This window comes from Colius striatus, chromosome 5 (genome assembly GCF_028858725.1).
Source record: "Colius striatus isolate bColStr4 chromosome 5, bColStr4.1.hap1, whole genome shotgun sequence".
NCBI lineage: Eukaryota > Metazoa > Chordata > Aves > Coliiformes > Coliidae > Colius > Colius striatus.
Window position 1 is genome coordinate 28,647,497 of NC_084763.1, and position 288,358 is coordinate 28,935,854.

At 37.2% G+C, this 288,358-nt stretch overlaps 2 protein-coding genes across 2 annotated transcripts in view; both read left to right on the forward strand.

Moving 5' to 3' along the window:
• MEOX2 (mesenchyme homeobox 2) overlaps positions 1-375 on the forward strand; it is a 51,663-nt gene extending 51,288 nt beyond the window's left edge. The window contains exon 3 of the mRNA XM_061996974.1: positions 1-375. This exon is cut by the window's left edge and continues 937 nt beyond it. The gene's annotated coding sequence lies outside the window, so the exon portion shown is untranslated.
• A 19,975-nt stretch (positions 376-20,350) lies between these two features.
• Positions 20,351-212,907, forward strand: AGMO (alkylglycerol monooxygenase). Its single transcript, XM_061997405.1, has 13 exons — positions 20,351-20,479; positions 28,463-28,593; positions 40,071-40,222; positions 101,476-101,579; positions 105,421-105,516; positions 121,057-121,123; positions 122,640-122,705; positions 122,812-122,891; positions 124,023-124,157; positions 124,622-124,738; positions 130,741-130,823; positions 131,978-132,083; positions 212,827-212,907. Exons 1-13 carry the CDS (start codon positions 20,351-20,353, stop codon positions 212,905-212,907), a joined length of 1,347 nt encoding a protein of 448 aa, XP_061853389.1.
• Positions 212,908-288,358: the final 75,451 nt, after the last annotated feature.

The window sequence follows — 288,358 nt, forward strand, 5'->3', positions numbered from 1 at the left end:
AACGATAGTCCAGTAACCTGCCAAAAACTGCCATGTTCCACTCATACTTGGTGGAAATTCTCCAAAGGAATATACATTTCTACGTTTTCGTAATTGAATATGTTGATAGTTACTGACAATCTGCAGAAATGTTGTTGCTTCATCTTCAGTATAAAACCAGCAGATATGCTGGAAGTTATTATCAACTGCTTACGTTGGTAGAAATCAAAATATGAAGGTAACTCACTATTGTGTCCTATGTGTAAAATCAAGACACATTTTCTATTCCAGGCTTTTGTGTATATACAGGCAAATACCAAACCCCAAAATTTAATGCAAAACATTGATTGTACTTTGTAAAGAAATATGTTTAATAAATAATCCTTTTTAAATAAATCTAGTCTCTCTACAGTGATTTCATAGGATACTTAAAAGTCGGTTTTGTAAGAGTACTAAGCAGTTCTGATTTTTTGGGGCCTTTCAGAACTTGGTTTGTCTGTGGACAACACAAAGCTATGTTTTCAAATGTAGGCTACTAATCTTGCATAAGCCCTCTACCTTGATCCATTTGGGGAAGTCTTTCCTTTAGCAGGAAAAAGGCATCTAGCAGCTAAGGATGTCTTAGTCCAAAAACAACAAGAGTCACTTTAACCATTTTTCCAGATTTAGAGCAAATATAAAGGGTTATTTTGTTGGACCTTTTTGAAATAGATGAAAGGGAATAAATATCAGGAAGGAATGCATACTTCAGGAGAGGGAAAAAAATGCTGTTCAGGAGAGGGAAAAAAAGGTCAGAAAAAATATTGGAGAGGAATTGGAGTGGATAGTGTGATAGAAGGAGTTTTGTGAAAGAAAAGAGTGAGCAAGAAATGTTAATATCCCAGTAAATGCTTATGAGCACTCACTGAAGCACTGCAACATAGAGCAGCAGGGCATCATAAAAGGTAAATGGAATCAAGAACTCAGTGTCTGTTTTTGAAATCCTTTCCACTGTAGATTTGATCATTCGTGCCCATTAAATGTTGTCAGAATCCTTTTAGTTTAAAATATCTATGCAAACGGTAATTAATTTCTTTAAAGACTTCAGAGCATTTTATTGATTCCAACAATTAAAGGCTTTTGTTTTGCAGTTCTTTTCCAAATGCCTTTGTCATAAAAAATTGCTGGGAACAGGAGTAGGGTAGAGAAGTAAGCGAATTACTTGTGAATACTTGATTTTTTTTTATTTCATACCTGGATGGGAAAGTTTTTTTTAGGTGGTGGTGGTGGTGGTGACTATCAAAACAATAAATAACCTAGTGATTCAAACTAAAGCTTTTTATTTTTTGCCTAGGTTTTCTTCTCCTTAAATGAAATATAGATGAATTTCAAAATGAAAAATTACAATGAAAAGTTGAAAAAAAGAAACTTTGACTGGGATACTTGCAGTGGGGAAGCAGCCATTATATGTGATGATGGCAATCTGTGAGCCACAATAATCAGGAAGGCATAGTCTTTTCCCATTTCCTAGTTTTGACTGAATCAGTTGAAACTTGAAACACAGGCTGATGACAGAAACGTGCAAACAAATTTACAGAGCTAGAATAATTTTTATTTAGATAATTCAACGAACCCTCAAGGGACTGAATCATGTAACTTTGCAATACAGAAAAAAAAGAAACAAGATTAAAAAAAAATAAATAATTTCCCATGCTTTAAAAGTGGTTCAGACTTTGAATTTGGCTGTAAGGTGCTAACCATATGTAGTAACCTTTCAGATTACTTAAAGATCTATGGTGGCTTTAAGTAACTGTTTTGTGAGTACACCACTGGTAAGTGCAGAGATCCCGTAAGGCCAGAATTTGAAGCTATGAAGTCTATTCATAGTGAGCTTCATACTATGGTCTTGAATGTGAAATTTGTTTTATCTTCGTTGTCTTATATCTGTCTGCGGACTAACAGAGGGTTCTTCTACCAATCCAGCCATATGGTATAGCTAAGACTATACCATTTAACAGGTGGACAAAATAAAGCCCTAAGATTGCAACTTGCCCAAAGCTGTACAGGCACTTGGTGCTATGGTGAAATGTGATAAAACCTAGTTTGGTACATTTATCTTTAATATTTCCTGTTATTAAATAGTGGGTAATCACTTTTCATAACTTATTGTCTTCTGAGGAATAGTGATATATTTTTTGAGTTACAGTACTTTGAATATTGCATCTGTCCAAAGTTGACCATTCTTTGATGTTCTACTGTAAGTGTATTCCTAAACCAGACACTGAAATGTTTACTTTTAGGAAAAGTACAGAGAAAATATAATTGACTGTGATATTTAAAACTTCAATTTTCAACATGATAGATGATAATTCTTTTTCCTGCTGTCTCTGGGGTATAAGACTATATATTATTTGCAGAGTTTCTTTCTCTTCCCTTACGACTGTTGAGTTTTGATTTAGTGTTTTTGTTTAATATGGCTTTATTGTTTTCAGATAGCAGTTCAAAAAGTATGGTTAAAAAATAGCATTAGAAGCTGGCTGAATTTATTAAATCACAAACTGAAAGTAGTTTGGGAATTTCATTAAATGCTTTTTTTTTCTTGACTTTATTTTTTTGTCACTGAATCTAAAAAGAGCCAAAAAGGAGCACAAGAAGGAAAATACCTATGTATTTCCACCACATGCCAAGTTTCAAGGTTGTTTGTATATTTTGCTTTCTTAAATGAAGGCTTTTACTGCTGCATTCATATTATTTGTAAAAATAAAGGAAGAAGCACCATTAGGACATGCAGTTTTAGTAGCTATGAGGAAACATATGTTGGGGACAAAATGTCAGCTTGAGCCTTCATTTACAATTTCCTGGTTTTAGTCAGTTTATGTCTCTTGGGTGAGCTTGTATTTAATAGAGTACATGTACTATTTAAGATCAGCTACGAGATTCAAGAAATTTTAAAGAGTAATGTTTAAGCAGTTAAGTACTGTAATTGAATATTGTTTTGTAATGCATGTGGATTGAAAGGGAGATTTCTGTAGACAATCTGATGTCTATTAATTTTAAAATGATAATGTAGCCAATAGGCACAAATAACTGCCATAGAGCTTCAGTGATGATGTATATTATTACCTCAGATTAATAAGGATTTACTAGAGCTCATTTGCTTTTCTGTATTTCTATTCATTTTCATTTTACGTCCATAGACTTTTGACATCATTTACAGCTGAAAGCTGTAGTGTAGAAATCAATTTCAATGTCATTAAGGCCCCTGGCTGTTACTTAGGGCCTCCACATGGGACAACAAGAGGTTATCACAGTCATCTGTACAAACTGCAAATGTATTAGAAGTTTCTCAGCTCTTTATTACTTCTATACAAGTAGTGCATGCAGATCTATTAGCGATTGTCCTTTTCATGGCATCTGTACTGTCATGACTCCTGTCTGGTGAAGTTTTACTTTCATTCAGCTGAAAATGATCACCTCGTCAGTAGACTTGGCTAGTATCGACAAACAGGGAAGACTACAAAAAAAGTGTTGTAAATAAAAAGCTTATTAAAGTATTTGTAGTAGGAAATAATCATAGTTCACAGTGCTTTTTTGTAGACAGACTCCGGAGATTTTTTAAAGAAAAATAAGTTTTGAAATAACCTATTACATTAAATTAATGGCAAGGGACTCAAGGAATTCTTACTGGCCACCTTGTACAACAGGCCCAGTAAGCCTTTTTAGATTAGGTTCAGTGCCCTAGGAAATGTGCTATAAGGACTTGGTTCTGTTCTTTTTTTAAATTGCATTTTGCCCTTGAATGCTTTCTATGATAACCTCTTCTCCCCCTTATGATTCTGATTTCTTCTTCTAACAGGATTCACAAAAGGAGAGTAAATAAATATGTAGTTCTTCAAAGCAGAAGTGAAAGGTATAGTTGAGATATGGCATAAGAATGTAAACCATAATATAAAATAATGATGAAAATGGCATTTAGTTCTGTTCAGAGGAATAACAGACTGGAATAAAGCATATTACTACCATTCTTTCCAGAAATAGTTTCATACTTTTGTGCACCCATGTGCTTCAGAAAATTTTACATATTATGTTTATCTATTTATCTATTAAGGTTATATACTTGAATTGAAATATTCACTTCTGATGTCTAACAAATATAATATTACTAGCCCACAGATAGACTTCCCTCTCTCTTGAAAATTTGGCCATAAGTTAATATTAATGCATGGATTAACATTATGCTAATGTTTGGATTTTATCTGTAAATTTTGAAAGTTTAGCATCCATTAAGAGAAACCTTGAAAAATGTTATTTTACATTATTGACCAACAAGTTTCAGAATCACTCATCCTTTAAGTAATTAGCACAAAAATTGATTTCTGTATGAACTTACTTATCTTAGAACCAAACAGTAATATAATAGTTTTTGTGTTATAAAAGTATGCTTCAAAACCATATGAAGCATTGAACATCGCTAATATCTGTAAAGGTGGTTTAAGTTTGAGGGACAGAGTCTCATCCTGAGTGTTACCATGAATATAAGACACTGTATATGTTACTAAAATTTGCTTACAGACTGCAGGGTTTTTAGAAATATGCCTATTCTGAAAACTTGTAATGTTATTTGCCAAGAAATTCACATGCACAGCTGAGAAAATAGTGAAATGGCCATTTTCCCAAATTAAAAATTTATCTTGAAAAGTGCCCTTAGAACAATTTTATGGAATCACCACAGAAATGCATTTAAGAGACTAAAAACTACCAGAGAGACAAAAAAAAAAGCCCTAGTTTGGAATTAGAACACGTTGTAAATAATTTTGTATATGTATTTCTATAATTCTTATGTATATACCTATTCATTGGCACTGTGGAAATAAAATGCACAATTTTTTAGTTCATAAACTAAGTAAAACATAGAGCTGTTACTTTTCTAATTTTAGCATATTTGCATAAGACATTTAATTATGGTGATAATATTATGAGTTCTCAGAACTCCTTTTATATAGAATATTCTTACAAAAAAGAAGTAAAGATTCTTCTAAGGAAGCAAAGGGCTTCATCTAAAGCCTATAGATGGCAATGGAAAGAATACGATTGATTTCACAGGGATTTGGATTTAGCCCAAAGTACACACAAAAGTTCATACAAATCAGTGAACAGTCCAGGATTAAGACATTAGCCAATAATTTCCAAAGTGAGTGTTGACTTTGTGCCTCCATTATGACACACAGTATCCTGATTTCAATGAAGTTTTGAGCATACCGTGAAAATTAGGACCACTTTATGGAATTGTGAGTTGAGGACCCAATATTACTAGCCAGTTAGGAAAATTTTGTTCTCAATTCTAACAGAAGTCTTAGATTTATATAGCTGGCAAGTCATCACATTATGTTATTAAATCATATGTTTCATAACCAATATAAAAGAAACTTGCTGTGCTGCTTTCCTTCTCCTGTAATTTGTGGCATTAGTAGATAAGAAAAAGAAAGTGCATAATATAGAGGCAGTTTTTAACAGATGTTCCCAAATGGTTGCAGGGGAGTGGGAGTACTGAGGAAGGTAAAAGTTTCCTTCCACTCAGATGTCTGTCTTGAATTTCTCACAGTTTTTGCAGACAGTTTGGCTTACTTCCAACATACATCGTTGCCTGTCTGGTATGAAAAATGCCATCTGTGGTGTATGGAAGTTCTTTCTTTAAAAGTGGCCTGCTAATTATTCTTCAGGCAGGTGTTACTGAAGTGAAGTCAGGTGTCAAGCATGGTATAACCTTTGAATTGCCTAAATTGCCCCATTCTTCTATGCTGTTCTTTCCCAAAAGATTAGAACCGAATATTACAGAGAACTGAAATGTTGGTTGATACACGATTGAGATGACTCATGCAACACTATATATTGTGGTGACACTCAAAAATTGAAAGTTAAAGGATGTGGGTTGAATGAAGTGTATAAATTTTCCCAAACAACTTTTGGTTCCTTTACTTTTGTGCTGCCTTCCTGCAAAATATTAAAAATCCTGATATTCTCAGAAATTTCAAAAGGGGTGGTGGAAAGAATTTCCTCCTGTGCTTTGTGAATGACACCTGCAAATTCTCACCTATATTCACTCTCCAAAACACTTGTTCTTTAAAGCTTTTTCAAGATTAATAGAATGGTTAATGGATCTGAATCAACACACGGGGGCTGTATCCAGCATTTAACTGATCCATGAGCACCAGCTCCAGGATAAACACTGCTGCTGCTCTCATTTACAATAGTTAGTCTGCTCCTCTGTTCTTTACATGACATCAGCCCTCCCAGCAGAAGATGAAAACCCACCACACAGAGCCAGATGTTGGAACATTTCTCTCTCCCTATCAGATGAGTGTTGTTAGGAAGTGAGGGATTATCAGTGTAAATGCAAGGCTTCCTATTTCCTATGCTGTTTTCAGAAGGTCATTTGAATAAACAGTCCTTTTTAACTCTTGGTAATCTTTGCATTCAGAATGAATGACACTGTTAGTGGTTTTTAAAAAAATGAGGATGAGGAAAGCATAGGCACAGTTAATTCTTTTGACAGTAAGACTTTGCATTGTTTGCTTTATCAGCAATGAAAGTAATCTACTTTTTTCCCAGTCTTCTGCAGAACCCTTGACAAAATATTTACAATAGATTGATATAATGCTGAGATAAACAGCCATCCTCTAAGTAATTGAGTATCTAGTGCTGTTACATTTTCAATCAACCCTGAGACATCTGGAAGATTTTGAACTACCCATCTTCTACTATGAAGAACAGTTTTACTTTCAGAAGGACTTTCTCTTGTGTTTTCAGTATCATACTTGGCCTCTAACTTAGCATACTGTGATAATGAGATGTACACAAAGCACTGACATGCACCATTATTGATATGGTTTCCTTTTTGGCTCAGCCACACTCCTGTTAAAAGTCTCTTAAGAGACTAAAAAACTAAGAAATAAAGATCCAGCAATTGCACAAAGATAAGCCTGATGAAGCTGGAGTTAGGATCTCACAAAATTAAGAGCACATTTGTATTAACACTTTCATTGAAACATACCACTGATGTTTCATTACACAACAAAACAAAACCCCCAAATCCTTTCTTGGTCTGGGTTGAATACTTATCAAAATCCCAGGATTTATTTGTTAGAGTAGGTTCTTCATTAAAATTGCAGAATAGAGGCTTAGATAAACACATTTTGATTAGAAAGAGAGGAAAACAAAGGTGAAAAATGCACTGAAATTGTTCCTGTGCTGTAATGCATTCATAGCTAATCCATCCCATGCCTGCTCATATTATGTATTAAATGAGGATGAAGCCCTAACTTTGTGACTGAGTCCATTTTACAATGGTCTTTTGAATGACTTTATGAATATAGCATTTGACAGTTCAATATAGAGATTTATTTTTATTCTAACAAGATATTATAATCTTCCAACACATTTGCAAGATATGTGCAAATACCTTCCACTGCCTCAGAATAGCAGAACACCACAATGGTAAAAAAAGAAAAATAAACCCCTTTTTTTACTGAACCATGCTTTTGAAGTAATCTTTGACGAGTCTGATAAAGCTCTGAGGAATGATATAGATACAAGTTTCTCAGAAATTTTGAAAGCAAAAGATTTTATCATCATCCAGGTATATAAATTGACATCTAAAGAATCATGGCTGGAAGTTGTATGTAGCTTTATGCAAGCCATAAGCACAGATTATCACTATTTTGGCCTATAACTGTTGTGCAGCTCTCTCTGAGGTGTAACTTCATAGCTGTAAAACAATTCAGAGAATGATAACAGAAAAAGTGAATATGAATTTGAGATGGTAGAGTTCAAGATCCTGTGTGGAAGGGGCAGAACACAAAGCAGGACCGTGACCCTGGATTTCAGGAGAGCCGACTTTGGCCTCTTCAAAGATCTACTTGGATGGATCTCATGGGATATGATTCTAGATGGTAGAAGTGCCAATGAGAGCTGGTCAATCTTCAAGCACCACTTCCTCCAAGCCCAGGATCAGTGTGTCCCAGTGTGCAAGAAAGGAGGAAAAGGAGGTAGGAGGCCTCCATGGATGAGCAAGGATCTGCTGGGACAACTCAGGCAGAAAGCAGCCATCTATGAGAGGTGGAAACAGGGGCTGGCTTCTTAGGAGGAGTATAGGAACATTGCCAGGGCATGCAGGGGTGCAACTAGGAAGGCTAGAGCCCTTCTAGAATTAAATTTAGCCAGGGATGTTAAGGACAGTAATAAGGCATTTTTCAAGTACATCAGCAGCAGAAGGACGGTGAGGGGGAATGTGGGCCCACTGCTAAATGCTGAGGGTGCCCTGGTGTCTGAGGATGCAGAGAAGGCTGAAGTACTGAATGCCTTCTTTGCTCCAGTCTTTATGGCCAAGGCTGGCCCCCGGGAAGCCCAGTGCGGCAAGGACAACAGGATGGCCTGGACAGCAGAGGACTTGCCCTGTGTGGAAGAGGAAGAGGTTAAAGACTTGTTGGTCAAGCTTAAGGCTCATAAGTCAATGGGTCCTGATGGGATGCATCCCAGAGTGGTGAGGGAGCTGGCTGATGGTGATTGCTAAGCCTCTCTCCATCATTTTTGAACAACCATGGAGGACAGGCGAGGCACCTGAGGACTGGAGAAAGGCCAATGTCACTCCAGTCTTCAAAAAGGGGAAGAAGAATGACCCAGGAAACTACAGTTTGGTCAGCCTCACCTCCATCCCTGGAAAAGTGATGGAACAACTCATCCTGAATGTTATCACTGAACATATGAAGGATAAGATGATTATCCGGGGGGGTCAACATGGCTTCACCAAGGGGAAATCCTGTTTGACCAACCTGATAGCCTTCTCTGAGTGCATAACCGGCTGGCTAGATGAGGGGAGAGCAGCAGATGTCATCTACCTTGACTTCAGCAAGGCTTTTGACACTGTCTCCCATAACATCCTCATCAGAAAGGTCAGGCAGTGTGGCTTGGGTGAGTGGACAGTGAGGTGGATCGAGAGCTGCCTGAATGACAGAGCCCAGAGGGTGGTGATCAATGACACAGAATCCAGTTGGAGGCCTGTGGCCAGTAGAGTTCCACAGGGATCAGTTCTGGGGCCAGTCTTGTTCAACGTCTTCATCAGCGACCTGGATGAGGGACAGAGTGTACCCTCAGCAAGTTGGCTGATGACATCAAACTGGGAGGACTGGCTGATTCCCCAGAAGGCTGTGCTGCCATTCAGTGGGATCTTGACCGGCTTGAGAGTTGGACAGAGAGGAACCTCCTGAGGTTCAACAAGGACAAGTGCAGAGTCCTGCATCTGGGAAGGAACAACCTCATGCACCAGGATAGGCTGGGGGTTGAACTGCTGAAGAGCAGCTCTGCAGAGAGAGACCTGGGAGTCCTGATTGATAATAAGCTAAACATGAGCCAGCAATGTGCCCTCGTGGCCAAGAAGGCCAATGGCATTCTGGGATGCATCAAGAAGAGTGTAGCTAGCAGGTCGAGACAGGTTCTTCTCCCCCTCTACTCTGCCCTGGTGAGGCCTCATCTGGAGTCCTGTGTCCAGTGCTGGGCTCCTCAGCTCAAGAGGGACAGGGAAGTGCTTATATAAAACAGAACTTGTGATTTTTAGTAGCTATTAATGGACAGATATGTCTCACATATCAACTGAGTAATGGCAAATTTCCAAGACTAGCATCAAGAAAATATTGCATGGAAGTTGTATCTCTCAAACACAAAGAAAAGATGACAATGTATGACAAGGAATTAATCAGCTCAGTTCTGAGACTGATCTGCAATTCAAATACAAGCATGTCCTAACCTGGCATAACTCATGAGATTTCATTTTATGAGTGATGTTATGGTGCAAAGGCAATAACATTGCAATCTTATTTTTACAGACATTTAAGTTCTATTTTTTTATTTATTTGTGAGTTACAAATTCAAGTGAGGATTTAGTGATGTATCTGACATGAAATCAAATCACTACTCTGTATTTAACTCACCCGATTTATCGGAACTTGTTATATGTAATATCTATGATATCTATGATACATATACGATCATAGAGCTCCCAATCTGTGAACTTTCTGGAAAAATGTAATTCTTGTCCTGTGGAAAATTTTATATTTGAAAACAGTTTTAACCTTTAGTTTCAAAGGGATATAAAAAAATCATCAATAAAGAAACCATTTATAAAGCAAAATTAAAACTTGTAGAGAACATATATATATTAAAAATGTTTTGAGTTAGAAAGCTACTTTCACATTTCTTTTTTTCTCTAGGAAATGGATAAAATTTTGGGTTATGTTCACATTATTACAATGGCTTAGGTGTGATTTAGAAAAACAAAATTAGATTAAGTACTTATGTGAGCAATGGAACAATTCAGAAAATTTCAGTTGCCAAAAATGGCCAAGAAAAACAATGTAAAGATTATTCCCTTTGTCATATGGGAAAATAAAAAGAAACTTCTCAGCTTCTGAAATGTCAATTGGCACAAGGGCCAAGGTACTTTTAATATGATCATGTCCGTAAGACAGTATGTCTGTGGAGGAAGTCTATGTAGGAATGTGCTTCACTGAAGCAGAATGACTAGATGTGACAGATATCAACACTTTTATTTGCATACCTGCTAGTTCAGAATTATACACTAAATGTCTCATTGCAGATACTCATGTTAGCTATGGTACTGTAATGCTAAAGCAAATACAGATCTGCATGCGACTATTACTGCTAGCATCTAGCAGAGAAAAACACAAACTGACAGGAAAAAAAAAAGGGAAAGAATCCTCTAAGAAGTCTTTTAATTGACTTTTTTTTTTTTTCTCACTGCATGAGGATAAAAGCCAGGGTTTGCTCAGTTTGAAAGGTAAAAAAGATGCAAAAATACAAAGGCAAAAAAATACTGAGAACTAAATGGGAGACATAGATCAAGATGTGTCAAATTCCTTTAGCTTTTTGACAACACCTGGACTACAAAGGTACAGCCATACTCAGGGGCACTTCTCAAAGAGAATCTGAAGTTTAGTATTAATTTTCTTCTCTGACTTCTGATCTCTGAAGAGTTGGTAAAGCCTGTGTTTATTCTTGGTCTCCTCAATTCTCATCCCACCCCTTCCCCTTACTGCATTCCAAATCCAAAGATATATATCACTCCATGGCTCAGAAGAAATGTTACAGAATTAAAGAAATATTACAGAAATTACTCAAATGTGTCAACTGCAATTCTGCTGTCTGAGGACTGTGGCCTAAAATCTTCACCAATTTACAAGTAACTCTAGAAAGCTACAAAGTCAATGTACTTTTAAAAAAAAAAAACAACTGAAAATAAAAAATAATGTATTTTATAAATTGTATTGCTTTATTCAGATTCACCCAGCTTTTGGAATCTTTTAAGGATGAACATACATTCCCCAGATAGCTCATCAGTCTCTTAAAAGCTACAGAGATGATTCATGTCAAAATCATGAAACTGATTTATTGCAAACCTACTCTAAGTAGACAGAATTGACCTTGATAGTTGCATCTGGACTCTTGCACATATATTTCTAATTTTCCTCTATTTTGTCTCCCTTAGCATCTTGAAAAATTGCCACAAAATCCCCAGAAATCCCTAAGCATTCCTCAAAACACTACACATACAAATCATACTATTCTGATTGGGTTTTGGCCCAGATATTAAACCAGTGGAGTGTTTCAGAACAGGTAAACAACATAGCAAAGAAAAGCCTTACAGACATCTTGATCACAGCTGCTGTAGAAGTTACTCTGTAATACTGGAAGGATTCTTCACAGCTAAATATCAGGGAATACATTCCATACTTATGACATACAAATTTGAAGCCTATTTCATTCCCTGAACATAAAAAGAGATTAGAAACATGAATATATGGAAAACTAAATTTTGGAGCTATAATGGAGAATGAAAAGAATAAGCATTTTGTAAGCAAATTTTGTAGTGGAAAATCTTTTTTTTTTCCCCCTCAAAGTGATGTGTATGCATAAATGAAATTTCATTAACCTTTCATATAAAAAAGAGCAACAAAAAAAGGCAAAAACTTTTGCTATGGTAAAATGTGACACATATATTGCTTGTAATTTGGTTGATCATACTCATTTCAATCATTTTATCAATTAACTTTTAGTTATTTTTGCCTTTCATATGATATTAAAAAGTGTGGGGCATGACATGAACTCCAAGTTTGCAACATGAAAAGCACTCAGAGACTGGAAACATTTTGTATTTAACAGACAGTTCCAGTGCTTATGCATTACAGTCTTTAATTACCTCATAATTTGCTACCTTGAACCAGGATCTCTAATAGACTTCTGCTCTAGATTTCATATATTCCAGAAGCTTTGGGGTTTCTATACATTTTCATTTGCTTTCCTTTCAAGATTTTTTTCATATCATTTTTTCCCCCCTAAAAATAATTTTCAGGTCATATTTATTAACCATTTTTTTTCTCTAGTTTTAATTTTTACTCATTCCGAATTTCAGCTATCAGTTGTTTCTGAAAGCTTCCAGAGGCTTCTGGTAATAACAGCTTCAGTTAGTTACCTTCTAAAAGGGAGACTGTAGATTTGAAAGGGCCTGTTTCTGCATTTGTGTGATTGATGATTAGGGAAGAACCTATTCAGGTCAGTAGGACTTCAGATAGCAGGTATTTTGGCAATTGGAGAGCCAGCTGGTGTCTGAATAGTAGCTGGAACATCTCCAGGTAGGATAGGACTGCACACTATTGTAATGTCTAGTCCCCAACAGACAAATTACTTGGAGTACATCGAAAGCATGGGGAGCAATGAGGGATGCCCTTATGCAGGTTTGGGCTGTGAGGAGTGCTGGGAGCTTCTTCCTGGAGCAATCTTGCAGTGGGAGAAGTGTTTTGGGCAGAGGAACTTGGGCACTGGGTACAAGAGTAGTGGAAGTGATCTAGGTGGACCTGCTTGAGCAGGGGGGTTGGGGTAGATGATCTTTAGAGGCCTCTTCCAACCCTTAACATTCTGTGATTCTGTGAAGTGTGACTGTAGCTTCAGGGAAGGCTAACAGGTGACTGACAGTGTACTCAGAGGGTCTCTACAGCAGCATGAGCATCAGCTGTAGAAATGAAGCTTGTGAAGAGGCTGGAGCACAAATCTTATGAGGAGTAGCAGAGGGAGCTGGAGAAAAAGAGGCTCAAGGGACACATGATCACTCTTTACGTCTATCTGAATGGGAGTTGTAGTGAGGTGGGGGTCAATTTCTTCTCCCAAGTAATGAATGATAGGACAAGAGGAAATGGCCTTAAGTTGCACCAGGGGAGGTTTAGATTAGATATTAGGAAGAACGTTTTCACCAGGAGGGTTATTAAACATTAGAACGGGCTGCCTAGGGGAGATGAGTGGTGTCAGGTTAGTGGTTGGATCTTAAATGACTTTTCCAACAAAAATGATTCTAAGATTCTATGTAAAGGAATGAGAGCAAGAGGCTACTTGTGGATGAGTGGTGGATGGAGACTCTGGGTGAAGGAAGCTAGCAGCTCATGACTCTGGACAACAGGACCAAGGATGCTTCTTTACCCTTAGAACTGAACTTGCAGTATTGATGCAGTGGCTCAAAGGCAAGCGAGGGCTAATAGTCTACCAAGAAGAGCACAGAAGCCAGAGATGAGCCCACTGGAGGGGCCTGGACAGTGGCTTATTCATCCAAAGAACAGAAAAAGGGATTTCCCCCTTTCCAAAAGTGTTCTACCACCTCTGGTAGCCAACCATTTTACTCTCTTTATTTTGGCCAAACATACCAATTGCACTCAGCATTTATAACTCACTGTATCTTATTTAAGGGAGTAATCCACAGAGTATAATCTCTCACTGAATGATTAGGGATTTACAGGCTAGGAAGAAAGAGAAACTATGATTTTCCTAGGAAAAAGAAATTACTCCCTGTTTCTTGTGAAAAGAAAAATAGTTGATTTAAGGCCAGATGATATTTAAAATCTCAAGATTTTAAATATTACCCAGTGATTTTTTGTAAAGTGCATCAGCTGCTGGCACTAAAATATATCTTTAAAAAGTTCAGTTGAAGCCTGTATATATGTATATATATGCATAATTATAATTCTCTATGACTGTTCTTTATGAGAAAAAAAAAACAACAGTGTTTTGTTTAGCCTTGCTTGGTGGTACTTCCTATGATTTCACTCAGAAATGACTTAAATGATTCCTGCCACTGTGCATGCAGTAAAGTGGTAGCATGTGCTGTAGCTCATGTCATGACATATTTAGTAATTTTGTATCTACATAGTGCTGATATGCTCTTCATTCAAAAACATGAAAGAGACTATCCTGGTGATAACAAATAGTTATAATCACCTGATAGTACAAAGGCCTATTAAATAGGTTATAATATGTCTGATCAAAATATCTTGATGTATAAGATATGTATGAAGAATTTGAGATTGTAAATTATACAATGCTGACAAATGATGTAGGTTAGAGCTTGAACCCCGGTGTTCCTAATAAATAAAACTAAAATAAGATTTTCAGAAATAAAAGTGAATTGCATACAGCAGAACATGCCAAATAAAATTTGGAAACGCTCACAACAGGTGGGCAAGCTGCTTCCAAAGTTACTTGATAGACCCATCTCGAAGATGGAATTTATTTTTCAAGTAACTCCCATCCCCTCTCCCACCAAAAAGCCAAACCATGTTTTTCTTCAGTAGGAACGAAATGTTAAAGATTTTCAAAAGTATTTAATCAGAAAATTATGAAAAAATAATACAAAACTGCCCTCTAAAAGTTTCTGTCTTATTCTTCAGCCTGCTGGAGTAGCCTGATGACTGCTCCCTGACTCAGTAGGCAGTCGTGTTGTCTGCATCCGAACCAGGCATGAGTGAATCAGCTGATGTGGGGCTGCAAGCAGCTTCTTGCATCTATTTCAGGTTGTGCAGAGATAAGCAGCCCAAGAAACCAATCTCAGGGAGTGCCATTAACTGACTTAATTAAGAATTAACTTCTTAAGCAGATTGGTAGCTGAACACCCAATAAACAGGGCAGCCTCAGAGCCCACCCATGGGCAGCTCAAGAGCCCAGGTAATGAGGCATGCAGACAGAGGATGAACAATTGCTTACTCAGAGCACATGCCTGTTTATTGAGAAATCTTTCTACAGAGCTTAGACATGAGATACCAAGATGTTTAATGTTTTGAAACTCCCAGTCTTTCCTCAGCAGGGTAGAGTCCCTTCTGTCACAAATGTCTTGACTTCAGTCCAGAACAACTCAAGCCAGGTTTAGCATTTTGTTTGGCTGGGCTATTTTTTCTGCTGATGGAGCATGTTAAAATGGCTCAGTGCAGTGTCCAATGACCAACAGGGCTTGCGTAAGAAAAGCACCAAGAATACACAGCATGCAGCTGGAAGTGGAGGAGGGCTGGAACCACTACTTAAGCTCTCTTGGGAACCTTTTGCCATTACTACACTGTTCAAGATGGCTAATATGCAAACACATTAGAGAACTTTCTGCTTCTGATTGGCTGCCACAAATCAGTCGCATCTTCAGGATGAACCTCCCTGCTTGTCTTCCTTGCACTCACTGTAGAAAACCATTTCGGTGTGGTGGTTCTCTCTGTTTCATTAGAATAGAAACTAAACTAAAGCAGCTTCTGAAATACAGAAAACTGAAGTTTTTCTATTTGAGGACTAATAAAAATACAGAGCATGATTGCCAATTCCCCTGCTGCTCACTGTGGCTTATTATGGTGAGCCATCACCTTCAGACCTTGTATATCTTGGCTTGCAATCTCAGCTGGTTTTCAGTGTTGCAGCAACCTCTGCAAAGCTCCTCTGCTCTATAGGAGAACCTCCTTCCTGCAGCCTTGAGCCACTGTTGTCCTCTTTCTGATCAGGTCCCCGCCTCCTCATCTCATGCTAGGCCTTTCATCTGCTACATCTCTTTAACTATGCTCTCCTTGCTTCCTTGCAGCATGATAGTCCCTTGTGGATCCCATGGAGAACACTATCTTTCTCACCTTCCAGAAGGTAACCCATCCATGCATAGCAGCTAGAACATAAAGTACCAGAGAGCTCTCCTGTCCAGCCAAAATCCATACATAAAATGCAGGGTATAAAATATATAGTTATGTGAATAGGCAAATAAAACAAAAAGTCTCCATCCTGCTAGAGACCAGCTTTTCAGTAAAAATGGGTAACATTGAAAAGACAGTTCCTAAAGTGCTGATGTAAAGGAAGCATCAACTGTTTGGATGTAGTTGCATGCTGAAATATGATAGCCTGCTGAAGCCATATTTTTAGCAAATGCACAGGAGGCAGTGATCTAATAAGGCAGTTCAGTTGATCTAATAACTTGCTGCTGCTGAAATGAAGAAGTCCTGTTTTCACCTCATTCTCCCATTTCTGATTTGTAGTTGTGTGGTCCTGCCCTCTTTCTCCTGGATGTTCATGCCACCTTCTGCACTCCCTGGACCCTCTCACAAGCCACTTAGCCCACCAGAGCAGTAGACAGATGCAAATCTATTTATTTTCTCGGTTAATTTATTGCTATGTGAATTTGTGGGGTAAATCAGCTCAATGAGGAATCTTGTCAGTCTCTGTGCCAGGGCAAGGTAAATGATGGAAGAAGCCTGTTAGAAGGTAGGAGGGAGAGAGCAGTATTGCTCACCTATTTTCCAGCATCAAGTCAACATTTGGCTCAGTAAAGCAGGAGACCAAAGTCAAAAGTACAAATGATTCCCTTAGTCAATACCTAGATGACAGGAAAAGGAAGGTAAGGAATTTTAAGAATTACATTTAAAAAATAAATCTTGAGAAGAGGAAGGAGAAAGATATCAAGATATATCACTGTTTAAAAAAAGGAAAAAAAATAGCCTGCTATAGGATCAAGAATAGAATTTAATAATAGATAAAGTTCTAAGACTAGTATGTACATTTACCACAGAAAGTTTCCCCAACACACTGCCTGAATACCTTGATTTTACTAACAAATTGCACTGAGTTAAATAATTTAGACTGACTATATATGAGCACTGTGCTATGGTTAGCAGTCCTGAATAGAAGAAATGAAAAGTTAGCAGTAAGTGGCTAGGTGAATGGCATGATGTGGATTAATATGGAGAATATCTCTGTTTTCAGGGTTTTGGAGTCAGTGTTACGCTGTTATCAATAACTGTGTATTAATGCATACAAGCTTATAGAATATGAACAAATAAACACTTGGATAATTCTTTTTTAAAAAGTATTGTATGATGTAGGGTTTATCACTAGCAAGCTAACAGTTCAAAATATTCTGCAATACCAATTTTATAGTAACACTGCTACATTCACTAGCCCCCTAATGATAATCTATAGCCAAGCATGAATATAGATACTGAATACCTGGAGGAGTGACATAAAAAAAATTCAGACATCTGCTTATCACAATGTCCTAATTTAAAGTGTTTCTATATTCAAATATACTACTAGTTAAATATAACATACTAAGCCCAGCATCATTCTGGATATGATTCCGTTTGCTGTGAATGATTGCCAAGGCAGACTCTATCACCCATCCCAATATCAACCTGACCTAATTCCCTTTATGAGTTTATTATTTAGTGCTAGTCTAGTGCTCCGAGAGACCAAAACGGGAAACTTCTGGGCGTTCTCTGTGTGTGAAGTGGGTGGGATGGAGTTCTTTAGAGAAAACAAAATATGATCCACCTACAGATCATGTTAGGCCAGCTCCTCAATTTCCTCTAAGTAGAACAGAGGCTTTTGTTGCCTTAGTTACTGGCACAATCTACTAGTCAACAGCAGAATCCATCTTCAGACAGAACACCCTTTTGCATTTTTGACGGCAGCATAGAATGGAAAATATCTCCTTTTTTTTTTTGTTGTTGTAAAATGACAAGAAAAAAGTATGTTATTTAACTCCTTGCAGAAAATAAAATTATTTTAAAAAATCAACTCTTGCAAAAAAACCTGCAAGGTCAGTGGTAAAAGGAGCATTGTCTGGTAGAGGGCTAGAACCTCCACTAAAGCAACATTCCTGGATGCTTTATTTTCCTATTCCTTTCTTAACTGCACTGCAATCTGCATGCTAAATTTCAGAGCTTAAATAGACAACAGCAGCAGTATTTGGAAAGTCAGATTACTGAAGCTTGTCTAAAACTCATATATGCTTCAGATAAGATTTAATCTTGTTCGTTTCTTCACAGAGATGTAGCTATTGTAGTGCTATCATCTATTTTTTCTTGGACACAGAAGCTGGAAAACACAACCCTATGCCCCTGTGAGGCATAATCAAGTTATTTTCTTTCCTTTAGTTTTGAAAACAAGAATTTCAGTATGGTGATACTTGGGTGATAATTTACACTGAAATGGGGATCCAAAATAATATTTTCTTAAGTAAGTATAGAGTCCCCAAAACAAGATGGATTTTCCTCTTTCACAGAATGGTGTAACAAGGTAGTGGCTCCATGGGTCTTCCTGAAATGTATCTTATTTACTGTGGCCATGGGTTCCCTTGCCCTGCTAACTCTTCTTCTATCCCAGAGCAGTCCCCTGACACTGTTCACTGATTCCTTTTTTTTTTTTCCCTGGGATTAAGTTTTGATAGTTGATAGCAAAGCAAGATGAACACCAGTGTTAGAGCAATGAAGGGCTCAGGATGATCTGCTGGGATGGTGTGGCTGAAGTTAGGGTGAATTTAAGGGGCCTGAGAGAAACACCACTGAAATGCTTATGCTAACCTAAATGAAAAAGCAAATAGTTTCTACCCATGTGTCATTGCCTGCAACGAAGACTTAGTCAGAATGCTGTTGATTTGTATGATTTTGAGTAAATCTGGAATTTTCATTTAGATAAATTCAGATTTGAGAAGTTAATAACTGGAGTTCTATGAGAACCTCAGATTACGATATATGAACATTGAAGTTGAGAATACTACAATGAAGTTTTAAAGCCTTTTAATAAGTTTATTAATTATTACTTGTATCATAATACTAGCATAAACTATATAAAGGGAGTACCCAAATCTATTTCACCGTTAATACCATTTAAAAATACTTGTGCTTTGTTCAGCTTAAAGTAAAATATTTTTATTGGTACTTCGAGTGATTTTCTGACATTAACGTGCTACAGTATTGTTTCCTTATTTAAACTGGAAAAAATACTGTTTAAATCTATCTCCCACTGTTGTTTAAATTGCAACATATTTAATATAAACATCACAAGTATTCACTACAATTATTTTAATGTCAATTTCCAGATATGTTTCTTTGCTTAAACAGACATTTCAGCTGAAATGACCTATCATAGTTCCTTTACAAAAAAGAGTTGATTCAAAGTTTAAAGTTTTTCTTAACTTAATGACTGGCAGGATTTAAATTGTGGCAAAATCCTTCACAGCAGGATTTACAGATCATTTCTTCTGCAAGGACCGTAAGTGGAACTGAACATTTGAAATGAAGGGGTTGTTGGGACATTGTGTTATTTTATTTCTGGCTAATCTGTTTTATCACAAAGCTTATTATTTGTACCAAGGCCAAACATATCAAGTGTGATTGAGAAACATTTCACAGGGAATTACATGTTCCTGTGCTTCATATTGAAGGCTTGAATGTACAAAGCCTCTCCTTATTCCCATTTCTAAAAGCCATTTTCTACCAAGGAATTAGCATACATTTGTTCTCACCCCTTTTTTGGTTGGGTTTTTTCTTCTATTTCCCTAGTTTTCATTCCTTTGTAAATGGAAGCATCATGGCTGGCTTCTAGAAGCTGCATTCAATATAGTAATTTTAACTGGAGCAATATAAAATTGAGCTGTGATAAACCCTTTTGAAAGTTTAAAACAACAAAGTCTTTTAATGGGAAGAGTGCTGGACTAGCCCATACAGCTGAACACAGGAGCCAACAAGCACAACTCAGCCTGTTTCTCAAAATCCATTAACATTTTCATGTTATAAAATTCTGCTTTTCTTACAGAAGCCAAAGCCTGAACAATATATTTCCTTTGTGGAAGCCTAGAAATGAAAAAGGGTAGCTTGTTCTCTGCTATTCAGAGACTTGTGAGGGTGCAAGGGAGCTGGGACACGTATAGGACAGGTGTGTGAGTTCTTTCTCCTTGACTCATAGAAGCAGGCCATGCATGGGACGGGACGGTACAGGAAAGAAAAGCAAACCCAAAGCCAGTGAAAAATCCCACAGCTGCAAAGAAGCACGATATAAAGTGAAAGAAGAAATTCGAGGCTTCTCTCAAAGCAGCCTTGAACCCCCAGAGCGCGCAAGACCAGTGGCCGACATAAAAGCTCCAGGGCCGCGGCGTGTACGCTGACGGCGGGTGGGGGCAGGCAGCGGCAGAGGCAGGGTCAGCGGCAGGGGCAGCGGCAGGGGCAGGCTGGCCCCACCGTGAGGGCAGCTGTAGCGCAGCGGAGCGATGTGTGGCCAGGCGGGCAGCCCGCGACCCACTGCGCCGGGCCAGCAGCTCCGCGCTCTCTTCTACGTGCTGCCGCCCGGCGAGAGCTCTTTCCGCACGGTGGAGGAAGTGCCCGACTACGTGGAGAAGGTGAGTCCTGCCCTCCGCTCCCCCGGCAGCGTTGCGGACCCTCTCCTCAGCTCCCGCCTGCGTTTTATGAAAAGCCACAAGCGGCCCGACGTCCGGAAAGGGCATCTAAATTAAGATGAAATACCTCATTTTTCTCTGGCTGTGTTCATTCCCCTCGTTCATCCCGGGCTGTTTGCAAGCTGCCTGTGAATCTGTGCACTCTGTTTTAAATGAAGGCGTGAATGCATTCTCCCGAGGAGAACAGGAGCTAAACAACAACCAGGAGCTAAAGTTTTCACAGGAGCACAAGTATCTGAGGGTTGATGCTAGCTAGCATGGTCCAGATTGTCAGTGCTGCTGAGTGTAGTGACAGCAAACTGAACTGAGTAAACCAGAAAACATGTTACTGTGTTTGGTTCTTAAGCAAAAGTCAGGCCTCTGTGCCCTGAAGGCAAGTGTTACAAGCTTAGTCAAAGAAAGAAAAATAACGATTTATATGATATAAAATAAAATTGTTTAAGAGAGTTGAGAAAAAATATTTGTTTTGGGACAGTGCTGTCTCCTAAAGCTCCAGGGCAGGAGTACAGAGGTCGGGATGAGTATTCCCTTGTCAGCAGACAGCAGCACACCCCTCCCTCCCGTCCTGCTGTGCTGGCTAAGCTACTTCCATGAAGGTACCTTTGCTCCCTTCTGGCCTACCTATCACACATGTCTTGGAGCCCAGCTCCTGCTGAACCTGGAACTGATGTGAGCTTCTCATGGAGACAGCAGATAAACACAATTTTGACCTTGTCAAGTAAATTCAGTCCAGCTTCTGGGAAGATCCACACCAAGGTCCTGGTAGGTCTGATGAGCCTGTGTGCCAGGTAAACCTTGGACTGCAGTGCAGCACCTGCTAGTGGGATGCAGTGGTGTTGTCGTGGATTACGCAAAGCAGTGAAGCACTGTCAGCAGCTTTCTGGGAACTGTAGTTATGCAGCAGCCACTCACTGGTTATCAGCCAACATTGCCTTTATAGTTAGGGTAAGCAGACAGCTACTGTAAACCCAGCCTGTGTGTGCTGTGTCTGGTCAATGGACTTCTGTCCTCAGAGGCATTTTACAACTAAGCGATAGCATCATGATTGAGGAAGACTGTCTAGAGTTTGACAGTTTTGCCTAGTCAGCTGATCTCCCCCTCTCCCTTTCTCTACTATCTATCTCAATCAGTTGTACGGTTCCTACATTTACAAATATGTATCATTGTACTTTCTTGACAGCTGCATTCCTTAACATCCCTGGGTTTTCCTCTCCCATGCAGACCTGTGTAATATTAATCTCAGAGCTTCACTGGTATTTCTTTCACTGGGCACTAAAAGTTTACAGAAAGATTCTAAATACTTCTTTGCATAGTAAAGATACCTGCAGGCTTCTACTGTTGTAGACCACCATTGTTATAAGTTCTTACAGGAATATATACATCACAAAAAGAGACACTAGAAAATATTTCCCTTTATGATTTTTTCTATAATTGCTATCTTGAGTTAGTTGTACAAGAATCCCCCTGCCTAGTGAATTTGTTGCTGGAACAGATCTTTTGATACTTGGCTAGGTGAGTATGTAAAACTGTCTTAACTCTATGGCTTTGGTCTGTACTTAGGCAGACCACACTTCTGGCCACATATTTGTGGGCAGAAAGTAACTATCTGCAGTCTCTCTCCAACTGTGTGTCACTGTTGTTTATTTGACCTGCTAGTCTGGCAGCTTCTCTTGGACCGTTTCAGGAACAATTTCAAGAGAAGCAAATTCATTGGATTCAGCAGGGCTAGATTTAATAGTGACTGATGAACCATTGTCTGAGCTGAACCCAACACAAAAGAGTAGAGCTGGTAATAAATGAAGACTTCAGCTCAAATAATTCACTCTAAAAGACAGTAATGATGGTGCAGATGTGAAACAAACTACTGATTACATTAGTGTCTCCTTAACAGTTTTTGTTTTGTTTTGTTTTCTGAGATTTAGATCTTAGCTATAGTGTATGAAATGGATGAGAGTATTTCTGGTACATCAGATCATATAGCTACAGCTGTGAGGATATGCACCTTTCAACATTAGGGAGATGACAGAACCTCCAGTACACTCAAATAGTAAGGTTTTTAGTAATCTACAAAACTGAGCACTTTGATTTACAAACGTGTTGATTTGGCCCAGTTAGCACAGAAGCACCATGACAGTCTCTCACTCTGTGCCCCCCATTCATCCCCACCTTTGTTAGGATTTCAGAGTCCCCAGCGAGATGGGACGAAAAAGATATGTCAGGTTGTTGTGGATTGAGACAGGAGCAGAGAGGGCTTGCTGTCAATTACAGTTCCAGGCAAAACAAACTCAAGTACTCGACTTAGAGAAGAAAGTAGGAAAGTTTATTCTACTACCTACAAGAAGCAGAACAGAATAAAAGCAAAAAGGGAGTAGGATGATTGAGAAAATTACAACCAGCACTTTAAGATCTCCCTCCCCTATCCGTTCTTTCTTCCTGGGCCCAGCTCACTGCTCCTGATATCTCTACCTCCTCCCACCTCAATGTTTCGGAGGGGCATGGAATGGGGGATGTGGTCAGTCTCTCACAGATGGGCTCTGCCGCTTCACTCTTCTCAGATGAGGACGACTCCTGGCATTCTTCCCTGCTCTGTTACACGGTCCCTCCCCCGGGACACAGTCCTTAATGAACTTCTCTGGTGTGGGTTGCTCCCAGCATCTGCGGCTTCTGCCGATACAGGGTCCCTCACACGGGGCACAGTCCTTGGTGAATATCTCTAGCATGGGTTCTTCTCTACAGTTGCAGTTTCTGCAGTTACAGGGTCCCTCCCTTGGGACAAGGCCTCTTCTGGGCATAAGATTAATGAGCTGCTTTGTCATGGGTTCCTCCCCAGAGTTACAGCTTCTGTAAATATTGAGACCCTTCCACGGGACATGGCCTCCTCCAGCCAGAGTCATTGCCTTTAACGAAGTGAGTCACTGCCCCTGGAATGGGGTCTTCTTTAGCAAAATGAGTCACTGTCCCTGATACGGGGCCATTATTAAAACGAGTCTCTGCTCTTGATGCGGGGTCTACAGCAAAACTAGTCTCTGCCTTTGATGTGGCGTCTTTAACAAAATGCAAACAAATCTCAGCTTCACCAGTCCTCTCCATAGAATGCAGGGGAGTCTCTGATCCAGCACAACTCCTCTCCTCTCCTCTCCTCTCCTCTCCTCTCCTCTCCTCTCCTCTCCTCTCCTCTCCTCTCCTCTCCTCTCCTCTCCTCTCCTCTCCTCTCCTCTCTCAAGGCGTCTAACTGGCTTAACCCCAGAAGTGAGTCTGGCTCAGAGCTGGGGAGAGTTTCAAGCAACTTCTTACAGGAGCCATCTTTATAGCCCCTTCCTCACTACCAGAAACCATGACAACAAAATACATGCACTCTATAGGAATAGCTCCTTTGAGCTGGAGTCTGCTGTGCTGACTAGGCAGGAGTGGGTGAAGCAACTCTGATTTTGAAAACAGAATAACTTATCTTAATTTATGTGGTGTACTTTCTGTCTGGGTAATATTACTTCCATTGTCAGAGGCAGGACAGCTCCCAGTCTGTATACTCTGTGTGTTGGCAGAGCTGTATGTGAAATACCCAAGTCCTGATTAAATCATGAGTTACCAATGACTAGTAGCAAAGCTAGTGCTCAGGGAGAAGTCACCTTTCCAATAATCTCCAGAATTCAGGGATAAGATATCCAAATCTTGGATCATAATCATAGACTTCGTTTTTATGTGAGCTTTTGTCATGTAAAATTTGAATGCCTTGATTTTTCCCCCCTTATTTCTAGAAAGAGAAGAGATAAGTGTAAGTCAATTTTTTTTCTCCAGGGCAGAACATCCTGATTCTTATAATGTATATTTACACTTACTCTGTCCTTTGACAAGCATCATCTTTGCTATAGATACACACATATGCTGTGATTTGTTTTTTTGATTTATTTTGATTTATTTTGATTTATAATTTACAGATCTGAAGCTGGAGTGCTGTTTTTTGCTTGCTAAATATAGTTTTCATGAGTAACAACTTTGCTTTGCTCCTTGATATGTTATTGAACAGGCTGCCCAGAGGGGTTGTGGAGTCTCTTTCTCTGGAGGCATTAAAAACCCACCTGGACGAGTTCCTGTGTGACCTACTGTAGGTCGCCTGCTCTGGCAGGGGAGTTAGACTAGATGATCTCTCAAGGTCCCTTCCAACTCTTAAGAGTCTGTGTGATTCTGTGATTCTCTGAAGTTATCACTTGTGCTCAGTAGAATCTTTCACAAGTCAGATTCAGGAAGACATCACAGTTCCTTTTGCTGATAGCCCCAAAATGAAAGCTTTAAATTTAATAATCACTGTTTTTCTATTTAATCTCTACTTTTGAGAAAGATTAAGTTCACATTTACACTCAATTTACAGTTTAGCCTTTACTTCTAAATAATGAAGCACAGAGCCTTCGTATTTAGTTTTATATGAAAGTTGAGATTCTTAAGGACCCATGACTTTAAGAAAACATAAACTGTTTCAAGACTTGCAATGAAACCATGAATTTATGCTAGATTTCAACTTAGAATATTACTTTGTGCAACTGTATAAAGCAGAAACTGATTTTACATAATCTGTTGCATTCTGTAAAAGTTGATTACTTGTAAAGGGAATCCCTCTTACTCAGTGCTCATAGTAAGGCTTTCCAGTTATGTATCAGTTATTCAAGTAAACCACAAGCTAATGCAAATACCCATGAAGTATTTTTGGTGATGAGTGTGGAGAAAGAAACTGGAAACTGAGAGAGATTAAAACATTCATAGAGAGGAGCCTCATGAGGTTCAACAAGGACAAGTGCAGAGTCCTGCATCTGGGAGGGAACAACCCCATGCACCAGGACAGGCTGGGCGTTGACCTGCTGGAGGGCAGTTCCAGGAGAGAGACCTGGGAGTTCTGATTGACAATATACTAAACCTGAGCCAGCAATGTGCCCTCATGACCAAGAATGCCAATGGCATCTTGGGATGCATTAAGAAGAATGTGTACAGCAGGTCAAGGGAGGTTCTTCTCCCCCTCTGCTCTGCCCTGGTGAGGCCTCATCTGGAGTCCTGTGTCCAGTTCTGGGCTCCACAGCTCCAGAGGGACAGGGAAGTGCTGGAGAGAGTCCAGTGCAGGGACACCAAGATGTTCAGGGGACTCAAACATCTTTCATACAAGGAAAGGCTGTGGGAACTGGGACTGTTTAGTCTAGAGAAGAGGAGACTGAGGGGGGAAACTCAGTAATATTTACAAATATCTGAATGGTGGATATCAGGAGGCTGGAACATCCCTTTTTCCTATTGTATCTAGCAACAGGACAAGGGGTCATGGGATGAAGCTGGAACACAAAAAGTTCAATTTAAACATAAGAAAAAACTATTTCACTGTGAGGGTGAGGGAGCCCTGGAACAGGCTGCCCAGGGAGGGTGTGGAGTCTCCTTCCTTGGAGGTCTTCAAGATCTGCCTGGACATGTTCCTATATGACCTGATGTAGGCTGACCTGCTTCTGCAGGGGCGTTGGACTAGATGATCTCTAAAGGTCCCTTCCAACCCCTACCATTCTGTGATTCTGTGATCCTTTTTCTGTCTTAGATCTCATCCTTCGACTGCAGGCTGTTTGGGACAAGGAGTGCCTTTTCATTCTGTGTGTATGGCATCTAACACAGTATGATCCTGTTCCATGACAATAGCTGTTAGGTGTTATAGTTACATAAATAATACATACTAGTGTTGACATAGTTGATGCCTTTGATCTGTTTTGTACAAAGCTTAATGTGGGTATGTGTGAGAGAGGTAGTAATTTCTTAGATACTAAGAAGTATGCCATAAATCTTTCGTTTTGCAAGCTTCTTGATAGACAGAAGGTTAAGGCTGTCTGAATATTTCTCTTTCCTCTTTGCCATGCCGCTCCCTATTTGTGAGTCAAAAAGTGCTGTCAAATGCTTGGCTGTTTCACGGCTTCACAGTGCGAAGAAAGTATTTAATGAAGTAAATCAGAAAGAAGTTATATTAGTGGATATTAGTATAAAGTTAAGTATTTTAGCCATTTCAGAGGTTGCTGGGAAAAGGGAACCACCACACAGAATAAAGGCATTGTATGTTTCCTATTCCACTATTTTCATTTCATGAATAAAGCACCCCAGTTTTTCTGTCCTGAGGCCATTCAGTTTACTGTGCAGCTTCTGCTATTCTGTAACTTCAGCCTGCTTGTAGCCTATGCTAGATCTGGCTCCTGATATTCTGGTCAAGTGTTTCTTAGTTGTTCTTAATAAGACCTTTTTTATTTCTACTGGAATGTACAGCTGTGGTCATCAGCCTTTGGTGAATTAGGAATCTGTTTTTATATCAATTAAGAAAAGTACATTGAAAGTCTTGTCTGCTTAGAAATGAAGCAGCTCTAGCAAAACAATGAGTATCTGTGTTTTCCTAGAATGTTTCAGCGATTTCAAATGGAAGGTTGTGGGCTTTGCTTTTTATTTCTTTACTTATCTATTATTTATTTCAATTATCCAAAGATTTACCATATTGGTTTTCTTGAGTGCTATTTAGGCTTTTTTCTTAGGTCTTGCCCTTTCTTTCAGACTTTTTGTATCATCATTTAATACATACACCAAACAGACTTTTAGATACCTAAAATACCATTGAAGAGCAAGCTAGGCGTTGAAATTAGCATGCCATGTTGATATTAATCTCTGTTCATCTGTTATTGTAACCTAACCACTGCTGAAGTTTAGGAACTTTCACATTTCCTAGACACTATAAATCTCTTGCATGGTTTGAATCATCCAATTCTTCTTTGACTGAGCAATCTTGTCTATATCTATCTTAGTCTCTTTAGTGTCCCAGCCTGGTAGGAATTCGTGGATCATATCTCACTTGGCAACAAAAAAGAGCACCTTCTAAAATGCAATGGCATTTGCAGAGGTGACATGCTTCTTCCATTAAAAGGCTGTTTAGGCAGGAGCAGCCTCTCTTCTATAGCAATGCAGTTTGGAGGGTTTCAGTTTGTGAACCTATGTGTTTGTAGGTCACTTGAATTGGGCAGCAGCAGAAGGCTAATACAGCAAGTTTGGCAATGTGATGCTTCCCATAATAGTGCAGAAAGGCTTAGTGGTTTCACGTCTCTCTTGCCCTGCAAAACATGGTGGAAATAATCACAGCTATACCTTTCTGCACCAGGTGCTGCTGTTGTGCATTTTCAACTTGCCTTTTCATCGGGAATGCAAGATGGGCAATATGAACTGAATCCTAGACAGAAGCAGTGTTGTCAGTGAGAAATGTTTCAGTCTTGCTCCTTGTTATACTGTTCTTAGAACATTATTTTCAAGATGAAAGAAAAAAGGGAATATTCTATCATTGCTGCATGGTCTGGAAAGAGAACTTGTATGGCCCCAAATGGAATGGGCTGCTTAGTTACTGGGTTCTTTAATGAAAATGCATGCAAAAGAGCAGTTGCTATCTGCAGCAAAAAGCATGGCAATGGAAATGCCGAGCACAAGGAAACTCACTTTACTATGTCTTTCAGATAATATTGTCGGATGCCAAATTCAGTGGCTGAATGCATTCAAAAAACACTTCCATTTCTAATAAAAAACAGATTCTGTTTTGTCTTGGGGTTAGAGGAGTCCACAAACATTGCTGCTCTGACTGATTTACTTGAATATGAAAAATATTTGTTTGGAAAGACTTTTGTGTTTTGCTTGATGCCATTTAACAATTTATGTGCAGAAGATACAAAAGAAAATGACATGGGAGGTTAGTGCACTGGATTTATTCTAGTGTTTTTGTTTTAAATGGTTATTTTGATTCATAAGATCCATGTGGAGCTTTGTCACAGCAGTAGCTAGTAAGGTGCCAACCCACCCAAGAAGTATCTGTCTTCATAAACTCCTATTAGGAAAGGTGGGTCAAATTCTATTTAGATTGTGACTTCTTTCCTTCAAATTATTTTTCAGAGTATTCCATTCTTCATTGCTTTTATTGCGCTGGAGTTTGCTGTCAATTGGATTCAGAAGCGTAAGCTGTCAGGTCGGATCAATGATGGCATAAGTTCTCTTTCTTTAGGTATCCTATCTCGACTGCCAGAGTAAGTATCTGTGTTATATTAGCTTGGTTTTTAACCACTAAGAAGGAAGAAAGGAAAAATATATATTAAAGTTGGTACTGCTAACCATAACTGATTAAACAGGCCATCTGGATTGTGCTTTGCTAAAATGAAGTTGCATAAAGACTGTAAATGTCTTTATAATCTGTAAGGCTAAATATGATACTTGCAGAATATTTTCCAACTCCAGTTGTATTCATGTGTATTTGATCTTGGCTGTCACCTTTTACTGATTCTGGGGCTTCAGCTAGCTTGGCCATATTTTATTTAGACTGACTATTCAGACATGCTCAAAAGGTGAACATGATTTTTGAGGAAAAATGTTTAATTTCTCCTTATATATTTGAAGATGTAATAAACTGAATATTTATCAGTACATTGGACTCGTGTACCAACACACAACCCTGTAAAGGCTTAGTCTAGTCTGTGTGCAGCTAATATTGAAATAGTTCAAAAGTCACTTCTTCAACTTAACCCACATTTTCTAGACAGTCACACACTTCACAGGTTTACCATGCTAAGTACTTTTTTTTTTCCATCTGAAGTATTCAGGATTCATTAAATTAAAAAAGGGGACTGAGATGCATGCACAGTAGGTTTGTGTGGTTTTGTGAGGCCTTTAGGCTGTATTTTAATACTAAAATGCTCCATTTTAATACTAAAATGCTTCAAATGCACTTACTCCTGGAAGAAATGCTTGCTAAGAAAACTAGTGTTGTGTGTGTGGAACACAGCTTTGCAAGGTGCTGAGTACTTTTATTATTTTGGCAGTCAGTACTTTGCTGGAGAATATGGTGTGTGGGCTCTGCAGCTTTCTTTTAGGTAAGAATTATTTTACAATGTTGTTTCAACTGAGTGAACCAAATAATCCTCAAAGACACAAACTTCATAGGATCAGGCAAATCTGTGAGATTGGTACACTCATTCATTGCTGCATCAGCACAAGAAGCCTTTTCCAAGTCGCTTGTGTGGCTCTAGTGACTGGAAATAAAAGACTTCTCAGCAGTTCTTTCCAAAAGGTGTTCTGTAAAGTTTTTAACTTTCTGGCTGAATATGAAAGAAGCCGGCAAAATACAGACTTCTGAAATTATTTAATCACATATTAATGTCCCACTTCTGATATTGAGTGCTAAGTGGAACACTTCTTTTGTAAGAGAAGTTGTGAATAGCAAACTGGCTAAAAGGTCTTGAACTGAAAAAATAGAACTGTTTACCCTTCTGTCTTCTGCAAAAGAACTGGGTCAGAAAAAAAAAAGGAGGGGAAGAAAAAAGTGCACATGCAAAATTTGTTGCTAAGACTTCCACTTCAGTCTTTCAGGCAAAAAAAAAAAAGGTAGGGAAAGCTGACAGAAACTGCTAAAACAATATTTCGGCAGAACCCACAGTATCAGGGGAAATAGTAGTGCAAATCATTAACAGCTGAAGGTTAGATTAACACACCATTGATTGTATCCTCTCCCAGGGACTAATTTTCATTTTCTCAACTAGCAGCACTGGTTTCCCACTTCCTTAAAAAGGCTGTGGTTGAATCTAAAATGGTGGGCTTCAGTCTGTTAGTTAAAATGAAGCTTCAGATGCATCATTACAAAGAGCTCTTTACATTTAATGAAAAAATTAGGAGTTACAGACCGTAATCAGCCTCTAAGTATGTTTTTTCCATTTCTCAGTCTGTACAACAGAAGTACTGCATATCTTGAGGGAAAACAATATTTATTCAGTATTTCTTCATTGTTGCAGAAAATGCAAATCATAGATTGTTGATATTTGCATGCCAAATATTAAAAATGTAGGTGTAAGCAGAAAAGTCTAATTGGACAGGGCAGTGTGTTTTGGTTTTAGGCTTATTAGACTCAACAGTGTGTAGTTAGTTGAATTACTCTGTGTGTACACATAGTCTATTGCAAAATAGCCCATACATTTCTTCAATATATTTTTCTCTGCCGTAATGCATACTATGCATTCCTCTGTGTCTCTGAATACTAAATGCTATATGCATTGAAAAGTAATTTGAGGGGAAGGGAGAAATGAATTACTAAGCTTACTTCCAGCATACTAAATGTTGTTGAGAACAAATTTCTGAGAACTTTTATTCTAAATGAATAAATAACTTGCTTTTCTAACAAACCATTGCTAGGAGACTTGCAATGCTGCTTTAAAAATATGCTCCCAAGAGGAAGTTTTTTGGGAGGTATAAATATCCACTAAACAAATATGTGCATTATTTCATATTGGCCCATTTCTTCTTCTAAAGCAGCAGAACATAAATCAAAAAGTGTTTGTGGGATAACTGTGATAGGTACATTTTCAAATGAGTTGGGAAAGTGTAGTGGTTTTGCCTGGGCCAGGTTTTTTGGTAGCAGGGGGGCTACAGGGATGGTTTCTTTAAACAAAAAGAGTTGCCAGAAGTTTCCCTGGTAGCTGGCAGGGTTAGGGCCAGTCAGTTTTAAGCTGGGCCCTGCACCTGACCCAGGCCTGGCCAATTAGTGATGGAGGTAATGACTCTGTGAACAACATGTTTGAGAAGGAGAAGAAGTTGTTGCACAGTTGCAAAACTGCAGCAGCAACAGGGAGTGAGAATGAAAACATCTCTGCAGACACTCCAGGTCAGTGGAGAAGGAGGGGGAGGAGGGTGTTTAGGCACTGAAAAGGCTCTCCTCTGGTACGTGGTGAGGACCATGGTGAAGCAGGTTTTCCCCCTCCAGTCCACGGAGGCAACGGGGAAGCAGAGACCAACTGGCAGCCTGTGGAGGACCCCATGCTGAAGTGGGTGGATGTCTGAAAGGAGGTTGTGACTCTGTAAGTTCATCCTGGAGCAAGTTCCTGGCAGGACCTGGGAGTCCATGGGGGAGGTGCCCATGCTGGAGCAGGTTTGTTGTCAGGACTTGTGATCCTGTGAGGGACTCAGGCTGGAGCAGTCTGTCCCTGAAGGACTGTTCTCCCTGTGGGTGACCCACGTTGGGGCAGTGTGTGAGGAGCTGCCCCCATGGGAGGCCCCATGCTGGAGCAGTTTGTGAGGAGCTGCAGCCCATAGGAAGGACCCATGCTGGAGAAGTTCATGAGGGACTGTGTCCCGTGGGGAGGGACCCCACAGTGTAGCAGTGGGAAGTGTGAGGAGGCTTCTCCCTGAGAAGAAGCAGCGGCAAAGTCCATCTGTAATGAACTGACCACAACTCCCATCCCCCATCCCCTGCACTGCTGTGGGGGGGAAGGAAGGGGAGTCCTGGGAACAGGAGGGGTGAGGGGGGAGGTGTTTTTAAGACGGTTTTATTTCTCATCTCCCTGCTCTTATTGTTTCTTTAATAAATCAAACCTTTTTCTCCCTAAGTTGAGTCTGTTTTGCCCATGATGCTAATTGCCAAGTGATCTCTCCATCCTTATCTCAACTCACAAGCCGTTTGTTATATTTCTCTCTCTCTCCTGTCCAGTTTAGGAGGGGGAGTGATTTTATGACTGGGTGGACATCAGGCTAAACCACCACAGAAAGTCTTTGTTCTTTATGGTCATGCTCAATGGCCAGTTTTTAGTGGCAACATAGCCATATTGTATGTGAGTGTGTGTGTGTGTGTATGTATATATATCTAGCACAGAGTTTTGTCAGTCAATCTGCGATAAACTCCTCCATTTCTAAAGAGAACTTTACAGTTTTTATACATTTTTTTCCTTTAGTTTTTGAAACAGGAAACTGGATTTCTCTGAAGGGTCATTGAACATCAGAAATAAATAAGGGACTGCTTTTTTATTAGCTCGTGCTACGATATCTGTTGGCACTAGTCAAATCAAGAGTACGAATACCATTTCTGCTGTGGACCAACACATTCACTGTTTTTTACATCATCTAGATTTGAAACAATCTTTTTCCAGAAGTTAGATTGAAGAGACAATTTCATATACATCTTAGACAACCACTGCTGCCAAATGAAACATCTTTATACTTCTGATTGCTCAATCCTGCCTCTTCAACTTATCTCCTCTTTTGCCACCAGCATCAGCGTTTGTGTTGCCCTGTGGTGAAGTGGCCCAGGAAGCAGGAACAGCACACTCCAATCAATTCATACTATGGTTGTGCAAAATCTTCTGCTAGCACAAGAAATGTCATTGAAAAAAAAAAAAAAACGAGAGTTGAAAGACAAGAAATACTATTTATTTTGTAGCATTACCATTACTGAGTTATCTGCTTTAAATCATATGTAAAATTGCAGTCTGAAACCAGGAGTTTTCAATTCTTAATAGTAGCAACATGCAGAGCTGATTAGAATATACTTGGTTCATGTTGGTGCAAGCAGTTCACAACCTTGTGGACCTGGCAGCTTCCTGACAACAGAAAATATTTGCCTGCATGGATTTATCCATTTAAAGTGTGTCTTGGTTTCTGGAATTATCTACTAGATACCTTACGTATGACTATAAATAATTATAATCTCACAAATTAGTGATTGCATCTCTTAAAGTTTGATACCTGCAGTTTCTCGTAAATTGTATTTTCACATCAAGACTTTTTAGGTACATTTTTTTTTTTCTCCACATCTGCTTGACTAAGGCTTTGGACAGATGTTTATTTAGAGCATGGTCAAATGTGTTGCTTCTGATCCAGCTGCCCCCTCAGATCTGCCAACATAACTACACATTTAATTGCTCCTTAACCTGGTCCTGACAAAATGATCTGGCTAAAAGCAGAAACAAAAGCCCCCCAAGAACTATAAAAGAGGTGTTTAACCTCAGCTGCATTCACTTTGACAGAGCCAGGTCAGGGAGCAGCCATGCATGCAATTATGCTGGCAGGTCTGTGGGCTGGTAACCACCACACTAGGGGCAGTGATGAGCAGATGGGGACAAACTGGAAAGGTAATCACTTAACCTGGTTAAATGGCAAGTAAAGTTGCCATGCCATGTCATGCCCCTAAACCAGTCTAGCTTCTAGCTACTGCACTTCTGTCCTTCCCATACTTATTTACGTAGTCTTCCCATTCTCTTGAGTTGGTTCAGTTACTCACCTAATCCCTTGTGGAGTTACTTCAGTTTACTGCAAGAGTAAAGATGTGTTTACTTTAAGTGGAAAGTTAGGTAAGTGAGTGGGAGTGGGGCAGGCAGGCTCTGCTGAACCTGCAATCCTGACTGTGCCTGCAGGAGCTAGCTATGGCAATTTAAGACACTGCTTGTCAATAGATGCTTAAATTAAAAAAAAATGAACCTGAAGAGAAGAATTTGGGAAAGTACCTTGGGAGAGTCAGGATGTTTCTCAAACTAATTAACTGAAGCAAATAGCAGACCCTACCTACCATTATGTCCTATAGATTGCTCTGTTTCATACAAGCCTGTCAGGGAGCCAATTGCTGTTTTGGGTTGTGACCTCTTACACAGACATAGCTGCTTGAAGAATGCATATTTGTCTACATCCTTGGTAATATTGCATCATTGTCTTTTTCTATACAATGGGGCCAGTAAGTGGCTCAGTGATTGCCTGTTTGTCTCAGAGCCCAGCTTTGCACCTGCCATGTTTTTAGAAACAAAGACAAGCTATCAGTGTTTGTTCTCAAATATACTTGTGCTCTTCTGTGAAACTACAGACTGTGAACTGAGTTTACCCTGATTGGAGAGATGTTATTATTTGAGTTCAGTAGTCTCTATAGCTCACAAAATATACCAGTTTCTCAAACCCATTAAATGTTGTGTAGATTTTCAGTCCATATTTCCCTATTTAGGGTAACTGTATTGATTTGCAGACATTTTGAAAAAAAACTGTAAGGAATTGGTTCTGTGTAGAGTACTCTGACTGAAGCACTTCTCTGCTAAAGGATGCATCAAGCTTAAATAAAATTCCACTAGATGGAGCACAGGGGTAGCATTTTTAGAGCTGGCCAATGTCGTTTCCTGGGTCAACACCTAGAAGTAATGGAAATTGGGGAAAAATGTCTTTTAATCATTCTGTAAATCAGTGTTGCAGGTATGAAAAAAATAGACTTTAACTTATGTGTATATCAATACCAAAACAAAACTCTAATTTTAAAAGTTCTGAAGTATAACCAAAGTAGTTCAATAGAAATTATCCTTGTAAATATTTTTCCTCATTTCATCATTTGATGTGCTGTGTCTCACTGAAGTTATTTCACTTCATTTTTATAGGCCATAAGAACAGCCATCTAATACCAGTTATTTGTTCTAGATAAATTCAGAACTACTAATCAGAGTCAAATAGAATAATACTATTTTCTCTTTCCTCCTTACTACTTTTTACCTGTGACCTATGAGAATATTACAGTCTTGTTCTTAATCTAATTTAAACTGTAATTCAAGTTACAGTGGAGCAGATTCAGTGGAGCAAACAAGTAGGAGTGATCTCAAAATCAGATACTCTGTTGGGAAAAGGTACTAAAGAAGCATTTGTATTACATTTATATGGTGCTGTTATATGAATATTGAGTGTTCAGGTCTTTTGCCTTGCATAAAATGATGTTCTAGAATCTCTTGATATAGTGTGTCCAGAATTCACTGGAACAGAATTTAGTGGCTAGTGTGCTGGGTAGGTATAAGTAGGTCTAAAGAAATATAGCTTGCATTCTCATAAAGGAAGAAGAGTAAGCTACAGTGCCAGAAGCTCATGTGTACTGAGATTTTTAAACTAAGGTTTGTAACCTTTTAAAGATCACATGTAATAAAATTTACCAGAAGACCTTGCATGAACAGGGCAAAGTGTGTTGCTACTGTGCATTATATCACTAAAGGCAATGGCAGTCTTTATGAAAATATTTAAGCTGTGCAACATTGTTAATTCATTGCTTGTTTATTTATGAAACAGTAAAGGTTAACGACAAGTGACTTGAATTGTATAGATAGGACTTGGACTTAACAAAAGTCATTGTTTCACTTTTTGTTTTCCTTCCCAAACCTTTTTTTTCATGTTTAATTCCACTCACTACTGTAATTAATATTAGTGAAGTGCAACAGGAGAAGATTTGGTGAAGAAAAGGTCATGTCTGTCAGTCAAACTGGTATGCAATCCTCCACACAATACAGCTAATAGAGATACCAAACCCACTTCCGTTTTACTTCATTTTGCATTCAATAGGGTTTTTTCTCCTTGAGGAAAACTGGGAATTTGCATTATTTTGGCTAAAATGCTAGAGAAGAAAGGAATACTGAGGAAGAGGAGAGGCTTTGATTCAGCATTTGTGTCTGGTGGGACATTTTCTCAAAACGTAGGTGCTATTTCCTGTAATCAAGTGCTTTCCAGAGTCTGATAATCATTTCCCAGCTGTATCATTTTGGTGAATTATTTTTTTAGCCTTAGGTTATTTCATGACTGGTTTTGCATATTAAGAATGGGAGAGGATCGTATTCATCTTGATGATAGAAAACAGGGAATAGAACTCCCACAGCTCCCTCTCCCTTTCCCTGCACCTTGTGGAAAGTTTGGCTTTGAGCTAAAGCGTGAAAAAAGCTTTGACTGGGGTATGTCAGGCGTATTTGAGCTTGATTTGTGTCAACCCTAATAAGTCAGCTGACAAGGTAATAAAGTGGGTGTCTGTTCAAGACCTGGCACCTGTACAGGAAGTAAAAAGGGATTTCAGTTGCAGGACGTTTGCTTTGTTTTGCAAATGGACCTTTTATCAAGGCTTCTCTAACTCCACCACCTTTCTCCTCTTTACTGAAATCATGCTATCAAAATGTTTATTTCAATTGTGACTGGATACAGTTTTTCATGTGAAAAAGAAAGCTCTATGAGTCTACTTGGAAATGGAAATCCTTATGCAATCCACTCTGAAACAAAGGCTTACAGAGCATTTAATTATTCATATATCCTGCTGTTGCATACATGGTCTAAATAATTTCAGATTATTGAGGCGAAACTGCCTTTGTTTGACATTTTGAAACTTTACAGTCATGTAGTTTGGATCAAGCTAGGAAAACTGAATTTGTTTAACCCAGGAGAACTGTATTAGTAATATCTCACTATTTTTAGTGATAATATAACCTTGTGACCGGAGTATCTTAACACGATTCCCTCTGTCTGACCGCCAGGGTTTCAAGTCCATCAGAGCCCTTGAGACGCAAGCTTTTGTACTCCAGCTGTGGAGTTGTGTTCTTAGTTTAGGGGCTCCAGTATTATTCCCACTGTGACACGAGGTGATGACTGCAGTAGTGACAAGAGCCGAGGCAGTTTCCTTGGGGTCTTCACTTTCAATCGGTGGATCTTCATCCATGCTGGGAAGAAAGACAACAGTTACTACCTCTGACCCTTTTTCCTTTTGGTGACTGTCCTGGGCACTGTGGAAGTTTCCTAAAACTTTGATTCCAAGGTCTAGGACTGATTTATGAGTTAGAGGAAGCAGAACAGGACCTTTCATTATTTGAAATGGGCAACTGCCTGCTCTTCCAATTGGATTTCCTCCACCTTTTCTCTCCTTCATTGTCCTGTAGGCATCTTCACAAATAGACAGATCTTTATTTCCACATGAAAAGTTCATCTGCCAGAATTTCAAACTTGGATTTTTTTAATTAAAGGAAATGATTTCTGACCCAGTGGAAGAAGAAGGAAGTGGTTTATTAAAAGAAGTGTTATCACCTTTGAATAAAGTATGTATGAACTTTAGAAATAAGGAGATGAGAATTTTCTCTCAAAGTCAAAAGTTTCCTAAGTGTATACTTTGCATGTAATTAGAGTACTTTCAGCAGAAATATTCAAAATCAAAGAAGATAAATCTATGCAATGTATGTAATAGTTTTCTGTACAATCTGTCTCTTCTAGCATTTGTGACTCCGTGTGCATAGAATTGGACTAGATGACAAAGGTCCTGACTATCTGCTTCTGTCATATTTATGGTTAAAACCTGACATTTAAATGAGGAAAAAGTATTCTTAAATTCAGTATTTTCAAGAAGTGAAAATGGAACTTGAAGGAGAAAAAAAAGGACAGTATAAACCTTTAAAACTCCAAGTGAACTTTCAGAATCTTAAGTGAATGAAAACTCTGGACTTTCCTACCTTTCATGCTATACATTTAAAAAAAATACTTAGCTAAGCAACTCTTCTTTCTCCAGCATTGCATAGTCGTATGATGGATTGCTCTAAATTAATTACAGTAATCAGCTAGTATTATGTGCTGCAGAATTATGATTCAAGCATGCAGGAAAGAATGTACAGCAAATTACATATATATAAAAAATGTGTTGCAAGGTTAGCTCAAATTTTACACCTTGGCTACAGCCTGTGGAAAAAAAGAAAACACAAAAGGACTCAAGGGTGAAATACTGAAAACTGCTCAAAATGGAGGAAATGTACTGGTTCACATATCTTTGGATGTACTGCAAAGGCATTATATGTTAATAAAAGCAAAACAATAAAGTAAGAAAACAGTACCTAATAATAACTGATACTCTGTGTTGCGAGAGGTGTTTTAAATTTCCTGGTCATTGAAAAGATGTTAAGAAATACCCATTTCTTTGTGTTTGAATAATATCAGCTCCCTTCTGACCTGTTGTGAGAGCGATTGAGAATTTATACTGAACTTTACAGATGCTGCATGAGGTGACTTGCAAAAATCTGGTTGGACACACACAATCTTCTTAAAAATATTTATAGAACACAGCTCTTATGAAAATGAAACATGTTCCAGGTGTGTATGGTACAACTTCTGGGCATAGCTAAAGTTATTTTGAAGTGGTAGATACACCTGTCATTGGTGGTCCAGAGAAATTCTTCATCTGCCAGGTGGTGAAATTAAACTTCATGGGTTTTGTTGTGTTTTTATTTTGTCAAAGAGAAAAACGGGGATGATTTTAGTAGAGGAAGGAGTGAGTTGCAGGGATGGTGTGACAGCTGGCTGTGGAAAAGATACTGTTCTTTTCTTCCTGAGCAACAGCTCCTCGTAATGCTTCAGCTTTTTGGGATAAAATGGTGGATATGATGCTCTTCTGCTTGCAGACTAATATTGGGACCTTAGGATTTTCAACTGAATTTGTTCCTTGTAAGTAAAGAAACTAGCAGTATAGAAGCTCAAGATGTTTCCTTCTAGTCCTATTCAAAACACTGTTATGAGAAGAGGTGCTAATGCCAGATGTATAAAAGCTCTGAATAGAACTTTTTTTTTCTTCTCCGAATGGAGGAGACCAAAAAGTTCACCATTGCATGCGGGATACATCACAAGCTGAAACATCTGAATTTGCTGAGATTTCCTTGTATTTCAGTGTAGCTACCCAAAAGAAGAGGACATGGCCAGGCTGTTTACAGGGATGTTTTCCAGGGGTGTGAAACAAGACTTTAGAGGAAAAGAAGTATTGTATCCTTTTTTTAGTTTTGTTGATTCAAGTATTTTTTTGGGTCCGTGCTGTAAACTATATAAAAAACAATCTAGCTGAAAAACAAAAAAGGGGGAAAAAGAAGGCAGAGTTTGGGAAGAAGTACTATTGAGAAGTGGCACTGAGACAAGAGTGAGCAGACATGGACAGAGACCCGTGGAGACTCTTTTAACTGATTTCAATGTAAGGTAAAGTTTTAGGTGAGACTAAAGTGAAAGGAAGATGTTGGTCAATGACAGTCTTTTAACTGAGTTTTTGGAAGGCTGTTACACCTACACGTAGTTTGTTACTATCTCTATTCAGATAGTATCTTGCAGCTGTGCCCTTTGGAATCTGTTTGAAGATCCCTGATTTTGAATCCCTCAGGCTTCCTTCAAACATTAATATGATTTATAGATTATAAAATCTTACACAACTTTACATCATGGTGGTATTCTACTGATAATTCTGCCATCCTCCTGAAAATTATACCAATAGCAAAACATCTGAGAACTAGATTAGTTTTCTTCTGTGTGTAGATAAATGATGCCGATGATAGTTTTATTTCTGACTCTTAGGCCCTAAACTGAAGTGCATTTAATCTACTTGTATATAAAAAATATATTTGTGGCTTGGCTACAATTAGGGTCTTCTCCCTATTTTTTTGATTGCTGCTTTTCAGTGTCTTCCCCAGTTCAGTTCTCTCCAGTCCTAAATTTTCCATACAATGAAAATACATTACATTGCAGTACATATATTGATGTTCCATACAATGGAAGTTGTCAGGGTATTTTAATGTCGTATATTAGTGTTTGAGCATAATTGCTGATATAATTCAGTAGCTTCTGAGTTGTGAGTTAGCAGAGATGAATGACTTTCAAAGATGAGATTTGGGAAAACAGGACCAGCATGGCACCTGCAGAGCGTAGGAGCATGCCTAAAACCATGACGTGGGTGGTGAGTGGATGAGGACTGTTTTTAAAAACTTTTTGGACCTTAAGCACTGGTTTCAGTGAAGTCAGTAACAGTATTACTTGACAAAGGCTGCAGAACTTGGAAACTACTTTTGTGTGTTACAAAAAGACTCCCATCTGATAAATGTTAAAGATACAGTAAAATACATAGAAAAAGTTTTTGTGATTAAACTTCACAAAATTATTGATAAAACTTTTTGGACCTCTCTTTCAGTGTTTTATTCAGAAGTGTTGATTTAATAAGTTATATCTACATATGGAATAACTACAGACTCTTTGAACTGCCCTGGGACTCACCATGGACATGGTATTTGACACTTCTGGGAGTGGACTTTGCATACTACTGTTTTCATCGCATAAGCCATGGTAAGAGTTAACAAGTTTCTCATGTAAAAGACAAAAATGATATTATTTATTTATTAATAAAATGAAGTATTTGGTTTTGTTTCTATACTTAGTCTACTCTAAACATATAGCAGCTCTTCTTCACAAGAGTGAAGACTCACTTTTAAAGCATGAAAAACAGTTTATATATCATACTCTGTATAATAAATACGATTTTATGAAAAGAGGGAGTATAATTTTGAAAGCACTACTCTACAGTGGAAGTGAAGTATCATAGGGGAAAAAAGGCAGTGTGTAAAATTTTAGGATTAGTCTCCCTGTATGTCTATATGAAAAATACAGCACAGTATTTTTCATATAGAATACTATACTTTCATCGAAAGTACTTTTTCCATGTACAAAATCAAGATCCATAAAAAGCAAGGTGGCCAAAATAATGATAGTACATCAAGCTAATTTCATCCGTTTCTGTGTGTTTTTAAACACTCTATAATTGTTTCACTGTTAAATACATAACAATGTCTATACTTTATATATGTATGGACATAGATATACATGTATGAATAAGATATTTTAGAAATCCTGTCTGCAAGTAACACTTGATTACCTAAATGTGAACTTTGACATGTGTTTTTTTTAGAAGTAATTTTTAACTGTACTTGCTTTTGTACATGAAAGAGAAAAGAACAGTTTCAAAAGGGTTTAACTTTTATTTATTTGTGTCATTTCTGTACGTATATGTTGTGAAGATGTGCTAATATCAATCCCAATGTGTTGTTCTTATTACATAATTCTCTTCTGTAGTGACAACGTATTTTTCTCTAGCCTTTTATACACTATGTGAAAATGCAATGATGTTTTCTATTGATCCTAATTTTGGGCCTAATCCAAAGTCCGAAGCAATGAAATAAGAATCTTCTGGTTGTTTAAGAGACTGGACTGGGCTTGTCGAGGCAGAGCGCCCACAGCTTACAAAAGCTGTGGGATCAGTAATGATAGTTTATGTAGAGCACTGTCAGAAAGGGAAAATGATTTGATGCCAATAGGTCAGCGGATTGTATGGAAGTAGGTAAGAAAGGAGCCTGAGCTGCTGTGGGGACTGGGAAGGAGACTGGGAAGGAGGAAGGGTCCCTCCCAGGTGGGAATGATGTGAGAACAATACAGGGTGGGTGCAGGGGGACAACAGTGGGACAGGAGGCAAGGAAGCAGGGGGGCTGGAACAATGCAACAGGGGGAACATCGCAGCCGGGAGCTGGGAGTCCTGTGTGGGTGTACGCGAGACTGGGAATATGCTTCACAAACAATGACATTAACAGTGCTGGCAGGGCTTACAGCCTCAGGCTGAGAACTGGACCAGGGTGGGAGACTATTCCTGCATTTTAAAATAAAAATAATTGGCTTCAAGTGTTAGAAAATCACTAGCCTGGCTGTGCTTTCACTCCAGTCAGTGGTAAAATTCCGACCGGCGGCGAAGAGAGAAGAGTCAGCTATGTGCTCTCTAGAGCAATTGTGTGTAGTTCTGATCTTGCAGAAACTTTGCATTTGTCTCTTTTTCTGTGTTTTGAGGGGATTGCACACTTTGAAATGAATCTCACCAGCAGTAAAACTAGTATTAAAAATTTAAATCCGAACCAAACTGGGCTGTATGTCATGGAGTTGAGGGAACTGCATAAGAAAATACTGCTCTTGTCTTAAGAAGGTTAGTGCTGAGCTGAGCTTTTCTATAAATGTTGATTTACTCTTCTTCATATTACAGGAATGTTCTTCAGAAGTATTCTTACAGAAATATTATGCTATTCAGCAGGGAACTGATGAAACATTAGAGAAAATAACTCTAAATGGAGATTTTAGCTTAATGAACACTTTTCTCTGGTCAAGCAAAGATGAAATCTGTAGCATGGCAACACAGCTGCAAAAGTCATCTGCTTCGGACGTTGCTAAGGAAATTTAAGTGTAGGAGATGGTTTAAAAAGTAAAATGGAAACTCCTGAAAAATACCTTTGCACTTTGTGAAGCCGGGGCACTGGAACAGACTCTGGTACAAGCAGACAAAACACACCCTTACACTAGAAAGTGATAAGGCCTAGTGATTCAGCGCAAAGTTAAAAAATTAATAGCACATGTGTATCCCAGGAAATTCAAACTGTGTGGGCTTATGCATGGGGAAGTAAATAATACCACAAATTGTTTCAAACTGGAAAACTAAAATTCAGATACATTTTCCAGTTGTTTCTTAATACTTGATACAATTTTGATACAAAGAATCATTGTCATCACTTAGCTTTTCCTGTCTCCAAGCAATAATCTGATAACCCTTGGCTTTTAAATACCTTATTTCATGTTGTCCATGCAATATTGGATTGTCTATTCTGCTATTTGAATAAATTGTCTGAATCATTACAGATTTTAAAGTTTCATCTGTAGCAGAAAATCTACTATATAGTATAAATTTTCTACCCAAGTTGTTTTTTGTTTGTTTTTTTTTCCTCTTCCCTATATATGTGTAATAACTGTTATTATAAATTGAAGTTCTACAAGAGGAAGTATTTTTAGGTGTGATCTCGTTTTGCAAAGGATAGAGTTATTCTAAGTATGTGCTTGTGTTTTCCATTGTTTGCAGTAACCACTAAAAGGTTAGAAAATAAAATGTTTCACCACTTACTCCAGCATTCTTCTGGGCCTGATCTAAAAGGCATGGCAGTCAATGGGAATGCTTACTTAGCCACTGCTTTTTGTCCTGGCATTTTAACAAATTTATAAATCTAGGTAACTTTTCCCTTTGTTTTTAGTAAAAACAGCCCATGTGACTGTACCACTAGGAAAAGTAAGCTGTGAAATCACAGATTTTGGTTTGTTTTTTTTTTTTTCAGGGAAGACTATGTATGGGTTTGAGGCATTTTTTACCAAATATTTTAATCTAGCATATATGGATTGCTCCTCAAGTTTCCTCTCCAGGTGCAGAGTCCTTGCAGAGTTACTCCTGCTAGAGAGGGGGATCCAGCAGTCACAGAGCAGTGCTTAGCCCTAGACATGGTGCAGTACACCCCTTCCCATGCCCTGGGCTTGAGCATACTCCTCTTGCAGACATGTGACAATGGCAGTAAGGAATTTGGAGGCTCTATAAACTTAATTTCTTCAGCAGCCACACCTTCTAATCAGGGTAGGAAATCTAGAGACTTCCAGATTCATGTAAAAAACAAGGGAAATGCTTGTGCAGAGTCGAGATCCTGGCTGCAGGGCAGTGGAGGGGGTTTCGTGGCTTTTCTGTGGAGGGCTCTTCCAGGTCCAGGGGCACCCTCAGCCTGAGACAGGCCCTTGACAGTGGTTGTGCTCTCAACCCTATTCCCCAATGGTTTTACAGTGGGAAACTGTAAAACTCTGGTCCTCTGTGTAAGGGAGCACCTTTAAATCCAAGCTTCTTGGGAGATTGCATCCTGCAGAGCAATGTGGTTTTGTGTCAGCCAGGGGACCCTCCTCTCATTTTTCAGGCCCTGGAAGAAGCTGTCCAAGTCTGGCAGCCAGCAGGTTTAGAGAGCCTGTCTCTTTTAACACAGCTTCCAACACCTCTTCTTTTGTTCTCCTTTACTGCTGGGGAATTTCCATTGCTTCAGCGTTTCTCCCCTTAGACAACCTGGGAGAAGTGAGTTTCCTTCAGCAGGGCCAACCTCCGCAGCAGCTGCATTGTTCTGCCAGGGCTGTAGCCGCCCCTGTCAGCTGCTCACCCCCATTGTCTGCTGACGGCTTCCAACTACCCTGTGGGATACGTGACATGGTCCCTGTCAGCGAAAGGCCGAGCCAATATGAGCTGATGGTTTGAGTTACGTGCAGAGGTGCATAAAATAGACCTCAGTTGATAAGTATATCCTCAGCAAATTCCCCAGCTCCTACATAAAATTTTGAGTTAATCATGTGTCTCTCAATAATTCTGAATCTATTTATGGTAGGTGAGAAATAAGCCTTCTTCTACAGGTGCATTCTGGAGCAATAGACTTCAAACTTCTCTATATCTCGCACCCTGTAGGACTGACCTTTTGGCCAAGTCTGCTTCTGAAAGGTGAGAGGATAAAGAAACAACCCTGAAAACTCACTTCAGCCTTGTCCTTCAAAAAGCCGTGCCTTAGATCTGTGGCAAAGTGTCTCAGCTGAGGGTGCTGAGGAGGTTTTCTTTCTAAGATTTCCAGTAACCAGAGGCTTTGTGAACTTCTTATTTCCTGTTCTGTAGATATTTTTTTAAAGGATATTTCTCCTAGCTATGACTTATGTTGCTTCTGCCTCTTCTCACAGTAAATATCTTTTGTTACATTTTCACAGAGGAGTTTCTTCAGTAGCACAGCTGACTTAGAAAGTTTCTGTCTGCTCTTTCCTAAACCATGCTGCAGTTCATCACTCAGTTCTGGAAAAATTCTCCTACACAGAGACTGTGTGCATAAGATCACTGAAAAAAAAATCCATGTTAAAGAGGAGGGTGGAGTTTGGTTTCTTTCTTAAACAATTCAACTTGGATCAATTATGAGGTCATGAGGTCAGTGCAGCCATGCAGCAGGACTTGTGGTGGTCCTTCCCAGTGGTCAAGGACTAGCACAGGATCTGTGAGTTAACTGTAGACTTCAGAGAGAGCACAGAGGATTTTCTGGGTCAATAGTGCACATGCAGGTAGTTTATCCTTTTATAAGGAGCCAGAGTAGATAAATTGGAGCTGGTAGTATCTCAGTGTTCATGCCATTAAAACAATTGGAATAAGCATCAGTAAAACCCAGTCCTGTTCATTCTGCTAATAACATATTATATACATATTCTGCAATAATAATCCTAATATGTTATCATTTTGGACATCAGTGCAATGCTGTGTTCACTGTTGAGTGAGGAGATAAGTTCAGACTTGCAAGATTGCTAAAGGAAAAGACAGCAGAGCTCAAAGTCTGTTCATCCACATTTACTGCTCATTTTTGGAGGTGTATTGGAATCATATGATTGTGCTATCTTTATTTATGTGACCTATTTCTGCCTTTGAAGTGTTCCTTTCATCTACATTTTATAATGTACTTCTCTGAAGTCAGTATATTAGAATGGACTTGTTAAGTAGATTTTGTATTAAAAATTGATAGTATATTCAAATAATTTTAGATTTAGAGGACTTGAGGTTTATGGAAAATTCATGATAATAAACTGAAGTATAACTTGTGTTATTAGGAACATGGTCAGAGACACCAGGTTTTATTTTCAGGAAGATCTCTATTTTCCTAAAAACATAGAATATGACAATGTGGTTTGGTTTGGGTTTTTTTTTTTTTTTTACATGCCAGATGCTCCATCTGTGGGACAGGGCAAGAGGGTTGGATGGTGGTGTTTTTTTAGGTTTGACCTTGCATGTGGGAAAGTGCCACAGTTTACCTGACTAGATATTCAGTACCATTTTGATAATCCAGCATGAAACAAATTTAATTCCACCCTAGTGAAAGATAGAAAACTTTGAGAACTGTCAAGTAGGCTCTGCTCTTTTTCTTGTCACAGCTTGTGTTGATCACAGTGATTAAGAGAAAAATATTATCATCTTGTGAATTTTAGAGAAAACATTTTTTTCCATTCTGTCAGTTGTTTTTTCTTATTTTTAAAATAGTCTTGGGAGAGCAGGATATTAAAATGCTGACTCTGTTTGCCTCACAAAAATAGTAAAACCAATAGCTGGTTGTTATATTTTCTGTTCTATCTTCTGATGGATTCTAGTCTAATACCTGCAGACAGCATAACATGAATTGAAAATAAATAGAGAGTTCATGTGATTATGATTCATTCCCTGGCTTCCAAATCTACTGTAAATAAACTACAATGTTTGTTATTTCTATATGCTTGTTTTTATAACTGTATCTTTTATCTTTTCAGAAATAAGAGATATAGTCCTTGACTATGTATCATTTAGTTTTCAGAGTGGACACTGAATTTGTGGAAGATAGCAGTCAATCTAAGCAAATAAAAGTGTTACCATTCCTTCTGATATCTAAGTGTACATTTTGTTTGAGAATGTTTACCTGAAAACTACCTCAGTTCCAAAGAGACTTCCTAACATGGAGTGGGCTAAGGTCCCAGAAAATCATAGGAGATTGCTTGTATTGTTTTCAGGTTGTTATTGTTCATAATAAATTCCCTTTGTTTGAAGGGCTGATTTCTTGTATACTGGCAAGAGTAATGTCCTGACACGAGGTTGACTCATTTAGTCTGTTAAATTTATTGTGGCACATACAGGTGTCACAAACCCCTTCCACTTTCACTTTAGAGGCTGTGAGATAAGAAGTGACTGATAAATCTGTTACCTGAAAAGCTCAGAAGATGGAAATGAGAGGAAATCCACCAGAGTTTTTACTTGATTTTAGTTATATCCAAAAGACATTTACAGGTGAATAGACATTCCAAATATATGAAATGCCAGCAGTTGTTAAGAATGATGGAAATAACAAATCCGCCAACAGGTTAAATGGCAAACAAAGTGATTAACCATGGATTTTTTGGGTCATTAGAACTGCTGCAGGATTTGCTCCAGAGTGGGAATATGATGTAGTGGAAGTAGAATATGGCTCATTGATGTAGGTGAGGAATTAAACTCCATGATCTGGGTTCAACATCTAACCCAGGAAGGCATAAGTGGCTTATTTTGTGATGATGGAAGGATATTGGGAGAAAAAGTCACTATATACTTTCCACAGTTCTTGTAGGTTTTCTGTAAATATCTGGTAACTGCATTTCTTTGCCACAGGATAGTGGGAGAGATAATTCTCTGTGGTTGTTATGAATTAGGCCTTGATATGAGTATAAAAGCAATATTTTTAAAATATTTTTTTAATGGTGCCAGAGATAATGTATGATTTAAACATCATGGAATACGTATTCATAAAAGGGTGAGCTTGACACTATTATGACACAGTTTTTATATCAAAAATCAGGTGGTAATTCCATCTTTTCTCAGCACTGTGTATCTTTTCTCAGGCTTCCACCATGAAGAAATGTGGCAAGTTCTGCGGTGCAAAATGAAAAAGAAACCATATTCCTCCATTTTCCTTTTTAGGTTGGGAATGAGGGCCAGGACAACGTTAATACTCCTCTTAAATATCACTCAAGTCCTGCTTTGAGAATTCACATAATACATTGTAATCTCAAGGCTCTCTGTATAGACGTGCTAGAGGTGCCTGTGGGGGTCTTGAGGGTAGAATCTCATCTTTTTCCTACCTACAGTGCCTGGATTGTTCCTGAGTACATAAATTGGGGAAAAAGCTCTGGATCTGCTTGCATAAAAGCTAGTTTGGAACATACTCTTACAGTAAAACATAAGAAAATACAAAATAAAGATCCTTAAATATTCAAAGCTGTGGGGAAAATCTCTGTTCTTTTTCATGTAAATTTTTCAATAACGTGGTAAAACCTAAGCTTTCTGAAACTTGAAATGAATTCCAAAAGTCATTTGTGAAGAGTCTCTTCTGAGATCCCCAGGAAATATGCACAGTGTGTGGTTTAAACAGGTGGTTGTGATGAAGAAACTGATACATTGCACACGTGGCTGTTGTGATCACAGCCATGCTTCTGACTATTAAACTAATCCGATAGAAGTGTCATTGCACATGATCAACTTAAAACAGTGTCTTATGGTATGAAGTGGGAAAGTTTCTTATAAATTAGCGTAGGTTGACCATTCAAAAAGTCAGCTGTCTTCACACATTTGGATCCTTGGCTAGTGCTCCCCTCTAGTTTGTACATGTGCATTTTAAACAGAAAAAAAAATAATCCCTTTTTAGTCTGAGTGGAGACATGAGTATGAAAGCATCTAACTCACTGCAGAGAGAAACAGTTCATTTGACATTCTTTTCGAAGTGTGGTGCTGAAAACCAATGAAATGGTGCATAACACTTGTACTTCTTAAGGTGTTATAGAACATAAAGTAAAATGTGAATTACCAAATTTTGACGTGAACCTTTTTGCAGTTAGTGAGTGTGAGAGAGGGGAAACTAGTTCTTCCGCAAAAGTTCATTTTTTTGTTTCTGTTTAAATTTGAACATGGATCTTATGGTAGAAACTTATATTTAGAGTAAGTGAAAACCCACCTGAGAATGGATTTTGTTTCCCTTGATCTAATTTTAAGTCATGTTTTGTACTTCAGCTAAAGGCTTCTTGTTAAATTAGATAAATGTAAAAATGGTCACTAATATTTATTTGCTGAATAAGTTGCACACAAATAGCTTCAGCCAGGCTCATTATAAACACTTCTTCCCCAAACCTGTTGCATTTACTTTGGAGATGCTAGCTCCTGGTTTCTGATACAGCAGCTTTGCACACTGTCTTGCCAGAAGTCTGTCTTCTGGGCTGGAGGGATGTTTGAGGTGGGCCAAGGTTATTTTATCCTTTTCCTATTTTGCCTGTCTATTGATATCAGCAGATCAACAATAAAAGATATCAAACGTAATGACAGTTTTATAATTTGTGGTATGAAAATGTGACTGTAAGGAATTAGATTTAGAGTAAAACCACACGTCATATAATTCATCAAACGGCAACAGTGGTAACTATTTTTTGTTGCTAAATTTTCAAGTAGAAGCAGAGGTTCACAGAAATAAAAGGCATTGTTAGATGGCCCACTGAGATGCTTGCACTTTTTCTGTTACAAAAATAAGTTATTTTTCTCCTGCTGTGCTAGTAAAAATTTAGTATTGCTGAATTTTTGGTCAGTGTTGGTCACTATTGCTCAGTCTACATCGTTTTAGCATGAAGAAAGAAATGCAAAGAAGGAAGAGTACTATGTCTTTGCATTTTGTATCTCTTTGCAATTACAAATAGCTCTTGACATTTTGTTTCAAATGTTTTTTAAACTGTGCAGAATTTCACAGTCTACCTGCAAGGAAAGGTAAGGAGTCTCCTGGGACACATACATGGTTCTGGGGAGATGGACCTCTGATGGGCTTGTACTTCTGTTCCACTGCATGACATTGCTAAAAACTCCCATTACTGGAGTATTAGGACCAAGGACATATCAGAAATATCATTGCTGTTTCAATTTCTTCTATGTTCTTTCTGCAATTTTTTCTGTAGTCTAAATATAGTTTTGCAATGTGTGTCCATCATTACATGTGTATTTTATGCATGTGTTAACAGACATTTCTTGAATTATATTTGGTATCAGGTTATGTGACTGACCAAACTATTTCCAGGTGTGTACAATTGATCATTTCCAAATTAGCTAAAATAAAAAAAGAACAAAAGATTATCCATTGCTAATTGCACCCTCAGTTTTACTGACCAGTGTGCAATCCTTGCAAAGCATAGATGCATGATTATTTGCAAATTTGAAAAAGGTATTTTTTTTTTCCTATGAGTAAGAAATTTAAAATGACTCTTTAAATCAGACTAACAGTGCATTCCAATCCAACCACCAAATGGCAAGCTATTCCTTTCAGGATATTACTCAGTTTTCTTGAAGCTGGATGTCTGTAATAGTTTGCTTGCTAAAAATCTAGTGAGGCCATTACGGTTTAAAATATGTTATTATACATTTCATCAGTTAACATTTAAAGAGTGTTTGGAGCAGACAAAACGTTGTTGTATCTGGATAATGTTCATTATGTGTTTCTTTCAATGCATCTTTATTGCCTGAAGTATTTAAACTGCCAAAAAAGCTTTTTGAATGTAGGAATGGCAATCTTTTCCATATAACACTCTAGCTAAATTGATAGCATGCTGGTGGAAGATGTAACTTCATAAACAAGATTTTTTGTCTTTTTTAAACTTTTTAATAGCTAAAATTATCCGTAAGTGAATTTTTTTTAGCGTAGCTTTTCCTTTTTTTCCAATCAGAGACAGTTAAATAACATACAGTATTTCTCAATTAGTTTTTCTCAAAAATGAGTAATTGTCAAACCTGAATAAATTTAGCATGGTTAAATGTTTTAGAAAGGAAATTATTTATAAAATCTTAATAAAGATATGTTGTAAAATAGATGTAACCTTTTGTTGCAGGAGGATATCTACAATGTTCTTGTCTACACAGCTGTAGGAAAGGCAGATATCCTAAATAGGAATAATTTTTCAGTTTTTACACTATTCATAGTTGGATTCTGTAAAGCACTTGGATTTGAGCACTGGCCTCTGGGGTTCTTATTTTGATGGCTAAATGGCAACTAAACTGAGAATTTCTTTCTGTTGCTGGCAAAAAAAACTTGTGACCAATCAAAACAAATTGGTATCTATGCATGGGAAACTGCAAAGTTTTGGTAGGGTTCAGGAGTTGTCTTGATTCTTTCTAATTACTAACTTTCCAGAAACTTACAAACTTATGAAAAAAACATGACCAATGAGGACAAGTGGCAGTCATTATTCAGACTATCAGTACTGCAGGGAGTATTGCTTCAGAGAATCCAGAGCAATGTGGGCACATGACCTCATAAAATGGGCGAGATTTTCCCATGCTGCTTTTAACTTGAATAAAATTAGAACTCCTTTCTGTGAGGAGGATGGAGCCATGCTCTTCTCAGTGATATCCAATGATAGGACAAGGGACAATGGGTATAAACTGGAACATAAGATGTTCCAAAAAAATGCAAGGAAGAATTTATTCACTGTGAGGGAGACAGAGCACTGAAACAGGCTGCCCGGATGGTTTGTGGAGTCTCTTTGTCTGGAAACATTCAAAACCCACCTGGATGAGTTCCTATGTGACCTACTGTAGGTGGTCCTGCTCTGGCAGGAGGGTTGGACTAGATGATTTTTTGAAGTCCCTTCCAGCCCTTGAGATTTGTGACATCACAAATATCACTCTTGTTCCAAGCATACCTTGCCATTTTATAGTTCTAAGTTCTGCAATGGCAAAGCTATTGCTAAGTATAAAAAGGGAAGTGCAGGCTCTCGGACTGTAATAACGCTATGGCTTGTGACATGCTTTCACAAGGAATCATTTCAGAAATCAATGATGTCATGTTCATGCTTTCCATCAACTGGAAACTGACCTATTAAATTAAAGAAGAAAAATGTATGATTTTTTTACTTTTTTTTTTGTTTAACACGGTGTAAGGAAAGTATATGCTTTATATTTACATAATATATTTTACATGCTTTTATGATTTATTTTCTTTTAAATTATAGTCACTATTAACACATTTGGATGCTGAGATCCTAAAAAGTTTGTAGTAATAAAAATATGATCCTACCTTTTCTTCAGTAAGGTAAGCTATAGCAGTGTGTTACAGAAATGAAAAGGAGTTTTTTACCTGAAACTGTCTTTTAATATACTTTTCATTGGAACTTATCTTTATTTTAAAAAAAGAAAGAAAATTTTAAAAAGAAAAGGGAAAGGAAATGTTCCTGACCCAGTTGTTCTCTAGAAGTGACGTGAGGCAGGAATGAGTCTTTCCCACTATTTGCAGCTTTAAGTTTCTCCTGTTCTCATTCTAACATGAAATTTATTTTTCTTTGTTATAAATGTTGTTTTGGTACTCAAACATATGTATGATTTGTTCATGTAAAGTTGAAAACTAAATCTAACAGTATTCTTGAGAGTGCAGAGTTAAATGTGTACGCTTGTTGTATTATTAGCAACTTCCCTTGTATCTTATGGTTAAAATGAATCTGAGTTATGAATACTTTGCAGCATTCTGATGGGACAAATGTTAGTGTGTAAAGTGCCTACAATATTCATATGGAATTAATTAATGCTAAATGGTAGAATTTTAAGAAGTCATGATAATTTTTGTACTTTTGTTTTTAAATATGAGTACGATTTTTAAGTTAACATCTCTTCTAAGAGCGCGTCACTAAGCTGAGTTAAATTAGAAAGCACAGAACTGGCTCAAAGAAATAAGTGAATGCAACCTCAGCTAAACAACAGACTTCAAAAAAATTTATTGCATAGTTTGAATTCTCTATTTCTTCTTGAAAAAATTTTACTAGGCAATTTCAAATTGGATACTAGGATGGCGATTTGCAAAATTTAATCAGCAGTAGCTTTAAGAAAAACTAAACTCATAATTAGGTAGTTTCAGAAATTACTGACTTTGCTATCTTTAGGTATCTTTAGTAATAACATTTGAGTCTCTTAGAGTGGGCTTTTTTGCAGTTAAGATGCAAAGTGTTTTGTGAAGGAGACAAGTTTCATTATGCCCTCTGTAAATAGCAGAAGGATAGCACAGGCAGATGAAGAAGCTTTCCTAGAACAGTGGCAAAACGAGGGACAAACTGAAGGGTGAGCTCCTCAGCCTGGTGCCTCCAGTCTAAAGGCAGTGCTTCCATTACAGTTCTACAAGTGAAGCTTGGTTTTTTTTTTTGTTGTTATGTTTTGATTTTTTTAAGTGAATCAATACCCACATTTCCTACTTTTACTATCCCAAATCTGAAGTTTAATTGGCATAAGTTTTGCTATGCAGTTTATTTGCAAATTAATCTGTACTTTGCTTGTCATTTAAGTATTTTCTTCTAGATATATATAACACTTGAAATTAAAAAAACCTGTTTAAAGATGTAGGAAACACTCTATGCATTGCAGATACAACTGTGTAATAAATACCAATACATATGTATGCTCCCTGTGGCTACAGAAGTACATATTCACAGGAAAAAAAGAAAAAAACCCAGTCAAAGGAATCCAGACTGCTTATTTTTGTACTTACTGATATCCCAGGGAAAAAGGTAAAAAGCAGTTTATAAAACCTGGACAAAAGAAGGATGTGTGGGTTTTTTTTTTTAACTCCCTCGGGCTGAATCTCAGCTGAAATAACTGACAGTTTTTGGACTTACTGAAGGAAATGATGAGTGAAGATAAATATCCAGATGTTTGCTGGCCAGATGTGTAAGGTTACACTTTGGAAGGCATAAACGCTCTACCTGTGTCTTCTCAGAAGGAAGTTGTAAATAGTAAACATGTTAAATTTTTGTTTCTATAGTTTGGGGGGGGGTTGATGTGTGGGAGGAAAGGGGGTTCAAAGTAAAACCTTTTATTTTACTCTCAGTCTAGGGTCTTAAGAACTGATGCAGCTTGCACATGCAAATTTGAACAGCATACAAGTTGATTTTTTTTACAGGCCATTAAGTCTGCGTGGCTAAATTAGCACCTTTTGTACATTGTTTTTAATTTAGGGGAGATACAGCTTATGGAATTGTCTTAATTTTCCAGCAGTAGGAAATAGGTGTGTCGAGTCTCTGAAAGTTTCCTATTTTCTGTTCCCATGTTTCAAGCCGCTTATTTACGACAACAAAAAATTCAAACCTTGACTTTTTCCCCTTTCCCCCGCCTACACTGTCTCTTCCTTTCCCGCCTAACATACAGATCTGCTTTTTTTCAAATAAATTGTTGGAAGCGGATTCCCAATCATACAGCAGCACAGCTCATCTCAGCTTGTGCTTGTTCCCAAACTTGAGAAGAGGAAAAAAAAGTCTTGTTAAAGTCAAGTAAATAACTTAGCTGCTAGGCAGTAGGAAAAATATTGGATTTGATTGTGTATTATTCCCATATGGGTGAAATATATTTAAGATTGAAAAGGAAACAAGCTCCCTTAAAACTAAAAGGGACAGATTTTCAAAAATTGGCAGCCAATTTTTGCCTATAATTGAACTTAATGTGGAAGGGATTTTCCTCTGCTGATGACGGATAAGAGGGTCTTGCCACCAGACTAGAAGTGAGGCAGAGGAGGCCCCTTCCAGCACGTAGATGTTGTTACTGGCTAGATCTGTCTCTCCTTCATTGGTCCAAAGATCTCCCATGGCCTGCAGGGCCCTGGAGAGGCAGGCAAGGGCTGCAGCCTGCTCCAGTGCATGGGAGGGAAAGAACTCATTTATGTGACCTCCTCACTCCTTTAGGAGTTCTAAAACAACCATGTCAAGAGTAAAACACTTTTAAACACAGTCTTTTAAATGGGTTTTATCCTTCTCCTGGGCAGGCAGTGTTGCAGCATGTTCCAGCACAGCAAACTCCTTTAAATGACATGGCCTGTAATTTTAAATGGAAACAGCCTTGAAGTTTTTTTTGTTTATCGTGCCTATTTAGACTTGGTTTTGTGTTCCCATTCTGCCAGTGTGTAAGCATTTGAAAACATAGTAGCCGTAGAATTACGGAAGTCCAGTCTCTTTCTCCTTTGAAAAAAATAAAGAACTTCTAGAAATTTTTGTCTCAAAGACACAGGCTGTCCAACCCCAAATTTCTTCACTGACTTACTCGTTTCTTCCCAATCATGTATGAGAACAAATGGACTTTGGAACATGACCTGAAAATCAACAAGTTCAAACCTGTAGAAATTGTTTCACTTTCAGTGTAATCCTCAAAATATTGCTTGGAAATATCATGTTCTTGGGGCAAGTGAAGACATTAAAAGGTACAAAGAAAGTGTGGAGCTATCACCACATGCAATATTTTCTGTCATATGTCTTCCATGAAAAAGTAGTGATTATAGAAGTGGTGTAATCCTGGTCCTGGGAGTTCATACCTGCTCCTGCAGTAGCTGTTGTTCCTCATGGAATGAGAATAAATTGCCTTCAGCTAAAGGTTGAGTAACGATATGGCACTTGGAAGCTGACTTGGTCCTTCACTGTGGTTGTGGTGGGCACTGTAGTCCCTTGGGAGTAGTAGGGGGTTCTCTACCCTGCCACTCACCTGCTCTTCCCACTGGTGGCTGTGGTTTCTTCATGCAGGTGAAGCGACAGGAGAGCAGAATGACAAAACACATAGGTCAGATCTGCTAGTCAAACTAGTTGTTTTCCAAATGTACTGCGGTAGCTTATCTGCATATGTTCCTGGTGTCACCAGGTCTTGCAATATTATTGCCTGTCTCAAGAAATTTACTTTTGATGTTGGTTTTGAAATAATTCTGAGATTATATTTCTTTGTACCTATATATTTTTGTACCTGTAGGACATATTTAGTTTCTTTCACTCCTCCAAGATGCAGAAAAAAAAAATCATAGTGGGAAGGGTCTAGAATACAGCAGTTGAAGCATGAAGAGAAATTTTAGATATCACAACAGTAACTTTTAGAGAAGAACACTGGGGCAGGAAAAGTGGGGTTCATTCAGATAGTAAATTGCTATGGCTCTACTCATGTGAGTGGGATATGGAAGCACACTGAATACTGTGAGTAGAGTGAGGAGGCATGGATGGAGCAGAGGAATATGACAGAAACCAAGCAGGCACTGGGGAGATATGGAGGAATGTACATGGAGTCAGGATGAATTTAGAAGGAATGGTCTGAGGCTAAGGTAAGAAATTTATGATGGATAGATTTATGGCTACTGCAAGACAAAGTTGAGGGATGAAGCCTGCAAGAGTTTCGCTATTAATTATGGAATGAGAATTTGCACCAAAGATGAAGGAAAATCTTTTTATATCAGGTACTAAGAAATCCTATATTTTTTGTATACAGCTAAAAGAAAATCTTGCCGCCATCAAGTTTGGGCAGCCCTCTCTGATCTGCTGAATATACACTAGTCAGCAAATGTTTAGAACTGACTGTAGTTGTTTTTAGTGGATTACTAAAAAATTGTCCTGTACTCTGTTATAAAAGAAAAGGTAATGGCAAATGCTAGAAGACTGTATTTTAATGTATATTATGTATATATTTGTATTATTTTTACCTCATTAGAGGTACCTAAGATTTTTAATTTGCTTATGTTCAAGAAAAGTCTACATTAATAGTCTCTAGTTACATATAGATTTATATCTATGAGTCAAATAGCATGAGCATCCCTTGAGATGTGCACTACTGAGTGTTAATATAATTGCTGAAAAGTGTCACACTTGTTTTTTTTTTAGTTGGGAATAATATCCAATATGTAGTGTCTCCTGTGCGAGGTGATAGCACAATATTTTACACATTAGTCAAAATAATTCACCGAGGTTACTTCATCTTCCACTCTAGTAGGATATGGTTACTACACAAATAACTTTAAGACAGGAAGTAAGAATAATACTGTAATTAACTGAAATTACAGGGGAACTTAAGTAGTAAGAACGTAATTATGCAAGGCAGAACTCAGTCAGGAAACAGGATTGACTTTCCTGTTCTTTTGAAAAATGCCAGATGATTGCTAATATTTAGAAAAGGTTTTTACACATCAACTGAATGATGATGCCTGTCACAGAGGAGCTGCCTTTGAAATTTTGCTAAGCAGTTGGTTCCTCTCTGACTCAGTGATAAAGATGCTTCCTCCAGAAACAGCTGTTAAATTTCTTTCTTGGAAGATAGATTTCCTCAGCAGTGTGACATCCAAACATTGGCCCAGTCTTTATTAGTTTGTCAGAACTCATTTGATTGCAGTTTATCCAAAATAAAGTCAAATTGAAAATGACTGAGTAAACCTCGTTTATTTTTGAAAAAACCCCAAAAGAACATATTCTGTAGTTTATGGCAGACACTGATAAAGAGAAGGTCATCATGGCAGATACTGTCTCAATAGTGAATTGCACAGTTATCTCTTACAAGACCCCTCATAACTTTATTAGAAATTGTTTATGTAATGTGTGTTGTTGCTGAAAATGCCACGTGGTTCAGAAGTAGTACAGTGAAGTCAGAATTAAACTGTGGCAGAAGGAATAGAGAACGGGACTATCGTCAATTAAAGCCTCAATGTAGGGAATCTTATCTAGTTCAAGAAGAAATTCATTGTATCTGTGATTTGGTCTAAAAGGAGCTTTGGAATGATAATTGAAACCAGAGTATTGCAGCCCCCAAGTCTGATTCAAGTGAATGCTGTGTTGGCAGCGGCTTTGAATGCTAAATATTATCAAGGTCCAGTGAACCACGGTGTAGTCTTACTGTATGCTATTGATTTCCATGCATGAGCCACTGCATCTTTAAGTGTTAGCCTGGGGCTATTCTCCAGGCAAGTAATGAATTTCACTTTACTTTTAAAATTGTGTTTGCACTACTTTTAAGGATTTTAGAACTAAATCAGTGACTATTATGCTAAACTTTGAAATAGGTTACTGTTATTAGCTACTTTGAGATTGGTATTTATTTTAAAGCAAAAATCCAATTTTTTCTTCTATTTTTTTTTTCTATCTCTTACTGTGACTGTGGATTCTCTGTAATCTACTAGGTTGATGTACTGCATGTATAATATACTGACCATTAAGTATGTTGTTTGTAAAAGACAGAATGATATTATTACATTTTAGTGAAAATAATTATTTATAATACTGTAATGTAACACAGTATTATAAATGAAGAATGTTATTCTCAATCCAAACTAAAATTATTAATTCTACACCTGATTTTACTGCAAAGTCTGAGTTAGTCTGTGGGGCAAAATCAGACTAAATGCTCTGCCATTCTAATCACAGAATCTTTTGATGTGTATATTTGTATGAAAATAAGATCTCAGTAAGCAGTATTGTGTATAATAGTGCCAGTCTCTATGATCAAATAGCATCCTGAACTCAAGGTGTGAGAGTTCTGTACCTTGCTTTCAGGAAAGCAAACCAAAAGCTTAATTCTGCCTTTTTGGCTTCCCATAGTGGTAAGTGGATCATCAGAGAGACACAAAATATTAATTCTTCATACTCACTAAAGATGTCTGACATCATGAGTGTAATTCTGTAGTATTTCTTAGGCCAAGACGGAAGAAGAATGTTTTTGTAGGGAGCTTTACTTTGTCCTGACATTTATGTGAGGACACAATTCGCCATGAACCTTTTAGTCTTCCTCTTCCTTCAGAGAATAATGAAAGGAGCCTATTCATGCCAGTCTCTTGGCGTTTTTGTGGAAAAATAATAGTTCAACTGCACTCTTCATCTGAAATATAAGCAAGCCATCGAGCTGGAGCAATCTGTGCCCACTGCATATTTCTACCAAGACACTGGACTGTTGCCATTGTTAATAATGTTCAACCTAAAACCAGCATCCACAAATGAAAGAAACAGATAAAAATACTTACAAAAGATCAATGCTTATAGTGTAACTATACCAAAGATCACATTAGGAGAATGTGTATGTGTAATAACTGTTTGTTATTACATTAGATTTTGAAATATTTACACTTAGAAATGGCCTTCACTCATTTTGTATTTGGGACTATTCCTTTGGGAGCAATGGCAGGATGTTTTCTGTTAACCTCATTTTTAACTTTTTTTTTTTTTTAGCTAGTAAAGGAAAACCTTTTCTAGCCAATTTTTTTTTTTCTCCCTGTAACTAGGTAATAAACTTGTATCTAAAAAAACACTTGCTAGAAAGTGCTGTTATCTGTCTAAAACTTACGGAAACATTGTAGTTTAATGGTACAATAACTAATGCTCAATTATAGAGGAATTCCTCCGGAAGAACAAGTCATGACTGCAAGTGCCAAATAAATCTGGTGGTGTGACCTGGATAGTAAAATTTCGTAACAATAGTAATCTGTGGATTATGTTTTCAAAGCAGACTGTGTTAGTACTACAGCTGACTTGACCATATTTGATTTGGTGTGTATGTGAGGTGTAATGCTACTAAACTATTAAGGTGAAGAGTCACAAAGTTACAATGCAGATTAAGTATTTTAAAAAAAACATAGTATCATGGCTGTGGAGTTCTCAAAAACAGGAGTCTTTCCTCAGATTGATACCCCTAACTGCAGTGTTAGAACTCAAGTGCATAACTAGCAAAATAAAGAAAAATAAAGCCCCAAAGAAGAAAAATATTTGAACGTTGAATGGGAGAGAGAGATGAGAACCTCATTCAAAATTGGACTAATACCATATAGAAATAATTTTGAAACCGAATCACCACAGGCAGTCTCTAGCTAGTTAGACATAATTTATAAGAGAGGTGTTGCAACTTCACTACTGCTGTGAGTTGCATGACTGCTGCTGTGACAGGGAAACAGGTACAATTTTAGATTGAGAACACCCTCAGATTCCATGTCCTTGTGGTGTTCTGTTTATGAATACTATTTTTTTTCTACTAATGATTCTTAGATTTTAAAAAATGGATCCTAGTGATCTCAGATTAGGTTTCTATATTTAAGCACTCATATTTTTAGTAGTATGATAAGTAGAATAAATTATTACTCAGTTTATTCTTTTAGATAAATTTTAAAAAGACTTCTGTTGCTGAAATTACTAAATACAAACCTGCAATAAAGTTTTAATGCTCTAATTTCATTTCTTTTTAATATATTTGCTTTTAAACTTCTATTACTGTTATTTATTTTTTTTTCAGCGCCATCACAAGCATCTGGTATAAAAGTACAGCTAAGTTCTTTAAGAAGTTCATTTCTCATTTATATTCTGGAAATATGACAAAAATCCAAAGTTTTCTTACACTTTCAGATTTCCAATTAAATGAGAGAGTCCTGGCAATCAAAGACATGTTTTTAATGAAATAAGAGGAATTGCTCTTAGGACTATAAGTTTGCTTTGCAGATGAGAAGATAGTCATTGTTTTCATTTGGTAAGCAAATCACAAACTTTAATTTTCTAGTTCACTGAAGCAATGTTGTCAGATTTTGTATAAGCATGATTTGGAATGATGTAAATTCTGTACAAGGTGCATAAAATGTTTTTTCTCATCTTTAAGAAACTGGAGAAATAAAGGACTGGGGAATTAATTTAACCCTTTTTTGGTGAATATAGTGACATGAAAAGCATAAATAAGGCTAGTATCTCAGAAGTCATTTATCATTTGGTTGCTGGTGACATTAATTCTTATGTTTAAATGAAACTTTTTGTGTTGCTGCTTCATCCCATTACCCCTTGTCCTGTTGCTAGATACAATATACTTATAAATATTGATGAGATGCCCCCTTCAGTCTTCTCTAGACTAAATTGAGTTGCCATCACTTTGGAAGATTAAGTTGCCTGAGGACAAAGTACAAACATAGCTGACCTTGTGGTGGAGAAGGAAACAGGCAAGGCAAAGAAAGGACTGAATTTCTTAAGATTCTAGTTTGTCTTACTACTTTGGGCAAGAGACTGTGGACTGTTACAAGGTAAGGGCTGAGGACAGTCGCTGCTGTTTTCTGAGAAATCAGGGGATTGATTGGGTTGGAGCCTGCTTTACATGTGGAAAAGGTCATTGGAAAAGTTACTGGGGATGTGCTGAGTCTGTAGCATTTTCCTGCTGGCTTAGGAGGGAAGGCCTTTCCCTTACTGTGCTGTGACTTTTACTTTACATCCAACCATAGTGAAGGAAGTATGGAATAGTCATCTTTGCAGGAAGAAGTGTTTTTGAAATTATGCATGTTTAATGGATGGCTATTTTGGTATGTTTGTAACATAAGTATATGAAGTATGTTCTATTTGAAAATGTTTACTTGAGAGAAATGCAAATCTTATAGAAAATATGAGGGGTGAAGATGCTATGGAAACAAAATGTATCACTGTTTATGAATACATATTTAAAATTGAATCATGCAACAAGCAACTTCTGATAGTCAATGTCCTGAAAACTTGAGATCATTCCCCTGGTTTTCTGTGTATCTGTTAACTTCTTCAACTGTTACTTATGTATTCAACTCAACAAGTTAACTTCTTCAACTGTTACTTATGTATTCAACTCAACAATTGCATAACTAAAAATATAACCAGAAATAATGCCAAAGGTGATAGTTGATAGTATTCATGCCATAGCTTTTAATGCTGTTTTCAATACACTTTTTAATTGTATTAAATTATAAAATTTGAAACATTAAAAGTTGGTGATTGCCTCAATATGGAGATATTCAGAATCAGAATCAGAGCTTTCCATTTGCCAGTCCTAAGTGAATTGTCAGTCACATTTACAGGTTGTATCTTAGATAATTGTGGATTGATAAATCATTAGACTCTGCTTCTTGGTGAGATAACCTGTAAGGTGAGACAGATCAGTTCACTGAGATAAACTAAAATATGATCAGTGTAATTTTCTGATACATTGGATTGATCTCATGCTGGGATTCTGAGTCAGTATGAGAGAAAATTAAAGAAATAATATAGATCTGTGTTTAGCTTGAGCACTGATTTCTGATATTTTTCCAAAAAGCTTGGGTTTAAGGGGCGCATTTTACCACTTCATCTTGTCTGAAGGGAGCAACCCAAGGAATACTTTTTCCTTTTGAGAGTCTAAAGAACTTTCACCTTTTCCAGAATAGCTTTGTTCTGTAGTAATTGATTTTGTGGAATTAAGTGCTTCTTATGGGGACATCCTTAATCTATGTGATGTTTTTCTGATATCCATGACAAACCAGAGATCATTTCCAGCTCTTAAGACTATTCTGAGAAAGCAGGATTAGTTTGTGTTACCTTTTTCTGCTGTGGTTTGCAGTATGCAAAAGAACTGGTTGCAAGTTAGCTTGGGTAATTCCACTCAGCCTTTTTGCACCTGGGAGTCTGCACACTTGGTGGCTTTTATCTCATTTTGCTTTATTCAGGAATTAGTCTGTCCACCAAGAATACATGGAAAGCATGGACACTCTGAAAGAATATTGTGCTATCTGCTGTTTCACTGCCTATGGAAGAGCTTACCTACAGATTAGGAGAACATACCTTAAAGGAACTTTCAGAATTTGTGTGCACGGAATCATATAATGTTTTTGGAAAGGGTTTTAATTAGTGATAGCAGATACATAATTGACAATATAATTTTTGTAAAGATAAGCACGATTCAAAAACTATGGTTTATAAAAACATTTTTGTATGTGTGAAATGACTCAAAAAAGAGAAAAATACCTTTTTGTACAGCATGAATGTTATTTTATTACTGCTGCATTCTGACTCAACAGCAATATGTGCATATATTTTTGAATGAAAGACTTTTCCAGGTGCTCACTGTTCAGGATGAATTTATTATGATATATTTAAATGACATTAATGTTTGCTTTGAGCAAAATATTGGCTTTTGTTGAGGGTTCAGTGTTCATTCAACTTGTTTCCTTACTCTTGAAATTGTCCATCATGTGAAGGATTTCTCTCATTGATCTACTCTCCTGCTGACCAAAACAAAAAAAAACCCTGCAAATTCTAATTTTTTATGTACAGTAAACGGAAGTGGCAGAGACAAAACCTTCATTCCCTCTATCTGTCTCTTTGAAAGCAACAGTTTTTAGTTTAATAAAGGCCCTGTGCTCCAGCTGGATTTGTGAAGGGAAATGCTCCCACACAGAGCTGATTGAAACTAATTCTTCTTTTATGTGAACATGTTATACCTATATAGACCTTATGGCACTCGATACAGTGAATGCAATCTATTTGTCATCAGTATTTTATAAGACTGAACAATTTAGTCTGTGATGTCTCAATATTCTGTCATATTACAAGCTTCTATTTACCATTCACATAATTTGCATTGTATAGTGCTCATGGTTTCTTTATATTGTTGATTTCGATTTTCACTTTAAAACTTGATTTAAATTCCTTATGACTTTTTTCAGTACAATGCTAACAAATGCTTCTTGCACATTGTTCAGTTTATAGCAGGGAATATTACTTTTTTTATTGGTAATTGCACAGCAGATTATTATGTGGTGAAAAAAATCCATTCTTTTCCTAAGGCATAAACCCAAGTTCCTGTCTGGTTTGCGGATGTTAAAAATCCCTTGACACTCAAAGAAGAAGAGTGGGAGTATTAACTCTCAGGAACCCTTGGCTTAGTATCCATGAAAAGAGTCTTTCTCCTCCCAGCACAGGGGACTAAGCTTGTTAGGAATGCTTACTGTGAAAGAAACACTTTATGTAATCTTAATAAATAAAATAAATTTAAAAGCATTTTCTTAAGCAGGAGGGGAGGAATGGGAACAACTTCAACTTTCTGTGTTGTTAAGAAATATACAGAGTAGGACAGATTATATAAGGATTTGTCCAAACTTCTAAGCGTGAGCTGCTTTGGCGAAGATTACTACAAAAATAATGTTTGCTACCTATTTTTAATATTTTATAACTTTGAGGGGGAAGAAAAGATCCTTTTTTCCCTCTTCAGAAAGATACCTGCAATAAAATGTCAAACTACTGTAAGTTCATAAGGCTTTAGCAGTAACTTTCAACATGGTTGCAAAGAATCTCTTAATTATTAGAAGCGACAGTAGTTTTTCAGTCAGAGTGACTACTCTACACACTCAAATAATTCTAATGAGTGGCAAATAAAAATAAAGGGTACTCTAATTCAGCATAGTGTAACTCAGTATAATCAGAGTTAGTATAATCAATTTTGTTAGTTCACCTTGTAAACTTTTTACGGATCTTGCAGATTTTTATACTTTTCCAAATATGTAAAAGTATAAACCCCCTGTCTAAATGAGTCAAGCCTTCTTGGAGGTGTGAGTTATCTCGGCTGACACAGGTCTGCCAGATAGCATGAGACGGGGCTACTGTGTCTAGGGGAATTGTTGGCCGCCCTTGCTAGAGCCGAGGGCTTTGTGTGCACCGGTTGTTAAGACAAACAGGGAAAGCGAGTGCCAAGAGAGACCGCCCTGCAGAGCTGTGGATAGATGTTATTATTTTTAAGAAGAAGCCCTCTGGTGATATAACAGGGCTGACCCTGTTAGCAGAGGCTTCATAAATCTTTCTCAAGTGAAAGTTCCTGGCCGCGCAGGTTGGAGGGCAGACAAAAGAATCAAAAGAGCCAGGATGTGAAGTCTCTGTACTGTACATGTGAGGGCTGCCTATGGGACTCTGCAATAATACAACAATAGCCAAGATTGCAAGGCACAGCTTCAGTTCACTGCCTGCTTTCAACTGCTTCTAATAACAGTTTTAATTTTAGATTCCACACAGCCTTCTGCATAAAATCTTAAAACCATAACGATTCTTTACCAAGAAAAAACAATTAAATACCATTGAAATCTAAGCATAGAAAACTCTCATATTTCTCTCTGAGCAATACAGTAATAATTAAATATAGTGTTTAGAATAAAAAACATAAAATGATAAAATGGCTAGAACATAATTATATTTGATTCACTTTGACTTTCAACGTATTTACTATGCTGTGATGAAAAGAACAGATATTATTTGTCAACCTACAGGATAATTTTATACTGTTTTATCATCTACTAATTATTCAAGTTAGATGATTTGCAATAATGGACTTCTTAAAACTGACTGAAGAAGCCTCCTTGGAGCATACTGGTGACATGCCAGTCACATAGTCCAGAATGAAACTGAGAAACTTTCTTTGTGGTAAATGCTTGCACCTGTTCAAACATTATATATGTATATGGATTATACATAGCCTCGCTTATTCCATCTGTACTTGAAGCCACAGGACTTGGTGTTTGCCAGCTGTGTACTGGTGACACTGCAAGGGGAGTTGGGCTTATAGTAGCAGTTAGGTGGTTTTGTGTTGCAGCACTTATTAGAAGTGACATAATCCTTAATTCTGGGTTGTACTGAAGATTTTCTTTTATCACTCTGTGCAGTAGCGCATAAACTGTTGGAAATTAGTTGTGTTATGCTAGAATCTATATCTGTTGTGAAAGAAGAAGGGGAAGGGTGGATAAGGGAAATTATAATATTTGGAGAAGTATGCAAGGCCAGTTTAAGGCCATTTGAATTGGAGGCTTAGATTTTCCTATTTGGAGCTGGGATGGGAGCAGGATCTGTGTGGCTAGAGTTTATATACCATAGTATTTCTAGGGCAAGTTTTCCTTTTCTTTATTTGCTGTTTTATCGTTTCAGCATACCATCATTCCCAAAGCTGAAAATTTACATGAGGTGAAACATAATGAAAACAAATGAGCAAGTCTTGATTGGCTTTGCAATTTACGTCAAATGTTGGCAAGAGGCTTGATTAAGAGTTTAAATTCACACAGGCTTAATCAAAAAGAAATTAAAATCCTATAAAAAGTCTGCTCAGGATTCCCTTACAGAAACCAGAATTGTCAGCAAGAGCTAATTTTGTATGTTTATATCAGGACTGGGAGAAAGGAGTGGAAAATGGAGCATAATTGACGGTCAAAATGTAATTAATGTGTGTACATTGGTGTAATCCCAGAAAATAAGATAAATTATGCACACTATAAAGCTCTGAGGTTGGGGCATTACTGTTGTGTGGAAGAACCAGCCTGATCTGGTTGACGGGGAAAGGCACCACCCTTGAGGGTGCAGCCTTATGATATGAGCCAGGAATGAATGTGGTCAGCCCTAACAGATGATAATAGGTGGAATTAATGTTCCTCCACAGTAAATCTGCCAGGACTTTATCTGTTTATGTTATAACCTATGCTTTTTTGTTTAATAGTTCTGGAAATTCTTACTGTACATGTTAGAACTTTTTAGGTAACACATTATACCTAAATAAAATCAGACGGAGCAGGCTGTGTCCTGTTGAAGGGACCCCATGTTCACAGCTGTAACTGTGGGAAGCAACCCATGACAAAACAGCTCATTAAATTTATGCCCAGAAGAGGCCTTGTCCCGAGAGAGGGACACTGTAACTGCAGAAACTGCAACCGTGGCAAAGAACCCATACCAGAGATATTCACTAAGGACTGTGTCCCCTGGGAGGGACCCTGTATGCACAGGAAGAATGCCAGGAGTCGTCCTCATCTGAGAGAAGTGGCAGAGCCCATCAGTGAGAGACTAACCACATCCCCCATTCCCTGCCCCCCTGAGCTGTTGAGGGGGCAGAAGGTAGAGATATCAGGAGCAGTGAGCTGGGCCCAGGAAGAAAGGAGGGATGGGGGAGGGAGATCGTAAAGTGCTGGTTGTAATTTTCTCAATCATCCTGCTCCCTTTTTGCTTTTATTCCGTTCTGTTTCTTATAGGTAGTAGAATAAACTTTCCTACTTTCCTCTCTAAGTCGAGTACTGGAGTCTGTTTTGCCTGGAACTGTAATTGGCAGTGAGCCCTCCCTGCCCTTGTCTCAACCCACAATAACCTTGCTTATCTTTTTCCTCCCATTTCACTGGGGCCTCTGCCATCCTAATGAGGGTGGGGCTGAATGGGGGTACCAAGCGAGAAACGGTCATGGTGCTGCTGTGCTAGCTGGGCCAAACCATGACATCTGTATGACTGAGTGATCGATCACATTATCCATTATCAGGAATGCAAATTTTACATTGCAGTACATTTTAATTACATATCAGGAAAGAAATGGAAAATTAGGCTAATAAGTTCAGAATGGAAGAAAAATATGGAGAACATAAGAAAAATCTGAAGAGGGTTAATGCCCATCTTACAGAAAGATTCTCTGCATTAAGGATCTACCCAGTCATATTCTTTTACACGGTCTTTTATAAATTAACACACTACAGAATTATAATTTTTAAAGTGAAAGATAGCATATCAAGAAAACAATTATTTCACAAGTGAAGCTTGAATGATTTAATAGAATTATATAATCCGAGAATGGTAGGGGTTGGAAGGGACCTTTAGAGATCATCTAGTCCAACCCCCCTGCAGAAGCAGATTCACCTAGATCAGGTCGCATCGGAACATGTCCAGGCGGGTCTTGAAGACCTCCAAGGAAGGAGACTTCACAACCCCTCTGGGCAACCTGTGCCACTGCTCTGTCACTCTCACAGTGAAATAGTTTTTTCTTATGTTTAAGTGGAACTTTCTGTGTTCCAGCTTCATCCCATTACCCCTTGTTACTGTTGGTATTTTTTTACTGTGGCCCATCCCACCTATTTTGTAGCAAATTTCACAAAGTAGTAGATCTGAAAAGAATTTGGCCCAACAATTCTCATTGTAGATGCCCTGGCACTCCTGTGCTTTCTCGTCTTTTCCAAATGAAGAAAAATTCAGTGCCTCCAGTGTGTGGATTTATGTAGTCAGTAAGATGCATGATGAGCAAAGACTGTATTCTCGATAACTAATGTTCACCAAAACTTTTGAACTTAATCATGAATTTTTTAAAATAGAAAATAAACCCCAATCATTTCACTAGGAGTGTGTTATTACTAAGACAACTGATAATTTCTCTTTTGAGGGTGTGAGCTTATAATGTGTTTGAAGCTATTTTGTATTTTTGGCAAATATTTCACAATTAAATTTTAAATATATCAACTGGATGATCCCAAAGGATGTGGGACAGACAATTGCTTATAGCAAACAGGAGAAAATCAAGGTCCTACATATTGGCATGTGTGTTATTGCTGTAGTGGGAGATTTTTATCTTAGCCTGCTACAGACCTTTTGTATTATGGGGAGAATAATCAATAAATTGTGTGCAATTAACACCTGGTCCATGTATCACATAATACTTCTGTATTTCAATACTCAGCAGGGAGAGAGGGTCTTCATGTTTTATTATACTGAACTGTACCTGTTCAGTTCTTAAAAGCAGGTTAGAAAGAGTTGTTTTCCAATTCACAGTTATTCCAACAACAAAGAAATCACTCCCTTCCAGGAAATGGGAACAAGGCATTGAAGAGAAAATTTTATTTACCCAACGTTTTCACTGCCTCTGTGGCCTCGGTAAGGAATTGCAACTTGTACAAAATAAACAAACTACGTACCTTGTAAGAAATCTTCATAGTCCCTTAAAAAAAGTCAAAGGTACTTTTGACAGTAACAGTTTAGATGCTTTGACATTGGGGCCTGAAATACCTAGACTGACATTTCTAGCAGGAAAACATTTTAATATAAAATTAGCTTATATATATATATATATATATATATATATACACTTTATTTAGTTAAGAAGGGATTCAACATGCAAACTCCTAGTGTATATTTTAGGCTGGAGATACTAGACATGAATGCATATACTGTGCATGTGATTCAGCAAAATACATTAATTCTTTAAGTCCTGCAAAAAATGTGCATGGGCCATCATTAGCTTTCAATGGCACATTCATTTAGTAAGTGTTCAAAAAATACCAGATATGTCAAATCTTGCTTTGGCAACAGGTTTCTTGGAGATGCTCAATACTTCGTTTATGACCAAGGTTAGAAGGAGGAACTGTTAACAAATGCAGAAAAAGAATGTCTTTTGATATGCTAACCTATAGGTAGTCAGTATAAATAGTTGAATGAAAAAAGAGACCATCTTGACTTAATTAGAGTAATTACTGTAGTTTTAAATACTACTGCACACAAGTAATGTTTTATAAAACCGATTTGAAAGAGTCTGCCTTTGAAATAAAAAAGCAGGCTTGGGAGTGAGAATAGCAGTGTGATTTGTGGCGACAGCATGTGACATGTCCACTGGCCTAGGATCCAGTGGTTGTTTTGCTTGGCCAGTGTCACACAGCAAATTCCATAGGATTTTGTCCTTCATTCACTGTGCAGGTGACAAGATCCCAGTCACTCAGTGGACAGAAATCAACACCTATTCAGCATATTGCCTGTATGCACTTGACCCTACTGTTTTCTCTATCGTTTATTTGTGGTTTTCATTATTTTTGGTAGTAAGCATTGCATTTTCTAATCCAGAACAAATTTAGACAGCAATAAAAAGTGATTTTGTATAGTTTTAAATGTGTTTAAAAGTAAAAGCACATGACAGTTTGAGTTGCATTGATTTTAATGAGTGTTCAACAGATCATCTTGGATTTTTTTTTAAAAGATTACAATGCCAGTGTGCCATTTCCTCCCTAAAACATCACAGTTAGTTGTTCAGATGACACTATGAGATATTTCCTTTTTCTTCTTTACTGACATAAGTTGGCATGCAATTTATTTGTTACTATTTGAAAGATCAAACAAATACCTTTGTTTGTTGAAAATAATTTCCAATTGTGTGTACTGGGGCTGTTTAGTCTAGAAAAGAGGAGACTGAGGGGAGATCTTATTAACATTTACAAATATCTAAATGGTGGATAACAGGAGGTTGGGGCATCCCTTTTTTCTATTGTATCTAGGAATGGGACAAGGGGTAATGGGATGAAGCCGGAACACAAAAAGTTCCACTTAAATATAAGAAAAAGCTATTTCACTGTGAGGATGAGAGAGCCCTGGCACAGGCTGCCCAGGGGGGTTGTGGAGTCTCCTTCCTTGGAGGTCTTCAAGACCTGCCTGGACATGTTCCGATGCGACCTGATCTAGGTGAACCTGCTTCTGCAGGGGGATTGGACTAGATCTCTGGAGGTCCCTTCCAACCCCGACCATTCTATGATTCTATGATCTATGTACACACCTGTGAAAGAGAGAGAACTGCAGTTGAGTTCTCACACATTAGTGAATTAAATTCTTTTTTTTTGAGCCGTACAATGATTCGTATGCAATATTTCTGTATGACACTAACAACTAGAATATCTCATTACTTCACAAATGATATTAAATATTTCCTCCAAATGAGATAATTTCTTTTCATAGTACCTTTTGCAAATGTTGGCATAAAAAGAAAATTATATATATTGTAATGCATATTGCAGTTCAGTGTTCCATTGAAAGAATTTAAACAGATAAAACCAACTTCATTTTATATTCTGTGTTTATTAACAAATTGCATGCTATTAGGAAACCCGAAAACTATTTTAAAGTACCATATCATGGATGACTTTGTTGCTGTTATGCTGATCCTATGTTAAATTATATGTGAAAAGCTACTGTCAACAGAGGGCATATATATACCAGTTAGGGGAAAATTATTTTCTCAATAAGTACTAATTTATGAATGGAATGCCACTCAAAAAATGACAAATTTAACTTTGCAATGACAAAGAATGTCAAGAATCTTCTTACTGTGGAGGGCTCAGGTGTTGTTTTTGTGTTGCATGTTTTGGTGCCATGTGTGTATCAGTAGCACGTTATGGTCACCTCTAAACCTTGCCCAACTGTTTTCCAAAACACACTTTTCTGCAGGTAAAGAAGAAGCTTTCTCTTGTGTACTTACTGTCCATAGTAGGAAGCAGCAAACAGGTCCTGGGAGTTCATTGTCTCCTCTCTCGCACCCCTTCTCCAACAACAACAAAAACGCCCTCTGTCCATCTATTTCTTTTATCCCCTCTTCCACTGACTCAACATATGAATAATTTGTAGGAACCCTTAAAATTACTCATAGTTGATTCCTTCATAAGAAACACTTGGCTGTGAGTAAGCCCACAGCAATATTCAAAGAAAGAAGTAGGTATCTACATGCAGGTGTTTTAGGTGTCTGACTTTTAACAGTCTGACACTTTGCACAGATGATAAATGAGCTTAGAGTCGTCACCAAAGGACAGACACGTGCAAAAACAAATATATGTTTAAGGAATTTTTTAAAAAAAAAACCTGCCAGAGAGCAGAGTACCCTTGGTATGAATATCTATACACATCTCTAAAGCTTTTTTGTTCTCATTATTTTTAGCCAGATTATGTATTGCAATCTCTCTTCCTTTTTCCTTTGCATAACATCTGTGACTGCACTTCTGTCATGAGTTTCAAGAGGTGGTGATTTTTTTTCCCCTGGTTGGTCTTTAAGTATGCAAAATGCTGAAATTACTAGCTCTTCCACAATGACAAGCAATTAAAACTTTGAGATGCATTTTAGAGGAAGTCTGGATTCACATTCTGGGGATCTCTGTACACAGTTGTTACTGTTAGCCCTGAAACACCTCTTTCCATTACAACAGAGAAAAGCAGGTCATTTGTCAATAGGAGTGCTTAAGTATTTTAAGCAGTGACCTTTCAAATGAGGGATCCTGCTTTCCCATCTAAGGCACAGATCCTAAAGCATGAGATAACAGGTTTTGAAAACCTGCTTGTTGTCTTACGTTCAGAACAGTGCCTGCCATTCTGGACACCTATACATTTCCCTATGCATGTGATGAGGGATACAAGCACTTTCTGAACTTCATGCCTGACTTCAGGTGTTCCTAATGCTTGCTGTTGTTAGGACTGAGTCCAAATGTGATAATCCATTCTGGGAAAGACAGGGGTTAAAAGGAAAACTAAACAGATGACAGAGCCAAGAATGACAGTTCCGCTTCTCCTCTTGTTTTACATTCTTAGCCAAAAACTAACCCATGAGCTGAACTTAACTCTGATGAGTGTTGTCGTGAGTGTCAGAGTGAGCAGGAGAGTGTGTGGGTGAACAGGAGGAGAGAGGAAGAACAGATGAAGGAGGACACGTGGTAGCTGCTTTGGTTAGAGCAAACTAGCAGATGGGCTTTGTGGTGTGGTCTGACTTATCCCTGAAGCTCTATTCCCCTTCCCACAGAAAGCATTTAATTTCTGTGTCTTGAGATGCAAACTGAAGCAGGACTTCAAGGCCTTCAGTCTCTATGGGGCTGGATTTGGCAGATTTGCATGTTCCTCTGTAAGTCTCCATATTTCCATTGTTTTTGGTGGACACACCCTATTGAGTGCTGCCAGGGAATCACAAGGTCAGCAGAAAGGGCTCTCAGCTTTCCATTGCTGCAATAGGTGAGTGCTAAACCCAGGTAGAACTGGCAGAGGTGAAACATTGCCACCTCCTTCCAGGGCTTTGGAGGAGGGCAAGGTTGTAAGGAAATCTGTCTCAGGCTTTTCAGAGGAGCAAGTCTGTAGCTAAATCAAAGCTGATAAGTGAAGAGAAGCTGATAATCCACAGGTCTGGTAGGAAGAGGAAGTGAAATAGCAGCTGACAGGAGCTCTAGGAGAGATAGGAGTTTCCCAGATACCCAAATGTCTTTCTAGTTTTTCTCCTGCTTCACATTTCTTCCAGTGTAGTTTGACTGATTGCTAATCATTTTTCCAAATTATTCGAGGTTTTTTTTATTTGGCTTTTTGAGTGAAAAAGTAGGGTGCAGGTTGGGTGGGTTTTTTTCTGTTAATTTACCATCAGAAAAATCTTCAATGACCGTTCTGTTACACTGGCAGAAAGGTGCCACTGGAGCTTTAATTCTGTGCCATCCTACCAGAGGGGAAGAAAGAGGAAAAGAGAGGAGTTCTAAATAAAATCTCCACTGATAAATGGCAGCTCTGCCAGTGTACTCCCACTTTTTCTTCTCCTTCATATGCTGCTGCAGAGTCAGCAGTTTTTATTATATTTGACTGTTGTAAGTTCATGTGACACTTTTGGACAGGATCATCTTTAATACATCATCTACATTAAATGTGTTAGTCAGATTTCTGTCCTGGCTTAAAATCACTTTTAGCTTAAAAGCACTCAGAAGTAGACTGGTCCAATACTTTTTTTAGGAGTCTGTGTGCATCTGAAATAAAATAAGTGTCAATGATACCCTGGGATGACAGCTTGTCCTAGATAACAAGCTGTATTGGATTTGCATGGCAAATTTTTGTAGTGTTGAGACTACAGGGATAGCTTCTGTGAGAATATGCCAGAAGCTTCCCCAGTGTCCAACAACAGATGCCAGTTGGCTCCAAGACAGACCCACTGCTGACCCAACAAGAACAGTGGCAGCACCTCTGGGATGATATATTTAAGAAGGGGGGAAAAAAGGGAGTGGGGAGAAAGTGTTTTTAAGGTACAGTTTCATTTTCTCATTATCTTACTCTGATTTGATTGGTAATAAATTGAACTGTTTTCCCCAAGTCAAGACTGTTTTGCCCATGGTGGTAATTGGTGAGTGATGTCTCCTTGTCCTTATATCAACCCACGAGTCTTTTGTTACATTTTCTTTCCCCTGTCCAGTTGAGGAAGGGGAGTGATAGAATGTCTTTTCTAAGCACTTGCTGTACAGACAGTGCCAAACCATCACAGTGCTTTCTGGTGCCCAGTGTGGGGCATGAGGAATTCAAGCCAAGGGTAGTAATTCAGAGAGGTAATGGGCAAAACATGGACTGAGCAGAGCTAGAGAGTAAAAAGTGGGATAATTATAGAGAATTTCTGTTGAAATGGTGGGGGGTACATGGAATGTGTTTTAATATTTAGTTTTTATTTCTCATTTTTCTACTCTTATTTTGATTTGTAATAAAATTAAACTAATTTCTCCAAGTCAAGTCTGTTTTGCCCATCACAGTAATTGTTGAGTGATCTCTCTCTGTCCTTATACTGACCAGTGAGCCTTTCGTTATATTTTCTCTATGCTGTCCAGCTTAGAAGAAGTGATAGAGTGGCTTTGGTGGACACGTGGCACCTAGCCAGTGTCAACCCACTGCACAAACAAATCATTTTAAATCTGTAGAGGGCAGAATATTGACTTGCCATTTCAGCCCATCCAGAATTTTAAGAATGGGAGAAATAGCCTCTGGCAAGGCATGTAAGACATCATCACATACTGGTACCCTCAGGCATTGTCACCGTTTCATTTTCTAAAACTGTTTTCTGCTTTACCTCTCAAAGTAGCAGAAGCACTTAGTTTGTTTGATGGATGTTTGTGTTTAAAATCTTTGATATAAAATTAAGCTTAACAGAATGCAGAATTACCTCAAATAGGACTCAAAGATGTCTAAGCAGATGAAATTATTTCACATTTGAAGCATATCAGAAACCTTTTTTCATCAGATTGTGGTTAAAAAACCCCTCAATCATTTAAGCAGAATAGGTGTTCAGATCTCTAGTATGTATTGTTACCATGTACATTCCCGTAGCATATGAGAAAAGACTCCTCATAAACTTGTAATATGAACTTCTGGTGGCTCAGCAGGATAGAATAAATGTATCTGCTTTTTGTTTGCAATGAATCTACTAGCTGCTTGAAAAAATTCATAATATAAAGACATTCAGAAGGGAAATGAATATTTTATTTTATCTATTTGTTTCTAATTTAAAGTTGAGAAGGAAAGTGAAGCTTTTTCTATCTGTAATAAATTCAGATTTCCTAGAAGGACACATGGATTCTTTTGCACTTATCTTTCAATTTTCTATTCAATAACTTATCCAAAACACAATACACCATAAAATCTTATTTATATAAAACATAATAAAAACTTTTCCTTTACAACCAGGTATTTATTATTTCTGAGTAGTCCAAAACTTGAAGAATAGCCTTTCTGGGAAGACAGGGTCTCTGGTACAACCACAGGTAGGCATTGAAAGGCCTGTTTCAAGCCTATGCTTCCTTTTAAATCACTCTAATCTCTGCTGCTAAAGTCACAAAGTAATACATGCTATTTGACACTGATTGGTAAATTTTAGAGACAGACAGAATTCCATGATGCCCTAGAAGACATATTTGGGGGCCAGACTAGAGAAAATCATGCAAATAGCTATCTCGGCCTTTCAGATTTGAGAAGAAAGCTGACACTGTATTTCCTTGTCAGTAAACCCCTGGAATCTCCAAAGCTGTGTCCATTCAGATTATACACACAGAAACTATCCCCTCTTCAGAGTAACATGAAATTTCAGTTTGTCATGTTTGTACTCCCTGGAAAATGACCAAGTGTTTAATTGCTAACCCAGACTGGTTTTACCCTTCCACACCAGATATCTAGGGCTATTTTTGCCAGCCCTCAAAACACCTTTCATGTTGTGGTGGAGGAAGTCTCTAATGTATAATCTGCTGAGCCAGAAAGCTTAAAAAAATTTCCTGGGAGCTTCTGGAATTGCATATGTCCTCATAGAAGAGCTGGAAGACTTGACCGTGAAACCCACCACTTTGGAAAGATGCTGGAGGAACAGGAAGGTCTCTCTGGAACAGCAGTGTTGGGCCCTTTGGACTCAGAGGGCTTTTCTGATTGCCCAGGGTACCTGCTTGGAGGAGTGTGTCTTCCAAAGCATCTTCCCACTTTTTTTTCTATTGCCCGATTAAGTTAAAGCTGCAACAGGAGATGAATAAAAGCAAAAATCCCAAAGACATTTGGGCTCTATTCCATATGCAGTGGATTATCTGTGACTTTGGGGAGGACAGTGTATGCCCAGCCCTATTTCCAGGGTGTTTCCAGCCACACCAAGTACTTTCCAGAGAAGCCCCCAGGGCAAAGTAGTTCACAGGAACAGGATGTGTTTATTTGCCAATGTGTGGATTTAGGGACTGATTGTATCACAAAATCTTGAGCTTGATCTTGGGTTATGTATATGTAACTTGTATATATATCCACACAATATAAATATATTCATGTTATCTGTGTACATATATGATATACAGTTCTTGTGATTTGGATGTATCTATGTCAGGATAAGAAAGACAACATTGAGCCAGTGTTGCGGTTTTTCTCTTGCATGAAACTTAACATTTTGGTAGTACAGCTTGATTGATTCCAGGTATAGCCAATTTGGCAAATAAAAAGTAAATTTTTCCACTTTTTTAAGCAAGCCCATAGAAAAAAAAATGTTGGGAAAGGAAATTGTATCTGGCAAGTTAAAGCAGCCTGGATTGCTGTTCTTTACTTCACTACAACATACACCCACACAAACTTTGAACTTCATTGCATCTTAAGTTCCTGCTGGCTGCAATTCCAAAGATTCAGAATATTTCTAATAAAAGAAGCCATCAGCCAGCTTTTCTCTCTGAATTAAATAGATGATGTGACCTGTAGTTACCAGTTTCCAAAATTAATGGATGAATCATAAGAAGACATACTTTATTCTTGTTTATAATTTAAAAATGTTGGCCCTTGTGTTTAGGATTTTTTTTTCCACTATTCACAATTTCATTGTTATAAATGTGGGAAAAGTTCCTAGTGGGAAAAGAATGCAGCAGACACACACACAGATCCCAAAGCCAACCCCCGCATCGCAATTTTCCTGTTGCTTCACATCTGGAATGTGTAACTTGCAAACTCAACCATAACAAGAATTATGGTTGAGCAAGTTAAAAAGTTTGCATTTGATGAGGAGAAGAGTAAAGCTGACCCTGATAAGGATGTATTTTTTTCTTTACATGAAGCCACATCTTTTTTTTCTTAATGGAAAGGAAAAAAGAAAATACATACTAACTTTTAGCCTAAACTCAGGAGGTTAAAATCCTGCTAATGAAAGTCCAGGCTCCCACAGCTGGCTTCTAATCAAGGCTGACTGTACTCCACATTGTCTTTTGCATATATCCAGCCTTTTTTATTTTAAATAGTCAACTGTACGTGGCAGCTAGGACGTGGTGATTTTTTCACTTCATTGTTCGTAGCTGATGTTTAGTGAGTAGCATAGTGAAGAGTAAATTGAAAAAGGGGTATTGTATTGGTGATTTTTACTTTATCTTCCATTAGACATAATTCAGACTTTCTGTCCTAATACTTGGATGATGTAAAATAAGACCAAAGTCAAAACAATATAATTCACCGAAAATCATAGAATCATAGAATCACAGAATGGTAAGGGTTGGAAGGGACCTTTAGAGATCATCTAGTCCAACCCCCCTGCAGAAGCAGGTTCACCTAGATCAGGTCACATAGGAACATGTCCAGGCGGGTCTTGAATACCTCCAAGGAAGGAGTCTCCACAACCCCTCTGGGCAGCCTGTGCCACTGCTCCGTCACCTGAACAGTGAAATAGTTTTTTCTTATATTTAAGTGGAACTTTTTGTGTTCCAGCTTCATCCCATTACCCCTTGTCCTGTTACTATCTACTATAGAAAAAAGGGATGTCCCAACCTCCTGACACCCACCCTTTAGATATTTATAAATGTTAATAATATCACCCCTCAATCTCCTCTTCTCCAGACTAAATAGCTCCAGTTCCCGCAGCCTTTCCTGGTATGAAAGATGCTCCATTCCCCTGATCATCTTGGTGGCCCTGTACTGGACTCTCTCCAGCAGTTCCCTGTCCCTCTTGAGCTGAGGAGCCCAGCACTGGACACAGGACTCCAGATGAGGCCTCGTCAGGGCAGAGTAGAGAGGGAGAAGAACCTGTCTCGACCTGCTGGCCACACTCTTCTTGATGCATCCCGGGATGCCATTGTCCTTCTTGGCCAGGAGGGCACATTGCTGACTCATGTTTAGCTTATTTTCAATCAGGACTCCCAGATCTCTCTCTACAGAGCTGCTCTTCAATATTATATTGCTCTGCAATAATATAAATATAAATATAAATATAAATATAAATATAAATATAAATATAAATAAATATAAATATAAATAGAATATAAAATGATTATAGATTTCAAAGTATGTTAAATCATCATCATGAAAAAATAACAGTTTAAATCCATCCCTGATATAGCTCAACTGAATACAGAAAATGTACTCCATAGATGATTTTCTCCTTTTATAATTTATGGTTAGACAATTAAGAATTATTATATTTATGGAAACCTTTGCAAACCTGATTTATCTGAAATCATGATCATAGATTTTGTGCAAATTGTAGTTCATTACAAGTGTCTAAGTGTGAGTTCATATTCCTGTGACCTACACAAGAATGTGTAAAAAGTGTGAATCTAAAATTGAACAATATTTTTTTATCTTCTCTAACTTACTTTAATAGGTAAACTCTAAGAGAGTTTGTACAAATCCATTACAGGGTGACCTGAGCCCATTTTAACAATATTATAGTCTTTGTAAAAAAAGAGGTCAAATGGATAAAATTTCCATTTTCCATGGTCAAAGTTATGGATGGAAAAATTACACTAAAATTACATGTGATCATAACCACAAAGTTATAAGATTATGAGTCTGTTTACAAGGGTGATACTGCCAAGTAGAAATTTGAGTATTGCCAGAGGTGTACTCCATGTACTGTATGAGTAAAGGAATGGAAGGTCTGCAGGCTTGTAGAAATCAAGTAAAAAGCTTGCTAATGAGATGTAGAACAGTAGAAATTGATCACTATGATCCTCTAGCAAAAGTTTGTGAGGAAGTTATGATTCAATAAACTCATGAAGACCTATTATGTTTCCAAAGAACAGGAACTGGGAAGGTATTAACTAAAGGGTTTGATTACATACTAAGCAAGAAATATAATCAAGAAAGGGGAAGAGGTGGATCAATATCAAGCCACACTGAACAGAGGTATAGAGAGGCAAAGCTTTATAACCCTACTAGTGCTGAAGATGAATAAATTATTACAGATAAGTAAACTATTACAAATAAGATCTCCACAGCTATAAACTAATATTTTCTATTAGCTAGTGAGAAATTTACATGAGATATTTGGGTAGGAAAAAAAAAAAGATTCCTGGCTACTGCAGTTCATGCCTAACATTTGTTGGGCACATTTCTTTCAGATGTGTGCAGTGAAGCATCATTTGCAGAATTACTCCCAAACAGGATTATGCTATACCAAAAGCTTAAATCGTCTTAATTCCAAAGTGACCAGATCAGCATGTAGAATGATTTAACCATTCTCCCTATCTGCTCTCATTGCTGATCTGTAAGAGAATGCTATAAAATATGGGTAGACATAAGAGAAGAATATCAAATATACACTGGAATTTGCTCATCATCTGAAGTTGAAAGCATCAGATGTTCCGGAAGTTCAGCTCTCAATGGTGAAAAACACTATGTTTTTCAAAAAATTTTAGCTCAGCAACCTCCTAAATAAATGCAATATATTATATTAACCTGACTATCACTCCATTGAATAGCTCAGTTTTCAGAGTTTCCTCAAGTCTTACAATTTTTTGTATTTGATTGTGTACATTTGGTGTCAAATTTTTTTTCAGTTTAACTGCACGGGGCAGCTAAATAATTTAACAAGGGTAATTTTGTCTGTGTGATAAACTTGGCCAAAATGAGTGTCCTTGCACTCGTTGGATTTCTAAAAGGATTGACTGCAAAGCAGGCACCTGTGAATGGTACAAATTTCAAGTAATTTGATTTCCAGGTACTCAATCTGACACTTGACATCCAAATAAATCTATTTTAACTATAAGCAAGATGGTGAAACAAAGGCATTTCCCTTTTCACCAAGTTTCTTCCTCACTACCTCCAGGTGGCTTGTTGTCTTTTAGAAATTTGAAACTGGTTGAGAAGTGACTTCTATTCAAATGACAGGTTGAAAGTCATACCTTTGCACTGTAGTGCAGAAAAGGAGTCAAACTTCCAAGTCCTACAAGGAATATGGCTTTACCAGCTCAGTATGAACACAAGATGTGGGGACTGAAACACCAGCTTCAGCGTTTCATACCCAAATAACCAGGAAGGAAAAAACCCAAGGGAATCAACACCCTAAAAGACTTGGTACTTTTAGCTGCCTTGCAAAAAAAAACCCAACCCAAACCAAACCAAAACCCTAGTACTTGTAAGTTGTTTTCTGTTTTACAAGTGCAGATGTGGTGCTGTGATGTTACCAACATATCGGTAATTTTCTGTGTTTAAATATATGTAGATTGATAATTTGCTACAGAGGACACATTATTAAATTGGAATATTAATTGTTTGTTGGCACATATAGTACTTTATCACATAAAAGAAAAAATATTCAAAATGCTTATCCAAAACTTAATAAGAACTTTCATTTTCTATACCCTATTTTTCTTATTATGCTTAACATAATGGAAAAAGAATTCTCTCCAAGAAGCTGACAAGATTACGCTCCGCACATATTATGGCTGTTGCCCTTCCGTCGGATGTGTTGTAAGCTTTAGCATGGTCTTATGGACAGAGTTTCAGAACTAGAATGGAGTAAATTTTACATTCTTAGCATTTAAATTGATGCCTTGAACCTGAAGGGTACACAGGGATCCCAGTCCATAAGGAAGTGTTATAAGCATTTTAAGATTTAAAGAAGTATGTCTAGTACAGATTTACAGAAGTATGTCTAGTACATGTAAGGTACAAATAGTGTTCACGTTTTCTTAGTTAGCATACTTTGTCATTCAAAGTAGACCATTAATTAGAGGGTAACATGGTTACATTGCTTTTAGGTTCCACTTTTTATTTAACTTGTAGAACTTGGCTGATTGCAAGAAATATATGTTACGTTAGAATGGATAACATTAAATATCATAGAATTGTAGAATTGTTTGGCTGAAAAAGCCCTTTAAGGTCATCAAGTCCAACCACTAATCTAACACTGCCAAGCCCACCACTAATTCATGTTCCTCACACCTCATCCATAAAGCTTTAAAAGATCTCCAGGGCTGGGGACTCCACTACCTGGGCAGCCTGTTTCAACGTTTAACAACCCTCTCAGTGAAAAAGATATTCAATCTAAACTTTCCCTGATGCAACTTGAGGCAGTTCCCTCTTGTCCTGTCTTCGTTACTTGGGAGAAGACACCAAGCCCCACCTCTCTACAACCTCCTTTCAGGTAGTTATAGAGATTGATCGTGTGTTTTTTTTAGGCTTATTTATTGTTACAGTGACAACTTTACATTGATAAGGTAATTCCAAGTCACCGCATCTGAATTTTCATTAATTTTCTTCAGTTACAGGTATTTAAAAGTTTGAAAGGAAAATTTTGCCTCACCTCAAGGGAGTTTTGGGAAAATTAAATATCTCAGTCAAGATCCCCACGCACAGGAAAAAAAAAAATTGCTCATCATTTCTGCAGCACCGACAACTTCAACTGTTAAAATTATAGAAACACTCCTAAAATCACAGCCCAAAATCTGCCACTGGATTTTATTTCAAAGTGCAGCCATATGTTCACCATCCCTTGCTATCATTAAAAGATGGATTACTTTAGCAATAACAGTGTTTCCTCATTTTTGGTTGATCTTAAGTTTGAGTTCAAGGTACAAAATGACAATGTCATTCTGAGGGCATTTCAGTACTTTGGGGCCAATTTCTGTGATGAGAAAGACACTGGAATTGTTTAAAATTAGATTTTAACCTTTTACAGCATATTTTGCTTCTGCAAAGGTTTGCTAAATACGAAATGTTATGAAGTCACTGGAATTCTGATGCAATGAGTTACTTTTTAGTTTTGGAAAAAAAAATCAAGATAACTATGTTTTATTTTCTGATATGTCAGAATAACATGAATCTAAAAAGTTTCTTTGTTATCTGCAAATTTGTTATTGACATAAAAGTTGTTTATGTGGTTCACTGGGAATCAGATTTCTTGGACATAGGCAAAATTTGCAATGGAAGATACATATTTATTTACTTTTATAAATTTAACCAACATCATTACCTTGTGGAAAACTGAAGTCAGAATGTAACTTTAAACAATAAAAGTATATTTATGTTTGTTAGTTGTAGAAGAATACGTTTCCTTCCATTTTTTCTTATTCTTAAAAAAAAAAAAAACCTTCAATTTTTATTCCTAGCAAAATAAGGAGCTTAATACCAAGAACCTTTAAACCTTGGATTTTTTCCCACAAATACGTTCTAATATAAGGAATTTTTTTATGCTGAATAGATTTTTTAAATAGATTTTCTTTTCCCTAAATGAAAAATCATAATTATCTATGAGAGTTAAAGTGATGAAATCATCTAGTTTCTTGGAAACTGTAAAAAATGACTGTCAGTCACAAGAAGAAAGATTTTGCAGGGTTTAATTTATTGCTGTCATAATCTCCAGGAAAGAAATCTCAAGTGGAAGACAGGAAAAAAAAAAAATCCCTTTTCTTTTTCCATGCATCTTTAAATACATCAGTAGCATCTGGACATCAGTTTGATCTCTGAAATTAAAACCAAGTTTAGTAGAGTATGATAAAGTAGGACATAAACTGGCAATAAAAGAGATGCTATATCTCCAACATAAGAGTGGCAAAGTGGCCTGATTGAAGAATAGACCAGATAGTTAGTTACTAGTAACTAGAAAGTTAAATTCAGGTGAGAGAAGAGTGAATTATTTAAGGATAAACATTGAGGGTATTCTTGCTGTATGTAAGGAACACCTGCAAAGTTAATTAGATTTACACTTGAAAGCTATGTGTGCTGTGGTCTAATTAAAAGATCCTTCCGAACCCTCTTTGATGTTTTTTTACTCACATACTTTCCAGGGAAAATTGCATGTATAGGGGATACTGCCTAGATGCGTATGGCTGTGCAAATGTACTGTAGAGCACAACTTTCTGGCACAACTTCCATGAGTACGATGCAGTGCATTGATTCAGAGCACAATGTACTCCTGTACCATGAATGTGTGACCTCTACTTAAAATTATTTTGATTCCTAAGGCTAATCAGTGAAGTTTGTTTCATGTAGGAGTGGAAAGCCTCATTTTGTGCTTAGTCTGCTTTACTTCAAACTTTGACACTGCCCTGGTAAGTTTGCCTTTCAATGTCATCAATGCTTACGTAGTGTAAAGAGAGGGACTGCCTCTTTGTTCTTCACTTTTCTAATAATTTCAAGCCCCACTTAACTATGAGCAAAAAAGATCTTGCATGGGGATTATTCAAATCGGAGTGTCACTATAAACTTCTTGGAGTTGCACCCTTCCCTGGAAGGATACAGTCGGTAGGCAATACATGGGTTTTCACATCTTCTTCCACCTTGATGCATATAAAAAGTTTTTTTGTATCTCTATTCAGAGAGTTTTCTTGTTCTAGTCTATCCATGCATCCACTGTTATGGTAAGGCAGAGCTATAGAGATTGGAAGCCTTTACTGTATTCCAGCATCCTTGCATTTCAAGAAAAGACAGATGAACAGTTTTATCTCAAGAGTCTTGTTAATTCAGGACCTCCTACATAGAGAGATGTGATTATTTGAATTCAAGTGTTTCATTCAAGGAGAATCTCAGAGATTTAAAAATGCCTCTTTTCTTTTGTACCATGTACAGTCTTGAAAACTTTTGTGTGAGTAACTGAACAACTGATTCAACTTAGTATTTATCTATACATTATATCCATTAATACTAGTCTCATCACTTTAGTACAATAAAATAGGTATTAACGCAAAAAAATTGAGCTGAAAAAGGTTATTAAGTAGCAAAATACACTGAGAGGTAGTTTTGAGGAGCTTCTCGTGAACACCAAGTCATGATCACTGTTTGATCATCTGGCTGAGTATTATGTTACTGTACTGTATATATGAATGCTCATTTATGAGGATTTATTTCTGCCTTTGTGTATTTTAATGAAGATATTTATTCTGGACTACTTACTTTCCCCATTTTAATGAAGCAGAAAAGAGCAGAATGTTTATACATGATCAGTCTCAATATTGGAAGGACATACAAAAAGTGAAGAAAATAACGGGCAAAACCAATATACTCCATGCCAGCCACCACAGTCTTTTCTATGACTGTTCTAGCATATTTTCAAGTGTATCAATATTCTTATTCTACTTGACTCTTACATTGATAGACAAAATGGGAAGTACATAAGAAGCACATTTCTCAGAGAATTCTCAGAAGCATGAAACAAATAGCATGCTCACAACTTTCTGTTCACATTTCATTCAGTTGTCTTTCATCAGAGAAATCAAGTGAACATATCAAATCAGACTCAGGCCTCAGTATCACAAGCATAACTAGGGGCAAAGATGTGTTTAAGAAAATCTGTGAGTGAATTTGCTATAAGCATTCACATTTATTAACTGTTCAAAGATTTTTTGAGTATCTTTTTATCAAAATTGTTTAGAAACTTTCATTTTAATCCATATTATTTAAAAAAGGGACCAGAAATACGATCTAATTTCATTATTATATTGAATGGTTCTGCATTTGCCTTACATTGTTATGTATCTTTGAGACAGTTTAAGTGTTGTTATCATAATCTGTTCTATCAAACAAGATTAGACAAAAATATCACATAGATTTAAACTCAGGAAAAAAGTCTCATTCACAAGCAGATTTTCAGATAGGGTTTAATCATGCAAGGTGCTGAGGCCTAGGCAGTGTATGTGTACAGTAGGCTGTGCCAGTTTTCTTTTGAGCTGCAATGCTAGACTAGAGCAACATGAACAACAAAGCCTATGAAGCAGTGGGACTCTCTAGAGACCATAAATGAAGTTTCTTGAACTTAAAGTATAAAAGAATTTCACACTTTTGTTGTCCTATGGATGTTAGGAGCTTATATACAAATAGCCAACCTCATGTTCCAAGCAGTATGCAGTTTATGACCTCATGCACCATGAACTCTACAGGTAGGTGGTTTTCTTGCAGCTTAGAATGAACCCCAAATGACAAACATTTGCATTCAATTCTCATATAAATCAAAATGATCACCAGCCATAAAGATCCCAAGGATTGTTCCTAGTCATTTTCAGACACTTAATACGTTAATTTAAAAAGAAAAATGGTGATGGTACAGTACTACAAAAATGTTTCTTAACTTTCTTGTTACATGTCAAAATGTTGAAGGAAGTCTTGACAAGAAAAATTAACCTACTGACTAATCTCCAGTTGTTCCAGAAAAGATCAATGAGATGATTATTGAGGAATATAGCTGCTCTGCCCTCAATTTTCCAGCTTTCCCCTCCCAATCATTTATTCAAAATCTATGCAAGTGTGCTGGTTTTGGCTACCGATTCTCTTCCTTCAATCCTGCTGAGGGGGATAGTGAACAAGCTGTTGGTGCTTAGATGCTGGCTGGGCTTAAATCACAACAGGATTATGCCTATGTTTTGATCTCTGGGTGGCAACTGCGTCTTTGGAATGGTCGTGCTACAGCTCCAGGTCCTATGAGAGTAACTCACCAGCTTCAACTCTTATGTTGCTGCTGATTTTCCAACATATGACTTCATCTTACCTCAACAACATCCTCATGGAAAACTTTGGTTTAGAATTAGGCCAGTTTCTGTGATCACAAGTGATGCTTATGGCAATCAGAATAGCCAAAAAATACCACCTTACATTAATAGCCATTCTCTACTGACTAGTAAAGCTCTTAAGAAAAGAAAAGAACACTCCTCTTAACCTCAACTATTCACTCTATCACTTTGTGCGTCAAGATAGATTTCATGCTTCTTCAGACCAGAAGATCAGTACAGAGATCACTTAAAATATGGAAGAGAGTGAGGCTACAGAAGACACGAGTGGAGATTAGGTATGATTTTGAGCTCCTGAGATGATGACTCCCTTGAAGTTCAAGTTATACAAATATAAAAGCAAGAAGGCCAAGCAACATGCACCTAAGATTTTTAGTTCATTAACATGCCATACTCTGTGTACTTTAGTTTAAATATGTTGCTATGTATTATCTAATAAAATCCCCTCAGCAGGACAGTCATTGGTATATAGGTATGAGTGACTGAGTATTAACACAGATTCTACTCATAGCCTGCTCTGCCAGGTCAGTTTTCAGCAGAACTGAACTTTAAAATTCCAAACGTGTGTGTAGGGATTTGCTTGTGGCCACTATTTTGGATTAATGAATGAATTGCAGAACACACTGCACATCTGATGAGATCTCCAGCTGCAACCTAGAATTCCAGTTTATAATACACAAGATCTGCTGGATTCTATTAGTAAATGAGTTTAGAAGTAGGGGAGTGAAGATGTCATAGGTCACAGCCAAAGGACGGCTGAGAAAGCCTGTTGCAATTAAGGCAGTCTTAGGCAACATCATGAAAAATTTTCAGCACAAAATTACAACATCTATGCAACCAACTCTATGATAGCAATTGTGAGGACAATGACCAAAACCCAAAGAATATGACACTATATTCTCTCATAAAAAATACTTCCCATAAACAAGCAGAGTTTTACAGGGCTTGACCGAGTGAAATGTTGAGGTCACAAGGGAAAAGTTGCAAGGGGTGAGCAGAGGGGATAGGTGAAATCCTCTCTAAATAAGCAGCAACTATGCATTTGCTATGTGTGGCCTCAGTACTGCTGAGGGAGCTATGTGGGAAAGCCTCCAAGAAAATAGACTGGAGGATGTAACTTAAGAACAAATAAATAAGGAATATTATAATTCCAAGGAGACTCTGATATAATATTAAGAACTTATAACTCCATAAAGTATGCACTTTAACTATTTACTCACTAACTACAAAATGTCTTAATTTCTTTACAGCTGCAGAAAAGTAATACATGACTTAGTTAAGCAGTTCATGGGGAGAATCAATGCAATGCTAGGGATGAAGGATAAGTTTTTATGAAAAGTACTGTCAAGAGGTTTTAAAGTAGGCCAGGATAAATTTCAATATGTCAATATTCTAAAAATAATTACCTTTTTAAAACAGGTATATTGCTTTCCATGAGAATTCAAATTAAAACTAGGAAGTGTAACTGTCAAAAGCACTAATAAGGTGATTAGTAACATTCATTTTATCGAGCTATACTGGTGTCCAGCTGGTCAACCATGTAAAAAGTAAAAAAGTGTAAATTATCTTGCTAATGTGAATTACCCCAATGGATAGCACGCTACAGGATTGTTTAGACCTATACTAAATACTAAAGCATACATAAGAAACCCAAATTATCCCAAGTCACAGAATCACAGAATCTTAAGGGTTGGAAGGGACCTCGAAAGAGTCCCTTGGAAAAAGTCCAGCCCCTCCGTCAGAGCAGGCCACCTAGCATAGGTCACACAGAAACTCATCCAGGTGAGTTTTGAATGCGTCCAGAGAAGGACAATCAACAACGCATCTGGGCAGCCTGTGCCAGTGCTGCGTCATCCTCACAGTGAAAAAATTCTTCCATGTGTTTCTTTGGAACATCTTGTGTGGTCATGTATCACTTAAAACATTAATGCTTCTTCAGTAAAAACAAAATTTATCATAGATATCTTATTACTTTGCTCTAGTTTGTAATTATAAATTAAAATCTTGTTCTCTGTTCATTTAATAGAAAAGAATATAATGCAATGGATATGAAAGTTAAAGTAAAAAAACTCATTCTTTCCTATAAGAGTGTTAAAATATATACATATTTTACACAAATATATATATATATACAGTTTTAGCTAGGTGAGATAATTCAGAGATGATGATAAAGATAACTATAATTTGGAGCTTAAGATTTCTTATATCTCTGGATCATATACCTATTGAAAATTAAAAATATGCTTTTCCTTGGCAGTATGGTGGATTAGTAACTTAAATCAGCTCAGTGAAAGTGCTTATGGGCACCCGAGCAACAAAGCAGTCAGGGTGAGGCAGCAGTTGGTCTTAAAGAAGAAAATGCCAGGAAGGCTGTTAATGGACAATCATAACATGGCAGAGGGTTGTGTTTCTGGATTGAGCATTGTTAGCGTTGTGTATGCTGACTCTACCTGTTGTTCCATTGCCAAGCCAGCTCAGTATGTTTAAGGAAAACATGCTGTACACTGTCACTATAGATGGTAAATAAACCAGCGAAAAGCCGATACCATGATAAAAATTCTTGCATGTCTGCAGAATCAGGAACAAGAAAACAGGTGAAGTATGTTGATAAAGGTATTCCTGAAATACGATCTATACTAGTAGTCATAGTATATTTTAAATTTCAAACTTTTTCTGCAGCATTCATTCCTCTAGAATAATTACAAGGATATACACAATCCATAACTATGACTTAGTAGCTGAAGGAAGTACCATGTTCAACGTCTACTTTAATAAACAGATATGAAGATGGGTATAGATAATTCATACTTTTTTGTGGTTTCTCTAAGAATCCCAATAGATGTGAACTGGAATTCTTCACATGGCCTCATGCTTCTGCATCTGGAATGTTTGAAGAGCTGAATCAAAACTCAGTCTCTGTTCAAGCAAGATGACATTTAAATGCAGAATAATTTCTAAACTTTTCTAAGGTGTATGATAGGCACATTGTACTCTGACAAATATTATATTAATACAATATCAAATTATAGGAGAGAGCAGTATTTGGAAAGTAAAAATAGGTGTTAAGTGGATTGCTCTCATGTCCAGTCCTAAAGCTTTCACTGGATTATTAGAAACTTTACAGCATCAGAGTAAGTTTGCTTTATTAACAGTAATTTAGATCTGCTGTGAAGCAAAAGCCATTCTCCCATTAGTTTGAATTTTAAACTAAGCATCTTATATCTGAAAATTACTTACATAGTTTTGAAATAAATGAATGCAAATTGGGAGCTTAGAGATGTTATTTTTTTCTTGCACCTGTGAAATACCTTCCTGAATTTAAATTTATAGCCTCTGAACTGTGACCCATGTTAGATGGAGTGGTTTAGACATGGTAGGTGCAGTTATCAAGTAATGTGTCATGCAATCTGTGTGACTACAGGTTAGTCATGCCCATTAGTTTTCCTTCAAAATTTCATCTTTTAGTACAGGAAATGTGGTTTAACTTTAGATTTAGTTTTTATATAGTACCACTTAATCCTCTGGGTTGAGTTTTAGTTTTTTTTGTTTATTTTTCCTTTATATTTGGATTGCTACATAATTTCTATTGTAAAAGGCAAAACTTCTGTTACCCCTACGAGTTTCTCCTTTGGGTAGGCAGCATTGTAAATTATTAAATACAACTACAGACAGTGTCATGATAACTTTTAATGTGATGGTGAAGTGAGAGCATTGATGTTACGTAATTTGAGTCAGAAAAATCTGAACAGGTAAACTATTTGTAACTTCTTGCAGCTGAATAGGAACATAAGTAATATTAGTAACAGAGAAAAGGCCATCTGGTCCAGCTTGCCTTAGTTTGTTTGATTGGTTGCTTATAATCTCAACCACCTGCTTTCCAATGAGTTCTACTTCACCAGTCCTATCCTATTCCAGAAACAAATGTATCTGTCTTTTGTATACCTTTATAAATCTTTCATTAGAACTTTGATTATTCAGACCTTATGTGGTCTTATAGCACAGGAGATTCTGAAGTCTCATAAGAGATTGGAGCTGGTAGGCTCTGGATGCTCAACAAATGCACAGAAAGAAATCCTCCTGTTGGAAGGCTTTGTAATGCAGTTTCAGAGAAAACGTGGATAGTTAGGAGTGTGAAGGAATTAGGTTAACATCTGTGTGGTAATATCATTGCCTTGACTTGTCAATTTTGCTTTTAGATTTAATAACAGACATGTGTACTGACATCCTACTAAAACATTTACTATTCTTTTTTTCAATTTTTATCAAGGCAGTACTACCTTTCTTGTAATTTTAGGGGGAGAGGAAAAGAGACTATTTAATACTCTTAAACAATGGTTCTTTTTGTTAGTAGTAAAGGAAAGTAAATGAAAGGACATTTTCATTTTATAAACTAGGGAAGAAAAAAAAAATATTTTTCTGTCCATGTCTCTTGTTCCCATTGACTTTATCAGACAGACTGCTTCTGTATGGCAGGGGTTAAATATTTGAGGATATTATTTAAATGATATTAAAATGATTTGAATAATCACTTCAACAGTGGTTTGATCTGTTTCTGCAAAATAATGCCAACCTTCATGTCTTTCAAGTTTTTTATAAGCATACATGAGTTTACTGCCCTGATGTGTTTCAGCAACTAGATATAAATTAAGGTTCACTTGTGTTCATACAATTTTTTCTTCCCCCCCCCCCTTTTTTCTTTGTTATCCCCTTTTCGATTTTTTTTCCCCTTTTTTCTCCTTTTTCATCTTTCTTTTATTTTTTTTTCTCTTTTTCTCCTTTCCTCATTCTCCTTTTATTGTTTTTTTAATCTCTTTTTCTCCCCTTCCTCCTCTTTTTCTCCTTCTTCCCTCTCCCTCAAGGTGACATAAAAAAAAGTTACTGTGCTATAGTCACTGTCCTAGATTTTGTGATTCTGACACCAGGTGCTGTAAATTTTACTGCTTTGATTATCTGGGTCTTGGTTCCTTAGTTTGAGCTCTTAGCAAGTCCAAAGGGTTTTTAGCAAAGGATATTTATTCTTAGCCTGGACTGGCACAGTTGTGCTGTGTCTCCTTCTGGCCATTGTTCACCTGCTACTGAGTGTCTCATGGCTGAGGAGTTGAAAGACTTCATCTGTTGCTGGCAACTTCTACCAAAGAATGTACGTTAGTGTTAGGATGAATATATGGTAGTCATTTGACTAAGAAACTTTGAAAGCTCCTATGCTGGGTATAGAGATAATGGATATTGGCACACATATAAAATATCCTATGAAACTATATGTAAATTCTTGGTGTTTGATATGTCTTAACACACTGTAAAATACTTACAAGTGTGTTTTCCATTAAAAAAAATCCATAAAAAGATCAACACTTCAGATAAAGATTCTGTTTCCCCCTCCTCCCCTGCAAACTGTGGGAAGAGATTGACTGTGGAATAAAGGATTTTTCTGATAGACTAGAGTTAGTTTGTCACAGTCTACTTGAAGAAGCCAGCAGCACACTCTCACTTTGGGTCATTTCTTTTGTCTAGTGATAGATTTTAACAAAAAATCTCAATGCAGCAAAACTCTTCTATTTTTATATGGAAAGTAAAATACCCTTGCCTGATAATTATAAAATAGAGGAGGCTATTTTTCGTAGGCAGATCTGCTTCCTTTGTAGAATTTCAGGTTTTGAGGTCTTTAGTGTAGTAACTTGCACTTCATAGCTTTAATGCTTATTTTTGTGTTTGGAAAGTAAAAAGTACAACAGAGACATGCTGCATTGAGCTTTCAATTTAGCTTATTTTATATCTTAGAAGAAACAGATAAATGATAAAATTCAGGTAATTTACAGTGAGATATATTAAAATGTCATAATCAATTAAAAATAATTATTTTTAATACTTGGTATTTTCAGTCTCTCAAATCCTTACCTGTCTTTTGGTTCTGATACTAATTATCCAGCCACTAGCTGTAGGCTTTTAAAGTCAGAATTGCAACAACAGTCAGGAGACATGTGGCTGCAAAACCAGCAAGCATGTAGGAGTGCCTTTACAGGTCAAGTACTATAGCTGTTCTTTGACAGATCAGTATGAATTAGCATCATAGTACTCCTTCCCTGTGCCTTGGGCTTCATCTGTTAGCTGCTGCTGTTGCCAGCCCTCATACATTCCCAGGCTTGTAATGTGCTTCAGTGTTTTCTGACAGTGCTAGAGCAGCTTCAGTCCTGCAAACATCACTACCAAAACTTATGGCAAACGCTGAAGAGAACTCTGAAACTCTACTGTGTGTATCAGTCTTCAGCAGTCATTTGTTAATATTTTGAGTAAAGAGGAAATGGACTATGAAGTAACTCCTTTGACTGATGGTCAAAGTTCAAGAGATAGCATGAATTGCAATAGACCCTTGAGTAAATGGTTTTCTTAAAGGCTGTTTCATGTCTTTTTGCTAAATATATTTGATTGTATTGCCAGTACCTGTAACTCCATGGATGACTCCAATGTAAAGACCTAACTCCGTAGATCTAATTTAGACTGAAGGGACAGGGCAGGAAGTGGTGAAAGAGAAAACCTTGAAGATGGCATTGTGGTGCTAGAGGCATCCTCTAGATAGTCCTAGCTGGCACACTTAAGGGTGGGCTCTACCAGATGGCTCCCAGCTTGATGGGGTGCAGAGGCAAGCTTATATATCCCCATCTTTTTTCAAATTTAAATTGAAGCTGCATGCTTTGACAGTTTCTTATGTTACGGTCTCTTTATCTAATCTATATGCGTACATGGCTTCTGTGTCCTTCTTGTTAGAATGATAAATGGAAAAGGCTGTTAAAGTTCCAGCATGCTTAATAGTGTCCAGAGCCAGTCTGTTGTATGACAGATGCAGTGATAGGTAATTACTTGATGGACACAGAGTATAGATGGTTAGCTATGTGCTTTTGGGAATGGGAGTATAATGTAAGTGCTGACAGCACTGGTGCAAGTGTAATCTGTAGAAGTGCAGGTTTCTTTTTGTATGCATCACATACGCTGTAAATAAGCAATGTAAGTACCAAATACCATGGATCTATCACTGTTAAATAAGCACATGATATTGCTTCTTTTTATTTCTAAGGGAAATAATTTAACTGTGATTCTGTGGCACAAAACAATTGTATAAATAAATATGGATGACCAGTCTCATTAAATACCTGAACTTGACTTGAAATGGTTAATTGTCATTGGTTTTGAGTTGTATAATATATAATGAACTTGTTTCAAAATCTGTTAATATGTTTCAGCTGATTTCAGTAACTTTTGAATCCAGTCCATAGAGACTACAAAACTCATGTGCATTGTCAAAGTCTGGATGGTTTTTTCTATGGTTTGCAAATCTATGAAGAAGTGGGATGAAAATTGGATGTAAATACTTTGTCTAGAATATTTTAAAAGTTTATTTAAGAGGGGTGGTGTGTTCCAATGTTCCCAAGACTTTCCTGATATCTCAGTAAATTTCAATAGATTCCTGTTTATGTTTCCACACATTTATAATTCAGAAACTTGGTTTAGTAAATAATTTGAAACATTCTGCAAGAGAAAACTGTGTTAAGCTAATTCCTTTTTTTACACCAGAACAACTCCATGAACTTAACAGTGTTAATTCTTACTGTATCTGGCTTGGAAAAATGAAAAACTAAATAAATGAATGCAGGAATGCAACCTAGAAGGTAAAAGTTACATGAAGGGGCCATGGATATTTCCTTTGAAAAAGTATGTTTATGCCTTTGAGTTGGAGGACTTGAATTAATTCAACTTCTTATTTTTTCTTTGTGGGGAGGTAGGTGTGTGTGTGTGTGTGTGTATTTCCCAAGCATTCTTTGAATTTAGTGTTCTGAGGGGGCAAAAAATAAGATGAAAGTGGCTGAGTTAGTATCAGTTATTTTCTTCCTAATATCCGGCAGCTTAGTGTTGCTTTAATGTATGCACATTCAGAGTTCTGAACACTGTGGGAAAAGGTTTCACTGGCATCCATTCTTGCCATTAAAGTGCTTCCCATCTGAATATTGCCTGCCAAAGTATGTGGTATCCTGCAGAGCAAGAGGATGAGGACATAGATTGCAATGAAGCTGAACAGTTTGCACTTCCTAACAGTGACACCAAACATCAATCTTTTGTAGAGACAGCCCAGAATACAGGAGAATAAGAGCTCTCACCCCTACTCCCCCACCAAAAAAGCAAAAGGATAATTATCTTCTCTTTTTTTATCCTGTTTCATTCCAGCAGTTTCCTTCTAAGATCCTCCAAGATGAATATGTTCTCAAATTGCATAAGCCGACATTTCAGTGGCTGAAACACTTTTGTGGAAAGGGAAACAAAAAAAAAGAACTGAAGGTTCTCTGAAGGAACTTTTTTTTTTTAAAAAAAACATTTATTTAATTTAGTCTGTTTACTTTATCATCAAGCTAAAGGGTAGAGTGCTAATTTGGTCCCAGTTAATGTGTTTCACACATTTATGCCATAGTTTGACATCAGTATTCAGTAACACTAAGTTATATTACACAAGTTGGCAAATGCACAGATCTAAAGATTGCCAGCACTGTAATTGGCTGTATTTGGAGAAACTCAAGTAAAGTCTGCAGCTTGTATAAAGTCAAACAAATCAATAGAAGACACTTTGCTCCAGCTGCTGAGGATCTTCTCTTTTACACAGATATTCATTGCAGGTTTTTATTTTAATATATAAGTCTAATTTTGCCAACAGGATGAATTATAGCTGTGCAATTAATGAGCCATATGCTCCTCTTTGTAAAAAAGGTGCAGAAAGAGCGAAGAGCCGCAAAAAGTTGCTACATTAGTGAGCTGCAGAAGTTTAACATATCTGTGTCATTCAATCCAGATACTGTGAGGGTGTAAGGTGGATAAACCTTGCTATAACCAGTAGGAAACCTCATGGAAGAAAGGACAGTTGAAAAACTTGAGTCCAATATTGATGAGAAATGCTTGATGGTGCTTGAGACTGGATTTACAAATAGAATTTTGTGCTATGCAGTAGTTACCCTTGAAACTCCCGTGGCATCAACTTATTTTTTGGTACAAATCAGAGCAATTTTCACTCTTAGACCTGAAGAATCTGTTATGAAAGCCAGAACAACTGGAAAACAAGGTATCTGAATCAAGCCTTATACACCCAGGAAAGAGACAAGTGACAATGTAACAGCTGCCACAGTCATGGTTCCTGATGCAGAGTCTCACATCTTTGCTACAGAAGTCATCCAGAAATAGGCAACAAAACTTTAAACAGCTGCAGAGCTGCTGTCCAACCAACTAGGGAACTTGAACAATTGACATCAGGAAGGTGGTGTCATGGTTTTATGTGGAGCCAGTTATGGTAATGGGGATTGTAAAGATGGCTTTTTTAAGAAGTTGCTCAAGACTCTCTCCAGCTCTGAGCCAGACCCACCTCTGGGGCTGAGCCAATTAGGCACCTCCATGATCACTTTTTAAGAAGAAGAAACTGGAAGAGGAGGGTTCTTCTGGTCCCTTCTTGTTCTGTTCACCTTTCTTTTGTGGCTGGTGGTGGTGCAAGGAGTTGGAGAAGTGACCATGCAGACCCTAGGGTCAGTGAGGGAAGAGAGGAGGAGATGTGCTGGAGCAAAGACTCCCTTGCATCCTGTGGAGAGGACTGGTGAAGCAGAGATTCATTCGCAGTCCATAAAAGACCCCATGCCAGGGGCAGTGACTCATTTCTTTAAAGAGCCCCCACGTGGGGCAGTGACTGCCTAGAGGAGGCTGTGTCCTGTGTGAGGGACTCCATATTGGCAGAAGCCATAGCTGTTGGGAAGAACTCACACCAGAGAAGTTTGTTAAAGACTGTGTCCCAGGGGAGGGACCCCATATTGGATCAGGGGAAGAATGCCAGGAGTCATCCTCGTCTGAGAAGACAGAAGCGGCAGAGCCCATCTGTCAGAGACTGACCACATCCCCGATTCCCTGCCCGCCCGAGCCATTGAGAGGGGAGGAGGTAGAGATATCGGGAGCAGTGAGTTGAGCCTAGGAAGAAAGGAGGGATAGGGGAGCGAGATCTTAAAGTGTTAGTTGTATTTTTCTCATCATCCTGCTCTGGGTTTGCTTTTTATTCTGTTCTTGTAGGTATTAGAATAAACTTTCCTTAATTTCCTCTCTAAGTGGAGTACTGGTGTTTCTTTTGCCCAGAACCGTAATTGACAGCGAGTCCTCACTGCCCTGTCTCAATCCAAAACATCCCTGGCTATCTTTTTTCCTCCCATCTTACGGGGGCCTCCGTCATCCTAAGGAGGGTAGGGGTGGATGGGGGGCAGTGAGCAAGAGACTGTCGTGGTGCTTCATTGCTGGCTGGGCAAAACCATGACAAGTGGAAAAAAATAGATTGGTCAGGCAAGTTGGTATAGCAGAATTGGTGCAAGAGCTCTGCTGTGTCCTGAAAGACTTGCAAAATATTGCACACCTAATAACCTTTATCCCTTTGTGGTTTTTCATGACGTGATGAAAGAGACCGTTAATTCCTGACAACTGTATGGAAAGCCGCAGGCAGTGGTTTAGGACTGTCCTAACGTAATTAACTGAGACTCTTGTTTACATTGATATAACTCTGTTTCATGCATTTTTATCCATGTAGCTTAGCTTCTGACAGAACTACTCCTATTAGAAGAGACTGAGTCTTCGGTAAATGTGTCTTTTTATAGCCTTTCCATTGATGCCCTATAAGGATGCCAGGAAATAACATAGGGCACATATAAGTTGTGAGGACCATTACTTTTTACCTCAAACTCTGCTTTCCTAACCACATGATACCTGAAGTATTTTACAGATTCAGAGGTGTATCTGAGTATAATTCACAGTCCCCTGGATTCTTGCTAAGAGGGGATATGATCTGAACTGTTATTTGTTCTGGGTAGAATATGTAATAGTTTGGCTTGTGTTCATTCTTCCCACGTTTCCCTAGACCATTCTGCATCTTAAGTTTTGCAGATCTTGCTGTGGATTTTTTGTGTGGGTGCAGTTTTGTGTTTTCAACTGGTACAGCAGCAGATCAAGGATGAGGTTTTGGCTTGCAGACAGATTCTGGAGGCAGGTTGTGTAGAAAATTGGTCCAATCTTTGTCTTTTAAGGCATGGGAGTATGTGCCATATATCACTTGATTATAAGTTAGCCCACTCACTAAATAGTTTGCTGACCCCATACAGTAAGTTAAGAAGAGGGATGAAAAGCAGAGATAATAATAAAGCACAGAAAGGAACACATCTTGTATCACAGAAGGATCAGATGCTGAACACCTAGTGAAATATCCTAATTAGGCTGATGCATTGCAACTGTGTAGATTACAGTGTGTCTCATGGCAACCTTATCTTCTATTTGATGCTTGCTGTGTGACATGCTGTGGGATTGCCTGTCTGGAATTACCTGGGTCTTGGAATTACCTGGGTACCACAATGTATTTCATTGCCAAATTGCCAAAGAAGGCTAGTTGGTGCTGAGGCTGAAGAGCTGCTTCTGAGTTGTTCTCCTTCTCCTCCTGATAAACAAACTCTGAGATCAACGGCTGACATGAGTCTGGTTTTCCTGTTATTCAAAACAGTAGTGGATCTCTTACTTTCTAAATGCAGAGAGCTGGTCTGTGTGAGGAAGATTCACAGACAGGTGCTTCTCAATAAAAATGTGCAGAGGAAGAAAGTTAAAGGAAATTGTTTGAAGCTCTATAGTTAATTGTGTTTAATTCACCCTTTGAACTCAAATCTCCTTGCAGCTAGACTTAATTTACTTATGTGATCATTCTGAGAATACAAACTGCTAATACTCACTGTAGCCAAGGCCACAATGTAAGGAAACTGGGTCTTATTTAAAAGGTGTACATTTCCCTGTATACACACTCCTTTGTGTGTAGCAGATAAATTCCTTGGACCTAATCCTGTTCTGATTAAACCTGCACAGTTCTATTCATAGTCTAATGTAACTGAGGAAATAATTTGTTCCTAAAGAATTATATTTCTAATAAGCGGGATGCAGAGGCTTTTGGCAGATCTCACAACTCTTATTGAGCCACACTAAAACAAAAACCAAAGTTGGATCAGAGGGGTAATGAAAGAGGGACTACAGCACAGCAGGTTAAACAGAGGAGTCATGTAAGGATCATATTCTGTTTTGGAGATGGTAATGAACCCGTGTAGGTAAATTTCTGTTTTCATGTGAGGTGGAATGGATTCTAGAGTGACCTCCTAACTTTAATAAAGGCATACACTTTGGGTCCAAAATACAGGGTTTTTTTTAATCCGTCTTTCTTTTAAAAAAACCCCTAATATTTGTCCCTCCCAGTAACAAAACTGCAGTGATGCTCTGTCTCAGTTGTTGTTCATCCAGTGCAAGTGTAGAGTTCATCAGGGAGTGACACTCTTTACAAAAGTCCTGCATGAGAGAGTATTTATTCAAACATATTAGGAGAAGCAACAGAACAGATCAACTAGAAAAAGGCAGGAAGGTGGTAAGTCATCAAATGGTTGTTGCTTTGTGAATAAGAAAAGCTAATAGCCTAGTGGAGAAACTATTTAAATACTGTGTATTCTTATCTCTTTGGTCTTTGTAGGGAGGCATTCTAGGCATTAGAAATGCCTAGGAAAGAAATTACTGAAAGATTTACCTTGCAGGCCATTTTTCTTTTCCTCAATCATCCTGCGGTTTCTACTAATTCTGGTGGGAGAGACGTAGACCCAGGAGATGATCCTTTTTCTAATCGCTTGTAGGTCAATGCAGCACAGAGTGCCTGCCTCAGAAACTCTGCAGGATACAGTTGCTCTAGGAAGCAGCAATTTGCGTGCTGGGGTCACCAGGGACTATGATATGCATCAGGGGTTTCTTGCCACATGGTTGGCTTTGTGGAGTTCATAGTATGGTAATCTATGGCACAGTAAATGCAATTTTTCTATCTTCTAAATTGCTAGCTAGGTAATTGTGGGACAGCTCCTCACTGGCAAGCATAGTCAAACTGAAGGTTTTGTTTAAATTTAAATAGATGCTGAGGAAAAACTTTCACCTGTTCTTCTAGCTGAAAGAGAATGCAAACTTTTCACAACTTATCATACAAATGTATTTCTAAATAATCTGTTTTCTTTTTTTTTCCCTTCACTTTTCTTTAGTTCCAGGTCTTGTAAATCTATGTGCAAAGAAATTACCTCATTTTAATTAAAAGGTCAATCTAATATTTTTTTATCCCCTAAAAATTAATTAAATCTTTATCGTTTCACTGATTTTGAGGATTGTGTAAAATGGTTGGTTTTGTTGACAGCACTCCTTAAAATGACTGCAAGGGTTTTTTTGCATATATATTTTCTCCTGTTGTTAATCAAAGTGCGATGGAAAGTGGAAATCACTGAAAGCTACAGAAATGAACAACAAAGTCTTATTTTGAACTTTACATGTTGTATATTCATAGAGGGAAATCTTATTGCATGTTGAATAATTTCTACCTCTATGAGGAAGATACTTCAGTAGCTGTGAAACATGGCCAAGGCATTGGAGCTGTCCTTTTATCTCATAGAATTAGTGCTGAATACTGAATCTGAAACAGAACAAAACTAAGACTAAGTGGAACCACTGGTTGCCATACCAATGTGGTTGTGATGGTGTGGGAAAGATTGCCTTTTTATGTATGAATTAGGAGGAGAAGGAGGGAAGCAGCAGAAGAGAAGGATAACAACATTAATCTTTCTTCCTTTTAGAAAACCCAGAAAATAAAGTTAGACTGCTACTAAAAACCTGACTCCAGCTTCTTGATAATCAGTGCTTCATTGGTCCTGCAAAGATACTGTTAAATCCCCCAAAGCCTTCTCTCCTCCAGGCCAGTTCCCTTAGCCTCTCTTTTTTTTTTTCTTTATCAGGAGAATTCATATATTGGACTAATGCTAAAAAATACAAATGTTCATTTTCCTTTAGAATTTGTATTAGGACACAAATCTCTCAAATGCTTGGAGCCTACTAATTTTAGTAACTACAGGTATGAGTCCAAGAGAACTTCATGGATATTTTGAAGAGCTACAGTGAAAACTGTGGTCCAGATGATAACCTAAACTTACAATTTTTATTGGGTGATGGGTGAAAATATTGATTCTGTACAGTGGTAATAATAAAGTATTAATAATTAATTCCAGTAGCAAGATGTAGTTTTTTCTTCCAGATCCAAATATCACACCAAATCTCCACTCATTAAAAGGAATATGAAGAAAACATACTAGGAAAAGAGGCCTTTGCTGTGCTAGGTTATAAATTGTGTAACTCTCCCCACAAATGAACAAAATGGTAAAGACATCTTTACCTTCCATGTTTTATATATCAGTCACATTTGACTTAGAAAACATAAAAAATTCCCTTACAGTATTGTCTTTGTAGTTTCTTCAGTTTCATCACCTAGTTTTTTCTTGTGGCTTCATGGGAGAATTTGAACCGAAGAGATCTACAAAATGCAGTAATACTTCCCGTTTTCTACGTAGTTTTTTGTTTGTTTTTGTTTTTTAAAGCTATTAGAGTTGGCCATATCTCAGGGTTGTTTTTTTTTTTTCTTTTAAGTCATAATGTAATAATAAGTGTGAAAAGTGGATGTGATGCAGTCTCCTATAATTTCATTCTCTTTCAAATAACTTTTCTCATTTTGCTTCAAGTTACTGTCACTCTGAATGAAAAAGTGAAACTACAACTCATACTTTTTGTATTCTGTCATGAGTAGTTGGTGAGGTCAGATGTATTCCTTGATGAGTACTTGGTTTTACATTTATTTCTTGCATTTGTGAGATGTCTTTTAAGTGTTATGATTGTAATATTTTTAATTTACTAATGCTTACAGGCTGAGTTTTGAGGTGATCTATTACACACTTATTCATGATGTTATTCTGCTTCAAATAAAATGTTATTGATGATTGGTTTCTTAAGGTAATTTTTTTTGACAAAAATTATTTCCGATATTTTCCAACTTTACTTATTTTGCCAAGGAATTCAACATAGTCTGTGCCATTGATGTCAGCGAGAATAGGATTAAGGAGCAGGATTTAATTTACTCAGCTGTAACAGAAGAAGTCAGAAATAACTTTAGCAGTTAAATTACTTGTGAGAGAATTGTTTATTTATGTCCTTAATATTCCTGTGGTGTATTTTTGAATGGCAGAGCATTTAAGCTGATTCGCACATCTGAAAGATTAATGTTTTACCAATATTCAGTTACATTATTCTATATTCTTGTTAGTGTAAGAGGCAGTTTAACTGAAAAAATGAACACTAATAAAATGCCTTTTTAGTAATTCATTTTGAAAACCATTTGACCTTAACTACAATGAAAGTAGACTGTAAAAATCATCATAGATTCCCTTCCTTGAACTTTTCACAATGCTGAAAAATGACTGAGGGAAAGAAGCAAGATCCAGTTACTGTACCCTGTTTGTACAGCTGTACTTCATTGAGTGAAGGCTTGTGTTACACACAGTTTGTGATAGGAAGTAAATGCTTTAAAAACAACTAAGGAGACAGGTCTTTAACCTCCACCTTTTTAGATGCTTTGTTCACTCATTTAGCTTCTGTCAAGGTCTTGGGAATCAGTTCAAATACAAATAATTTTTGAGTACTGAAGCTCACCTGAATAATTAATCTCCTAGTGAGTTCATTAGGCAGAGATGCATTAAGATGTTTTTGGGTTTTGGTTTTTTTTTAGATCTCTAATTCCTGATGTAGTGAGCACATATTCCTTGAGGAACAAATGCATTTAAAGAAGAAAGAATCCTCAGATTGAGTGTTAAATGTTTTATAATAGTTGAAATTCCAGTTTAAATTCAACAACTGTAAGGATTTTCAAGGACTTAGAAATCATTAAAAAATTAGATTGTCATATGTATTTACCAAACTGTCAAAATTACTTAGGTTTAAAACTTTCAGTTTATAGCATACAAGACTGTTACCTCTTGTTAGAAGACTATCTAGTCCCCTGAAACGGTGAAGGCACCTTGAAATTCATTGAGGGGATTTTTTGGGATTACATTGTTAGTACATCTTAATCAATAGACTTAAACTATTTGGCACCAGATCATTTCAGGACCTTAAATACACGTTAGGAGATCATTCTGTGAATGCGATTCTGATTATCTGACAGAGTCACTTCTTTAATTGCTCTGGTGAAACAAATTAGTGAAAATGGGAGTGTGCAGCTGGTGGTCAGCTAAATAGGCATTATTTGGGCTGCATTTTCTCATTTTGCTATAATAAGGTCATCCTCATAGCAATACATCTGATGACTGTGAACATTTCTATCTTAACCTCTCATTTAAGACTGTCTAGATACTGCTACACAATCCAGAGGGGACACACAGATCTGCATGTATTGAGAAAATGCCTTGAAATACAATCAGGATTTTGAAGCATTCTTTTTCACTGCAGTGCATTACAGGTGTCCTGCCTTCAGAGGACGTGTCTGACACTGGTTTTGTCCTTATTCCAGCACCTCTTCTTAAACTGTAATGCAATAGAGCCACAGCTCTCCTTTGTCTTGGTCCAGAGTTTTCAGCAAGTAAACCATTTGATTTTCCATTTGCTACCAGTGGGCAGGCAATGGCTGTTTTGTGGTCTGTGCTACAAGTAATCATGAAGATCTGCGTGTTCCAGAAAACTTTGAGCATAACAATTGACACCAGTTGAATTGCTCAAATGTGAAGCATAAGATTTTTTGAACATTTTGTGTCCCCTTCTAGTCTTGAAATATAACTTCACTAAAAAAATGCAAGCATGAAAGCATCCTCAGTCCTTGCCCCTCTGAAAGCCCACAACAGAACTCCTACTGATTCATGTTGTTAGGACTCAGCTCAGGCTTTCTGTCTGTTTAACTATCAACTCAAACTCAAACATTATTCCGCTCTTCCAGCAATGGCTTCAGTTCCTGCCACAGCTCTGCTTTCCTCAGCATAAAAGTTATGCTGATTTGTGTCCACCTACTCACATATAGCTCTGAGCAGAGTTACCTGCTATACTGTGGTAAAATAGCAAAGTGTAAGTTGGGGGATTAGTTGTTTTTAGCTTTAAAAAGGCCTTGGAAACAAATGTTGCATTGTTCTCTAGTACATACCTCATTAGAAATTATGTGTTTTGCAGAGGTCAATATACTGTGGGCAGCGCACCAAGTACATCATAGTTCTGAAGATTACAATTTATTCACAGCATTGAGACAATCTGTACTGCAGAAATACACCTCCTGGGTAAGTTGCAGATGATTTGACAAACAAATTACTATCAATGAGATTTAGAAAAAGTAAAAACAGAGACTTTATCTCCCTTCGAGGAAAAATATAGAATTTTTTTATAGTGTTTGACATTGAAAGCACAGAAATTAAAACTGAAGAATTTGAGAACCATAAGCCTTAACATTACATTCCTTAATGGTTTTATAGTGAACTTGGAAAGAGATACAGCAGTTAAGTAGAAGAATGCTAATTATTACCCTGCATTTATATTTTCATAACTTTTTGAGTAAAATGGGACTTCTTTTTCATTTGGTTATTCATGCAAAAGTACAGGAAAAAAACAGAGTATAACATTGTAATCTAGATTATGTCTGTATAACTGAAAGGAGCAGTGTAAAAAAATGTTGCTAAAGATTACTTTTGACATGCAAATGTATTTATTATTCTCTGCTCATTGATGTCGTGTCAGTACTCCAGTAAGTAAGGGCAGATTGCCACTTCTTTTACCTAATGTTTTTTCAAGTATAATTTATTTTAAATGGTGAGCTGTGTACACATGCAATATAGATTAAGGTGAGTACTCATTTACAGATTTTAAAATGTATATTTCTAAATGCATTCATAAATGTAACATACGATTCAGTGTTTAGTTTTCTGCCCAGGATAACTGTTGATTTCCTCAGTTACACTCTCATATTCCATTTTCACTCAATTTTTTCATTCAGATCATAGATTATTTGGTTGATTTTGTTTATTTTTTCAAAAGGGAATAATTACCTAAAAATTTGTATTTTAAAAATTTTAATTTTTCAAAATTAGAGTTCCAAAATAATAGTCAATGCATTTTTGTATATGTAAAATACATAAATGCTCTTCTCCACTGAGGGATAATTCTGATGGTGGAGGAAACCCACAGTCCTCCAGCAATGTCTACAAGTAGGCTATGAGCAAATGACTCAAAGCGAAGAGTGTGTGCTCACACAAGCAAATCAAGAGTAACTCCATTAACTTTAGTACATTTAGTCTGAATTTATGCTCCCATAACTGAGCATGAGCTTAGCTTTTTGTTCAACACTGTTTCAAGTTCATGCCACTAAGTAAGTTAAAGTGCTAGGTTCCAAAAGGAGGTTGTGAAACAGATACTACTTCTTAGACTTGTATTGTAAGACTTCTGTGTAAATTCTTGCTTTTTTTTAATTCAGAAAATAGTCATCTATTGTTTGTAGGAGTGCCTTAAATTGAAATGACCATAAGGATCAATAGCGGAAGGGATGCATCTCTGTCATGACTGTTTCCTATGTAAATACTGTCATGTTAAAGATTTAACCTTTGTACATTTACCCATTGGGACCATATGTGCAAATGCTTAACAAAAACAATAATTCAAAAAAGACAAAAAGCCTGTGTGTATATAGGGGTGTGTACATGAGCACTTTGTCTGCCTGTGTGATTTTGAGGATGATACCTCAGAGAACATAAAATATTCAGGAAGGGCAAGGTTTCTGGCTGCCTTGGATTCTGAAGACGATTCTCAGGACCACACTGGTATCATTTGGCAAATAGTATGTGTACATTTAAAATTCATTTGCTTTGAGCAAAAGGAAATGAACCTAGGAATCTCCAATACTTTTATGTGTAGTTTTTTTTCACCAAATACTTAGTATTAGTCAAAACATTAAGTTAATGTAAATATTGATTTATCTCCCTCCAGAATGTTTGAGAGGCTTTCTCCAAAGCCTTACTGTACATGAGCAAAATTCTTGCTAGTGCTTATAGCACTACTGCTTATAGCAATACTGTTTTTTTGGACTGCTAGAACCCCAGAACCCCATGGATGCAACAGTCTTGAAGCTGAAACTTGGTGAAGCCTTTAGTTAATCTCTGAGAGTGATCTGATATTACTGAATGTACCATTGAATGCAATTCGACATGCAGTTTTGTGGAGGCTGTGAGAAAGTGGTGGATGATGTGGGAACTTGGGACTGTTCTGCTGCCAGCTCTGTATGTATTTTAAATGAAATGTTATAAAATAAATAAATCAATATATTATTCTGTGTTTGTTGTGCTTAAGCTGATTGGAAAGATGTGAAATGAAGGGGAAGAGAGAGAAAAGCATGCTTGAAGTACAATGTGAGATGTACTTCTGAATTTGGAACCAAATGTGTATTGCTTCAGATCGTTTGTACAGTGTTTCAGATGTTCCAGTGGAGGGGCTATAGAGAAGCAGACCTACTTTTAAGACTGAGAGATGGTTTTGAAGCCCACTTAATGGTAAAAATGTGAGGAAAAAAAAGTATATTCATTTTTAAGAAGAAATCAGCAAGCTAATGCTATATAAATTTTTGCTTCTGATGACAGTTGTAAGTGTGATTGTGAGAGAGCTGCATTTATACCTTGGAAAGCTATGATTTAATTCTTTGAGTACTAGTTTTCAACTTTCCAAGGGTAAGATTCAATTGCAAATATCAGGTCCATACTAATTTCATACTTTTAGAATCTGAAGTTCAGATAAAGGGTTGAATAATGCTTTGTTGGTTTAAAAGCAGTGGAAACACCTATATATAACCTGGAAAGTGAATAGATAACCCTGTACTTTTCATCACTGAGTCACAAAATTCACTTCTTATCTACTGAGGGGTCTGGCAGGTCTGCAGTCTGTAAGAGATGGTTTTGATGGGGTTTTTTAGCCTTACCTTTAAGTCCTGCAGTCTTCATGACTCACCTGTCGGCAGGTGCCCTCAGTGGCCTGCCAGACAGAGCTGGATACATTGGCAGGAAAGAGAGGAGCTTGGTGCAGGAAACTCAGCCCTGCTGCTAAACTTCAGGAGTTTCCTTTTTTTCTTTTCTTTTTTTTTCTGTGGCAGAAGTGTTTATAAGCTTTTACTTGCAAATGAAGTGGAGAAAGATTGAGCTGTGCCCACATTGGAGAATGTGCAGTGGACTCCTGCAAAAGGAGCAGTGCCTTTATTGTAAAGGCACACAGCTGCCGTGTTGCAGCCCCAGATACAAATCCCTCTCATCAGCCTTTCTTATCAGGTTATCAGTTATTGTGGCTCTCTCTCAGTCTCTGTCCCTGAATGCACAAATGGGAAGAGATTGTGTGATAAACATTTTTCTGCAGTTTTTACCAGAAAATCCATCTTGGAGCCAGAAAAGCTTTTCCTTTACAGATTGTGTACAGATTTTCCTTGAGTAGTAAAGAGATCTAAAGTCTTGAAAATACCTCTACAACTGTTTGATTTAGAAAAAAAAATCTTTATATTTTAGGGAAGGATTTACTTTTTAATCAAGCTGATATAACACAATGTAATGTCAGGTAGAAGAAAGAAAGAAAGAAAGATTTTTTTTTTTTTTCTGAAGAAAGCAGACTGACTTTACTGACTTTTAACACATGAAGATCTTGTAAGTCTTACTTTATTGCTCAGCCAGTTGATCAATTAATTGTGAAATTCCTATATGTAAGATACCAGTATCTCCCCTAAGAAAGTGGTTTTCTGAAAGTATATTCATATTCGTGCATCTTTAAAACTCAGCAATATATCATGGGTTCAAAGGAACATGCTGTAAGGAAGTTAGGTGAGAATATATAATTAACTTTGTAAGACAAGTAAGCTACTTTGCCATTGTGATGCTCGTGTAGGGAGTCTAAATGCATCAATTGATGTCTCTTTTGCTATGGCACATCTAGTAGTAACATAATAATCAATATCTACTCAATAAAGTGGCTGCTATATGGAGGTATTAAAAAAAACAATTATCTTGTTCAGCGCTTTGAGCTCCTGAGATGGTACTTCAGTATGTTGTCACAAGTTTAGAATTAGAAGTCTAACGTTTATTCTCTTTCTCACTTTTTCAGATTTTCAACTTGCCCATGGCTCTTTTCATTCCTCCTTCAGTCTTTGCTGTTCATCTACAGTTTAATCTACTTTACCAGTTTTGGATACATACAGAGGTAAAGCAGGTTTTTAAACCATACCTAAACAGTTAGCCTGGAGCAGTGTCTTGGAAATCTACTAGCAGCTGATTTATTGTGTAAGAAAAATCTTTGTCTGACTTCTTTAAGGAGAAACATCTGTTCATTTTTATTCCCTTTTCTGAATATATATTGCTCAGTTTATAAGAAGCAATGAGGCCAGTTGGTCCTAATTAGATAAAAAAAAGAGTAACTGTAAGGAATCAAAACTTTTTTGCTATTTTAATACCATATTTTCCTATCTTTCAGCTTATTAAACATTTCTGGCAAATATTGAAACTTATTTCATTTCTAAGAGTAATATTTTAGGGAAAAATGTCCAAACCCCATCTTAAATAATGGGTCTTAAAGATCATTTAGAATTGCAACTGAAGTCAGATATTGTTTCCTCCTTAGTGCAAGTAATTCTCAGGTGAAAAATGCTCTTTGATTATCTGAAGGCTATTTGTTTATGACTCTTTATTTGAGTTTTGTGACTGCATAGACTGTATATAGTTTGCATACATTTACAGTTAATAACGCTCTGTAGTTAGTAAGTAGTTTCCCATACTTTCCACATAGTTGAATGGCCTTCTGCCTTTTCCCTTGTACTATAGTAGAAATGTTTAAAGGTTTCCTATGTTATGCAGGTAGCATATTTTTATGTAGCCCTTCTGGGCTGCAGGTTAATTATCTCTACAGCACTTACTCTTTTGATTATTCTGACTGTACAGATGCCTTTTCCCCTCTGTAGTTTCACTGTACAATCCATAGGACAATTCTTCTAAAAGGCAATTTTATTTCCTTGATATCTGCTATTTTAGGTGATTGTATTGTATACATTACCATTTTTATTTTCTCTTTTCTCGGTGTTTCCTTTAAAAAAGGAAGAAAAGCTACTTACAGTGAACCAATAACAAACTTCTGTTACTGAAATTTCATTTCTGTTGGGCACATTTCTGTAATCATAGAATCATATAATCATAGAATGGTAGGGTTAGAAGCCACCTTTAGAGATCATCTAGTTCAACTCCCCTGTGGAAGCACGTCCACCTAGATCAGGTCACACAAGAATGTTTTCAGGCAGTTCTTAAAGACCACCAAGGAAGGAGACTCCACACTCTCGCTGGGCAGCCTGTGCCAGGGCTCTGTTACCCTCACTGTAAAATAGTTTTTTCTTAGATTTAAATGGAACTTTTTGTGTTCCAGCTTCATCTCATTACCTCTTGTCCTGTTGCTAGCTACAATAGAAAAAAGGGATGTCCCAACCTCCTGACACCTACCATTTAGATATTTGTAAATATTAATGAGATCTCCCCTCAGTCTTCTCTTTTCTAGACTAAACAGCCCCAGTTCCCACAGCCTTTCCTTGTATGAAAGATGTTCCAGTCCCCTGATCATCTTGGTGGCCCTGTGCTGGACTCTCTCCAGAAGTTCTCTGTCCCTCTTGAGCTGGGGAACCCAGCACTGGACACAGGAGTCCAGATGAGGCCTCACCAGGGCAGAGGAGAGGGGGAGGAGAACGCCCCTTGACCTGCTGGCCACACTCTTCTTGATGCATCTTGATGCATCAAGATCTCATCTAGATGCATGATTACTGTAATCATTAATACATATCTGATACTGTGCAATACCACAAGATCTGGAAATGCTTACAACAAAATCACATCACCAGAACTAGCATAAACTTAATCAATATACAATTAAACTTGTCAAAATGTTTTGAAAAAATGTCAATATTTTGAAATATTACCAAATGAATACTCTGAATCACATGGTAGCAATGTTTCATTGACTATGCATTCAGTTCCCTGAATTTGTTTTTGTGTGTTTTGCCACTAAGAAAAATATAATATACCTCATCTTCATCTTTGCCGTATGAAGTCAATTCTTCCTTGTCTGTGAAGTTTCTGACATTTGTGCTGTGTAGCAGTAACTCAACGAGTTACTGCAGCAACACTGCCGCCACAGCGTATCTAAAGTTTCTAAAGTGAATTTCAGAGACTTATGAATCACCTACATCTCTGTAAAGTGCAAAATCCTTCATAGGGCTTCAAAGGAGTTTCCATAGTGTATGTGCAATGTGCTGAGTTTAGACACTAGTCTAAACAAGAATGAATTTCAGTCTCAATTGCAAGGTAAGCACTCCTTACTATTAAATTATTGTGCTAATAGGAAAACAATGGAACTTTTTTACTGATCCGGTTGATCCAATCATAGATCTTTGTTTATAAGGGAAGTTAATGTTAGATATTGTTGATTTTGTAGCACAGCTGAAATAAGTTGAACTATGTTGAAGTCATACTTTAAGATAAAAAATTTTGTCAAAACAGAAATAGGAGTACACCATGTATTAGCAGATTTCCTGTTCTTAGAGGAAGGGCATAACAGAAAAGTGAGAGGAAAGGACAGGAAATAGTAGCAGCTATTGCATCCAAGTAGGTTTGATATTAACTAGCATTTTTGTAAAATCAATATGATGCCTCACCATTGTACTGAGTTTGCTTGCAACAACTATTACAATTTAACTGTTGAAAGCTGTGAAGACTCTAATTGTTTTTCTAACAGTCATTTTCCTGAATTTTAAGTTTTAATTATCTTACACGGATCATTGTAAAATGAAAATCCTTTCTGTAAGTCTTGTTTTCCAGCAGCTCCTCAACATGTGAGGTTTGAGGCTGCAGGCCTGAGGGTTATATAGAAAACAGAAAACATCCTGTCTCAGTGACTGTTGCTAGCATTTTCTCTGAAAGCTGAGAGTCAGCAGTGCCCAGCAGGTCTGGAGTCCTCTGGGAGCCTGTGTTGGGTCCTGTTACAGGGTGGCTGTACAAGTCAGAAAGGGTCCAGTAGAGATACATTTTCTTGTTTCACTTCTGACACTGCAAGATGTAATAGTTTGCAGGAGCATTTGATAAAAAATGTTAAGATTATCTTCAGTTTTCTATCGCTTTTAATCTATATTGCCATTTCCTTAGGGAATATTTGACCTCTTCTTGACTGGTCAAGTATGTTTGCAAATTATAACCTAACAACTTCTGTTTATATGTCTCTCTCAAAAAAAAAGAAATCTAGTAGATGCAGACTTTTTTTTTAATAACACTGAAAAGCTCAATAAAGAATATGCAACATCCAACCATCTCTTAAACACTTCACCACCTCCTTGGGCAGCCCGTTCAGTAAAGAAAGGCCTGACAGCCCTTTCAGTAAAGAAATTCCTCTTAATATCCAGCCTGAACCTCCCCTGGCACAACTTGAGATTCTTCCCTCTTGTACTATTGCTTGTTACGAGGGAGAACAGACTGACCTCCACCTTGCTACAACTTCCTTTCAGGTAGTTGTAGAGTGATAAGGTCTCCACCAAGCCTTCTTTTCTCCAGGTTAAACAGCCCGAGATCCCTCACCCATTCCTCATATGAGACATGCTCCAAATCCTTTCCTAGGTTGGTAGCCTGCCTCCGGATCCTCTCCAACACCTCCCTGTCCATGTAGAGAGGGGCCCAAAACTGGACACAGTATTTGAGGTGTGGCCCCACCAAAGCTGAGTACAGGGGAATGATCACCTCCCTACTGCTGACAACACTGTTCCTGATATGGGCCCGGATGTCATTGGCCTTCTTGGCCACCTGGGCACACTGCTGGCTCACGTTCAGCCGCTGTCAACCAACACTCCTGGGTCCCTCTCTGCCTGGCAGCTTTCTAGCCACTCCTCCTCAAGCCTGTAGCGCTGCTGGGGATTGTTGTGGCCCAAGTGCAGGTCCTGGCACTTGGACTTGTTGAAACTCACGGAATTGACCTTGGCTCGGCAATCCAGCCTATCTAGATCTCTGTAAATCTCCCCTACCCTCAAGCAGATCAACACTTCCACCCAGCTTGATATCATCTGCAAATTTACTAAGGGTGCACTCTGTTCCCTCATCCATATCATGAATAAAGATGTTAAACAGGAGTGGCCCCAGTACTGAGCCCTAGGGTACATCACTTGTGACTGGCAGCCAACTGGATTCCACTCCATTGACAACAATTCTTTGGACTTGACCATGTAACCAGTTTTTCACCTAGAAAAGTGTATGCCCATCCAAGCCAAGAATAGATAAGTTCTCTAGGAGAACTGGGTAGTGCCATTTCTTATATTATAAAAGAAAGAAATATGTGACATTTAAGTGATAAGAAAGCATGAAAGTATATGAAATTTTCTCAGCAAGATGTTTGTTTGGGAACTAATTTAAATTGAATTCAGTCATTACGAGTGATCATGCTATGCTGAAACTTTGTGTGATTTTCAGCCTAGAGCAAATGTTTATAGTCAAAGTATGATCCCTGATATTTTCCTATACTTTAATTCTGAATGTCAAGACAATGCTGAGAGAAGTTTCCTGTGTTATACCTTTGACTTTCTTCAGTATTTGTTATATCAGTTTTGTCCAGCTTTCCTATCAACAGATCAGACACGATCTATTTTATTTTAACTCAAGTGGCTTGTATATGGCGGTGAAGACAGTATACCAAATCACGATATTCAAAAGTAACCTCTCATTCTATCTCAGTTAGGCTCCTTTATTTCCTGCAGACTTGGCATGCATTAGCTTTTGGCCTTTTAGTTGAAATAGTACAGCATTTAAAAACCATAAATCTTATATAATGATTGGAATCTGGGACTGTTCAGCCTGGAGAAGAGGAGACTGAGGAGGGACCTCATTAATACTTACAAGTATTTAAAAAGTGCATGTCAAGAGGATGGAGCAGCAATTTTTTTCTGTATTGTCCAGTGATAGGGTAATGGAAAAAAGCTGGAACACAAAAAGTTCCTTAAAGAAAAACTTCCTGTGAGGATGAGGGAGCCCTGGCACAGGCTGCCCAGAGAGAATGTGGAGTCTCCTTCTCTGGAATTTTTCAAAACCTATCTGGATACATTCCTGTGTGACCTGACTGAAGTGGACTTGCTGTAACAGGGGGAGTTGGGCTAGGTGATTTTTAGAGGTCCCTTACAACCCCTACCATTTGGTGATTCTTTTAGCGCTAGAAATAGTATTAATAAATCAGAATGGGCTGCTGATACAGAAAAAGTATTTCTGTAATTAATAAAAGATGTGTGTGCTAGAGTGCAAATCTATTTTGTGTCTTAATTCATCTATTTACATTTAACTGAATTCTCCCATTACAAGTTTTTTTGTTGTCTAGAGTCTCCTTTTTTCACTGCTTCTGTAGGTTGTGACATTGTGTACATGGTAATCTGAAATTATGTTAGAAATTTTCCAAACATTTTTCAATAATCTCTGTGTAGCACCAACTCATACTTATGTATTTCAATGAAAAATGGAAAAAACTCCAAAATTAAGACAACCCCAAAACAACTGAAGAAAACACTTTTCTGTAATCGTGCATAAAAAGAAGATGTCAATAAATAAAGAGAAAACAAGTTTTGGACGTATCGAATGCTATTTAAGTGAATGTAATGAGTCAGAAGATCTGCTCTTAAATGCTCTGGGAGAAATGTTCCTATGACTAGACCATTCTCATCTACATTGTAAGGAGAGTAGAAAAAAACTAATTTTGTCAAAAAACCCTAAAATTCTAATTTTTCAAAAACTACAAAATGTTTCAGGACTGTTACTGACAGACAGAAATACTCCATTTCAGTTTGTTTTCACAGGTGATTCAGAAGGTCTATGGCTCATATTAAACTATATCCTTCCGTTATGCATTTATTACAACCAATAAGTTAGGTGTGTTTATAACCTGATAGACACCTGTGAAAAACAGAAATTAGTTTCTGTTAGTTTAGCTGTAATTTTTATGAGATGTCAAGTTATATTTGGAAAGTATCAACTGAATCAATCCCTGTTGGTAGTAATTGCAGGAGCAGGTTATTCCTTCCCTGTTTGATCTTTGACATGCATTAGTTTCTGTTTAATTTTCTAATTTAAGGAAATACTATAATCTGCCCTTTACCGTACTCATGGAAGTCAGGTTTCTTAAGTCTTCTTTTTTCCCCTTGTTTAAGTCTTTCTACCTCATCAAACTCTGGGAGCAAAAAAAGGTGAGCCACTATTATTAACTAGGAGTAACAGGGATGAAAACAGTCAAGGAATGGGAAAAATGTTGGCAATACCTCATGCAGACTGGAAAAAGAGTTGTGAAATTGCTACCAGTTCAGGCCAAAATATGTTTGTTTTTGTCAGAAAACACCAGTTCAGTAAAACTGAAACTTGTTGTGGAAGTGTATCGTATTTGTCAAAAAAATATTTTGCACTTCATGTGCTGTGCATATAGATCTCAAGTTTCTGTCTATGACTTTCTTTGGCTTTGACTTCTGCTCAGTTTTCTGTAATGGAAAACTTTGAATTTTGTCTTTTTAAGCAGAAGCTATTTGAGACAAATGTTGAGACATCTGTTGGATGATGGTTAAAAGAATCATAAAGTATTCAAGACAATGTGATAAGTGACATGATGAGGCAATAGAGAAACTGTTCAGTTGTTACTCCCAGGGTCTAATAATTGAGATTGATCCTCTATTTCTTTTCATTTTTTTATTTTGTCAGAGCTATGCTTTCCACATTGTGTGCCATAGTCTCATTACCTAAACAAGAAAGGAATGAAGGAGTAAAAAAGTGTAACCAGGTTTACTCAAAGTACTTTCAGTACTTTAGTAATTTAGAAGCAATTTAGTGATTAGTTTCTTAAAACTGAATGGTAAATTTGATCAATAAATGAGACAAAAATGATTTGACTAAAATGCTTTTGAGCATTTGCGGTAAGTAGATACTTTTGGTTGTTTTGTGAAGCTGGAGAAAGTTTTTTGGAAAGAGTTACAATCTCTGTTTTTGCAAATTAGAGATTCTCTGCTAGTATGTAAAAAAATTTTGTCTTTATGCTTAATATAATATGCTGTGAACAGTTCCTATAAGGTCAATCAGTAAAGACTGATATTTAACATGGATTTTTTTGCAAAATAGTAGTATACAGGGGATATTGAATGGATCACTGTGGAAACAGAGTACGGTGAACTGATATGATAACCTGTCTGAGATAAGAAACATGGTGTGGGTTTTTTTCTGTTGTTTTTGTTTTTTGTTTTTTTTTTTTTTAATAAAAGGCATCACCAGTAAAATCAGTAATAATCTAACATATTGAGTGTAATTGTGATACTGCAGTCTCTCTTGAATTTGATGCTGGAAGCTCACTTCGAATTAAAATAGAATATGCCAAAAAAGCTTTTTGTTTTATGTATTCTAATACTTTGGTTCATTTATTGAAAGAACTTATTTTCTTTAATTTAGCTACTATAGCAAAAGATGGTCATGAGTCTCTCTGATGTGCCTTTCAAATTAGAAACAGATATGTCTATCCTGTTCAGTTTACAAGGGATCTAAAAGTCATCAAAACTATGAATGTAATTAGAGATCATTGCAGCAGTTCTGGTCTGATAGCCAGGATTGTATTTGTTAGCTCTCAGTGACACAGGTGATTCAAATGGAATTCCTAGAAACAGATGACATAATCTGACAGACTGCTGGAAGCTGGATTTTCGCAATGTTACAAAGATCCTAGAAATTATTCTGAAGCTAATGGGGAATGAACTAATCATTAATTTGCATAAAGAATAAAATTTTGGTTTACAAACAAAAGTTTTGATCCAGTTCCTGATACGTGGTGCTTTTATCATTCAGAAATGTATTGCTTCCTTGAAGCAAACTCTCAACTCAAGCATTTACTGTGGAGAGAAGAACAAATAAATCAATAAATACAAGAGAGATAAAACTACTTTAATGCAGATAGTGCCTCTGTAGGTCCAGATAGGATATTTGTAGAATATAGATAATAAAACTCAAACATCATTCCAAGAAACAGTGAGATCTTACTGCCTCAATGCAGCCTGTCTGCTAAAATGGCTTATTAGATTTTATGAACATCTTTCAGGATGTAAGTCATGTCATCATTGCAGATGCCAGAGTGTGGAGAAGAGCAAAGTGAACAACACTATCACTATGTGGAAACACTAGCAATAACTGCACAAGGTATTCCACTTTTCCATGTTTCTCTCCACTGTTGAGGGCAGAAAAGTGTTATCTTTCTAGAGTTAAAAGAAGTAACTGCTTTTTTTGTTTTAAATAAAAATAAAAACAAAAGAGAGAGAAAATAAAACAGTCATAAGAGTGCACTCTCTTCTGATCCTCCTAAGTTGCACTTTGAGAAAAACATAGTGGGATGAGGTTTGGAGTTCCTTCCTTGGCACCTAGGATCTCGATGATTAGGACTGCTGACTTTGCACCTTAGTAGCCCTAGGATGAGTCTCCTCTTTTAAACCTAAGTGCTCCTTTGTACTTTTAGATATCTGACCTTACCCAAAAGTGCCTTGACATGGTGAGTTTAGCATTTTATTCTTATCTAGCTTTTCTTTTCACTGAGCTGTAGAATAGAGAGGGGCTTAAAAAATAGGTAACTTATTTAAAGGAACTGAGTAGTGCTCTGTACCCAGTAGTTCTGAGTTCAAAATGCAGCACAAGAGCCGTGACCTTTTTCACTGAAAAAGTGTCTACTCCCCAATAATCATCTTATATTAGTGATTTGTGTTTGATGGGGAACAATCTGGGCAGAGGAGCCATCCCCTTTCCCTGTTTAAGCTAGGTCATCAGTGACACTAGAAATGAAAAGTTTTTGGGATAAGAACATAAGCAGGAACTTTACTTTTCATTCTAATAATTGAGTCCTTGAGTTTGAGTGTTGGCTTTTGGTGTTTGCACAAAAGTCTCTTCTTGCAAGAGAGAATTTGGGCTTGAGTATTGTTAATCTGCCTGCAGAAATCCTGAAACTGAAAATCATACTTTAAGAGTTTTATTTGGGCTGTTTGTATCTGTTATGTCTCTGGAGAATTACCAAGATTAAAGTGAAATGAGCTACTTAGAGATGCAATACATTTTGGTTAATTCTGCAAAACAATCTAAAAAACTATTTTACAAAATAAAGTCTACATAATAACAAAAAGATACCACATTAATGTGTAGATAAGTTAGAGATACTGCTCTCTGTCAAGAAAAAAGATCTAGTTTTCCATCTTAACATGTTACATGTGATATTCTTGAGTTTTTCTCATAGCTTGTACTCACTGAGAGCCTATTTAAATTAGTTATGGCTTCAAAGCCAGAAATTTGAAAGAACTTCGCTTGTTAAAAACACAAAGTGTAAGTTGCTGACCATATTTTAATCTATTTAAAGAGGAAAGTGAAGAGCTGCACGTAGTGATATTTTAGGTTTTTTTCAGGACTGGCATACCGATTTATTACTTGCTGAGTTTTTTCTCCACAGTTGCCAGCATGTATTTGTCAAGCTGCTGAAAAAGGCTGAAAATGTATAGCAATTTTTCTCCTGAAGTTTGTTTAAAATGCTTAACTTGATATATGACTGAAAGAATGACTTTCTCCATGCTCTGCTATTTGTAATGCTGCAATTAAAGAAAAAAAAAAGTAAGTTTTTTCTCATTTTTAGTGGACAAACTGATTTAAATGTCCTGTGTGTGCTCATCTTTCCCACAAAGCTTAATTGGATCTTTGAAGAAAAAAAAGTTGCACCCACTTATTGAAAGCATTAACTGAAATACTAACATAAGATGCAAATTTTATTCAAACCTTACCTCCTGGTTGAGATGTAAAACAATTAAAAGTGACAACAGCCTGCCTTCAAGATAATTTATTATAAACACATTTCTTAAGGCTGTGTGTTTATTATATAAATATGCCCTAAACTAGACTATCCATTAAAACTAGTCTTTCACCTCCAATTCCTACAATTCAGATTTATCAGAAATTCACCTCCTAGGAAACTCTTTATGATTCCAACTGGCCTGATTCTTCTCACTTGTTATATTTCTAAACTATAAATATTGTTTTTTCACTCCTCAGTGTGGAAATCTGGCTACATTCATTTTACATGCTTACTGGAGTAGAAAACTACCTAATCAGATAGGAAAACAGTTGGTGATGTATAAATCAGGGATTGCTGAGGATTTCAAAGTGTGAAACTGGCAGACAAGTGAACATCCTAGGAGTTCTGCCTTTCTGCTGCTTCCCTGTAGAGATTTCACAGGGCAAATCTGATCACCAGGGCCATCTGTATAAATATATGGATGTATTGTCCTGAATTAACACAGCAGCTCTATGGGGGAATGTAGCTAAGGTCTTATTTTTAAATTTCCTCACTAGACTGCCTGAAATACATATTTTATACCAGGAGTAAAAATCTTACCTTGTTTTTGATAATGAAGTAAATACTAATAATTATTTTACTACGAACTAGTCTAACAGAAACCTCAGTTAAGTTCAGAGTGCTCCTTACTGATGAGTTTACCCTTTCCCATCCTGCAGATCAGTAACACTATGATATGTAGCTGTGCTACAAACAACTTTTCTTGTACTCAGAGAAAAAAAAAACCAAACGTGCCCAGGACTTTTTTATATATAAATGGTTTTACTGTAACGTTGTCTGCTGTACTCAGTTGACATTCCTTCCTAACATTCATGTTGAAACTGAGTTGTGTAAAGATTCATGTTGTAGTGGTGACAGGAGGAGTTGTTACACAAGATGTAAAGTTTCCCTTGGATTTCATGTCACGATTTTTTCTCATTATTTAAACAAGAACTACATTGAAGTGGTGCAGGTACCAGGCAATAAAGATTTCCCTTGGTGCTGACAAACTCTGAGACCGCAAACGGAGGTGCTTACATGCCGCAAGAGATATTGCTTAATGTTCTTTTCCCTTAGGCTAGGGATTGCTGTCACAAAGGAAACATCTTTATGTAAGAACTACTATTCTAGAAAAAAAAACATTTACTTCTCACTATATATATGAAGATTTCAATTCCAGCATGTTTTATTCAGTAACGTATGGAAACTGCTGCTAAGCATGCAGCTGTTAGCCTGCCTTACTTATTAAACTGCTCTTGGAATTGCTTCCATTATTGCCTGTAATTCTGCTTTAGTATTTAGTGATACCCAAGTAAAATGGAGAGAATATGTTTGTTCAAAAAAAAGAAAGAGGAAAAAATGTTTTGTGGAGCAATCTGACAAAGCTTTTGTAACTGGTGTATTTAAGATGCCTACATGTCTGATTTTTAGGTAGTTTATACATTTGTAAGGGTTTTGGCTAGTGAAAAATTATTTTTGTGGCTATGGGATTTTAAAAAATAAAGCAAACAGGAAAATAGTTTTGCTGGAATGCTGCAGTTCATCTGTGGGTCACTGGCAAGAGAGTTGAGGTGCATATGATGTGTTAATTGAGAGAAGAAAAATTTGAGGTAGGAATTGATTTAAAACAGTAGGTGTCTGTATTGGGGAAACAAACACAGGCATAACCTCCTGAGCAATATTGGTCTAACTATAGGGAAAGTCATCGTTTGACAAGAGTTGGGTTTTTCAACTTTTAGAGATTGGTAGGTATTTTTCTGTATTACAGAATCACCACAAGATAATGATACAAAGAATAATAATATTTTATATTCACAAGCAGGCTCTTTTTCCATTCAATAGTATGAAATGGGGTTCAAAGTTTGAAGTTTGAAATAGAGATGTTAAATAATGACATTTCCATACTTTTTATAATTTTTAAACTAATTTCCAGTAAAAATGTCTAAACCAAAACTTTTTTCTGCATGCAAAAATTATAGTAACAGAAGGCTTTATTTTAAAAATTCTGATTACAAGCCACAAAACCTGAGCCGTTCTGATATTCTTATCACTTTTAGTTTTTTAATTTATTTTTTTTTCCTCTGAAATGTGACTATTGTGAAAGATCTTATTCCAGTTTGAATACAAAGTGATTTTAAACTGAAAATATTTTACTGTCTTGAATGCCTAAGACCTAGTGTTATATATGCTTTGGCAATTGGTTGAAAGTGCAGTGTAAGCCAGATTACTATCATGATCACTTATCAGCTTCTTTCTCCAAGAAAAAAGTCTGGACTCAAAAAAGGCATGGAAAAGCAGGTAGACTGACAGCTGAAAGGTAAATGCATAGATGAAGTACTTGACACTGCATTTCTCTTCTCTGATGCCTGTTAGGAATTATTTTGAACGTGGGCTCTTGTTGTAACACTTTACATTTTGTTACAAGTCTATTCCTACAAACCTAATTCCTTTCATTGTGGTTTGCAGTAAATTCCTGTCAGACTGACATGCCGGGATCAGAAACTTGCCTGGCACAAATTCCCTTACTATCCTAGTCTTGACAGTTTAATTTGGTGAAAGAACTGCTTATAGTTTTGCCCAAGTAAGATGGCAGGATTTAAAAAAATTCAACAAAATAATTATGTTCTATGCCATGTTCTGCTGCAGGAGAAATTAATCTTTCCAGAGATTATATGTTTCTGTTTGTTGGAATTATATATGGCTATATTTATAAAATATTTATAATTGTTTTTGTCACCAAAAGTTTTCCACTGACAACATTTTTTTTTTAGCAAACTTACTGAGAGCAAAGGAAATTTCTAGAATATGATTTTGAGTATCTGGCAAAAAAAATATTTTGCTATCTTTTAGTCAAACTGTTGGTTAATGGATTGCTAATTTCAGATGGATTTTTGCTTGGTTGGGTACAAAGTTCTGTACCACCTCTGAGCTTCAAAGTCACACAGTTACGATTATTATCTCAGATGATATTTCCATCAGCATGTAGCTAGTGTGTCTTGTGATGAGTATTAAATTTATTAATTCAATTCTGTTAAAGACAAAGTAATAGGTTCAGTTTTCTTTTTCTTGAGAAATAGAAATTTTTAGCCATCTGCCTTTTTTTCACCCCCTTCATTTAATTAAGACATTATGGTCATAATCAAACATGGTGAACAGATACCATTTTAGGATATACTTTGAACAGAAGTCCTTTTTGATCATGCAGTTATTGCATCTACCTGTGACTGATGGCTTTGAGATTAAGCAATGGTTGCTGTGTTTTGGTACCCACACACTTCTGTTGAGCTAACCAAAGCACAAAATTTGAAGTTAATGCTGCCTTTTCTCTTGCTCCATAATGCAAGAGAATACCTAATTTAGCATAAACTCTGCTGATACAAACTTAATTCATCGGTATTTTCTGACAAAGCTTGAATCATTAAAGTGAGTTTATAGCAATTGTCACTTTCTGTCATTTTGATCTGGTACTAAAACAATTAAGAATTTTCATTGAATCATAAAATCATTTTGGTTGGAAGAGACCTTTAAGATCACTGAGTCCAACCATTAACATAACACTGCCAAGCCCATCACTGAACTATGTCTCTCAGCACCTCATCTATGTGTCTTCTATATATCTCCAGTGATAGTGACTCCACCACTTCCACGGGCAGCCTGTTCCGATGCTTAATAATCCTCATGGTGAAAAAATTCTTCGTAATCTCCAATCTAAATCTCCCCTGGCACAACCTGAACACATTTCCTCTTGTCCTGTTATTCATTACCAGATAGAAAAGACTGACTCTCACCTCACTATACCCCATTTCATGTAGTTACAGAGAGCGATGTTGTCTCCTCTCAGCCTCCTCTTTTCCAGGATAAATAACCCCAGCTCCCTCAGCCACTCCTTGCAAGAATTTTCCTCCAGACCCTTCACCAGCTTTATTGTCCTTCTCTGGACACTCCCCAGCACCTCAATGTCCTCCTTGTAGTGAGGGGCCCAGAACTGAACACAGTATTCTAGGTGTGGTCTCACTAGTGCCAAGTATAAGGGGACAATCACTTCCTGGGTCCTGCTGACCATGCTATTTCTGATACAAGCCAGGATGCCATTGGCCTCCTTGGCTGCCTGGGCACACTGGTGGCTCATATTCAGACGGCTGCTGGTTAACACCGACAGATCCTTTTCTACCAGACAGCTTTCCAGCCACACATCTCCAAGGCTGTAGCATTGCATGGGGTTGTTGTGGCCCAAGTGCAGGACCTGGCACTTGTTGAACATCATACAATTGGCCTTGGCCCCTTGGTTCAGCCTGTCCGGGTCCCTGTGAAGAGCCTTTCTGCCCTAAAGCAGATTTACACACTTGCCCAACTTGGTGTCATCAGCAAACTTACTAAGAGTGCACTTGATTGCTTCATCCAGATCATTGACAAAGATGTTGTAGTGAGTCTGGGATGGTAGTGATTTTCCAGAGCAGCTCTTGCAGTGCTGTGCTTACTGTTGGTATCAATATTATGACTACTGCTCACACAGCATCAGGGCTGTCCCTCCATCATTCCTTCCCCCACCTTCAATAGCTGTGGGTGGGCACAATCAGAACAGCTGACCCAGGCTGACCAAGGAGATATTCCATACCATATGACGTCAGCTCAGCAATATAAACTGGGGGAGAGGAGCAGGAAGGGGACGTGAGGTTCATTTTTGGCCTTCCCAAAGCAACCGCTACACGTACTGCAGCCCTGCTTCTCGGGAGGTGGCCGGACATCGCTGCTGATGGGAAGTAGAGAGTAACAGCTTTATCTGCTTTTGCTTTGCTTCCCGCGCGCGTGGCTTTGCTGCTTATTTATTAAACTGCTTTTATCTCAACCCACGAGATTCTCGTTTTCTCCCCTTCCCTGGCTTGCTGAGGAGGTGGGTGATAGAGTGGTGTGGTGGGCACCTGGCATCCAGCCAGGGGCAAACTACCACAGATGTTAAATAGAACAAGCCCCAACATTGAGCCCAGGGGACCAGCACTGTTGACCAGCCAGTGACCAACGGGATTTAACTCCACCACGTTTCTCTGGGCCCAACCATCCAGGCAGTTTTTCACCCAATACAGAGTAGGTCCATCCAAGTTGTGGGCAGCTAATTTCTAAGGAGGATGCAGTAGGAGACTATGTCAAAGACTTTACTAAAGTCCAGGAAGTGATCCATTTTCTGTACTGTTGAATCGTTGCTTTAGATCACAGCCTCGCTCTGATTTTATGCTGGTTTGCTTTCTCATGCCTCTGACTCATGCCAGCATATTTGTGACCATATTTTGGATTGGATTCAGGACTAATCCAGTTAAACTTCTTTTGTTTAATTTTTCTAAATTAGTTTTAACTTCAATCCATTCTGTAGTCAGATTTCTTGTATTGTTGCTTTTGTGATGGGGTAAAAGAGGGGTATTGATAGAAGGCGTAGGCTCTCAAAGGTACTAAATGAAAGAGGAGTGTGTATTTCTGGGTCAGTGCCAGCCATTTACTGATGCATAGTGTTCACGTAACTGTGTTCTTAGAGTTACAATGAATCCCAAGCAGTGCCAATGAATATGGGTAAAAAATTTGAGTGAAATGATTTGTATGGAATCATGAACTGATAATAAAAAGGAAAATCTGTTACTGGATGAAAAAGAAATTTAATTTTAGCTTGATTTTTTTCTAAATTTCTCTTTTTTAATTAAAATTTTTGTAACTAATACAATTAAGTGATTCAGGGAAAAAAATTGCATTCTTGTCTTTTTATGCACATGTCTTTAAGATAAACTTTCTCTTTATGCAGTTCCTCCCCCTCTTTTCCCTTCTTCTTGATCTTACACACTATTTTAAAATTCATTGAAACATTACTTTTTTTTTCAGGTTATCACCAACCTTGGGCCTTTGGAGTGGATTCTTAATACTCCCAGTCATCACAGAGTTCATCACGGTAAGCTAAAAGTGTAACTTCTAATGATCATTATTTGCGTAGTGAGTAGTATAATAATAAGTACTAAAATTGTACTGTAAAATTAGTTTTACAGAAGAATTTTAATTTTGAACATTGCTTCAAAAGTAGTCCAGTTAGAAATTTCACAGTTTTTAAAACTCCCTTATTTATAACTTGAATTAGGTTTTAAAATCTTTACATTTAAGATTAGTCATTGAGCAGAAATTAAGCCTGGATAGCATGAAATAATTTGAAGGCTTTCAGCAAAAAAATTCTGCATTTGTAAATATGACAAGTGATAAAAAAATATCTCTTCCTTCCCTGACTGCTAAAATACCATGAGCTTCTCAATCACTAACGTGCTTTTGCATTCAAATTCACGCATGGAATGTATGAAAATACAAGTTTAAATTTAAGAAGAATTACTGAAGGTTTTAGTGGAATTTTATTTCAACCATCTAAATTACTGAAAAATCTCACTTCCTTCAAGTGCATGATGATTGACTTTTCATCAATATTGAGAGATGTTCAAGATCATAATGCATATGTAAGAAGAACTCCACTGCATACTGAAAAATGTCATGAGCATATCTGAGGTATATGTGGATTTTATAGATGACCTTGGCTCATTCAGTATGCAGAGATAGCAAGTAAAAATTAATAGAGGGAGGGAAGAACAAAGTAATTTCAAACAGACTAAAAAATTTATATGTACAGAGGATGTTTTAATATTTGTTATATACTCCATGTGCAAAGTCTTTCTAACATTGCATAGAGTTTTTAAAAAGACTGTGGTGTTGTAAGTGTCCACTTTTTTAAATTTGCACAAGTATTGGTAATCCTGGAGGGAGACACTCTGCTCTTATTTGCTCTGCTATAAATCCAGATTAATACTCTGATACAGATCAGAGTTGAGCAGAAACCTTCTGGTGCTGATCAAGTGTTCTACAGTCACTCCAGACAACCTCTACAAATGTAGGGATATGTAATTAATATTTCTTTTCTCATACTTTTGATAGGACAACTTATATACAAATACATTGCCTAGAAAACAGATAGAAGGATCAGTTTTCCTCACACTGAAGTTAATAATAATGACGGCAGAAATGGATATGGCACGGAGGATAGAGATAGATGAAAGCTATTAATGAGATGATTGCACATAAATGTATTTCCTTACGTATAACCTGGTAAATTTTTTTTTGTTTACTTTTAAATTTATCTTTTATAAATATTTTTTGAACTGAATAAATTCTCCAAATAAATCCTTTTATTTCACAGAAAATTCAGGTATGACACATTTGATTTGTGTGTTTCAATTTGAGTAGGAAGAGTGCAATAGGCCTGGTCAGAAAATATTAATTTTATAGTTGTATAAGAAGTAGTGGATTAGCTTCCTTTAAGAATTATGTTTAGATTATAAATTGATGCTAAGTATGAAGATTTCCCTTCATAATTCAGTTGCAAGTATTCTTTTATATGCAATTACTGGTCTCTTGAATTATTTTTAATATAGGTAGAAATCCTTACTGCATAGACAAAAATTATGGAGGGACATTCATTATCTGGGACAGGATATTTGGTAAGTAAAAAAAAAATATTGTTCTCTCTTATGTTTAGTTATTGTGACAAAGATATGTGTACTTCTGGACTTGATGGTTGGTTGTGTTTTTTTTCCCTTCCATCAGGAACATTTGAGGCAGAAGATGCAAAAGTTGTATATGGCTTAACACATCCAGTAAATTCATTTGATCCCATCATGCTGCAGGTGCTATATTTTGTATCACCAATTCTGATATTTTTACTCATGTTAAAAAGAAACACTTCTCTTAGGCACAGTTGATGCCATCCTTACATTGCTGCACAATCAATGAAATTACCTAGAATTTCTTCAGTATTTCATTACAAAACAGTTATTTCTACTCACTGCACTGAGCACAAGCAGAGCTTGTAGTCATCATGAAAATACAATACAAAAGAATGAACAATTAATTACAATGGCAATATAACAGGCCTTGGACTGAATGATGTCCATTTTACCATGTGCAGAGCAATGTGTGGTGAAGCACAGACAAAAATGTGTCTTTAATCTGCTGTTTGTCTTTTCTAAATGTTACTATTTCATAAATAATCCCATGGTGTAGTATCTTTACTTTTTTTGTCTCTTCTTCATGTTTGCTGTTCAGGGTGCTCTAGAATGATTTATGCTGACAGCATTATACAGCAGCCATCATGGTTGCAATAAAACCTTCAGAACACGTTATATATAGGATTTTTTTTTTTTAAATAAAAATATTAAAAGAAAGAAAAATTCTTAGTGTGGTGCTTCTTAGATTTATTGGTCCAAGCTTCAGTTAAGCTGGATAAAAGATCCTTGTACAAAACTCAGGGACTGAGAAGTATTGAAATCCCTATTTGCTTTTCATGACTCAAGGAGACATCTCGAAGAATGCGAAATTTTACCTGTGGGTATGTCTGAGCTGAAAGCTGGAAGGATGACCACAGCCAGTCTAATTGTATCCGTTCCAGTGCAGATACAAAGTAATTTAGTTATTGATAGTATGTCATGTCAAGCTCACAGTAACCAAATTCTAGTTTAGAGCTGCCATAACTATAGCTATACAATATACTGATAAAAACTGGATTGATTACAAGAGAGACAGATTTTCCTCTGGGCAGAAGTCTTTGTAATCCTCACAGTAAACCAATGGCTCGATATGACTCCTGCGTATTTCAGTCAAATTTTCGGAACTGTTAACTGTCTTCATCTATTCATAATTTATTCTCGTTACATGCTTTGAAAAAATCATTTACTTGAGAGCTAAAAAAGGATAAAATATAATGGTTTATTAAATTTTGTTTTACTAACAATGAAAAATTACTTGCTCGTTTTTTTCAGTTATGTCCCTTGGCTCATATTTGGAACACATTTTGGGCCACACCTGGATTCTGCAATAAGCTTTCTGTCATATTCAAAGGGCCAGGCTGGGGACCAGGCAAACCTAGACTTGGCCTTCCTGAGGAAATCCCAGTGGTAAATAGAACATGCACAGGCTTTCAGTTTTGTGTAATTTACTTGGACCTCTTAATGCTACTGGATCAATGTTTAAAACTCTACACATGCCATGTTAAATTAGCAAATTAGCAGTCATAAAGCATAGAGGAAGATGAAATGGGAAAAGAAAAGGAAATGAATGTTTTAGCTGTGGGTTTATTTTATTTTTATTTGAAAGATTTTTTAAAATTTATCTTTTCATTATTCATTTCCTGAGGGCATTTTCAAAGTTGTTCTATAAAATAGAGTAATTTCTCTTTTTCTTTTTACTGTGAATAGACACACACACAGAGTTAAACTGTCTCACACTAGATAGTACATAAGTTTGATAGTAGATTTTCTCTATGCAATTATCTATGTGGTTTTAGGTATCAAGAATACTAAGGAATAAGAGGACAGAGCAGGTCACTATTGAAGGCTATTATCTGTTTTACTTCATACAGATCACTGGAAAAGAAGTTCCCTTCAATCCAAGTGTACCAGCATATCTTAATTGCTACGCAGTTGTACATTTTGCTGTAATAATTGACTTGTATACTGAACTTCTTGGTAGCGTGACTGTAAGTAATTCCTATCTTTATGCAGTAACATCTCATGCTAAAAGTAATATGCCACAACATAATAAATAATAAAGCACTGAGTAGAGAGGATCTACAGCTTGACTCATACATTTTTTAAGGCGTTATAACAATAACTAGGTTCTGTAAAAAGAATAATTATAAATGGCTACGTATATGTTTTTATAATATTAAATAAATGATATTTTGATTTTTATTATTAAATATTCATTAACAATCATATTTATCGTTTACATATGAATATTCTTAAGCAATTAAATTAAAAACCATAAAATTTTACATTGATGATGCATTCGTCTGCTTCAGTTTTTAGAACCTCATAAGAGGAAAAATGTATCTCAGAACTGAAACTAGAATTTCAAATGTCAAGGTTGGTCATATTATTAGGTGCCAACAATGCCTAAGCTTTTCAAGGAAGATTGCAAAAGCCTTGCAGGGCTTGCAAATGGGAAGCTTGGTATCAGCATGACTTCAGAGTTGGAAGAGCAGAAACTGAGGGCAAATGCTTATTCCTGTCTTGAACATACAAGATTGATAGAAATACAGCAAGGAAAAGCATGTATTTACCAGCTTGTGTTTAGGCCGATGGTAACACGATGTGGTTCCTCTATGGATAGCTGTCTCACAAGTTGAACGACAAGGCCATCTCTGCCTACAAGAAGTGAGACATTGACTGTTTCATGGCTTCATACCCTTCCAACTTCCTTTCCATTCTTTCTTCCTTGACAACTCTTTTACTTTACTAAAGCTAAAATCTTCTCATTATAAATCATAATTTTTATGTATCTAATATTCCCACAAGTCGAAGACCTACTGAAACACCACAGAAGTCCATCAGTTTGATAAAATATCCTTTCACCTTCTTCTTAGTAAGACTTCCTTGGTTAAAAAGCAGACTTGTGTTTGTCGGCCACGTTGCCACATGTCTGCTGTCAGAAGGCCAAGGGCCCTCTGGATTCTTCAGCTCTGCTTGCCTGTGAACCTGCCTTGTCCTGGCATGCTCAGCTGGCAATCTCCAGTCCTCACCCAGCGGTGGTCCCCTGCTCACCTCAATGGGTGCTGCAGGACAGTCTCCTTCCTGCTGGGGCCAGGACCCTGTCAACTGGCTTGCCACTGGCCTCCAGTGGCCTTGTCCACTGGCTGACTCTGGCCCCCTACCTCTTCCCCAGGGAGCAGCCCCTCTTGCTGCATCTCAGTGCCTTTCCCATGACCAATGTGTCTAAATCCAGCCAAAAGGCAACTTTGTAGAAGTCTCTTTTGCCTATCTGACTGTGGTCATCCTAGAGGATTCCAGAGGACTGCAAAGCCATTTCAAAGCTGTCAGAATCATATTTACAACTCATATTTACATAGGCATCAAACTGTGAGGGTTTTTTGCATGTTTTTTTTTTTCTTTCTTTTTTTTTTTTTTTAAATTTTAAGTTGTTGCTGTTGCTTTTAGCAGAAAGAAGTAACAAGTCTGCTCATAAGGGGGCTTTTTTTCTACTTGTTCTTTTCTCCTTTTGCCTTTTGCTGGTCCTGGAAGGAAAAATGGATGGTCTGAATTATTTTCTCTGCTGATAACTGCAGCTGTTTAAGAATAAGTAATAAGGGAAGTTGAAAAATGCACCCAAGCCCCAGATGATCATTAAATTCTTTCAATTGTGGAGGAAATATCCTGAAGATCTACCATTTATGAACTTATGGTAGAAAAACAACTAGAAATTTCTCTACACTCAACTGTGGGGTAATAAGGTAGTAAGGATAAGAAGGAGAGCACAGAGGGACTAGAAGCACCTCATCTCAGGACATAAACCTTCAGCGTGGGTGTAGAAAGTGCTGGTCCCAAGGCAGAGTTCCAGCATCACTCTGCAGTTCAGTGGGGAAGCTGTCATGAGAAGGAAACTTGTGTATGAATAACTTTACTTGGCAAAATTATTTCTTCAATATCAGTTTTCCACTACACTGAGTTATGAAATGTCTATGGATACAACTGGAACTTTCTGTCTGGCTATGAATTATGTCATAACTGTGGCATAGCTCCATAAATGGAGAAAGCTAACTGTTTTCCTCATTTTTAGGTATAAGTTCCATTTCATAATAACCATAAGACAGAGCACACAGCTATTACATTTCTCAAGTGATTACAGTTGCTCAGTGTTTGGTCTCACGCCCTGTAAATGTGTTAAATTTCTCTATTCGTAAAGAGCAACCATATACCTTCAGTCTGAATGACCTACATTTAACTTATAAAAGGAGCAAACCAAGGAAGAGAGAGCATAGAGTGTTTCCAGTGGACAGAGCATACAATGTTTCTTTTCTATACAGGGATCTGCATTACATCCAGAGAATAAAAATTACATCTGAACTCTGCACATCTAGATCTGATCCAAAGTTCATTGAAGAAATGAGATTTGGATCAGTCCCAGAGAGAGTGCTAGAAGTGTAAAACTGCAGTACATTCAAAGCCAAAGTCTCATGGCCCCATAACTGCATGTCACATAAATCAAAGTGAAGTGTACCTTAAACACATTTTACAGTGTCTTTTTTGTTGTTAATAGATACTGTGGCTATGAATATGCAAACAGTTTCAATTAAAGGAAAAGTAGCAAGGGATACGGTAGATCTCTTGAAAGCAAAGAACACAATACATAGAACATCACAAAGTACTGTATATGGAATATTGCTAAGAATTTACAGGGTTTTTTAGGAGTTCTAAGTTAAAAGACATTCATTCAGACACCTAACAGTGCAAATGTCATGGCATTGTCTTAGCATTTTGCATTTGAGTCTTGAAAGTGTCTGATAAGTGACAGCAAGGCATCTTTTAGTGTATGAAATGTGCTGACATTGATCCTAGCCATTTTTTTGAAACACTGAACTCATTACGATGAAGAAATGCATCCATGTTGTTCTTCAAAAGGAATAGAACAATCTGGGTTCTTGGAAATTTAAGGCCAGTTTTGAATTCAGTGTTCATCTAGATACATATTTTGAATAATGTATTTCCTTTATTTAAATTACTCTTTCATTACAAAAAAAACCTCCATAAAATAATAATGCTGTGGGATTCTGTTGATTAAAAAGCCATGTCAACTTTTCCCCAATTCTATAAACCCCATCCTCTTTTTTTAAGGCTCCAAGATATTTTTAAGGCTTTCAATGAAATAAAAATCCAACAGAAATATTTTTTTTCTGTTTCACTGCAGCCAATAACCACATTGCAAAGTTGTGGCTGACTTGTAATTGAGGAACCTGCTGTGGTCCCACAGTCTTCTCTGTTTATACAAATACTCCAGTATATAAATACTCATTAATTTTATATATACATCCATGCATATTGTGTTTAAGTGGAACAAGGATGCTAACACTAATGAAGATGTAAAAGGCACATTCTTTTCACACTGTAGCTTGCAGTGTGTATGTTTAATATATGATGTTCAGTTTAGAGGTATAACCCACTGACCATTTTGTTGATTTTGGTAGAGTAGTGCCTAGAAAATGGATGCCTCAGCTGCCAGCATCCACTTCATAGGGTGACGTTTGAAAGTAAATAAAAGAATCAAGACAGCATATAACTATACCACTGGAGCTGTAAAGAGAAAGTTATGGAAGCTAACTAATAATGCTAAGATTTATGCTATATGTCTGGTTTTCTAAAAGCTGTTATTCCCAGATGGCATCATGGTGCGTTTCACCATAAATTTCTTGGTAGTCCTTGACTAGAAGCACAAATGAGAGAATACTTTTTTTTTTCCTGTATATGAGTGTGGTGTGTGTATCTACAGTGAAGAGTAACTTGCTGAATGGTTCCCAGTAAGACTTTATGCCTCATCCTTCATCACTGCAGGAAGCTGAAGACTTGGGAAGTGAAAAGCTTCAAGAATGTAGTTAGACATTACAGTGCCATGCATTTGTGTGAATCTGATGATAGTACCAGTTCACAGTAAATTGTGACCTGCAGGTTTTGCAGGCATCCAGTCCTCTATGTTCTAGGTTACAGATGAAATTGAACCGTAAGAGATTTTACAAACAGCTAGTATTCAGTATGCTATGGTTCAAGTAGGAGAGCGTCTGAAGAGAAATGGAAATTGGCCTGAAAACAGAATCTGTAAAATATGACCTAGCTAAGCTGCTCATTATGCCAAAGAACTTCTTATAGAAATTTAACCTTTTAAAGATAAAGACTTGTTTATGTTTCAGTTCAATTTTCCTAAGGTATAAGGTTGCTTTAGTTCTGCTGATTTATTAACATAAATTAAAATATATTTCTATTCCTTTTTTTTTTTCTGGAAATCCTTGTCACTTCAAAACAATTTGTTTCATATTAACAATGGAAAGTCTTTTAAACTTAAGATAGTTGTGGGATTTTTGGATTCTAGGAACTGATGTTTTCAGAATGAGTAGCCTCAATTTAATCTTCTATCAGCAAATTTTAAAACTTGTATCTGGAATTTGCAAGTGATACAAACCTTGCTAATAATACTAATACCTCGCTAATAATACTTGCTATACTCGGTGTTCAATATCTATCTCAGTATCCTGTCTCCTGTGACAAAGAATATCCTTTCTTAAGGTCTACGTATAAGTAGGTAACGATGGTTACCGTTGGTCTGATGTTTTTTAAGTTTACCATGAGGAGAGATGGAGAAATTAGGAAACATAGCAATGCAGTAATGCGTTTGATCTATCCTGGTATAAAACTATGCAACAAAGTAGCTTGATGACTATAATTTGAGAGAAGCGTGTTCTGGCCTGTAAACAACTGGGGAGGCAGCTGTTTAGCACACTCATTGATGGGATTACGTTTTCTTTGTTCAATGACTAATTATTAAGGGTATCTAAGTAGATGATTGTGATTCTTCAGTAAAACAACAGAAGCCTGCCCAGGCTGAGTATGTGGTTTGATGCATTTTGCAAATGTCAGCACTTGAAGTTCATATAGCTGTGAAACTAGAATATCCTGATGTAGCCTCGCATGGTCAAAGATAATTACCTTAGATCTCTTCAATGAGTAGGGGCCACCACTGAGGGAAGGTGGGCATGTCACTGGGTGGTATTTATTGAAATCAGGGCAGACCTTCATAGATTTTTATTTTTCTAATGCCTTCAATCTTGAAGTGCAAGATGCTATTCATAAACCTTATTGCTATTGAAGCCAGAAAGGTTTCCTATAACTCAGCCAGATCCACTACTTTTGTTTTGGGTTTTTTGTTGTTTTTTAAATGAAAAAACAAATGCTTTTCAAAACTAATATTTGACGGGAGGTCAGGGAGGGAACAAGAAAACTGATTAAATATTTGATTTTCACAAGCAGCTGTTTAGAATACTTAACATTTAATAAATGAAAAAAAAAACGAACCTCACTATGAAAATAATTCCTGTTTACCTGAATTTTATTTATGTCACTTTGATGTAAATTTTAAGGACACAAATCCTCATGCTGCTATTCATCCAAGTATTAAAATACATGTTAAAGTTTAAAAGTGTTTTAGGTCTGACAAGTTAATAGTATGAGTTGAAGAGTTTTGCTGAATTGGGAACTAAGAAGTGTTGAGTTGTCATGAAGGTGCAACATTAGTTTTCTTTTTTCTTAAATATGGTTGTATTGTCATGTCATATTCTCACCAATGTATTTTTTGCTATCTGCTAGGATTCATAGATGACTGTTGCAAAACCTGGTAAGAAAGAACAGGACTGCTGGTGTTTTTATCTAGAAATAAGTTTATTCCCTCTTGGGTAAAGGTATAAGGGAAACGGGTAACTTCAGGAAAACACGTAGTGCAAAAGGGAGTATCTTAAACATTATTTTGGAAATACAGCCTTCAGACACAACTGTGATGGTGATTACTCCAGATTAGCATGCTGTCTAGAGCAGATATTTTTGTTTTAAAGTTTAAAGTAACAAATTACTCTAAAAGCAGCCACTAACATCAATGAGTGAGAAAGCTCAATTTCTCTTCAAACAATTACTCTGAATGAATCCTTTGTCAACATTTTAACAGGTGTTATCACAGGCAACTATTCTCCTGAGAATTGGCTTTATCATATTGTCCCTGACCTCTTTGGGAATGCTTTTGGAGAACAGGTAAGATACAAAATACACTTGTGCTGGTTTTGTTTTGTTTTGTTTTTTTTCTCTTATGCATTATTTATCATTATATGGAAATCTCAAGTGTGTCAGAAATTATATTGATAAAGAAATATAGATACACTCGGACATATGTATGTTGCTGTCTGTTGACTAGGAAATAATACATGACTAGTCAGCACCTAAACCCAGGAGTGTTCCCATAGCATGTAGTGGCTATATCTACCTTGTCCCATGCAGAAAAGTTATGAGACAGGCTACTCAGGCCACCTTCTGTATTTGCATTTGTTGTGTCCACATCTCTGGGTTTGGGACACTGTCAAGCCAGTGAGACCTGCAGGTTGTCTCAAGGCTGTCCAAGCTCAGACTGCAACCATACAGTGTCACTCCTCTGTAGTATGATATAGGTGTCAGATACAATGATGGATATGAAAAGCACAGATGTAGCTCAGAGTAGACTCAAAATCATATGAAGGATGGTATAGACTTAAGAATAAATTTAATCAGTATGAATTCAAGTCATACACCAGCCCAGTGAAACATACACTACAAAAGTAGTCCATATAGACACTGTAATACAATGGACGACTAAGTCGTCTCACAGTTTCTCACAGAGAGATTTGCCCTGACAGGGCAGAAATGTTGAACAGAAGCTTCCTTTGTGATTGAGGTGCCAGTTCTTCTTTTCGTCATATTTTCAGAAAGGAATACCTTTAACTTCTACAGACTGAACAATTTATTTAAAGATAGGTAAAATAATCTGTCGATATGCCAGAGATGACTGTAACTTCAGGAATTATAAAATATTAATTAGTGAAAATTTATAGAAATAGACCAATGAAAAGATTCTGAACTATTCAGTTAGCAGTTTTCAGAATTTTTCTGCTGTAATTTTTTTAGAGAAAAAGACAATATGTATATATACAGCTACATTTGTGTGAGCTCATATGTAGTTTGTGAATATGTGTATTTTCACTCCCAGCAAATTCATTGTTTTAAGTTCCTGAAAGGCTTATACTATAAAAACTTAACTATAAGGTTAAGAAAGATGACTTGGTGTAAGTGGAGGACATCACAGACGTGTCCTTTTTCACTGAAGTCAGCAAAGAAGGAAAGATTGGATGTTAATCTGAACTATTTCCCATTTTCAGACTCAAAGCAGGAATTTTGGAAATCATCCGCTGTTTAGCCTTCGTAGGTGTTTATAAACTTGGCTACCTAAGGAGTCAGTTTCCTTCTTTGGGCTATGTATATCAGGTAAGACATTTATTTTGAAATGTTTATGCTGATAACTCTAGAATTTTTGGTCTTTTTAGAGAAAGCAGAAACATTAAATGTTTTGCATCCTTATTTTTTTATACTATTTGAGTAGACTATTGATTTATTTCTCATCTTTTTATTTCTCACTTTTTATGATTAAATTATAAGAAAAGATATTGATTTTTGCTACAGAGATGCCAATTTCCATTGAGAAAAAATCAGGAAAATTTGTATTTACCATTTAATGCAAAAATAATATATTAGTGGCCGTATGCTTTGAAGTGAATTATTAAAATGTGTTGATAAATTTAAATTGATTAATTCACTTTTCATGGGACAAATCTGAAAATGCTTAGAGGCTGCAAGAGTCTAAAATATAAAATATTTTGTTCTGTACTTATACTATACCTCAGAAACAGACTTTTTAAAATTGACCAAGATAGGGTACTGGACTAACTAGACCTCTGGTCTGATTAAGTATGGTTTCTTTGATGTTCTTAGTACTTATATTTATCTTATTTGTGACTTTTGCTTTCTAATATTTTTAAGTCTGTAGAGTTGGTATTTCATAATAACTCTTCTAATATTATCTGAATGAAGTAATATCATCATCAGTATGATACTGATCTGAATAACATACCCAAGCTACCTAGTACTGGTTACCAGCAAAGATAGTTATCAGCAAGTGTATGAATGAGTTGCTAGACTAGTAGAACTGTTTCTAGAAATACTACTTTGGCTTCAAACCATAAAAAATTAAACTGAACTAGTAGGAATTGAGACTCAAATTAAGTTGAAAATGGTTCCTTTGACTTGAAACATTGCAAAATTTCCAGCAGCTTTCCTATTTGCATTTTCTGATAATTGGTAGATTCTTCCACTTTTCTAAGAGATTGGGCAGTAAGAGAGTGGAAAAATATCTTGTGTTACTGTATGTCTTTTTTTTTTTCTTCTTTTGTCTTTTTACCTGGGATAGGAAAAAATAACTAATGTACAATATTTAAAGCTAGATAAATGCCATAAATCAAGAATTATTTTGATTTTTTGTTCACATATTTTTACAGTGGTAAAGTTTTGGTGTGTAAACCAAATATTTCTTCAATTCATTTGCTAGCAAATATTTTCATGATTTTACATGCTTGAATATAATTTGGAAAATATTTTTATTGTTTACTAAGTCACAAAAAAAATGGCAATTAATTCTATAATGTTTGAAATACAGCTCTCAGACTTGAATTATTGGAGTATTCTAACTGAATTTGAGGAGAATTAATAATATTTATGATTAAAAAAAATCTGAGCAAAGGAAAACTACCAGACATCTGTTAGATTGTGTTGAGAAGTCTTCAAATATTAATGTTTTGGATCGATATTGATCAGATTATTTTGAACCAGCAATATCGGAAATCATAATCAATAAATAAATGAGATTTTAAAAAGATTTTCTCAGAAATTACATGTAAAATTTGTTCTAAGAATTGCTCCTGTTTAACATTCACAGAAGTTATCTATCCTTCAGGGTGTAACAGTGTAGGGAGCTTTGAACATCTTGTGAAGCCCATAAATATAGATGTATTTCATAGCAATTTTTAAAATATCTGCTCCATATGCCTTAGTAATTTTTATCTACGTCCTTTTCAAGTTCTTTGTCTGTTTCACTTTCAAATCCAATTAAATTTTTGAGATGTAAATTAAAACATTTATTTAATCTTATTGTTTGCCTCATGTAAATATTCCTTCTTTAGCTGACTTTGAGATTTAGCTGACTTTTCATCTTAATGTTGTATTTCTAGTACTCATAATCTCTAATATACATAAATAATGTCCTTCTTACATCATCATCCTTATGTTAACAAATAAACAAGTCTTTAGTAACCTACTATTCATAAGCAATAGGAATTAATGCACTACATCTTCTAAATTATCTGTGTTGTATTGTTTTTTGTCTGTAAATCTCAGGACACTTACTTAGGCATGAAGAAAAATTAACTGCAAGAAGCATGATGGCATCACTCAGCATGTCTAGAATTTAACAAATAATTCTGTCACGGCGTCCTTATGGTGCCCACTGCAGCAGCTAAGTGCGAGACTGATTTTGCCAACAGGATATTGAATCATTAGTGAAAAAGCATGTGACACCTGTTTATAGCTACTGTTTTCTTCTGTGACTGTATTTCTTGTGTTCACATTTCTCATGAATATTTTAGAAGCAGCTGATAGATTTCAGTAATAAATATGGCAGGGAACTCTAAATAGCAAACCCAATTGATTTATGAATGCATTTGGCTCATAAGAAGATCTGTTAATTATCAGAACTACAGCATAGGAGGAAGGATTTCCGGGTGAAAACTAGAAGGAAAATACAGAAGAAAAACTAGGGGAGCAATGAGTAAAGGAGAGAGGAGCTGGGCAAATGAGCAAACTTTTCCCATTTTGCCATTAAATTAGCTCAGGTGTGTGCAGAAAAAAAGCAGCAAACAATTTCAGTTCCGGGAGGAGGAGCAGTCTGGCCTTCTGACTCCAGTCTCTTAGCCTTACTGCCCAGCTAATTGCAGTAGCCTGATGGTCTGACTTACGCACCCAAAGATTTTTCTTCAGATGAGTGTTAAAACTTCTTGAGGAGGAAAATTCCTCTTGTGTAGGCTCAGGTAAGGTGGAAGTAAAATAGAAGCAGAAGTCTGTAAGAAAAAAGGACTTCTGCTTTTGCTAAAGCTGCAGTCTTAATGTGATTGTTAACTGTGACAACAGTCTAGTAAGTACAGTATTGGATTTATAGATACTTAGAAGCTGTGTGTTACTAGCCTTGGTTCTGTGTGAAAATTGTTATTTTCTGATCATTTAAAGATACTGTTCTCCCTGTAATGTATTAGAGGTCCTTCCAGGATACACTTCTGGGATAATTCCTGGTGTCCTTTTCTTCTACAAACAAGTCAATAATTTGAGGTTATGAAAGTTAGAAAAATGACCTTTTTTTTCCCTTCTTATGGGAGGTGGAAAAAGGCACAGTTCTCAGCATGCATTTTCTGTTCCTTGTGCTGTATGTATTTCATATGGATGGTTAGATGAAAGAAAGATTTGGTTTTGTTTGCTTTTTTTAAGAAAAAAGTAGTGATCTTCAAAAATTTCCTCAGATATTAAGACAATTTTTTTCTTGGATGGAGGTCGTTAAAACCCTTGAGGATAGGAGCAGAGGTGTATTTGACTTATTATACTGTAAATTGAGGAACTGATGTGTTTCTGCTTGAGAATCTGTACCACTACATCCTACACTAGTTAATTTTCATCAGGCTGGTTACTTCATGCCTGTGTAATGTGATGACCGCATGTATTACTAAAGCCAAATAATTTTCTGTCAATCTGGGTCTGGAGTCTCCTAACCACCTGGAGGTAGCAGGAAACGTTGCCTGTGTGTTCAGTTATGTGACAATTCTTCAGGCACGATATGTAAAAATAAATCTGTGATGATGGTGCACCTCTTCAAAGTGTTTCCATCCAACTACTCTGGTTTGGCATCAGTAAGCATATTCCATGAGCTGATTTTGGTCAAGCACTGACTGTTATTTGACAGTGGTTCTAATGAGGAGTAAGTAGAAATGAGTGCCATTGACATGTTATTGGAACTCTTGTCTTAAATATTTTCACCAACTCTCATAGTATCTGCAACTCAGTACTGAGAAACAAACTAAGGAATTGGGAGTGAGGAAGCTGAAGGAGGAAATGCTGATGTCTGTCTTGATGTGCTTGTTATTGTTTTACAGTTGTTTCACCTAAGGCATTATATTTGAGAGTAAATCTCTTCACCCAGACCCCTCCTGCACTTCAAATTCCTGGCCTACCTAGCTATGAAAGCACTGGCAGGCATGTATTAATTTACATGAAGGACAATTTTCATTGGGGAAAAGAAAGAAAAAGAGAAGTTGTAGACAGGTGGGATGGTTTAAATGAATGACTTACCTTTTCAGTTTCTTGTGGGCATGTGGTGTATCAGAAATACAACCAACTTTAGAAGATAGATAAAAACTTGTTCTGCAAAGTATAATTTAGCCCTTAACTCATGAAGGTAGAAATTAACTATGTTGTGGTCAAATAGTTTATTTAATCCTTCAGATAATTTAAACTAGGTAGATGCAGTGGTTCCAAACACTTTTGGAGACAATATTCTGTACCAAATTAACTGCTTCTTTATCTTTGATGCAATTCTCATATTTCTTATATCGGCTAATTTGTCTGGATAAAATATATAATATCTCTTTATTAAAGAAATGATTTGCACTATATTTTGTGTTCCACAGCAGTCTCTCTTAATGTGATATATGGCCACGCTACTTATTTCTCATTTCATCATACAAAGACTTGCTGTTACCTCTCTTGTTGCTTAGTATTCCAATGCTGGTAAATTACACTGACTTATGACTACTGACTTAGAACAAACATTTACTCATAAGAACTTATTTCCACATCAATGATAGTTTTCTGCTCTGTAGCATTTTTCTTTGGTCCCACATTATGATCATCTGTGCCACATTTCAGAGAGCAGCATATCCCATATTTGGTTTTCATTAGGGTAAAAGCTCCATGCCCTCTGCTATGATTTATGACCCCAGTGTTTTTGCAGTCTCTGTGCCCTAACTGGATTGGCTGGTGCATTTGAAATGTATTTTAGAAATGAAGCTGGGGGTTGAAGGAAACTCTACTAACTTATGATAAAGAGCCTTGTCAACACACACGGAATTCAACAAACACAAGTTCTAATCTGTGTTTTCTATGTTAGTTTCATTCAAAAAAGTCTGCTATGCCATGCAGTGCATACCAGGGAATGGACTTTTGATGTTCTTGACAACTGCCCTAAGGGGAATAACGTCCCATAGAAAAAGTCACAGTAAAATCTGGCAGTAGATTAAGTTAGTTTCCACTTAGGTGTGACAGCAGAGTCATTACTGATTTTAGACTTAACCAGTTTGAGAGTCTACTTCACCACCATCAACTAAAGACTATGATGTATAGTTCCAGATGCTCTGTCCAATTGACCGTAAAATTGCTCTGCATTTCTGGCAGAGCAGCCAAACTGGAGCTTTTAAAATCTCCACTCCCTGAGCTCAGCACCCTCCCCCCTCTTCTTAAAAGCTGCTCATTATTCCTCTGCCCACTGATCTTAGTAAAAGAAAAACTTCTGGAATCAATTAGAAGTGTCTGTGCTTGATGAGATTTGCACGTGAGTTCAGAATTGCGAGGCTTTGATAGTGTCAGCCAACAGCTGCAGTTTCAGGTGGTAAAATGGGGGAAGGAATTTTCCAGGGTTTATTTACAATCATAAAATAAAACAAAAATCAAGACAAGTTGGAAACTGTCTAATGTGCTGTGAAAATGAAATCTGAATGGGGTTATATATATTTATTTTGTCTCAAAAAAAGTAAACTAGTGGTTTATTATTAGGACCTTTTCAATTACCTTGCAATTTTTATGCACTATAGAGTGGTTGTAATAAAATGCAAGCATCTGCTGTTACTTTTGCCACTTTAATTGCTTGACAAGACAAGGAGGTAGTCATACTTAATAGAAATCAGAAGCATGCAGTCAAGGGTAAATCAAAGGTGGTATTCAGAAGATAGAAAACACATATTCACATATACTGTCTTAAATTTTGTGTTTTGCTCTGTTAACACTCACATTGATAGTTGTAAAGACCATCCTTATCCCAAAGCAGTTGGTGATTGGCTTGTATCTGTATGCAATGCTTGCATTTGAAAGATCACAGCCATACCAAATGAAATCATTAATGTTCAGATAGACATCTGAGGGTATCTTAGTAAAAATTAAACGCTGTCATTTCACACACATTGTTACCAGTTTTTGTTACTGACTGATTTGATTTATAAGCCAAAGCATATTTTTTCCATTCTTTTCTACATCATAATAACACATGGATAATAATAGAAATATCCATAATAGTGAATTGCTTCACTGATAGTAATCCCTGCTGACAACTGAGATACTCCAACTGTGTAGATGTTTCTGTCTGTGTGATTGCAGTCACATTGCTAGAGTTTTATCTAAATTTTTGTTTGTTTGTTTGTTAATGCACAAATGCTTCATACCTGTATTTCTTCTACAGTGGAAGCACTGTTAGGAAAATTAATCTGTAATTTTAAAATGTAGGAGTTTTCTGCCTTTAAAAAGCTTAAAGTGATCCTAGTGAAGGAGTGCTCAGAGGATGCCTTGTTTGCAGTATCGGTCATCTTTGTGAGCACAGAGGCAACTCTGTGTCAAAACACAAGCAGTGCTGGCTTACACTAGGGTAAGAGGCAAGGCATACATACAGACTCCATGCCTTTTGGATTCTGTGAGAGAGATGCAATAGGCAGTTGGAGCAGTTTACACTCAGACATATTCAAAGTTGATTTAAAGGAATTGCGTAAAGCACATTGCAATCTCTGAGTCAAAGACGAGGGTATGATGAGTGATTGCTGTATCTTAAATGAAAGACATTGGCTTACTTGCTGCGATTTCCCATTCATCCACATGGTGTGAGGAGAAGCTGAAGATACCTTCTACGTCTGTCAGACTGTCTCCTCCAACAATGCTGAGCACCTCAGAGCAGGCAGAGAGCCTTCCAGCCCTGCCATGCACGGCTGCTGTGCGTGTCCTTTGTGGCCTGACTGTCAAGCTCACCTGGGTGTCTGTGTTTAGTAGGACAATCTGATACACAAAATTAGTAGAAATATTACCAAAATCAAATAGTCTGCCACCAAAACTGTTGCAACTGGCGTGAGGGAATGGTCCTAGTCATAGAGAGGATAGAGCTGTACCTGTGTTGCTGAGACTGTGAAGGCAGATGTCTTAATTCAAACTTTATCCTCAGTTTGAAAGGCAGAGGGATTGAATTAGCTTTAGGAGATGACAACTTTAATTAAGCTAGCTATTTCTGATGTGGAGTAGTCTGGGTTTGGCAGATATAAGGTAACCACAAAGAGCCAGCCTAGTATTTAAAGCATTTTGTATGTTTTTTGTCTCACAAGATTTAGAGAAAAGGCAACTGTAAGAAAAAGGTGCAGTCTGGGTTATTCAATTTATATGTCTTGCAAGGGAAATGGAGGTATAAGATTCTTCTACTCATAAATGTCCCTTCCCACTTTTGTAACGATGTGCAGAACATGGCAGCTGTGTAGCATCTTAGAATTAATCTCTATTGTAAGCCATCTGAAAGCCAAATCAATACCTGAATTCATGAAAGCAGAAATTAACTCAAAATATTGCGTGATATAATTCATTAGAACTGATGATTTAAAAAACACCAAGCTTTTACGCAGTCTGTGTTTTCAGAAGCTTCTTATGAAAGAAGAAGAAATGAAAGAACAAAGGAAAGCACAGTAGAAGTTAAGCCTCTGTTTTTGCACTAGCAGAGAAATGGCCACAGAGGCTGAAAACCAGTTTATGACATCTGGGCAATTGCATGCTAGACTCTAACCAGTTAATGCCTCTTTCCAAAGTGAGCAATAGATCAGTAAGATAAAATCAAGCAATTATCTATGCTGTGACTTATTTTCTTTATTACTGCCTTGTTATATCATTCCTTTGTACAAGTTGATTTCTATAATGTTTAGAGTCAAGAAATATAGAGAAAGCAATGATGCTATATTTATTTTTATATTTGAGTATTATGCAAGGCAAAGAGAATGTTTTAAAATTTCCTTCTCCTGCCAATGCCAAATAAAAATTGCCTGATGAAAGAAGATTAGCAAATGTTATGTTTAACAACTGATTCCCAAACGCAGAACACACAAAACACTTTGTATATTTAAACGTTGGAAAGAAGTGTTATGGGAAAAAAAGTATTATTAAACCTCTAGTTATCACTGGAAACTAAAGCAAAATAATGTAGTAACCTCCTATGGAGTCTGGGAGTGATCCCATCTGTCCTGACAGAATTAGTTTGGTTTATGTTCATGTGGAGCCCATGAAATGCTTGGAATATGTTATTTTGCTTATTGGAAGCTAATACATGGTTTAGAATGCCTAGGTTTGGTTTTAACCTTTTAGATTTTATAGACAAAAGGATGCTATGTTTTGTCCATGTCAGATATTGCCTGAATTCATCGCACATCTGCATGTGACTATAAACCTCTAGATATATTTATTTAACTTCTTATTGGCTACATGCAGGTTGGCTACAAAGAATGGTCAGATATTAGAGAATAGTTAAAAGTGGTGGTTAAGGAGGATGTAAAGAAGGAGAGTCTGACCATTAACAGCGCTGGTTTATATCTATGTATCTCCACTTTCCTGTGAACAATTGAGTTGGATTACAACATCTTGGGGCAGGTGTCTGCCTTTGTGCATACATAAGAGGGCCCGTCTCACTTCTGTGTGCTGTGTAAGCAGTAAAAAGAGCTGCCATCATCTTAGATAAATTCTTGGTTACTTCTTATTCCTGACTTTTAAGTGAAGCCTATTAAACAGTTCCCTTTTTTAGAAAACTTGTGTGTTTATGTACACATGGGATTTTAAATCATCAGCTGATTACATTCTATCATAGTACAAGATGTGTTCAGGAGTCTAATTCCAATATCTTTTAATTATCTTCTATTCTAATATCTTGGCCGGCTTGAGAGTTGGGCAGAGAGGAAACTCATGAGGTTCAACAAGGACAAGCGCAAAGTCCTGCATCTGGGAAGGAAAAACCCCACACACCAGTACAGGCTGGGGATTGTACTGCTGGAAAGCAGCTCTGCAGAGAGACCTAGGAGTCCTGGTTGCACTTGCCCTTGTTGAACCTCATGAGGTTCCTCTCTGCCCAACTCTCAAGCCAGTTGAGATCCCACTGAATGGCAGCGCAGCCTTCTGGGGAATCAGCCAGTCCTCCCAGTTTGGTGTCATCAGTGCTCTTGCTGAGGGTACACTCTGTCCCCTCTTCCAGGTCGTTAATGAAGATGTTGAACAAAACTGGCCCCAGAACTGATCCCTGTGGAACTCCACTGGCCACAGGCCTCCAACTCGATTCTGTGCCATTGATCACCACCCTCTGGGCTCTGTCATTCAGCCAGCTCTCGATCCACCTCACTGTCCACTCACCCAAGCCACACTGCCTGACCTTTCTGATGAGGATGTTATGGGAGACAGTGTCAAAAGCCTTGCTGAAGTCAAGGTAGATGACATCCACTGCTCTCCCCTCATCTAGCCGGCCGATTATGCCTTCATAGAAGGCTGTCAGGTTGGTCAAACAGAGATTTCCCCTTGGTGAAGTCATGTTGACTGCCCCTGATAACCATCTTTTCCTTCATATGTTCAGTGATAACATTCAGAATGAGTTGTTCCATCACTTTTCCAGGGATGGAGGTGAGGCTGACCAGCCTGTAGTTTCCTGGCTCATCCTTCCTGCCCATTTTGAAGCCTGGAGTGACATTGGCCTTTCTCCAATCCTCAGGCAACTCACCTGTCCTCCATGATTGTCCTCCATGATTGTGTTAATCTGTTTAAGAACAGTGATGGAACAAAGGTGGTTTTATAGCCTTAATTTTTATATAAATTATTGCCATTTTGATGTTTTTTAGTATCTTTGAGTATTTATCATCTTGTACATATTTACTAACTTCTGTCAAATCCTTATAAAATATCTCAATCCACTACATGAATCAGATCTGCTCCTTCCAGCAATGTAAAACTGACAGTTCCACTTCTGGCTTCTAGAGAGTTGAGAAAGAAGAAATCAGGACTTTCAGTAGATCTAGATTTACCATTTTGGCTTTGTAGACTCTGTGGCTTTCAGAAGTTTTTAGCATCAAATAAACATCAAAAGCATCAGATTGCAAAACTACCAAAACTAATGACTATGAAAGCAGCATGCAAGCAAGATTGTTCCATTTTGTCCTGGGCAATCCACATAATCTACTCAACAAACTACTTCCTCAGATGTTTTATGTTGATCTTTGTAGAGATCAAATTATGTGGTCTTCATGATTTTATTTTGCTTTTAATGTGCAGTAATCCATACTGTTAATCTCTACATAGAAGTATATTGCAACTGTGCAATCTGCATGAATTAGACTGTGACTGATCATATATATTAGTAATTTTGGAGAACCTAGAATAAGTTTAGCAGCAGATTCTGATTTTCAGATCTTTTTATGTATGGACAAATGTTCAACTGTTAACTTAGAGTCTATAGAATGCAAATCATCTTCGAAAAAATGTGGTTGAAAGAGAACTGTGTTGTCAGCTTAATTGTTAAGAAACTGAAGCTATGTATAATACATTTTAAACCAAATAAATGTAGGTCATCTGAGTATTTTTCTGTTTGAAGGAAAACTCAGCTAAGACAGGTCATACTTTTGCCCTCCATCCAAGGTGCAGCCCTCTTTAGGGGAAGGACTTGGAAACTGGTGACTGTGAGGCATTATTATCAAATGCAATGTTATTCGGTTGTGAACAAAATATGCATATTCAAATATTATCCAGGATAAAAGTTTAGTGGGGAAACATGCAAACACAACGGGCCCTGACCAGCTCATGCAGGACACAGCTGGTCTAAAGAGTACCCAAAATGATCTCGGAGAGTTAGGGTAAAGATGGAAAGTAGAAAGGATCTGTACAATCTCTCAATCTCCATTTATTGCTTCCTTTTTAAGGGAACTAAATGATAAGTTGCTTCTGTGATCCCACCCCTGCAATACTGTAAAAGTAAAATTTTACAGGGAGAATGGGAAATTGAGATGAGCTTTGGATTTATACAGCATTAATTGCATGACTTATTTTACATCTTTCCAGCCCAGCTGCCCTAATTTCTAGAGAATTTAGTCATGTCCTTGCAGACAGATTAGCTCTTTGTAGTTTGGGGACAAGGCTGAGGAACTGTGCCTGGATATACTGTAGGCACATGCTAATCTTATTTCCCCAGTGCTTGTGAGTTCCTGAATCAGTGATTCTAAGCCTAAATTTGATGCTGGATTGTTCTTTTGTCCCAGACTGCAGAGGACACATTGCTATTATTTGTGTTCATTAACAGAAGTTTTTTTCGCTTAAAGTTTGTGTGAAGACATCAAAATGCAGATTCAGCTAATGTTGTACTAATGCCAGGCTAGAATGCTGTATGACTTTTCTCCACCATCATTTCCCTATTACAGTTAATGTGGTCCATCTTACCGAAACCAAAAAGCTATTGCCAGTACACCTCTTAAATTATTCTCAAGCTGCCAGCTGTGCCATTTGACTTTGATCCTTTCTTCCCTGGCAACTGTCATGCTGAAATGTAAAACTAAAATATATTCTGCACCAAGTGCCACTTTTTCATACTTTTGGAGGATATTCACCTTCATTAGTGTTTTTTTCCAGATTTTATGTGCTATTAATAATCTTCTCTATGTGCTATTGCTGCCATCAAGTGTAATTATATAATTATGCATGTGTAACTATACATATACAGTAATTTTTAAGGAATGTCAGATCTCTGGAGCTTGTTCTCATCCAGCATTTTCATACTGCTTAGTTTAAAAATAGTACTTAGGATTACATGAAATGCATGAAACACCTCGTTTTTTTATTTTAATGAGAGCTAAAAAAATGAAAAATTCTGGTTGAATATGCACTTTGAAGTATGTTGCTGAACAGGAGATGTTATTAAATGAAATCTGGTAGTTTAGTGATTTACTTTCCTGTTTTGTTTTGTTCTGACTGTTAAGATTATTGAGAAACTGGAGTCATCAGGGTAAATAAATCCTTCCATTAACAGAAATAATTGTATTCACCTTACAGGTGTTACTACGTGATAAGAAAAACAGCTACCATAATCTTCTGGTCAATATGGTTAAAAAAACTTTGCAAATATAAAAAATTGATATAATTTCTGATTCAAAAGATTTAGATTGGAAAATATTTTTCTACTGTTTTAGTGCTTTAGGGATCTCTTTGGTAACATTTAGGTAGTTTTTACCCTCGGTGTATTAAACAGGTCCAGAAGTACCTTGCTGTCCATTCAGTCTACAATCAGTAGACTGTAAATAGATGAAATATAGTAGATAAAATACAATCAGTATTTTAATGTGCTTGCTGGACTGCAAGTGGCAAAAATTTTCATCATTGCAGTCTTTGTTTGCAATGTGCTGCTGAAGAGTAAATATTTCTTTTATGAACTCTGAAGTCAAGCTAGTCAAACTAGTTGGCATCCAGGTTTTCTAATAGTTATTCAAGCTTCTGTCGAGTGATAGAACAAAATAATAGTGTATATAGGCATATACAGTGTAAACATTGAATAAGGCAGCAGATGTATGCTGACAAACATTAGGACCATTAGAGGAGAAGTCACAAAGTATTCAGCATGTTGGTAACGGGAGCTAACAGAATTAGCTTAGAGAGCAGAGGTGTACTGAAATCATCCTTAACATATTGACAATTAGATTACTTTTCAGAAGAAGGAAACTAAAGGAAATGTATATAAAGAGGAATGGCATCGGCAAAAGGAACAGTCTAAGGCACACATTTATTTCAGTGGCATTCTGGGTGGGCATCAGTGAGGTATAAAGATTTTGGCTGAAAGAATTGCTATTTAGAAGTAATTGAGAAGATAAGGGCCTGGATGAGAATCCTAGATGCATGAATGAATAAGACTGTCTCAGATATTTTCAGGAATGAATCTGTGCATATGTATATAGGGAATCTCAGGAGAGATAGGAATTGAAGATGGTCTTTTGAATTATGGGAAAAAAAAGAGGCAAAATTTAGTTGGAAACAGAGGAGATAAATGACTTAAACTAGATTTAACCTAAGCTCACAATCAGATACACAATAATATTGGGAAGGATGCAATTTAGTTTGCAGAGGAAAGGGGATAAGACTTGGAGAAGAAAGTGGGGTCTGCATAGAGAAGATAAAATTTGTACTGGGAGTAATGATATCTATAGTAGTACAAAAGCAGATTAAGGATACAGCTTGCACAAAACCTTGGTGTATGAGCTGTATGTGATGGCATAAAAGCTTCATAATGGCAAAAAATAAACTTTGTTTATGCAATATATACACCATAGATTTTCTGAGTAAAAGAAAAAAAGATACAAATATCTTTTATTTAAGGAAAAATGTCCAAATATACAACAAATGGATAGATTTATCCATGCTGATTTCACAGTGGTGAGATTTACTTATTTATTTTTGGAACACAAAACTTTCTGACAACTGGGACCAGATATGATCCCTGGTTGTGCTGCAGTAGAATGCTCTAATACAACAAACAGACTTTATTGTTGGAGAGAATTCACTGAGGATGCATCTGTGATTTACCAGTTGTTCAGCCATAGAACTCTTCTGTAAAAGCAGGAATAAATTGAAGTAGTATTGAGAATTCAAGCAAGCAATGTTTATGACAAATCAGTAACCAGAACAACTAGACATTATGGTGCTAAGAAGTAATTAAATGTTTACCATTAGCTGTCTGGCTGGTGCACACAAGAACATATAGACATTTGCCTTTAACCTGGGAAAAACTAAACTTACTGACTCTCTTCATATCAAAAGGGACCCTCAAGTATTTAAAAACACTTCCAGAAAGAGGGGAAACAGCAAACTCTATAGAAAATCTGAAGTGATATATAAGCAACAGTAAAGAAAATTTTCAAGCGAGAGCTTGAAATAACTGAAGTGATAGTGAAACATAAGAACACTGGAAGACTTTATAATCAGAAGAGATATAGAAATATAAATTGACGAAGTCATGTGAAAAGATGTATTAGAAAGAAAGGAAGAAGAGAAAGCAACCTGATCTGACAGATAAATGGGGAAAATTTTATATAAAAAAATATTGCTAAACAATATTGCTTTTATACATATCTAGTAATCAAACATTAATAGCTATTCACCTGATTATTTTCATGTAGTTCTTCTAATAGGCGAAAAAGTAAAACTTAACTGGAAACTGTATCAACATGTTAACTGCTTGAGAAATTTCATAACAGCAAGTTTGGTGCAACTTTGGAAAAAGTAAATAGTGTTCTGAAGCGGGTTTATCTCAGCTGATGGGCTTTTTCTAAGCATGAGAGAATGAAGATGTGGAGGTAAACATTGACGGTGAAAGTAATACATATTCCCTTGGAAATTTTTTTTTTTTTTTAACAACTGTAACCCAGTGCATGATTTGGGACTATTCTGGAAGAGCAACCATGCCTGAGGGAATGGCTTTAAAGTGTGAGCAATATAGAAATAGTGTTACTTTTGTGTAAATTTAACATGTGTACATTTTCAGAAGCAGAAAACATTGTACCTTGCCTTGCACTTAAATACATTACAGAACCCAGCTGCAATGATGAGCTTCTTGAAAAGCAGTGTGGCAGGAAAAGACTCAGATATTATAGCATTTACTGTGAAGTCCTGCATGTGATATTACTATTTAAAACAGCCATAGTGCATACTTTGTATGTCAGTGAAAAAACGTAACTTGGAAATATTTGCATTTGATGGTGTTCTATTTTAAGTAAGAGAGGAATACTGTTTAGGTGCTGGTGAGAAGTGTGAATATTGTGATTGGCTACTGCACAGAAACTTGCAGACAGGTAATATGTGGAGAGCAAATGAATTGCTACTGTGTAAGCTTAAAACTGTGAATGCAAAAGCTAAAATAATATTTACCTATGCATGGCATAATGAATCTTTATTGGCAACTGGTATCCGCAGACTATGTGAAAGGTGGTATTGGCTAGACACAAGTTCTTTGGCAGAGATCTTGCCTAGTATATATTTGCAGAGCCTGTCTGCATAAGGATGCTGGCAGGTTTACCCTGATTTCTATTCCAGGTGACAAATTTCTGTCCAAGCATATGAGTGATCAAATATTTTCCACTGGAATCTGGGCACTGTAAATTTCTGAAGCTGAGTAGAAAAATTGTAGGATTTGCTTTAACTATAATAGCCTCTGCATACCAGTGTGATGGAAAAATATTTCCACTTGGACAACATCAAGGTGAACTGTGCTGAAATGAAGTAAACATTTTTCTATAAGACTGATGGCATTTTGTTGCCACTTGTCCGTGGCGTCTTGTCTTAACCTAGAAGTTCTCATCACTGTAGCCTTCAGTTAATTTTTGTGTGAAAATTAAGCAAGAGGAATGGAAAGTATTGGTGCTCTAACCTTATCTACTAAAGCGAAGAACTTGGTACAAACCAGATGAAATCTATACTATAACGTTGTTAGCTTACTTTTTTCCAGTGCAAAGCCAATTAAGAAATAGAACAGTTTCCATTAGTTTATTTGTCTTTCCTGGAGTAATTACAATTGCTAAACTTTCCTAAGCTATACAAATGTAGAGTCTCCTCTTGTGACAGGTTGTTTAAATTTATAACTAAAGCTAGCATTTCCATCTCCAGTAAAAGCCAAACAGCATTTAATTATGGTGCGTGACATTTCTGACTAAAATAGAGCCAACTGAGCCTGTCAGACGGCCCTCATTGTTCATGAATTTTGAACAAATTGGGGATCTGTGAATTTATAGCTAGTTTTTTCTCTACTATTGTTTAAAATAGCACACATGGAAAACACGCCATGGGTGTGTTGTAATTCAGCTTTAATGATGTAACACTTGGTTTCAGTCAATTGTTGGAGGACTGCAGTAATGCTAGTTTAGTGCTTCAGACATTGCATGTTCCTTAGCAATTATAGTCCAGCTTTCAATAATGGCTGTTGGCGGGATATCCATGAGTGAAGTCATAGCAATTTTGAAAAAGAGCTAGTAAAAATACACCTGCCTTGTAGTGGAAAATGAGCCTTTAATATCTTTGCTTTGAAGTTGAGTGAAGCCCACAGCATTAACTAACAGATACCAGTATTATGATGCAGTAATCCAGTCCTCCAGGGAAAGTCAGGGGATTGAAGTATGAAACGCTACTATTTTCTACTCACATATTTTTAGTCACCCTAACATCATGAAGGAAGAATGGGTATAACGAGGTGATAATAAAAACTGGAAGGGGTGTTTGCTGTAACGTTAGGAATATGCAAAGCCATCACAAACCGTAATTAAGGGATGCTACAATTCTGGTGATGTGTAATGAGTCAGTCATTAGTTTTAGTACAATTCCTTATTTAAGTGCATCCAAATCTACTCTTTGTAAGAACAATATTTGGCATGTTAAAATGGCTTTAAAAGAAAAATACTAAGATTTTTTTTTTCACCCCAACTTCTCAGCTTTCTATTCTGTTTCTATTCTGGATCAATTTAGCTTTTGACAACATTTTTCACAGCCACTGAATATTTGCGGCCATTAATAATCCTCAGTTGGTTTTCTTCACCCAAAGATCTAGGATGGATTCTTTTTAAGATCTCTTTTATATTCCCTCCTGATATACTTTATATGTTTCAGATTATTTTTCATTTTAGAAAGGATATGTGTGGTTACATCCTTGTGGCATGTATAGTCAAGTTACGTGTCTTTCTAGAGCAGTCCATAGTGCAGTAGTTATATGCAGTTATAAACTTCTGTTTGGAAGAAACGTAACAAAATATACTTTCAATAAAAATGTTGGGAAAAAACCCAACCTCTTCTAAAATTGGAATAGGAACTTGGAGAATCCGTTCCTGTCTATTGCTAAATTAGTGTCTGCTTAGGAAAATGACAGAGTCTTTCCTTTTGTTGGTTCAATTGAGTGGAAAATGCATCCAAGAATGCCCACATTATAATGCTTTTATTAGGTATGATTACTGTGTTTGTAAAGAGCCTCTAGAATTACGCCATGAAAGGCTTTAAGCATTTCAAAGTTACTCTATCGAAGGAAACATGGTTCCCAGTGTTCGTACTTTTATTCTGCACAAAACATCATTGTCTGTTGTGGCACACTTTTCTCATTACAGAGATGATCATACTAGTCTTAACCATAGTGAACATGCTTGAAAGTTTAAGAAAGGAATGTATAATCAGAGCTCAGTTTAGACTCTCAGTTGTTTGGTGCAATATATTATACAGCTGGTTTGCAGTCACTGCTATTGCAATTAAGATCCAAATGGAAAAAAAATGTATATCTCAATACACAAATGGGCCTCTTAGTTGGAGGGGAATAGAAAAAAAAATGATTAGTATATTCTTAGCACAAGAAGATTAATCTGGAAATCAGCAGAGCAACTAACTTCCATATTCATCGCCAGATATAATTTATGAAAAAAAAAAAATCTCTAAACTGCTTTGATCAGGAAGTTTTCTGCAATCCAAAGCCGCTCAGGAACCTGCAGGATACAAATCCTAAATTAAATCTTTAGTTTCAGCTGTGTTAGAAGCTCCTGATCTTAAAATAACCTGAATTTGAATTGTCTCTCTTAAAGGATGGATGCTGCTTATCTCATCCTCATCCACACCAACATATTAGGGTCCTCTAAGTGGAGCAGTGAAAGATAAAGAGTGCTTAAACCCATGCTAGCCTGATCAAACACTGTTCCCTGCTAACACAGGAAGAAACATTCATCAAAAGGATATCACTTGAGTATGATCCTACAAAGACATATACACAAGCTTAAGTTCACGTTAATGGGAATATTTAGGCACATAAAGTTAAGCATGTGTTTTAAATCTTTGCTGGATTTTGGTCTGTATTTTCCTTTCCACTTCATGCAAGGTAGTTACCTTACTGTTCTGAAATTCTGAATTCACTATTGATTTTCCCTACTTGCCGTGGGATTTTAATTTTTAATACATCTGTGGTTTCTATTCTGTTTAGGGTTAGTAGCACATTTTTACAAGTTTCTAATAACTTGTATAGACTTGCTACTTTTTCAGAGCAAGTATTGTATAATTACTTTTCAAAATAAGACTAAAAAAAAATCTTGTTTACTCCTAAAAAATATTCATAATGATACAGACTTCTAACTTTTATGCCAGTTTTTACTCTTAAGTCTCCAATTTTCTCACAACATTTATATAAAATAACTTAGGTAATTATCTATTTTACTGATTTCTGTTTTATTGTTTTGGAAGTGAACTTAACATTAGATTGGAAGACTTCCTATTCATCATTCAATTTAGTAAAAAGAATGTAAATAAATGCTGAATCATGGCAAAATATTTAGGTCCTGGAGACAGGAAGAAACATTGTGAGCAATTAGACTGTTCAGTCCCATAGCTAACTTTAAGTACACTCTGCATTCAGTGCTAGTCACAAAGATTTTGTTGTGCTGGGTAAATCAGATATATCAGGAAGCTAATCCGTCACACTTCTTGCATAGTACTGTCACTACATATTTTACTACTGTTCTTTTCTTTGTAGAATTCAGGTGTGTAATTTGCATCATTACTCTGAAAGTAAATTGCTATTGGGTCTTGATACCTGACAGTGCTCGTATTCATTTCAAGAGGTAAAACACTGCTTTGAAATAAGCATTGGGAAACTAGTTGAATGCTGTCAGCTGTATCATCTATGTTAACATAAAATGATATAGCTAAATATTGCTGGGCCTATTTTCTGCTTAAAAAAAAAAATGAACAATTCTCTTTATGACCACTTTTCTATACTTCAAAAGTATTTTCTAAAGCTAACTCCCCTGATTTTTATCAATTTAATACATCCACTATTTTTCCCATATGTTCCTATATGAGAAGCATGTACAGTTTCTGTTTTCATACTTAGAAAGTTCAACATACAATTAAAGGATTAAGTTTGCCAAGTCTGTCAAAAACTCTGCAAGTGAATTTCCCCTGTCCTCTGTTATTTCCAAATTCAGACATAAGCTAAATTTAACTGAACTTAGAGACTGCATAGTGCTTAAAGTCAGTAGAACCAAGATTCTGACCCTGGTTGGTAGTAGAGAAGTCCCCATCAGAGAAATTGGAGTATAAATGCCCAGGGAAACGAGTTTTCATTATTTTAAGAGTTGAAGAATGTTTATCTGCATGCTATTTCAGATGGAAAGTGCATGTAAATTAGTATTGATTTCCTGTTGTGTTTGATAGACTTATTTCTTAGAAGGTCAAAGGGAGCATGTGTGAGGAAGGAAAACACTCTTATTGGCTTGATGTGCCCGTCATACTTGTGGTCCCACAAAACAGAGTTGCCAATCCAGTTAAAAAAAGATTCATTTTTTCCCCCTCAAATGGAACAAACTGCAGCATAATAATGCCTACCAGATAACTTGTGATCATCTCACTCTTTTCTTGGACTTTCACCAGCTCCAATCCTAGTGAGTTCAAACTTGTCTTAATGTTCAGATCTTCCATGCAAATTCTCACTTTCATACTCCATGTTCCTGAATGCATGGTCAGACATGGTGATTTTCACACAAAGATACATTAGGGATTTGCAAGGAGAGCTCTTTGGGGATCCTATCCTGTGCCATGTGGCAGATGCTTTACTGTCACTGAGAGGGAGAAGCCCTGAGAGCAGATACACCAAATGCTTTGTCCTGGAGATCACTGGGGATTCATTTAAATAGTATTGGACTACGTGGTTAGAATGAAACCCTTGAATCTCTGTATGAGACCAGAAAAGATAGGTAAGCAGCTAGGGGAGCGTATGGCTGAATTTATGTTGGGAGGACAGAAAAGAGTCACAGATAACAGCCCAGGGGCACAGACTTTTCATACTGCGAATCATGGCCTCAAGTAGAGATGTTAAATCAGCATTCCCAGACAGAAAAATTTTACATCACCACTGAGAGAAATTCAAGCTTCCTGCCCTTGATGGAGCCGTCTGATAGAAGCTTTGTGCAAGGAGTTGAACCATGATCATATACTAGGTTTTCTGAACAGGAAATAATGCAGCTGTATACATTTAATGAGTCTTCTTTAGAGTGAAGTGACACAATGAGGTATATAGACTTTTGAGATATAAATTATATAGCTACTAGGCATATTAAGGAAAGGAAATCGTATATTGCAAATCTAGTAGTTATTGGCCAATGGCTAAGCATTAACCAGATAGCCAAAAAAGAATTTTGCTACCTTTGTAGCTTGCAAGCTTGCTGTGCTGGCAGTGATATATGTAAAGCTACCTTTGAGCATGGAATGATAGCCGTTGAACTTGAGCCTCTTTAAGCATTGCATTTTCCTGGATCTGCCTGATAAAGCCCTTGCCATTTATGTGTCCAAATCAGTTTAATCTAGGCATAAATCCATGGGAAAAAAAACACTTCATATTGTTGTCTTTTCAATCATGAATTAGATATGTTTTTAATGTGTTTTGCTTTAATGTTTTACATGTTAAGTGGTATGGATCTCAATGTTGTAGCTTTTCTCTGTATTCTCTAGACTACACCTGGCTACATGGCAGAAAGCTGTCTAAGTAGATGACTAAAATTAATTACCATGCAGTAGAGTAAAAATTAAATAGGATGCAGAACTCATAGGAGCTCCACAGCTATACAGCCCTCTATGTTATGGTTCATTAGATGTATAAATAAGTCTTTTCAATATGCTTTGACAGTATGAAAGCAAATCGTCATTTTAAATTAAAATCTCATTAGTAAGCTAGTATACAGCTCTTATCTGAAATACACCCTGTTATTGATTTAACTGTCATTGTTCTCCAGTTCCCTGATCTGGATAACAATTTTTAAGAAGTGAAATTATTTTGATCATTTTATATTTTAACTTTCTTATACCTCTTTCCAGTGCTGTGTGCACAAGGGAAAAGAATTCCTTTATTAAGTCTGAGGCCTAAAATTCCACTGCCTTAACTCTTAAGAGGATTTTATAAAATGAAGAACCCTGCCTACAAGAGAGGCTGAAGAAGGGAAAAATAGCTGGTTTACAGGTCTTGAGGGATTATTAAGTCTTCCCATATTCCTTGGAATCCCATTGAACTGAAGTTACAGTGAGGCCATGGAGACAAAGGTCTTATGCCTTGTGCTTTCCTGATCAAAGTGGAAAAGACACCTTTTTGGAGAGGAAATGGTATTTTTCCTGATTTTTTTCTTTAAATCTGTGCCACCATTTGTTTTATACATTGGAAACTCAGAACTTCAGGTTAGAAAATTAATTTGCCACATAAAAAATTATAATGGTCTTGACAGTGTAATGGTTAGGACATCTTACATATCAAAAGTACAAATTTCTGTATTAATGGAGGAGAATTTGGAAAATAATGCTTTAATCTAAAAGTACACTGTTTATGTCCATCTTGAAAGATTGAAAAAGATTGTCAAACCAAAAGGTAGAATGGAAGGATTAGAGAATTTGCCTGTGCTTTGGCCACTCATCTGAGAATCGACATAATAGTACTCTCACAATGTGATTATTCGAAAAGAGATAATCTAATGAATACAATAGAAAGATTGGCTGAACTTCAGTAAACCTAGCTGGGGAGGACAGAATATACATGGGAGAGGTCAGTGGAGAGTGGACATTCAGGGGAGGGGAAAAAAACCAGCTTTGATAAAAGGAGGCACTTCGAAAAATAATGTTCAAGTTAGGCACAATTGGGAGGCAAATCTGAAAGAGGGGGGAGCTTTAGGCCAGCAAAGGAAATAATAAAAACATAGGAAAAATATTCCAAGAGGAAGAAAATATTTATAGTCCAATAGGAAATGAACAATAAAATCATAGTGCTTGGGAGATGAGTTGAAAAGAGAAAATGGAGAGCAGAGAAGGGCAAGCTGAGATAAGACCTTCATTTTCCACAATCAACGCAAAGGCTGGTAAAGAAGGAGTATTCCTGAGTGTAGAAAAGTGAGGACAAAATTGCATTGTGTGTAGCTATGTGCCCATCTTACTTTAGCAATATAGCAGTAAAAATGGTTAAGTTCAGGTATTTTTACCTCTGGAAATAAGGCCTTCTTTGAAACTGTGTCAGAATAGTGTAAATCGTAAATCGTGAATTTGGACCGGGTTGCAGACTTATAATGGATCCTGGAAAATGAGAATGAAATGTAATTCTGAAAGAGCATCATAGGCACTATCTACATGTGGTGGTACCTGATGGTTTCTCTTTGTGAGCTGTGTCACCATTTTGGTTTACTGGCATTTGTTTGCACTTGATTTGCACAGATAGATCTGACTAAACAAGTTACAAAGGAGGCAGAAAACACCTGCATGAAGACCGTTTTGTTAAGAAGAGCAGGGAATGGAGCAGAAAGTATAACAGTCTTTGTATAAGAAATTAATACAGGTCAATTGTCACTTGTGTATTTGGCCATTCTGGCAGGTTTTTTGTGTACTTTGCATACTAATATTGGCAGATTTTTTGTGTACTTTGCATATTAATACTGGTTTGACAATACTGTAAGGCTTAATCATATGTTATAGTAACACATCACTTTCACAGAACTCCTTGTTTTCTGTTTTGTTTTTCAATAACTGTTTTCATGTTATTGACTTTGTGAAGTTATTTGAATGACACAAAATAATGTGTACAACATAACCCCAAAACTTTTGAGACATTCTTGTATCAAAGACTAAGATTTAAGAGCAAAATCTTTTCAAATTTGCTTCATTATAAACCTTTCAGGGAAAATATTTTAATAAAATTTAGTTTTAGGGATTATAAACATAAATATTTCACAATATACTTAACTATATTCTAGCAGTTCAATGGACCACATACAGTAGGGTTATAAAAGCATGAGAATACATAGTGCTAAATGTCTTCTTTCTACTCTGTGGTGGTTTAAACCTGACTAGGTGACAGGTGCCTGCTAAAGCCATTCTATCACTCCCTCTCCTAAGCTGGACAGGGAAGAGAGGAACTTAAGAAAAGGCTCATGAGTCAAAGTAAGGAGAGGGAGATCACTCAGCAATTACTGTCACAGGCAAAACAGACTCAACTTGGGGAGAAATGGTTTGACTTGTTAACAAATAATCAAAACAGATTATGCAAATGAGAAATAAAAACTGAATCTTAAAACATTTCCCCTACCCCTCCTTCTTCAGGTTGGACTAGATGGTCTTTCAAGGTCCCTTCCGTTCTGTGATTCTGCCTCCTCCCCTCCAGCAGCACAGAGGGACAGGAAATGGAGTTTTTTGGTCAGTTCTTCACAGATTGACTTTGCCACTGTTTCCTCTCAGGGGGAAGCCTCATCACAATTCCATTTCTACAGTGTGGAGTCCCTCCCATGGGAGACAGTCCTCCACAAACTTCTTCGGCATGGATCCTTCCCATAGGCTACAGTTCTTCACAAAGTGCCCCAATGTGGGTCTCATCCACAGGGCAAACGGTCCTTTAGAAGTGAATGGCTATGGTGTGGACCCTCCACAGGGTTACAAGCCCTGACAGCAACCCTGGTCCAGTATGGGCTCCTCACTCCATGGATTCCCAGGTCCTGCCAGGAACTTGCTCTAGTGTGGGCTTCCCACAGGGTCACAGCCTCCTTCAGACATCCACCTGCTCCAGCATGGGGTCCTCCACAGGCTGTATGTGGATCTCTGCTCTACCATGGACTTCCATGGCTGCAGGGGCAGGGCCTCCTTCACCATGGGCTGCACCACAGGTGGCAGGGGAACCTCTCTTCCAGTCCCTGAGTACCTCTTCCACTTCCTTCTCAACTGATCTTGGTGTCTGCAGAGATGATGTTCTCACATTCTCACTCTCTTCTTCTACTGCAGTCTTTTTTGCATCTACACAGCAACTTCTTCCTCTTCTCCACTATGTTAATGACAGAGGCATTATCTCCATCACTAATTGGCATGATCTCGGTCAGCTGCAGGTCTGTGTTAGAGCTGACTGGCCCTATCAGAGACAGGAGAAGCTTCCAGCAACTTTGTTTAAAGAAGCCATTCCTGTAGTCCTCCACTACCAAAACCTGGCCCCAGAAACTCACTACCTTCTGCTAGTTGTAAAAAGAAAAAAGCATCCATCAAGTCACTGACATCTTCTTCCCCTTCAGTTGAAGTGTGGTGAACCATTTGTTAAAATGCCAAGAAACTTTTTACAAATCAAAGGTAAAGACAAAAGGTCGTTCATGGCTATTTACTCCCTACTGAAATGAATATCAAAGAGTGTTATCTGTCATGAAATTCCACTTTTGTCCACTTCTTTAAAGACACAAATAGAGAAAAAAAGAGAACACAGACAAAAACTTAGAAATGGAATATCCATATGTTCACATTCATACATAAATAAAAATAAAATGTACATATGTTTTTGAATGTACATGGTAAGGCACATGCACAACCATAATGTGTATCAAAGAATATAGAACACAACGTGTATCGTAGGAAGCGCATTAAAAAAGGTCTTAATAATGAGAAGCCAGATAATCGTTAATCCTTTTTCTTGCTTCTAGTCTTTTTTACTGAAGTTTTTTGAGTTTGGTTTTGCCTATCAAAAATACAGAAGTAGAAATAAGCTCACAAATTGCTAGAACTTACAAAATGCATTGGTTTTTTTTACGTGTTATTTAGTGCTACTGGTTTCTTTCACCAATGTTATGATTGAGAAAGCAAAATCCATGAAAAAATATTCATAAAATCTCTTTTTTTTTTCCCAGGGTCTTGCAAAATAAACATTTTGTTCTTTTTTGTTAAATAACGCAACTTTTTTTGTTGTTTGAAGTGAGTCTGAAATCACTAACCGTTCTGTCCTAAATTATTATCTAGGTGCAGTAATAATGAACAATTTATGTACTAATTTGCCTATTTTATTTTGTCTCATGACAAAATGGCGTTTTTTTGTTACTACTCCTGTCTTATCTTTCATCTGCTAGACAATGTTCGCTTCTTACTGAATACCCACCAAGCGCTGGCGTATTTGTCCAACAGTCTTATTATTATGGATATATTATTGATCTTGTCTTCAGCTGCTCAAGAGGGATATTCTTAAGTATTAAAATGTCATTAAATTCTTGATTTGGGTTTTTCGATTCATGCTTCTAGATTTTTAAAAGGATTCCTCTAGTCAGATCTCATTTTTTCTTTTTTTTTTTAAATTTACCTCTTACTCCTGCACAGCTGCTGTGTATATATACCATAGCTATCAGCTGCAGTATATTCGACGAAGTTAGAATTACAAATAAATTTAGACAGTAATAAAGTTCAGCCTTTATGTTATATATTAGATTTACTTCTTAAAACACCCTAGAAAACAGAATATTGAAGTACTGAGACCTTCTAAATCTACTCTTAATCAACTTGAACCAATCTCTCGACAGGTGCATAGATATACAGAAGAAACCATATGCTTGGATTTAATGATGGGACGCATAAAAATAAATTTTCCAGAGATGGTAACATGTTAATAGTGTAGTTGTCTATTGGGAAATGTTCTGTCTTCAGAGAGAAGAGGTGTTTTTATTTTTTTTCCTATCAAATTCTCAAACTTTTCTAACAAGTAACTTTACAAACCTCTCAAGTTATCAAGAATCTGCTGCTGAGGAACATGTATTAGCTACTGTGGCAATGAGAAATAACTGGTTATGTAGTTCTCCTCTTTTCTAGACTGAACAGCCCAAGTTCCCACAGCCTTTCCTCATAAGGAAGATGTTCCAGTCCCCTGATCATCTTGGTGGCCCTATACTGGACTCTCTCCAGAAGTTCCCTGTCCCTCTTGAGCCTGGCACTGGACACAGTACTCCAGATGAGGCCTCACCAGGGCAGAGGAGAGCGGGAGAAGAACTTCCCTCAGCCTACTGGACACACTCTTCTTGAGGCAACCTAGAATGCCATTGGCCTTCTTGGCCACGAGGGCACATTGCTGGCTCATGGTTAGTTTATTGTTAACCAGTACTCCCAGGTCTCTCTCCTGAGAGCTGTACTGATGCAGGGGGTTGTTCCTCCCCAGAAAAAGTTAAACATGTGACACTGTTGTTGGAAGAGTCTTCAGATTATTAGATTATGACAGGCTTTTTTTCCTAAAGGCAACAGGGAGAGCTATATACATTTTATGAGTTTGCACATACTGAACTGGAGTTACAGATACTGCAGGAGTGTTATCAAGCTGCAAATGGTTTATGAAACAGTGATGCTAACGATTCTGTGACTGCCTTCCAATGTCTTTGTGTGGCTCATTGTCTTGGGACATGTGTGTCCTTCATAGAGCTCTGAGCAAGGGAAAGTGAGGCAAGAAAAGTTCTGCTAGCTTCCAGAGCCCTGCTGTGAAAAGGCTAGACAGACTTCAGGCTGTTTTGTAGCTTTACCATAGGAGGACTTGGCAGTTTCAACCTTGGCTGTCTTCCTTGGCTAAAATGCATTAGGGCCACCACTGTGCACAGCAGATGACAGGTAAGAGATCAGGGATATGCAAGGAACTTTGGGATTTCCCTCTAGCCTCACAGAGTTTTCTGCATTAATCAAGAAATGACTTGCAATTTTAGCCAACTGCACTCCTGGGAATTAAGGATGTCTAGGATACATTGCAAACAATAAACAAAATAAGAAACATTACAGAAATCCATGGGATTTTTTGGTCTTTCATTACTTGCCTTGGACCCCAGAGACCAAGAACCCTCAGCTAAATATTACAGCTGTTTAAAATTCCATTGTTTGGCAATCAATCCATTCTTTTCTGAAAATCATTGAGAACTGAGCATAACTTCAGGTATGTGAAACACAACAAAATGCAGAGCTTGTTTTCGTGGTGGAATGTTACATTAACATGGCACAGTCAGAGCTATATTTCTTTGGTGCCAAAGCTAGTAGGGTGAAGTTTCCTCAGGCAGCACATGGCCTTTGCCCTTGTGGGCAAGCTCGCTATTGATGACTTTTTACAAACTGCTACAAACATTTGCTTCAGGAAAATCATCATTTAAAAAACCTTCACATACTCTATAACAGTGTGACATAGTTATTCTAGAAGAAATCCAACTTTTATTAAAACTCTTGATCAGATATTTAAAAAAGCAAACACTGTTCAGTGTATATTGTGCACTGCCCTTTTGTGAGCAGTGATAATATGACAATGAATGCATTTCATATGCATTTGTGTCCTCTTTAATTTTAGCTACACTTAACACAGAAACTCAACTCTCTTCTTTTTTTCCTCCTTAACTTGCAATTCTCTCCAGTTCCTGACTGCAGTATAACCACATCCTTCTCATGTCCTGTGCCCAATTCTTCTCTTGCCATACCACGGGGTTATCAGATAGATCCATTAGGAGATGGACAAGGTCCACTCTTAATGTAATACTGAGGGGAGTATGATGGGGAGCCATAGGTTTATGGAAACAGGATAAGTGAGGTGGTGGGTTGGGCTCTGAAGATCACAGAATCCCACAGGAATAGAAGTGGGCTGCAAGGATCACAGAAAGAGCCTCAAATCCTTCTTCCTTCCCCAGGGTGGAGTCAATAACACTTCCTAACAGCCATTTTGGCAGATATGTTTCTAACCTATTCCAAAGACTTTCAGTAGCGGGCATTCCCCAGGAAGTTTATTTCTGTATTTAATTGTTCTTACAATTCAAAACATTTCTGAGCTTGAATCATACTTGATATATCTTGTCCTATCCAATGTGGATATAGTTTTGTTAAGGGTTTTCTTTTTCATACAACTATGTTAGTTGTTATGTTTTACTTATGTATTGGTTCAGAATTTTTTATACCTATATATCTGTTTCTAAATAGTTTATTTGATCTTTTATTACAATATGTTTCAAATACTTCCTGTGCATTCCATCTTGTGTTTAGAATCAAGAAAAGTCTATGATTTAGAGCAACTTTTTTTTGTCATCATGAGAGTTTTTTTTGTTTCTCTATGTGGTGTGTTAGATTTTTAAAACCATTTACTACCTTAAAAGACCTGCAATATTAAGGAATGATTAACTTTCCTTAACTCCTTTTCACCTTAGATAAGATTTTCTTGAAAACTTAAAACTGATTCTATGCGTTTACTGAAAACTTCATTGCTGAAGTGCAGTTCATTGCTTCTGTTTCTTTCTTAATCCTTCTTCTTATCCCAGTCATCACAAGGTAATATTTCATGGTCACTGTGACCACAGTTGTCAAACTATGATTTGATATTCTCATTGTGTTACCCCTGAAAGTAAGAACTAAATACAGAGGATCTTTCCTTTGTACTGTTTTTACGCTTTTTGGATCAAGACATCATGTAATAGTAAAAGAGCTTAAAGGACAAGCAAGGTACTGCTGCTTCCCCCCGCCCCCCCCCCTCCAAGAGATGTCATGATAGTTACATTTTGCATTATTAGCAACACTTCATGGATTTTGCTCACAGGAAACGTCATACTCAATGAATTAAATTATTAAGCAGATGAGATTTGCATGTGATTGTCAATAGCATCAGCTTGGCCTTGTCAAGTCTTATAAGCAAAATTGACTCAAAGTCAAAATACAAACTTTGAGGACTTTGTGGATTTGGTATCACATTGAATGTTTTTCTAGTCTCTTCGAGCAAAACCAAGAGATTTTCACGTGTTCCAGACTTTTCCAGATAATTATTTTGGCTTTTTTTAAATCTTTATAAGTTAAATATATAGAGTAAACTAAGTAAAATATTAATCAGCACAGCTCTATTACTGTCTGATTTTGAACTTAATCTTGAATGACATGCTATAAGTAAGAAATAAATCACATGAGAATCAATTAATTGGCATTATCAGGAAGTCTGTAAAAATAACTACTAAAGCAGAAGTCTTTAGGATTCTGAAGCATTGCACTACTGAGAACTCAAGCAGCAAGCAGCAGAAATTCTATAAACCAGGAATTTTGCCAAACCTTCTCAGGCTGAAGTCCAAATTAATTTTTTTTTTAAACCCAGACAGATTTTCCATACTAAACCAAGGAAAATATAGCCCAGCAGAGTCATAGGAACCCTCACAAATGAATGTCTGTTTTGTTTAATGCTTTTTTTTTCATACTGTCTGTATTATATACCAACAAAAAATGTATGTTAACAAGCTGACAGAAAATAAGATGTGAAAATACTGGAAATGCTGCTTGTGCAACACAATTTATGATGTGCATAATATACAAACTGAGGTTTTAGTGCTGCAGAAGTTTACATATGCTATTGACATTAAGTACATGAGTAATTCCTGAAGGATCAGATCCTACAAGTCTCACTCATGTCACTGTTACTTGAATATATTTATGACTGCAAGTCTCAGCTAGCTTATCAGAAGTAGTGAAAGCACAGTAACTTCCAAAAGTTTATAACAAAAACATTGCTGTTTATTATGTTTGTATAAGCGTTTGTTTTCATAAAGCCACTGAAGTTTTCTTCACTTGACAGTCTTATCTCAGCATACTTGCACATTTGAGTCCAGACTTCATTGTCACTGGTATGCATTATCCATTACGTTGAATTTCCAAAATATCCGCTAAACCAACATTTCATCATTCTTGGTGTTAGCAGATTTGTAATTGTCTCATAAAGTCATCAGAATGGGTTAGGTGATTACAGTTCTTAAATCTAGGTGAGAAAAGAGAAGATATGCAGGAGCAGATAAGTGAAAAAATGAAAGTCTGTGTGCAGCATGACCTTAGCAAGTATATCATGATGGCTGAAATTATATCCTTACATGATAAAATGGGCAAAGACTAGTGTGTTCTGCCATGACTACTGGGGCAGAGGCTACTCACACAGTAACGTCTGGGACAGTACTATCCAATTATAATAGGGGGAAAAGAAAAAATGAAAACCATTGTTAATATAGTTATAACCATTCTGTAAAAAAATGAGCCTAAATAACAACAGCTTTGATCGCGTATTGCAGCTGAATTTTTTTGAAAGCTTTAAATGTTTATTTAAATAAAATTATGGAGTAAAAACCAATTTCCTTAAATGAGAACAAAACCTGATCCACCAAATGTGAGCCAAGTTGTTCGGATACATAGTTGCTTTCTGCTGCAAATGCTTCTGAAATGCCGAGAGAGAGGAGAGAGAGAATTTACTACAACATATCATTGATGATTGATGACTTATTATTGGTGCAGAAGATGATTTGCAATTTTCATTATAAAAAGGGTATGTGTAGCCATGTATGCTGGCAGCATTCATATGCCTAAGCTATGCAAGTATTCGGTATAACAGAACTTACAATCATGATTTAAATGAAAATTTTCTTACCTGTGGGAGTAGGACAAGGCCCCGTGCGTGTATATGAGCCCGTGGATGTGTGTTTATCAGAAATAGAGCTGTATGGAATGATGTACGACATGGTAAAATATTTTCATCGGAATACTGTAGTCTGCTATCCACATGTTCTTGATCATTTCACATGGTGGAACAGTCACAAAGCTTATTTCAAGTACCTGAATTATAGAGACTTCCTACACAGAACTACATTTGAACAGGTGTTGTGGATCAGGTAAAAATATTTAATTGCTACTCTTTCAAGTGGGGGCAGGAAGGCAGTCATATAGCATGGCAGTGTCAGGGAGGAGCAGTCTGTAAGGTTCCTGCTGGGGACGCCTGTGATATGAGGAAGTCCTTCAGGTGTAACTTGACTCTTGTATCTCATTCCTATAACTACCTAAAACAAAAACCCAGAGGAAAGACTTAAAGCAACTGTCTTTAAAGGTAAGGGAGTGCTGTTCTCTGATAATGTCTGTCAGATTGAGAACATAAAGCCAGTAGACCTGGCCTGATTTGCACTGATGTGCATGGGCAAAGGAAAAACACCAAGTCCTGGTGCTAGCTTTATATATTATATTCAGGCTATTTTGCACGAAGAAGTTACTGTAGCTGAAATAAGCCTGCTGCAAACCAAAGTATGATTTTCATACAGTTTGAAATAAGTCTATTTTAATTGTTACTTCAAAGCAGAACATCTTTGACAAATACAGGATGGGACAGCAGGCATCTCCTTTCTCTGACTATTTTCTTTTTTTAGTTGCAAAAGTGTTTTGTCTATTTGCTTGAGTTGTGGGTTTGGTGTTTTTTCCTTCTCACAATTAGCATCTAAATTCTAATGACTTGTTAAGAAATAAATTCATGGACATGCTCACACAGTCTGCTTAGCCCTCTTCAACTTGTAAAAGTTTGAAGTACTCAGTCAGAAGTAGCTATAGAAACAGTAATTTCCTTAAAAGTTATGTCTTTAACTACTCACATCCAAAAAGGCAGTTTGTCCATTTTCTTTGGATTCTTGTTTTGGTAAGCCTGTGTTATTGCCAGAGAACCTGGAGTGTTGCTCAGCAGCAGCACAGATTATAGTATTCACTTACAGAAGCAGTGACAGATTGACATACACAATGACTGTCCAGTAGGCCTGGTAGGTCTAATTCATGGTGAAATCTCTGTATGGAATTGCCTTTCTACTCCAGTCCTTGAGAATGTCAGTAAAAGACATTGGGAAATAGTCTAAAGAGCTCATTAATCTCATGACCGATAGTTTCATAACGATTTTCTATTTTTTTTTTTTTTTTTTAGAGCATCAGCAAGCCTAAGTAGGACAGGAGCACCCCTAGGGCTTAGAATAACTCCATATGTTCGTGGAACTGGAGCCCCGCAGTGGCTATGGCTCTGAAGAGTAGTGAGAGGCATATACTTTGTGACTGTTTGACCCGCCAGTTCTGCTGCTGCCTCCTTGGCAGGCTGCAGAAAACCTGCAAATGTGCAATCATCTGTAGGACTTGGGCATGGAAGTTCTGGTGAGGCTTGAGTCCATCCTAGCAGGGATTTTGTCCATGTGCTAAGCAAGTCCATCTTGTCTGAAGAACAGCTTCAGGGCCACTCTTGGTTGTCTGTGTGAACCCTCCCAGGGATGGCATATGTGTTGTATGGGTGCAGCTCTGAGGCTCCTTGTCAGAGCTACCTACTCTGCAGGAAGTGAATCTTTCAGGAAAATGAATGTGCTATGGATTGGTGCAGTGCAGATATTTCATGCTTGGAACAATGCAATTGCAGACACTGAAATGAAAATTCTATTAACATTAATTTTTACTGAATTAAAATAGTTTTTAGAATTTAGACTGTTTAGCTGATGTGCTGAGTAAGAGCCATTGCCTTTATCAAAAGACATTGTGCATAATCATCTGAAAGATGATTATACACAAATCTTGTCATTAAGCTTGTGAACTGGAAATCACTGGAGGCTGGGAGAGTGTTCTGGAAAGGTATCACTGCATGCTTGCCCGGTGCTAACACTCTTCTCTAGGCATTAGCTTTCGGCCACTGTTATAGCCCAAATACTGAGCTAGACAGACTTTTTGATTTTTCTAAGTACTTCCTTCTTAATAATCTTAAGTAATGAACATAATAAAAAGAAACCTATCAGTTTGTCAGGTAAATATCTTCCAAAGATGCAAACATTTTTATATCATTTTGCACACCTTGCTTGTTCGATGTGGTCTATTTCAGTCTACATGTATGCATCAAGCAATGCTACTACATGAGGAAAAATCTCAAAAGAAAACAAAACTGCTTTCATGTGCTGCACTTTTTTTTTCCCCCTGAAGCTTCAGTCCATAGTTAACAAAGACTCTCAAGTCACTTCTATGAAAAAAAATTCCAAATTCCCTCATGCCTCGTGTCTAAAGGTAAGCTTGTTTAAAAATAAATACATAAATAGCATCTTCCTCTTAAAATTGTATTGGGCAACCACACTGCACTATTTTGAGATTTCAATTTTATTGCCAATATTTATTAATACAGTCTGCTTTTAGTTATCCATAACAGCTTATCTAGGTTGTAGGTGTACAACTTCTAGACACTGATTGATATCTGCAACACAGATTATTGTAACAGTCTTGGCACTTGACAAGCATAATTATACTTTTTCTACCAAGTTTTTGTCCAAGACCAGGCTAACATTTGCTCAGGAGGGAGCATAAAGTAATAAACCTAGTGAGATATGGATTGCACAATGAACTCTGTGCATGATCACCTGAGATCTCTCCACCCTTGTCCCCACGTGGGAGTGCTGAGGGGTAGCATACATTTTTGTATATACCAGAGCCTGATAGTGCTTGTGTTACTGCTCAGTTAGATGGTTGGGGTGCTTTCTTAGAGGCATGAAGATTTTTTAACTTAAGGAATAGACATAACTAAGGAATAATAGGGACCAGAACAGAATCAAAGGAGAATACATGTTTAGATATACCATGGTACAGAACTGAATCTTTAATAATCATTGTCCTAGGGAATTTTTAAAAAAGCCTCATTGTTACAGAGTAGAACAAAGGAGGTACAAGACTTTTCTAGGTGAAAACTAGAGGGGAGATCATAGAGGCACTGAAAGGTTGTTCATCTACAGTTCTTTTTTTCTTAAATACAGGAGATATATGGGCTCCACACTTATGGAGCCCACAATGGTGAAAGAGTTTTTCTCTACACTTCAACAGGTTTTTTTGTAATGGCATGCTTTTCTCATGTTTTGATATGATAGCGAATTCTGCTGATTGCTTTGTATGATTTCAGTGTGTGTGTAATTTTCTCAAGCTTAATGACTTTCTTTAATGGCATACACAATTCCGTTGGTTGTCTGTAAGTCTTGTTATGTTAAGAAGATCTTTTCGGATTGGCATGTGTAAGAAACCATCATATTGGAGCACAAATTGAACTTTCTGAAGGTCTTCTCTGTCACCTAAGTTTTTCTGTGCTATTTTAAATAGATTTGAGCCTACAAAATTTCGGGGTTTAGATTTCTCAAAAGCTGCCTACTGTTCTTCCTACTAATACCAAGAGAAAAAAATCAGTTTAAAGTCTTGAATGCAGATCACACCACATTGTGATCCCAGACTGCATAGGACAGCTGTTGTCTAACAATGCATGTACATACAATGTAAAATTACTATTTATGGACTAAATAGTAGCCTGTGTTACATATACTTTTTTATAAATATGCCTTGAAGGTGATACATTTTGTTTAAACGTCACAAAGTAATGTCAGACACACAGAGATTTAAATGGATTTACTATTTATTTATGTTTACACTAATTAATAAATGAGCCATCACCATATAAGCATGTAAGCATTTTTTTTTTTCCAGAAAACCAGTTCTGGAGCCCTGATATTTATCGTTCTGAATTATAACAAATGGAACTTTTACTTTATTTTAGTAAGTTTATACTGTCATGTGCAAACTTTCTTATATGCCTTGTAGATGTCACTTTTGCATGTAGATTTAGATACGTGGTGATTTTATAAAAATGAACATTCTTCTGATTCTAAATGTGAAAAGCTGACCTTTTAAAAACACTTTAACAACTTTTAGTGTTATCATAAATCTTACCAATTCTTTAATGTTGCAGCTTTTTGATTGCAAATATTACAATAGTTCTACGAGTCAACTTTTGTTACAGGGAAATTTGGGCCTGGGGCCAGGTAGAGCTTTGGAGAGCTTTTAAGTTTGAAAGCCTGTTTCACAGCTGGAAAGCTCCCCAAAGTGAAGTGATCCCAGAAGAATATGTTTCCCATTACCCAAATCTCTACCAAATCATGCCTTGTAGCTCTAAAATAATTAAGACTTTGGAAGCCCCAAGAGGTCTTTTTTGATCCACGAATGAAGTTACCCCAGGTTCAAATAACTAAAACCTGACTCCCTCTTAACCAATGAAACACAAAACCCTTCCATTTGTCAGTGTAACATAAAGAGAATGCTCCAAAATGTCAGAGCCTTTACACTTTAATGGATTCAACCTCAGGACATGTCAAGAGGTTTGATTGCAAGCCCTGGAGATCAGGCTGAGGTGTCTGTGCAAGTCCCCAGGGCAGAAGAGTTAATGTTCTATAAAATATTACATAAAAAAAGATACATTGCTTTATTTTGAAGTTTGAATGATGACAAAATAGATAAAATCAGAAGAAAACCTTCAAGTCCCTTGGTGTTACTATTAGTAATACATGCTTTTGCAGAGTCGGAATACTGTGATTCATTTTAAGAGGTTAGCCACTGCTTCTGCTGTAAGAATAAGAGGGGGAATATTTTTTTTTTAAAAGGTAGTGTGCCAAGGTATTATGAAGCCTTTTATTTATTTTATATTCTATTAAAATGATGCAATAGCTATAGAAGGTATCTTACTGAGTGAGCACATAGAGCTATGAAGCAGTGTTACCAAGAGACATTTCCCGATTCACCAGAGGAAGAAATCCACTGGCAGGATTTTGCTGGAAAAGGAACAGGATAGAGTTAATATGAGTGTCCAGACCTCATTGAGATTCAGAAAAAGGATGATATTTTTACAGGCTATGATTCCTACAAGATGAAACTCATAGGAAGCATAACAGCATAAATTTCTTTCAGTATTTATTAGAAAAATTCAACACTTTGAAAAGTTTATTAGAACCTCCTGTGGGATTATAAAATGTCATTTTAGTTTCTAGTCTACTTCTAAAGTCTGTGACTTCAAAAAGGGGAAAAAACTTGCAGGATGCTAGCTTCTGCAAATTTATTCCTGTATTCTTGTGCTTGTTCAGTGATTTGTGGATAGCTGAAAAAGAAAGTGAGATATGTGTTGTGAGACAACTGACATCACTTGGGCATCTTAGAATTTAAATATGTTCGCAAATCAGCCATCCATATAAATTTAACAGTCCTTTTTAATCCCTCCATTATTGGCACCTGCAAAATTTGAGAACTGAAAGTATATTCCTTAACATGATTTTTTTTTTTTTTCTGAAACCAGTCTACTGACTAAAATTCTTGATATGTAACAGATGGTATTTGTTTATTATATTTCCATATTTTAAATACAACATAAACATCATAATAGTTGAAATATCCATTTAAACAGCAAAGCTGTAAGTAAGTTCTTCAAATGCAACAGTGGTATTTACATACCTTCCCTTTAGTGTGTGGGTATTTATGGACTATGTACTTGATGATGATACTGAAATAAGTGTTGCTTAAACAATTTTGTTAAGTTGATCAATGTGCCTTATTTCTGGCCAGATGAAAGTGTTCTTAGAACCTATTTTGGAATAAGAAGTGCTGAGGGAGGGACATTTTTTGCAAATACAATTATGCTCACTTCATAAATTGCCAGTGTTCCATCAACTCCAGATGCTGGTGATTGATAGCTAGGGTAGACTGGTAGCTAAAGGATTTGCAACCTCAAGAGAGACTATCTGAAGCAGCTGAGTCCAAAATTGTAATTAGAAATTCTTCCTTACAATGAAAGTAGCCAAACTTTTAACAGATTCACTTGCTCAATGTTATTGCACTCTGAACAGGCCTGGGTCTGTTGGACACCAAGATGAAGTTCCCCTGCTTATACCATCTGGACTCCAGTTCCCATACACTTTCAGAGAATACTGCCATGACATTGACAGGTTCAAACTCCCTTCAAGATGCACCAATAGTTGTTTTGTTACCACACACACAATGTTGGTACTTCTCTCTCTTCCCTCTGAAGTATAATAGACTGGCAAAGACAGAAGTTGTTCAGGAAGCAGAAGAATCAGATGCAGTTCTTTTTTTCTTTTTTCTGAAATGACAGACATACATTTTCTACCTGACATACCTGAATCAGCAGACTTTGTTTTATCTGATGAATGTTCAAAGTTCCATGTTGAAGTTGCATGAAAAGCAACAAAAGCAAGGACTGAAATTGAGATTTCTCAAGTCAGTGGTCAATGTGGTCACGTCCACCTTTTTTAGTAGACATTGTATCTCATTTCTTTTATTGTATTCTTGTGTAGAGCTACAACTTCATCAGGAATGAAAGAATATTTTCCCTTTTTCAGTAGAGATTTTAGAATGGTAGTTGGAGCATGCAAAAGAATGGATGTGAGTGTGAACTTCTTGGACTTGAGGAGAAAACTAAGTAACCTTCCTAAACAATTTATCTTGTGACTTTACAATAGATTAAATTTTTGGAAGGTGATGTTGTAATAGCCTGATGCAGGCATCACCACCTGCTTCTTCTGAATACATTTTTTAAAAAATGAATCTTCAGTTACAGTATAAATTGAAGTGCGTATTTTCTGGAGATAAAAGATATTTTCCTGTAATTTCTGGTTTCAGTTCCCTGTTTGAATCTTAGCCTCTTGGAGGCCCTTTTGACTATCTTTATTTTCCTTGTATGTCTATAAGATGTCTTAAGTATCAATGTAAAACAAGTGACATCTGGGTTACAATTTCTTAACAGGTGGCCTCAAGTTTAGTTACTTCTCTGTGGATCTTTGCTTCGCTTACATTTGAACCTGTGACCCAGAGATGTAAAGTTCCATGTTATATTTCCTGTCTTTTGAGTCATCCAGCTCCACTAAAAATTTTCTTACTGTTGCTAAAAATGTACTGTATATTGGCTGCTGACAGGTTAGACTCCCTGTCTCCAATTGCTTCACATATTACTAAAATTTGTAAGTCAGATCTTAGTGCTACTCTTTACTGCTTAATGCTAATTGTGTGCTTATATTTCAGGTTTAAAGTTTTCAGGAAAATAAAACCACAACAAGCTGCAATATAATTAGATTTATCGTTACATTCTCTAAATTTTCTATTAGTCACTTTTAAAATTGGAGGCCAAATTTTCAGCTGGTGTGAATTCCTTCAACAAATTCCTTTCCTTCCAGATTTCCTTTAATAAATTGTTCTTCTCTTGAATGCAGAAATAAGTGCGTTGATTTGAGCTTTGAGATTGCATGAGTTAAGTTCGACTTCATCTTTTCATCTCTTGCATTAATTATATTTAACAAAAACCCTGCACAGTCAATATGTTTATAAAGATTGAATATTAAGCATGCCGTTTCCTGTACTGTGGAGAGCAGACATCAATAAGCAGCCAATTGTATTTTACTATTTGAGAAGGCTTACAATTAAAATCTCTCATGTGCTCATTTTTCAGGAACAGTGGATTGTGTTTATACCAATATTAGAAATATCTATGCATACAGCTGTTGGCAAATAAGACTGGTTTTGGTTTTTTTTTGAAAGAAAAAAAATTATTGTAATGGGAGATTTCTAGATGAGAATAATTAATCATGTCCTCCAGGTGCTGATTTAGAGCTACTTAATTTATAATTTGAAAAGTTATATAAATAATATATAATGCTGATGGTTAACATTCCCAAATGGAGTTGGATTACTTTTTGGTACTTTCATAATTATATGGGACGATGTTTGGGTTAGTTATTGCTTTAAAATATTTAATTAGCAGTTCTAGTGTGTTTTTAAGACTGATATTGGTCTGAGGAGGGACAAGAAAATGGCATATTCCTTGACTTTTTTCTAGAATAGAATAGAAATGGCTTAGTCATACGTATTTTATTTTCATTTTCTTCTCGTTTTTCTTCCTCTTCCTTTCATACCTACCTGAACAAACACACTTTCACTTCCACAATCAATATTTCATTCTCCTGACTTTCAGCATCATTCATATTCCTTGCATTCCTTTTTAGTAATGCTCACTTGCTCGCCCTTATAACAAAAAACATGCATTGTGGTTAGGAAGTGGAGGTCAGCGCTAGGCTTGCATCGCTGGTCAAACACGATCACTTACATTCTTTATCAGGGTCATTTCTTCTCCTTGGGTGGGATATGAACTTTTCCTTTTTGGAGAGAGGAAACAGCACAGATGTTCACCACTCCTTATTCAGAATTTCTGCTGCATGTTTGCCATCATCTTTCATGTAAAGTTCCAAAACAAGGCATGAATAACCCATAACTTATCCTAGTAGTTATGTTCAATATTTTAACAGCAAAGTAACTACACAAAATATTTAAAAACACTTTAGATTTTAAGAAATCTCCAAAAATCATAACAAATATCAATAGTCAAAACGTTTATTTCTGGATTTTCATACAGATGTGTATATTTTTCTGTTGCATATGATTTCACACTTCCCAAGATAACTGGACTTAGTATTAGAAATTATTTTTTTTCTGCAATGATTGTGCAAAACAATAACATTTAAATTGAATGAGTCTAGTTAAAAATGTAATAATTTTTCTCTAGCTAAAAATAAACTCATTTTCCATCTTTTCAGCTATAGAAAAACAATGTTACTAGCATTTCTTATTATTCTCCTGTTTTATTGATCCTAAAGGAAACAGGGCATTAATTGTGCTTTCGTCACCAAGTATTCTCTTTCATGGATGAATGAGATAACACGTAAGAAGTTCTATTACTAATCTTCCCATTCATGACTGAATCTTTTTCCAGTATGTCAACAACATCCCACTTCTAAGTGGTTCTGTGTCATAGACATTTCTCAGAATAGATGTCATTCTGTTTTGTTTACTCCATGCTTACCCTTTTTGTTTCCCAAAATTGGAATATGAAACTAGCAGTATGAAAAAAAAAGCAAAACAACCAACAACAAGACCATGAAAAAACCTAAATCCAATGAAAACCACAACAAACTTTTATTGAGAAGTTTCAACATTTCAAATGCTTTCTTCAACTTTTTTAACTGTTTCCTTTTGTTAGTTCTCCTCCAAAACCAGTAGGTGTTCCTTGCTATTGTTTAACTTTCTTCAGAAGTCAAAATTTAATATTTGTTTTGAGTCATCATTGCAACTAATGAGGCTTTAGGGTTCTCTCTCAGGTGCCTGTGTGATATAGCTCTATCCTCACTAGACAGTAGTGCATCATGACAGGAAGTGATCTCTAAAGTAAACTTAGTGGTTAGCACTGAGGATCTTAGTCTACATTGTACATGCTTTGGCCTGGCTATAGCCTAGTCTGTGGACTGAATGTCCAATAGCAGAGAGAGATTAGGATTCCTTCCAGAGGGCATATTCCAGTTGAGTTTCACTGCAAAGCACAGCAGGTGGGGATGACAAGGAGATGTGTTTTTAGAGGATACTGACTTGAAATAAAACACCCTCATAAATGCATTCTTTTCACTTAGCATCTTTCTAGGTACAGAGGAAATTCAATAATTTTATCAACTGAGAGTAGAGCTCATTTTCTTTTTTTTCCTTTATCAAACTTCAGCTGAGTTTGTGACCTTATTTTCTCATACCTTGTGTCTCCAGGTTACTTCATCCCTTCTTGCAATCCGACACTTAAGAGCCCAGTTTTTTGTGCTATATTTTAAATGCCGTATCAAACAAATTGAGAGTCTTGATTTAAGTTATAAATGAGCCAGGATTTCATTCCTTAACTGGGTATTCACAAAGAAGATAAGGGGGAAAGGAGAAAAACAAATATAATGTAAGGCTGGCATTACTTCTGAGAAAACACACTCAGTACAGCTGAGCCCCTATGTAAAAATTACTTGTATAACAAGAATAATTAGGTAAAGTCTGTTTACTGTCTTCACAGCACCATTATATGTTATTATTGTTTGTATTTCAGTAATACCTCTGTGCCCATTAGGGTTCACCATCCCATCAGGCTAGAAGAGTCTTTTAACTCAGTCCAGGGAGAGGACAGAAATTAGTGAGTGGGTAAGATAAAAGGAAAAAATGGTTAACCAAATAAAGATCCCAACTAATTTTACAAAAAGTGATGTAGTTATAACTCATTGGCAAGGTGATGGAATAGGTGAGGTGCTCAGGTAGTTGATGTTAATAGTACTAGGCAAACAGAACTTCTCAGTATTTGCATGGACACATTGTTAAAATTGTTAAAATCTCTGGCTAAAAACCACCAAATAAAGCAGAGTATGTATATTGTATTTTGGGAAATGTATGCAAATATTATCATGTACAGGGCAAGTGTGTGTATGTAGGGATCTTTCCATATTGAGACATCTGTCTTGCTGAAGTTTTCTTGATGGGACTACCGATTCAGACATAGTTCATGGGTATTATGATTTAAGCTAAGTATTGTTTTTTCTTTCTGCTATCACTGTACAAAACAGTGTAATGTATGCTGTAAAAATTAAGTATGATGTTCATGTAACTACAATATGGCACATTTACTTCAGATATACACTTCTGACAAAATGCCTGTGTATTATGTCCTTTATTTCTTAGTATTTCCCCAACTGGGCCCAGAAAATTACAATTGAGTCAAACTTGCCCACCAATGTAATTTTGTTTCAGCCCAGTGTTGCACCTTAAAGCCACATGTAAGCATGACCCATAAACTTTGTATTTCTACTGTAAATGTTCTAATATATGGGTTTTTTTTGAAATCCATAATGTTTCAGAGTACACACACTTAGCATTTGTCTCTAGTTCTGAAGAGGTAATGCTTCATAACCCATCCTTCCAATATTTTTTTGTAAACCAAAATCAGCTGTCAAGATTTGTGAAGTGATAATACTAAATTAATAATTAAAGTAGATTAACACATTGTTCTCTTTAGAGAAAAAATGAATGAAGAATTTGTTGATTTCTGTAAATGTAACGACTATGTGCAGCTTATGAGCACATAAAAAATGAAATACAGGTATCTAGAAGAGAAGCAGACTTGTCATCACTCTGCCTAACACTTGCATCACATTATGATCCTGAAAAAGCTTACTGCTCTATTTCCATTAATTTTGGTAACTTATTTTGGCTGTTGCATAGTCCAAGTGTTGCAGAGTTCCAGTGTTTAATTTTAAGATTTATGTACTTTGAAAAATTGTATAAGGCAAGAAATATTCTTTCACTTTTGTGCTATAGCTCAGATTCACATTTATAGGGCTTCCATCAGCTTTGGCAAAATGAAGATTAGTTTGATCCAACTTCTGAAGCTGGGAGCTAAGCCAGGGCTCTGGTAGTCGGATATCTGCAAAAGCATGTTGCTACTCTATTACCTGATACTTTTGGGCCTATTTTCAAGGTTTTTATACACTCTTTTTTTTTTTTCCCTGTATATATATATGGCCCATATTTTCTTTTTTATCTGTGGCTGGAATCTGATGCTAATTTCGCTTAGCATCTTTTGCACATCACTAAATGCATTATGAAGCAGTTCTCTATGCCCAGCTCCATTACTCTGGGGATGTGTCAACAAAGTGGTTGAACTGGTTTAACCATGGACATTCTCATCTCTTATAAGAGTCATCTTAATTAATAAAACATTCTGAACTTTTCCAAAATGCTGATCCTTACAAGGAGTAGCCTTTGTTTCACCTCATCAGTTTTCTTGAGAGCTGAACACTGATTCTGAACAGGAAAAAAGTTTCATATAAAACTCAGACATACACTTGAGCACCCATGATAACCTATAATCAATCAATAGGAATTTTCCAATTATTATTTATTCCACAAATATAATTTACTGAATCAATACTTATTTGTGGATTACGTTTGTCACAATTTAACTAGCTCACCTGAAACCATTAAGCAAGATGCATTGTGAAAACTTAAATTATTCTTATCTGGTTGTTTCTATACTTACTCTGCAAACAACGTTTAAATTAATTTATCAAGACTTTTCATATACAAAATTTTCAGACATAAATTCCTATTTTGGTGTGGTTTTGAGACTTTTTTCTTAAATCTGTATTATGAATCATTTCAGAAATGGCTTTGAAGGCCATAGAAGAGCAGTATATCAACACAGCTTAACTGTGGAAGAAGCTATATTTTTTTTTTTTTCAGATAAAGCTATCTAAAGAGACATGATACAGAGGACACAAACTATTTGATTTTACTTTTTCAGTTGTGTGTTGTGAAGCTTTTGTTTGCAGTTAATTACAGCAAAAAATTTCACATGATGACATTCCATCTGTGAGATAAGATTAAATATTATTAAATTATTATTAAATTGAAGGTTATTAAAGTATTTTATGGGTTCTTTTTCTCATGCAGAGAAAGACCAAAATGGGGAAAAAAATGGAAAAGTTGGCACTTAGTCTTTGAACTCTTGTGGTAATAATTAGGAAAATATCCAAAAAAGTTAATTGTAAAATATACTGAAATAAAATAATTAAGTAAATAAATATGCTGCCCTAATTGTCCTATTCCAAATGAAATAGACTAAAAGGCAATGTTGATATGTATTAAATAACATGTAGTACGTTCAGTCAAAAACATTAGAGGAAAAACAGGTTCCTGATGCTTCGCTTTCTGATAAGTTAATTTAATGTCTGGTAATTTAACAATGAATTTTCCACTGGTAGAATATTTGGAAAAATCTTTGGTTTTAGGTTTAGCATTCTGCAAAAAAAAAAAAAAAAAGGAAATCTTTTTCTTTGCGGTAGGAGAGACTTTCTTCTTTCCCAGTTCTGAGTTATCACCCACATGTTCTCTGTTTTGGAGGATTTTCTCTGATTTGGGGCTTTTTTCCTCCTATCCTAGATACATTTCTTTACCTTTAAAAAAACCTTCAATCCCTCTGTTTGTCCCTTTTCCTTCCTCGCATCCCTGTCAAGGCTCATTTTCAGGGAAAGCAAAAGGAAATTAGAGGTACAGGTTTTAGGGAACACTTGACACACTTTGCAACAAACAAGGAACATAGTTCTTGAATGTTGCAAATATTTCCAGCTAAATCTCCAAGACTTTACTCTTGACACCAACAGAACTTACCCCTTTTTTATGTTCACCCTGTTGCCAGTGGCCTACATCACATGTTTCAGCTTGCTGGGTCACAGAAAGTATAGGCAAGCCTTTCACCTCCAGCTGCCCCTCCACTCGACTTCCTCTAAGCAATATTGGCTTCTGCAGCTAAAAACTGCTTTTCACATATAATGAAATTCACAAGTGCATTGGAGGAAATGTGATTTTTTTTTTTCTACCCCCCAATTTCAATAGCAGTTTATTCCTTTAAAAGGCAAATTGCAGAAGGGAATAGCTTTGAAAGTAAACTGGAAATATAAAGACAGGAAATGAGTCTGTGACTGTATAACCAAGTTCATAAATGGGACTTTTTTTGGTATGAAACTGGGCTTTTAAAGTAGAAAAATCACCTACTTAAAACCATTCTCTGTTTCAGCACTGCAGGAGCATGGAATAAATCCATGTTTCTTTCTAATATATCATTCAGTCTATCAAACCATTTCCAAATGATGAGAGTTCTAGCCGTGCAGCAGAAGGTTCCATACCTCTGCTGGAATGGTGAAATTTTTAATATAATCCTTTGAATTTCCTCGTTCATTCAGGTTTACAAAGATGTCTATAAATCTTTCCTTAATCTGTAGGTGACATAAGCATATTCTTTCTCAAACTATGAGCTACAGACACCCTAACTTTCCTTAGAAACCCCTTTCAGTTGTTTTGTAGAGAGGATTCCTGCATTTTAATGCATTCAAATGTAGTCCATGTTAGTCTCAGAATATCTGTACATGCTCATTCAACATCAACAGTTACTCAGAATTCCTAGGATCATCCCTAGTGTCACAGTGCCATCATGTCAAACGGCATTCATGGAACAATTGAATGACTCATGGCATTATAAAAAATACCTCGTTTACACTGTATAGGGCAGCCTGAAACCACTGTAAGCTTTTGTAATTTCTATCTAGCTTGACTTCATCTCACAAGTGAAAAGCACAAGCAATCAGTATCTTTTCTTTCTCACTCCCCAAATTAATAAGTAAAAAGCCATGCACATTGTAAAACAATTCTATAGGATTTGGACTTGACTAAAAAGAATATTTCCTTCAGTATTTCCTAAGTTTTCTGCTTGTTGAGAAGCATGCACATTTTCTTTTTTCTGAACATGAAGGTGAGATACTCCCAAGTGTCTTTCCCTAGTCCACTGCTCAATCACCATTTCTTATTGCCTTATGGAAGCAACTTTTCTTCTAATTCAAATATTTGAAGAAGAAGAAATGCTATAAATGCTGTTTGTGCTAAGTGTGAAAAAGTCTCAGGATTTTTTCAGATCTGGGTTACTTAGGATTGTATTGTGCATCAAAAAATGAAAGTGCTGCAGAGCAAGTGTACCTTGCAAATAAATGGAGATTAAAGGACAAAATCATTATGCATATTAGGAGGTGAGGGATACTTTCTGAAAAAGAAATTATGATGAACAAGCTGGAGATGATGCCTATGCCGTCCACATGGCTGAGGCTAGCAGCTATGATGGGGGACTGGGATTTCTGCAAGTTTATATATTCTGCATCCAGTAAAACCAGATAACAGTGGAGCTTTAGAAAAACAATCTTTCCTTTCTATCTGTCTGCCTTAGAAGGCACTCCTGTGCTCTAAAATGCACTTTATTACTGTAGCCTAGAGATATTGTTCTATTACCTTAAGGTATGTTAACGTCAGAGTTAACACTCTGACACAGAGTCAGTAAGATGACTGACAAAACAACTGAGTAGTTAGGAAGAGCATCCTGTATCTTAGAAAATCTCATATTGATTTAGTCTTATTATTGATTTAGTTTATTTAGTCTTTAAAGTGTTGTTGTTTTCTTTGTTTTGGTTTGGCATTTGTTTATTTGTTTGATTTTTTTAATCTTGCAAGAAAGAATGAGAAGGGAATGACTTTCACTGTAGGCAGAGTAATAAAATACACTGCAATCTCAAATCATTATTAGCTACTCAGAAGCTTCAGAAAAAATGTCTGAGAGTGTGCAGGAGGGTGCTAATGATAGTTTTTCTTTGTATTTTTAAAAAGAGTAAAAGTGTCTCTACTGAGTCATTCTATATATCTGAAAACAGCAAATCAAAAAAGCACAAGTTGTATTTGCCTTGGCACTTAACTATGGTCTGCAAAGTCTGAAATTATTATATTGCTTCCTCTTTTTAATTTTATTTTTAAAGGTGATTTGATCTATTGTGTTAGAATGTGCGGGGTTTTTTTCTCTCTTTTAATGGGTTAAATAGGAATAGTATATTCATTATTCCTGTGGATCAGAAGCTTGAGAAATATTATAATTGTCTTCTTTGACAGATGATTTTTTTAAAGGGAAAAAGAATGGACTGGATAACAACTTGAACATACTTAAGTATATTTTTATGCTATTTTAGAGAAAAAATATCTTTATGAGCAAAATAGAATTGACTGAAAACACCTTAACCTTGTTTAAATATGGTATTCATTACTGTGTGCTATGGAGAGAGTTTGTTTCTTAAATTCTTGTCCTGATTCCACCATGTTGCAGTCAAACAGTTTGTGTGAGGACACATGTCACTAAAGATAGGAGGTGACCATCTGGGGAGGTCACCTAAGCCACCAGTATTTCAGCTTCTAAGTACATACTAGACAAGTTTAGATACAACTCTACTGATCAGACTACAACCAGAGCCTCAGACAGGTTATTTCTCACTTCCTCTACTGGGGTGTACTATTTCAGCAAGGTTCAGAGCACATTTCACTACATAGCACATCAAGAACAATCATATGTGAATTGATTTATAACACTCCTAATTTGGTCAATGTCATGTCTGCCCATTTCTTATGTGCACCAGAGAAGGGCGTTTAGCTACTCTTTTACTGACTGCATCACTGGTTTAATCTATGAAACATAACAAAAGGATAGTGGTGGTAATGTCCTTTTTAAATCTGTCTAGGACTTGAAGATTCAAGTTAACCACACTTTTCTGCTGTCTGATCTTGTCTTCTAAAATCAGACCTTCTGCTGATTAGGAGAAGGCCAGAGTACCATCTGGGGATACTCTCACTCAAGGTTTTTGGTTGAAACTCTTCAAATTTGTGTAAAAATCTTCAATATTCTATGAAGAAATTGAACTCTGAGGGCTAAAGGGAGTGGTTAAGCCACCAAGCTGTGCTCCTTGCCTTTTGTTTAATGGACGTACTGAGCATACAGAAGGTACAAGAATCTCCTCCATTTTTTCCCTTTAATTCTGGTTTTAGGCACTCAGATCCGAGAGAGGGTTCAGAGTTTAGGAAGATTAGGAAAGAATTTCCTTTACTCCTACGTCTTAGAGAAGGGAGCCTAAGTCTCCTGTTGAACAGCTTAGGTGGATCAGTCCTCCATTTGCCTGTATTTATTAACTGGGTTTTGGTACTTTTAAAGTTTGTTCTCTGTGGAGCCTGGAAACCTCAGGCAGCATATCCTGAGGTGTATTTGGCTTCAGGTGTTTGCCTTCCTATTCCTATTATTGTCTATGAAGGTTAGACATCTACTGCTGAAAAAGTAACAATAGTCTTTAAGAGATTTTTTATTCTCATTTGTCTGTTTATGCCTAGACCTGGAAATTTTTAAAGCTCTTTGAGGTACCAGAAAACTGTTTACTCCCATGGCTTTGTGTATCCTAAAAGTTCACTTGCTATCAGTGAAGCATTATATTCCTGGCAGGAGTATGTTTCTAACTTTTAATTTGGTTAATAAAACTCCCCAAACTACCTTGATTTGAAACCTGACTCTCTGACATAAGCCTTCTTTGAGAATATTATTCCACACCTATTTGCCAATTGTTTCCTTCTGACCTTCCTGTTGCTTGTAGATCATCTTACACATCTCCCTGGACATGCATTATCTCCTACACTCCAGGCCTTGTTCCTTTCCATGACCCTCCTGATCGCCCCACCCAGCAGTGTTATGAACTCCTGGGCTTCAGGACACATTCTTTTTCCATGTGTCATTTACTTGAATGGTAGGTAGATATTTTAGCATTATTAATTGATGTTATTAACTAAATAGTATTTATATGAAAATATTTTAAATTTCTTCCATTTTCCTTGAAGTAAGAATCATTATTATGCTTAACTTTGCTAAGAAGAAAAATAAAAAGTAAAATGATTAATGTATTCTGGATTCTGGTTACAGTATTATGTGCTGAATGAGTCCAATAAGAAAGTATATCTGTAGACAGAGAAAACAAAAATGGAGGAAACAAAGATTCTGTTCCATACTTACACTTTCATGATGGAATTCAGTAGATGAGACTAATCAACTTTAGCCTGATTTTTGAGGACCTTCAAAACTTTTTTGCTTCATTAACACCCACGAGGGAAAAACATTTTCTTGAATACTAAGGCTAATGAAGGTATGGTGATCATAAAGAAGGGAATATGGCCAGCATGTCTTGACCTAAAGTGCTTTTTAAGCAGCTGCACGTATATCTTTGAGAGCAGTTTATAAGAGAATGAAGTTACTGTGGCCCTGGATATTTCATTAAGTACTTTTAAGGGCTGGGTGGGAAGTCCAAAGGTTAACAGCAAGTTATGGATATTTCTGAAATTCTTAGATGGTGAAAAATACCTATATTTAGGCTAAGAACTTTGTTAGGAACAAGGAAAAAGCACCCTAAATACCTCTTTGCCCTCAAAAAGGAGGAAAAAATTCAGTTCTTTGGTAGAAAATAATTATCTCAAGAAACAGAAATGATGGAATATGGCTTGGGAATACCCTGATAATCAATTCAGGCAGGAATCAAATGTTTCAGATTAGGTAACTCTTCCTACTGAGGTCCCTTGCACCAGAATGTCTGTCAGGCAGATGAAGAAAAGTTGGAACTCAGTGGTTTAGATTTTTTTTTTTTTTACATTTCTTCACTCTAATTGATTACCTCAGTTCCCAATAACAAGAAACTGAGAAGAGTGTTCAGAAGCTGAAGTTCCTGGTCCCTTGTTGCCTCTTGAGTTGTGTCATTCAGGAGGGTAGGACTACAGACATGAGTCAGTTCAGGATTTGGCTCAGTGGAACACAGTAATTTTCACAAGAGAGAAAGGGAATTTTCTCTAGTTTGCTCGTCCTTCTGGATGCTTTCATACACTTTAAATCTGCCATCTGCTTAAAGTTTTGCATTTGCTTATGTGCATCTAACTGAATCTTAAAGAACTGCAGATGTATGTGTGTTTCTGAGAAAAGCATGCCTATCATTCCTCTTCCAGTTAAAGTCTTTCAAAGATCCTTCAGATACATATTTATCTTCATAGAAAAGCTTTCTGCTGCATGACAGTATTTCTTCATTCAAACTATGTTATGATGGTAGCATTGATAATACTCAAATAGTGTTAGAAACTGTAACTAAGAAAAGTTCTGTGTGTATCTTGGATACGCCTCTGTGGAAAAGAAATTTGCTGATCCTTTTACGCTTTTAGCTTTGGGGGACAAATGGCATACCAATATCTTTAGATTTCAAATTCTAGGTTAGTATTATTTTACTCAGATTCTTAGTGTAAAAGGTAAAATGGAATGAAGCTCACCATAAAGCTTTTCAGTCACTAAGGCAGGTGTAAATGAAGACAACAGATATATAACCAACTGGCTAGATGAGGGGAGAGTGGTGGATGTTGTCTGTCTTGACTCCAGCAAGGCTTTTGACACGGTCTCCCGCAACATCCTCATCAGAAAGCTCAAGCAGTGTGGCTTGGATGAGTGGACAGTGAGGTGGATCCAGAGCCAGCTGAATGACAAAGCCCAAAGGGCGGCGATCAATGGAACCAGGTCAAGTTGGAGGCCTGTGGTCAGTGTAGTTCCACAAGGGCGGGTTTTGGGGCCAGTCTTATTCAACATTTACATTAACAACCTGGAAGAGGGGACAGAGTGTACCCTCAGCAAGAGCACTGATGACACCAAACTGGGAGGACTGGCTCATTCACCAGAAGGCTGTGTGAGATCTCAACTGTTTTGGGCAGAGAGGAACCTCATGAAGTTCAACAAGGACAAGTGCAAAGTCCTGCACCTCAGGAGGAACAATCCCATGCACCAGTACAGGTTGTGGATTGACCTGCTGGAAAGCAGCTCTGCAGAGAGAGACCTGGGAGTCCTGGTTGATAAGCTAACCATGAGCCAGCAATGTGCCCTCGTGGCCAAGAAGGCCAATGGCATCCTGGGATGCATCAAGAAGAGTGTGGCCAGCAGGTCAAGGGAGGTTCTGCTCCCCTTCTACTCTTCCCTGGTGAGGCCTCATCTGGAGTCCTGTGTCCAGTTCTGGGCTCCCCAGACAGAGAACTTCTGGAGAGAATCTAACTCAGGGCCACCAAGATGATCAGGGGACTGTAACATCTTTCATGTGAGAAAAGGCTGTGGGAACTGGGGCTGTTTAGTCTAGAGAAGAGGAGACTGGGGGCGAGTGTCATTAACACAGGTATTTAAAAGGTATATGTGAAGAGGATGGGATAACATCCATCTATTGTCTCCAGTGACAGAACTAGGGGTAATAGACAAAAGCTGGAACACAAAAAGTTCCATCTAACAGAAGGAAAATCTTCTTTCCTGTGAGGGTGATGGAGCCCTGACACAGGCTGCCCAGGGAGGTTGTGGAGTCTCCTTCTCTGGAGGGTTTCAAAATCTGTCTGGACATGTTTCTCTGTGACCTGATCTAGGTGGTCTTTTTAGCAGGAGGATTGGACTAGATGATTTTTAGAGTCCATTGTAACCTCTACTATTCTATCATTCTGTGACATTGTGGTTTAGTGTAATCGTCTCTAGCTTTTGGCAGGTAGCTGTTGTTTTGCATATACACCTTTGTCCTCCACGCTTTTTCAAACAAAGTCTTTCAAATCTGATTATAAGTAAAAAAAAAAAAAAAGGAATCAATACAATTTATGTGATCTTATCATCCAATTTTTTTTTTGCCTTGGTCCAGCCACTTTCTTTCTATAGAATTTTACGGGATTTGCAGTTCTAAACATCAGCAGCACAGAAATGAGTTGGTGTGCCATACTCAGGGATATTCTCACATATTCTGGAAGCTTTCAGTTTCTTTTTGGTACTTTCACTGCTCATGGCATGACCACTCTGCTTTATACTTCCACCACTTCCATTCTCCAGGTAAAATGTACAGGTATGTACTCAAATTTAATGCACAGAAAGATACATACAATGTGAAGAATTCCTCTGTGCATTACAATATGTTCATGTTCCACATAAGTCACTTTTGGTGTAAATAATACATATTTTGATATTGTGTTAGTGCTAGAATTTGATAACGAACACTCAACCTTTGTATCAGTTTTTACATTTTTCTACTGTGTTGCATTTTATTAAGGTGAGAATTGCATCCAAAATAACTAAAAATTCACATACAGGAAAATACAGTAAAGTGATTTAATTTACATTTTTACTTCAGTAGTGAATGACTTGTTAGAGATAACATGAAGTACCTTTCTGCAAAACTGAAAGATAAAATACTGCTATGAATTTTGCTGCTTACAGCAGTGTAACAACATGAAAATTTCTGTTGCATTTCAACTTAACTCTGAAAAGAGCTTTTCTGTAATATATATCTTTTGAGTCAATATCTTTTGACATAAGTTTCTTGAGCTGCTGAGTATAAGCTGTTGAATTTGAGTTTCTTTGTTAGCCAACAAGTCAACCGAATGTTGATGGAGAAATTGCGACTCAATGGGAGAAAAATGACTTCAGCAAATTACTAGTAAAAGCAACAATTTTCTAACAAACCTCATGTCTGTTCTTCATGTCCTTTTTTATTTTTTTGTAATTGCTCCAGAACATCCCATGGTGTCAGGTGGCAGATTTCGTAGCACAATTTGAGATGTTCAGCGATTTCTAAGTACCAGTAAAACAAAAGCACCAGCAGATCTTTGCACAAAAATATAACCAGACTTTCTGAAACAAAGATGGCCTTTAGTTTTTCTTTCAGTTAATCATAGTAATGCGCTGGGTGAGAGTGTGTGCTGCATATCCTTTGAACACATCACAGAACTGGCAACTGGGAGTAGGGCAGCTGTAAGTCTTTGTTAGTGCTGGCTCCATTCTGCTCCAGGACCGGCACCACCAGCCCTGGCATGATTTAGAAAGTCTTGTAAGGCTGGGGTTACAGAGACCCATCTCTAGTTACATCCACTCTGCCTTATAGTAGTCGGTCTCTGTTTCCTTATGGGCAGGATCACGACCCAGCATCTCTGCAGCGCTAGCAGATTGTGCTGATGATTGTCCAGTGGCACAGCACAATCCAGAGGTAGCTGTGTGATTCCTAAAAAAACAATTTAGGAGTACATTTGGAGGCATTTGCCCCTGGGACGGTATTGCTGGTTTATGCTTTTTGTTATTTTATGTCTGGGATTAGGGAGTAGGCAAGAATCTATTAATTTTTAACTTTTAAAGCTTTATGTTAGTACCTAGCCAGAATATAAATGTGCTGAAGAAAAAAACATTGAATCATTTTGACAGGTTCTTAGTTTTTTGCTGGGCATCCTTGTATTATTTTTACCTATCTGACATAATGGAACCAAACTTGAATATTAAATGAAGGTAGAGATGCATTGTCAAGCTGCTGACTTATTTCTTAATAATAGTCAAATAATTAAATTCTCTCCTTTCTGTCACTCACTAAAATTATGAGGAGGGAAAAACAGCATTTTGAAAGCTGAGTAGGTAAAAAGTGTCATAACTCAGCTGTTCTTTTTTGTAGGTATAATACTAATGGGATAATGTATCACACCAAAGCAACTCATGTTGAATTTAAACTTTTAGAAAAGATGATTTAAAGACATATGCACAAACCTGCTGATTGTTGCAGGCAACAAACTGTACAAATCAGTGAATTACTGCATAAATTCTGGCATTGTCAGTCGGTCATGTTCAAAAGTATGACCACAAAAACTTAAGTAACGGATAGCAGGGAAGTCTTTAATTCTCAGAACCAGATAATTAAATGACCTACTGAATTAATATTTGGAGGAACTAATTCAGAGAAGTGACTGGCTGAAGTGCTGTTGTTTGTTCTTAACAAGACTTCTAGCAGCCAACCTGTATCACTTACTGCATGAGCTCCAGAGCAGACTGTCCATTTCCACTTTATTCCATTATAGGTTTTTAAAACCTGAAACAATTTTCTTACCAAAGGTCCTAATCTCTTATTGATAAAATGAATAATCAATTTTTATTTTGGCTTCCAGAAATAAGGATTTATGTTATGATTTTCCTGTCAGCAAACACATTTTTAAAGGGAGAAATACTCTAAAACTAGGCGAGAGGGAAGATTAAGTTGAGTGGAAATGCATTCCTCTCAGGAGATAGGCTAGTCCTTTTTTTTTTTTTTTTTTCTTGTTGTCTTTATTTTTTCCTCATTAAAATCAGTCATCAAAATCTGTTCCTGAAATCTTAACTTTATCAACAGCAGATAGGATGGTGGAAATATTTGTAGAGAAATTATTTTTTCAATTAGTTCCATTTTCCCATAACTCCAGTTGGAATACATGATAAAATTATCAATGAAACATCCTAATTTGAGCCTTAACCAAAGTGATGTTGCCCTATGAATCATCTGTGTTTGTGGGAGGCAACAGTGAAGCTAACAGAGCAGGAATGGGACCCAGATGTTCTCTGAGAATCTGGTTGTAGTGTAGGCTACGTGTATTACCTAACATAGGGGACCATATGGAAGAAAAGGTTGGAAACATCCCATTACAAGTCATATATCACTGAGCTGACAGCAAAGATTTCAGCTTGTTTTTATTTAAATCATGAAAGCAGCTGCTCAACTGTCCAGCTGTATTAAATTTAACCCTTTTTCTGGCAAATGAATTTTACTTGATGAAGTGGCAGTCAAACAGTTTGCTGTGCTTGCAAAAAAACTCAGGTTAGAATATCCTGCGATCACCCTTGCCCCAACCAGCAGGACAGCACTGATGATGGCTAGATCTGTTGCTGAGTGACAGTGTAGCCACTCAATACACCTGTATAACATCAGAAAGCTTCTTACGTTGAGAAGGTTGCAGACAAAAGGTATACACACTATATAAAGAAATCCTCCGTTGATACTTATTTTTTCCCTTTTAACCTATTTCATAGAATGGTAGGGGTTGGAAGGGACCAATTGTTCTTTAATTGTTGTGCACATTTAAAATGAGTAATTATTTTTTTCTATTTCTTTAATTTTCTATTTTTCTTCTTGATTGTTACTCATTCTTTTTAGTTTTCCTTCCTCTTATCTTTTTTTTTTTTTTTTTTAATATAGTGTTCATCTCTGTCTCCTGTAGCCTCTCTTCTCAACTCCTCTCTGCTTTTCCTTCTCCTGACTCTATCATTTTTCTTGTCTACTCTCACCTCATTGCTTTCTCTCTGGAAGGGACCTTTAGAGATCGTCTAGTCCAACCCTGCTGGAGAAGCAGGTCAACCTAGATCAGTTCGCTTAGGAACATGTCCCCTTATATACACTGTTTACTGTGTCTTATAAAGAGTTTCCTCTTTCCATAGATTTATGTTAATAAAACCACTGAGTTTGCAGAAAGGCTATTCCCATCAGTAGGAAACAGTCTTTGACCTTCGAATCAATCCTTTGCCATATATCTGAAGCAGCTTATTGATTTGTTATTTTTTTAGCACTCTTTTGCTAAAGAAGGAGACTTCAACTGAAGCCTAACAGTTACAGTTCAGTAAGAGCCATACAATAAGTTTGGACTTTAATTTCCTGTGTAGAAAACTGTCGAAATATAAGAAGTATCCATCATTACACTAAACCAGATTAGTAGCTTTGGCATGCTAAAACATGCTGAGGTAGGTTTGTCTTATACTGTTAATACACTTTATTCTCTCCTATGTCTACCTTGCTCACCTCCATCTCAGTCCTCCTTTTTTCTATCAAAGCATGGAGGTTTTCTTATTTTACGTCTGTCATGTTTTATATTGTAGTCATAGTCCTTTAAGACTACAGCATATTTAGAAGAATTTCTTCTATATATATCAATAATGCTTTGGCATAATGAAATAATATACTTATGTTAATATTTGTATTTGATACAAATATTTTCATCTTGTTTAATTGTCTATTCCTTAAACACCATGAAAACACAAGGAGCTAAGCAGCGATTCCTTCCAACCAGTGCTTTCCCTTAATTGCTGCAGGAGAGCTCCTGGTGTAGCCACAGCCTATAAACCTTCAAACAAGTAATAAGGTGTGACTATAGTAACAGTATTAATCTCATGTTAATTTTATGGAGGAGGTAGGATCAAGAACAGAGATCACAGAGTCACAGAATCATAGAATGGTAGGGGTTGTAAGGGACCTTGAGAGATCATTTAGTCCAACCCACCCTGTCATGGTTTAGTGAGGAGCTGCATTTGCTTGGTAACAGGGGGACGGGGCTGCAGTACAGACCCAGTAAAGAGCTCTCAAACTTTCCCCCGGCTCTTGGGCTCAGACCCACCTCCAGCTCTGCTGGGCCAATCTGATTCCTCTGCCAGCACTATTTAAGGATGGGAATTTGAAGTGCTTGGGAGGAGATGTAGGAGTGGTACAAGATGGAGCCGGACAAGCAGACCCCACAGTCAGAAAAGGAGGAAGGAAGGAGAAGCACCGGGCCAGAGACTGCTCACCAGCAGGTCAATCCCCAGCCTGTACTGGTGCATGGGGTTGTTCCTTCCCAGATGCAGGACTCTGCACTTGTCCTTGTTGAGCATCATCAGGTTCCTCTCTGCCGAACTCTCAAGCCAGTTGAGGTCCTGCTGAATGGCAGCACAGCCTCCTAGTGCCACCTAGTGCCACCTCCTAGTTTGGTGTCATCAGGGAACTTGCTGAGGGCATACTCTGTCCCCTCATCCAGGTTGTTGATGAAGATGTTGAACAAGACTGGCCCCAGAACCGATCCCTGTGGAACTCCACTGGCCACAGGCCTCCAACTCAATTCTGTGCCATTGATCACCACTCTCTGGGCTCTGTCATTCAGCCAGCTCTCGATCCACCTCACTGTCTACTCATTCAAGCCACACTGCCTGAGCTTTCTGATGAGGATGTTATGGGAGACAGTGTCAAAGTGACCCTTGCTGAAGTCACGGTAGATGACATCCGCTGCTCTCCCCTCATCTAGCCAGCCAGTTATGCCCTCATAGAAGGCTATCAGTTTGGTTAAACAGGATCTTTCAGATCTTCCACTCCACTTAAGGACAACAGAAGTTGTCCTTTCAGGCATTGCACCTAGCCACAGGAAGGTTCTTTGTGCCCAGGTACTAGGAAAGGCAGCCAAAACACTGCCATCTTGTAGAAGTAACTTCTGGAATAACGCTCTAGTAGTAGTGCCACGTGATTTCTCAAGTTACCAGAGGTTCAGCTTTCTTGTTATTAACATTTTTCCCCTCTCTTTTTCTATCTCCATATACTATTTTTTGAAACACACAGCTAATACCTAGGGCATTATTTTCATGCCTGTAACAGATGGTCTGATTTCTGCTAGATCCTACTGTTCTGACTTTCCAAGACTTTCCTCATGGTTTTAACTAGTTCACACTCACACACTGTGTATAACAGAAGATTCTAATCTCTCTGTTTCACAAGACTAAATTTTCCCTTCCAGCCTGTTAGTCAGACCTCTGATATCACATTAATCATCTGTAGTTGTGTCAATCATAGAGTTAATGAACATTTCAAAGAAGTAATACAATCGCTAGCTGTAGTTATCTCCTGAACAATTCTGGTGAGCTTTCATCACTCATACTGATCTCCCTCCTCCTGAAGCAAACTTCCTTCCCTGCTGCAGCAGTGTCATCTCTGTATGTTGGGTAGCATCCCCTCCTTTCGCAAACGTCCCATAACATGGATCTGTGGGGAGACTGTGATCTGTACTGATTAGCACCAATCTGCTTGACCGGCAACATTTGCAACCAAAATATGGCTGGAGTATTGTGTTCCTTCAGGGGCTGTATGGAAAAGTTTTCTGTTTTTTTTTCTGAAAAGTTTTTTTTTCTTGCAAACATGGCAATTTTGATGAAAATGGTTGTTTCTTGCTATCACACTTTATTCTTAAACATTCTAGAGAGTCACTATTTTTTTTTTTTATATTTTGCTTTATCTCTGATTGTTATAAAGGACTTGTCTTTACAATCATTCTAAGTAGCAGAATCTTGCTTTCCAGTCTAAAGATGATGTCTTATGGGTACATTCTGCAAGTTGATATATTCCTGAAGTTTCTTTTTTTCTAGGAGTGCAAAATTCTTCAAATCTGTTATCAACTTGATAGCATGTTCTTCCTCACTTATTCCTCATCTTCAATGTAAAGGTAGGGCATCAGACTAGACAGTAGTTTCAAAAAGCTACCATTTATTCAGTATTTGATCAGTAGTGGGGATGGAGGTTGTCCCTTTAAATAACAAACTAAGTTCTTGACTGATTCTTTTCTAGGTATTTGACACAGTGTTAGGTAGTTCAGCTGGACTAGAGAACTTAACTTCTCTGTTTTGCTATTCATCAGCCATCAAGGATCTCTATTGCCTTTTTCTCAGCTTTTCATATGTGGTAGCTAACTGTGAGCTAGTGTCAGAACTGTATGGTTAAGATTACTAATATAGTCATAAGTATGTATACTCATGTAACAATTAGTAATCTAACAAATGCATGAGAAAAGATGGTGTGGAGAGAAATGGAAGTTAGAGAAGTATATCTTCTGTCTACATGGATTACCATTTATCAGGTTATGTAGCTAGATGTCTTCCAGGCTATCTCCAGAATTTCAGGGCTCCCTCTTGAAGGGAATAATAGGAAGCCATGGTGAATCTCTTTCCGCAGTACAAGAGGCTGCTTTAACTCCTGAAGCCTTAACATAGAATCTCACCCAAGGAATTCAACCTGATTTTGCTGTAAGGTCCTCCAGGTGGCAATACAGACAAACTAACAGAACTTACTTGATTGGTCAAAATGACAATTTAAAAATACTGAACTGAGAACATCTAAAGTTTAGATTGCCAAAGTAGTCATTTTAATTGTGTTTTATGTAAAATGTTAATCATTCATACAGGGATGCTGAGTTCATGTGAGTGAGAATTGGAGACAGAACAAGGAGGGTAAATGGACAAATTTGGTTTATGTAAACCTATTAATATCATTAGTTGTTTCATAGATAAAATATTTTTAATCTGAGAAAGACCTTAAAAGCCACAAATAATTACATCTGAAGGCACTAAAATGAGTCACTTAAAAAAAAAATACTATTGATGCTTAACTGGTATAGATTAGCAATCATTTATCCCTCAAGGAATGCATTTAAAATATTACTACTATGATTTTATATTAGTTGTCCCAACTTACACAGATAAAAATATATGTATAGTTATAATAAGTTGAAGATGCAACTTCTAGATGATTAAAAAATATTAAACTTCATGAAATAAAAAGCAGATTTTCAGACAATTAATTTATATTTTGCAAAGGATTATTTATGTATCAGAATGATCTATCTGTTGACAAGATGACCCTAATTCGTAAACTTTAACCCAGAAGAAAGACAAAACTGAACTCTTTAACAGTAAGAAAACAAAAACTCAACCCTAAATTATATGAAAGATTTAAATAGCATTTTTCTTCATACTTGATGTAGAAATGTTGCAATAGCCAACAAAAATGAAAACAAGCTCCCAGTTCCAACCTATGGGAACTGATGACTTAAACGACTATTAATTTTTGTGATGTGAAAAGGTGATTTCCAACTTGGCAAGATTGCTTTATCTGGGAAAGGAACTTTAGAGGGAATTTAAGCTTCTCAATGAGTCTTGCCTTGCATATATGCCTATTTGAAGGTGTGTATAAACCTTCTTCAGAAAAGGAACTCTTCCGCATTTTCATAAAATGATACCTGATTCCTTAAAGAATTTTTTTGAACCAAGCCACCATCTGTTTGAACTGCAGTAGTAGTTTCTGACATGAAAGGAACAAACATCTCATTCTAAATTTGTCATTCAGAAGGTTCATATCAATTAAAGTCCCACACAACTTATCTAATTTGGAGTTTTGGTCTTTTTTTCTGATAAAATAAAAGATTTAGGATTGTATTTCCTTGAAAAGTTGCACCTATTTATGTCAATTCATTTGTTTTGATTTCACTTTTATGTGTATTTCCATGCCACACCACTGTTCTGTGTATACAGAAGACATTTAAAGGAAATGTTACTGACATACAGGCTTTATTTTTTCTTTTTTTTGCATTCATTACTATAATATTGAGTGCTACTTCAACTAAGAATACTACAAATAAATGTACACCATAAATCTTTTGTGAATCACCAGGCCACACAATTATTTACAGAAACCACACAAATGCTGCAAGTATTAATGAATTAATTATTATTAACTAATAAATATAAAAAGTAATAATGTTGATTACTGTTATGCTATGTAATTTAGAATATGTTCCTCCTAGAAAATTCCAAATCACTCTTTAGACTGCATTGGTTACTTTTGATATCTGGTGTGGAAAACATATTTCTATTCTGTAGTATGTTATTAGATTTTAGCCAAAGCATGAAGAAAAAAGCTGTCTTACAAAGACAGGAACTTGAGGATCTGTAAACCTATTCTATGAGTGCTTCTTCTCCACCATGACTTCTTTGATTGTTCTGTTGTATGTAGCAGTTGTAGATTTTGTGGTTTTATTACAGACTATAGTTTAGCAGAGCATTTGCACAAATATATTTAGCTTGTGTTAAGTTGCATAGTTTTTTCTGGACAAAATGTTCTCACAATATTTGTTTATAATGTTCTCACCACTATAATACCTGAGCAGCCATAACAAGTTTCAAATTGGTCCAATGTGTCCACTTCATATAGAAGTGACTTAAAATATCCATACTTTTCCTTTAATGACCTACATGGAAAAAAATATACCCTGAATGTCAGGCACTCATCTGCACTTCCTTGTCTGTCTCTTTGCTGTTTTTTTTTTCTTTGTATCTTCTTGACCCAGAAACCACTCTCCTTCAACTATGAGCTAAACTTGTGGAAACCTTCTGAGTTTTTAGTCACAGTTTTCCTCTGCACCTTCAATGGTGTACTAATATAAAGAAAGGTCATCTTCCTTTTTCCCTCTCCAAGGAGAACATGTCACTTATGAAGCAGTTTAATTAGTTGAGTATCTAAAACCTTAGTACTGTTTTCATTAGCGTCCTGGTTTGGGCTAGGATAACATTAACTTCGATGAGACAGTAGGAAGGGGTACAGCATGGGCAGCTGACCCAGGCCAGCCAACAGGTATTCGATACCATACTGACATCATGCCCAGTACGTACGGGCAGGGAGCTAGTCAGGAGGGGCGCTATGGAACCACAGATTTGGCTGCCGGTCAGGAGTGGTTGTGTCGGGTCCGGATGGTGAGCAGCACACACCATTCCTTTTGGATAGCTCTTCATTTACTGTTTACATTTACACTGACATTTACACTTACATTTACATTTACATTTACATTTCATTTACAATGAAGAAATCAGCGAAGTGAACTCCTGGCTGAGAGGCTGGTGCCGGCAGGAAGGCTTTGGATTCTACGGCAATGGATCCTCCCTTGGGGACTATAGCTTGCTAGGACAAGAAGGGATTCATCTCTCCCATAAGGGTGCTGGAATATTTGGGAGTAGGCTAGCAAACTTAATAAAGAGGTCTTTAAACTAAGGGACTTGCGGGGTGGAGGGAGAAGCAAAATAGAACAAGCTGTCCCCTCTAGCTGGGAAACAGGGCAGGACAGGAATGCAATGGTAAGTATCCTTCATCTGCACACTGGGCTGAGGTGCAGAAGGCTGACCACCCTGAGGGAGAGCCAAACTCCTGCATCCGTTCAGGGAAACCTGCATGTTTGAGTAAGCCCCTGCGCTGCCTCTACACCAATACACGCAGCCTGGGGAATAAGCAGGAGGAACTGGAGACGTGGGTGCGGGTGCAGGGCTACAACCTCATTGCGGTCACAGAGACGTGGTGGGACAGCTGCCATGACTGGAGCACAGCCATGGAGGGTTATGTATTGTTCAGGAAAGACAGACTGACAAGGCATAGAGGTGGAGATGCTCTCTATGTGAGGGAACAATTAATGTGTACCAAACTCTGCCTGGGTGGAGATGAGAGGCAGGTTGAGTGCTTATGAGTGAAAATTAATGGACAGGGAAGGCAGGCAATATTTTTGTAGGAGTTTGCTACAAGACAACTGATTAGGAAAAGGAAGTGGATGAGGCCTTCTACGAACAGCTGAAAGCTGCCTCACAGTCACAATCCCTGGTCCTTATGGGGGTCTCCAACCTCCCTGATATTTGCTGGGAAAGCCTCTTAGCCAAGCACACACAGTCCAGGAGGTTCCTACAGATTGTTGACGACAACTTCCTGTCACGGGTGATTGAGGAACCAACAAGGAGGGTTGTGCTGCTGGACGTGGTACTGACGAATAGAGAGGGCTTGGTTGGGGATGTGAAGGTTGGAGGCAATCTCGGCTGCAGTGACCATGAGATGGTAGAGCTCAAGATCCTGTGTGGAAGAGGCAGAACACAAAGCAGGACCGTGACCCTGGATTTCAGGCAAGCCGACTTTGGCCTCTTCAAAGACCTACTTGGATGGATCTCATGGGATAAGATTTTAGAAGGTAGAAGTACCCAAGAGAACTGGTCAATCTTCAAGCAGCATTTCCTCCAAGCCCAGGATCAATGTGTCCCAACACACAAGAAAGGAGGAAAAGGAGGTAGGAGGCCTCCATGGATGAGCAAGGATCTGCTGGGACAACTCAGGCAGAAAGCAGCCATCTATGAGAGGTGGAAACAGGGGCTGGCTTCTTGGGAAGAGTATAGGAACATTGCCAGGGCATGCAGGGGTGCAACTAGGAAGGCCAGAGCCCTTCTAGAATTAAATTTAGCCAGGGATGTTAAGGACAGTAATAAGGCATTTTTCAAGTACATCAGCAGCAGAAGGATGGGGAGGGGTAATGTGGGCCCGCTGCTAAATGCTGAGGGTGCCCTGGTGTCTGAGGATATAGAGAAGGCTGAAGTACTGAATTCCTTCTTTACTTCAGTCTTTATGGCCAATGCTGACCCTCGGGAAGCCAAGTCTGGCAAGCATAACGGGATGGCCAGGACAGCAGAGGACTTGCCCTGGGTGAAAGAGGAAGAGGTTAAAGACTTGTTGGCCAAGCTAAAGGCTCATAAGTAAATGGATCCTGATGGAATGCATCCTAGAGTGCTGATGGAGCTGGCTGATGTGATTGCTAAGCTTCTCTCTATCATTTTTGAACAATCATGGAGGACAGGTGAGGTGCCTGAGGACTGGAGAAAGGCCAATGTCACTCCAGGCTTCAAAAAGGGCAGGAAGGACAACCCAGGAAACTACAGGCCAGTCAGCCTCACCTCCATCCCTGGAAAAGTGATGGAACAACTCATCCTGAATGTTATCACTGAATATATGAAGGATAAGATGGCTATCCAGGGGTACTCAACATGCCTTCACCAAGGGGAAATCCTGTTTGACCAACCTGAGAGCCTTCTCTGAGTGCATAACCGGCTGGCTAGATGAGGGGGGAGCAGCAGACGTCATCTACCTTGACTTCAGCAAGGCTCTTGACACTGTCTCCCATAACATCCTCATCAGAAAGCTCAGGCAGTGTGGCTTGAATGAGTAGACAGTGAGGTGGATCAAGAGCTGGCTGAATGACAGAGCCCAGAGGGTGGTGATCAATGGCACAGAGTCGAGTTGGAGGCCTGTGGCCAGTGTAGTTCCACAGGGATCGGTTCTGAGGCCAGTTTTGTTCAACATCTTCATTAACAACCTGGATGACGGGACAGAGTGTACCCTCAGCAAGTTGGCTTATGACACCAAACTGGGAGGACTGAGAGATTGCAGACCTTTTCTTTCTTGTATAAAGCCTTAGGAAGCCTAACATTCCCTGAACTAGGAGCCTTATTCGAGTGAGCATCAAATGTAACTGTTAATCTAACACTGCCACATCCACCACTAAACCACATCCCTAAGTGTCACATCTACATGTCTTTTAAATATCTCCAGGGATGGTGACTAAACCACTTCCCTGGGCAGCCTATTCCAATGCTTGACAGCCCTTTGGTTAAGAAAGTTGTCCTAATGTCCAACCTAAACCTCCCCTGGTGCAACTTGAGCCCATTGCTTCTTGTCCTATCACTTTTTACTTTAGAGAAGAGACCAACCCCCACCTCACTACAACCTCTTTTTTGGTAGTTGTAGAGAGTGATCATATATCCTCTCAGCCTCCTCCACGCTAAAAGACCTCAATTTCCTCAGCCGCTCCTTGTTCTCCAGACCCTTCACCTGCTTTGTTACCTTTTTTTGGACATGCTTCAGCCCCTCAATGACTTTCTTGTCGTGAGTGACCCAGAATAGTTGAGTCAGTTGCGGCCTCATCAGTGCCAAGTATGGGGGAGTAATAATTTCCTTGGTCCTGCTGTTCACACTGTTTCTGATATGAGCTGGTATGCTATTGGGCTAGTAGCAAGTAATTTTTATTAATAAATCTAGTGTGAAGTCATTCTGTTTCTATAAAGTTTGAGTTTAATGTAAGGGTAGAAATGTGTTGACTAAATTATTCTGCTACCTTACAGAAACATAGCAAACTGTAATGTAGATAAATTATTTTTTACTGCATTTTTTAATGCAAAAAAAAAAAAAACCAAGAAAGCAAACTCAAATCCAGTTATATTTTGAGTAAGATGTACCTTGATAAATTCTTCCTCCCCACCCCTAATTTTTGTAATAGGTTCTGGTCATTTTTTTTTTTCTTTAGAATGGTAGGGATAGAAGGGACGTTTAGAGATCATCTAGTCCAACCCCCCTGCAGAAGCAGGTCCATATCAATCCCATACAAGAGGTGCACTATGTCTTGACAGAATATTGATATGTATATGATTACCTTTATTTCCTACTTCAGATTTAGATTTCAAACTACAAATTTTAATTTATTCTTAATCAACTACACTTTCTGCACAAATCCCCGATTAAAGTTTTACTCCATCAGAAGGAACTCTCGCTTGATTTGGTTTTAAAATGAGTATATTTCAGTACAATGCTTCATAAGGAGAGTGTAGGTTTATGGATGTAAACCATTAATATAGGTCTGATTTGTTTTGCCCTTTATTTTTTTTTGTTTTATGGTCAAATTGGTGAACTGTGTTAAAGATCATAAATAAAAGTTACTTCTTTCTCTCATTTTCCAGACAATTATAGTTCAGTACTGAATGTAAATTCACATAGGAGTTGATAGACTTGGAATTCATAAGGCTGACAAACTACTGGGCAATATTCCAAAAATTTATTTTTCATTTTATAATTATTACTTCTCCTTATTCAGGGTGTGTAGGGGAGAGAACTTTACAATAAGCACCCTTCAAGGTTGGTTTTGGAAACTGTACATAGGGATACAATTGCAAAGCGGCCTTTGCCATTGGTCCATAGCAGCCTGTGGAAGATGCCAGGTTGAGCTCGCCCTGAGTGGCTAAGCAAATCAGCTTGGAGTCACCTCTTGTGCTGTAGTTCCCAAAGTTTCAGCATGGTTCATACGCTGGTGAGCGCAATAAAGCATCTTGATCTAGTTCTTTTTCTGTGGATCAGAATCAGTCCTGTAACAAGGTCCCAGGGAAAGCTAATCACTACAGTTAGAACAAACCTATGCATTTAAATTAAATACTTGTATGGATTTAGTTAATGATGAACTCATCTTTGTTTATTCAACATTACAACATCTTGTCCAGACTCATTTGGTTTTGCATTTTTGTCTTTGTTCCTGAATGTATTTACATAATACTCTAGACTGTGATAAGCTTTCTTCAATCTATGGACAACTCATTCATTTCCTCCAGTTAGAGGCAGCTAGAGGTGCTTTTAAGTCACTCTTTCAACCATTTAGCTTCTTCTTTATTCTGAAAATCATTTCTCTCTGATAGTATTATGAATAACAGTGGTAAATCTCTTTAGATACAGACTAATCTTTCTACAGTATCTGACAATAATTTAACAATCAGGAGACTCAATGACATAATCCAAATTGCCTGTAAAAACCTCTCCTCAGGTTCTGTTACCATCATTATTATGGACATGCTTATGTCTTCTATAAGATTATCATTGCTAAGCTATTTTACTCATCTAGACATCCTTTCTTTTATGATGCAATATTTGTTCTCATAACTGAAAAAATAACTGGATTTATTTGAGGCTTTCAGAGTTAATGCTGTATTTTTTCTATGCAAACTCCTATAGACTTCAGTAAGATTATTTTTGTGAGTAAGGATTGTAAAATTAGTTCTTACATCACATATATATGAATTTTTCAGAAGTGTATCTACAGTTCTGTAACCCTGTTCCCTTTCACTCTCCTGCTGTAATGACTTTTATGATGCAACATTTATTTTCCATATTATCTGTATGATTCACTATGTAAGTATGCAGGCTTTCAACAACAACGAAATAATGTGGGTTTATAGTACTGATGAAAGTATGATTTGGCTGATGTACATGTGTAACTGCGAAAAGCTTCAATTCTGAGAGTACTTGAAGGACATAAGAATAGGAAATACTTTCAATAAAAATGAAATAATTAATTATGAGTCAGTTGACGGGCAGAAAAGTTATTAGAAGAGCTAATCAGTTAGTTATTTCAAATAGAATCATAGAAACTACAAACAAACAAATACTATTACCTAGGCTAATTATAGGTTAATTAGCCATCAGCAAAATGTCTCTGATCCTCAATGAACAACTGAAAATTATTGCATTCTTATTTAAATTGGTAGTGGGGGATGGATTATTGTTGTCAGAAAGGGACCCCTGGACAGCCATTGTTAAAGACCCCTTTAAAGACCTCTGTGACTTGAGTCTGGAGAAAAAGGATTGCTTGCTTTTTAGCTGCTAGGGTATCAAATTCTGTATGATAAACACTAGGACAAGAAAGCAGAAAGGTTAGGCACCAGTTCTACTGGAAGTGCAATGAAGGAGTTGCAAAGGCATAATCAAGCTCTAGATTATAAGATTGACAGCAAAATTCCTATAACTCATCCCCCTGTTTGAACTTTATTGGGCAAGTTGTGGCTTAAATCCAGTAGTTCTTTTCCTGAGTTTGTGACTTCCATACTAGCTCAGACTCACTGACTTCTCATGGTTTGGTCAAGCAAAACCACTTTCTTCCTCTTGTTCTATACCTGGAAGGATTCATAGGTGATCCATCTTGCTGGTGGCTTCTACCTCTAAGAGGGAAGTAGCAGTTTGCGTGGCTCAGCTATGAGGTCATCACTCAGAGTGGATCTAAGTTTTTATCTTTATGACTTACAAATATTTTATCTGCCATGCAGGCCTTGGCTTCACCAGTTTTAAAGCTTCTCTGGTCTGAAGGAGCACTCAAACACTCAATAGCACAATACCTTTGTGGGAGCTGTGAAGCCAAAGCTATTGCTCTGTCTGGGGAATGGACTGCCTAGGGGAGCTTAGCTCTTAGCGCAAGAACATTGGTAATGCACTTTGATCATTAAGCTGAAGTAGAAATAGGTGTCTGGTGTCTAGGCAGTGATCAAGACAAAAAGGTTTTGGGACTGAGTGTAAATGAAAGGTCTTTATGAACAATGGGGCAGAGGGAGAGTTTTGAGGAAGACTGGTTGATGTCATGGTTTAGACCAATCCAGGAACAAAAAATCACATGCAGCCACTTGTTCACTCCTCCCCTCCCACTGGGACAGGGAAGAGAAAAGTACTGAGGGCCTTTGGAACCCTCTAAGGACAGGGAGAACTCACTTGCTGTTTCTTGTCCTGGGCAAAACAGACAGGACTACTTGACTTGGGGAAGGGAAAAAAAAAAATATCTACCACCAACCAAAACCATAATAAACAGAAAACAATGCAGAGTGGGATGAGGATGAAGAGTATGACCAGCCCTTTAAGACCACCTTTCCCTCCCCTATTCCTGTGCTCAGAGTCCTGATCCTGGCATCTTTAGCTGGTGTCTTTGCCTTCTCCCCTGCTGAGAGATGCAGATGGGCAGGGAATAGGGGTTTCAGTCAGTCCTGTTCCCATGACTCCTGCTGTTTGTCTCTCCTCAAGGAAATTGGACTCCTCGCTGGTCCTTCTCACTCCAGCATGAGTCCCCTCACATGCAGGACAACCCTGCACTAGCCATGCTGACATGTGTTCATCCCAAAGGCTGCAGCTCCTCTCTGCCTCCCACATCACTCTGCTCTGTGGGCAGCCCTCAGACCAGCTCAGTCTGTGCTATGGTCACCTCCCCACACAGTTTCCTGCCCATTCAGGCATGGTCACCCTCCCTGGCATGGGGTCCTCACTAAGTTCATTCACTCCCTCTGGCCCAGGATCCTCCCAGAGCTGCTGGTGACTATCAGTGCCCTCCATGGATCCCAGGGAGACAGCTGCTTTCTTGCTGCAGGCTGCCAGGGGGTCTCTGGTCCAACACTCTTCCTCCTTTCCTCCTTCTGTGACCATGAAGTCTGTGTGGTTGTCTCCATCTTGTCACACTCCTTCACCTCCTCCTTCCACTGCAGATTTCCCTTCTTAAACAGGGATGGCAGAGGCTTGAGATTGGCCTGGAAAAGCCAGAGGTGAGTCTGACTCAGAGCTGGGGAAGTTTTGAGAAGCATTACAGGGGCAGCACTGCAGCCCACTCCCCCAGTTACCAAGCAAAAAGCGACTCTGCAGAAACCCAATAAATTGGTGGCTGTTCAAGTAGCATAGTAGTTTTTAAGCAACAATCATTAAGATGTCCTATAGGGGAGATGCCGTTTTGATTGTTTGTTGGGGAGTATTGCTGCTTTTATGGAACTGTCTTTCCCAAAGGTTTTTGCAGACAGCATTGATCATCTACTTATGTCTGCTGTTGATAGACAGATGTTTCTTCATTTCACAGGAAGAGGTTGTGACAGAAGGGGCTGGCTGAGCACTGCAGGTAGCAAACAGGTGCAACCATGTAGGAGGCTGACAGAGCTGTCTTCAAAATAAGACAATAAACGAGTGAGCTGTAAGCTAAACTAATAGTGCTTCTGTTGATTCACTGAGGAATAAATAACCATTAAATGTAGTGTTTTTACAGTCTTACGTATGTGGTGTTTGGCTGTTAAATTTCAGCTGTAACTATGTACTATTCCACTTTTACTTTACTCTGCTTTCATTGGACTAAGTAAGTACACTTAAGAAATGCTTATATAATACATAAAAAGGTAGAACTGGAAAAAAATGTTGAAGGATGTCAGTATAAAGGCTTCAAACCCACTGTGTAACCTGTCCAGTACAGAAGTTTAGACTTTTGACCAAGTATATCTATGAAAGGATATATAGGCAAAAAATGGCAGATATGGATAATTACTAAACAATTGCAAAACAGTGTCACAAGCTACATCCTACTGTACTTTCAAGAAACTTTATGAGGTAGCTGATGTTATATTCAATTCTTGGCCAAATCAATGTATGATCTTAAAGACTGGTAATCTTTAAGATCTCTTTCAGCTGAAACAGTTCTATGATTCAGAGAGTTAAATATGGCCCCACATTTCAAAATCAAATTCATATTATCACATTCAGCTTACAGTCTGATGAAAGAAACAAATCTTTCTAGAAAATGCATAGGATATGCATTTTTTGTATATGTGCTTGAATTCCTATGTACATGGTTTTATGTATGTAGATATACACACATTTCTGCAAGTTACATATTTTCAAAGATATACAGTATCATTTTTTTCTCTGAAATGGTCTCTGCTTTCATAATTAAAGCCTTCATTAAATTTCTGCTCAAGATGGGAAGATGGGGAGCATCAGTGCATACTTTCACATTTTTTATAGTTCAAAATCCAGAAAAAATCTTTCGGAACATTTTTGTGTTTAGGCAATCAGTACCTGTGCTGCCAAGCCTTATTGAAAGCAGCTGGATTCCTGCCTCTGTCCTCCCCCTTTCTCGGAACTGCTGCCAGAACAGGTAGTCAGAAACGGAAAATAGAGAAATATTTCAGCATCTGTGCACTCTCTCTCAGGAAAACAGCTGTGGCTTCCATAGGAAGCACTCATTTTTTCCCATCAGCCAAGACTCTGGATACTCTTGGGTCCAGTTTTAGCACAGCAAGCCAAGTAGGATGCAGTTTATGGCTTAAAAACTTACAAGAGAAACTGTTCGGGCAGTCCCATCCCTGACAGAACATTGAGAGAAATTCCCCAGGCTACTAGCCACATATGGGCCTCTGACCTTTTATTAGCACACTATGGGAGAGGTTAACAGTTGTTGAGATTTCAGTCCTCCCTTTGACATACAAACACAATACTAAGTGGCCTTTCCAAGACAAGGATATTTAGGGCATAACATCCTTCTTAATCTGGAATTCAACATAGGGAAAAACCTTAGAATAATAAGAAGATATATTTCTATAAAACTATAACATGAATTGGTATTTTTTCCAACATTCTGGGATTGTTAATAACGTACTGATTTGTAACTTTTTTTAAACCATCATAATCTTGAGTTGGAAACAAATTCTTACACCATTTTTAGTTATTCATGTGCTCATTATCAAGTGTTATGAAATTAAGATTACTCGATAGAATCGCATACAATTATCTTACTTTTAAGAATGTCTGTTGTGTTTATCCATGTATATAATTGTTGAGATTTAAAAAAAAAAGTAAAAATTCAGAATTAGTGATACAAGGCTATCAGAGAAAAAAAATCATAGAGGGCCAAAATCACAGAAAGCAATATCTTTTTGACATGTCTTTGTCTTTTTTTGTCATCTTTGTCTTGTCAGTATTACTGTAGTGAATCTAACTATCTTAGCTTTGAGTAAGACAGGGTAACTCATTTAGTAACTAATTTTTTGGGAGAAGCAGAATCACTGTCTGTTTTGAGCTAATGTCTTGCTGTATGCTGCCTAATCTATGCCAAATAATGTAGATTGAATATGGCAGCATCTCAGGCGTTTGCAATATCTCCTTGATTGTTATTTCAATCTTAAAGGCGAATGATTTTGACTATGCAGCCCCACGGTTTTAGAGAACATCCTAAGTATAACATAGGAGTGAACAAGCTCAAGCTTCTGCCATCAGTCTTTGCACATACTGTCTGAAGACCCAATGCAGGTTGTTCTCTAAATGTAATAATCCTGTGACTACTGTGATGGGAAGCAGGTTCAACCCTGCCCAATGCCAGAAACTGAAAAATAAATAAATTAAAGCAGTAACAGATCCTTCTTTTCATCCTTTCACTAAGGCAACAACCACATCTGAGAGTAAAATTGGTATGGTCTTGCAAAAAAAATAGTTGCTGTCTAATGGTTGTTTTTATGCTAAGCAGTCTCATCTTGCTAACCACTGTTGGTGAAATAGTACTTAGAAATTGTTAGAGTTGAAGAGTCCTTTTGTATTCATTGTGAGTAAATAGCGATACTGGGCTGATGGTGACCCTGCACTGAATTACAGCTACACCACGGATACAGGCCTGTCTAGTCATTTATACACCTTTTGCAGCTTCCTTACTTAGCTCTTTATTTTTTTTTTTCTCAAAAATACACAGAAGAATTGCTTCAAGCTTTCCAACAGGTCAAGTTTCCTAAACTTTTTATCATTCTTGTTATCTACTTTATTACTATATACAGCTTACCTATACTTTCCTTAAAGATTTCAACACCTTTCAGTAGCTGGGATCAATACATATGGGCTACATTAAACGTTCCTGTTAATATCTTCCACATTGATACTAGCATCTTTTTGTATAAGCATTGCATGTTTGAGACATATTTTGCTTATAAACGGCTCCAGCTCTCCACTTTTTTTCTGATGTCCTCCTGACTACTGATTATTCCTCACAGCGTTTTTGTGTGATAAGTTTCTCTTACGTTTAGTATTTTCCATTTCTATTACATTACAGATTTTTTTAGTATCTCCACATTTAAAAAAACCTCTTAATTATTAAGAAATGTCATCCTGTTTTCCTGGAAAAGAAAGATATTTCATGGCGTTTTGTTGTATTTTAGAAATGTTACGATATTCATCACTGCCTTTTCATCTAAACTCTGATTTCCCTGTCATTTTGTCATGTAATAATTAATTTGTCCTTTCTGGAGGTTTCTTCTGTCAGTCAATTTTGTACACTCCATACAGAAGTTTTATTTAGACCATATTCCTCTAATTTTCCTAGCTTCCTTTGATTTTAGATTTTGGGATTTTTTCTATAAGCTAATTAAAAAATACAATTATGTTGACTTCTCATAATATCAATATTTTCCCTCATTTGAGTACAACTGTGGTTAATGTTGATAACAACAACTTTGATATCGTAGAATCATAGAATCATAGATGGTGAGTCTGGGGAACAGGAGTTTCCCCAAATAAGAATAGAAGCGACAAGCCAGAACACAGGAAGATTGTCTTGAGAGCAGACAACAAAAACACATGCCAATAGCCAGAAAGAGATCTACTTTTCCATGTAAAGGGATAGACAGAGTCTAGACTGACTTCAGCATATTTTGCTTCTCCTTAGAACTTAAAAACAATCACAATTACTGCTTTTGACCTCAAAAGAGAGTTGACTGGCAGGATGGGTGTGTTCTGTCTATCTTTAACTTGGACATGTACCTTCTATAGCAAGATTTTTCCTTTAGAGTATCAATGAATATTAACCCATTTTCTTCTTTCAGAAGTTGTTGGTTAGTTGTTTGGTTTGGATTGCTTTGAGGTTTTTTTTATGCTGAGAATAGCCTTCTGTGTTCTCCGTTTTTCAATAAAAGGATAAATTTCTCCTTACAACATGTTGGCTTTAAGAGCAATCTTGATCTCAAATTACTTTTATCTTTGCTATTCCTCTGTAATTCTTGAGTACTTTTCTGGTGTTTGTTTCCTGTGCTGGAAATGCCTTCTACTTGTCACTGAATTGTTTTATCTCTCTGCACACTCTTATTCCTTCCTTTCACATTTGCCATTAGTCACAGTAGCCAGCTTGTTCGCTTCACTTCTTGTCAACATCTGCAGCATTTTTTCCCGTCAGTGATCTAATGTCTGTGGGTTACAGTTAAAGGCTGGGATTTTTTTTATATATATTTTTTTCCCCACACAATGGAAAAAATCCCATTCTGGAGCCTGTAGCTAGTCAACTTTCTATCAAGAGGGTACTTAGTACACCAGTGAGCAGAGACCTTCCATGCCATCTTTGTCAGAGCTCTCTAGGTTGACAGAGCTCTTGATTCTGTTCACCACACTGACAGGGTGCTTATGCACATCAGCCACTCTCCGAAATGAAACTGGCTATGTGGAAGCATGCAATACTTTATGTCTACTAATGATGGAAAGATTGGATGCTAACTTACATAATGTTTTTCCTATAAAGTCACAGAATCATAGAGTCATAGCATGGTAGGTGTTGGAAGGGACCTTTAGAGATCATCTAGTCCAACCCCCCTGCAGAAGCAGGTTCACCCAGATCAGGTCACACAGGAATGTGTCCAGGCAGGTCTTGAAGACCTCCAAGGAAGGAGACTCCACAACCTCCCTGGGCAGCCTGTGCCAGGGCTCCATCACCCTCACGGTAAAATAGTTTTTCATTATGTTTAAATGGAACTTTTTGTTTTCCAGCTTCATCCCATTACCCCTTGTCCTGTCACAATACAAAAAAAAAATGGATACCCCAATCTTCTGACACCTACCATTTACATATTCATAAATATTAATAAGATCCCCCCTCAGTCTCCTCTTTTCTAGACTAAACAGCCCCAGTTCCTGCCACTTTTCCTCATACGGAAGATGCTCCAGTCCCTTGATCATCTTGGTGGCCCTGTGATGGACTCTCTCCAGAAGTTCCCTGTCCCTCATTAAGCTGACAAAAGTTAAGGGATTGAAGAGGTTGGATTACCTCTGTAGATGCTTGTTTGGTGGATGTTACACAGCTTGGTAAAATCCACTGAAAATTCAGAAACATTATGTTTAGCAATTTTGCTTCCACGTTGAAACTACAATATATTTTTTTTCTGCAACTGTAATTTTTCTCTATTTTCAAGCAAAGATACAGACATAAAGGAGAAGTTTCTTCTACATGGGCTCCTTTAAATGAATTTGCCTCATCTTTTAAGTAGAAACTTACTTTAATGAAGGACCTGAAGTTGACCATGTAAAAGAATACCTTTACTCTTATCACAGAAATATACCTGTTCAGGCTTTCTTGCATTGAGCACTGCATTTAAAAGCATTCAATTTTTTAAGCTTAAGAGAACAATTTAAATTTGATTAAATATAAGATCTCAGCAGTAAACTATTGATTAAACTAAAATGAGGTTTGTATTTCTTGAATAAGGGAGATTAAACTGCTCTTTATATCTAATTTAAATAACATCTTCTAAAGTGAAATAGTTCTTTGCAGATGTCTGTTTTATCCTCCAACTTGTGTTTGAGCTGTAAGTGATGCAGTGTGGTGTATGTAATTATGCTACAGCTGCTGACAGGCATAACAGTAAATGACATGTTTCATCTCAATGGGTACATTTCCTGTTTAAATGTTTAAGAAAATAAACAGCTTTAGCCATGCTGAGACAGGACTATCTCAAATATTTAGTTTCTGCAATGAACAACTATTAACAACTCTATCAATCTCATTTGGCCTGTTATCCTGTGACAGATTAAACTGGTATGTTTACAGATTGAGTACATTTTTTTCAACTTAACTTTTATGAAAGACTTAGTTTTAATTGCTCATTTAAAATATAATAATTGAGAAAGTGTCCATGACTGTTGTTTCTCATGTTTGAGGAAGAATGGAAGCAGAGAAATTGTAGAATATTTAAAAGAAAAAAGATATAACATTCAAAATTAAGGTCTTCTAAAATTGTTGAACTTTGAACTTGTTTTTCAGTACTGTGTTGTCAAAAATGAAACTAAAGCAGTATGAAAGGAAAATAAACAAATTTAAAAAAATTAGTATGCTTTGGAGTGTTTAATAAAGTGTATAACGTCCACAGGTTTTAGGAATTGTTTAAGCTTAAATGATGTTTGAGGATTTATGATTAGTAAATAATTTTTTTGAGAATGTACTTTCAAAACTGTGAAAGTCTTCTTATTCCAGAAGTTATTTTTAAAAACTTGGTTGGACAGCTTTGTTTAAGAGGGTTTTACTTTGAGGACAAGTCGAAATGGCTAAACAGTTCAGAATTATCTAGGAATCTTTAGATAGAATTACATTACACTATGGGAAGTCGTCTTATGTTTCAATAAAATATAATGCATTTCATACTGAAGAGGTGAAGAGGGTTTATATATATGTTAACGAGTATGTATGTTGATGCTGTCTCCAGCTTGCATTAGCTCATCGCAAGGTGAAGATTAGTAACATGCTTTGGAGTTTCTGTTCACATGACTGGTGGAAAAGCTTCCTAGTTTAGTGGGGTTTTTTGCCTTTTGGGGAATGAGGTAAAGCCTTCCTAATCCTAGTACTTAGGTGGTAGATTATTCTGTGACCCAAGAGAGAAGAAATTTCATAGGTAATTGTTCAATAAGATAAATATATCTACACAAATAAATTTAGAAGCAATGGGCTGGTTTATCTGGAGTGAAGGATGTGATGCAAGATACTCTGCTGAATGCACATAAACCATTTTAGGCGTAAATATAACTGCAGTGATACTGTCAGTGTAAAAATCCACATGTATTTAGCTAACAGATGTGACCCACTAGCTTGTGTGCAATGCCAGGAAGACAGAGTTAACTTGGTGTTTTGCTGAGAGAGATTTAGCAGTTTATGTCCTTGCTAGCTCAGACATCTCTGCAGTGCACTTGATTTCACAGTGAGGATGTGCCCAGCTGTGAAAGCAACTAAGTAATATATATCCTTTCTCCAGATATTTCTTTGTATTTCCTGAATAGGTAATATAAGACTTTTTAAGTTATGGGGGCTTTTGCAGCCTGGGTTTTCATGCATTATCTAGCTTTAGTGTCTCAGACTGTATTTTAATAAAAGAAGGAACGTTTAAAACATTTAACATAGTTGGAAAAACATGTATATATCACTTCACCTATTATTTTTACATTATCTGTTAATAATGAAGTATAAAACTAATGAGCTATATCATAGTAGCAAGAAACCAATCTGTGAGTGGACTATCAATATACTTTGTGAGGCTTGAAGATACTTGGCTTAATCCTGTGTGTGCCAACAGTCTCTTAATACAAGGTTTGTTCTTAGGTCAGCAACATGCTGAATTGGTGAGGTATGTGCTGCACCAATAGCCTGAATGTGTGCTATGAACCTTTATGGAGAATTTCTAGTCATCCTACTACCTTTACAGAAATCTTGGACAAATGCTGTGAAGCCATTATTATTGTAGTTGTCCCTGTTCCCTGGTATCTGCAGTTTCTTCAGCAAAAAAAAACCAAAAAACAAACCCCAAACCAACCAACCAAAAAAAAAAAAAAAAAAAAAATCAGCATCCCACTTCCTTCTCTGTATATTTCCAAGTACATGGAAAGCATCATACAGAGAAGGAGCCTTCTTGTTTCTTGGTTTCCCTTTCCAAGTATTATTATTGCAGTCTTCTTGATCTGTGCACTACTGTACAAGTTTAGTAATTTCTGGATCTGCTGTTAATGCCATGGCATTTCTGTACTAACCTCAGACTGCTCACAAATGGAGTCAATTTGGTCACCAGCAGTGTTTCCCATGGCTCACTTTTAGGCCTGTTCTACTTAACATCTTTATCAATAATCTGGATGAGGGGATCAAGTGCAACCTCATTAAGTTTGCTGATGACATGAAGCTGAGTGGATGCATAGACCTGCTTGGGGGCAAGAGTGAACATGAGCCAGCAGTGTGCCCAGGTGGCCAAGAAGGCCAATTTTATCCTGGCTTGTATCAGAAATAGTGTGACCAGCAGTGCCAGGGAAGTGATTTTTCCGCCTGTACTCAGCAATGATGACGTCACATCTCAAGTACTATGTTGAGTTCTGGGCCACTCATTACAAGAAGGACATTGAGGTGCTGGAGCATGCTCAGAGACAGGCAATGCTACTGGTAAAGGATCTGGAGAGTAAGTCTTATGAGGAATGTCTGAGGGAACTGGGGTTGTTTCATCTAGAGGAAGCTGAGACATGATTGCACTCTACAACTACCTGAAAGGAAGTGGAGGTGAGTCTCGTCTCCCAAGTAATGGATTATAGGACAAGAGGAAGTAGTATCAAGTTGTGCCAGGGTAAGTTTAGATTTGAGATTAGGAAGAACTTTTCACCAAGAGAGTTATTAAGCATTGGAACAGGCTGCCCAGGGAGGTATTCAAAAGAGATATTCAAAACACACATAGATGAGGTGCTGAGGAATATGGTTTAGTTTAGTGGTGGACCTGGCAGTATGAAGTTCGTGATTGGGCTTGATGATCTGAAAGGTCTTTTCCAACCATAATGATATTGTTATTCTGTGATTCTGTGAAAGGTCTTTTCTAATAAAAAATGTTTTTATGATTATATGACTTCTAAACATTGCACTGAGAATGAAGATCCTTGTGTTTGTTACCCTAATTGTGACTTCCAGAAATAATGAACTTTTTTCCTCATTTCTGAGACATATATTTTCTGTCTTCTCTGTTTAGTTCAACACTTGAACCAGTCCTGTATAGAGAAGTGGGAAAAGAGCAATACTATTAGTGAAAACTGCACCATTGGCATACTTTTGAAATCTGGAGTAGTTTATTGAACTGTTTTGTTACTAATATTAGTGAATTTTAACTGTTATATCAGTTCATGATCTTCATCTTTACTAGAAAAGGACAATGACACTTCCCATACACAACCTTCTTAGATAAAGACTAAAATTTGCTCTGTAGTTATAGTATGAAATGATTTCTGGTTCCTTTGAAGAAATCATGTCCAGATCAGTAGATAAAGAATATTAAAAGATCCTTAATCAGGTTGAATTTGCAGTATCAGTTAAACCATCCTCAGCATCATATTGAGTGAACTCATTTATCACTTTTGCCAGTACCAAGTCCACTTTATGTTGTGAACAGCCAACCTAATAAAGTATGTGATCTTCCTAAGCCCTCTCCAGAGCTGGGAATACATTATCTACAACACAGGTGTTCAGAGAATTCAGTATCTTAAACACATTCATATGATGTTGTACCACAGATATAGTCAATTTGTTGCACAGTTGCAGACTGTCTCTGCAGAAAAATATGGAATGAACATGTCTGAGCATAATCTGGGAAATGTCAGAGAATCTTTGAATTATTTAGGTTGGAAAGGATCTGAGATGGTGTGGTTCGAGCCTCTTCCCCCCCCATAAAGCAGGGCTATTTTTGAACATTTGTCTACATTTCTAGACCGATGTATAAAGCTTTCTAATTCTATCCAGATGAAACCTGCAAGAGGAAAGACACTATGTCTCGGCAACTCAGATATATAAAGCCATTACAGAATAGAAAATGGTAGAGAATACCATTAGTGATCAGCAACAAAGCTAATCATGCAGAAGTGGGTGCCTGAATTTAGGTAATGATTTTGAAGTACTTTACAGCCCAATAAACCTTGATCTCTCCAGTGAGTATTTCCTGTGAAGAGCAGGCTTAGTCTATTAGTTGAGCTACCTTTGTTCTTGTGAAGAATGGTATTTACATTTTTTTAGTTTTATTCAGACAGGGAATAGTGGCTGTTTGGAAATAGAAAGACTGTGTGAAAGGAGGTAATCTTAATACTTGAAAGAAGTCTGTCCTCTTCCAGCAGTCTAAATGACAGTCTATAGTTAATCTCTAATTACTTGAACAGGTAAATGTAAAAATTGCTTATATTAAGGTGGCTAAAAGTTTGCTGGATATATGGTTATGAGAAATTCTGCTCTTATGCCTAGCTGTTGTATATATAACCACTGTCCACAGTAATTTTTCATTTGAAAATAGAAGTGAAACTATTGTTCTTATGTAATATTGTTTGTGAATGTACTTTTCTCAGTATAAAACAGAAAAAAAATTAATATTTAATTCTATCTTTTTATTTGAAAACCAGAATATTTTAATTAAAAAAATACTAGTTGGTTTTCACCATACAAGAAGAAATGAGAATTTCTGTGTCAATAATCTAGAAACTACACAGGTAAAAAAAACCACCACAAAACCCCAAAGCTAAACCCCCAACTTGTTAAAGTGCATGAGAGCTGAAAAGAAAATTCAAAATATCTGCACATAGGATTCAGGAAATATATTTTCCCAAGGGCATTATAAAAATACTTGTCAACTACAATACAGGTTGCCTGGTGGAATGCTCTTCTGCTGCTTCCTGCTGCCCCTACTACTGTCTGCTCAAAATTCTGGCACATAGCGTCTCAGCTTTCCATTGCTGACATCACCTGATTGCACCATTCGTTCAAGTGGGTCAAGCCTTGTAACTCCAAAATATGTAGCAGTAATCAAAAGAAACTGAACTTCAGCCTACATAGCAAGTTTCTGCTCAGTAGCCCCACACAGCTGGCTCTGTTCAGAGCAGGTCAGCGTTATAAGAATAGAGCCATCCAGAATTACTGTCATGCAAGGAAGGATGTGGCCCCTTGATTTTTTTCCCTGATGTTTGGGTTTTTCTCAAACTATGTCCTTTATAAACTTGCAGCGTTATTGTTTAGTGAATGCATTATTTCCGTTGAGTACTGTCAGTCCTGACATTGATAGGCAGTGAATCAATACTTTTGTAGAATAATGAAGCCAAACTACTTCTGCAGATCCGCAGTGTGCAGTGTGTGGTTTTTCATTCTGGATATAATAACTGCAATTTGAAATACGTCTCCACAAGTTTTTATTTCATCCTTTAAGACATTTACAATGAAGAATTTAATTAAGAAAGAAGAAACTGCATTAATACATTTTAGAAAGAAAAATTTACCCAAGATTTTTTTTTCAGTTTTGGGTTATAATAGTAATAACCATCTTTACTGAGGACATTTCCTGGGGCTTAATGGCCCATGGCTCTGCTTCTTCAGGTGATCATCATCTCCCAGCAGTCATTAATCCCTTATAAATGCCTTGCACCTCAGTCATTAAATGCACTTAAATGTACTTCTTCTGAAAATGGAATATTTCTATATTTAATGCGTCTTCCAGGAATAGGAGTTATCTTTCTGAGATGAGGAATGAAAGGAGTTTAGTAACATGTCAGAGAAGTACTAATTATGACAAGTGGATAAGATCTGTTTCTGGAGATAGCACGACGAATAATTTTTCCACAGTACGAGCCTGTTATATGTAAGTCATTGTTTTAGGTATGTCACGATTCACGCTGATCCAAATTACATAAGAACCAAATAAAAAGTACAGGTAGTTATTTGTAGCTTGTAGTTTTCTTCTACAGGGAATCTCAGCATAGAAATAAAGCCTCTCACAAAACATGGAGAGTGTTGTGCCTGCAGCACTGCTTACAAAGTCTTTCCATTCTGTAGCTGTAAAATAGAGCTATGCAGTTTTACAGGGTGTTTGTGATAATCCAAGGGGAAAAAAAAAAAAAAGTTAAATCTTTCGTTCCTAAAGGTCTGACATGCTTAGAAATATGTCTTTTGGTGACAATTTTACGAGTTTTTCTTACAAATGGGACTACAAATACAGCACTAACTGTGTCATCAGAGGTTTTAAACACAATAAGCAGCCTACCCTTCCTCAAGTAGAATTAAAACTTTCAGTGGAAACAGTTGAAGGGATTTTTTTCTTGATAGAGGTTGAATGGGGATTGAATTTTTAGAATTTGATTAGAATTGTATTTACTTATGTATTGTGTCATTACCATCACATGTTTCTAAGTATGTAATCCATAGGTTATGTGAAACCTGTATGTGTCCCAAAAAGGTGGTGAGAAGGATCAGACTGGATTCCAACACGTTCCTCTCAATGAGTGTGAAATGAGTAGCTTCTAGATATTATGGTCATTTACGATTTATGTTGGACATTCAGATCCTATGCACTTTGGTGAGTGACTGTGTAGATGAGGACAGAAGTAGGTTTTTGGGCCATGCATTGTTAAAATGTTGAACGTTAAATGATGTTAATGTTAAAATTGGAGTCCTCCTAGTCAGTACCTTTTGATTCCAGATTAACCTGAAAAAAAAGAATTATTATATCCTCACCTCAAACTTTCTTTTCTTTTAAATGTTTTCTGTCTCCTCAAACAAAAAAATAAATCACCTGAACAAAATAGCTTTCAGCATAAATGGGATGTTTTGTCTAACTCACAGAAAAAACCCAATCACTTCATTAATCTGTAACAACTGACTTAATGAAGTAATTTTCTAAGTTAGAGAAATTTTTCCACATTAAAGGTAAAAGTTTCTTTCAGGAAATTTCACATACACACACATGCAGACTTTTTCTCCTGTTCTCTTTGTTCTTTTTTGAACCAACCTACTATCTGAATTAGACTTTACCCTGCATTTAGTCGTACTCATCACAAAGTGTTTTTCAGCAAATAAACGAATGAAAAAAAAATTGTTAGATCTCATTAAAATTCACTGACTAAAAAAAACCCCAAAGATGCACAGAGCCAAGGACAAGATAAAGTGTATTACATCTTTGTTTCTATCTAGTTTACATATCATCAGAAATAGCAGGTTGGAGGGCAAGTACTAATTTATTGTACTGCAGATAGAACATTGTTTGACATAGATCCTCTGGAAGGCTACTTTGGATATTTGTACCTAACCATAAGACTTACGTCAGCAATCTTCAGATCATTTGCCAAAAAGTTAACATCTTTGTGCCTATCTTCAGTCACAGTTGATGATACTATTGTCCTATCTTATTATATTTGATCTGGGTACTTTAAATTCCATTACCAAATATCACAGAAGAGTAGGGTTTGGAAGGGACCTCTAGAGATCATCTAGTCCATGCCTCTGCTAAAGCAGGTCCACATAGATCAGATCACATAGGAACATGTCCAGGTGGGTTTTGAAAAACTCCAGAGAAGGAGACTCCACATCCTCCCTGAGCAGCCTGTGTCAGGACTCCCTCACCCTCACAGGACAGAAGTTATTTCCTTATGTTCAAATGAAATTAACTGTGTTCCAGCTTGTGCCTCTTACTCCTTGTTCTGGCACTGGCACTAGAGAAAAAAGTCTCACCCCATCTCTTTGTTACCCTCTTGTGTTAACAATATTCAATCTAAGTAGCCCCAGGTCTTGCAGCCTTTCCTTGTAAGAGAGATGCTCCAGTCTCTTTATCATCTTTGTAGCCCTCCACTGGACTCTCTCCAGAAGTTCTCTACCACTTTTGAACTGTGAAGCCCAAAACTGGACACAGTACTCCAGATGTGGCCTTAACTGGGCAGAGGGGAAGAATAACCTCTCTTGACCTGCTGGCCACACTCCTCTTGAAGCACCCCAGGAAGGTCATACAGACTTTAACGGTTATCTTGTTTTGGGATCATTAAGAAGGAGCAAGTTCAGACAAGAATCCATGCAATAAAGAGTAATAGAAAAGAGAGCACACAGTCCTGAAGTGAATGATATAGTTCTTGTATCATTTTTGTACTTGAGAGCAATTTGTTTTCACCCATTCATTTTCTTTACAGGCAAGTAACATTTTTAAAATTTGTATATAATGTTTCTGATTTTAAATTCTCTGTTGTAGGCCTTGTTTTCCCTCTGTACTGCGTTTTGGGGAATACAAATTATGAAGCGGATCACTTCATCCAAAGATAAACGGCACTGAAAGACCGGTTCTAACATCACTCTAATTATGGAAACAGCACTTTGGAATGAATAACCTTCTTAGTTCCTTGGAATTAATTAACCATGAATATTGCTGAGTCACAATTATTTCACATAGGAGGGGTTTGTGACTGTGTATGAAGGTTCGAAAGATTCATTAAGACGTATATTAATTTTTATTTGATGTTTTAGAAAATATTTAATTTCCCCCAGTCGGAATAAAATCTTTGTTTACAGTATGTTTTTACATTCAAAGGATTTCAATGAGTTAGAAAGTGTGTAAACCTTTTGTTAGTAATCTCTGTGAAAAGAATTTTTCACAGGAGGAATAATTGAAATCATATTTGTTGTAACCTGGTATAAAGAGACTGACTGTCTTCCTATTGAAACTAAATGTAAACATATGTGAATGTCAGTTTTTCCATAATGATTGAATTACACTAGAATCTCACTGTCATGCCCAATTCAGTGTTCATAACATACAGCTACATGAGGATGAGTAGCTGAGGCAAGAAAGTGATTAAAAACTGTGTGATAAAATAACTCAAACTGGTATGAGTTGAAACATCTTCAAAAAAATTGGCTGATGGATGTGTTGTATAATGCAGACTTGCAGTTTAGACTGATTTAGTTAAGGAGTACACCTGCAGTTGCCAAATTTAGATACTGATCAAGCCAACACTTACACATGAGTATCCCATTGACTAATGTTACTCACGTGACAAAATATTTGCAAGATTGGGCCCTTAATTTCTGGTAATTTCCTGCTGGGATGATGCCTGCCAGGAGATGCATGTCTTGTCTTTCAGGAGCTGTTGGAAAGATGGTTTGAACTAAGATAGGAAAATTAAATACAAATGCTAAAAGGAATCTCTGAACAGCAGGACTGGCAAAAATACTGGAACTAGGTTGTTTTTTTTTCCTTAAACTCTTCCAACTTTATATTTGGATTCAAGGCTTTTAAAGTGCTTAAAATCAAGTAGCTAAAAAATGTAGACTGTCTTGTGTGCTTCAAACTAGTTCAGAATACCTGGATTTTAAAGTGGGTTTGTTTGAGTTAGCTTTTTCCTATTCCGTTTTCCTTTAGAATGTTAATGACGTACTAACAGACATTTAGACTGATAGCCTACTTTTAATTAACCCACATTTTCAGTCTCCAGTTGTAACAGAGGCCACTGTCTGCATAATGAGATGAGTTGTCAAAACTACAGTAATGTTACGTGAATAAAATTGATCCAATGTTTAGTAGTACTCCATTTCTGTATGAAATGCCTTGTGCCTGTCACTTGAGATTATGCTCAAAGATCTTGAAATATTTGACTGAGAAAGCAGGTGTTAGTTTGATTAGAGGTACTAATGCATGGGATCCAGTAAAGGTAATACCTTTGTTAAAACAAAGCTGTGTTTAAACAGAAGACTGTCTTGTGAATCTTCTTCAGTTTACATAACAAGATGAAGAAACTGACCCATGAAAATCAGATTTTAAATACTTTTTGAGAAATTTAATTCAAACTTTTATTCATAACAAGGTATGCTTCCAATGTTCTTTTACGAAATGGATAAATACAATTATATAGCTCTGAGTTTAAGAGCGGAAATATAATCTTGTGACTAACACACCAGTGCTTCACCCAGGAGCTTTTTCGAGCATTCTCTGGTACTACCACTTCTGGCCAAACCTTAACATCTCTGCCAGTTTCCCCATCTGTGAGATGGCAATACTGATGGTATCTCTCACCATAACCAAAATAATGAATTTGGGATCTTTTCCTTATGAAGCTATTATAGGATAACTAAGACAACAACAAAATCTGATTCCAGAAGTACAACACAATCTACAAACTATGTGACCCCATAGGTTAGTGTACCTGTATTTTCAAAATCTGTAATAGTTACATCAATCTCAGGAATATTTTTAGGTGAATTTGATATAATGATTAACATAAAAAAGAGTCATGTTGAAAATCTGACTCCTTATCAAAATAAATCCTTCAAAGAAACAGGAACGGGATAAAAAATTAACTTTTTTTTTGCATTTAGAAGTCTTGAAAGGACAATAATGAAGATCTGAATTAAATTAATGTTAAAGATTTCCTAATGAATGTAGTTTGCTTATATGAAGTAATGAAAGGAATGTAATTTCAAAGGTAATTTCAGATTAAGATATAAATGTTCTATGTAATTCACTAGTTTCTTGTTCTAGTCACTCTCAATTGCATACAAATAAATTTTAAAATACCGATAAACTGGTGACAAATAGAAAAGGCCCAGTAGTTTAACCAAGATCTTATCCAAAAGAAAACAGTTGTACTCATACGAGGTCAATTCTAATACATTTATTATTCAAAAACTTGACACAAAGTATTATCCTAGTATAGCCCTGCTACAGAGATCCTGAACTCTACAGAAACCTTTGTTTCAGTGTAGTATCTGCAGTTTGGCCAAAATGTAGGGGGGAAAGGAAGGTGGGGGGGGAGTGGGCAGGCTATGTCTGTGCATGCGTGGGTATGCTCTACCATTATGAACATCTCAAATACTTAGCAGAACTGCATCCCTTATCAAAAGTTGCTGATGAAAGCAACCTAGTCATTAAAACAGAGGCCAAATACATTTCCTGTTTCCCAAGGACTTGCAATTTCTACTTCCAAGGACTTGCCATTGTATGTAGGTTGCTTGTAAGCAAGGAGTGTGAGAACAACAGTGTTCTTCCCATTACAGACTGAGCAACAGTCTCAGAATTACCCTTCTGTCTAAATGCTTGAACAAACCAGACTCATCATGGAAGTCCCAGTCTTGTACTTTACTATAACATCCACTGGATATGTATAGGCAATCCTTTGGTACAGACTGGAAGCTAGGTTTTGCCTTTCATAGAGAAGTGAAAGCTTTAAGGACAAGCTCTTTGAAGCACCCTTGACTGCATCATTCTCTCATTAGCTATGTGGTAAGTAGCTATATCCCAATCAACTTACTTGTCATGATTTTTTAAAAATACACAATATTTCAATATTTTAGGCACTTGCCAGCAATACTGGATCTAGTTCACACTGTCTTTATAGCCACTGCATAGAGTGAAAGAGTCATCCCAAAGACCTCTGATTTTGTGTAATCAAGAGACTCTGGAGAATAGATGGCCAATGAATTTAATTATGTGTAGTTATTATATTACATATAGTTGAATTAATTAAATGCTAACTGCAAGCACTGTTTATTGCTAGGATATATTAGTGATATTTTGGTAAGCCATCCTTCTCCCCTCAACTTTTTAATTTTCCATTGCTTATTGCTTTTGAGTTTGATTTGTTGTGTGGTTTGAACAGTTGTATGGAATGGGATCAAGTGAAATCGGTGAACCTTGTGAGGAGATTAGTGAGCAAAATATTGATGCAGAACTAATAGATTTTGTGTAAGCATCTATTTTTTCTTTTAGACAACCACTGTTTCATGTATCTGGAAAAAAAAAAAATCTGCAGGCTAAAACCCTAGCCTCACATGTCCAAGTGTGAGACTTCATAAATAACATTTGTAATATTTGCAGTATTGCTTAAGACTTCCGTTTAGTTTTGTTTGCCATTAAACTCCCTAGTGGCACACCCTGAGAGAAAAATGTAGATAAACAGAACTTTTTTTTTTTTTCAGCAAGAGTTTTAAAAAATAGACTTCCCCTGTTCTTTCCATCTGATGTAATGTCCTAAACCTAAACCATTATCTAAAAGGAGGTTGATCAGAAATTTAAAGCTTCTATTCTACAGATAAATTTCTGTGAGCTTTATTTTATGTCATGCAATTAGACATTACTAAGTGGAATGGCATTGACGTAAAGTTTTTTTAGACTTTTCTTCATTGCTTTAACTTGTGGATAAAGATCTATGGCTCAGCAAAGGAGTTAATCAAGAAGAGCAGTGACTTTTAGTGAATACTCAAAACATTGCCACGACTAGCAATGTTATGCAAATCAAGTTGTTCATAGTGTAAGTTTCTCTTAAAACTCTGTCTCTTGAAATCTTTTGACTGTTTTGGGTGTTTTGCTTGATTTTATTCTTAACTATTTGCTTTCTTTAACAGAAGTTTCTGACTGCTGGAAACAAGAGCTTTATAAAGCTGAAAATCTGGAGGCAAACAAGAAGATTTTAATAGATACTATTTTAAAATATTTTCTCTTTTAAACCACTCTAGTGATAAAATGAGGCTTTACTCATATTTTTTAAACTGTTGGGAATGCTAGTGCTGAATGGGAAAATAACTATTCTTGATCTATTTCCATAAAACTCACTCTAGCATAGACGTATCTACTGTGTTAACCAGTTCATTTTGGAATTAAACTAAAGTGGATCTCAGAGCCAACTCTCTGAGGGCCCACTACCCTCAATAACTCTCCACATACACAGACCTCAGCCCACTACCCTCAATAACTCTGCACATACACAGACCTCAGCCACAATAAGTTGTGATACCTATTGGTTTGTTGGTCAAAGCAAAGAAGAGACGTACTGTGAGCTTCAGCATTTTCTGTTTCTGCAGAGTAAACAAATATAAAAATACTGAGTTCGGAACTCAGATATAAACCACAAGGTAAAGCAAAAGTAAGATATCTCACTGGAGAAACACTTCCATATTAATGTATCAGGGCCAATGGAAAACTTGGCTTGATCCTTTGTCATTTTTGCCCCACCTATGCAAAACAGTAGAAGAATGTGCAAATAGTAAAAATGAACTGCTGAGTGTCCTTGTGTTTATTATTTGGCAAAGTGATGCAAAACGAATCTTCTTCCACCTGCCCCTTGCTATGATTTTAATGCTTTCTCCTTTATTCTTTGTTGCTGTTTTCCTGTCTCTCTTTCACGTTTGTTTATCTTTGAAAAAAAATCCTCTCCTGTTTACATTTGTTATGTGTGAAAGTACATAATGACATATTTAATATCAACAAAAACTCTCTTTTAATAAATGACAGTCAAACATTCTTAACTAAGAATGAGTACCTTCTTTACTGTTCCTATCAGTCAATAGGCTCTTCTGGTATTCAAAACACACAATGCACTACTTACGTACTGTTAATGTTCATTTATTTATTGCATATATATCAGCCTAGTGTCTTCTAATAGTTTATTTTCTATTTCCATTCCACTAACTTAACACTCTCCTTTTCCCAGATTTTACTCCCTCTTCTGTTTCTTTGTTATGAATTCTTTCTAGTTACTTACTGTCCCTCCAGTGCCATTCTTTAGCTGTCACTGTTTCTCTGCCTCAGGGTGTACTACTACAGGTTTACACAGTTTTCTAACTGTGTCATGATAGAGGCAGGCAGGCCAGTAGTAATAATGTTTGATTAAGAAAAGAATGAATGAATAAAGGAAATCATGAAACATTTCAGCCACACAGCCAAGCACACGCAGTCCAGGAGTTTCCTACAGATTGTTGACGACAACTTCATGTTGCAGATGACAAGGAGGGTTGTGCTGCTGGACCTGGTACTGACAAATAGAGAGGGCCTGGTTGGGGATGTGAAGGTTGGAGGCAACCTCAGCTGCAGTGACCATGAGATGGTAGAGCTCAAGGTCCTGTGTGGAAGGGGCAGAACACAAAGCAGGACCGTGACCCTGGATTTCAGGCGAGCTGACTTTGGCCTCTTCAAAGATCTACTTGGACAGATCTCATGGGATAAGATTCTAGAAGGTAGAAGTACCCAAGAGAACTGGTCAATCTTCAAGCGAGCTGGTCAATCTTCAAGCACCACTTCCTCCAAGCCCAGGATCAGCGTGTCTCAATGCACAAGAAAGGAGGAAAAGGAGGTAGGAGGCCTCCATGGATGAGCAAGGATCTGCTGGGACAACTCAGGCAGAAAGAAGCCATCTATGAGAGGTGGAAGCGGGCTGACTTCTTAGGAAGAGTATAGGAACATTGCTAGGACATGCAGGGGTGCAACTAGGAAGGCTAGAGCCCTTCTAGAATTAAATTTAGCCAGGGAAGTTAAGGACAGTAATAAGACATTTTTCAAGTACATCAGCAGCAGAAGGATGGGGAGGGGTAATGTTGTTAAATGCTGAGGGTGCCCTGGTGTCTGAGGATACAGAGAAGGCCAAAGTACTGAATGCCTTCTTTGCTTCAGTCTTTATGGCCAAGGCTGACCCTCGGGAAGCCAAGTCTGGCAAGCATAACGGGATGGCCAGGACAGCAGAGGACTTGCCCTGGGTGAAAGAGGAAGAGGTTAGACTTGTTGGCCAAGCTAAAGGCTCATAAGTAAATGGATCCTGATGGAATGCATCCTAGAGTGCTGATGGAGCTGGCTGATGTGATTGCTAAGCTTCTCTCTATCATTTTTGAACAATCATGGAGGACAGGTGAGGTGCCTGAGGACTGGAGAAAGGCCAATGTCACTCCAGGCTTCAAAAAGGGCAAGAAGGATGAGCCAGGAAACTACAGTTTGGTCAGCCTCACCTCCATCCCTGGAAAAGTGATGGAACAACTCATTCTGAATGTTATCACTGAACATATGAAGGAAAAGATGTTTATCAAGGGTACTCAACATGGCTTCACCAAGGGGAAATACCTGTTTGACCAACCTGAGAGCCTTCTCTGAGTGCATAACCGGCTGGCTAGATGAGGGGAGAGCAGCAGACGTCATCTACCTTGACTTCAGCAAGGCTCTTGACACTGTCTCCCATAACATCCTCATCAGAAAGCTCAGGCAGTGTGGCTTGGATGAGTGGACAGTGAGGTGAATCGAGAGCTGACTGAATGACAGAGCGCAGAGGGTGGTGATCAATGGCACAGAATTGAGTTGGAGGCCTGTGGCCAGTGTAGTTCCACAGGGATCGGTTCTGGGGCCAATCTTGTTCAACATCTTCATCAACAACCTGGATAAGGGACAGAGTGTACCCTCAGCAAGAGCACCAATGATACCAAACTGGGAGGACTACCTGATTCCCCAGAAGGCTGTGCTGCCATTCAATGGGATCTCAACTGGCTTGAGAGTTGGACAGAGAGGATCCTCATGAGGTTCAACAAGGACAAGTGCAGAGTCTTGCATCTGGGAAGGAACAATCCCATGCACCAGTATAGGCTTGGGGTCGAACTGCTGAAGAACAGCTCTGCAGAGAGAGACCTGAGAGTCCTGATTGATAATAAACTAAATATGAGCCAGCAATGTGCCCTTGTGGCCAAGAAGGCCAATGCCATTCTGGGATGCATCAAGAAGTGTGGCCAGCAGGTCGAGGGAGGTTCTTCTCCCCATCTACTCTGCCCTGGTGAAGCCTCATCTGGAGTCCTGTGTGCAGTTCTGGGCTCCTCAGCTCAAGAGGGATAGAGAACTTCTGGGGAGAGTCCATCTCAGAGCCACCAAGATGATCAAGGGTATAGAACATCTTTCATACCAGGAAAGGCTGCGGGAACTGGGGCTGTTTAGTCTGGAGAAGAGGAGATTGAGGGGTGATCTTAGTAACATTTATAAATATCTAAAGGGTGAGTGTCAGGAGGTTGGGACATCCCTCTTTTCTATAGTAGATAGTAACAGGACAAGGGGTAATGGGATGAAGCTGGAACACAAAAAGTTCCACTTAAACATAAGAAAAAACTATTTCACTGTGAGGGTGAGGGAGCAGTGGCACAGGCTGCCCAGGGGGGTTGTGGAGACTCCTTCCTTGGAGGTCTTCAAGACCCGCCTGGACATGTTCCTATGTGAACCTGCTTCTGCAGGGGGGTTGGACTAGATGATCTCTAAAGGCCCCTTCGAACCCCTACCATTCTATGATTCTATGATTCTATGATTTTAAATACTATAGAATTTATGATGTTTCTGCTACTTACATTTTTTCCACAAACCTTGAATGTCAGTAATTATCAACACATAAATAACAATTATGGAAATGTTTGCTAGGAAAATAAAATCTACAATTTTTAGATTGATTAGTAGCCTATTAACTTACTCAGTGTGATCATATTTTCTGCTGGTATCTGTCTGCATTGAAGTCATGAGCCTGTTATTTGAATATAATGGCATTATTCCTTTGCTTCAAGTAGCAGCGTTTATTGTTTCACTTGTAACAGCCTTTTACCTTCTCTCATGACTCACAGCTGACTCATTACCTTTAATCGTTCTCAAAGCACTGATTTAATTTTTACTTATTTAATCACAGTGCAAAAAAAATGCTTTGAGAGAGATTAAGGTGCTTGCTACACACTGCAGCAGGGCAGGTATGTACCTACATGCTTATTTCTGGAAAATCTCAAGTAATCCCAGTTTTCTATCCATCACTACGAATCCACAGGGTTATCTAACAGAGGAAAGCCTGATGCCTGGGAATCAGTAAGTGAAATGAAAGATATGTTTTTGAGATTCTTACAGACAAGTTTGAGATGTGATCATCTTTAGTTTTATTTTATATATTACTTATTTTCCCTGAAATACAGCTTTAAGAGATGAATAATGTATTCATGTATTCATGACCAATAAGATACATACCTGGATTTTTTTTTTCTTTGCCAGCACTATGTCTGTTATTTATTGGAAAATCTATGAGTGCTTCATGCCTATTATTAATTATAGTTAGTTATTGCTTATAATTGGACTGTAATATGTGTGTAAATGGATTTATTCATGAAAAAACAATGAATAGCAGTTTGTCCTACAGAAGCAGAGTTATTTTTTAGTATATTTTTCACCAGGACTTCTCTTTGCTAGAAAGTCTTTTGATGTTGGAATTTAGTTAGCATAGTCCTGGGTGTTATGGGACCATAGAAACTTGTTGTTCACTTCTAATTGCTACTTCTTTGCACTGTTTTATGGAAGCCTGTAATATTTGCCCTGAGGAATCAACCATGTCGAAAGATGTTACATGGAAAATAACTCTGAGTGTGGCTGAGAGACATCTGAGCGTTGACAGAGGTGGGCATTGTACCACATCAAGCAGGCTAAGCAAGGAGAGATGATCAGCCTCCCTTCCTCAGCGTTTCTAGGCAGGGAAGCAGAGATGAACTTGGGCAGCATAAGTTGAGTGAGGGAGGAGCACAGATTATAGCAGAACCCCTGGGGCAGCGTGGGGTGCCCTGACAGGGAGATGCAGCAGGAGACTGGAAGTTACAGGGCTATCAGGAACAGAAGTGATTAACATAAAGTATCTCTCATTCAAAATAGGAAGTTAGTAAGAACAGATATGACAGAGAAGATGGCCCAGAAGCAGTTCCTGTGGCCTATTTGTGAGCATTGGAGGAGATGGTGGTTGTTATTCTGTCTGCATTTCTCCTGTTCTTTATCACACTATGCCTTGGGGAAATACAAAGTACATGAGTGTTCTAATACATGGCAGGGATTTTTCTACCAATACTTTAATCAATATAAACAATACATTACATTTGACATACATTAGTGTCGTGGTTTGGCCCAGCTAGCACAGCAGCACCACGACAGTCTCTCGCCCGGTGCCCCCATTCAGTCCCACCCTTGTTAGGATGGCAGAGGCCCCAGCAAAATGGGAGTAAAAAGATAAGCAAGGTTGTTGTGGATTGAGACAAGGGCAGGGAGGGCTCACTGCCAATTACGGTTCAGGGCAAAACATACTCCAGTACTTGACTTAGAGAGGGAAGTAGGAAAGTTTATTCTCCAAGAAACAGAATGGAATAAAAGCAGAAAGGGAGTAGGATGAGAAAATTGCAACCAGCACTTTAAGATCTCCCTCCCCCATCCCTCCTTTCTTCCTGGGCCCAGCTCACTGCTCCCAATATCTCTACCTCCCGCCCACCTCAATGGCTCAGGGGGGCAGGGAATGGGGGATGTGGTCAGTCTCTCACTGATGGACTCTGCCGCTTCTGTCTTCTCAGATGAGGACGACTCCTGGCATTCTTCCCCTGCTCCAACACAGTGTTCCTCCCCCGGGACACAGTCCTTAACGAACTTCTCTGGTGTGGGTTGTTCCCAACAGCTGCGGCTTCTGCCGATACAGGGTCCCTCACATAGGACGTTTGCTACTGTTGCATTTTCTGCAGTTATAGGATCCCTCTCTCAAGACAAGGACTCTTCAGGGCATAAGTTTAATGAGCTGCTTTGTTGTGGGTTCCTCCTCACAGTTACAGCTGTGGATATTGGGTCCGTTCCTCGGGACATGGCCTGCTCATGCCATAGTGATAAAGGGTCCCTCCCTCGGGACACGGCCTCTTCCGGCCATAGTTTTAAAGGAGAAAATCATTGCCCCTGGCTCAGGATCTGTAAGTAAAGTGATTGGGTCCCTCACATGGGACACGGCCTCCTCCAGCCATAGTCACTGTCCCTGACTGGGGGCCTCTAATGAAGTGAATCGCTGTCCCTGGTCCAGGGCCAGCTTTAGCAACATGAGTCTCTGCCCCTGATACGGGGTCATTATCAAAATGAGTCTCTACTGCTGATGTGGGGTCTTTAAAGCAATGAAAATAAATCTCAGCTTCACCAGTTCTCTCTGTAGAATGCAGGGCAGTCTCTGCTCCAGCACACCTCCTCCTCTCTTTCCTCACTGACCTTGGAGTCCGCATGGTTGTTTCTCTCACTGTTTCTTCTCCTTGCACCACCACCAACCAGAAGAAGAAGAAGAAGGAAGAAACAGGAAGAAGAACAGTCCTTTTCTGGCTTCTTCTTAAAAAGTGATCATGGAGGCATCTAATTGGCTCAGCCCCAGCAGTGGGTCTGGCTCAGAGCTGGGGAGAGTTTCAAGCAACTACTTACAGGAGCCATCTTCACAGCCCCTTCCCCCTTCCCAGAAAAGACTGTTATGTCAAACTGTGACAATTAGCGATACACATCTTTATAGTCCTGTCATATTCTATTACAGTTCTATGTAAGATAATGAAAATAGGCAAGATGTAGCACTGACCATTGAAGTGTGCATAAATACATCCACTAAAATGCATATTTTGATATATTTCCTACTGTCATTTTCTCGTTTAACAGGATGAGTATACGGCGTTGTATACAATGCCTCTGAATCATCAGCAGAAACTACTTCTGCTTGGTGGATGCAGAGGTCCACTATTTAAAATAAATTAGTTTCTTGTGAGTTTTCAGAATGAACAAAGGTTCAGATAGTATTTCCTTTTGATACTGTTTCACAAAATATAGTTGTAGGCACTGTAACACAGAGAAGAACCTATGAAGTTGATTTTTATCGGTGTCTTGAATAAATTATCAGAGATGTCTTGAAGTAAGATTTTGCTGGGAAACACCAGTAAGGACCAATATTACTCATAATAAGAGTTTGAAAATACTGATCACTGTATTACTAATATTAGTAAAAGTAATTCAGCATTTTTTAAGTTCAATTGCAGTCTGAGCTCAGACAAATTTGCCAAAAATGTGCACTTGGGATGTTTTTGTTTTTTCTGGAAGATCTTTTGGAACGTATGGAAAATGTAGTTATGTAGTCTAAATATATTCTGTGGAAAGTACTCAACTGTAAGGCCCATTTTCCTGTTAAGGAGATCTCAGAGCAACAGAATTAGTAGTGCCTGAGTCCTTGAGCTTGTCTGGTTAGAAGATGTGTGTTAGGTTTCTAATATGTGGAGATTTATGACTGAATTCTAACATAACAGGATATGTTGACATACTTTTCTATCTTCCAAAAGGTATAGTTGAATTTCTCAACCACTCCATAGTATTTCTGGGTAACTGCAGTCATAACCTCTATTTTTTTACTGATTACATATGCAGCAGATCTTACATTTGGTTTCTCTGGAGAACAGCTTCTGATTAGGGCAAAGTGAGCTAAAATTATATAGAAATATATTTTTCTTTCATGCTTGTCTGGATGAAATATGTTATTTTTTTTCAACTATGTATTAGAAGTCTTACCTATCTTTTCAGCATTTCATAACTCTGATCATTGCTTACTTCACATTTATTTTCTTTATCCCTAGAGCAAGTATGGAATTATAGGCTAGATAGAATCCTGTTCTGTAGATGTTTGAGTAATCTATTAGTAAAATCCCCTTAATGATTTTGCTGTGCAGTGGTAATTGCTATTGAGGGCTGCTGCTTTTGACTTTTTCTCACTGGATTCTTTGAAAGATCTCAATCCCTTAGACTTTCTACAAAAGGAAACTACACAGATGGAGAAAGCCAGCCAGGGTGAGGGCCCTAGCATCATCTCCTGTGTATAGATTACATGTTAGATTTTTATAAGGATCTGGAAGAGTGACACGCAGTTTCATTCTGCTTTCTGTCTGTCCATTTTACAAAATCTGTCCAGGTGATCACTCAAGTAAACTATTTAGCCATCATGTGTGAGGACCTTGGGTTTTCTTTTCTCTTGTGAGCTGATTCCAAGATGAAGAGAGAATCACAAATAAGATTTCTGCTGTCAGTAGCATGTCATAGAAGATTAGTGAGAGTTGAAAGAGTAACTGCCCCTCTAAGAAAAAACAGCAGGTAAAAAAGCAAATTAAAAAGCCCCTTGCTGTGTTTTCTAAGAGCAAATTCTAGATTATGCTCAGGTGCTACCATTTCTGGTGGGAAAAAAACCCTGCAACAATAGCAATGTGCTTATACTTAGTAGTCTCCAGCATGCATTGATGCCTACAATTTTTGGAGGTTCTCATCATCCCAAAGCAAAGTTGATCTCAAAAAAAAAAAAAAAACCAAAAAACAAAAACTGTCATATAAGACAGAATCATCAGCTTGCCCCTATCCCTACAGTATTTTACTATGAAAAGCCCGATCTTTAGCTGCGATAAGCTGGGTAGCTGTACTGACCTTTGTGTTTGGTTGGGGGTTTTTTTTGGCTCATTGTATTTCCTCACGTCCTAAGCTCATTAAACTCTGGCTCAGCCAAATTTCCTCTAAGAAATGGTTTAAAAAGTAAGTCCAGGAGCATAGCTTAGGGCAGAAATTTTTTTACCAATACATTTACATGATAAGACAGAAGTTCTCTAGACTGGGATCAACAGACTTGTAATTAGCAGAACCATCCAAGTGTCTGTGTCTTTGAATTAATACATGGACCCAGGATCTAGACAGATCGAGAAGACTTCCTACATGAGCAACAGGGCTCTAGGCTGAACAGGTGATTTGCAACGAATTATTCAACTACTCTTGTCTCTTTGGTTCTTCAGCTAGTTGCTTGTAAATAGACCAGCAACATTTTGGACATATATGTTATCCTAGATACCTCCAAAGTGGAACAAGGTTCACAAGCAGATCCCAGAGAGCCATGAACATGGGAGTTCTGAGTTGGCTACTGACATCTTGTGGCATTTTGTTTGAGGATGAATCCTGATGCTGCTTTACAAAAAGCTGCAGCAGTGAAATTGCTCTACTACATCACCAAAATGACATTCAAAATATGGGCTTACAGAGATTTATAGAATAAATCACTAGGCTTTGTAAAGGTAGAAAGCTTTCCATTCCCAGTTTTGTTCCCAATAATTACGGGCTACAAACTGTTTTTTATTTTTTAAAGTAGCTTGTTTCCTAAGGCAGTAAAGCTGGTAGAGTCATCTCAATATTGTGTAGTGGTGCAGACACTGTAGCTATGTAGGGTTTTGCTACATTACTCCAAGCAGTTTTAAAAAAGAGATTCAGAACAATAAAAAATTTCAATATTCAATTTCTGTAACATGGGCAAATAGCTCCAAAATAATTTTACTCATAAGCTTTACTTATTTATTTCAAGCAGTGCTGTCATGTTTTGGCAAGTCATTCCAAAAGCAGTAGAAAAGCTTCAAGCAAACTTACTCTAGATGCAATACAAAACAACATGAAAAAATGGGCATTTGTAACATGCAGTGCAGTAAATATTATTTTTTAATATACATAGTTGAATCAGGAGAGCACAAAAAGCTAAGAGGAAAGTGCTTATTAGCCCTGGGTCTCAGGAGGTTCAGATTTGCTTTCATATTCAGTGAAACTCTTAGATATTTTTGATCTAAAAGTAAGGGCTTAAAGAATGAAAAGATGTGCGTGCACTGTTTGGCTGGCAGCTGCTCACTTCAATGTCTAGCTCAATGAATTGTGTTGTCGTGCTGGGATTTGAAGCTGTTCACTGAGTAAGGCTTTCCTGCTGCCTTTCCCTTTGCATTACATGAACAGTTCTCTTTTGTATTTTGATAGTGACATCTATTGGAGCTTTGAAGAATAATCTTTTGAAAAGAAATCCAAAGGTCTATTAGTAAAAGAAAAATTTTTGACAACTAAAAATATCAGTTAAAACAAAAGCAGATACATACTTGTCATCAAAACAAATGTAGGGAATTACTGAAGCAAAGAAGAAAAATGTGGCAAGAATTCAAATCAGATTCAAGAGAAAAATGTGCCTTTCTTTTTTTCATGAAGCGTGACCATAGAAACTTACCCAGAAGTCTGCAGTTTGTTTAGAAGAAACTCATCAACTGAGTGCAACGCATTTGAGATTTCAACTGCAACCTCAAAATGAAACAAATTAAGGATAGAATTTATTCCTCTATAGATATATACAAGACTGAAAAGTATTGACAACACCAAAATAAAGTAGGTACAGTAGCAGTTAGCCAGTCCGCAAAGACTTGGTAAGCCTTCCTCATAAGTATCTGAAGTCAGTGCTGTCAAGGGACACAACCATACTGATTATTTAAAACGAAATTAGCTGTCTTTTCCAAGCAAACCATATTCATGCCTCTGAATTATATTGTGAATATAATTTGTGTCTATTTAGAGTTTATGGCAAGCATCCTAGACTTGTCCAGAGATGTAAGACTCATACATAATTAGTAAGTGTGGTCAATGGATTTACAGCAAATTAGCCAGTGTATTTGCATTTTTTAAAATGTATGTGTCCTATGAGAATAACATTCTCAGTGTCAGCAGTAGGCAGTACTCAGTAACATTACCTCACAAAATCTCCAGGAGATCTGAAATGCTCAAGGACAGCATGCTGTGGCAAGCACAGTCCCCACGACAGCCCTTTTCCCTCCTGTTCCTCATTCTCCTGAGGACTCCTAAAGTCCCCTCATGTACACCAAAGAAGCATGCCTTATTTTCCTCAACACACATCCCTCTATAACATTTGGCCCATGATAAATATCCTTATATGCAAGTTTCATGTTTAATTGATAGAGGTTGTGACTTTGGGGACTTTTTCCTGGTGGCTTCTTTTCTAGAGGGAAATGATAAAGAATTCCACAATATTTCCGATGATGAAAGAAGCAAGAGATTTCTTCATTGCCTCAGATTATAGATTTTGGTAGGTTCTTATTTTGGTTTAGGTTTCTTTGCATATTATTTGTTTTCAGTTAATTCGGATTTTTAAATTAAATTTATTTTCTCTAACAACCAAAGGTTTTAATTACATTTTACTTGTTTATTTGGTTTCATATATCTATTTTTTTTTTCTTTCACCTATCTTTTTCTTATATACCTTCACCAGGACCAACATGACTGTTGACTCCATTATGACAGTAAAAACACAGCTCAGGGAGCTAGTCAGATAGGAAATCATACTACAAAATGAAGAGGTAGGATCTTACAATAGCTAACATAATAGATGCAAACAATCTCAGTGCAAAAGTGCTTCATAAAGTCGCAGATAACTTTACTATTTCCTGAACTGCATATTTTGCAAATCTCTATACATAAACCTTTTCATATACCATATAAATCAATTAATAGTCTTGTTCTCATAGAAATAATATATCCATTTCTTCTTCTGCTGTGTGAGAAATGTTCCATTTTTACAACCAGTGTTATATTCCCCATTCTTATTCAGCATCAATGGAGCCTGAGGGAGAAATAAAATGTTAATGATGTTGTAAAGACACTTTTTGTAATGAAAATATACCCAAATTAATCTCAAATTCATTTAATGGGAGTTTTTTTTAAATTGGTGCTTTAAGACTGTCAGTAAAAGGATAAAATATAAAAGAATCTGGTAGTTTAGTTAGTATATTGTGACTTTTCTGCATAAATATTGCTACATAAGAAGAATCCTGGTTTGGTACTGTATGCATTTTTTTTGTATAAGTAGTTTCAGTGACATGGTTCAAGTAAAGAAACACAGCAGAGCCACTTTTCTCCATCTAACTGTGCTTTTAAGATCATTGATTGCTCAAATGAATAAAAGAGAATACTTGAAGCAGCAAATCAAAACTTCTTTCTCTAGGCTTTAAGATAGATAATGAGGGAGAAGTTTATCTATTTGAATTTAATATAATTCTCTGAAATCTGTTCTGGATATTTAGCAAAAGAGATCACAAGAAACAGAAGGTAGGGACCCCACAAAGGTATATTTATATAGGTTCCTAGTTCTAATATGGCCAGGAACTTCTTAATACACCTGTCGATTCTCAAGCAGACTCTGAAAAGGTTTTTAGGCCTCTCTGTACTGCTCTTTGATCATATAATTGGGTGCATTAAGCTCAGAAAGGCTCCAGCCCCTATTTGCACTATGCTGTGCTAATAAATTTCTTGGAACATTGTGTCCTGAGAGCCCAGGACAGAGACATCCTGACCAAGCCTGTTCTATCATATTAAAATCCACCTTCACCTCAACTGTGACAGACCGCAGCTCTGTGCAGAGCCACCTGGATGCCTGCTACGTCACTTTCCCCAGTATTTGTGCTGCCTGGATAGTGTGTTGGTTCAGGCACATCAGCAAATCCCTGTTGAGGCAAGGTACTAGAAACACCCTGCATTGAAGCAATGATCCCTCAGAGTGACACCTAAACAGATCATATGACCAAGGCTGCAAAGCGGAAAGAATTATTTGTAGACTGTAGGAAGAACATAAATATGTAGGAAAAGTTCTAGATGACAAGACTATGTTATAAATTCCCTAGGAGTAAATCTACAAGGAATGGAAAAAGAACTCATCAGCAAAGAAAACTTTATCTAGGAAGTCAGACACTAGTAAGGATCAACTGAGAGCTGCAAAATGTTGAGCTCAGAACTCATAAAAGGAGTGGAAAAATATTTTTTAAAATTATTGTTTTAATAATTTTTAAAAGTATGTCTACAAATTAATTCTTTGTTTCAAGGTTAAATTAGGAGAAAGAGAACATGATAGCAAAATGAGGACGGTTCATTTGGTTTGGGTATATAACAAAGGAAATAACTATTGGAAACAAAACTAAGCTTAATGAGTACAATTTTGGGCACTGTTCCAAAACAATGAAGGAATAAGGATGCATTCATCACTGCAGAACAACAGATACTACACTTCTATTAGAAACACAGAAATATTGAAGTATTTTGATGCTCCTTAGTCTGGCCTAAATTGAATTTAAAAGTGTTTAAAAAAAAATAAAGTAAGTTAGAAATGTAAATAATAAACAAAATACAGCATGGGTTAACCAAAGCAAGGTCATGCCAGACTAAATTGCTGCCATTTCTACATGAGGTAACTGATTTTTTAGACAAGAACGGTACAATAAATTATATATCAATACTGTAACAATTTTATCTGATGCTGCATAGGAAAGTATTAGCAAAAGTGGGAGAGATTATGATAAATGTAGGAATTATAAGGCATGTAAGGAAACAGACAAAATGGATGACTAAATACACTAGGTTTTTTCAGTCTCAAGAAAAGCATACTCAAAGGGAATGTGATTGTGGCCTATAAATTCACAAGTAGATAAGGCATCAGTAGGAGATTCTTATTAACTTTCTTCAATGTAGGAAAATCTAGGTGACATCAAATGAAGTTATAGGCTTTTAGATTTGAAAGAAAGTGGAGTACTATTTCAGCTGCCACATAATGAAGCTGTGAACTTTACAGCTATTGAATGTTATAAAAGGTGTTTATGGAGTTAAAAAAATACTTAGATGGATTTTTTTTAATAAAAATTCTATCATGGGCTATTCAACACAAAAATTGTGTACTTTCCCTAAGCATCCAAGTAAAAGGGAATTTTTTTTCTCAGGCAGTTCACCTGTTCTAATTTTCTTAAGAGGAAGTGATAAAAAACACCCAGCGAGTTAATAGTAGAAGTCTTGGAGTTATTATTCTTTAACTTTTCTCTTATTACCTTGGCACAGAAGGTTTGTGTTCAGTAATGAAGATTAGCTGATAAAGCTGAGACATCAGGACAGACAGATCTGGATCTAGCATAATCTTAAGGAATAGAGTAACAGCAATTTAATGAACTTTAGTAATAGGAGCAGCAGTTTCATTCACTGAAGGACTATTGACAAAAACCTGCTGTTAACTTAAAATGCAAGTGACCTTGGGTAATCAAGAAGGAAGAGCTAAGGTTGGAAGGGCTGTGGTTGAGAAAGGAGGTGTTCTGTGAGAAATTCCACCTTAAGATGGAAAAGCCCTAAAGCTGTTTTTACAAGATACTGATGATATCCTATCCATAATACCATACTAGATACAGTTCCAGTGACCTATTTGCAGATGAAGGCAACAAGGCTATTTAGAGGCTGCAAAAGGACTCATCTTTCAAATAAGTAAAACAAAAGCTAAGAGTATGAGTTGCTTTTCTGAGACTGTCTGTAGATTTTGTGATAGCTGGAATTAACGGAATTCCTCTTACTAGTATTGAGGACACAACAAATTCAGTTTTCAGACTGATGCAATTAGCTGCCTGTACCATAGGGATGGAAGGAGTGGAAAGCCTTACCACATGCCAGCAGGTAGGCAGAACACAACTGTGATACACACTAGAACCTAGAAGAATTAAAGGACAGTTTGTATATAACCTTTGAGTCTTCAGGGAGTAAAAAAGAGGAACTGGTAAGCTAATTAGCAAAAAAATCTAAAATAGAATGGGTAAAGTAATCATCAATAAATTTATAATAAAAATTTGAAACTACGTGTATTGGCATTGTTTGCTAATATGACTGATTGCCTGTGGTATCAGAGTTCCTTGCCCTTCCTTCCTATAAGAATATGTGCTTTTTTACAATATAAAGTGAGAGAAATAAATGAAGCAGGTACTTCCTTTCCTACCATCTATTGCAAACAGAAAAACAGAATTATTCAGCTGTCTAAAAACTCGCTCAGACTGAATGTCATTAAGTTCAGACACCTTGAAGGACTTACTCCAAACCAAACTGAGAAATAACAGTGAACATTTAGTCCACCTGGGTGGATGGATGGCTGAGACAGGGGGAGCTAGTGGGGATATTTTTGATAAGAATAGTGGGAAATGAAGATTTAGATTTTAGGTCTTCCAACTTCTACACTAGTTGCTTTCAAGAAGTAACCGTTTCCATGTATTTATTATTGTATATGAAGCATTACAAATATTTGCATAAGAAACAGTCTTGCTAAATTAGACTTTTTAATCTTATCACTGTATACATCCATATACAAGCTTTGACCTTGATATTTAACAGCAAATGTGATGAAGGTAAAATGTTTTGTGGGTTTAAATTGCTGCCTGCAGCAAGGAGATACTACTACTGAAGGATAATACACTCATATTTACTGAGTGCAAGTGTTTCTGTCATCCTGCCGTCTAGGATGCTCTTCATTCAAAACAAGTTTATTCTCTGTTAAGTTTATATTTAAATGAGCTCTACCTCAACTACTCAGAATTTGTGATATCATAACAGATTCTGATCCACTTACATCACAGACTGTGGGCCTTATTTGTGTAGTGTAACACTTCCAGATATGCTATACTTCACATATATCCTCTGACTTGATTTTTATTGATGCACTTAATATTATACATTCTTTTCACAAACATAGCAAACTGTATTCATTGTTTTTTGTGTTTGTTTCCTGCAGTGTAGGTTATATAAATTATTTGGTTTTCTGGAAATCTTAAGTAGTTCTTCATAATATTCCATAACTATTCTACTTTTTGTACAAATATTTAGTGATAATATTATTTATAAACCTCCAACTTCTTGTCATTTGTTTAGGAAAGTCAACAACAAAGTGTTTCTTTAAAGAAAGAATAGAAATTTATTTTAATTCTTAACAAAGATTTGCTATCATTTTTTTCTGTCTCTGTTTATATTGCTCCAAGATGTGTGGGTCCTTTGCAATTCATCACTATTTCCAACTGTTAAAGAAAATAAACACCCTATTCTCATTCTTCTCACTGCATTTCATTTTATTTACTACTTTGATCTCCTTCAAGATGTTGCTAGATGCTGTGTTAATGCATTGGTTTATTGCTGCTGCACTATTTCACAGTTGTTCTTTGTTGCTAAGCTCCTAGATGAATGAATCACGTGACCTTGCCAATCTCTCTCTGTTAACACGGCTGTTATTTTTTCTTGAAATTTTGTTCTCCAAATTCTTACAAATAGTAGGTTTAACTAAGGCTTTACAGTTGGAAACATGTAGTTAATTGGAGTGTTAAAGGCCTAGGTGGAGAAATTTGGCTAAAAGAAGAACACACAGAAAACCTGCTGCTTCAATGCAGATGATTGCATTGGTTCAAGGGTAAATTGTGAGGGGTTTTTTTTCCAATTTTACTACGAATTTTCACTGGTATAATTAAGGAGATATTCTACTCTGTAGGTAAGTGTTGTGATATGCTGTTACAGTAGTATTAGCAGAACAACTTTGGCTTCTAAAATCTGCTTGTTCTATAAGAAAAATTGTTTTAATGTCTCTAGTTGGCTTTGGGGGGAGGTGTGAACTTGCTTACATGTATCTTTCATTTTGTTCAGATTTTATTGTTTTGGGTTTTTTTTTCTTTTTTCCTTTGCCTCTTACTGTCTTCTTGATTTATTCTCAGATTTTTTTTTTTTTTTATGCAACCTTCAGAGAGAGTTGGAGGCCTGCTTTTACACTTCAAGTTTTTTGTTTGTTTACTGTGGAGTTTTTGTCTCCTGTCAGAGATGGACATTTAATTTTGTTGAGTATTTAACAGATAGCTGGTAAAATAACATTGTTCTCCTCATACCTGAGGACTTATGTTCTCAAAAACTATCTATGTAATTTTGAAGTAGCCTCTAATCAGATACAAATTAGTAGAGAAGAAAATACTAGAAAGTCACAGGTGCTGGTGGTCACAGTAATTTTTCTGAGCCTCATTGATGACTAACCAATCCAGTGGGCTGTAGCCTCCTTTCTAGAGTGTGCTGGCAAACACCTTGTCTTGCTGTATTAAATGAGAGTGTGTTATTTTGTCTGTGCTAGTCTGTTATTTCTTTAGAACAGAAGCCATGTCTTCTTATCATTTAAAACTCTGAATGTAAATGGCAATGCAAGTATAATTTTCTCTCTATATGTATGTTAATTAACTTAGTATAATTTAAGTTCTAAATGTCTCAGTATGTGTCTTGGGCATTATTTTTACTGAAGGATGTCACCTTTATTACATTAAAGGAATACTTATTTAATTTCCTATCTCACCTCTGAGCCCATTTTGTTAATGTCAGGATTATTCTTACATCCCTCTGAGTCATAAATACTCCCTTTATTTTAGGATCATCTGCAAATTTAATGATCTGACTTATTACAGCGTTATCTAGACCATTCAATAAAATATGAAAATCTACTAGTGTTAATCCACAGTCCTGGGGGACTTTACCTCTCAGCAGCTGTCTTTCAGTCCCCTGTTTCGTATGGATGCTGATTGGTACCTTGGTACTGCTAATCCCTGAAGGCAGGTAACTGCATCAGATCTGCAGTCAGCCAAAGTTCTTACAATGTTTCAGGTGCCCTAAAAAACCCAAATTAAAGATCAAGAATGGGAAAGAGTCAGACTTTGGGATACTGACCTTCAGATATGAATACCAGGTCACAAAAAGTTAAAATTCCAGTTTTAATAAAGATTTACTTCATTGAAAACAAAAGTTTCTTAAGATAACAATGCTGCATCCTTTTGAATTTCCTCTGAACCTTTTTAAAAAGCCAGCTGTATCAAGCTTCTTGGTTTATCTAGGCTAATAACATTTTTCATTTTTTAAAGGTAATCAGATTTCTTTAACATGATTTACTCTTTCCATATCCACAATGACTTGTAATGATTAAATTTTCCTTATATAATTATGTCCTTTAAAATTGTCTATAAATGTAACATCTCTTTCTTGAAGATCAGTCTCTGGAAAAATTCAGTTTTACTTTCACTGTTCTGCATTTCTTAGATTGAAAAACAGTTCTGTTAAGTCACATGATATGCAATTACATTCAATCTTATTTTTTTACCCACTTACCAACATTATTAAGATACAAGGTGGAAAAAAAAGTATGAGAATCCTAAAGAAGAGGTGAAAAATAATTTCTTAGGTTTCATTTATTTATAAATTCTTAATTGATGTTAATACTTCCAGGTTAAAAAATTCACTGTGTTGTTTTCATAATTCTCTTTTCCAGTCTTAAGATGGACCATCAAGATAAAACCATGATCTGGATGAAAGAGACTGTGTTGTAAACTTCTTGCACTTAATTTGACCTAGACTTAGTTGATAGAGTGGCTATAGCTAATGAAAACAGCAAGAACAGAATAGCATATTAAAATGCAGTGTTTTAAAACGACATCAGCACAATTCAAGGGTACTGGGTTCATAATAATAGAAAGTAAGATCTGGTCTTTGAGAGTTATAACAGCGATTGTTGAGATTTAAGCCCAAACAACAACTAAGCCCCACACAGCTTTTTGCTCACTTCCCCCTCATGAGACCAGGAAGAGAAGTTATGTCAGTAGGACAATGCTTACTATCAGATCTCTATGTAGTTGGTGCTAAACATTGACATTTTGGAATAATAGGATGCTTAAAAAAAAAACCCCTAAAACAAAAAGGACACAGTTAGCTTTATGCCTTTAGTGTGAAATGTAGTTTCCAAAGCTATACTTGCTAACATCTGCTTTCTCCTGTCAAACAGAACAGAGAGCACAATGCCTGCAAACAGAATGTTTGCTTCTATCTGGCAAATGTATCTCTTCAGAAAGCAAAACTTATGACCTGTCTGTATTCTACCTGAACCAGTACATCTCTAGAGAGATTGTTTTCTAGTCAACATTGTTGGTTAGATCTCTCTTGAAACCGGGATGACAAGTAGAAAGTAAATTCCAGCACCGCAGGAATTTTAAAAAAAGGAAGACTTCATTTTGGTTGGTTGGAAGTTTTGATTTTGAATGAGCCAATGTGTGCAAGTGAACTTGTGCAAGGGATATTTCTGTTCCACATACTGCAGAAAATACTATTGTTATATTACCTTTTGGTTTATTGGCCTTTTCCTTTGTGGTAGTGTTAAAATGCATTTTATTTTCTTTAGTTTCACTTGTACTTGGAACAAGACATTTTACAAAGAGTAGATTAAAACACTGTAGTTGGAGAAAGAGTTGAACTAACTTCTGGTTGTGCAACTCAAATAATGGTTTAGAGTGAAACTGATAAGAAGCTGGATAATAGACCAGCAAGCAGGATGTCTGTAGTTCATCAAGAACTAAATGAGATCTATATAAAGCATCAGTGTAATTGTAAAATCAAGACACATAGTCTGGAAAGGATCCAACAATAACATTTGAAGATGTTATAAACAGACCATGTGGTTCTGATAAAAGACTAAACCAGCACTGTGTATTTTGCATATAGGTAAAGTGGATAAACTAATTCAAAAGTCTTCATAGTTGCCTGGTGATATCCAGGAAAAAAAAACATCAGTAATATGCAAGGAACTAGTTCCCTGCTTATGAGGTAGAACTGTGGCTTCTATACTTTATATTCAAACTGGAGGAGAAGTGAATCCTTGTAGTGTTGGGACTCAATGCCTTAGGCTATGCTTATTACTTGACATGTTGTCTGAAGAAGGCACCTACCTGGAAGGCCAATTCTTAAGAAGATCTGAATGAATGCAATCTCTGGTTGATGTAGAAACAACTTATCTAATTAAATCACTGATTTATCTCAGTAGTGGTTGGATTATTGACATGTTGGCTGCAGATATTGGAAGAGGCAGACCCAAACAATAAGAAGTAACCAAAGTGGAACATCCTTTCTGGAAAACATTATGTTTTAGGACACATCAACAGCTTTGACAGATTAGTTACTCCATACTTAGATACCAAACTCTGCCACAGGAAGTATTCAGAGGCCATCAGGCAAAATGTCACATACTCTCCAGGAATTAATACCTCTTAGGGCTCTTGTGTCTCTGGTCTGCAGACTGTCTCACTATGGTGAGAGGTATGTCTCCACACGCAATGGTTCTTCATCAGATAGTTGTCTTGGATTTATCGTCTCAGTCTTACAATTACCAAAGGGCAACTAGATAGCAACAATATGTCAGAATCACAGGAAGTGTGTATTTAAAACAAGCAACCAACCAAGCAACAAATCCCCCTCAAAGCCTCAAACAAATCAAATAAACAAAATGAAAACTAAAAAGCTAAACTCATACAGGTTTAAAAAGCATGGAGTTGTCCACAAAATTTTTTAGACAGATAGAAAAAAGGTACCAACAATGTCTTGCAACACTACGTCATTTGCTCTTGGCAGCAAAGAGGTATTAACTCTTCAGATATGTTGTGGCCATGCTAATCATCTCACCTCCTGTCTGAACATGCAAACAGAGGAATAAATTCTGTATTATACAAACAGCACATAGAGAAAAAAATAGAATGGGAAAGTGTAGATTGTTGGTTCCTCAAAAACTTTTGAATGAAGAGTCAGTCTGTCCTTCTTTTAGTTAACCTTAGTATCATAGAGTCATAGAACGGTAGTGGTTGGAAGGGACCTTCTGACTTTAAGGCATGAGAATTAGCTATATCCAGTTCCTTAAATACAGCATATCGCAGCGTTATCATTCTATTCAGATATAAGCTTTCTTTACTCCTAGTCATTCCAAAAAGAGGAGAAGACTCTTGCATGCTAACTGCCTTGAGAAGGGAATAAGAAAGAGATTAAAATTCAGAAGTATCCTTGAATTGCTATTTTTACGGTATGTAATCTGTATTTTAACTGCTTTAGCCAAGAGATTTTCAGGTCAAGATCTATTCAGGAAGCATCAGAGCTACAATCCTCAGGGGACAAAACACAGCAGTTCTTCCAAAAATAAACCCAGTTACAAGAAATTAGTTTTCTATTTCAAGATTTTTAAAGCCCATTTTTTAAAAATCTGGCATGTTGTTTGTCTTACAACAGTTCTAAAAATTGTCATGGAGTATTTTTTTTTCTAACTGTTTATTTAAATTTTTTCTCCTGTAGGATCTGTGAAGTACAATGACTTCCCATTGACTTTAGAATATGGATATACAATTTAAGTCAAAAGCCACTGTTTTGTGGTCCAGTCTCACCAAATGCCACTCAGGCACTAAGAAGAATTGAAAGCATAAAACATAAATCCCATGCAGAAATCCAGATAGTTAATCCATCATGTATAAAGACATTAGGCACTACTTAGTATGAAAATTACTGAGGAATGCAATTTTAGTTGTTGGAATTTTTGTGCTTGGGGTTTGTTTGTTTGTTTGTTTTTAATGTCTGTTTAGAGAGATAGACTCATACAGTCTGTTCTAGTCCCAATTTAGGTAAGTAGATATAGTCTAAATGTTTAAATTTCTTGGAAAACATAAGAGTTTTTAAGACTTCAATCAGTCATTAGGAAGAAGATGGTGATCTTCCTTCTAATCAAATTACTTTTATTCTGATGTGTTTGCAAAGAGTAGATTAGAGGCCTTGGTGGAACCTGGAAATTGTTTTCTTTCCTTTAGCTAATGTAAATGTTTGAGGTAAGCAATTTCACCTCTTTTATTCTCACCTTAGACCAACCAACGTGTTTCTGCCTTTTAGAAGAGTCTAAGGGAATGGTTAAGTTCCATTCAAAATATAGATATAGGGATATAGATGAGTGATTTACATCCACTGCCTGGAAAGTTTGTATTCTATGCCATCATTTACATGCCATCAGTTAAACTTTAGGATCTGTAGTCTATGTTGTTAAACTGAATTTTATTGGCTTAAGATTTGTCCAAGAATACAAAAAAAAAAAAAAGATAATTTACTACTAATACAGGATGCAAAAATTAGTTGACGCCAATGAGATGGAAGGAAAAAGGTCAAATAATCTTTTTTAAAGAATTGGCAGTCAATATACTCTTGATGCAGGAAGTTATTAAGAGCTGCACTCAGGGAGTAGTTCTAAGAACCTTATTTATTCCTTGAACCTTGCTTTCTATGGAAAAAAAACAGACTGAAATAATGCATAGAAAGCGTTCCAACCCTCCCCCTAGTAGGTCACAGATGGATAATTCATGAACCATTTTTCAAAATAAGGATAAATATTTTCTTTCTTTTAGTTATAATGGATCTCTCATAGTAGCTCCTATTTTGGACCAATTTAAAACTTGAAAAGGTGCAAGGACAAAACTTCCTTTCTTTTCCTCTTATGAAACTGTTTACTGGAGGAGTATCTAGAAACTATTCCAAGATAAGCAATCGCCACAGGAATGTTAAATGTTTGGATTTTCAGACAGAGGGGTAGGTAAAAATTCTAAGCTTTGCTTTGGGGACAAATCTGATTGTATCATAGTATCTTTATGTAACTTGACAGTGTGTACTTGCCATATAAAGCAATTACTCATCAGTCACACAGAAAAGAGAATAGAGACCAATGTCTTAGAAACCTGTGCTGTATTAGCTACTTTTCATCTAGGGATTTTCCAGGCAAAACAGTTGTGGTGGATTACTATTTGGTGATTTAAAGCAGAAACATTTCATAATCCTAATTGTCTTAATGTTGAAATATTAATGTTTTCATCCTTTCCAGCTTCTCTCATGGTGTTTATTGAGTTGTATGATATATATGACACAAAAGGTATTCACACTTATGAAAAGCTAAGGATCCACCAAGACACCTGGCTAAACAAAGGCAATATGAATTTATTTTCTGTAGTTTACTCCCACGTACATGAGTTAATTTATCTGTGTTTTATCTTAGTTGATCTGACCTCATTCAACTCTTGACCTAGTCATTTACTGACACAGGCATTGAGCTCACTTCATAACCCTACTGAAAGTACCATAGCCAAATATGCCTACATCAAAGAAGACAATGATGGAGTCTTGTAATGACTTGTGCACAAAACCAACTAGACCAGGTGAGAAACTTCCAGTACTTTTCCCTAGATTTTAAAGAGAAAGAGGAAGAAGAAAAGAGCGGAGCCATGTGAAACTGTCTCAGCTGCCAAGGCCTGCAGCTGTGTCAACACCACATCGTAACATCCAAATGTCTCTGTGACTGCAGAGAACAGCTCTTATTCCATCTGGGAATAAGGAACTATTTTTTACAAAACATTGCCTTCCTTTTAATAAATGAGATAAGTTAGAATCTGTTTTAATGATCTAATGGACTTAAAATTACTCTTTACAGCCAAATTGTGATGCTGTTTTGAAGTCTGCTGGGGCCAATACAGACACATTGCACACCTAAATGAAATGACACTTTGAAGCAGTTGAGCATCTGGAGAAGGTCCCACTGTCAACTGCACTCACACCAGACTTCATTTCTTACCTATTGCTTGTTTCATGCTGTCTCCACATATTTCATGAGTATATATAGTTAACTAAATTTAAATAATATGCAGAAAATAAACTTCTATCAAACCTTTTGTCTGGTCAATTGCAAAAAGAATGAATCATAGAATTATAAAACAGCTGAGGTTAGAAGGGATCTCAAGATCATCTGGCCCAACCTTTCATAGGAAGGAGATTCTAAATGAAATTAGCTAGCACTCTGTCCAATTGCATGTTGTAACCTTCAGTGATTGGTACTCTATTGTGTCCCTGAGGACATTGTTCTAGCGATTGAGTAGTCTAACTGTAAACAGTTTCTTTTTTTACATCAAGATGAGTTAGGGTAGACTTCTTTAGCCATGTTCATGTGGCTGATGTAAGGGATGAATTAGAATGGAATTAGACTAAATACTCACTATTATTTTTGAGTCAGTAGAATCAAGAATGACCTAATTATCTAGGTCTCAGTCCCTGTAACTTTCATCATTAAGGACACCAGCCAGTGAATGAATTCAGGCACAACTTTACACAAGTGTTTGTTGTGATTCCTGTGTTACTTTCTCAGAGAGGTAAAACATTTCCTCTAAAACAACTTTTCTATCAGAAATAGCTCTAGTATCCTGTATGTCTTGAGCTGTCAATGATGCTTGTGTTTAGAAGCATTAGTATTCCCTGAGTAAAAGATTATTCTATTCTGTTGATAAAATATTTAGATGACTGTCTTTAGACAATTGCAAATAGGAAACTTCAACTGCTGGTTGTTTTTACTAAGTATTTCAGTAGAAAATATCTGCAATTCCTGATAGTTTATTGACTGCTAACAATTTTTAATGGCTGTAGAACATGTGCTATGGGGTCTTAGAATCGACTATTTTTGAATGATAACTTTTCTGATTGTAGTTATAAAAGAATATAAATGAGACTGGTTAAGGCAGTGGAACTTTTATGGTAATGTTTTGGGAGATCTGTAACATCTATGCTTCTACAAAATTTCTGTAGCATTTTAGAAACTCTATAGCCTTACTCATTTGTCAGATTAAGCTAGTGCATATATTTGTGTGCTTTCCCACAAAAAATTGACAGACAACATTTGAAAGAACTTTTGTTGACCTTGGTGAGAGACTAGTTTGCTTTATTCAGTTATCAGGTTCTCAAAGAAGGATATTTTCACAATGCTGTAATGGGATGAATATGAGCATTTTCTATCCTTTCAATAACCTCATCCATGCAAGGAATGAGACTCATTCCAGCCTTATGTCCTTTTTGTGTCTGGATGAAGTGTCAACCCTTTGACTGCTAATAAAGGAGTCCACTTGCCATCTTCCCCATTTTAGAAAGAAGATGGTAGCCTAAATACCACCACTTCATCATAGCTTTCATACCTCTACTGTTATTCAGTGTTAAAGAGCTCCAGTGTAGAACATGTTTCCAGGCTTTTTAGTGAATTATTCAGGCAACAATGAAAGTAATCACATGAATGTGGAGCACTGGACCTTGAGAGTAAGAGGAGAGTATATTAACACTAGGTTGAGCAGGTCATTTCTTAGTGCCTTAGAAGTCCGCTAGTTCAGAGAATAACACTTTGAGGATGACCAAATGATTTGTATATATTTCTGTGTAAAAGCTTTTTGAAATAATCTTTTAAGAAAATAAATACCTTGAAGTTTTTTTCCTTTGTTTTTAATGTGCATTTGATATCAATTTAGAATGGATGGAGAGAATAGATATTTTTCATGAAAACCTGCTCTTTGAGTTGAAAGGGAATGGTTTTGGAGAAACACTAAAAGCAGTTCCATCCTGAAGGGCAAAATTGAAATAATGTTTTCAAAGTGATATAAATGTTTTCAAGGTTAGAAAAAGTAGAAAAATTCAATGAAAGTTCAGATTTTTCTGTCTCAAAAAAGAAAATTAAAAATATCTGCAAAAACCAATCTTTCCTTAGTGTCTTATTTCCAGTATGTAGATATTGATACCCAATTTTTAAAAACAATCACATGTATTTTCATTTAAAAAAATATTTTCTTTAATTTGGAAAGCATGCGACTATATTGACTCAAAATACCCAATAACAAGGAATTGGCTTTACACAATAACTTCAAAAACCTCTCAAACTAACTATTATTTAGTAGTCTTTCACTTGTAATATTCTGAAGCCAATTTATAGTAATACATTACTAAATTTTAAAACACCTAAATCAGTGAGTCAGACATTTGGCTTTAACAATAGACTAAATTTCCTCTGTTGCATCCAGCAAAGAATTTCTAATGAAGCACAGAGTGTCTCACACATACATACTTCATGTGAGTGTGTGTCAGTACATGTGGAAGAGATATAAGTATTCTGGAAGAAGTTCAAAGAGGATATTCTAGTAGCTATGGAAACAAAAGCTCTTCTGCCCTATATTGTGAAGAAAAAAAGATTAAGTTAGACTAAATGAACATCTTCCCTTTAGTACCAGTTTGTCCGAGAAGGATTTGCCCTCCATAGTTGATGAGGCTTTGAAAGAGATAATGATGAGAGATCTCCATAAAACTCCAAATGCTTTTCTTATGATCTGGAGACAGACTTGAAAGAAGTACCTCACAGAGTCATTCACTCACATATGATTGAAATCAAGCTCCATTTCACAGAGGCTCTTCCTTATATTTGACTGGAGTTCCAGTTTTTGTTACAAATACGGGAATCTGCCATTTCAGTTTTAGTAAGGCTTAGTCTCTGGACTTTTCAATAATAAATAATAATCTTCATAAGTTTAGTCTTGCAGAAATTTCAACTTTGAGTCAACAAATGAGAAACATGAGCTTCTGTATTCCAGTTTTTGCATGGACCTTTGGATAACATTTTATTATGTTAAACATAACTTAATCATATGTACATAAAGATAACAACATAACAAAATGTTACAAAAGGTCTGGAGTCATACAGGGTGAAATTTATACCAGAGTTGTGATCCATCTGATGTCTTTCAATTATTTCACCACTGTAATACAAATTGTCAGCAAAAATATATAATATAGTATAACATTGTGTATGAAATGCTACTTTGAAACATCTTTTTTCTCTTTTCATTCTCAAATATAAAAATATTTGGTTTCTTGATATTTTTGTCTTGCTTATCTCTTCAAGATTCATCCCTTTTCATTTATATATTTTTCTTTTAATCTGAAAAAGTATGTGTGGTAGAGAGGTGAGGAACCTTTTCCATTTTGATTTGAGCTACACTATTGTCAGAGTTTAGCAACTAGAAATTATTACTTGTCCAAGATTTCCTGGAAAACTGTAGGTATATTTTTTGTCTGTTAGTTATCTGAAGAAAGTTTGTGAAGCTCACCTGTTCTGTCTAGCTTCTGTCATGTCCTGAAAGTCTCATTTGCAAATCCTTGATTTTTTTTCCTTCAACTTAGCTTTTCATTATTTCATGTTTTCATTAATTTATCAACTTAGTTTGTATGTCATATTATAAGCTGGATTACTTGATTTGCATCTACTGAGTCTAAATTACTTGAAGTATTGAGTAGTGCTCTATGGACAGTATTCTATAAAAAGTATGTTGGACTTAATGTTAATTGGCGGAGACTTCTGTAGCCTCATCTATACTATATTTTAAAATGGTAATAACTGATTTTTAGACTTGAAGAATTTAGTCCAAATTTTGAACATTTTTTCCCATGTTAGAGTCATCCTGTCTTATAAATTAGTTTTATCTGCAAATTTTAGAGAGATTTCTGCCTTTCTGCCATCTCTTCAGGATTCTTTCAAAGCCCATAAGACCTTCAAAATCTGAGGATTTAAATTACTTTGGAAATGTCTCAGTGTTCTGAGGCAGTTCAGGACACAGTTTTGCAAGAGAGGTCTAAACCCACATTTACATTTTCTGATTCTGCATTATAAGTTTACATTATGTTAGCTGTAGTCTCACTCGAAATATATAGAGTTTAGGAAATATAATGTATAAGAAATATAACAATAGGATTTACTTGTCTATCAGAAAGGCTTTTAATTTACCTAACAACAATGCCTTTCCAGAGAATACTCCTGAGAGCACTTTTCTCAGGTTTAAGGAAATAACTAATAACGTTTGGTTGCCAACAACTTTTCTGTGGGTCAAGAATAGAACTTAAGATATCAATGAAATGGTTGAACTGTTTTGCTCAACAGTGCAATCAAAGGTATTACTGTATTCTGTATTCTGTATTCTGTATTCTGTTTTCTTTACACATAGCTAATTATGTGAATGCTTAACTTTTGCACACAAAAAGTAAGCAAAACAACAAAAAACCTCCACAACACACCTTTCTGGTCTTATGCTCTGTCCTTAGCTTTCCCTATATAAAATGAGTGTTGCTATGATTACCAGCATTCTGAAGAAGACCTGGCAATTGATAACTTGGCAGACATAATGAATAGCTTTTTTCCAACTTATGTCTGTGGCCCTAGACGGAGATCAAGCTCCAAGATCATCCCATTCTCATTTTCTACTATATAAATATTTCTGCTACAGTAGCACCTTTGACCAATAATCAAGCCTGAGATTCCTTGAGGCTACAGAGAATACAATTACAGAATGAAGAGACATCTCTGCCTCATTGCACTGACATACAGAGTAGTAAAAAGAGAGACATGAGATAGGCTGAGACTAATGCAGGAAGAGAGTGAAAAGAAAGGTGTTGAGAGCACATGACAGTCAGAGGTCTCTCTGTGTATATAGTCAGATTTTTGCACTAGAGGGATTAGGTTTCACAGGCTGCCTTTCAGAAGAAAGAAGTAACTTTTCTGGGGAGCTCCTCTTCAGTGGCTGTGGGTGCTGGGGCTGTGTTTACACTTGCAGCTCTCCAGCAAAGCAAAACACTGTAGCTGATCCAAAATCTTCAGCCATAATGCTTCAATGGTTGGTTTCCTTAGTAAAGGATGCTTGAAAAGCAGAGCTATTTGTAATGTGTTTCCAGCATTGCAGGGCAGAAAGAAATCTCTCAATTTACGTTTTGGAACTGAATTTTACTATACTTTCAAACATCATTAAACATCTTATTATCATAACACAAATAGGAAGCTCTCTCTGTTACACATAAGAGTATGTTTGAAGACTCAAGCAATGTATTTCAAACTCAATCTAAACTAATTACCAATGTGAAATTCTGCTCCCTCATGTATATTTTTCTTTTAAGTTTATCTCTGCATTCATAAACTTTGGGAGCTTTTAAATATGATTATGTTCATAGTTATTCTTCTGTGCAGTTTCCTAATTACAGGAGGTGAACTTGAAAGATAATTCAATTTTAAATTGGCAAAAGAGTCCCTCTGACAAATTTGAGGTTATTCTTTGAATATATATCAAGATCACAATATTTATTGGGAGATTTTAAAGGCAAATGGACAGAGGATGATGAAAAGGATTTTTTGATATTGCTACTGTGATTTCAGAGAATGCACAGGGAAAGCTATATCCATACTGTGACATGAATTTCTACTTTAGTTTCAGTAATTTTCCAACAGCAGTGCACTGGCATAGGCTGTGAACCAGTCTTCAATAATGAAACAGAGGATAAAAATAATCTGTTCTTTTTCCAGAGTTCTTTTATGCCTTTTACTTCAGCTGACTGTTGCTATTTTCACTTATAACAGTTAGCTATGTTTTTTCTATGTGAAAAAATAACCATAGAAAACTGCTTGATCTTCCCATTTTTTAAAGAGAGATCTAATAGTCTCTTTCTGCTATTTTTTTAAGTTATATTTGAAGACATAGTACAACCTAGCTGTAACTTGGAGTACTTTTCTGCACCGTGTACTCTCACTAGTGTGTCTTCTTTATGCTATTCTGAAATCTATTATGATGATAATAGCTAAGTGCTGAGCAGAATGTGCTTCTACCCCTTCCAAATCAGGATAAAGTTAGAAAAACATCTTATGGCTTTTCAGCTTCTTTACCAACTGAGGATATACACTATGCTGTTCCAAATTAAAGTTATTTTTATATCCAAATAAGGAATTTAACATTGATAGGGAATTTATACTGATATCTTACCATGTGTGTTGAATAAATAAGTTATAGTGTACTGCTTCTTCCTTAACGCCTCTTTTTGCCTCAGGGATTTCCAAGTAGGTTAGGGAAGCCAGTGCTCTAAGGTGGATGCAAAGCTAACAGAGTAACTGTACCAAGAGGGAAGGTATCAGTTGCTAGGTGTCCCATTGAAAAAATGTGTGCATTGAAGGTTTTCATTGATCTTCTCTGATTCTGGTGATGGTCTGTATTTCAACAAGGACCAGTAGAATAAATAGTATGTTCACTGAACTGAAGAAAAGTTGCAAATGAAGAGTAGCTACAACTGGTTTGGGTGATGGGCTTATAATGAAAAGGATCTTAATAAACCAACAAAATAATAATAATTATTGTAATTATTGAAATTTACATTGGGTTTTTCGCTTGGTTGTGGTTTGTTTGTCCTTGGTAGAAATCATAAAGTTCAGAAAGACAGTTTGGGCATTTTCTCTTTCATGAAGAAAGGATCTTGTTCCCTATGAATTATGAGCTGAATTCAAATCAACATTTCAGACTCCTATTAAAACAAACATTTTCGAATTTGGATAATGGAATGTCATTTATAATGCATTCAGTACAGGATTTCTGGTTTTTACCTAGTACTACTGTGTAGTAGCAGCTGGAGTATTTTGTCCCCTTTGGATAGCAAGTTGAAGAAATACCATTGGAAATTATACAGAGGAGAGCAATGAAACGTATTGCAAATTTCTAAAATATGACCGATGAGGAAGAACTAAAAGATAATTCAGTTTAGAGAATAAAAACCCCACAGGTTGACAAAGTCTTCCAACATCTCAGTGTGATCTACAAATAGAAATGGAAGACAATATTTTCTCTCGATTGTGGTCATGAGGAATAAACAGTAATCAGCACAGTACTACAATAAGGCAGATTTAAACAGTTAACTGAAGCATCAAATATGACGGTAAAGGGAATGAAGAACTGGAACAAACCAAAAGTTTAACTAATAGTTTAAACCAATTGGATAAATGTACTAGGAATGATTTATAAATAATCCATTCTGTCATGGAACAGGAGGTTGGACTAGATAGGGTTGCAACCAACCTGCCTTATGCCTTATTTTATTTGTATTCCCTTAAAAATTCATGTGACATCCTAACATAATTTCTAAAATTAAGACTATTCAAAGGAGAGTAAAAGATAAAGTTAAGAGAAGGTAACTTTTGTGTTGTTTTTAAACATCAAATACAGTTTGAGGAAAATATTTTTAATGATAATTAGGAAAACTGATATAATCAAGAGTTTCCAGTGTCATAGAAGAAAATATATATATATCTGTAACTGTTGTACTGCAGATAGCATGTGTTTGTACAGTGTAAAAAGTCCAAATGTAATTTATACTTTTGGCAAAAACAACATGATTTATAGCAGTTTGGTATTTCTAATCACATCATAATTGCAACTAAGTCCAACATGTTGTATCACTGCCTGCCAAAGTCTCATGTTTGTAGTAACACACTTTATGGTAGTTCTGTTCCAATCTATTTCAGCTCAAACACATGATTCCTAAAGTAACTAGAGGATATGGTAGATATAAAAGAAATAAAACTTTTCATTTTAAGAAGTGGAGTAAAATTAGATGGGCTCTCTGCAAAAGTTTAATGGATGGGAAATTTACAGTAGCAATCTAGGAACTCAGTACAGAATAGATATTTTGTATTATAGCATATCTCCACTTTTAAAACACATTGTGAGTGTCATTGTGTTATGCGGGTCTAATGCAAGATTTGGTGTTATTCACATTGCTGCACCATCCTTTAAGGATAAAGACAAGAAAAAATCTTTAAAACTGGGAACTAACTAGCAGAAGGGAAAAGAACAGAGAATCACATGAAATATGCCACTGAAAGATCTCAGAAAATGTGGTGAAAATAGTTTTATTTCAACATCTGCCTGTCCTAAAAATATATGGTATAAAGGCACCGAAAAAACATCCTGCACATGTTTACCGACCATTAGTAAAATCTGTTTTCAAACACATGGCTTGCTCATACATTGCCATATTTCATCCTTTCTTCCTTTAATGGTGATATATAGATGTGTCAGTCAGCTAATGATATTCAGTAAAAGACGGAGAAGTTTTTCCATTTTAATGAAATATACAAATCAATTAAAAAAATATGCCAGCCTGAGAACAAAAAATAAAGTTCATAAGCAAATTACCGTTAGTTATCCTTTTGACTGCAATTTAAAACATTTGTAAAAAGTGAGCAATTATTCTCTGAAGCCAGATGGAAGTAGACAATCCTGTAAGCACATGGGCAGAATCCATCCTTGTAAATTTTCCAGCTGAGGTTTGTGAATGTTCAGGAGGAAACCGTACATCACTTCAGCAGTACTCAGAACGAGGAATAAGAGGAAAGCAGTCTATCTTTAAGCTTGTTTTGTGCAAGTGATTTTTCAGTTTCTTGGGTTGGGAGAATAAAGAGAGGGCACCTTTTTCAGTTTGTTTATTGACAGAACTCCCTGATGACTTTCAACCAACCTATTCCCAGTTTGCTCCTTATACAGCAGCTCATATAAGTGTCAGCCCCAAATGATGGCTTTGGAAAGGGGTGGTAAGGAGGAAAGAAAAATCAATTTATGAGAGGTAGTGTGGTACTGTCCAATTTTGGGCCTTTTGGGGATTTTTTATGACTTTCCAGTTCTTTTACTGTAGGAATAGATAAAAGGACTTGACATAGGTTTATCAATGCTTAACAAAACAAAATTAGAGCTTTTAAGGTTTTGTTGGTTTTGGTTTGGTTGTTTTGTTTTGTTTTGTTGTTTTAGTTTTTGTATGCTGCTGCTCATTTCCTAGAGAGCTGCAGATAGAAACTAGCAATTCCACTGATTATCTCAAAAGGGGAAAAAAGAAAAAATAAAAAACTCTGTGGTGATCAGTGAGTTTTTATTCTAATGAAAAAAAATTGTATTCAAATTAGGCATATCTATGCTTTTAGAGGATGGGATGTGTTTTGTGCGTTGAAGCACTGGGCAAAATCCATGCAGGCGTAATATAGGTAAGCAAAAGGTTGACAGAGAAAGATATTGACTTTAGAGGCTGCCTAGCTTCAGATTTTCTTGGAGAGGTAGATATGTTCTCAGAATAACATAGGTAAACCTAGAGGGTGAAAAAAATTCTACTTGAATGTTTCTTCTCCTTGAAGTGAATTAAGACTAATCCTGTTTCTTATTCAGAAAACTGAACCTGCTGTAGTAAGGTCACCAAAGCAGTGTCTGCCCTCAATATTGCACATTCATGTACATCACCAAAGGAACTGCAAAGTTTAATCACTTGTTGTGGTGATATTTCAGGAATGGCAACAGCACTTTGTTAAGAACAGTAAATGGAATCAGAGAACGAAGGGATCATAGCATGCTACATATGAGCTTTTTCTTCTCATTAATCCAAAAGAAAAAACTGTATGTCTCGAGGTTTAGATTTTTGATTTTATTTTATTTAGAAATGTACTTTATAATTAACAGTTAGTAGGAAATCCAATGAGAGAAACTACAGAAATGAGAGCATTATGCTTACCTGATCTGTTCTTCATTGTGAAAAATCAGAAAAATAAAATGAAACAAAAAGCTCAAAACCTCTATATTTTTAACCAGTAATTGTTGACATATTGGGAGGATTTCTGCTGAAGTGGGAAGATAATTTATTCAAAACTCAATCTTTAGTTAAAGATTTCAAATTTTCCTCTTGAGTAAACTGTTGAAAGCTTCATTGCTGCTTCTTAGACTAGTATCCCTTTTTCTAATGTCACATCATATTGATAGCAGTTGTACACTTAATCATGAATAATCTGTTTTTGCAAACTTAAAAAATTGTTTAATTGTAAGATTTTAAAACTATGCTATGAAGTTTTGGTTTTTTTTTTTTTTTTTGTTTTAAATAGATGAATGTTGTCAGGCAAAAACTAAGAAGAAATTTTGTCTAATTATTTTTGCTCTACTGATTGCTGCTTCAATTTTCATCTAATTAAAACATGACCAGTGGTTATAAAATGGTATGGCAATAACACACTAAGGAAATGACTCATGAAAAAATAAAGGAAATTAAAGAATGAAAACCACTGTGATGGCTTTCATCTCGGAGAGAAGGAACCAAAATACAATGGAATTGCCTTGGTTATTACATTTACCTGCATATAATATGTGAAATAAGTATATAATGAATGATACCTTCGAGGTATTAAGGTATCTGTTGTCACTTACTTGCTAGGAGCAAGGGACCTTCCAGTTTCAATCTGTGCAGGCATTTATATTTGTATCAAGCTAGAGTGATCACACAAAAGTAGAGACTGAAATTCCAGAGTTGTCTAAAATGATACCAAAAAGTACCATAATAAACGCCTGCAAGTAGTTCTCTCCTGAGCAGAGCTGTGTGTACTGGACACAGCTGTGCACAAAGGAACTAGGAAGGAACTGCTCCCTTTCAACAGTCAGACTTACAGAAAGTGTAAGGCTGCTGCTCAGGTCTCTATGGCAGTAAGGTAGAGTGAGATTGGTGGCATGAGAAAAAATCTTTAGCATAGTGTGGCAATTCTGTCACCTTCTGTAATTGTCTGTTTTACACTGGGAGTCCATAAGATTTTTCAGAGGAATGTGAAGGAAGGAACAGATAAAAGAGTATTTATTCCTCCTCATCATCTTGTGGGACCATACCTTGGCTAGCTCTCAGGACCACAGGCAACTTCTCTATATGGCAATGAATCTTACAACTCAAGGCAATGTATAGATCTTCATAATCATTGCCCTGACCCAGAAATCCACTAAATTACAGCCTCACTGCAGCTGCAATATAATGTAAAAGTATGATTAAGGCATGGTTCGAAGGAAATATTGTAATTAGCATGAAATAAAAATACGTTAGAGACAAATAAGAAATCATGATAATGAAATGTGGTTTCCTTAAGTGTTGTTTGCTAATGTGCAGGTGAACAAGGAGAAAAACTACAGAGGAAGGATGAATGAAATAGTGACATTGGTACAGTGGTAATGGAATTTCTTTCTTCCTTTTCTTCCTGTTAAATAAATATGATGATTTTCACTGATAAACACAACACTGGGTTATAAATCATTAGGAGTGACAGATAACCTCAATATTTATTCATGAAATTTCTCAAGAAATACAGTCTAGATCCAGAGAAAGATATATGAGGATGGCTGTGGAGGAGATTTAAGAAATGAATATAATGCTGTAACAGAATTAAAATAGTGATTTTTCAATTTTTTTTCCAAAAGAGTTTAATTTTTCAAACCATATAATTGCGAAATTATTTTAAAAAATGGGAACGTTTGAGAAAATAGTGATTTGGATTCTTTGTTTATAGTAATAGAGATCTGTAGCTGTGCTTGTAGAACAAGTCAATTTTACCAGCAGAATAACAATTTAACTGGTTCAAGCCCCACATGCTCTAGAAATACAAGTCAGTGGAGAAGCACAGTAATTCAGGACCCTATTCCATGTAAAGGCAGGCAAGAACGAGCTACTATAGGTACTATAGCAGTAATTAGTGTATCTGTGGTTTTGAAATGAAATGGAACAAATTTAATGTTTTCTGAATGTAAAAGACAAAATCCTTAAGGACACTCTCTGGTTGCCAACTTGAACAGCAGAAAACATCTGGACTTTTCTTGTCTGGAATATTTGAAGAAAAAATCGTGGATGAAAAAGAAAATCAGAGAACAGAAGTTCCAGGCATGTAGCCAATTCTGTATTGTAGTCAAAGATTGTGTAGCTGATTCAAAGATGAGTGTGCTTCCAGGATATTTTTCCAAATGGAGACACTGGGGAAATTAGGAGGAATTAGATGAAGGTGTGAAGTCAGACTGCATTGCATTACATCTGCATGGACATTCTCTTTCAACAAAGTGGCCTTGAATTACTTTAGTCAAGTCAACCTTTGTATGAAATAAACAGCAGTGCTAGAGTTGGATGATGCAACTCAATTCACATCTTCATTTAATTCATTTACTTCTCTAAGGGTTTTTTCAGTGATATCATAACATATATCTCAATGATATCAGTGATATCATAAGGATATCACAAGAGGAAAGAAGAAAAGATAACAAATCCAGATGAAGTGTTCAAAGTTTAGTTGAGAGCAACCTGAATTTTCTAAAGATGTTCAAGATTTCACAATATAAGTGGGTTTCTCCACTTTATATTTTAAAAAATATAAAATAAAACCCCCACATAATTACTAAGTGTATAAGAATTTATTGCCTCTCAGGGCTTTAGTATCATTTACTAAAGAAACTAAAATACAATATTGCAAAACATGTCTTATGTTATCAACTGAGCTCCTATGGTTTCTTCACCTTGGGTGCTGGACTCATATCCTTACATATCTCTTAACATTTCTCATTTAATATATTTGCAAGTGTCAGATTAGCTTGTCTGTAGCAGACAAGCCACAGACCTTGGTTAATTTAATTCCAAAGGAATTGCTACAGTCACTCTTTAATTGAGTGTCAAAATATCATACATGACATAAGAATTCCTTTTTCAGAGAAGTATATGTTTTCTGACACCTAATTTCCTTAAACTATTTTCCAAGTCAACACCAAACTGATTTTTTTATATAGTTATAATGAAGCCAGTAGTTTTAAACTATCATTTTTAAACAGAAAGTGGAAAGCATTTGCTACAGTAGACTTTGATCAGTGTTTGAGGCTGGCCTCTTCAAGAACATATTACGTCATATTGAAGAAGCTGTGAATCAATTAGGCAGTATTCATGTTTTCTTCATTTATTTTCCATTGATTTATTGAGTTGTTGGCTGACCTTAGTAACTGGATTTAAATCAGTTTAAACATGCAGGACTTATAATGATTTCACCTGTTAAAAGTAGAGACAGAATGCAAGGACAGTATCAAATAGATGTAGGGGAAATGCCTTGAAATGAGAGTGAACGAGGTTAAAGTAGCTTTATGGATATCTTTTCTGTAACTCTTTTTAAAGAGAATATAAAGCTGCTAAAAGGAGATTTTACTCTGAAAATTAAATTAGTAAAATTAGAAAACAAATGCTGAATTCAGTCTTGTCTCTAGCAAAAATATACTCAAGACAGCAAGACATCTAAATGTAATCACCTAACAAAACATCTATTTAGTATTTTAAAATATCTATAAATAAAGTGGTATCTTAGTCTCAAAAAGCTTTCATATTAAGTTTAGGAGGACCCGTTTTTTTTTTTTTTAAATAATGAAGAATAAAATTGTATCCTAAAAAATGAAGGGAAAATAAGACAAAGTTGCTAAGTAAACTGATGTGCCCTATGTTTCTAAAAGCTTATTAATGACTCTTTTTCTGGATTTATATTCTAGGTTTAGAAAACAGGATGTTTCTCAAATATATAACCATTGCATTCACATGGACAGAAGCTGAGTCAGAAGTCAGTAGCCCAAACCTAGACTCTTGACTGAACATGTGCCTCTTCACCAGACTTATTCTTCAGGTGGAATACTAAGATCTTTACAAATCGTGCCCTAGATTATTGAACAGATATCACTACTAAGAAATATGATGCTTCAGTTTCTACTTTGGGTGATAGTTTGTCTATTTTCAGGTTTCCTAACTATTGTAATTGTACAGAATTTTTACAGAAGAGGAGATCCCTTATCTTTCCTGGTTGATACATCAGCAGTAATCAGAGGAAAACTGCTCGTGCTCCCATCCTTCTGCTGCAAAAGTAGATGTTTGTGGAAGAACTAGGTACAGCTATGTCCCCATCGTCCTACTCTGGCACTGCTTGGCAGAGCTAGGAGAGCTGTACCTGCAGATGAGTATGGGTTACTGGTACAGAAGGGAGAGATGAGAGGCAGAGCCATGACCTTCAATCCACCTCCCAACGTATTGATAGACTGCTTTTTTGCTGGAGTTGAGAATGTCAGTGAGGAGGCAACAATCCCGTCTTCAGAGAGCAGTGAAATCATCTGAATTCAAGTCTTTGAATGTATTATTCCACTAATCTTTTCCTCCCTTCCCTTCCCTTCCCTTCCCTTCCCTTCCCTTCCCTTCCCTTCCCTTCCCTTCCCTTCCCTTCCCTTCCCTTCCCTTCCCTTCCCTTCCCTTCCCTTCCCTTCCCTTTCCTTTTTTTTTTTTTGGTTATCATTATTCTTAAGGAGCTTAAGGTCACATCTTTCTTTAGTAATACAGTTTCCTTAGTATAAACTTCACCCTACCATGTTTTCTCCTGGAAGTGGGGAAATGCTCATTTTGTTTATTAAAGTAAATAATTGTTCATGGAATGCATTCAACATTTTAAAAAATTGTAGTATTGAGCTATCAGTGCAGCTATTGCCATGGAAAACTTACTGTTTGGGTGCCTTATAAATAGACATTTAAAATTGCTTTTCTGAAATCCCTTCCTGTCTCTCCTCTATATTCCAGCTTTTGTATTTCTATTATTTCCTGAATGTATGGAAGTATTTGAGCTCGGATAAAGTCACTTATACAGGTGTTTTTCACCAAGATATCAGATGATGACAGAGTAGTGTTGGTTCATGATAGCCATACAAGTACTATCTTCACAGATACAGGATCATAGAATCATTTTAGCTGGAAGAGACCTTTAAGATCATTGAGTCCAGCCTTTGTCCTAGCCCTATCAACCACTGGAATGGTAGTGGGTTGGAAGGCACCTCAGAGATCATCTATCAACCTCCTCCCACCCCTATTTAAAGAAGGTGAACCTCAATCAGTTTACACAGAAATGTGTCCAGGTGAGTTTTGAAGACTTCCAGAGAAGGAGACTCCACAGTTTATGGAGGCAACTTGTCTTTTTTTTTTTTAAACTCTTCCATCATATCTGAAAAGCATTGTGCCTTTCACTTTACAAAATCAATTTCTCTCATTTTTTAAATGGAGACAAAGAGTGAGAAGGGCAAGTACAACAAAGTACTTCCTCTGTCTTCATTTGTGTTGTTATAAACTGTTCAGATATTTTTGTTTTTTACCAGATACTCAACTCCTTGTTTGATGTACAGCCATATCCCACCAGTCATGCCTTGGTATTTCAGTCTAGTTTAGATACTGAGGCATGATCATTCCACTTACGGAGAATAACAGTCTCCAAAGAAACTGAGAGAAAGATCTATACAGTTAATAGATTTTTTGGATCAGTGACTGATCTTGAAATTTTGCAAAATGAAGAAGGAAAATATTTCAGTTATATTTCAAGTTCTTTTTCAGTTGGAGAGGAAATATTTGTTTTTATTTGAGAAATGTTCTAGTATCTTAACACTTCAGGAGACAAAAATAGTTTAGAAACAAAAATACTCTTAAGTTTAAATATTTCCTTTTGAAAATGTCAAAGGAAAAAATGTGGTTATTCTAAACACTCACCTACTTGCCTTTTCAACCCATTTTTATTCCATTTCTTTTTAGATGCTACTTTGTCGAAACTATACTTAAATTCAGGAAATTACCTCCTTAACCTTACACTTCTTGTAAAATTTCTTCATTCCAACTGTCTGTGCTTGGATCTGTCTAAAATGGTATCTAAGTTAGAAGTTGGGTGAGTCATCCACAGACTAAAGAGTGATTGTATTTCCCCCTCCATTATGTTGTGAAAGACACTGTAGCTAAATTCAGTGACGTAGCACATTATGTCACATATTACTGAAAAGTGTGTATAGAAATGTATTCCTAAATTTTTTGACATTATGTTTTGCAGTATGTATTTACCTACACTGTAATAATCTGTAGTCAAGAATAAGTCAAACAATTTTCCCAAATTTCCACTGTGATTTTTATCATATATTGTCTCGTAAACTATGAAATGCCTATAAGTGCTAAATATTAAACATTTCAGAAGGAAAATATTATAATTGAATCAGATGCTTCTCAGAATCTTTGAGAGACTAAAACATTGACTGAGTGTTGAGACTGCTCACAGCGTAAATAAAAGCTGTAGAGAAGAGCCATTTCTTTGAAATGAATATTACTACCAATGTCATTTTCTGTGCAACACAAGTAAATAAAATTACCTTTTATATGAAATGAGTACTCAGTATTCAGAGGATATTTATTCTTTCAAATTAGATGTTCTATTGCAATTATAAAAATGACTCCCATGTTCATTAGCTTGCCTTCTGGAGAAACTGACTGCCTATGGCTTGGATGGACCTACTCTGCATTGAGTGGAAAACTGGCTGGATGGCCGTTTTTTTGTCTACTGAAATTGCATTGCTAAATGTTATGATTTTGTCATCATATTACAGATGAGCAAATAACAGCTTATACAGAGATTTGAGAGTGAACTTCTGTTTTACCCTGGAAAATCTGTAAGAGTCTTTCTCTTTTTTCCTCTTTCTTTTCTGTTTTTGGGGTCTTTTTTATCTTCTTAATTACTATTTCCTCAAAGTTGCTGGTAAAAGATGCTAAAACCAATTTTAAAAGCAAAAGAGGAATTTCCTGCCTGGACTGTTCTAGGGTAAGTGTAGATATACGTTAATTGTAATCTAGCAAGCCTAGTCCTTAGCCATCTGGGGCCTGATCCAAAGCTCACTGACGTCAATGGGAACCTTTCCACTGCCGCCATTTTGGCTCAGGTCCTAAATTTCTGTGGCAAAATATAATGCTGTGAACTAAGCTGTCACAAAAAAAATTTACTGCAACTCTTAAATCTCAAAATAGCAGAATATGTACAGAATTCACAGTAAGAATTTAATTGCTGCTGTTCTGAGATGCTCAAGCAGAAAGAATACTGCTACTTTCCCCTCCAAATTAGTGCTTTTCCTCTATAGAATAAAATATCTCAATCACATGTTCTGTATAGAGAGAACAAATTCACTTTAAAAATGTGCCATAATGCTACGTCTTAGGCAATTCTAGTGGGATTCAGAACATTGAAAGAGTGGTGAAATAACCCTTGTGCTTTCTTCTGTTAAATTCAGCAGAAAAATTAAAGCTAAATGCTTTGCTTTTCAGTTGCATTAGAGTCATTTCACAAAAGTAAAGTGAAATTTTTCCCACTGTTTCTGAGCGAAGTGATTCATGCAGTCAGAGAATTTAAGGATAGCATAGATTACCAGGCAGTTAATTTTCTGAACATTGTTCAGTTTTATGTAGAAATTCCTGCTTGCCTTTTTCTTCGTTGGAAGTTTCAAATGACTCATTTGGGTCTATGTTTAAAGTAACAAGACTCAGTGCATTAGCTTGGTACGTGCAATCTAACATGTTTTTGCTATTGCATAAGCAAGCAAAATGAATAGAAATTTTCCTGTATTAAAAGATAAAAAAATACACTGAAAAGGTCATTATAGATAATTACATCTCAGATAATATATATAATGATAACTTGTTAGCATTATAACATGAAGCTTACAAAAAATGTAACCCACTCAGCTAACTCTATGACTAAACTTTTATATATTTAGCTTTAAGGAAAGACAGAACAGATATTAAAACTTGGAAATGAAGCATTGTGGGATGAGAAGATTTCAGGTGAGATATTCTCAACTGATATAATGATAGTTTTGACAGACCTGTACTAAAACTGGATCTGCTAACGGGTATGGGTTTTGTCACGTTTCCTTCCATTTTGGAATTGCTGCTTTTTGGAGTTGGCTAGCAACTAAAATATAATACCTACTGTAGTTAAGAAACTTGCAATACTCTGGGCTGGTAAAGGATGATTTCAAGAACTTTAAGCATTGTTTTATCTACTGGAATGCTATTTAATATAATTTAGCAAACTGGGGAGGGTGGCACTGAACATGAACAATGTTTTACAATGGATTTGGGGAAACAGAAGGCTGTATTTACCTTTTTTAAAAAACAAACAAACAAACAAACAAACAAAACTGGTTTTCTGCATGATTTGGGAATCTGACATCAGGTTTTCTTTCTCTACAAATACAGACAAATGGAGTGCAAGGACAAAAGCGCACATTATAACCTGATATCATTCTATACACAGACTATGAATAATGAGGTACTATATGAACCAGTTTTAGGGAAAGTTCATTATTCACCCTACAGTATAAAAAAATTTTACTGTTTCAGACCGTGATTCACTTTTTTTCTGCATGAAAGTAAACCAAAAATGCAAGGTTCATTAGAAAGATCAAATAATAGCAAATACGGGGGCACAGTGCTCCTGAGAAAAGATAAAATAATTTCTTGTATGAATGTGTGAATAATTTATTTAAAAAAAAAAATCTGTTTTGGGGAATTGGGTTTTTGTCAAGAATGTTCATTCACAAGCTGTGCAAGCTATATATAGCAGTGTTTACTGCTACCTTAACACCTCAGCAAGCACTTTTTTTCTTTGCACATCTAAGCCTGTCTAGCTCATTTTAGACTAGAAATAGCTGTGCTGCAGCTGTTAAACGTGACCAATTCATCTCCCACACACTCTTTGCTCAGAAGTGTACACTGGAGAATTTCCATGAGATTGCAAGCATCAGTGCATTTGAAATAGGGCCACAGTGTCTCAGAGAGGGAGACCATGGATAAAGTGGAAAAAGGATTATGGATGTGATATATCCATATGGCTATGAAACTTTGCTCCTATAAAATACCACAAAATAGTAACTCATGTATCTATAGTTGCTAATGGGAACAATATAAATACAGGACTATGGTTTTCAGATGATGTCCAGCAACACTTCAGTATCTGTGGTTTTAAAGAAGATCCACGGAAGTCTGTTTTCAGAAATAGTATCCTTCAGTGATTCTCATTCTGTCAGTAAGAACTTTTAAGAGTTCAGTTTGTTATATTAAAAAAAAAAATAAACCACCAAAAAAACCCCCGAACTAAATCCCATAGAACAATGCTTCTTTACATAAGAATGTTAATGCTCTTGTAAAGCAAGCAAATAAAATCTCCCTCCTCAAACGACTTACAAGAGTAATCAGAGTTTACAGGGCAGTCATTTGGTAGGGTCAGTTTAGTCATAAAACTATATAACCAACTAACTTCCTTTTTTTTTAACTTATTCTCAATTTATATAACAAAACTAAGCTGTAAAACTAAAATTTAAAATGAAAGTTTTTCTCTCAAATTTAAATGAAAAAGTAGGTTTAAAGTGATTTTTTTAATGTTACTGCTAAACCATAGGCATTAAGAATTCTCTTTTCCACCGGGAGATGATAAACTTAACCTCTTGCTGAGTTCACTGTTTCTAACCATTACAAGCGCATTGGCTTCTGTTCATTTAATCCTGATTTAGACAGTTATCTGCAATATTATGGTTATATCCTTAACTTAACCATAAGGAGAAACTATTTACTGCAAGAATGACGGAGCACTGGCAAAGGCTGCTCAGGAAGGCTGTGGAGTCTCCTTCTCTGGAGGTTTCAAAACTCACCTAGATGTGTTCCTGTGTGACATGATCTAGATGTACCTGCTTTAACAGGGGTATTGGACTAGATCATCTCTGTAGGTCCATTCCAGCCCCTGCCATTCTATAATTCTACAAACTGCAGGTAATTCAAAGCTTTAATTTTGCAAAGTAAACACTAATAATTCTAAGCACAGATATAACAATGATAGATTCTGTAGATGTGGAGTAATAATCTATGGCTCTAAAAATAACCAAATTTAACAAACCTCAATTTTTAGAGTAAAATATGCAGCATTGAATATGTAGTGCACTGATATGCATTCCCAGGGCTCTGTAACTCAAATTAGAGGAAAATCACAGCTGATTGAGAGCTTTTTGTTTTCAAGCTAGCTACTAGCATATAAAATCAACTCTTGATTGCTCAGCTTGATGTTCTGCTTGTTTTTAATCTTTCAATGAACAGCAGTTTACATGCAAAGTAATGTGGGGAAAGTACATCGGTGATAGATTCTATGCCCTGAAATATGAGATTGAACAGAATTACAGAAAGCTTTTGCCTATTTTGGGGGATGAATGATTGATTTTGAAATCAAGATTATTTTGGAGAAGGTGCCAATATTTTATATGTCAGTGTTGCTTTTATTTCCAAATATGAGAATATTATTTTCCTTGTAATGAGTTTTATTCTTACTATGAACTCAATTTATAATCTAATCTAAGTCTTTGTTGGAAATTATTGATGGGTGAGACTGGTAGTACCTTTAATTTTTTAAAAAAAATTTTTTGTACAATATGGGATGAACTGACACAATGAAACTCAGGGAGATTCTAAATTGTCAACTTTGCAGTTTTTGACTAGCAGAGTGTTTGGTAGTCTGGCCAAATATCAGAGTCGATGCATTGAAGAGCGACTTTTGCATCTGTATCCATAAACAACAGTCCAGATATGATGATGTCTTGACTGGAATGTCTTGATGGCATTTTGAGCATTGCATACAAGAGTCCTCTGTCCACATATTTTTAACAAATTTCATCTATCTCCTAAATTTCTTTAAAACTATATTTTTAAGCCTTGTTTCATAACTGATTTCCTAGATAAGCTCTAAAAGGGTGGTGTTTTAAGAAACCTCTTTTATGTAATTGAAAACTGTTAGGGAAGTTCATATTTCTGTAAAGCAAAGTAATTCTCATATAGGAACTGTTTTTTACTTCTCAATGTGACTTTTCATAATTAAATCTGAGATTCACTGGGTGATAGAAGATAACTAGGTAGATTTTTAAAAGAACTTCAAGCATTACCATGAGAAGGAAACAAAGTGATAAAATACTGGATCTTTATGAGTAGAAGGTAAATCTGAACAAAGCATAAATATAAAACATGTGTGTGGTACAAATCAAATGTTTCATACAGCATTTTAAACACTAGGAGATAGACCATGAAAGGCTCATCCAATCATCCAGTCAAGAGCTTGAAGTGATGAAACGTGGTGACATCTGAATCGTGGTGCTCTGCAGCACCCTGCTCTTCAGAGGCTCGTCTGTTACTGTCCATGGTCCTGTTTCACAGTTCTGAAAACATTGTGAACTGGAGGCCTGTGATTGTCAGTGTTAAGAACAGTTGTTTTGATCTTCATTCATATGTTATATATGATGTTGATCTTCAAATACATAATATATTCCCATCACAATATATCATCCCTTACTCTTCATGTCAAGTATACTTCCAGACACAGCATTAATGTCTGTATGTTCAAAACACCAATTAGGAAAATGTCTATGATATTATTCAAAGAAATATTTTCAACTTCAATACTTTTAAGTGGAGCTATTAAAACCAAATCTATGATTTTGGCGTGGTTTATCCAAGCCAGCAACTAAGCACTGCACACAGATGCTCACTCATTCACCTCTCACCCCACTCCCCAGTGGGATAGGGAGTAGAGAAAAAGGGAAAAAATGCCAAAACTTAAAGGTTGAGATCGGAGTAGTTTACTAACTAAAACAAAATAAAATATTAATGAAGAGGAATATAAAAGTGGGAAAAAAAAGGAAAAAAAACCAAAACCCAGAGAAAAACAAACCAATAAAAAACCCCAGGTGAACAGAATTGACAATCACTCGCTGATGGATGCCTTAGCAGCTATCCACCCTTCCCTGCCCACCCACCAGTTTATATGCTCAGCATGTCATTCTATGGTATGGATTTTATGCCTTTGGCTAGTTTGGGTCAACTGTCCTGGCTGTACTTCTTCCTAGCTTCTTGTACACTCACAGCCTATTTGCAGGTCGAGAAGCAGAAAGGGCCTTTGCTCTTTATGAGCACTGCTCAGCAATAACCAAAACATAACAGAATCACAAAATCACAGAATTGTAAGGATTGGAAGGGACCTCGAATGATCATCTAGCCAGAGCACGCCACCTAGAATAGGTCCCACAGGAACTCGTCCAGGTGGGTTTTGAATGTCCCCAGGGCAGGAGACTTTACAACCCATCTGGGCAGCCTGTTCCAGTGCTCCATCACCCTCACAGTGTAGATGTTTTTCCTTGTGTTTCTTGGAAACCTCTTCTGTCCTAGCTTTACCTGTTGGCCCTTGTCCTATCATTGGACATCATTGAGAACAGCCTGGCTTCATCCTCCTGACATCCACCCTTTAAGTATTTGTAAACATTAATGAGATCACCCGTCAGTCTCCTCCAAGCTGAAGAGCCCCAGATTCCTCAGCCTTTCATCATAAGTAGCGGAAATACTCCACTCCCTTCATCATCTTTGTGGCCCTGAACTCTCTCCAGCAGATCCCCATCCTTCTTGAACTGAGGGGCCCAGAACTGGATACAATATTCCAGATGTTGTCTCATGAGGACAGAGTAGAGGGGGAGGAGAACCTCTCTCACCCTACTGCCCACATTCCTTCTAATACACCCCAGGATGCCATTAGCCTTCTTGTCCCTGAGGACACATTGCTGGCTCACGGTCATCCTGCTGTCCTCAAGGACCCCCAAGTCCCTTTCCCCTACATTACTCTCCAAGAGTTCATTCCCCAACCTGTACAGGTACCTGGGGTTATTCTTTCCCACATGCAAGACTCACTTGCCCTTGTTGAATTTCATTAGATTTCTCCCTGCCCGACTCTCCAGCCTGTCCAGGTCTCGTTGTATGGCAGCACAGCCTTCTGGTGTGTCAGCCACCGGCCTCAGTTTAGTATCATCAGTAAACTTGCGGACAGTGCCTCTGTTCCCTCATCAAGGTCATTAATGAATATATTGAACAGTACCAGCATCAACCCCTGAGGGACTCCATTAGATACAGGCCTCCAGCTATATCTATATTATCAACACTGTTTTCAGCAGAAATCAAAAACGTAGCTCTGTTGCAGCTACAAAAAGTAAAAATCACAGAATCACAGAATGCTAGGATTGGAAGGGACCTTTAGAGATTATCTAGTCCAACTCCCCTGCAGAAGCAGGTTCACCTAGATCAGGTTGCATAGGAACATGTCCAGATGGGTCTTGAAGACCTCCAAGGAGGGAGACTCCACAACCTCCCTGGGGAGCCTGTTCCACTGCTCTATCTGAGCTGAAACCAAGAGATATTTTAAGTAAATATTTAGAAAACATGGTATATCACTTCTAAACAAGAATCAACTGCCTTTGAAGGAAAAGGCAAGAGAAGGAGGAAGATGAGTTGTTGGAAGAGAGTTAAGTAAGTGAAGACTGAAAATTAAGAGGACAAAGCATAAGGAAGAAGGGGAAAGAAAATCTAGAGTTGACAGCAGAGTAATAAAATATTGGTGTAATAAAAGAAAGAAAATAATAGCAGCCAGTCCTGTGCCTAAGAAGTACCATATTTTGCTAGTTCTAATTATTTTTTTTTTCCTGTAGCAGCAAGTTATTATCTCTTCATTCGTATCACCTGCCGAAACTACCTCTCAGCATCATGTTTTACTTGATACTTCTATCTCTTTTCATTATCTTCCTAGTCCTTCCTACCAGCTGCTTCCCTCAGATAGTTCAGCTCTGTCTGAGGACTTCTTGACATGTGACAAACATGGAAAAAATATGATTACATAAACACTGGACTTTAACTGAGTTTGGGTATGTTGTTTGTATACATGTCCTGGTTTAGGCCCAACTAAGAACAAAGGACTGTGATTAGTCATAAGTACCAAGGGCCTTTGAAATGCCTTAAGGACAGGAAGGACTCAGTTGCTGCTTATGGTCCCAAGCAAAACAGACAAGGCTACTCAACTTAGGAAAGAAAAACAAAAACAAATCTGCCCTCAAACAAAAACGTAAAACCCCAAAACCATAACAAACAGAAAACACTATAGAGTGATATAATGAGTAAGAGCACAACCAGCCCTTTAAGACCACCTTCCCTCCACCCCTCCCCTCTTCCCAGGCTCAGAGCCATGATCCAGGTGTCTTTATCTCCTCCCTCACTGAACTGCTCAGGGGGGCAGGGAGTGGGAGTTTATGTCAGTCTATTCCTGATAGCTTCTGTCATTTGTCTCTCCTCAGGGCAGGTGGGCTCCTTGCCCATCCTCCCTGCTGCACTATGGGGTACCTCACGTACGGGCTGCTTCACTCCCAAGGGCTGCAGTTCCTCTCTGTCTCTTGTGTGGGTCTGCTCTGCGGCACACAGGCTCTCCAGCACAGACTGCACCATGGCCACGTCCTCACATAGTCTCCTGTTTGTCTGTGCACACTCACCTGAAGCTGCTGGTGGCTCTCAGTCCTGCCATTGCCCTCCGTGGGCTGCAGGGGCACAGCCTGCATTCTTGCCATGGATTGCAGAGGAGTCTAGCGCATGGTCACCTCCATCTTGTACCACTCCTTCACCTCCTCTGCTGGCTCAGATTTCCCTTCTTAAACGGAACTGCCAGAAGTGCCAGATTAGCCTGGATAGGCTGGAGGTGGGTCCAACTCAGAACTGTGGGGCGTTTTGAGAACTGCTTGCTGCGACCAGCACTGCAGCTCCATCCCTGCTGTTAACAAGCTAAAAGGGGCTTCACACAAACCCATGACAATATAACAGTCCCAGTTCTCATGTAAATGAAACAGGGGAGAGCTCACATGCAGAAAAACCCATAATGAAATAGGTGTATTGTCCTGGGGACTGGGACATAGTATGCTTGGGAATGCTTTCTTGCTGCCCATCTGCTTTGTTACCAACATCTTGCAGATGAGGGACTTTCCATTCCCAAACAGATAATGAGACTTCAGTACAAACTTCTGATGATTTGTCCAGCCTACAGACAAGTTTGGTTGTGTTCTGACTGTTAAAGATTAATAATGTATACAGTTGTCTTTCTAAAATCAATTATTATTTCACTTTGAATTGGCTTCTTAAAATGTATCTCATTGATTTGATGGCTGAATTTTATGTCCTCCGTGATCCTCACTATCTGTGTTATATTACTGAGCGCTATCAGTAACAGCTTATTCCTTTTTCACAGTAGCTTAATTTTATGATTATGTCTTGTGGATGCAAAACTTGCTGAAATTCTGTTCTCTTTTAGCTTTTCAGAAGGAAGCAATTCAGAATGTGAAACACTTAGAGGCTTAAGGTTAGCTACATGACACATTTATAAGATCTACTTTTCCTTTGAAACAGTTCAATTTTTATTAGATTTTATGAAGCACTTGAAGCCATTTGTGCCCTACATAACACAACTGCACAGTACCTATAAAATCAGAAGATAAATGGAACTGGTTCTAAATGTTTCAAATTACATTGATATAAAATCAATCTCTCTAAAATTCAATTATTTAAAGCTTGTAACCTTTCAAATGTCTACAAAGATATGTAGAACAATAGGCTGTTTGAAAACTTAAATTATTAAAAAATGCATTTCTACTATTCCTCTCTGGAAACCAGAGATAAATTCATCCCTGAAAATCACATTAGTGATAAATTTAAGGTTCTTTTAAAATATCACTGTATATTACTGATCTGAACACTTGTAAAATGTAAGGAAGATTGATTTTTTTTATCTTGTGAGAGCAGAATATTTCAGAATTTCTGACTATTGCATTCTGCATTGGACTCTATTGCTATGTAATTGTGACATGAGTCAAGCAGTGAAGTATGACAATAAAAATGTGTTCCTGTAGTGTTCATTTTGTATTGCAGTGTTCAATCTCAGAGGTTCTTATTTTACTTTTCAAAAAGCTACTAAAAAAACCCAAGAGTCCTTAGACATATTTTTGAAGCTAAGTAGCCCAGATGGAGAGTTTTGAGTTATGGCAGTTTTGTAAGTATCAAGGTCAAGACCTGAAGCACAAAAAGAAAGCTGTTTGCTAGCTTTTTACATTTGTGAGACATTCAAAAGACAGAGACATTTGACACATTTGGCAGCATCAGGGGAGGTAGCAAACATGATGAAAAAATGTGTCTGAGAAAGCAAAGAGCCTTCATGTAGTTTACCTTCATCTCTTCAAAACAAAATAGAATGTGTGTGTATTTTGTGTAATAGATATATTGAAGAAATGCCCAATTTTCTTTTCAGAAGTTACCTGCAAGGACAAAAAATTTGCCGTAACTCAGCAAAATGGCAACATTATTAAGGTTCAAATTCTGACACTTCATTCATTTCTCTGGTTATTTGGAAAATATTGTGTTTTTTCACTATCTAGAAGGCAACCCACTCAGAGGTTATCTCTAACTTTTGACAGGAGAAGAGATAAGTGCAGTGCTATGTGGTCATTCTCTGACAGGAGGATAGGTTAAGAGATGGCAAGCAAAATTTTGTAGGTCAACAGAGATGGTAAAAGAGTAAATATAAATACTGTTTGTACCTGGATAAAGTAGCCTTCAGTGACGTTGAAATCATCAGATTCTTGGTTATGTTGCCTAATGAAGTTGTTCTTGCTAACATGTATAAAGTTACTTGCAGATTAAGCTTGCGATCAACCTGTCATTTCAGGATAGAGAGCAATATCACAGGAAATGGGAATTTGACCAGTATAGATAAGGCTGAGTCCCATCACATAAGAAAGGAAGGAAAAATGTGAAAAGAAAAGGGAGACGGGAAATTAGTCAAATAATGAATAATAGTGACTAAAAATTTCTCTGGGCTATAGTTTATGGCTATTACATGGGAACACTGATTTAATAATAACTATCAGAAACCTTTAGCGTACCAATGTTGTTCAAATCTTAATTTGTAACTGAATCTGAAGAAAAAATGAATGTGGCTTGTGTACATGTTTCAAGAGGAATGTTTTCACCAGTTATTATTACAGTTAAAATACTATCTCATTTGCTCCTTTAGTGGTTTTGCCTGCGCCAGGTTTTTGGTACTGGAGGGGCTACAGAGGTGGCTTCTTTAAACAAAGATCTTCCAGAAGCTTCCCCTGTAGCTGACAGGGCTAATGTCAGTAAATTCTAAGATGGACCCTCCAGCTGACCAAGGCCTGGCGAATTATTGACGGAGATAACGCCCCTGTGAATAATGTATTTGAGGATGAGAAGAAGTTGCTGTGCAGTTGCTAAACTGCAGCAGCAACAGGGAGGGAGAATGTGAAAACATCTCTGCAGATACCAGGGTCAGTGGAGAAGAAGGGGAAGAAGGGTGCTTAGGCCCTGAAAAAAAAGGCTTCCCTGTGACCTGTGCTGCAGACCATGATGAGACAGCTGTGCCTTTGCAGTACATGTAGGCCGCTGGGAAGCAGCCCGTGGAGGACCCCACGCTGGAGCAGGTGGATGCCTGAAGGAGATTGTGACTCTATGGGAAGCCCACGTTTTTCCTGGCAGGACCTGGAAGCCAGTGGAAAGAGAGGTGCCCATGCCAGAGCATGTTTGCTGTCAGGACTTGTGATCCTCTGAGGGACTCAGGTTGGAGCAGTTGGTGCCCGAAGGACTGTTCTGGTGAGTGACCCGCATTGGGACAGGGTGTGAGGAGCTGCCCCCGTGGGAGGCCCCATGCTGGGGCAGTTCGTGAGGAACTGTAGCCCATGGAAAGGACTCATGCTGAAGAAGTTCATGAAGGACTGTCTCCCGTGGGGAGGGACTCCACAGTGTAGCAGTGAGAAGTGTGTTGAGGCCTCACCCTGACAAGAAGCAGAGTCAAAGTCTATCTGTAATGAGCTAACTGCAAGCCCCATCCCTCATCTCCTGCACTGCTGGGGTGGAAGGAAGGAGAGTCCTGGTGGAAGGAGGAGTGGGAGGAGGTGTTTTAAGATTTAGTTTTATTTCTCATCTCCCTGTTCTTATAGTTTATTAACAAAGCATTTTCTCCCCAAGTTGAGTCTGTTTTGCCCATGATGTTAATTGCTGAGCAATCTCCCTGTCCTTATCTTAACTCACAATCCTCTCGTTATATTTCTCACCTCCCTGTCCAGTTTAGGAGGGGGAGTGATATTACATCTTGTTGGGTATCTGACACCCAGACAGGGCTAAACCACCACAGCATCATTAGCTCTTGCTCATTCACATGACATGCATGCATGATTTTTACTCTAAGACACTTGACAGTACTGTGAGGCAGGGAAAAAAAAAAAGTCACAAGAAATTTCTTCACACTGAAGTCAGCAGTAGCTTTGTATTCAATTCAGTGGAGCCAGTTGTGAATTGATCTTTCTTCCTAATCTCTGCAAAGGAAAGAGAAGCAAAACTAGGAGTTTGTGCATGAAAAAAAGAAAAAAATTGCTAGCATCTAGAACTTTCATAAAGAATCACAGATGCAGGTGCTTAGGAGATTAAATATCACATGTCTTTGATGTAAAGATTGATAATATCATTGTCACGGTTATGACTTCACATGATCTGATCCTCCATCCGAAGTTTTTTGGATTTTGGGTCTTTTTCCAGTGCATTGGCCTGTTTAACATTTTATCCAGAGTGAAGTTGTGTTCTTGTAATGGAAAAGGTCATGTTCGTTAATCAAGTCATGAAAGAATAGTTGTGCAAGGAACTGTTTAAAGTCATTGTAAAAGTCTTGCTTACCTTAACCGTAAAGTTTCTACAATGTGAACAGGTGCAGTTGGCTGAGATGCTTATAGCAGGTACAATAGGTTGCACATGAGCTGCTAAGAGCCAAGAGAAGAGTTCATGAGCGGGCCACTAGAGGAAGACTACTGACTTCGTCCCAGCAACCACCCTACGACCACCAGGAGGCAGAAGAAGACCCCCTAGTAACAAGACGGGCACATGCACAGAGTACACGAGGGGGTAATGCACCCGACCGACAAGGACTGTATAAAAGGACTGTGATACTGGGGGGGGGATCGCGAGCCGTTGGTGGAGCAGAGTCTCCCGGCCGCCCAGAGCTGTTTTGCTTATTTGCTGCTTGCTTAATAAATTTGATCCATGAGTCACTTAAATTGGCTTGTGAACTTTTTCACAGCAACTTATAACATTCTGCAGTGCTTTAGTGTTGCCTCCCATAACAGCATCTATGCAAATACATAGTTTTCATCACTCCTACCTTGCATTTCAGTCATGATTCAACAATCATGCTTGTTAAATCATGATTTATAAGTAGAAACATTAAGCAAAAGAACAAAACAAAATTAATAGCGTTCTGCTTTAAACATGATTTTTTCCATGTTCAGAATTGAAGGATTGGAAAATTTTATCATTCTTCAAGTATTGAGTGTTAAGAAATAACTACAGAGGTGTTTAATGCAGAATGCCTCTAATCATCAGTCATTTATGTTGTCTGTGATTTTTTTGTGTTGCTTTGAGCATTTCTGAGAAACATTGAGAGTTTCACATGTATTTTAAAATCAAAGAGACTTTGTAATATCTCACCTAAATTCTAGAAAGAATGTATACTAACTATTTATTTTATTCACAAAATTCATTCTACAGGCCAATATGTAAGTGTTTAACAGGAAAACTGACAGTAAAACACAGAATACTAATTTGGAAACTTTGTGGTATATTTTTTAACCTTACAAAACCATGCAGTCTGTTTTGTAGATGAACAGATGTCCTATGTGTATAGTATGAAACAATAAGTACAAATATATTTTGTCTTGTTTAACTTAATAATTGTTTCTGTTGTGGAGCTAAAGTTTAATTCATGTAAAAAACAAAAGGTGATGCAACCATCTTTCAAGTATACTCTTTAATACAGTACAAAATCATTTTATATCTTCAGTTTCTACTAAAACAAAGTTTCACAAATATAATTAAAAATAAATGAACATCTAGAGACCTACAAACTTATTACAGTCAGGAGTTAATTTCATCCTCCTGCTTAATGTGGCTACAGTGGTAAAATGTAGCAGTGCTAAAAATGTAGCATTGGTAGGGTGCTTGTCTCCAATTTTTTTTTTTGAGAGAAAATTACTTATGAAATAATAATACCTTAATATTAAAATAATGGGACTTTATGATTTCTTTTTCCCTTGTTTACAAAGCATGGTCCTCAGAGTGATATGAAACTGAGGATGCCTCATAGCAAAATAGAATAGTAGCAAAACCTTTAAACACTATCTCTGCCTATCTCCCCACTGTGAAAAGGCTCAGAAGTTGGCTAATTTTCAAGAGACATTTAAGCAAAATCTACATGAACAAGCATTTGCTGAGCAGTAACTACTCCTGAACTGTGCTATTTTGTGTTGCAGGAGTGTCCTTGTTCCAGCAGGAGAAAGAAAAGGGCTGTAATGTAGAAGTTCTAAAAAATCTTTCAGGACCATCATATTCATGGCAAACTTTACCATGTGTAGGTAAATTATCAGCCTAATTACATTTTTATATCCATCATAGAAGTCTCATTATTTCCTTCTGTTACCCCATCTGTCCGCCCATCTGTTTTCTGTTATGGTTGACTTGTAAGATCTTTGGGGCAGGGATTGTTTTTTATTTCTATGTATAGTCTCTAATTAAGGAGGTCTTGGTTTACGAGTAGGAACTTTAAGCAGAAGAATAAAACAAGTGTTTCATAATAAAACTTGCACATGTAAGAAAATGAATTATATTAGTGAATTATAAACACTTGAATTTCAAGCAAATGAAAACATCCTTCTTAGTACATAAGTAACTTCTGATATCTGGTTAACCTATGTGTTAGTACTCCATGTATTAGAGTATTAACTTACTTAACACACTTATGTAAGTAGTGTGCAATTTAGCATTTAACTGTTCTGTCCGTCAAACTGTCGCAGAGTTGGATTGTCACAGCATTGCATGATTATTGATGTTAAGGTGTTGCTTCAGAAAACATGAAATGCAAATGCTTCTTTAGGATCTCTACCTAGTCCTCTGGTCTTGTCTCTTTGCAGCATACTGGATGGATACATTTCCAATCAGTTGCCAATGATTCACAGCTTCTCCCCGCCTCCTTTTTTTTTCCCTCTTCTTTTTGTTTTTCCCCTCTGTGTAAACATATAGATTCTACTTCCTGCTTCAGCAAGATAAGATTCTGTGTTGAGTCTGGAAGAATTTCTATCTCTCCTGCTTTGGGATTATTAAGGTTTCATTGTTCAATAAAAATATTAAAACAGTTGAGGAATCTCCAATTCCCCTCTCATTTAAAAAAATACTGATGTGGAACTCTTAGAGTAGTGAAGATTTTATGAAGAAAGTAATAATTTAATAAAAATAAGAAAACTAATTAAAATATCAAGTTGAAACTGTATTGATGAAGACAACAAAAGGCAAGGGTATTTTTAACATACATATCGTTTTTTTATAAAATTAAATTCTTACTCTAATATGTGTAAACTAGGTATTTAGGATTGAACTCTGGTCTCTGCTAGCTCATCTTTTGTTGCTTTTTCTGTATATATGATTTCATAAGATAAAAAAAAAATGAACTAGGTGACACACAGAATTTTATGATCTGTGGCATCTGTTTTTATGTTTGCTAATTTATAGGCCCTATAGCAACACTCCTAATCTAGTTAAAAACTCACATTTCCCTGTGCGTGAGTTTCACACATATTTTTCTTTAAAAATTCATAATCATAAAAAAAGACAGAGGAAATATTTAAGGCTAAAAGTGTAATGGCAACAAAAATAGCTGGAGTTTTGACCGTATGACACAACTTGCAGGTGTCTTCAAAGCTTGACTAATAGAAAACCAGTTTGTGGAATGGTGAATTAGAAAGCTTAGTCCAAGGCAAAGTGATTTTACTTCATTTACCTTTTCATGAAATATATTTATAACAGGAAAAATTACCTCACTTTTGCTTTAGGCTGGGCATGTCTATAGGAATGCTTACCATATCTGCTTCAATAATAAAAATACGTTGCATACCTAAGCCTCTGTTACTTAGTGCTGTTGAAATTTAGCGACTACTAATGGTAATCCTCTGTAGTAATATCGCAAGTATTTATATAATTTTATCAATTATGTAAGAGCAATTATGTCTCTTATTCCTATATTACATAGTCATTTTTACATAGGCTTTTACTTTCAATTCTATGAAAACTCCACTGTTACAGTTCAGCAAGGAGCTGGTTTTGCTTGGTAACAGGGAGAGCGGGTTGCAGTGAAGACTCAGTAAAGAGTTTTTGGAGTCTCCCCTGGCTCCTGGGCTCAGACCCACCTCTGGTCCAACTGGGCCAATCTGGTGCCTCTGCGATCACTATTTAGGGATGGGAATTTGAAGTGCTTGCAAGAGATGTAAGAGTGGTACAAGATGGAGGTGACCACGCGGACCCTACAGTCAGAGAAGGAGAAAGGAAGGAGGAGCACCAGACCAGAGACGTCTCTGCAAGCCGTGGGGAGAAAGCAGTCTGTACCCCTGCAAGCCATGGAGGGCAATGGCAGGACTGAGAGCCACCAGCAGCTTCAGGTGAGTGTGCCCAGACAAACAGGAGACTGTGTGAGGAGGCGGCCATGGTGCAGACCGTGCTGGAGAGCCTGTGCGCCTCAGAGCAGCCCCACACGAGAGGCAGAAAGGAATTGCAGCCTTTGGAATGAACACACGTCAGAGCAGCCCATGCAGGGCTGCCGTGTGTGTGAGGTACCCCACAGTGTACCAGGGAGGATGGGCGAGGAGCCCACCTGCCTTGAGGAGAGACAAACGACAGAAGTTATCAGGATTAGACTGACATAAAACCTCACTCCCTGCCCCCTGGGCCATTCAAGGGGGGAGGAGATAAAAACACCAGGATCAGGGCTCTGAGCCTGGGAAGAGGGGAGGGGTGGGGGGAAGGTGGTCTTAAAGGACTGGTTGGACTCTTCATCATTGTACCACTCCGTGTTTTTTTATGTTGGTTGTGTTTTGGGGTATATGGTTATGCTTTAGTTGGTGTTGCATTAAATTATTTCCTGTTTTCTTCCCCAAGCCCAGTGGCCTGGTCTGTTTTGTCCTGGACCTTAAGCGGCAATTAAGCTCTCCCTGCCCTTTGGCAATCCTCAGGTCTTTGGTACTTGAGGCTAATCGTGGTCTTTTATTCCCTGATGGGCCTAAACCATGACATCTATGACAAAATGTGTTTTATCAATCTCTCTGAAGTTCTGATATATATTTCTACTCTTTAAAATATAGGAGTCATTCCTATAATAAACACAGGAGTGTCTCCACAGTGAAGTGATGCCTTCCATGATGCATGTTGGAGTCCTGATTCCCTGCTATTGCAAAGTACAGGATGTGACCTCTTGTATTTTCCTGTCCATTCTGCCTTTCTTTCCAATGGAAACCAGCATGCACCCAGCAGTGGTTCACACCCAGCTTTTTTTCAATAAGCAGTCAAGATGACGCTAAAATTCAAATAGCGGGATTTCAAGTCACAGGGATTTCTTATCACTTTGTACACAGTGACATGACCTACCATTCCCCCTTCTGCCTTGGAAGCCTTTGAGTGCCTTAGGTTATATAAAACTAAGTAACTTCCCTAACCAAGGAAGGATCATAGCCAGCCATTGCTTTAAATGTGGAACATAAAAGACTTCCCAGCAGTGGTAAGAGAACACAGTGTTAGCTCCTGAAGGAGACTGTAAAAAATATTTTATTAACGTCCTTTAAGACTACAAGGCAGTTCAAGAAGGACAGGGAGCTGCTGGAGAGAGTTCAGTGCAGGGACACAAAAACAATTAAGCTAGTGGAGCATTTCCCTTATGATAAAAGGCTAAGGGAACTGGAGCTCTTCAGCTTGGAGGAGATTGAGAAGGGTGACCTCATTAATGTTTACAAATACGTAAAGGGTGGGTGTCAGGAGGATGGAACCAGACTCTTCTCAATGATGTCCAATGATAGGACAAGGGGCAATAGGTATAAACTGGAACACAAGAGGTTCCAAGAAACACAAAGAAGAATTTTTTCACTGTGAGGGTGACGGAGCACTGGAACAGACTGCTCAGATGTGATTCAAGACCCACCTGGATGAGTTCCTGTGGGACCTACTCTAGCAGGTCCTGTTCTGGCAGGGAGGTTGGACTAGATGATCTTTTGAGGTCCCTTTCAACCCTTAAGATTCTGTGATTCTGTGAAGACAAAATTTCTTAGAACTTTAATCAAATTGCATAGTATAATCAGAAAGAATAAAAGACATTTTGCCCAGTAAAAAGAGTAATTAGTAGAAAATTTTAGTCTGAAAATATTTTGAGTCATAGAAGAAGACTTTAGCTAATCCCAGTTCTGTATTCATGTATAAGCTAAATAAGTGAAAAGAGGGATACAGAAAAAGGCCATGTATGGAAATGACAGGTCATTATACTGAAGGTAATGTTGTTAGTAATAGAAAACAGGTGAAATAGATTCACAATTTATGATATATTTCTTTCACCACTGTTCATAAAGTCTTATCAGAAAATGGATTTTTTTAACATTTAAACCAAAGAAAATGACCTTATAACCTGAGGTATCCCTTCTTTTCCTCAGGTCACACCTTTTCCTGGGGGTATTTGTAGTGCATATGGGATTCTATTTTCTTTTTTAATCCATCTGCTTTTCCATAAGTGTGTAGGAAATAAATTATGACTGACAGGCTTGTTGAAAAAAAAAACCAAAACCAAAAACTCCCCATCAGCAGATTAGCTGAGGTTTAATATCACAGAAAAAAGAAAAAAAACGTATTCCATGTAAACACAAGACATTCCCTTGTGAGCTGTACTTTACAGAAACTAAAATACATCTAATTTTAGGCATGTGTACTTTTAACCTAGATATTTGTGAAAAATAAAAAAACACAACTCAAAACATCCTTTAAATTCTCCTTTAAGAGAGAGAGTAAAGCAGAAATAACATCTATAATTGCCTGCAATATTTTAATGATTTTATTTACTTCAATTTAACAATGGAAAATGCTTCATTTCATTCTTATTTAGGTGAATTTTCAGTTTATAGCTAATGAAATGTAAGTGATTAAAGAAAAAAATATACAACTGAAAATTATTTTTCTACTTCTGACTCTCTGGAACCCCACGATTTGTCTAAAAGTGCGTTCTAGCCATGTTAACCATGATGGATGCTATCCAGAGTGACTCAAAAGGAATCAAACCTGTAATAATTGATTCAAGATGCCAAAGCCATAAACTAACTGAATAAACCATTTCACTTCAGTGTATGATTTGTTCATGAATAATCGTGAACTATCTGGAATTCATTAGTTTATAAATATTTATAAAAAAAACTATTGTCTCTGTATGTTTGATGATTCAATGTCTGTTTAGACTCCTTTAGAGGAAGAAACAAAGACATGTACATGCAAAGAAGGAACTTGAAGAAAGCTGGATCACGAACGTTTCTAACTACTTCAAGAATGTTTCAGAAGTGACAAAAAGTTATCAATGTATCAGTTCATTTCTCTGAGGTGATTATGTGAAAAGAAATATGAATATTAGGCCATAGTAAAGCAACTGAATTAGAGGTACAGAAAAAAATGAGCTTACTACTCTGATTGTTAATGTACCTTTACAAATTGTAATGAGATAATCTGTCATCAAAACTTTTCAGCAACCTGAAAATTGAGAGTGAAAGTTTCAAGGATGTGAAACTGAATTTCTAGAAGCCAATTTACTTTTGATTTAAGATATGTCTATGTTTCACTGCATTGACTAGTATGTTGTCATTCACAACCAGGACAAGATTGTTGCTTGGTTAAAGTTATTACATAGCTCCCACCTTTCCATGCTGTGTCCTTGCAAACTATTTTAAACATCTTATAAAAGTATTCTGCAGTTTTCCCCATCAGCTAAACATTGTCTTTAACTACTGATAAATACTTAAATGCCTTTAGCAGCAGTTAAGATAATAAAATCTGGTTACATTTCATGTGTTATTTGACTGCAGTGCCTTTAAGAAAATGGAAACAAAGTTTAATCCTCCAGCAACTGGAAGAATTGTTTTGTGATCTCACAAAGTGCTTCTCCAGGAAGTCAAACATTGAATCACTCGTGAAAAGTTAAATTAAGGTTAGTGGGTTTTTTTCTTATTTTTAATAGCATATATGAACACATGAAAAATCAAGTTTGATACTTCAAGATTTGCACAAAGTTGTATATTGTATTCCTAAGCCATTGAATTCTTGCTTTAAGAGGAAGGGTAAAATAGTAGCAACTTGGCTGAGTTAGTGAAGAGCATAAAAATTTCCTGCTGTAACAAAGACCTCCCTGGAAGCAGCTGCTGTAAAAAGAGAGGTTCTGGTACCAGGTGAGCAGCAGTTGTGGTGGACTCATGAAAGGTGTGTTTTTGTGGAGAGGGGAGGTGAAGAGGAAGAGGAAGGACATTGGGAAGAGTGAGGAATGTTTGCCAGATGTCTGATTTTTATTTTAGTCTTTTGTTCGGGAGAGGAGGTGTCTGGACTGATTCTATACTTCTGAAGGGTAAACAGTGGCAAAAGTGCCAGGAGTTAAGGCATTCTGGAGTGCTGAATAACTTAAGAAGGATAATATTTTTAATTTCCTGTCCTCCCTGGGAAAGGATAAACATTAAATGCAGTAAGCCAACTGTGACTTTGGGCCCTCTGTGAATACTTCAGGTACTGATATCCCCAGATGTTCTTCAAACCAAGGTACAACTTCTGCTGATGGAATTACGGACCTATACATGTTATTGTGTGCATCTGATGTTTATGGATATGACTGCCAGTTGCAGATGTGAAGAAGATATATGGTCTATCTTTTGTAAAGATCAGGTATTGTTGCTATAATAAATGTAAAGATCTGCTGATATGAACCACGCAGTGCAGGAGCACTGTGAGTATTGACTGTCCTTTTCTGCCAGTATGCCTGAGCTGGTAGAGCTTGTTCACAACTCTGTAGGGGATGGTGCAGGGAGCCTTGAACAGCTGTGGGCGAGTGATGCATTCTGGCAATGAAGAGCCATGTTGTGCAATGTCTGATTATATTAACAACCTCTGTGTTGTGCTGGCTTAAAATCATGCTGATGTAATCCTTCTGAATATGCAGGATAGAGAGGCTAAGGTACTTCGACTATGAAAAGTTTCTTTAGTTTGGAGCATTTGTTTTTGTTGTTCAACCACACTGGATGACTGTTTTAATGAATCATAGAATCATAGAATGGTAGGAGTTGGAAGGGACCTTTAGAGATCATCTAGTCCAACTCCCCTGCAGAAGCAGGTTCACCTAGATCAGGTCACATAGGAACATGTCCAGGAGGGTGTTGAAGACCTCCAAGGACGAGACTCCACAACCCCCCTGGGCAGCCTGTGCCACTGCTCCATCACTCTCACGGTGAAATAGTTTTTTCTTATGTTTTAGCAGAACTTTTTGTGTTCCAGCTTCATCCCATTACCCCTTGTCTTGTTACTATCTACTATAGAAAAGAGGGATGTCCCAACCTCCTGACACTCACCCTTTAGATATTTATAAATGTTAATAAGATGATCCCTCAATCTCCTCTTCTCCAGACTAAACAGCCCCAGTTCCCGCAGCCTTTCCTCATAAGAAAGATGTTCTATACCCTTAATCATCTTGGCGGCCCTGTGCTGGACTCTCTCCAGAAGTTCTCTGTCCCGCTTGAGCTGAGGAGCCCAGAACTGGACACAGGACTCCAGATGAGGCCTCACCAGGGCAGAGTAGAGGGGGAGAAGAACCTCCCTTGACCTGCTGGCCACACTCTTCTTGATGCATCCCAGAATGCCATTGGCCTTCTCGGCCATGAGGGCACATTGCTGGCTCATATTTAGTTTATTATCAATCAAGAAATAATGAATGAAAGAATGAATGAATGAATTCACCAAATCAGAAACAGTAAGTTAACTGTGTATGGCTACTCAATTTCACACACTACTGCATGGACATATTTCTGTCCCAGACCCTGAACTATCCCTCCATCGCAATCTAAAATTTGGTTTTGGCATGTGGACTTTTTGAGCTTTTAAACAGAATTAGAGGCCGTGGATGGTAAAGTGGAGAGAGTACAGCACAGTAGACACACTAGTGGTCGAAAGCTCGTTGTGTCATGTTCTTTAAGCTGTGATGCTGGGGCAATATCTGAAAGTGTCAGGGATATACTAATATTTAATGGTGGTAGCTGGATACCAAGTCATCACCAGACTCAAACTAAACTGCTGTACCTGAAAGACAGGAAGCTGAACTCCATCTTTACCTGTAATTTAGGATATTGGTTGTGAGTTACATCATTTATAGCCTGTGCAATGTAAGTTATATAATTAATAAAAGGAACTGTGCCTTAAAAAGTTAAGGTAGCTCATTTGATTGAAACTCTGAATCTGAGTATGGAGTAGGTGGAACGAAAATCCTCAATGTGTAAGATTTATGGAAGTAAATATAACAAGAGGTGCCAGGTTGCCATTTATCCCTGCTTTAACCATTAAAGCTGGCTTCAAAATATACAAGTCAAATTTAATAGTAATTAACATTTTTTAAAGTATAGATTTTCTCTCCATTTATATTCCTGTATATTAACCTCCTGTCTCTCATGATCCTTTTTCAATGAGTTAATGAAGTCAGCAATGTCTATCCAAGAAGGCTCTTAGCAATGTGTCTTTTTCCTACTAATGTAGATGCAAATGGTATTCATTTCCTGTGTTATGAAGGACTCTTAGGTCTATCCTCTCTTCATTCCTTTCTTGTCCCAGATAACTGTGTTTAGAAGCTGATTTTGGTCTTTTTAAGGCTTGATCTTCATCACTTTCTTTGTCTTAGGAGCAGACTGCCTCTTAAATGCAATATGATCTAGTTTCTCTGCCAGGTACGTTCAATATTCTAACAAGGTACATCCTGAACAGATGGATTTCTCTCCCATCCAACCCCAAATAATAATTCTCCTCTTTGGTGTTTGTGGCAAGTCATGCTAGCAGTGGAAATAAGACTTCAATGTTAAACTTTCAGATTGAAGAAGCTTATTTCATTTCCAACTTTTCCACTTGAACTCTTATTCTTTTTTTTTTTTTTTATGAAGAAAGATAATGTGATTATTTCTAATTAACCATCAGATTCTGAATGTTTATAATATTCTTAAGACCAGTATCTGTGGCAAAAAATGTCACTGTAAAACATGTGATTAAAATTTTATGATACTGCTAAAGGACTCTTAACAGAGTTAATGACATTCATGGAAAATATCTGTAAAGATAAACTAAAACTTTTTTTTTTCTTAAAGAAATGAATTTATTAGATTTTAATGGGTTTCTAAATTACCTTTTAACTACCCTGAGAGAGGAAACTACTATGCTTGAATTTTAAGATTGAGCCATGTATGTTTTTTCTGAAGCTTCTGCCTGCTTGGCTGTGTAGGGATGCTTACAAAATTACTGTGCAACTGTGGATGTACTCTTTTACTTAAAATTTCTATAATTTGATTACAAGTGATGGAGTCTGACTGCCCTACCAATTCCTTACTTTGTAGCTCTCTAGAAGTAGTAAGTTTGGGATGCAGAGAGGGAGGGCTGTTATGAGACTATTTCTAGATGGGGGAAGATATTTCTAGTGGATTTAAGGATACCCATGAAATTGTTCAAATCTTGCTACTTCTTGCTTAACATTCAGCTCTAATGTTTTTGCTGTGAATGTGTGATGCATATGCATTTATGCAATACCTTTTTAAGGAGAAAAAATAAATCAAAGCCAAGAAACAGGACCTAAGATGAAAACCAAAAGGAAATAAAAAACACCTGAGATTGTCGCATCAGTTTTGACTGGGCTAGAGTTAATTTTCTTTATAGCAGCTTGTATAGTGCTATGCTTTGGAATTGTGAAAAAAATAGTGTTCATAACACAGGGATGTTTCAGCTGTTGTGTAGCACAGCACTAAGGCCTTTGCTTCTCACAGTGCACTGCCAGTGAGTGGGCTGAGAGTATATGAGAAACTGTGGAGAGACACAGCTTGGACAGCTGATCCCAACTGACCAAAGGGATATCTCACACTCTGTACCTGTCATGCTTGCCAGTAAGAGCTGGGGAAAGAGGGGCTGTTGAGAGTTATGGCATTTATCCTTTCAAGTAGCTGTTGCACGTGATGGAGCCCCACTTTCCTGAGAATAGTTGAACACCTGCACGCTGATACGAAGTTGTGAATTAATCCATTTTGGTTTTTGCTTTTTTGCACAGCTCTTGTTTTACCTGTTAAACTGGCTTTATCTCAGCCCATGAGTTTTCTCACCTTTACCCTTCTGCTTTTCCCTTTGATCCCACTAAAGGCAGGGAGACTGAGTGAACAGCTATGGGGGGTTTAGCTGTCTACTGTGGTTAAAGCACAACTGCAAAAATGGCTAAACTAACTTGGAAACAGAAAATAACATGCCACTTCTATACTGCTTTGTGCTCTTCTAAGCAATGAGTTCATGCAGATACCACAAAAGTAAGCCAGACGATTATCTTGCATATCTTTCTGCCTGTGGACATGAAAACTATACATTGGAGGGTGTGGAAAGAGGAGGCATATTTCAATCTTTGGATAATTTTTTTTTTTTTTTTTTTAAAGCTGAAATAGCTGCAGAAAGTGATTTCAGACTTAGATCCTCTGTTATTCTTCACCATGTCAGGACCTTTGTCCATGATTCCTCTTACTATTTTCTAAATTGGCAAACTTAAAGATTTGATTTTTCTATTCAAGCAGTGGTTTATTCTCTTTTTAAAACATAGCTATAAAAGAAAAAAAATCATTATAATCCATTTACCTGAGGCTTTGCTCTACATCAATCTGTAACTTTGCATTATAAATTAAACAAGGCCAAGTGCTGGGTCCTGCACTTGGGTGCAACCTCATGAAATACTACAGGCTTGGGACAGATTATCTGGAAATCTACTTTGGGGGAAAAGGATCTGGGAGTGGTGGTAAACAGACATCTGAGTATGAGCTGACAGTGTGCCCAGATGGTCAAGAAGGTCAAGAGCATTCTGGTTTGTATAACAAATAGTGTGACTAGTAGGACCAATGAAATTATTGTCTCCCTGTACTTGGGGCTGGTAAGGCCCCACATTGAGTGTTGTGTTCAGTTCTGGACCCCTCACTAAAAGAAGGACTTTTAGGTGCTGGAGTGTGTCCAGAGATGGGCAATGAAGCTGGTGGAGAATCTGGAGAACAAGTCTTATGAGGAGCAGCTGAGGGAGCTGGGCCTGTTTAGTCTGGACGAGGCTGAGGGGACCTATGATCACTCCCTACAACTACCTGAAAAGGGGTTGTGTCAATGGTTTGGTCTCACTTCCCAACTAACAAGTGATAGAATGAGAAGAAGTGGCATCAGGTTGCACCAGGAGAGGTTTAGATTGGATATTAAAAAAAAATTCTTGACTGAAAGGATTATTAAGCATTGGAACAAGCTGCCAATGAAAGTGGTTGTGTTATGATCCCTGGAGACCATAATCTAAATTATTTTATGAAACAATTCCAAATAAACTCCTATTTGTATTGCTGTAATAAATAGTTCAGTATTATATTACTTATGACATGAGCAAAAGAGTTAATTAGTGTCATGGTTTTGCCCAGCTGGGATAAAGGAGAAAAGCCCACGACTCCTCCCTCTCCCAGAGGAATGGGGAGGGAGTCGGAGAGAAGGGAAAAGAGCCCGCGTAAGTTGAAATAAGAACAGTTTAATAGAACAAAGTTCAAAACAAGTTGGAAAGGAACAATTATAACAAAAAAACTAAGAGAATATTATAAAGAAAACTGGTGAGTGACGCTTGCCACCCAGAACTCAACCTAACTGACTGCTCCGGACTGACAGCCAAAAAACCTTGACCCTGGAAGAGAGTTCTTTCTGGCCAGCTCCCCACTTAGATACTGGGCGTGACATCAGGATGGTACCAAATACCTGCTGGACAGCCCGGGTCAGCTGCCCAGATGATTCCCTTCCTAGTTCCTCACAGGAATTAACTCTATCATAGCTCAAGCCAGGACAATAAGTTAGGTAATAGAAGTTAATAAGTTAGTCTTAAAATCATAGCTTCATCTTCAAGCTATCTTCAAGACAGCTGAATCACATATGGACCACAAGTATATTTCTTTAGGTTTAGATTTTTTACAGGTGAAGAGAATTCTCATTTTATAAATATATTTGACAGCTCAAAATTTGTCTCAACTTTTCTTTAACTGAGAACATGAGGACAGTAGAATCTGTGGTTGATTATTGCTGTTAAAATCATCTGGTTATTTGACATGCTAAATATCACTTTAGGTAACTTTGTCTAAATGAATTACAGAATCATAAGGGTTGAAAGGGACCTCCAAAAATCACCTAGTCTAACTCCCCTGCCAGAGCAGGACCACCTAGACTAGGTCACACAGGAACTTGTCCAGGTGGGTTTTGAATTTCTCCAGAGGAGCCATCTGGGCCGCCTGTTCCAGTGTTCTGTCACCCTCATAGTTTCTTTGGAACCTCTTATGTTCCAGTTTATACCCATTGATGCTTGTCCTATCATTGGATATCATTGAGAACAGCCTGGCTCTATCCTCCTAACACTCAGCCCTTCATGTATTTGTAAACATTAATGAGGCCACCCCTCAGTCTCCTCCAAGCTAAAGAGCCCCAGCTCCCTCAGCCTTTTATCATAAGGGAGACACTCCACTCCATCATCTTGATGGCCCTGTACTGAACTCTCTCTAGCAGCTACCTGTCCTTCTTGAACTGAGGCACAGAACTGGACACAGTATTCCAGATGTGGTCTCATGAGGACAGGGTAGAGGGGGAGGAGAACCTCTCTCACCCCACTGCTCACATCCCTTCTAATGCACCCCAGGATGCCATTGGCCTTCTTGGCCCTGAGGTCACATTGCTGACTCATGGTCATCCTGTTGTCCCCAAGGATCCCCAGATCCCTTTCCCCTACACTACTCTCTAAGAGTTCATTCCCCAACCTGTACTGGTACCTGGGGTTATTCTTTCCCAGATGCAAGACTCTACCCTTCCCCTTGTTGAATTTCATTAGATTTCTCCCTGCCCAACTCTCCAGCCTGTCCTGGTCTAGTTGAATGGCAGCACAGCCTTCTGGTGTGTCAGCCACTGCTACCAGTTTAGTATCATCAAAGAATTTGGATGCTTGAGGTTGCAATTAGACTTAGTAGCTCTTCAGAATCCTGATAGACTCTTATATGCTGTTACCTGAAATCTCTAAAAGTTCCAGCAGTCAGAAGGAACTGCACTGAAGTGTTTGTATTGTTTAGCCAAGCCCCTTGAGGAAAATCCCTTTGAAGGTAAAGGGAAGCTGCAGTAGGACTAAAAGAAGGCTTGGCATGAGCTTCAAAGGAGACTTTTTCGCTTTAAGAGTATCTTTGAAGTACTTATGTACCAGCAAAGATGCAGGCATATGTTGTGAAAATTGCTTATTGTCCTGTTTGTGCCCACATTTCTTCTGTCCTTGACACTTTTCTTCTACCTTAAATTTGCTGAATATATTTGCTTCTCTTATCCCAAGGTTGCAAACTCTGTGTCACAGAACTATCCTTCCCACAGATACAGCTTCTGTGAATATGGGGTCCCTCACATGGGACACGGCCTCCTCCAGCCATAGTCACTGCCCCTGGCATGGAGTCTTTAATGAAGTGAATCTCTGCCACTGATGCAGGGTCTTAAATGAAATGCAAACAAATCACTGCTTCAACAGTCCTTTCTGCAGGATTCAGGAAAGTCTCTGCTCCAGCACACCTCCTCGTCTCCTCTCTCACTGACCTTGAAGTCCACATGGTTGCTTCTCTCTGTCTTCCAACTCCTTGCACCACCACCAGCCAGAAAAGAAGGGAAAGAAGAAAAAGGAACAGGAAGAAGCCTCCTCTTCCAGCTTCTTCTTAAAAAGTAATCATGAAGATGTCTAACTGGCTCAGCCCGAGAAGTGGGTCTGGCTCAGAGCTGGGGAGAGTTTCAAGCAACTTCTTTCAGGAGCCATCTTTACAGCCCCTTCCCCCTTCCCAGAAATGGCTGTCATGTCAAACCAAGAGAGATATTTGAGTGGTACAAAAGGAAACAAAGGGGAGGGAGGAAATGTGATGTAGTTTTGTGTTATAGAAACTTCCAAGTAGGACATCGACAAAGGGCTTTTTAGAGAGGGAAACATGTGAAACTCAGAAAGATGTATGTAGAGAGTATAAGAAAATTGTTCTTATGTGTCTCACCTACAGAATATCATAAAATTCTGTCTGTATATTTTTCCTATTTAATCTGTTTAGGACTATGAGGAAACATCATGTTATGTCCCTAGTGCAGAAGTGGCATGTTACTCCTTTCATTCTAACTTGACACACCCCTCCACAATCCCAAGGATCAATAACACAGTGTCTAGAAGAGTAGGAATATCAATGAATATTAGCTGGCTTGGGGCTCACACTTGCCTTCATCTTCTTTAGATAAATTAATAGCATGTCTCATTTCTTTCTCTATCCACAGAATGCAATTGCAGCTTGGCACAAACTTTCTATCAAGGCACTGCTTGCTTGCTGTAGATTATTTGTTCTTTCTGCCTGCAGGTGGAAAGGGCCTGTAGTAAGGGGAAAGAAGTGGGGAAGACACTGTCTAAAAACTTAGAAGGCATCTCTCATCTGACTTACGGTAGAAGTAAGATGCTATGATAGCAGTTAACAATAGAAACAGAGATACAGTAAGGGAGGCAAATATTTTTCCTTACCAAACTCACTTGATTCTAAGTGTAAGCGCTTATCTCTGTCAGCTTGGCAGTCAGCAGATAGACTTTCTTGTGAAACAGAGGAGAGTGTGCTTCTGTTAGTTTAAGCTGGTACTTATGCTTGACTGCTTGTTCAAAGGATTTTCATGCTGAGAGTACAATGCAAATGCTTATAAAATTAACTGGCTTACTGGGTAGTGTGAAGATATTAAAGTTAACTTACCTAAAGTGTTCAATACTTTGACAGTCTAAAATCTTAGCACACATAATGTAACCTTAAGACTTTTTAGGATAACTAATGTTTTAGGTTCTCTAGCTTCACTATACATCTGAATGCAAACATATGTGTCCTATCAAAATATATTAGAAGTCAACAAATTTATAATGTAACAAATTTAGACTCTATTAAAGGCTCACAAAGACTTAATCATTCTCTAGAATGTTATGTACATTAATATCTATTTAAATTGTATAGAATGGTTGAAAAACAAAACCTTAAACATAGAGGTCACTATTTTCTGCAGGGATTTTTCAAAACAGTAATGATCAAATCTCTTCTGTTCCTTGTTTCACAAGATAATTGGCCACCTGATGATAACTTAAACTTTATTTACCTTGTGAAGCCCTAGAGAAAATTTTTGTTTTAACTGTGGTCCTGGCTTGAGTTTTGATTGACTGGTTTTTGTTTGTTTTTCCATTATTAGCAACACTGTTCCCCTTAAATGCTCCAGGAAAATGGCTAAAAGAGAAAAAACAAAGACACAATGTCAAAAGAAGAGATGATGAATGATAGGGCAAAGCACCAGATATTTTTCAGCTCTCAAGACTGTAAACTATGAAATACGCTTTTCTTTTCATGCACCAAATAAAACAAACACTGATTTTTTAAGTATATCAGGAAACATTCTAATAATAATATAAAAAAAATTATCTTTTGTGCTTACTGTGTACGATAAAGAAATGCAAAAAAGCTTAATGAGCAGAAAATGTTAAAGAAGCATAAAAGATAAAAGTGACATTTCACAAAATAGTGATTTGTGTGTTGTTTTGTCATAGTTCCTCACTGTGAACATCCCAACAATTATGCATAGTTTACTGACATAGAATGATAAAAACATGAAAAATATAATACCAGAGAGCTTTACTGCAGATATAGTTACTTGCAAAGGTCATGCATGCCCCATAAAAAGAGAATTTTGAGGGATTTTTTATGAATTTCAATGATTGTTTGGATAAAGAGGCTGACTGGTTGTCATGGTTTTGTGTGGAGCCATTTCTGGTAATGCGGAAGGGACTGTAAAGATGGCTCCTGTAAGAAGTTGCTCAAAAGTCTCTCCAGTCCTGAGTCAGAACCACTTCTGGGGCTGAGTCAATTAGGTGCCTCCATGATTACTTTTTAAGAAGAAGCTGGAAGTGGAGGGTTCTTCCTTTTTCTTTTTTCCCTTCTTTTCTGGCTGGTGGTGGTGCAAGGAGTTGGAAGAGCGAGAGAAGTGACCAAGCAAACCCCATGGTCAGTGTGGAAAGAGAGGAAGAGGTGTGCTGGAGCAGAGACTCCCCTGCATCCTGTGGAGAGGACTGGTGAAGCTGAGATTTATTTGCAGTTTATTAAAGACCCTGTGCCCAGGGGAAGTGACTCACTTAATTAAAGACTCCATGCCAGAATCAGTGACTATGGCTGTAGGAGGCCATGTCCTGTGTGAGGGACCCCATATTTGCAGAAGCTGTAGCTCCTGGGAAGAATCCACGCCAGAAAAGACTGTTTCCCGTGGGAGGGACCACTGTATTGGAGCAGGGGAAGAATGCCAGGAGTCGTCCTCATCTGAGAAGACAGAAGCGGCAGAGCCCATCTGTGAGAGACTGACCACATCCCCCATTCCCTTCCCTCTCCTAAGCCATTGAGAGGGGAGGAAGTAGAGATATCGGGAGCAGTGAGTTGGGCTGGGGAAGAAAGGAGGGATGGGAGAGGGAGATCTTAAAGAGCTGGTTGTAATTTTCTCATCATCCTGCTCTATTTCTGCTTTTTGTTCTGTTTCTTATAGGTAGTAGAATAAACTTTCCTTACTTTCCTCCCTGAGTCAAGTAGCGAGCCCTCTCTGCCCTTGTCTTGATCCTCAATAACCCTGGTTATCTTTTTTTCTTCTCATTTCTCTGGGGCCTTCGCCATCCTAAGGAGGTTTGGGGTGGATGGAGGACAGTGAGCAAGAGACTGTCGTGGTGCTTTGTTGCTGGCTGAGCAAAACCACAACATTGCTCTGTTATGTTTTGGTTTTTTTCTTGAGGGAGAAAGGTATGGAGTTTTCCCACTAATGTTCCTCTATTGGAAAACATGTGAAAACAACAACAGCAGAATCAATGGTAAACTTTATTGAAAGGAGTGAGATATGTGGCAATAAAATAAAATATTTTTAAAAAGCTGAAGATTCTTTTATTACTACTTTTAAAACAGCAGTTTCCCCTTGAGAAAGAGATATTTGCTATGGGGATTGGTATTCAGATATAGTATCTGAACCCTAGAAGTTTTCTTTACTGACTAGTTGTTGCCCCTATAAAAAGCTGCAAGTGTAATTAGGCTGCCAACAAAAAATTATTTATTATCCGTGTCTGTGAAAACCCTAAAAACATAGAGTCATGAATGCAATCCTATATAATCACCTAGGTAAACAAAAATATCTGCAGCAGAAATTCTAACAAGAAATTTTTTTCACTCCTATGTGCCTGTTTTTCAAGGTTAACAGTCAAATTTCATTTGGAAAATGAGGTTAACTTAGTGTCAAAAGAAAGTCTGTTGTTTTAATTTTTGCTGCCAAATTCATTTCATTATAAATGTTTCAGTTTATTTTCTAAAGTTATAGTTGTACCATATCCACAAACTCCTACTCCCTAGCACTTACTCCTGGGGTTTGATGGCATTAATCATTATTAAAATGGAAAGTATTGGAAAATACAACAAAATAACACCAATTTTGATGAAGAAAAATCATATAGTGTACACAGTGTTTAGCTTGCTGGAAAATTACACAATAATGCCTTTGGCCTCTAGTTTTAAAGTTGCTGTTTTGGTGTCAGTGTAGTGTCTGCTTTCTGGAAAGCTTAAAGCAGAGGTTTTTATTAATGTTTGGCTTTACTGAGGTTGCTGTTAGGGAGTATTATTCTGCAGAACATAAATTGTGTGTGTGGCTACAGGCTGATAAAATTACTTTCATTCATTAGATTACAAATCTCTGAGAAGAAACAGCACTGATATTTTCCAGCCACTGTAATTCAAATAACGCTTAGTTTTTACTAGTCCAATAGTACAACTTTAGCCAGAGGCTTGATTTCAGCTGCAAGTGCTGATCTCAGGTGATTGCATAAAATAGGAAAGGTAAGAATTTGTTCTCCTTTAATACACATGACCAACAACTCTTCTGAAAGGAAGCATATTGGGAAGTGAGAATTCTATTTAGCAGAAATAACTGGGGCAGAAAGGTATGAAAAAGAAATACCACTTATGTTAAATTTTATTTACTAAAATATGTGGTGTACAAAACTGTGTGAAATGTTCAAAGTGCTTTGGGTGTCCAGGAATCCATGAAGAAGAGCCTTATATCTCTGCTGCAATTGACTGTAGGTAAGAACAGCATCTTCTTTATAAAAACCTCTGATTTAAACTGATATACTGTTCAATGGGTCATAATCACAGTTAACAAGAGATGACCAGACATTGTTTTTATTTTTTGTGATTTAAAAGTGACTTCTGAATGTCTACATATGCATTAAATTATGCTAAAGAGGAAGAAGAGGCTGTGTAGTTATCCAGTTGTACTCTGTTTT

Coding starts and splice junctions, on each gene's coding strand:
- AGMO (XM_061997405.1), top strand. CDS start 20,351: ATGTGTGGCCAGGCGGGCAGCCCGCGACCCACTGCGCCGGGCCAGCAG. Junction 121,124..122,639: donor TCATCACAGAGTTCATCACG/GTAAGCTAAAAG, acceptor TTTTTAATATAG/GTAGAAATCCTTACTGCATA. Junction 122,892..124,022: donor TTGATCCCATCATGCTGCAG/GTGCTATATTTT, acceptor CGTTTTTTTCAG/TTATGTCCCTTGGCTCATAT.